The sequence below is a fragment of the Oncorhynchus clarkii genome, chromosome 6, assembly GCF_045791955.1.
Source record: "Oncorhynchus clarkii lewisi isolate Uvic-CL-2024 chromosome 6, UVic_Ocla_1.0, whole genome shotgun sequence".
Taxonomy (NCBI): domain Eukaryota; kingdom Metazoa; phylum Chordata; class Actinopteri; order Salmoniformes; family Salmonidae; genus Oncorhynchus; species Oncorhynchus clarkii.
The window spans coordinates 67,058,658-67,318,337 of record NC_092152.1 but is presented as its reverse complement, the minus strand read 5'-3'; the positions used below and the strand labels follow the sequence as shown (position 1 = coordinate 67,318,337).

At 42.9% G+C, this 259,680-nt stretch overlaps 17 protein-coding genes and 1 pseudogene across 41 annotated transcripts; 12 read left to right on the top strand and 6 right to left on the bottom strand.

Annotated features, from left to right (window-relative positions):
- The first annotated feature begins 9,326 nt into the window (after positions 1-9,326).
- On the top strand, positions 9,327-15,285 carry LOC139411502 (glucose-fructose oxidoreductase domain-containing protein 2-like). Of its 3 annotated transcripts, none has more exons than XM_071157962.1 (3): positions 9,327-9,584; positions 12,122-12,494; positions 13,331-15,285. In XM_071157962.1, the coding sequence occupies exons 2-3, from the start codon at positions 12,242-12,244 to the stop codon at positions 14,239-14,241; spliced, it is 1,164 nt and encodes a 387-aa protein (XP_071014063.1). In that variant the 5' UTR covers positions 9,327-9,584; positions 12,122-12,241; the 3' UTR covers positions 14,242-15,285. The 3 variants fall into 3 exon arrangements, with proteins under 3 accessions (XP_071014063.1, XP_071014064.1, XP_071014065.1); XM_071157963.1 differs by having other exon boundaries at positions 9,379-9,510; XM_071157964.1 differs by lacking the exon at positions 9,327-9,584 and adding an exon at positions 11,319-11,890.
- Positions 15,286-16,329: 1,044 nt separating this feature from the next.
- LOC139411501 (uncharacterized) lies at positions 16,330-21,157 on the top strand. The gene is made up of 3 exons (XM_071157961.1): positions 16,330-16,575; positions 19,873-20,337; positions 20,519-21,157. The coding sequence occupies exons 1-3, from the start codon at positions 16,332-16,334 to the stop codon at positions 20,956-20,958; spliced, it is 1,149 nt and encodes a 382-aa protein (XP_071014062.1). The 5' UTR covers positions 16,330-16,331; the 3' UTR covers positions 20,959-21,157.
- An 11,378-nt stretch (positions 21,158-32,535) lies between these two features.
- On the top strand, positions 32,536-39,839 carry LOC139411500 (serine/threonine-protein kinase VRK3-like). The gene is made up of 15 exons (XM_071157958.1): positions 32,536-32,709; positions 33,236-33,462; positions 33,533-33,676; positions 33,814-33,951; positions 34,078-34,218; positions 34,494-34,549; positions 36,288-36,354; positions 37,346-37,430; positions 37,906-38,008; positions 38,117-38,209; positions 38,294-38,426; positions 38,537-38,657; positions 38,777-38,835; positions 38,931-39,067; positions 39,374-39,839. Exons 2-15 carry the CDS (start codon positions 33,237-33,239, stop codon positions 39,395-39,397), a joined length of 1,527 nt encoding a protein of 508 aa, XP_071014059.1. The 5' UTR covers positions 32,536-32,709; position 33,236; the 3' UTR covers positions 39,398-39,839.
- A 1,604-nt stretch (positions 39,840-41,443) lies between these two features.
- On the top strand, positions 41,444-58,657 carry LOC139411494 (rho family-interacting cell polarization regulator 1-like). 7 transcript variants are annotated; one of them, XM_071157952.1, is made up of 17 exons: positions 41,444-41,759; positions 48,477-48,561; positions 48,903-49,024; positions 49,147-49,225; positions 49,406-49,429; positions 49,559-49,612; positions 49,825-49,974; positions 50,286-50,349; positions 50,516-50,559; positions 50,653-50,778; positions 51,065-51,213; positions 53,048-53,156; positions 54,688-55,380; positions 55,468-55,670; positions 56,017-56,116; positions 56,213-56,354; positions 57,943-58,657. In XM_071157952.1, the coding sequence occupies exons 3-17, from the start codon at positions 48,906-48,908 to the stop codon at positions 58,011-58,013; spliced, it is 2,127 nt and encodes a 708-aa protein (XP_071014053.1). In that variant the 5' UTR covers positions 41,444-41,759; positions 48,477-48,561; positions 48,903-48,905; the 3' UTR covers positions 58,014-58,657. The 7 variants fall into 7 exon arrangements, with proteins under 7 accessions (XP_071014053.1, XP_071014050.1, XP_071014054.1 ...); XM_071157949.1 differs by having other exon boundaries at positions 41,473-41,759; positions 56,014-56,116; positions 57,943-58,653; XM_071157953.1 differs by having other exon boundaries at positions 41,474-41,739.
- A 754-nt stretch (positions 58,658-59,411) lies between these two features.
- Positions 59,412-71,614, top strand: LOC139411492 (transcriptional repressor CTCF-like). The gene is made up of 13 exons (XM_071157944.1): positions 59,412-59,605; positions 61,224-61,505; positions 61,624-61,815; positions 61,972-62,326; positions 62,698-62,868; positions 64,230-64,363; positions 64,473-64,593; positions 66,564-66,713; positions 66,835-66,995; positions 67,216-67,398; positions 69,902-70,037; positions 70,168-70,320; positions 70,532-71,614. The coding sequence occupies exons 2-13, from the start codon at positions 61,233-61,235 to the stop codon at positions 70,810-70,812; spliced, it is 2,310 nt and encodes a 769-aa protein (XP_071014045.1). The 5' UTR covers positions 59,412-59,605; positions 61,224-61,232; the 3' UTR covers positions 70,813-71,614.
- A 1,113-nt stretch (positions 71,615-72,727) lies between these two features.
- LOC139412428 (uncharacterized) lies at positions 72,728-77,485 on the top strand. Its single transcript, XM_071159222.1, has 8 exons — positions 72,728-72,760; positions 73,295-73,398; positions 73,699-74,161; positions 74,326-74,427; positions 74,509-74,545; positions 74,645-74,716; positions 74,842-76,755; positions 76,853-77,485. The coding sequence occupies exons 1-8, from the start codon at positions 72,728-72,730 to the stop codon at positions 76,948-76,950; spliced, it is 2,823 nt and encodes a 940-aa protein (XP_071015323.1). The 3' UTR covers positions 76,951-77,485.
- Positions 77,486-78,987: 1,502 nt separating this feature from the next.
- On the top strand, positions 78,988-81,806 carry LOC139412427 (uncharacterized). Its single transcript, XM_071159221.1, has 5 exons — positions 78,988-79,103; positions 79,318-79,328; positions 80,818-80,931; positions 81,066-81,607; positions 81,726-81,806. The coding sequence occupies exons 1-5, from the start codon at positions 78,988-78,990 to the stop codon at positions 81,804-81,806; spliced, it is 864 nt and encodes a 287-aa protein (XP_071015322.1).
- Positions 81,807-93,313: 11,507 nt separating this feature from the next.
- Positions 93,314-99,582, top strand: LOC139411498 (cleavage and polyadenylation specificity factor subunit 5-like). Its single transcript, XM_071157957.1, has 7 exons — positions 93,314-93,625; positions 97,510-97,710; positions 97,834-97,897; positions 98,588-98,677; positions 98,792-98,867; positions 98,952-99,066; positions 99,177-99,582. The coding sequence occupies exons 1-7, from the start codon at positions 93,501-93,503 to the stop codon at positions 99,196-99,198; spliced, it is 693 nt and encodes a 230-aa protein (XP_071014058.1). The 5' UTR covers positions 93,314-93,500; the 3' UTR covers positions 99,199-99,582.
- Positions 99,583-100,082: 500 nt separating this feature from the next.
- On the top strand, positions 100,083-108,790 carry LOC139411499 (prolyl 3-hydroxylase OGFOD1-like; annotated as a pseudogene).
- A 2,461-nt stretch (positions 108,791-111,251) lies between these two features.
- On the top strand, positions 111,252-121,023 carry LOC139411497 (tumor necrosis factor receptor type 1-associated DEATH domain protein). 2 transcript variants are annotated; one of them, XM_071157955.1, is made up of 7 exons: positions 111,283-111,334; positions 117,103-117,174; positions 118,255-118,348; positions 118,666-118,816; positions 119,205-119,488; positions 119,657-119,804; positions 120,263-121,019. In XM_071157955.1, the coding sequence occupies exons 3-7, from the start codon at positions 118,328-118,330 to the stop codon at positions 120,559-120,561; spliced, it is 903 nt and encodes a 300-aa protein (XP_071014056.1). In that variant the 5' UTR covers positions 111,283-111,334; positions 117,103-117,174; positions 118,255-118,327; the 3' UTR covers positions 120,562-121,019. The 2 variants fall into 2 exon arrangements, with proteins under 2 accessions (XP_071014057.1, XP_071014056.1); XM_071157956.1 differs by lacking the exon at positions 117,103-117,174 and having other exon boundaries at positions 111,252-111,334; positions 120,263-121,023.
- A 5,065-nt stretch (positions 121,024-126,088) lies between these two features.
- On the top strand, positions 126,089-138,277 carry LOC139411496 (guanine nucleotide-binding protein G(o) subunit alpha-like). The gene is made up of 8 exons (XM_071157954.1): positions 126,089-126,569; positions 126,731-126,773; positions 131,376-131,517; positions 133,128-133,288; positions 133,789-133,917; positions 134,039-134,168; positions 134,263-134,416; positions 134,584-138,277. Exons 1-8 carry the CDS (start codon positions 126,452-126,454, stop codon positions 134,769-134,771), a joined length of 1,065 nt encoding a protein of 354 aa, XP_071014055.1. The 5' UTR covers positions 126,089-126,451; the 3' UTR covers positions 134,772-138,277.
- Positions 138,278-139,060: 783 nt separating this feature from the next.
- On the bottom strand, positions 139,061-165,661 carry LOC139411493 (conserved oligomeric Golgi complex subunit 4-like). Its single transcript, XM_071157945.1, has 19 exons — positions 165,505-165,661; positions 164,980-165,062; positions 164,580-164,694; positions 145,644-145,818; positions 144,735-144,928; positions 144,538-144,643; positions 144,273-144,430; positions 144,123-144,181; positions 143,868-144,001; positions 143,659-143,777; positions 143,289-143,455; positions 142,970-143,135; positions 142,699-142,761; positions 142,466-142,579; positions 142,116-142,208; positions 141,960-142,043; positions 141,750-141,851; positions 141,253-141,381; positions 139,061-139,612 (listed from the first exon to the last, which is right to left on the bottom strand). The coding sequence occupies exons 1-19, from the start codon at positions 165,637-165,639 to the stop codon at positions 139,478-139,480; spliced, it is 2,331 nt and encodes a 776-aa protein (XP_071014046.1). The 5' UTR covers positions 165,640-165,661; the 3' UTR covers positions 139,061-139,477.
- Positions 165,662-165,937: 276 nt separating this feature from the next.
- Positions 165,938-169,876, bottom strand: LOC139412186 (probable ribosome biogenesis protein RLP24). Its single transcript, XM_071159003.1, has 7 exons — positions 169,710-169,876; positions 169,164-169,277; positions 168,986-169,058; positions 168,344-168,407; positions 167,972-168,057; positions 166,061-166,241; positions 165,938-166,011 (listed from the first exon to the last, which is right to left on the bottom strand). Exons 1-6 carry the CDS (start codon positions 169,788-169,790, stop codon positions 166,174-166,176), a joined length of 486 nt encoding a protein of 161 aa, XP_071015104.1. The 5' UTR covers positions 169,791-169,876; the 3' UTR covers positions 165,938-166,011; positions 166,061-166,173.
- Positions 169,877-170,080: 204 nt separating this feature from the next.
- LOC139411491 (ras-related protein Rab-27A-like) lies at positions 170,081-180,523 on the bottom strand. The gene is made up of 6 exons (XM_071157943.1): positions 180,324-180,523; positions 174,097-174,269; positions 173,445-173,530; positions 173,197-173,300; positions 172,942-173,065; positions 170,081-171,059 (listed from the first exon to the last, which is right to left on the bottom strand). Exons 2-6 carry the CDS (start codon positions 174,247-174,249, stop codon positions 170,855-170,857), a joined length of 672 nt encoding a protein of 223 aa, XP_071014044.1. The 5' UTR covers positions 174,250-174,269; positions 180,324-180,523; the 3' UTR covers positions 170,081-170,854.
- A 2,643-nt stretch (positions 180,524-183,166) lies between these two features.
- Positions 183,167-186,651, top strand: LOC139411490 (phosphatidylinositol glycan anchor biosynthesis, class B). Of its 2 annotated transcripts, none has more exons than XM_071157941.1 (12): positions 183,167-183,382; positions 183,768-183,891; positions 183,995-184,112; positions 184,229-184,333; positions 184,446-184,576; positions 184,753-184,893; positions 185,003-185,054; positions 185,163-185,374; positions 185,509-185,573; positions 185,665-185,884; positions 186,001-186,181; positions 186,272-186,651. In XM_071157941.1, the coding sequence occupies exons 1-12, from the start codon at positions 183,271-183,273 to the stop codon at positions 186,383-186,385; spliced, it is 1,575 nt and encodes a 524-aa protein (XP_071014042.1). In that variant the 5' UTR covers positions 183,167-183,270; the 3' UTR covers positions 186,386-186,651. The 2 variants fall into 2 exon arrangements, with proteins under 2 accessions (XP_071014042.1, XP_071014043.1); XM_071157942.1 differs by having other exon boundaries at positions 183,186-183,468.
- Positions 186,652-186,656: 5 nt separating this feature from the next.
- LOC139411488 (cell cycle progression protein 1-like) lies at positions 186,657-198,259 on the bottom strand. 14 transcript variants are annotated; one of them, XM_071157926.1, is made up of 12 exons: positions 198,130-198,259; positions 196,641-196,711; positions 196,157-196,271; positions 195,817-195,902; positions 195,507-195,714; positions 195,162-195,257; positions 192,970-193,296; positions 192,791-192,829; positions 191,673-191,791; positions 189,368-189,493; positions 187,714-189,074; positions 186,657-187,629 (listed from the first exon to the last, which is right to left on the bottom strand). In XM_071157926.1, exons 2-12 carry the CDS (start codon positions 196,698-196,700, stop codon positions 187,446-187,448), a joined length of 2,721 nt encoding a protein of 906 aa, XP_071014027.1. In that variant the 5' UTR covers positions 196,701-196,711; positions 198,130-198,259; the 3' UTR covers positions 186,657-187,445. The 14 variants fall into 14 exon arrangements, with proteins under 14 accessions (XP_071014027.1, XP_071014032.1, XP_071014028.1 ...); XM_071157931.1 differs by lacking the exon at positions 189,368-189,493; XM_071157927.1 differs by lacking the exon at positions 192,791-192,829.
- Positions 198,260-204,807: 6,548 nt separating this feature from the next.
- On the bottom strand, positions 204,808-212,635 carry LOC139411486 (pygopus family PHD finger 1). 2 transcript variants are annotated; one of them, XM_071157924.1, is made up of 4 exons: positions 212,468-212,635; positions 210,432-210,500; positions 209,689-209,770; positions 204,808-209,446 (listed from the first exon to the last, which is right to left on the bottom strand). In XM_071157924.1, the coding sequence occupies exons 2-4, from the start codon at positions 210,464-210,466 to the stop codon at positions 208,247-208,249; spliced, it is 1,317 nt and encodes a 438-aa protein (XP_071014025.1). In that variant the 5' UTR covers positions 210,467-210,500; positions 212,468-212,635; the 3' UTR covers positions 204,808-208,246. The 2 variants fall into 2 exon arrangements, with proteins under 2 accessions (XP_071014025.1, XP_071014023.1); XM_071157922.1 differs by lacking the exon at positions 210,432-210,500 and having other exon boundaries at positions 209,689-209,774; positions 212,468-212,629.
- A 5,005-nt stretch (positions 212,636-217,640) lies between these two features.
- On the bottom strand, positions 217,641-259,478 carry LOC139411487 (protogenin A-like). The gene is made up of 19 exons (XM_071157925.1): positions 259,367-259,478; positions 257,146-257,448; positions 236,548-236,692; positions 236,218-236,351; positions 235,766-236,062; positions 235,512-235,671; positions 234,799-235,046; positions 232,986-233,150; positions 231,773-232,078; positions 229,155-229,343; positions 221,826-221,921; positions 221,529-221,715; positions 221,186-221,313; positions 220,396-220,566; positions 219,189-219,365; positions 218,768-218,891; positions 218,499-218,640; positions 218,257-218,370; positions 217,641-218,118 (listed from the first exon to the last, which is right to left on the bottom strand). Exons 1-19 carry the CDS (start codon positions 259,431-259,433, stop codon positions 217,705-217,707), a joined length of 3,567 nt encoding a protein of 1,188 aa, XP_071014026.1. The 5' UTR covers positions 259,434-259,478; the 3' UTR covers positions 217,641-217,704.
- Positions 259,479-259,680: the final 202 nt, after the last annotated feature.

Genomic DNA, 259,680 nt, shown 5'->3' with positions numbered 1-259,680 from the left:
CTGTTCATCGACTACAGCTCAGCATTTAACACCATAGTACCCTCCAAACTCATCATCAAGCTCGAGACCCTGGGTCTCGAACCCGCCCTGTGCAACTGGGTACTGGACTTCCTGACGGGCCGCCCCCAGGTGGTGAGGGTAGGTAACAACATCTCCACCCCGCTGATCCTCAACACTGGGGCCCCACAAGGGTGCGTTCTGAGCCCTCTCCTGTACTCCCTGTTCACCCACGCACGCCTCCAACTCAATTATCAAGTTTGCATGAAGACAACTGTGTTAGCAGTGGCTTATGTGACCATTACATCGGTGTATGCTAGCTAACACACTTATTTACAGCAATCATATGCCAAAGCACATCCCAGAAAGCCCCTCAATCCCTAACAGGTACCATATACCCACACATGTATAAATCAGTAACGTACAGCAAACGTGTACACGTTGTAAAATAGAAAACAGTATTCAGAACGTGACCTACCCCTTGCATCACGTTTTCATACTGGGGAGATCACAACACACCTTATTGTCATCAGAGTTGAACTAACCAATAAGAATGCTTGAACATTAAATACACATTTCTTTAGAGGCAAGTGGAAACATAACCAACCCTGTTACACGTGCACACATTTATTTTGTCCCCTACACCAAACGCGATCACGACATGCAGGTTCAAATATCAAAACAAACTCTTAACTAAATGACATTAATTTGGGGAGAGGTCGAAAAGCATTAAACATGTATGGCAATTTAGGTAGTCGCTGAAGTTGGAGACTTTTCTCTCCCTCACCAACTTCAAACATCTGCTATCTGAGCAGTTAAACTATCGGTAAATAGCCCACCCATTTTTACCTACCTCATCCCCATACTGTTTTTATTTATTTACTTTTCTGCTCTTTTGCACACCAATATCTCTACCTGTACATGACCATCTGATCATTTATCACTCCAGTGTTATTAACCTGCAAAATTGTAATTATTCGCCTACCTCCTCATGCCTTTTGCACACAATGTGCAGACTCCCCTTTTTTTTTTCTTTTTTTTTTCCTACTGTGTTATTGACTTGTTAATTGTTTACTTACTCCATGTGTAACTTTGTGTTGTCTGTTCACACTGCTATGCTTTATCTTGGCCAGGTCGCAGTTGCAAATGAGAACTTGTTCTCAACTAGCCTACCTGGTTAAATAAAGGTGAAATAAATAAAAAATATTTTTAAAAATTAGGTAGTTAGCTTGCACTTGCTAGCTAATTTGTCCTATTTAGCTAGCTTGCTGTTGCTAGCTAATTTGTCCTGGGATATAAACATTAATCCACACAAAACGCTCAACCCAATCATTTCTAGTCATCTCTCCTCCTTCCAGGCCTTTTCATCTTTGAACTTATATGGTGATTAGCATCTACACTTTCATAGTATTATCACGACAACCGGCAAAACAGTTTGTATTTGTGGCAATGACAAATATACCCTACGTGGGTATAACCAATGAGGAGATGGCACGTGGGTACCTGCTTCTATAAACCAATGAGGAGATGGGAGAGGCAGCGCGATCTGTGTCAGAAATAGGAATGGCTTCTATTTTAGCCCTTGGCAAAGCAGACGCTCGTTGACGAGCGCAAGCAGCGTGGGTGCAATAATTGAATAACAGATTCCTAAATCTATTTTGCAATGCTCGCGGACGTGTCGCGAGCGGTGTAGTCAGGGTATAAGGCTGTTTATTTAACTAGGCAAGTCAGTTAATAACAAATTCTTATTTACAATGACTACCTACCCCAGCCAAACCCTAACCCGGACAACGCTGGGCCAATTGTGCTCTGCCCTATGGGACTTCCAAACATGGCCGGTTGTAAATACAGCCTGAAATCTAACCAGGGTCTGTAGTGACGCCTCTAGCACTGAGATGCAGTGCATTAGACCACTGCGCCACTCGGGAGCCCAGGGCAAGAGGTTGATAACAATGTAATGTCTGTTAAATAAAGCGGAATTGCTGATTAGCAGTTGATAAAATTTTTTTTACAAAAATTAGAACCTTGTCTTTTACTACTAAACTTCCTGGTTTTGAATATATGAAAACGTTAATTATCTGTCAATCAGCTGTCCCCTGTGTCTTCCCTTCAGAAGGGTACTTGTGTGAGAAGAAACCTATTGGGGAGAGAGGTAGGTGAAGTAATTGATGAAAATAGTTAGAAAATGATTGTCTAGGATTTAATACCCATCATTACAATGGACTTGTATATAATGTAAAATATTACAATAGCTTTTGGTTGATAGGCAAGTCAAAGAGCGCTCGCTTGTACATCACTTCAGAGGTAATTCACCTCTAAGAGAGTGCTCTCTATAGGCCTACTTGCAGGGGACTTAGCGAATTGGGGGCCTGTTTTCTTTCCATCTCTCAGGGAAATCCTGTACCTAAAGAATCGAATGAAGACCCTGGACAGGCATCATGAAAACAACTCCTGGAGTGTTGACTCGCTTGTGAAACCAGACCTTAAGAGTGAGATATTATACCATCAGCCTCTGCAGAGCAACAGATCAACCACAAATACTCATACTTCAAAAGGCAGAAAATATTTTAGGGTGGGAAGAATCTACTTTTTATGGACGCTTCATATTCTGGTGAGTATGGCAATAACGTGAAACTTAAACTTAAAAATATATACAGAAGTCAGAAGTTTACATACACCTTAGACAAATACATTTAAACTCAGCTTTTCACAATTCCTGAGATTTAATCCAAGTAAAAATTCCCTGTCTTTAGTCAGTTAGGATCACCACTTTATTTTAAGAATGTGAATTGTCATAATAATAGTAGAGGATAATTATTTATTTCAGCTTTTATTTCTTTCATCACATTCCCAGTGGGTCAGAAGTTTACATACACTCAATTAGTATTTGGCAGCATTGCCTTTAAATTGTTTAACTTGGGTCAAACGTTTCGGGTTCCCACAATAAGTTGGGTGAATTTTGGCCCATTCCTCCTGACAGATCTGGTGTAACTGAGTCAGGTTTGTAGGCCTCCTTGCTCGCATACGCTTTTTCAGTTCTGCCCACACATTTTCTATTGGATTGAGGTCAGGGCTTTGTGATGGCCACCCCAATACCTTGACTTTGTTGTCCTTAAGCCATTTTGCCAAAACTTTGGATGTATGCTTGGGGTCATTGTCCATTTGGAAGACCCAATTGCAAACAGGCTTTAACTTCCTGACTAATGTCTTGAGATGTTGCTTCAATATATCCACATAATTTTGCTTCTTCATGATGGCATTAAATTTTGTGAAATGCACCAGTCCCTCCTGCAGCAAAGCACCCCCACAACATGATGCTGCCACCCCCGTGCTTCATGGTTGGGATGGTGTTCTTCGGCTTGCAAGCATTCCCCTTTTTCCTCCAAACATAATGATGGTCATCATGGCCAAATAGTTATATTTTTGTTTCATCAGACCAGAGGACATTTCTCCAAAAAGTACGATCTTTGTCCCCAAGTGCAGTTGCAAACAGTAGTCTGGCTTTTTTATGGCGTTTTTGGAGCTGTGCCTTCTTCCTTGCGGAGCTGGCTTTCAGGTTATGTCAATATAGGCCTTGTTTTACTGTGGATATAAATACTTTTGTACCAATTTCCTCCAGCATCTTCACAAGGTCCTTTGCTGTTGATCTGGGATTGATTTGCAGTTTTTGCACCAAAGTACATTCATCTCTAGGAGACAGAACCCGTCTCCTTCCTCAGGGTTATGACAGCTGCGTGGTGTTTATACTTGCATGCTATTGTTTGTACAGATGAACGTGGTACCTTCAGGCATTTGGAAATTGCTCCCAAGGATGAACCAGACCTGTGGAGGTCTACCATTTTTCTTCTGAGGTCTTGGCACAGTTTGAAGGTAGACCTTGAAATGCATCCACAGGTACACCTCCAATTGACTCAAATGATGTCAATTAGCCTATCAGATGCTTCTAAAGCCATTACATAATTTTCTGGGATTTTCCAAGCTGTTTAAAGGCACAGTCAGTTTAGTGCATGTAAACTTCTGACCCACTGGAATTGTGATACAGTGAGGTAAGTGAAATAATATATAAACAATTGTTGGAAAAATGACTTGCACAAGTGTCATGCACAAAGTAGATGTCCTAACCGACTTGCCAAAACTATAGTTTGTTGACAGGAAATTTGTTGAGTGGTTGAAAAACAAGTTTTAATGACTCCAACCTAAGTGTTTGTAAACTTCCGACTTCAACTGTAAATCAATAATATTACAATGACATTTCAGGCCTCACAACTTATGCTTATGCAGTCTACGCACTAGTTGTCAGGGATGAAAGTGGGCATGGCTTCCCAGTGGCAACGATCATCATCAGTTAATAGACCCCCCCAGCAAAATGTTGCTCATGACTTTTGAGACAAGGTATTTGTACAGCTCCTCCATGACAACTGTTTCTAGTGAATAACTATGACTTGCCATAACCAAGTCATTTTCTATAGTTTATGAATCTAAAATTAACATGTTATACCTCTTTTCTTTCTTATTTTTATTTTTTTTTACCCCTTTTTCTCCCCAATTTTGTGGTATCCAATTGTTTTAGCAGCTACTATCTTGTCTCATCGCTACAACTCCCGTACGGGCTCGGGAGAGACGAAGGTTGAAAGTCATGCGTCCTCCGATACACAACCCAACCAAGCCGCACTGCTTCTTAACACAGCGCCATCCAACCCGGAAGCCAGCCGCACCAATGTGTCGGAGGAAACACTGTGCACCTGGCAACCTTGGTTAGCGCGCACTGCGCCCGGCCCGCCACAGGAGTCGCTGGTGCGCGATGAGACAAGGATTTCCCTACCGGCCAAACCCTCCCTAACCCAGACAACGCTAGGCCAATTGTGCGTCGCCCCTCGGACCTCCCGGTCGCGGCCGGTTACGACAGAGCCTGGGCGCAAACCCAGAGTCTCTGGTGGCACAGCTGGCGCTGCAGTAAAGCGCCCTTAACCACTGCGCCCCTTTTCTTTCTTATTGTTACAGTACATCTAGGGCCTTCATGATTTACAAAGATATGGAGGAGGTGGGGGCCATAAAGGAAGTCTTTCCAAATGTTCATGTTCTTCTGTGTTGGTTCCACATCCTGCAGGTAAAATATGATTGAAATTATGTGTTTGACCTAATAGATGTGTATGACATTTATGACGTTTTTCTGGTATTAAGGTAGACATTTCTTCAGAGGACTATATATTTTGAAGGCTGGAAATGCCTCCAAAGACTCAGGACAGGTTAACATCAAAAGACAGGAGAAAAGTGATTGACTTTATGATCCAAGTGAAAAACCCACAATCAATGAGTAGATGAGTCTTTATAAAAAAAACACACATGAAGGTATTGGGACTTCATTTAGTCAGATTAGGCAATTTGATATTATTTTGCCTTTAATTTAATTTATCACAGGAAATTATTACCTCAAAAGTAGATTTGTGTATCAATGACACAGAACACACTACATACAACCCTCATGGGGGTAAAGCTCTCTCCTGAAAAGGAGAGCATATTCCAAACATGGAATGCTATGCAATGTCCTTTAGAGGAAAAAAATAATGCAAATAAGAACTGAAACAAAAGGAGGATTAAAAAAAAAAAACTGAGCGACTAAAAAGCACCCAAAGGAAAATCACAGCTAAAAAAAAATTGGTATTTTAAAACTATTTTTTAAATATGTCCAGTTTCGGCCCCCTTCAGGTTCTCTGCCAGGCTATTCCAGAGGCCGGGGGCATAGTAACTAAAGTGCAAGAGGACCAGAGGGATCTACTGGGTACATAACTTGAAAATAATTACAATATAGCATTAATACTGGAGTGATAGATGTGCAGATGATGATGTGCAAGTAGAGATACTGGAGTGCAAAAGAGCAAGAGGGTAAGTAATAATATGGGGATGAGGTAGTCGGGTGTGCTATTTACAGATTGGCTGTGTACAGGTACAGTGATCGGTTGTGTACAGGTACAGTGATCGGTTGTGTACAGGTACAGTGATCGGTAAGCTGCTCTGACAGCTGATGCTTATAGTTAGAGAGGGAGATTTAAGACCCCAGCTTCAGTGATTTTTGCAATTCGTCCCTGTCATTGGCAGCAGAGAACTGGAAGGAAAGGCGGCCAAAGGAAGTGTTGGCTTTGGGGATGACAAGTGCAATATACCTGCTGGAGCACGTGCTACAGGTGGGTGTTGCTATGGTGACTAGTGAACTGAGATAAGGCGGGGCTTTACCTAGCAAAGACTTATAGAAGACCTGGAGCCAGTGGGTTTGGCGACGAATATGTAGTGAGGGCCAGCCAACGAGAGCATACAGGTCACAGTGGTGGGTAGTATATGGGGCTTTGGTGATAAAACGGATGGCACTGTGATAGATTGCATCCAATTTGCGGAGTAGAGTGTTGAGACAAATTTGTAAATGACATCGCCAAAGTCAAGAATCGGTAGGATTGTCAGTTTTACGAGGGTATGTTTGGCAGCATGAGTGAAGGAGGCTTTGTTGTGAAATAGGAAGCTGATTCTAGATTTAATTTTGGATTGGAGATGCTTAATGTGAGTCTGGAAGGAGAGTTTACAGTCTAACCAGACACCTAGGTTTTTGTAGTTGTCCACATATTCTAGGTCAGAACCGTCCAGAGTAGTGATGCTAGACGGGAGGGTGCGGGCAGCAATCGGTTGAAGAGCATGCACTTAGTTTTACTAGCATTTAGAAGCAGTTGGAGGCCTCGGAAGGAGTGTTGTATGGCATTGAAGCTCATTTGGAGGTTTGTTAGCACAGTGTCCAAAGAAGTGCCAGAAGTATACAGAATGGTGTCGTCTGCGTAGAGGTGGATCAGAGAATCACCAGCAGCAAGAGCGACATCATTGATGTATACAGAGAAAAGAGTCAGCCCGAGAATTGGACCCTGTGGCACCACCATAGACTGCCAGAGGTCCGGACAACAGGCCCTCCGATTTGACACACTGAACTCTGAGAAGTAGTTGGTGAACCAGGCGAGGCAATCATTTGAGAAGCCAAGGCTATTGAATCTGCCTATAAGAATGCGGTGAATGACAAGAGTCGAAAGCCTTGGCCAGGTCGATGAAGACGGCCGCACAGTACTGTCTTTTATCGATGGCGGTTATGATATCATTTAGGACCTTGAGCGTGGCTGAGGTGCATCCATGACCAGCTCGGAAACCAGATTGCATAGCGGAGAAGGTACGGTGGGATTCTAAATGGTCGGTGATCTGTATATTAACTTGGCTTTCGAAGATTTTAGAAAAGCAGGCAGGATGGATATAGGTCTATAACAGTTTGGGTCTAGAGTGTCTCCCCCTTTGAAGAGGGGGATGACCACAGCAGCTTTCCAATCTTTGGGGATCTCAGACAACAACTGTGGGAAGCATTGAGGGCTCCTGAGTGGCGCAGCGATCTAAGGCAATGCATCTTAGTGCTAGAGGCGTCACTACAGACCCTGGTTCGATTTCAGGCTGTATCACAACCGGCTGTGATTTGCCCAGCGTCGTGTGGGTTAGGGTTTGGCTAGGGTAGGCTGTCATTGTAAATAAGAATTTGTTCTTAACTGACTTGCCTCGTTAAATAAAATTGAAGTCAACATGGGCCAGCTTTCGAAACCTTGTAAAGTCCATGCCCCGATGTATTGAGGTTGTTCTGAGGCCATATATATTGTATATTTCGACAGAGGTTGGAATAATATAGTGAAAATTATTATAATGCCATTTTAGTGTAAGAGCTGTTTGACAAGACTGCATGGAATTTCATCCTGCTTTGGTGGGATGGCGTTTTGGCCTGGCTAGTGACATCATCAGGCGGTAAATTAGTTAACAGACCAATATGAAATAGATTTCCAAACCTCTCTGCCAATAACAAATTTTCAGTTTTCCCCTCTTTAATCAGACCATTCCGACAGTCCTAGCTAAATTCTTGCTTGAGAAATCACTCTTTGCTAAGAATTATGTTTAATTTTTGTTTTACCATTTTAATTGAACACGATAACAGTAAGGTACTTAATATCTTACCCCAGGCCAGAAATGATTTGATATGGAGATAAAAACAGCTGCATTGGACCTTCAACCCCCTTAATCTAACCTTATTTTAACCAATTCGGAAATAGATCATGGTAGATCATGACTTAACCATTTATCTGCATAAAATATCCCATATCATACATCGAACTCTCCATTTTACCACATCCAGCTCAGGTTACATATAAGCCTACTCTGCTAACTCCTCCTGCCCCTCCTTCACTGACCTCACTCCCACTTGGACCCTCTACATATGGGAAAACAAAGGACAGAAATGTTGCCAGCATGGAAGAGCAATTAGAATGTGTCTTGTACATAAGTAAAATAGCCTGTGGCAGAGAAACAGCACAGTCCAGTTGCAGCACTCACGTGACAAATGGATTCAATATTCAAGTTAAGGCTATTGGAAACACATCATAACAAAACATAGCATATATGACTATCTTTATTTTCACAGAGGGAACTTAATTTGTGGTGTCAGATACATCAAGCACACTTCAATTTAAAACACAGTGTGAATAGGTTTGATTGTAATAATACTCTATGAAAATAGATATCTAATATCATAGCTTAGGCTACATTTTATTATATAATAAGTCCCTTTTTTATAGGGGGGCCTACCCGTCATTGATGGAAACATAACTGTAAAAATGGCATTAATATAATAACTAACACTTTTGTTTGCATGCTATGCATTAAAATATTTCTGAATTAACATTTACCATTAGTCGATTACCTATCATGATACTGGTGCGTGCCGTTTTATATGTAACGACATGCACACGTTATTGGAATAAAAGTGTACAGACATGTAATTTCAGAGTAACACATCATCGACAGATAAATTACAGTAACTAACGTTAGCTACTTTACCGAGTTGTCTTTCACTTTCTTCCAGTGTAAATTACTGCTGTCTGTCAAAGTCGCCAGTTTTTGTTGTTGATTTCATGAAGTGCAACGTGTCATACCAATGTTTGTATGTCTTTGACAATATCAATGATGCAACTTAAACTATTTTTGTATCTGAAAACAAGCAATTATACTCGTAAACCATATCTAATTCGTTAAGCTAGCTTGCTTAATTTACATGTAGCGTCGCATTTAACTTGCTGTCAGTCAATCGAACTAGCTGGTTGGACGCGGCACTGCTGCAGGCAAACTGCTTCTCCTCTTCTCCTCGAACAAGGAGGTGAAAGCGTTGCTGAGAGCCCATTGGCTATCGAACGGCCAATGGCGTGGGTCTTGATGGCTTGGGCGCCCTCCCCCTCCTCGAAACCAGTCCGGGCGTTGCTCAGATGGGCGTGACTGGAATTGTGTCGCTCCGACAACACTGCGCAGACGCATCAGGACAACTTCGTGAAGAAAGACGGATGCTGGGCGAACGCGGATGCCCAAAGTGAACCTCGAAAAGTCAACTGTTGGACAGAATACAGAAGTGTGAATCAATTGAGAGTCTTGCTCTGTTACCATGAACTTTGGACCTGGATGGTGAGTCTTGCTGCCACAGATTAAACGACCACCGGGAGTCTGACGGAGGCGGGGGACGTCAATCACATCAGCAGGTACACGGCATAGCCTCCTAACAATCGGCGGTGCAGAAGTCATTGAGCTAGAACGAAGGTACCCTAGCTGACCACAAATATATCCTAGTCACAATAGTGGTTATAAATATCTCATCGATTTTCAAAATCCTTATCCAGGACCCCTGGGCTTCTGCCTCCCCAGCCACTGGTTAGTTAATGTTAGCTAACAAGCTAACCTATCTATACTGAACAAAAATAAACGTAACAATTAACGATTTTACCGAGTTACAGTTCATATAAGGAAATCAATCAATTGAAATAAATTAGGACTTAATCTATTAATTTCACTTGACTGGGGATACAGATATTCATCCGTTAGTCACAGAATTTAAAGAAAAAGGTAGGGGCGTGGATCAGAAAATCAGTCAGTATTTGGTGTGACCACCATTTCCCTCATGCAGCAAGATACATCACCTTCACATAGACTTGATGAGGCTGGGGATTGTGGCCTGTGGAATGTTGCCCACTCCTCTTCAATTGCTGTGCGAAGTTGCTGATATTGTCGGGAACTGGAACACGCGGTTATACACATCGATCCAGATAATCCCAAATGTGCTCAATGACTGACATGTCTGGTGAGTATTTAGGCCATGGAAGAATTGGGACATTTTCAGCTTCCAGGTATTGTGTATAGATCCTTGCCATTAGCATGCTAAAACATGAGGTGATGTCGGCAGATGAATAGCAGGACAATGGGCCTAAGGATCCTGTCACAGTATCTCTGTGCATTCAAATTGCTATCGATAAAATGCTATTGTGTTTGTTGTCCGTAGCCTATACCTGCCCATACCATAACCCCACCATGGGGAACTGCGTTTACAACGTTGACCTCAGCAAACCGCTTGCCCACACAACACCTTACACGTCTTCTGCGGTTGTGAGGCCGGTTGGACTTAATGCCAAATTCTCTAAAATTACGTTTGAGTCGGCTTATGGTAGAGAAATTAGCTTTCAATTATCTGGCAACAGCTCTGGTGGACATTCCTGCAGTCAGCATGCCAATTGCATGCTCCCTCAACTTGTGGCATTGCTATGACAACTGCACATTTTAGTGGCTTTTTATTGTCCCCAGCACAAGGTGCCCCTGTGTAATAATCATGTCTAATCGGCTTCTGATATGCCACACCTGTCAGGTGGATGGATTATCTTGGAAAATGATAAATTCTCACTAACAGGGATTTAAACAAATTTGTGCACAAAATTTGAGAGAAGTAAGCTGTTCCCAACATTTGAGAGAAATAAGCTTTTTGTGTGGATGGAAGATTTCTGGGATTTTTTAAATTTCAGCTTATGAAACCAACACTTACAGGTTGCGTTTATATTTTTGTTCAGTCCAGATGTGGTTCTTCCTAGCCCTAGGTCATGACTCTTAGTTCCAGTACACATTATACGAAGGCGTCTTCTGTAGGGGCGAGTTTTGATAAGATCCCCGTCACTCGGTCTGAACATTAACATGCATCGCATTCGGTAAGGTTTTGGAAGCATATGGATCTCATTTTTCATATCGGCAAGAAATACTTTTCAGAAAATAAGAGGTTATATTTATACACACCTTGATAGGGTTAGTGCTCCCACACTTCCATATCTCAATGTTACAGCACTTGTTTAGGGAAAACAGACTGAAGACAAAATTAGCAATCTAGCATGCTCCGAACACCTGTGTGTAAACATAACTTGACATGTAGTTTGGTAGAATGGAAGCACCCATAGCTGTATGGAACTGTGCAAAACTTCTATATTAAGTATCTTCTTTATCTGAAGGATTTTTTCTCGCTGATGAGAGATAAGGGCCATATCACAAGCGATGATTTGACGTTTCCAAATGTTAAAACACAGCATCAGAGTTGTAGTTCACACAAGGCAGACGGGGAAAGCTGAGAACTGTAGGGAGTTTGAGTGCTATGGTTCTGCTTATGTCACACATGCATAAGTAGCAGTCTTTGCTGTTCTGTAGTGTGAACTACTTGGTTATCAGCCATAGAACCATGGGTATGAATATCAAATAGTTTTAGAGAATAAGTTTCAAATAACCTGGCATTGGCGACACTCCTAATTCTCGATTCAGCCAAACGTATCTTCTAAAATGTCCAGTTGCAGGTGGTGCGTTTTGAATTTTGAAAATTCTCCATTGTTAAAATGAATAAATGTTTTTCTCCATGAAGTAATCCAACAATGTGTACGGCGCCATCTTGTCTATTTCAAATCTTCTCTCACTGATCGAGACATGAGTGTCATTGTGACATGCAACACTTTGGGGTGGACCCATCTATCGCAATCAATACCAGGTTAGTTGAAAAAACCTCTGGCAACATGTTTTATAGGCAAGCCTGTAACTCGCAGTAATTGATACCAAAAATCTTTGGTTAAATCACATCTGGTCTTACAATCTGTAGATAGTTGGACAGAGGAGCAGGTAGTCGTGGACGTTCAAAATCGTGCAATATATGTAAAAGTAAAACAACGTTTAGTCTCCATTGTACATAATAATAATTATAAAACATTTTCTTTGTTGCCAGGCAATAGCATACGGCAGATACTACCACTGTGAGAGAAGAGTGGTGGGAGTAGGACGACGTTGGGATGCTTGCGTGTCTGTGTGGTGCAGATCAGACATACAGTGAAGAGGAGTGGCAGCAATGTTGCCTGGTGTTGGTGTGTTTGGCACAGGGAGTACGGCACGGATGCTAGTTCCATTGCTGCGGGGGGAAGGGTTTGAGGTACGTGCGCTCTGGGGGAGAAGCGAGGAGGAGGCAAGATCCCTGGCGCAGGAGCTGGGCATTCCGTTTCACACCAGCCAATCAGACGATGTCTTATTGCACCCTGATGTTGACCTGGTCTGCATCTACATCTCACCCCCACTCACACGGCAGATTGCCGTCAAAGCCCTGGGTAAGACAACACAAATGCATGTACGCTTGTACACACACACAGTTGGGTTCTATAGTGTCCAGCCCCACCCAGGAAGTGTGGCAGACTGGGGCTCTTTCCTGCCCCGTGGGAGAGTGTTGGTAATCACAGTAACAATCCCAGTGTTTACACCACAAACGTTGGCACAGTGCCTACACAACACTCAGCAAACACACACAATACTCTTACTGTGCTTTCATAGCACACAAGTAATTGACGAGGCCGTAGGGAAGCGATGCTTCCACAAACTTACATAAACAGTACAGTCTCTGAACACTGATACTGGCTGCATTCCTCTTCTAATCTGTCTGGACTCATACCTCGCATACCCCCCCCCACATCTCTTTCCCTCTCCATGGCTGAGGCTCTCTTTTCCTCTTTCTCACTGTATTCTGAATGATTTACAATAGTTGCCAATAAGCTTTAACTTAATCGTGAGTTTTGAGGTACTAGTAGGTTATGATGTCAGAGGAGGTGAATTGACTGTCTTATCTGGGTGAATTCCTGAGCGTTGACCTTAGCTTCCTGCTTTAGTTCCTGCTTCCTAAGAGTGTGTCCAACAACCGGGGGGAGGGACTTGCTCTTTGTGTGTGTGCGCGGCAGAGGGGTCTGGACAGTATGTTCTTCCTCCTTCTGTGTCGGTCGATTGGTGGAACCCCTTAGTTGGGTGGGGCTTTAAGGTCAGGGCTGAGGTTATATTTGCTCATCGACACACACACACACACACAGTTAATAAATAGTGCCACAACCTACATACACACATGGTGGTTGTTGAAGCATAGAGGTGCTTTTCAGGAACATCTCTCTTTCTCTCTCAGGGATAGGTAAAAATGTGGTATGTGAGAAGGCTGCTACCGCTGTGGACGCGTTCAAGATGGTGACTGCGGCGCGGTACTACCCCCAGTTGCTGAGCATTGTGGGTAATGCTCTGCGCTTCCTCCCGGCATTCGTAGCAATGCGGCAGCTGCTGGCAGAGGGATACGTGGGTGAGCTGCAGGTGTGTGACGCCCGCGTCTATGGCCCCAGTCTGCTCGATCAATCATACGGCTGGACCTGCGAGGAGCTGATGGGGGGTGGCGGACTCCACACAGTTGGCTCTACCCTCGTGGACCTGCTGAGTCACCTGATGGGAGCACGGGCAATACGGGTGCATGGCCTTCTCAGGACGTTTGTGCGGCAGAATGGAGCGATCCGCGGGATCCGCCGAGTCACCAGTGATGACTTCTGTTTCTTCCAGATGCTGATGGGAGGGTCTGGTTCTGGACCTGGGACTGGGTCAGGAGTGTGCTGCACTGTGACTCTGAACTTCAACATGCCGGGGGCCTTTGTCCACGAGGTGATGGTTGTTGGGTCAGCAGGGAGGCTGATTGCCAGGGGGACAGAGCTGTATGGGCAGCGAAATGGAGGGAACGGGGAGGAGCTGCTGCTAGGGGACAGCAAAGGGACAGGACAAGAGGTCAAGGATGTCCCCCTGCCACACCTGCGGGGGCTAGGCTCCATGGTTAAGGCTCTAAAAGATGCTTTCCAGGCACAGGAAGAGCGTCGGTCGTGGGCGCGGGGGCCAGTTGCAATGGCGTCGACGTTTGAGGATGGGCTGTATGTGCAGACGGTGGTGGAGGCGGTGAAACGGTCAAGCCGCAGCGGAGAGTGGGAAAGTGTGGAGGTCATGACACAGGAACCAGATCCCAACCAAAACCTCTGTGAGGCGCTACAGAGAAACAAGAACTGAGTACTCGTTTATATACACACATACTAATATAAATGACCTTCAGACAGCCTCTATGACCTGTCCTGAGGAGACTGTCCCCTATCAACTACTACCCTGTGTCTAGTGACCTCTTCCGTGCATAAGGGCCACACTCAAAGCCACAGCATCCTGTCCTGCAAGCAGCCACAGCCAGGCAGACTGGTGGGCACACCTTCTACTTGATGTCAACTCTTCTTCTCAGCAGAGTTTTTGTGTGCATGCTTGTGTGTGTTTTTTAAATTTTCCAGCCAATCCGACCCTAGTTCACCTTACCCACACACATTCCTGTCTAATCAGTGAACACCTTGAAGGAGGAAGTGTTAAGTATTCACACTACAGTTTCTCACTGTGCCTCACTACTTCTGCTGATGTAAGAAATGTTTGGAGTTGTTTACATAGATGTCACAGATGAAATGTAGGATTATCTCTTATACATGTGTACTATACACAAACTGCTACTTTTAAAGAGTAACTTACTAACTCAAGAATTTCATAACAAATCTAACTTTACAACTTCTCGTAGAGTTTACAAGAAGATTCGTATCATCATCAGACTGCCATCACAGCAGAGTTACTCATATGCAACCGCCCTTGACTTTCAGTTATTTGATGTATATTTTATTATATTGACTGTTGATCCCATATTCCATATCAGCATCTCCTGCACTGCTAAAATGCTACTACAACCTCTGCTGTGTACAAGCCTGTGAATAGAATGTGTGTGACTATATGGTGGAAAGACTACTGTATTTATTTCTTTTTTTACTTTTGCGTTTTACTAAGAAAGGGCTGTATGCTTATTATTTAAGTAATATGTGTTCAGGAAGTGGAAATGTGTCTAATAAGCTATAAGTTTGTTAATGAATATTTATATTGTGTGTTTTTAAGTTATCATTTCAGTTTTACTTGGCGTTATCACTGTTACACACAATACCTGTGATTTTGTTTTCAGTGGGGGGGACAGCGGCTGTGAAAACATACTGTGCTCTCGTGTTACTTCCCAAGTTAATAAATATCTCAGTCTTATTGCTGCCTCCGTGCGTGTTTAATTTACTCAGAAGTGAGGATTTTCAAAAATTACTGATTAAATGTCTTCCAGTAGTGTAAAGTAAAACATATAACACAATGTTAATTGAATGATGGCTCCAATCTCCTCGTAGGAATTGGGGTCTCATTCAAATGTTGGATGTACAATTAGACCGACCAAAAGTGCACTGCATCACAATGTTGCTAATTTAGACGAGATAGAGGTTTCAGTCCTCTGCAGCAGGCTTTCGATGAAGACTGCAAATACGATAGGTGGCAGCAAAACGCCTGTTAGTGTCATTTTCCAGCATTCAAGCAACTCGCAACCACTTAGGTACCATGCATACGCTACACGGTTTTGCCATGTTCTGCCGTTCCAGACACATTTTCATGATCGGGGTAAAATCCTCTGAATTTGGCCTAGGATCATAAGAACTTAAGCTAGGATCAGAACATACGGGACTCGTGTAGTTTGAGCATGTCAAGGAATCTCCTATGATGGTTGTTCTGTTCGCCAGACCCCTGTCAGATGTCCCGAAAATGTTCTGACATGTCAGCAATTTCGGTTGTGCATTTTGTTAGATAAGCAGTGCTATGACGCGATTGCTGCCAATTTTCAGCATGTGACACAAATCAAAGACAAAGTATGAAGATAAAACAAACTGCTTTTCAATAGAAATCCCTGATCACACGTAGGCGACGTTGGCTAGCCAAGCGCATGTGCACAAATACACAATCGGGTCTAACAGTCGACTCTCGGTGACTTTATTTAGAACGTTTCAGAAACTCCGTGACCCGGAAGTATCTTTTTAGTGTTGCTGACGAGTCGTCTATTAGTTACCACAACCACAAAGTCAAAAGGGCTATATCGTACAAATTCATGAAAATAAAAATGTGGTCTTCATTTAAGGTTATGCATAAGGTTGGCAGTTTACTTAAGGTTAGGTTTAAAACCACGTTCTAATAAGATAGATTCTAGAAATGGCTAGCGTTATGACATTGAGGCTGTGGTAACTAGTGACGACTGACGAGACGTTTATGGGAAGATGGCGCCTAGAAAGCGAAGTGTCGTTTGGTCTTTTTTCAGAGCCGTAGATGAGAAGAAAGTGACTTGTCTGCTGTGTTTGGAGACCGTCCTTCATTGCGGCCACACCACGAACATGCTAAGGCATTTGCGTAGCAAACACCTGAACGAGTATAGTAGCGCGGCAGCATCAAAAGATAGGCGGTCTGTGGCGGCGGACGACAACAGTCAACCAATGATGATGAACAGTGAAGACTATTGTGATGGTATGATTTGATATTATGTGGAGACGTTATCATACTCGGATATCAGGTAATGCGAATGTAAAGTATCAAACTTTCATTCGTCAACCCACGCTTGATGCAGACAGTGTTTAGCTATTCCGTCAAATGTTTCCATTGTGTTAGCCCATATGGATAGTCGTCAGCTCAATGACTGGGCGTCTATGGGAAGACCTAGTATGATAGCTGAGCCAGTCACACTTCGTATAAAATGAATGGAATGCTACTTACCAACTAGCTATATTATGCTGCACACACAATGCTGAATGCTTCTACCAAAAACTAGCTAGCTTGTAACGTTAGCAGCTATGCTGTCTGTGTCCCGAATCAGCTGACTCAGCGTTACAATATATTGATCGCGGAGAAACATGCTGATTTACGAACTGACTTGTGATAACATTCTCTCTTTTGGGGCAGGATGTCTACAACTTTAGGGTAATTAAACAAGCCAAGCAGTGTTGCCAGGTCTAGTAAAAATGTCTAACCCAATGACCTCTGAAAACCCGCCCACAAGGTCTGAAAACTAGCCCTAAAATGTTGTTTTGCAGCCTCAGTTGCCACATTTATCCATGAAAGCCTTTTTCCATAATTTTATCGAGCGAATTAAGGAATATCTACGTACTTTTTTTACGAAGTGAGTTAAGAACCAAAATTCAGTTTTCCATTAATATAATAATTATTCCAAGTATAAGAATGTTGCAAGAGAATATACATAAATCGCCTTTATTAATCTCTCCAGATTATTTTCCATCAATGGATGTCGATTTAAATTGTTTTGACTGCTATGATTAAACAATAAGGCCATAGGAGGTGTGGTATACGGCCAGTATACCACGGCTAAGTGCTGTTCTTTGGCCATAGCCTTTAGCCTGGTATATTTGCCATATACCACAAACCCCTGAGGAGCCTGATTGCTATGTAAACAAAACAAAACAAAAAAATTGGGGTCATTCCCATGGTACACAGTCTGATATACCATGGCTTTCAACCAATCAGCATTCAGGGCTCAAACACTATAGTTATGCATGTGCGTAACTATAGATAAATCTGACAGGATAATTTTTCTGGCAATTGTGCCTTCATTATGTGCCAGATGTTAAGGCTACAAACCGTTATAAATGGCCTATTTGCGAGATTGATTTATTTCAATCAGCATAGGCTACTGAAAAATCTGCGTTTATGATTGCAATTCAACTTTTCCATGGTTTGCTGAGCTAGTTGCAGGTAGTTTATAGCCCCTGAAAGGCCAACATCTAATTTCAGGAAAAAGTCCACAATGAAATATGGAGAATGATACATTCGTGATAGAGATGTGACCATGATCACAACTGAACTTCCTTTTTAAATTAACATGGCCATTAAGAATTGCATAACACAAGGCTACAATAACAAACGGAGCAATACGCTATTTATTAAATCATTGTGAACTTTCCCCCCATAGCACGCGAGGGAGTTACATTATTTCCATTTCGAATGTCCACTCGCGCAGTGCTCGAGACCCAAGAACTGAGCATGCATAAAACCCTTCGCTTGATATGGTTTTCCAGAAACAAAGTCGACATTAGAATGCAGTTTATCTAATGCACTCTTACAGAGCCTAAAGTTGTTTTCCTGTGCTTTGTTACCATTATTTATTGATGCGCATCAGTTATAGTTTTATAGAACAAGGGTTGGAAATGGATTCCTCCATAATGACAATCTAAACACTATTTCAACTTTATTATGTGACTTGTTCAGCACATTTTCATTCATCAACTAATTTAGGCTTGCCATAACAGAGGGGTTGAATACTTATTGACTCAATACATTTCAGCTATTCATTTTTCTATTTGTAAACATTTGTAAAAATGTAATTCCACTTTGACCTTATGGGGTATTGTCTCTAGGCCAGTGACCAAAACAATCTAAATTGACTAACTCAACAACATTTTGAAAAAGTCAATGGGTATGAACTTTCTGAAGGCACCATATGTAAAATACACGACATGACCAAAAGTATATGGACACCTACTTGTCGAACATATCTTCCGAAATCATGGGCATTAATATGTAGTTGGTCCCCCCCCTTTGCTGCCACAACAGCCTCCACTCTACTGGGAAGGCTTTCCACTAGATGTTGGAACATTGCTGCGGGGTCTTGCTTCCATTCAGCCACAAGCATTAGTGAGGTCGGGCACTGATGTTGGACGACTAGGCTTTGCTCGCAGTTGGCGTTTCAATTCAATGGGATTGAGGTCAGGGCTCTGTGCAGGCCAGTTAAGTTCTTCCACACTGATCTCAACAAACCATTTCTGTATGAACCTCGTTTTGTGCACGGGGGAATTTTCATGCTGAAACAGGAAAGGGCCTTACACAAACTGTTGCCACAAAGTTGGAAGCACAGAATCGTCTAGATTGTCATTGTATGCTATTGCGTTAAGATTTCCCTTCACTGGAACGAAGGGGCCTAGCCCGCCCCATAAAAAAACACCCCAGACCATTATTTATTTCCAACATATTGTACAGTTTGCACTATGCATTGTGGCAGGTAGCGTTCTCCTGGCATCTGCCAAACCAATGTTAGTCCGTCGGACTGCCAGATGTTTAAGTATGGTTCATCACGCCAGAGAAAGTGTTTCCACTGGTCCAGAGTTTCGATGACGGTGAGCTTACACCACTCCAGCCGACGCTTGGCATTGCACATGGTGTTCTTAGGCTGCTCGACCATGGAAACCCATTTCATAAAGCTCCAGACGAACAGTTCTTGTACTGATGTTGCTTCCAGAGGCAGTTTGGAACTCTGTAGTGAGTGTTGCAACTGAGGACAGATGATTTTTATCAGCTACGTGCTTCAGCACTTGGCGGTCCTGTTCTGTGAGCTTGTGTGGCCTACCACTTTGTGGCTGAGCTGTTGTTTCACCTAAATGTTTCCACTTCACAATAACGGCACTTACAGCTCTAGCAGGGCAGAAATGTGACTAGGTGACTTGTTGGAAAGGTTGCATCTTATGACGGTGTCCCATTGAAAGTCAATGAGCTCTTCAGTAAGGTCATTCTACTGTCAATGTTTGTCTATGGAGATTAAATGGCTGTGTGCTCAATTTTATATACCCATCAGCAAATAGCTGAATCCACTAATTTGAAGGCCATGAATCCACATACTTTTGGCCATGTAGTGTAGCTGTAAGTGTAGTAGTGTTGGCTAGCAACACATTTTAGGTGAATGGTTGAGTCAGACAGTCCTCAGTGGAATAACTTTTTTTACTTTTTTTAAACATTTTTTTGCTGGTACACTTGTCTCAGTGGAGGTAGCGCTAGAGGAGCAGCCCCCAGAGCAGGCAGCCTCGGTGAGTGACGCAGACATCGCAAGTGCCATCAACGGCATCCTGAAGGCAGCAGAGGATCACGCTGTGGTCAGAGACACCGGGGCTGTGATTGTGGGCCAGGTCAGTGCAGGGGCCACACCATCTGGCCGGAAGTGGAGCTCTGTGTGGACGCACTACGAGCGGTTGGGGGAGCAGAACCGCGCGCTTTGTCTGATCTGCAATGAGAAGATCCAGCACCAGAGCAGCACCAGCAACCTGCTGCGCCACCTCTCCAAGAGACATCCAGAGGCCTTTGCTCGCCTGGAGGGCCACATCAAGAAACAGAAGACCAGCGACGTCCAGAAAACATTGCGTAGAGACGGCGACCCAGGCCCAAAACACACCAACCTGTCAAGGAGAATTGGAGGGGTAGCACTGAAACAAAGCCCAGGGAAATTTCCAGGTAGGTCTAATGATTGTATATGTCTGCGTATCGGTGTTGCTCAAATTGATCCCAAAATTCTGTATTCGAAGAACTGATACTCATACGTGTGTTCATTTATGAAAATACGTAAGTTGGAGAACCTGAGCTCTTGATTTCATGCTGTCTTTCCTGTCTCCGCTCTCTTTCTCTCACTCTGTAGATGCATTTGATGTAATGGGAGCATGTGAGGGGGAGGTGCGTGTGTTGGAGCGGGAGCGTGAGCTGACGGAGGCCTTGAGGAGGGCTCAGCAGCAGGAGGCACGGGCGCTGGAGCAGCAGAGGGAGCTCCTGGAGACACTACGTCGGGCCAACACCAGAGAGGCATCTGCAGAGAAGGTGGCCCTAGAGACCCTGAGGAGAAGCCAGGAGCAGGAGGCCCGCTCCCTGCAGAGGGAGAGGGAAGACCTGCAGAGAGAGCGAGTGGAGTTGCAGATGGAGAAGGAAAGGATGCAAAGGGAGAGGGAGGAGCTGGAGTGCTTAAGAAGGGACTCTGGGCAAGAGAGCAGTCCGGTGCAGACATTGGACCGAACCACTGGGTTGTTCCAGGGGGGCGTGGTACAGGAACAGGAGGTGACTATGAGGGAAGAGGTTCTTGGTTAGGGGATGTTTCAGTAAGCCAACAGGACGATACTGTAATGTTCAGAAGTTGACCACCTATCCCATCACCATGCATTCAGACTCTAACTCAAACACCTCTCTCTAAAAGGAGGGAGATGGTGGGTGAATGCACTCAGGAGGGGGTTTAGTGATGTAAATACTTTTGTAGCTTTTTTTATGAAAATAAACCTGTACCATGTCATTAAGTTGTGGAGTTTTTAGTTCAGGAGTATAGTAAGTCCTCGTGTACCATTAAATCATTGTACTCTAGAACAAAGTGACACATTTGAGTTAGGAGTATAACATAGTTAATACACCTACTAATTCAAGGGTTTTTCTGTATTTTTACTATTTTCTACATTGTAGAATAATAGTGAAGACCTCAAAACTATGAAATAACACACATGGAATCATGTAGTAACAAAAAAAGTGTCAAACAAATCAAAATATATTTGAGATTCTTCGAAGTAGCCACCCTTTGACAGCTTTGCACACTCTTGGCACTCAAACCAGCTTCACCTGGAATGCTTTTCCAACCATCTTGAAGGAGTTCCCACATATGCTGTGCACTTGTTGGCTGCTTTTTCTTCACTCTGTGGTCCAACTCATCCCAAACCATCTCAATTGGGTTGAGGTCAGGTGATTGTGGAGGCTAGGTGATCTGATGCAGCACTCCATCACTTTCCTTCTTGGTCAAATAGCCCTAACACAGCCTGGAGGTGTGTTGTTACGTTGTCCGGTTGAAAAACAAATGATAGTCCCACTAAGCGCAAACCAGATGGGATGGCGTATTGCTGCAGAATGCTGTGGTAGCCATGCTGGTTGTGTGCCTTGAATTCTAAATAAATCACTGACAGTGTCACCAGCAAAGCACCATCACACCACTTCCTCCACGCTTCACTGTGGGAACGACACATGCAGAGATCATCCGTTCACCTGCTCTGCAGCTCACATAGACACGGCAGTTGGAACCAAAAATCTCAAATTTGGACTCATCAGACCAAAGGACAGATTTCAACCGGTCGAATGTCTATTGCTCCTATGTCTTGGCCCAAGCAATTCTCTTCTTATTATTGGTGTCCTTTAGTAGTGTTTTCTTTGCAGCAATTTGACCCCATAATTTGGGCTTGGTCTTTTACCAAATAGGGCTATCTTCTGTATACCACCCCGACCTTGTCACAACATAACTGATTGGCTCAAATGTATTTTGAAGGAAAGAAATTACACAAATTAACTTTTAACAAGAGACACCAGTTTAATGTAAATGCGTTCCAGGTGACCACCTCATGAAGCTGGTTGAGAGAATGCCAAGAGTGCAAAGCTGTCATCAAGGCAAATGGTGGCTACTTTGAAGAATCTCAAAGGCCTTTCGAAAAAGAGGCTGTCATGATTGACTGTGGCCCATATTCAACCCGTATTGCTTGTTACAGAAGATTACTGTTGTACATTGAATATCCATTCATCCTTGTTGCACCTTTATGTGTTGGCTCTCTATGTCTGTACATAGTGTGAAATGTGGTTTCCCTAAAGTTATTACACCCTAAACCTGAATCTGAAATTACCTTTAGGATCTTTCTTTGGGGTTCTAATCTCCCCGGTGTACATGCACCGAACATCCATAGGCTGGAGCCATCTGGAAGCTCGGTGCATGTACATATAAAGAGAACTAAATAGGAAACTCAACAGTGTGTTAGGCTGAGAAACATTATTTAGATGGCTGTTTTATTGTTGTTGAAAGCTTGAAATGTACACAATGCGAAGGGACCTTGTTTCTAACACACACACACCCACATACACACACACACACAATCACCCTCCCAGACATTCCTGCTTCATAGATAACAACCCTAAGGGCAATAAAATAGGGGGTGTGGGGCCATTCTCTTTCAAAAGTTCAAACACAGACCCCCCCAGTTCAACCAGGTACCTAGACATCAATCATCATGACAACTTCAAAGGAATAGATACAATATATGCATAAATTAGCACACCCTCTAACGCGTGAGAACAGGAACATGATGCCCATATATGGGCATAAGCACGTGATCAGTTCCCGCCAGGATGTCCTGACTGGATGCCCAAATATTGCTGTGCACACGTCATCATGACAGGGTCATAAATCAAACGTTTGACGTGCGCCGTCTACTTTATTCTCTCTGACATCATATTCATTAAGCACCACCGCATATGTTCAATTGTTCGGATTATTCTGATGTTCCCAGAATCTCTATGTTAACCAAGAGTTTTTTTAAATGTAACCTCAGTAGGTTAGAGAAAGGTAAAAGGGGGGAAGAGGTATTTATGACTGTCATAAACCCATCCCCCAGGCCAACGTCATGACAGTGTCAACTTTTGACTGGTACTGTATATGTATATTTATTACAGAATTAGTTTACAATCATTACAATTCACTTTCGTTTCATCTCTGAGAACAGTTCCAACCCCCCTTTCCATCCCAGAATAATAATAATAGAAGGCTTTAGGTGAAAGGTGGCATATAAATCATGGCATATAAAACAGCAAATCTCATTTTAACAGGAAGAAATTAAACGATAGGAGTACAACATGTTCTTTCTTAAGGGTTATCTGCTTTAACATTTATTTATTTAAGTATGTGATGTACTGTATGGGACCGAAGCAAAACAATTCCTTCACGGTACTTCATTTCCATTTGTAGATTTCCTTTCATCTCAGTGAGCTAAAGCATCACAAACTAAAGTCAGCTTTTGGTCAGAACTTAGCTGTATTGTCAGCAATTGCTCCCTCTTGCACTGACTGCCTTGTTCTTCCAGAAGAGGGCCAGACCTCGCTTCCAACGGAGAGAATGTGGGTGCTTGAGCTCTGTCCAGTTGTCATGGAACTCTGCTCTGCCCCCCGCAGTCTCTTAACGCAGAGCCATAGGAACAGGAAGAACCCTGTGGAAAACAGGAAGCAGTGTCATAAACTAGCAGAGCAGAGGTGTATCCGGAGAACGCAACATTGCTGAATGTTCAGAAAGAAATATACTGAGTAGAACAGCCACACTTGTCTGTGGAACTCAGCAGTACATTATTGCTATCTGCAGTGTTAGAAATGTAAAATTGCGAAGTTAGATTGTATGTACAGGATATCTTTCACCCCTATGTTACTTGCTTGTTTTCTCACTCTTATGAAAGATAGAAAATAAAGTATGTCGTTGGCTCCCTCCGATAAGGATGAGAGTTTACCCTGCAGTGAGTTGAGGATGGTAAAGATGTAGAGGATGACATAGTTGGTGTAGCCCATGGAGAAGAAGCCCACCCCCCAGGTGAGGCCCAGGATGCAGGTCAACCCAAGAACGCTGCAGGTGATGTTGCGGCTCTGCCTCTTCCCCTGCGGCGACGTGACAGAGCGCAGCTTGAGCATCGTTGTGATGACGATGGCGAAGATGGTGCTATTGAAGAGCAGGACCACTATCAGGTAAGCCACAACAGAGCCGTACTGCACACCAGAGTCTTTGATCCAGCACCTGTGTATCAGGGAGAAAGTCCTTCTAAGGGCTGTTATGCAATGCACCAATATGATGTGTTTTGTTAATAAACTCACATTCTGTTATTCAGCCCATAGAAATCTGTACTGACAGCGGCGACTATGGATACAACCAAAGCAGGAACACCTGAGAGGAGACAGATTTTAGACTTTTGATTGTCAGTTTACTGCTGGTCTGTACATGTTAACTGTCGTTGACTGTTTAACTGTGGTATCTGTTTTGACAGTGCTGTTCTTACCCCAGCCCAGCAGGCTCAGCTTCAGCAGGTAGTGTCTCATGTAGGTGTTGTAGACTAGGACCAGCAGCCTGTACAGATGCAGAGCCTCCAGGCCCATCCAGGTGAAGCAGTGAGTAGTGCAGCAGGGCGGCCACGGCAGGACACAGGCCAGGGGCCATAGATGCAGGGCCCACAAAGGCCAAACCCACACTGGTCAAGAGCAGCAGGTTGAGTAACAACAGAGATGCCACCAACTGGAGATGAACCAGCATGGCATGCTCAGTAGATTTCCGTCTGAAAGAGGGAAAGATTGTGTGTGTGGTTGGTTACCGTTCATACAAGGATTTATACATAGCTAGACATGACATGGCCTCATTGACTTGATAGCTAGTGAGGTGAGACAGACAGTACCACCATTAGTGCTTATTCACAAACACTCTTGTCAGAGGAGGCTGGTTTGATGTTTTCTTGTATACAGTTGCTCTTTTGACTTGTAGTGCTGATATTTGGGAGCCTCTGCCATGTACATAGGCTGACAGTATGTGGGCTTCAGATTGCAGACCTGCGTAGGACAAAGCAGCTAGCGAGGTACTGCTCTGTGTCAGCTGTCATGGGCAGCGGGGCTGTATGGAGAAGAATGTGCTTTCTGTACCCATAAGTGTCCATATACTGTATCCATAACCTATTAGATGTTTGAATACTTCTCGACTGTAATGTGATTTGTGGGTTCAATTGAAGTATTTAAAAAGTGTGTGTTTGCTTGATAGGTGTCACTCACGAATGCTGAAGACAGTGTGTCAGTAAGGTGATGGTGCAGAAGAACACAGAGATGGCTCCGCCCACACAGGTGAGCACACTCAGCGTCCTGGCATGGACCTCACTCAGCTTCATATCAGGGATCTGTGGGAGCAGTGACATCATGCTGCACGTAACATTTAGAAGGATTTGAGTACCCTAAGGCTATCTGCATACCATTTGTATATTATTTTGGCTGTGCGTACTAAACAAGAAGCGGGTATGGATATTGGAACACAACCTCAATGCATTGACTATTCCTCTCATGGGCAGCATGGCACTATGGTAACGAGCTGACCTTTTGAGTCTGGAAATATGCAAATGTTGCCCATGAATTGATGTCAGGAAAGGAAATGGCAAACACTAAGATATAATCTGGAAAGTAATATGAAAAGTAGGATCATCTCACCATGAGGGCAAAAAAAGGAGAAGTGGTCACAGCTACAAATGGTCTGGTTAGTGAGCCTCAGGGTGTGGCAGCCATCAGTGACCCATTCACCTCCTTCAACAATAAGAAACAGGCGTTCGTATACAACAGATCAACCGAGTCATTCTTGAATAAGTCATTCTGCTTTATATCATACTGTATCAAATTAAAGCAATAGCCCATATTTATTGATTTGATACACAATTGCTCATTAGTTATGCAAAGATATGCAGTCCATATTTACGACTCTGGTTGTGGTAGACACACGTTGTATTCTCTTTTTCCTGAAGAAAAGAAAATGACAGTGTAAGCAGCTTGTTTAAATCTTACCACTGGTAAGTTGATTTTAAAAGTAGCTACCTGTAGTTCAGATTTGTGTTTGAAGGTCATGTTGAATGGTGTTGACAGGTGAGAGATGGTTATGTTCTCAACTTCAATACCAAAGAGAATCTTACCAAGTTGTCCCTCTACGGTCTACACACAGACACACACATTATTCCTGACAAACGTTTAAGATGTTTTAGCCATGGGATGTGCAACTTGGGAGTGCATGGTAACTCACCCATTTTGGTGGTGAGGTTTTAAGCACAGAGAAGATGAACTTAACCATGTCAGGGGTGTGTCTACGCTTTAGCCCTGAGAGAAGGTTGTGGGGCAGGTTCACCTCGAGTTCAGGGTTCAAAATCTCTGCCATGTTGAATGAGATCTAGGGAGAGATGCATAAACACCCTCATACTGATACTTACATGTACACTAATGCACTTACTGTACCAGTGACAACTCCATCTCCTACTCAGATACATAGGTCTGTATATTACTTACACACAAATATTATTGAGAAATTCTTCATGAAGAGTGAGTAGTTGTAAATGTATTATGTGCTTAGTTTGAGATGTACAGATTCATGCTGTGTTGAGATGTTCTTGTTATAGTATATAATTGAGAGGATTTTTGTATTGATATCCGTGGACTGTTGGATTTGGTTGGAGTTGACAGTCGTTTGGTGCTGATACAGTGCCTTGCGAAAGTATTCGGCCCCCTTGAACTTTGCGACCTTTTGCCACATTTCAGGCTTCAAACATAAAGATATAAAACTGTATTTTTTTGTGAAGAATCAACAACAAGTGGGACACAATCATGAAGTGGAACGACATTTATTGGATATTTCAAACTTTTTTAACAAATCAAAAACTGAAAAACTGGGCGTGCAAAATTATTCAGCCCCTTTACTTTCAGTGCAGCAAACTCTCTCCAGAAGTTCAGTGAGGATCTCTGAATGATCCAATGTTGACCTAAATGACTAATGATGATAAATACAATCCACCTGTGTGTAATCAAGTCTCCGTATAAATGCACATGCACTGTGATAGTCTCAGAGGTCCGTTAAAAGCGCAGAGAGCATCATGAAGAACAAGGAACACACCAGGCAGGTCCGAGATACAAAAATATTTCCCAAGCTTTAAACATCCCAAGGAGCACTGTGCAAGCGATAATATTGAAATGGAAGGAGTATCAGACCACTGCAAATCTACCAAGACCTGGCCGTCCCTCTAAACTTTCAGCTCATACAAGGAGAAGACTGATCAGAGATGCAGCCAAGAGGCCCATGATCACTCTGGATGAACTGCAGAGATCTACAGCTGAGGTGGGAGACTCTGTCCATAGGACAACAATCAGTCGTATATTGCACAAATCTGGCCTTTATGGAAGAGTGGCAAGAAGAAAGCCATTTCTTAAAGATATCCATAAAAAGTGTCGTTTAAAGTTTGCCACAAGCCACCTGGAAGACACACCAAACATGTGGAAGAAGGTGCTCTGGTCAGATGAAACCAAAATTGAACTTTTTGGCAACAATGCAAGATGTTATGTTTTGCGTAAAAGCAACACAGCTCATCACCCTGAACACACCATCCCCACTGTCAAACATGGTATAACTTAAATAACTTAAATTATTTCAACTACAGGTATAATATCTTAATTTGATCTCTCATGTCACAGAGAATTTTCTTTTTTAATCTCTCTCCCTGGATCTCCAGCTCTGCAATGTGCTAGAAATAAGAAACCCGTGGATGTATCTTTATTGACAAATTTAGGTCCCCGTGATTGCAAAGAGCAAGGTACCAGAGCAGAAGCTGAAGCTTCTAGCTGAAGCTAGACCAATTTATTTAGCTAGCTAGCGATAGGAGACAGATGGCAGCTGTCTATACTTGTTTTGCTAATAACACCGTTGTGATATAGCTATCGTGAGCGTTTAGCGCATTTAACATAAATTCACTGAAAACCTGCAGTTCTCTTTCTCTCATTAGATAGTTCTGGCTTTAAAAATCTCTTTGATGTCGGAATCTTTGTCTTCAGCCTTCTTCCCATTAGTTATTATGCAAGTGAGAAACCTACTCCATCCAGGGGTGTGTTTCTGTACTCAAAGAGAGCTATATAAGGATCTCTGTTGCTGTCTCGTGCTTTTTTCAACAGGTTCTTCAGTCTGAACTGCTCTCTCAGCTTGGCCGTTTTGACTGTGGAAATCTCGGGTTCGACGTGACATGTTTGAACTCCCAGCTGGTAAAGAACTTTGACATTTCTGGACTCACCAACTGTCTAATGGAAGAAGTCCACTCCAACTTTGGCCCAAGTTCTCTCTGGGATTGGATGACATGAGTGGCTCCCTTTGGTTGTTGTTTTTGTGTGTTGCAGACTGCACATTCTGAGAGATTTGGGATGAACTTTGAGATACTGCAATATTCCCATGAACCTCTGAAGTGCTGCTTTGTCCTCTGGCATTTATTGTATTGGTCTGACCTTTTCGGAGTCTGGTTTCAGGCCTTCATTGTTTAACACGTGCAATATTCCCATGAACCTCTGAAGTGCTGCTTTGTCCTCTGGCATTTATTGTATTGGTCTGACCTTTTCGGAGTCTGGTTTCAGGCCTTCATTGTTTAACACGTGCAATGTAGTGAATTTCTGTCATTCTGAGTTTGCACTTGTCCTTATTCAGTTTCAAGTTGATGCTTCTCTCGCTGTCTAGTAGCTGTCTCAGTCTTTGGCTGTGCTGCTCTGTGTCATCACACCAGACAAGAATGTCATCCATGATGTTTACAACACCTTCCAAATGCTTTTTCGAGGCACCTCTGGGACACCTCTGGAGCGGACGCGATTCCGAACAGCAGTATCTTGAATGAACGGCGTATCGAACGTGAAGAGTCGGGAGCTCTCTTCATCCGGATTTGCCAGAATCCTTGGTTTGCATCGACTATTGAAAATACCTTGGCGTTAGGCATTTCAGCAACTACCTCTTCAATGGGACGTAAAGGATAATGTTCTCTCTTGATGGCTTTGTTGAGATCCTGTGGGTCAATGCATACCCATATTTTGTTTGGCTTCACGATTGTCACCAAGCTGTTTACCCATTCAGTAGGCTCAGTTTGCCATCCATGTTTTCCATGCAGTTCAGTTCCTTTTCAAGTTTTTTTTTGTGCTACATGCACTTTTCTAGGTGAGGGAACCACTGGTGTGACTTCTGGGTCTTTTTGCATGTGATGAACTCCTGCAACACATCCAAGTTCTGTGAATAAATCTTCATATAAGCTCCAAATGTCAGTCTCTGTCCTTTGTTCAAGCTTGAATATACTCTTTATTAAGCCCATTTGCAGACAAGCTGATCTTCCAAGTATTGCAGGTGCATCTTATGTCACTTGAAATTCCAGTTCGAACACTGTCTTTGTATTGACATTGGAGTTTCTTGCCTTTTAGCTCTAGCTGGTGGCCAGAATACGTCACTACCTTGCAGTTGGATTTTTGCACGGAATCGTTTCAATTCTTTCACGGACAATACATTACAAGATATGCCTCGGGTACGTCTGATTTGTCTCACAGTACGTTCAGGGAAAAGCTACTTTAATACATCCAAGTCATCTACATCATCGTCAAAATCAAACGTATTCCGGCTACGTGCAGGAATGTGGCACACTTCACTTTTTCGGATTTCTCTGAGATGCCACTAGCTTTTATTTTCTTTATTTTTATTTCACATTTATTTAACCAGGTAGGCCAGTTGAGAACAAGTTGACATTTACAACTGCGACCTGGCCAAGATAAAACAAAGCAGTGCGACAATAACAACAACACAGAGTTACACATAAACAAACGTACAGTCAATAACACAATAGAAAAATCGATGTACAGTGTGTGCAAATGTAGAAGAGTAGGGAGGTAAGGCAATAAATAGGCCATGGAGGTGAAAGATTTAACACTGGAGTGATAGATGTGCAAGTAGAGATACTGGGGTGCAAAAGAGCAAGGGGATAAGTAACAATATGGGGATAAGGTAGGTAGTTGTGTGTGCTATTTACAGATTGGCTGTGTACAGTACAGTGCTCGGTAAGCTGCTCTGACAGCTGATGATATATGATGATAGATGATATAGCTGGGATATAAAGGTTTAATTTATGGATCCACACTCCCAATTTTCGGCTAGATTTTCCTCTAGGTTCAGAGTAGTTGGTGGTGTCATTTGTTCCATGTTTTGTAATGTTGAGCTTTTCTTTGTATTACTTTTTAACTACTGACAACATGTAATATATTAGCACACTGAGGCGGGTAAAAGAACTATGTTCATCTGGGGCTGCAGGTAACCAAGAGCGTTGGACTAGTAACCGAAAGGTTGCTGGATCGAATCCCTTAGCTGACAAGGTAAAAATCTGTCATTCTGCCCCCTGTCATTCCCCCTGTCACCCCTGTCATTCTGCCCCCGAACAAGGCGGTTAACTCACTGTAGGCCGTCATTGTAAATATGAATTTGTTCTTAACTGACTTGCTTAGTTAAAAAATAAAAAATAAAAATAAAATCTGATTTCATGGGTCAAGTGCAAGTACAGATGATCACGTAGTAATAACAGCGCCACCCTCAGGCACTCCAGGTAAATACATGTACATGCATGACCGTTTCTGGAAGCAAACATAACGAAATGGGGAGGGACCTTCATGAATTTGTCTAATAGAAACTCGTTTTCGTTGCAAAACGCAACTGTTTTGCTAATGATTACACACCTGCTTCCGGGTGTTTATAAATGAGACTCAACAGGATTTATGAAGGGCCGTCACATAACCTCTAACATTCGTTTAGTCTTGGACCTTATAGACTTTATAGATTATTCAGATGCAATAGACTCAGATGCGGTTGTCCTATTTCTGGACTTCTGTAAAGCCTTTGACACAATTGAACATGAATTTATCTTTAGGTCTCTTAAACTTTTTGGATTTGGTGAACATGTTATTAAAGTAATTTGCATGTTTTACAAATATATAAATAGTTCTGTGCTACTCAACCTTAATTATTCCAAAAGATTTAGTATCAACATAAGTGAGGCCCAATTTCGCCATTTGTATTCATTTTGGTTGTGGAACTTCTATCTCTAGATATTCTGAATAATGCAAATTTGTATGGCTTAACCATTTTTAACAAAGAAATCAAAATTTCCTAACTGGCTGATGATACTACTCTTTTCTTAAGAGACAAAGACCAGGTCGCACATGCCCTTAATGCTATAACTGCATTTTCTAATGCATCAGGATTAATGCTGAATGTTTCTAAATGTGAAATCTTATGTTTATTTGACTTTGATGATAATGAAATAGAAAATATTCCTGTAAAGGACTGTGTTAAATATTTAGGAATACATCTGTCAAAAAAACACTTACTCAGACAACATTTGAATTTCTCTCCTAAAATTAAGAGAATTAAAAATAGATTTAATAATAGGCTACAAAGAGATCTTTCTATACTTAGGAGAGTACTTCTGTCCAAGGCAGTTTTGTGTACCCCTCATTATCGTTATGTGTAAATCCAGCTACTTGTAAAGAGATCAATAAGATCTGGAAAAATAAGACTCACAAACTAAAAAAATCTGTCCTTTCTAACAAAAGAGCTGAAGGCGGTCTAGAAGTGTCGGATTTTGTTGACATAAATAACACTTTCAAGTTAAACTGGTTGAAAAAATGTTTGATCAATACTGATTCAATATGGTATTTCATTCCAAATAATGTGTTTAATAAATTGGGAGGTCTTCAATTTTTTTACTGAAATGTAATTATATTCCTGAAAGATGACCTGCTAAATTGGCTATTGATGATATCTGCGTTTTCTGTGAAAAAGGTGAGAATCTGTCTCACTTGTTCTTTGAATGTAAATTTGTGTCAGAATTTTGGGAAAACCTTGCAAAGTACTTATTTACCATTATGAACACTGCCTATATTTTTGACATGAAAGATATAATATGTTACTATTGCAATGATAACAAAACCACTGAAATTATTTTTTTATTTTTTTATTCTTGTTGTCAAATACTTTATACACAAACATAAATTCCAAACTTCTATACCAAAATTACACATTTTTCTGATTTAATTTAATTATCTTATTAAAACATTAACCCTAGTGAATAACAACAAGAATAACATCTTCATGAATCATTATAATAAGATATTTTCGGAGAGAATTTGTTTATTTTTTGTATTATTTTATTGATATTTTTTGTATGTTTGAGTATTGTTAATACCGGTGATTGGTTTGCTAGACATGTTTGATGTAGCAATGTAAGTTTATTTTTGTATTATGAATAAAATAAAATAAAATAAAACACACCTGCTTCCGGTCTCCACCACTTTTATTTTGTCAACTGGCTCACACAGTAACTTCGTTTTTTTTTTTTATCTCTCTCCCTGGATCTCCAGCTCTGCAATGTGCTAGAAATAAGAAACCCGTGGATGTATCTTTATTGACAAATTTAGGTCCCCGTGATTGCAAAGAGCAAGGTACCAGAGCAGAAAAAGCTGAAGCTAGACCAATTTATTTCGCTAGCTAGCGATAGGAGACAAATGGCAGCTGTCTAAACTTGTTTTGCTAATAACACCGTTGAGATAGCTAGCGTGAGCATGTAGCTAGGTTTAGCGTGAGCATGTAGCTAGGTTTAGCGTGAGCATTTAGCTTGGTTTTCTATGTATATTTGTATGGTAAAGAATGTCACCTTGTGTTTTTCGGCAAGATCAGACCAAACAAAGTCAAAGAGGAAAGGTGTACATTATCTAGCTATAGCTAGAACATCTCATTAGACATCGTTCTGTAATGTTAGTTAACTAACGTAGCTATCAATGTTGTGATAGCTTTGAGAGTTAAGCCAAAATGTAAACAAAACAATGTTATTAGCTACATTGTGAGCTTTTGAACATTTTAAGGACAGTCATCAATCATGGTCAAAACCTTTTGTAGCTAAAGTTTCTGGCTCAGTATGTTAAACAGCATGATCTTGTCTGTCTGTAAAACTAATTTTTGTGTTTCCAGGATGCTTTTCCACTTCTGTCCCCAGTGTGGCACCAAACTACAGCCTGGATTCCGGTTCTGCCCCTCCTGTGGGGACAAGTTGCAGTGCGTTGTGGACCCCTCTGGACCTGTGGAGGCTGCTTCCTCTGGAGTCTCTCTGCTTCATGTCACTGATGGTGTAACCATGACTGCTAATGCAAGCAGTCCTACTCCAAGCACAGGACAACTGACTGGCTGGGACACAGAAGGTAATGGGCGAGGGGGGGCTTTTTCTGGAGATGGAAAGATGCTCTTGTCACATCTCTCATTTGTTTACAGGTCTCGTCTGTGCCACCCCCAGTCCAGTGTCGACCCGTCCCCCACTGCGTAGGACCCGTAACTCAGTCCCCGCGGCCCGGAATGATGAAACTCCTAGTAGTATAGCCAGTCCTCCTGTCACTGCCTCCCCGAAACGTACTACAGGTAAGGGGACGGAGGCAGTATGATTATCATCAGTGGTAATGATCGTAGCCATTGACGGGCTTTGGAAATGTAATTGTCTCATTGATGCTTTAAAAACATTTTTTTAAATGGAAAACGTGTGTCCTCCCTATCGGCAGATCAAAGCCACAAATCTGTGATGTCTCCACGAAAACGACGTGCTGTTACCCCAAAAGTGGAACAGATAAAAAAGGAACCGTCTGTGGAGCTGGCCTCATCACCTGGCTCTTCACCTCTCCCCAGGTCCCCCTCCACAGGTGAGTCTAAACTATAGCCACTTACGACTAATAAAACAAATGACTCCCAACAGCCTGTCCTCATGGTTTTGGTCCTTTTTTTCCTCCCTCGTGTGCGTGTATATGCATGTTCCTGTGTGTGTGTAGTCAAGGGGAAGGCGAAGAAGGCCAAGCGAGCATGTGCTGTGGAGCCACTGCAGGAAGGGGAGGAGCTTTGTGACACAACTGGCAGGAAATGGAGGCTTGTGAAACTGTTGAGTCAGAGCGATGCAGAGATGTTCTATGGAGGTGAGAGGTCACACTGCACTCTTCAGTTCTGGTCCAGGGTACCCTGAAGGTGTATAGGCTCTTGTTCCAGGCTAGCACCAACAAATCTTGATGATTAGTTGACTATTCACTGATTCAGGTGTGTTAGTACTAGGCTGGAACAAACATCTGCAACACCCTGTGGGACCCCGAGGATCAGGATTGAAGAATAGTTTCACACAGGAGTGTCAAACATGGACCAGGCTGATTTAATCAGACACTTATTTTTTTTGTTCTTATATTCAATCTCTCCCCAGTCCTGCAGAATGGGCCAGGTGCCAATTCCAGTGACTGCAAGCACATCCTCAAACTAGTGAGTGTAACTGCACAGACTGTGTTCTCTAATATACAGTGCCTTGCGAAAGTATTCGGCCCCCTTGAACTTTGCGACCTTTTGCCACATTTCAGGCTTCAAACATAAAGATATAAAACTGTATTTTTTTGTGAAGAATCAACAACAAGTGGGACACAATCATGAAGTGGAACGACATTTATTGGATATTTCAAACTTTTTTAACAAATCAAAAACTGAAATATTGGGCGTGCAAAATTATTCAGCCCCCTTAAGTTAATACTTTGTAGCGCCACCTTTTGCTGCGATTACAGCTGTAAGTCGCTTGGGGTATGTCTCTATCAGTTTTGCACATCGAGAGACTGACATTTTTTCCCATTCCTCCTTGCAAAACAGCTCGAGCTCAGTGAGGTTGGATGGAGAGCATTTGTGAACAGCAGTTTTCAGTTCTTTCCACAGATTCTCGATTGGATTCAGGTCTGGACTTTGACTTGGCCATTCTAACACCTGGATATGTTTATTTTTGAACCATTCCATTGTAGATTTTGCTTTATGTTTTGGATCATTGTCTTGTTGGAAGACAAATCTCCATCCCAGTCTTAGGTCTTTTGCAGACTCCATCAGGTTTTCTTCCAGAATGGTCCTGTATTTGGCTCCATCCATCTTCCCATCAATTTTAACCATCTTCCCTGTCCCTGCTGAAGAAAAGCAGGCCCAAACCATGATGCTGCCACCACCATGTTTGACAGTGGGTATGGTGTGTTCAGGGTGATGAGCTGTGTTGCTTTTACGCCAAACATAACGTTTTGCATTGTTGCCAAAAAGTTCCATTTTGGTTTCATCTGACCAGAGCACCTTCTTCCACATGTTTGGTGTGTCTCCCAGGTGGCTTGTGGCAAACTTTAAACGACACTTTTTATGGATATCTTTAAGAAATGGCTTTCTTCTTGACACTCTTCCATGAAGGCCAGATTTGTGCAATATACGACTGATTGTTGTCCTATGGACAGAGTCTCCCACCTCAGCTGTAGATCTCTGCAGTTCATCCAGAGTGATCATGGGCCTCTTGGCTGCATCTCTGATCAGTCTTCTCCTTGTATGAGCTGAAAGTTTAGAGGGACGGCCAGGTCTTGGTAGATTTGCAGTGGTCTGATACTCCTTCCATTTCAATATTATCGCTTGCACAGTGCTCCTTGGGATGTTTAAAGCTTGGGAAATCTTTTTGTATCCAAATCCGGCTTTAAACTTCTTCACAACAGTATCTCGGACCTGCCTGGTGTGTTCCTTGTTCTTCATGATGCTCTCTGCGCTTTTAACGGACCTCTGAGACTATCACAGTGCAGGTGCATTTATACGGAGACTTGATTACACACAGGTGGATTGTATTTATCATCATTAGTCATTTAGGTCAACATTGGATCATTCAGAGATCCTCACTGAACTTCTGGAGAGAGTTTGCTGCACTAAAAGTAAAGGGGCTGAATAATTTTGCACGCCCAATTTTTCAGTTTTTGATTTGTTAAAAAAGTTTGAAATATCCAATAAATGTCGTTCCACTTCATGATTGTGTCCCACTTGTTGTTGATTATTCACAAAAAAATACAGTTTTATATCTTTATGTTTGAAGCCTGAAATGTGGCAAAAGGTCGCAAAGTTCAAGGGGGCCGAATACTTTCGCAAGGCACTGTATAATGATTATGTTGGCTACAGTGTTGCTTTGCGTGTTATGTGGTGAATACTGATGTCTGTTCTTCTGCAGGGGGCTAAGGACGGGAAGATGTTTAATGAACAGAACTTCCTCCAGAGAGCTGCCAAGCCCTCATCTGGTGAGTGTCAAGATCTGCCTTCGTATACCTGGCCAGCCCTCAGCTTGACTTCAGCTCTAAACGAACCCCTGACTGCATTACCCATCCTCTTACCATAGCTATCTTTACACATTTAAGTAGGTCTGGCCGTACAGTAACACATTTGACAGAAGCTCTAAAGAATACAAAGCCAAGATTGTTACAATATCCTTTCATAAGCAGGTCACAGAGAGGGCTTGCAGATCACTGATGTTTACCCCATAGGCAGTGGTGGAAAAAGTACCCAATTTTTATAGACTCAAGTGAAAGTCACCAAGTAAAAGTTTAAAAGTATTTGGTTTTAAATATACTTAAGTATCAATAGTAAATGTATTTGCTAAAATATACTTAACTATCAAATTGAAGTATGAATAATTTCTAATTCTTTTCATTAAGCAAACCAGACAGGATCATTTATTATTTACGGATAACCAGGGGCACGCTCCAAAACTCAGACATCATTTACAAACGAAGCATGTGTTTAGTGAGTCCGCCAGATCAGAGGCAGTAGGGATGACCAGGGATGTTCACTTGATAAGTGTGTGAATTAGACCATTTTCCTGTCCTGCTAAGCATTCAAAATGTAATGAGTGCTTTTGGGTGTCAAAGAAAATGTATGGAGTAAAAAGTTCATACTTTTCTTTTAGGAATGTTTTGAAGTAAAAGTAGTCAAAAATATGAATAGTGAAGTGCAGATATCCCAAAAAACGACTTAAGTAGTACTTTCAAGTAGGGAGCTACTTGGCAGGAACATGCTTATATTAATGCAAAGCTGCAAACTGTCATGTGAATGGGCAACTCAGATGGGTACCTATAGGTGGCCATGTAAGTTGTGTAAGCTGAGGTATAGAGTAGAAGGAATTGTTTGGTTTGTTTATGACTGACTAGACTACTGGTGGTGGAAGCCCATTGTAAGAGCCTCTGTTAGTTACTAATGAGCCTCTCCAACTGCTGTGATGCTGTCTCCCCCTAGTGGACAAGTGGATAAAGCATGCCAAGATGGACTTCCTTGGGATTCCTACCTGTGTAGGATTTGGTCTCCATGCAGACTCTTACAGGTGTGTGTGTGTGCGCTGCCTGCTTGTACATATGGTGGGGATATGTGTGTTTTGAATGTGTAATCATAGACTGTTCTCTCTGCTACTGCGCACAAACGGTACTGGAGGTCCAAAAGACTTCTACCACCAAGCCATAAGACTCCTGAACAGCTAATCAAAGGGCTACCCAGACCCCTCTTTTACGCTGCTGACACTCTGTTTATAATCTATGCATGGTCACGTTAACTCTATCTACATGTACAAATTACCTCAACGAACCGGTACCCCCGCACATTGACTCTGTACCTGTACCCCCTGTATGTAGCCTCGCTTATTTTACTGCTGCTGTTGAATTATTTGTATTTTCTATTTTTTACTTAACACCTTAAAGTATTGTTGGTTAAGGGCTTGTAAAGTAAGCATTTCACTGTAAGGTCTACAATAAGTAAATTCGGGGCATGTGACAAATAAGATTTGATTTGTGTTTTTGTTTCAGGTTTTTGATTTTCTCCAGCATGGGCCAAACTCTTCAGTCTTTCATGGATGAGGGGGAGGGGCTCCTGTCTGAGAAAGTGGTCCTTCAGCTGGCCTGCAGAGTAGTGAGTGGTCTCTCAGGCTCATATAGAGGCCCTGATATGACTTCAAAAATAGGATTCCCTATCTGATGTGCTTCCTGTTTGACTCTGCCTTTCTCCCTCCTCTCCCAGTTGGATGTGTTGGAGTTCATCCATGAAAATGAGTATGTTCACGCAGATATCCATGCTGAAAACATCTACATCAGCCCAGCACAACAAATACAGGTTAGAGTATGTTTGTATAGTTGTGTGTTTGTGTAGCTGCCAGACCCCTCTGCTATGCTCTTACTCCTGTATGCATGTGTGTAGGTATACCTTGCAGGGTACTGCCATGCTTTCCGGTACTCTCCTGGTGGCCGGCATGTGGAGTACCGTGAGGGAAGCCGAACACCACATGAAGGAGCCATAGATTTTATAAGCCTGGAGTCTCACAAGGGAGCAGGTGAGTCATCTTACAGCCTGTCAATCATCGGCAGTCCTTCAGATACTGTGGAGGAGGTACAAGTTGCCTCTAACCAACCATAAGTGTTTGTGTGTGATCGTACCTCCTAGGTCCGTCTCGCCGTAGTGACCTGCAGGCTTTGGGCTACTGCATGCTGCGCTGGTACACAGGGGCACTTCCCTGGACCTCCCTCACACACACACCAGCCCACGTTGCCATGGAGAAGGAGAGGTGAGAGCTGAGGTTCTTACTATGGCAACAAAGCCATTGTGATAATGTTATTCTGTATTTATGAAATGGTAAAGCCTTGAGTGAGTGGCTAAACATGACCCTTCACTGTAATGGTCCAGATACATGGAGGACGTTCCAGGTCTCCTGAGTCACTGCTTCGGACAGAAGAAAGTCTCGAGTAAGTCCAGTTTTCTAGTGATTCGTTTTTGTATGCAGCGTAATATGTTTTGTGTGTGCGTGGGATATAATGCATCTGTATGTACTATGTATCAGGTGCGCTGCAGGTGTACCTGTCTCAGGTGATGGCTCTGCAGTACTCTGACCAGCCGGACTACAGGGCTCTGAGGGCAGGCCTTAGTGCAGCGCTGCAGAAGCTGGGAGGGTCACTGGAGCAACCCCTTGACCTGCAGGTCAGAATACCCCCACACACACAACCTCCACTCTATCCACAAGCTCCAGTTGAGAAAACCGTCAGATGACCACAGAAACCTGGAACCTCCCTCACCCCACAACCACCACTTAACAAGTGGGGACCAACATCTTTTAGTTGACATTAGTCATTACTTTCTCTTAACCCCCCCAGCAGGTTTGACAAGAAACCTGTCCCTTCCAACTGGTTAGACCACTCATCCTTACACCGCTACCTGTTCAGGTTATCTACTGAACTAATTTACACCTCTACACCAGTCTGAATGTTTTTCTGTATCTCTCTTCAGATGAAAGCGATCGGAGGAAGATGATCCTTCGGGATGAAAATTCACTAATGAGATTTTTAGCCAACTGTTTTTAAAATGCTGACTTTGTGACTGTATGTGGTGTGAGTCCTGATGTATTTTTATTATGTTGGAGTACACTCAAAGAGGAGCGTGGGAAGGTGCGTTTCATTAAGTTCACTGGAGGTGCAGTGCACAGAAACTCCTGGTTATGCCAGGTTAGTGAGCACTGCTGTAATGTGTTATTGTCAGCAGTGGTTGGCGCTGTGTCAGTGAATGTGTAGTTAATGTTTAAGCTATGAAATAACAGTTTATAACAAAGAACCTTTGGTCAGGGTGGTAATGATTGTAAGTACAATAATGTGCACTGTTCCAGTTAGGTGTTGCAGATGTTCATGATATGCGTTTTACTTTTTGTATTGTTTTGATCACAGGATAATACTTTATTAAAGAGCTTTTATTAATTCAACTGTTTATCTGTATGTGCCCATTTCTTTGGGGTTTCTGGTGTTGATTGTGAAACACTGTTCTTGTGTACCCCTGAGTGCTCGGGGTCAGTACACTGATCTGAATGAGTAGATATCATGGCCCAATTCCAAACCAGTTCCCTGCTCACATCCCTAGATAGTTGTTGACCCCCTTCATCTGTCAGGAGTTGATGTTTGTGATGTGAGCAACATGGTGGAAGACTGTGTATGGAGGCTAGATGGAGCTAAACAACACAGACTAGCCAACATGCTCTTGTCACATCTAGACTTGTGCGTCTCTTACGACCCCTCTGTATAACAGAGGGTCCCTCCCTGATGGAACAGTTTCTAGGTCAGGACACTTCAACGGTGGGGACTCCTTGTGAGGCTGCTGGCTATGAGAAAAAAAAGTTAGGCTGCAGATTTATTATAAGACGGAGAGAACCTTTAAGTTCCATGAAAGAGGGGAGCAGAGAAATCCTGTTAATTTACAAAGTTCTGTGGTTCTTACTCCCTCTGCATATATTCCATCCTCCTCCCATAGCAGTTCTTCTGAGAAAATAAATATTTAGGGATGATGTCTAAAATGTTAGGTGTTCCATAAAGATGTTAGGCTACCTCTTCAGCCTCTGCTGTTATAGGTTAATTGTTTATATGCCTTTTATTTTCCTGCATAAGTAAACCTCTGATTATACCTCTATTGCCATTCATTCCTATTAGACTGGTTTGGATTTCTCCCTGACCAATATAGCTGCCATGTTCACACCTTTCTGGAACTTTGAGGGTTTATGACATAGCCCTTCTAGTAGTTTAATAGGATCTCTGTGTGAACCACCGTGTTGGTGTAAGAAAAAAAATATGTGAAACGGTTCTATATTTAGCACCAGAGACCACATACTGTTGTCATGGAAACATCACAAACTTCAGTGTCCTAGTTTATGCTGTGGAAGGGTATTTTCATCAGACCTTTTGAATAATTCAGTAAAGGAAGAGCTAAGCCCACGCTCAGAGAGACTGGCTGACCTCTCAACCCCTCCCTGCACAAAATGCTTACAAAACCCAGGAGCTCGCTGTACTTGAGAAGGAAAATAGGTAGTGCCTTAATGCGCAGACACACATTAAGGCTATAGCCTACTCCACACATGGCCCATACAACCATGTATTAAACATTGTGTTTCTGTGTGTGTGTGTGTGAGAGAGAAATGTTCCCTTGTGTACTTTAACCATTTGTACATTCTTACAACACTGTGTGTGTGTGTGTATGTAATATATATATATATATTATAATATGACATTTGTAATGTCTTTATTGTTTTGAAACTTCTGTATGTGTAATGTTTACTGTTCATTTTTATTGTTTATTTCACTTTTGTATATTATCTACCTCACTTGCTTTGGCAATGTAAACACTCGTTTCCCATGCCAATAAAGCCCCTTGAATTGAATTGAGAAAGAGAAGGAAATAAATATGTGCTAGGAGCTGTTTCTATTGGCCCCAAGTGCAGATGGGTATTGCGACGCTTGATGGCTCCAGAACACTGCAAGAAAATCCTGAAACGTCGATGTTTATGAAAAACGTATTTTCACCTCCCCTTCCTATTCCCGAGATATAACGGGATTCTTGTCGTCAGAAACAGACGCGCTTTTTCCGTTTACACCGAACGCCACTAGGGGGGTGGGCGGTGTAGCCCCGTGGCGTCGCCAGGAGAAGAGGGGGAGGGGAGGGGAGGATGAGCGAGAGTGACAGTGACAAAGTGAAAAATTTGTTGGGAGTCGGAGTAAGGACAGCGCCCATGCTGAAATTAGATAGATAGGCCTACCTTTTTATTCTCACATCGAAACATCGGACTCTCGTTCTCCGGTCGGAATAGCGGCGAATGAAACATCGGATCCTTTGGACATGTACGTAACAACAGCAACTTGTAAGAATAATTTCCCTCCTCTTGCATTCATAGTGTAATTTACAGTTTACAGTGTTATTTACGGCTTTCTCAAACTCTTCCTCTATGTGGAAGAGTGACAGATTGAGCATAAAAATATGTTCTGGTAGGCTACTAAACGTTTTTAACTAGGCTTGGTTTTGTTCAAATTGAAAGAGCCAAGTCATTTTCTTCTTTTCATTCTACCGGACAGTGGGGGGTTGGAAAATGTTGCCAGGTTGGGCGTTACGGGGTGGATGGAGATTTGGGGTTGGGGAGAAGATGTCACGCTGTGGTTATCACCCGTAACGTGACCGACAATACATCCTTCTTTTCTTTTTTGGTGACCCAGAGGCGAAAACATCCACAACCACTGAGTCCAGGATCTCGAGTTTACCGGGTGGAAAACTTTGAGGCCATGTTCCAACTTAGTGGAGCATCCTAAACGCTGCGAAAGTGCGCTGTTTTGGAGTTGTTCGCCGTGGCCTATGTCGTCCATTTATGTCTGTGTCTTTAGAGATTAAAGGATTATCCTCAATCTCTTTTTTTTCACACCACTGGGTGTCTGTCAATCTGTCGATGGGTTTCTCTGCATCTATCCACTTGGTCCTTCCTTTATAATCTGTGTTAAATCGTTTATTCATGCAGGTGACCAGTCCCCATCACCCCTACCCTGAATGTAACTCACTGCTTGTGCAGTGGAGGATAGTTTGAATGAATTTATGACAAAGTTCCACATGCACAACAGTGCAAGGCCACTGTCTCACAATGATGACCTCATGGTTTCATTGAATTAATGAATCTCTGGGGTGGCAGGTAGCCTAGTGGTTACAGCGTCGAATCCCCTGAGCTGACAAGGTAAAAATCTCTCGGTATACCCCTGAACATGGCAGTTAACCCACTGTTCTAGGCCGTCATGGAAAATAAGAATTTGTTCTTAACTGACTTGCCTAGTTAAATAAAGGTTAAAAAGAAATATATTAATCTCTTCACTGACTACATTATTACTGTAATTCTAACCCTTTTTAGGGAGATCGTTCACAAGAAGGCCTTGTAAATCTTACAAAATTACAGTGGAGTAAGTCTTGCTGGCCAGTGCATGAACAGCAGGCCACCCTGTCACACACAAACACACGAAGCCATACTCTATGGACTTTATGCAAACCATCCAATATTTCTTGACCGTCCTGCATTTGCATAAAGTCCGTAGAGTATGGCTTCGTGTGTTTGTGTGTGAGAGAGTGGTCTGCTGCTCATGCGCTGGCCTGCTGAGTGTGTGGGAACAGCTCTATGGAAACTCAGCCTTGTGGGTTAATTCTTACAATCTGTCCTTTGTGTGCGAGCCGCCTGTGGAGAGGATTAATAATAGCTAATGATCCCATCAACCGCTCACTAACACTGGTGAAGAAAGGGGGACACACACAGAAAAACATAAACATCACAAATATAGATCTACTGCAGTCTACACCTGGATCAAGGGGTGGCACTGGCAGGGATTGAGTTTTGGCATGTGTGTGTTTGGAGGTTCATGTCTGAGATGAGAAGTGTATGTGGTGGCTGCTGTGTTTTGTGTATGTGTGTTTGTGTATGTCTATGTTAGTGAATGTGTTGGCTGGTAAAAAAATAATCCATAAAATGTAATAAAGACAGCCTTCATTTATCAGATTTGTTACCCAAACCACACCTCTATCCAAACTAAACCTGACCTTGACTAACCTAAACTAATCCTCTCAGCGTCCGGCTTGGATTAAGGATTAAACTGGACGCTTGGAATTCAGCATGGTCTAAGGATTTCACAATCTTAGACCAGAAATCACTTGGACATTTCCATGGTGATGGTCGAGGTTGTATGTGTATATTATATTAAATAGGCTTCAAATTAAGATAATTTTAGTTTATCTGTTCATCTGTCCTTCTCTCCCTCTCTCTCTGCCAACCACTTACTCTCTCACAGAAACACCCGACCATAAAGATGCAGGGTGGAGTAAGGGTAACTAACACTGTTTGGGATAGCAATTGGTAGTAAGTGGTTTGAGTGTTCTGTGTAAAAGGTAGGCTACTGCTGAGTCGTCATGTCAGTTTCATCTACAGGCATGTGGAGTTTTAGCCTCGCCTCAGCTCATTTACTGAATCTTTGTGTTAATTTAGGTTTGGCCTTCGCTAGCTAGTAAGATCAAGTTTAGCCTTTAATCCTTTTGTGTTACTGTCTTATCATAGCTAAGACACCTACCCTGTGGGGTGGCTGTAATGCTTATTACGCTCTTTTCTTGGAGAGGCTCTGTTCATGGTGACTGTACATGTGGCTGGTGTCTTGCTTGTTTAGACTGTTATTGTACTCTCTTTTCCAAAGAACATTTTGTAGTGTGTGTGTAATGCGTATGACACAGTTGACACACATGCAATCTAACAAATGCCTTGAATATATGAGCAGGAGGAAGATTGGCAGATTTACACTCTTTCACACAGTCATACTCATATGTGTACACTTGCACACACAGATGGTTATATATTCCTGGCCCAAGCTCCTCTGTAGAATGTCCTGTGTAGAGTCAGCCATCAGACTTCCTATATTCAGAAATGGATGCAGAGGGGGAGGAAGTGGGGGGGAACCGGGTTAATGGGGAACAGGGAAGGAAAGGAGAAAGAGAGAGGAAGCAAAAGCACAGAGTGTTTGCTGGATTCAGTGTTGGTTGTTGTGGTTGTTGAGCTATGTACAATGCAGCCACATAGCATTGGACACGATACAGCAGACAAGCTCTGAGGGAAGGAGGGGAAGTAAGTGAGTGGGAGCTAGGCTGTGTTCTTGTCACAACTTCTGCCGAAGTCAGCTCCTCTCCTTGTTCGGGTGGCGTTCGGCGGTCGACGTCACCGGCTTTCTAGCCATCGCCGCTCCATTTTTCATGTATCCATTTGTTTTGTCTTGTTCCCTGCACACCTGGTTTTCATTCCCCAATCAATCCATACGTATTTATTCCTTTGTTCCCCGTCATGTCTTTGTGTAAGATTGTTTGTGTTACGTGTATTTTGTAATTGTGGAGGCAGCAGGCAGGGCACTCTGATGTCACCCCTGGTGAGTATGCACCACTCTCATCCAGAGTCCTCTGTTGTCCACCTGTTTGTACCTGTTTATTTCCCTGAGTTCTCCCCGCATTCCCAGCATAAGGCGCTTGTCGATTCAGGCGCAGCTGGGAATTTTATTGACAGAGCGTTAGCACTTAGTTTAGGGATCCCCATTATTCCTTTAGATAGACCTTTTCCGGTTCACACTCTGCATAGTCGACCATTAGGGTCCGGGCTGATCAGGGAGGCCACTATCTCCCTGGTCATGGAGACGCAGGGGGGTCACGATGAGAGAATCAGTCTCTTTCTCATTGACTCTCCTGTGTTTCCCGTGGTACTAGGCCTTCCCTGGTTGGCTCGTCATAACCCCACCATTTCCTGGCAACAGGGGGCTCTCACGGGGTGGTCGCGAGAGTGCTCGGCGAGGTGTGTAGGGGTTTCCGTTGGTGCTACCATGGTGGAAAGTCCAGACCAGGTCTCCACCGTGCACATTCCCCTAGAATATGCCGATTTGGCTCTCACCTTCTGTAAGAAGAAGGTGACTCAATTACCACCCCATCGATGGGGGGATTGTGCGATAAATGTATCCCCTGACGTGTATCCCCTGTCGCAAGTGGAGACGGTGGCTATGGAGACATATGTCTCCGAATCCCTGCGTCAGGGGTGCATTCGGTCCTCCACTACACCTGCCTCCTCGAGTTACTTTTTTGTGAAAAAGATGGATGGAGGTCTGCGCCCGTGCCTGGGAATCTAGAGGTCTCAATCAAATCACGGTGAGGTACAGTTACCCGCTACCTCTTATCGCCACGGCGATTGAGACAATGCACGGGGCGAGCTTCTTCACTAAACTGGATCTCAGGAGTGCGTACAATCTGTACGTCAAGGCTGAGAAATGCCTGTTTTTTTCAACAGTCCGTCTCCTTCCTAGGGTATCACATTTCCACATCAGGGCTGGAGATGGAGAGTGGCCGCATAGCAGCCATGCGTAATTGGCCGACTCCCACCACGGTAAAGGAGGTGCAGCGATTTTTAGGGTTTGCCAATTACTACCGGAGATTTATCCGGGGTTTCGGCCAGGTGGCTGCTCCCATTACCTCACTGCTGAAGGGGGGTCCTGTACGTCTGCAGTGGTTGGTTGAGGTGGACAGGGCTTTTGGGCAGCGGAGAGCTCTGTTTACCTCTGCTCCCGTGCTGGCCCATCCGGATCCCTCTTTGGCATTCATAGTGGAGGTGGACGCGTCAGAGCCGTGCTCTCTCAGCGCTCGGGCACGTCACCGACGCTCCACTCCCTGTGCTTTCTTCTCGAAGAAGCTCAGCCCGTCGGAGCGGAACTATGATGTGGGGGACCGGGAGCTGTTGGCTGTGGTTAAGGCTTTGAAGGCATGGAGACATTGGCTTGAGGGGGCTAAACACCTTGTCCTCATCTGGACTGACCACCGCAACCTGGAATACATCCAGGCAGCTAGGAGACTGAATCCTCGTCAGGCAAGGTGGGCCATGTTCTTTACCCGTTTTGTGTTTACTCTGTCCTACAGACCAGGTTCCCAGAATGTTAAGGCAGACGCACTGTCCCGGCTGTATGACACAGAGGAGCGGGCCATGGATCAGACTCCCATTCTCCCGGCCTCCTGCCTGGTAGTGCCGGTCGTGTGGGAGCTGGATGCGGACATTGAGCGGGCGTTGCGTACTGAGCCTGCTCCACTCCAGTGTCCCGTCGGACTTCAGTACGTTCCGTCTGCTGTCCGTGAGCAGTTGATCTATTGGGCCCACACATCCCCCTCCTTTGGTCATCCGGGGATCGTTCGGACGGTGCGCTGTCTGTCTGGGAAGGACTGGTGGCCCACCTTGGCTCGGGATGTGAGTGTTTATGTTTCCTCCTGCTCGGTGTGCGCCCAGTGTAAGGCTCCTAGACACCTGCCCAGATGTAAGCTACATCCCTTACCCGTTCCACAACGGCCTTGGTCACTCCTGTCGGTTGATTTTCTAACGGATCTTTCTCCCTCACAGGGGAACACCACGATCTTGGTCGTTGTGTATCGTTTCTCTAAGTCCTGTCGTCTCCTCCCTCTGCCCGGTCTCCCTACAGCCCTACAAACTGCGAAGGCCCTGTTTACACACGCCTTCTGGCTCTACGGGGTGCCTGAGGATATAGGTCCCCAGTTCACTTAGAGAGTCTGGAGGGCGTTCATGGAACGTTTGGGGGTCTCGATCAGCCTTACCTCAGGTTTCCACCCCGAGAGTAATGGGCAGTGGGCAGGTGGAGAGAGTGAACCAGGATGTGGGCAGGTTTCGGCGGGACTATTGGCAGGACCGGCCCGGGGGAGTGGGCGGCGTTCGTGCCCTGGGCAGAGATGGCGCAGAACTCGCTCCGCCACACCTCCACTAACCTCTCCCCCTTTCAGTGTGTATTGGGGTATCAGCCGGTTCTGGCACCGTAGCATCGGAGTCAGACTGAGGCTCCTGCGGTGGACGAGTGGTTCAGACGGGCGGCTTCCCAGGTCTCCTCCGCGCATGGTCACCTCCAGCAGGCCGCGCTGCGCCAAAAGACCAGCGCGGACCATCACCGCAGTGAGGCCCCGGTGTTCACAACAGGGGACAGGGTCTGGCTCTCGACCCGAAACCTGCCCCTCTGCCTGCCCTGACGAAAGCTGGTGCTGCGGTTTGTGGGGCTATTTAAAGTCCTGAGGAGAGTGAACGAAGTAGGTTACAGGTTACAGCTTCCCCCCGATTACTGCATTAATTCCATGTCTCTCCCCTCAGGCGGTGGTTGGTCCGCTCCAGGAGTCTGAGGTACGGGAGGTTCCTCCGCCCCTTCTGGACATCAAGGGGGCCCCGGCGTACTCCGTCCGTTCCATCCGTCGGGCGGGGGGCATTCAGTACCTCGTGGAGGGGTACGGTCCGGAGGAGAGGTGCTGGGTGGCTGGTGTATTAGACCCTGAACTACTGCGTGAGTTCCACCTTCGCCGGCCGGATCGCCCTGCGCCTCGACCTCCGGGTCATCCCAGAGGCCGTTGTCGACCCAACGCTGGAGCCGCGCGTCGGGGGGGGGGGGGGGTTACTGTTACGACTTCCGCCGACATCGGCTCCTCTCCTTGTTCGGGCGGCGTTTGGCAGTCGACTTCACTGGCTTTCTAGCCATCGCCGCTCAATTTTTCATGTATCCATGTGTTTTGTCTTGTTCCCTGCACACCTGGTTTTCATTCCCCAATCAATCATATGTATTTATTCCTCTGTTCCCCATCATGTCTTTGTGTAAGATTGTTTGTGTTACGTGTATTTTGGAATTGTGGATTTTGTTACGCGCATTACTTTTTGTCTATGTTCCGTGTTTGGGCACATTTTATGTTACTTTGTGCTGTCACTTTGGACCGGAATAAAAAGTGTGCCTGTTCACTACACTCTGCTCTCCTGCACCTGACTTCGCCTCCAATACACACTCCTAACAGGTCTGTTAAATGGCTCTCCTTCCCCATACGCATTTTGTCTTCTCCAATATCACTTATCTCGTCCTTTCTCATCAAAGGTCATGAAGGAAAGGATATTAGGAAAGGATGCATTTGAAAATAAGCCATGGAGTGGAATGGAGTTTGGTAGAGAGTAAGGGAGGGAAGAGAGCGTGTGTGTCTGACCTGTAATGTCTTCCCTCCTGTTCCTTTACAGGATGTGTCCTAGGATCTGTGGAAGCCACCCCGCCGTGCTAAGTCCTCTCAGCATGCAGTAGGGGCGGTCCACCTTAACTCCACATGTAAGACACATGCACTCAATCACACGCACACCCACACACAGACAGACTCTCCACACCTGAATGCTGTAACACACTGACGGCTGGCGTGCAGACAAGCAAGTCCACCCTGCGGTGTCTATGAACTGTGACCTTATCTTCCTCATTGAGCCAAATCTACTCATTGGCAGTAGTGTGTCTGTGTGTGTCTGGCTGCCTGTGTGTGTACTAGCCACTTATCACCCCCTGTGGAGTATGAAGCCACTACGAGCAAACACCATTGCATGCGTGTGTGTTATTGTCTCTCTCTTAATCTTCAGTACTCCACTATGTCTATTACAAAGTATATTTCTCTCTGTGTTTAGTTCATGGCATCGCCCTCTAAAGGAGCCAGGATGTTTACAGGTTCTACCAAGAACCCAACCCCTAAAATACCTCAGCCTGAGAGGCTGGACGAGGTGTACTCTGCACTGAGGAGAGGCCTACAGTGAGTACACACACACACACACACACACGACTGGCCTGACTGTTGTAGCAGACAGGTCTACAGCGATACAGGAAAATATTCTAAGTGAAACAGGAAATGACATCACAATGCTGTGTTCTCAGGTCATTCCTGCAGGTCCACCAGCTGGAGCTGGGCAGCCTGGGGCAGCAGATAAGAGAGAGCAAGAGAAATGGCCGTCTGGTGAGAACACACACCACCAATCACACCAGTCTGACAAGTACTAACCCATCATCACCACACTGGCCAATGCCGCTCGCACCATCCCACTTAGGGGACATTTAATTTCTCAGGACATTCTGTTAGAGTAATACTGTGTGCAATATGATGTTAACTTTTATATACCTCCTTTCCTCTCTGCAGGGGTCTCTGTATGAGTTGGATAAGGTGGGTTTCAATCACACCAGGGAAGATGACTGTATTAATTCACAACTCTATTAATAAACTAATGAATATGTACATTTTGGTGTGATTTAATAACCAAATAACTTGTCTTTGATCTTTGTGCTTTATCAGCAAGTGAAGGCTATAGAGAGATTTATGCGTCGCTTGGAGTTCCACCTCAGCAAGGTATGACTTTGTGTGTGCATCTGCAGTGCAGTAAGATACCTGTTAGCCATACATTTGTCATAGTGTTGTCATAATGTTGTAACTACAGAGTAGACTCTGTTTTGTTATAGGGTAACCATCTCTAATACTTTTTGGTAGCAGATTAAGGAGCTTTACAGGTCTGCATCACCATAGTGTTTCTGCACAGCTGTAATGTTGCTGTAACGTTCCAGGTAGAGGAGCTGTACGATGCTTACTGTATGCAGCGGCGGCTGAGGGATGGGGCCAGCAAGATGGTGGCAGCCTTTAACTCTGCCACAGGGAGCAAGGAGGCACGGGAGAGCCTGAATGAGGCCAACAGGGGCTACAGGGAGTACACTGAGGTAAGGGGCAGGGGCTTATGGGTACACTGGGGAGACGTGTTAGAGAACAAGGCTATTCTCTCTTTCGTAGAGCCTTTTAACATTTAAAATAGCCATTTACAGAATGGAAAGTAAGGTAAATTAAGTCTTGAAATAAGTAACTCAGAAATAAGAGTTTGACCGCAATGTCATGTTGCTTTGACAACAAACATCACAGATTATTATTCATATGAATGGCTCATTCTCTCTCTCTCGATCTCTCACCTCTCGCCTCTCTTTCTCTCGCCTCTCTCTCTCGCCTCTTTCTCCTTCGTCTCTCTCTCTCTCTGCAGCACATGTGTTCGCTGGAGAGTGAACTGGAGAACCAGATGGGAGAGTTTCACATCAAGATGAAAGGTGAGTAATTTTCTCACCCCCCCCCCCCTCCTTCTCCAACCAATTTGTTCTGACCCTCACTCCCATCTGTTCTTACCACCCCCTCACTCTCTTTCTCTCTCTCATTCTAGTGTTCTCCCTGTGTGCATATGTTATGTGCTGTAACTGTATGTCTCTTGTATTGCAGGTCTGATTGGCTATGCACGGTTGTGTGCAGGAGACCAATATGAGGTGAGAATAACTAATTGACACACACTCACCTACATATGCACACATGCAGTATACGCACACACATGAGGCACTGATGGTACCCTTGACCCCCAGGTCCTGATGCGTTACGGGCGTCAGCGCTGGCGGATGAAAGGTCGTGTGGAGGTCAGCAGTAAACAGGTGTGGGACAGTGAAGACAACGTCTTCCTGCCTCTTATCACAGAGCTCCTGTCAATCAAGGTGAGAAAGCCCTTTGGATGGAGATTGATAGTGTTTATGATCAAATCAGTATTTACTGTAATTAACTCTGGATGAACGTGTTTGTGTTTATAATAACATGTATAATAACATATAGATATTATAAACATGTTTATAATAACGATATGTTATTACTGTATTGCCATGTTATTATCACATTATTGTACACAAACAGCAAAAATACCCAGAACTTAACAATGGTCCTAAAAACATCACTTACCGCTACCATTCAACTGACTGTGGTTGTTTGTCCATTGTGGTTGCCAAGGTGACTGAGCTGAAGAGCTTGGCCAATCACGTGGTGGTTGGCAGCGTGTCCTGTGAGACACTAGACCTGTTCTGTCCACTGCCTCAGATGGTTGCTGTGGATATCAATGACTTGGGGACAGTAAAACTGAACCTAGAGGTCAACTGGAGGTCAGTCTCACCTCAATCATCCCTCTTTACCAATTCATCCCCTTGTCTCACCTCCCTCCACCTCAACCCCTGTTCCACCTTCATCTATCTCCCCATTCTATTGGTGATAGCCAAACCAGGCCATTTGTGAGAGAAAGAGTACTGTTTGTGTCAAGACTGACTCAGTTTGTCAGTAGTAATAACACACGATACAGCTGTTTCTATAATATATATCTCGAATGTAAATACAGTTGAAATCAGAAGTTTACATACACTTAGGTTGGAGGTATTAAAACTCGTTTTTCAACCACTCCACAAATTTCTTGTCAACAAATTATAGTTTTGGCAAGTCGGTTAGGACATCCACTTTGTGCATGACACAAGTCATTTTTCAGTGGGTCAGAAGTTTACATACACTAAATTGACTGTGCCTTTAAACAGCTTGGAAAATTCTAGAAAATTATGTCATGGTTTTAGAAGCTTCTGATAAATTATGTCAATTAGCCTAAGTTAATTGGAGGTGTACCTGTGGATGTATTTCAAGGCCTACCTTCAAACGCAGTGCCTCTTTGCTTGACATCATGGAAAAATCAAAAGAAATCAGCCAAGACCTCAGAAAAAAAATGTAAACCTCCACAAGTCTGGTTGATCCTTGGGAGCAATTTCCAAACGCCTGAAGGTACCATGTTCATCTGTACAAAAAATAGTACGCAAGTATCAACACCATGGGATCACGCAGCCGTCATACCGCTCAGGAAGGAGATGCGTTCTGTCTCCTAGAGATGAACTTACTTTGGTACGAAAAGTGCAAATCAATCTCAGAACAACAGCAAAGGACCTTGTGAAGATGCTGGAGGAAACAGGTACAGAAGTATCTATATCCACAGTAAAACAAGTCCTATGACGACATAACCTGAAAAGCCACTCAGCAAGGAAGAAGCCACTGCTCCAAAACCGCCATAAAAAAGCTAGACTACGGTTTGCAACTGCACATGGGAACAAAGATGGTACTTTTTGGATAAATGTCCTATGGTCTGATGAAACAAATATAGAACTGTTTGGCCATAATGACCATCGTTATGTTTGGAGGAAACAGGGGGAGGCTTGCAAGCCGCAGAACACCATCCCAGCCATGAAGCACGGGGTGACAGCATCATGTTGTGGGGGTGCTTTGCTGCAGGAGGGACTGGTGCACTTCACAAAACGAATGGCATTATGAGGCAGGAAAATTATGTGGATATTTTGAAGCAACATCTCAAGACATCATTCAGGAAGTTGAAGCTTGGTCGCAAATGGGTCTTTCAAATGGACAATGACCCCAAGCATATTTCCAAAGTTGTGGCAAAATGTCTTAAGAACAACAAAGTCAAGGTATTGGAGTGGCCATCACAAAGCCCTGACCTCAATCCTATAGAACATTTGTGGGCAGAACTGAAAAAGCATGTGTGAGCAAGGAGGCCAACAAACCTGACTCAGTTACACCAGATCTGTCGAGGAATGGGCCAAAATTCACCCAAACGTTTGACCCAAGTTAAACAATTTAAAGGCAATGCTACCAAATACTAATTGAGTGTATGTATACTTCTGACCCACTGGGAATGTGATGAAATAAATAAAAGCTGAAATAAATAATTATCTCTACTATTATTCTGACATTTCACATTCTTAAAATAAGTGGTGATCCTAACTGACCTAAGAAAGGGAATTTTTACTTGGATTAAATGTCAGCAATTGTGAAAAACTGAGTTTAAATGTATTTGGCTCAGGTGTATGTAAACTTCCGACTTCAACTGTATCTTGCCCTCTCTCACTTTCTCTCTCGCTCTCTCACACACTATCCTTCTCTCTCACCCAGTCCGTTTGATAAAGATGACCAGACCTCGTCCTCCAGTACGGTTTCAAAGCGTTTTTTGTCCAATCAGAGCCCTCCAGACACACCTTCCATGCGCGAGCAGGTGTTTTATGTGAGTCACACCTTGTCCTCCCTGCCTTTCTCCCCAGCTTTAACCTATGCTTAAGTCAGCAGTTCATAATTGTCTGTAAAACCTAAATATTGTATTGTTTTATTGTTGTTATTTTAACCATTGATTACTACTTGCTATTATTAGTTAAATGTTGTTCTGTTTCAGCTGCTCCCTGGCTGCTGTGTTTGTAGAGGTAGCAGTAGTGTGTGTGTGATTGTAGTAGAGGTGTGTGAGTATATCAGTGAGCTGTGTAGGAGAGGACTGTGTGAGCGTACAAGAGTGGGTTGTGGTACGTGTGAGTGTATTGGTGAGCTATGTGAATGTAGGAGAGAAGTGTGTGAGGATAGGAGTGAGTTGTGTGGAGATCTGGTTGTGGAAGTGAATGAGGGTACCAGTGATATGTGTGAGACCAGAAGTGAGTATGAATGTAGCTGTGGTCCGATTAGCTGTTTAATAGTGGTTGAGTAGTAGTCCAATTTCTCCCTCCTCTTCCTCGCCACGCCGAAGAGCGTTTCTCCTCGGAGCAGGGCCAGACTGGGCCAAGACTGGTCAACGTTGGAGGTGTTCCGTTACACTTTGGTGGACAGGCTCTCTCCACCCAGCCGAATACACTCACAGTTGGTGTGTGGCTGCATACAGTTGAAGAAGTGTGGTTGTCTGTAGTTGAAATATGGTGGTCTGGTTAGTGTGTGGTGGTTTTGTCATCCAGTCATGATTTTCAGTGTTCTGTACTTGGTAAATGTGAACTAGCCAGTGAGTGAGTCTTGGTCCATGTAGTCTGATCATTGCAATTTTCTGAAATGCAGTGCCATCTACGGAATTGGATTATTTTGTCCTTCAGATATATTGAAAATCATATTTGTATTTAAAGCATATGTTCAGTGCGCAGTTCTGGTGTAATTGTTCTGTCATAATGATGTTTTAGCCAAGTTAATTGTGTGACAGGAGGCCCAGTGGTCTAAGGCACTGCATCGCAGTGCTAGCTGTGCCACTAGAGATTCTGGGTTCGAGTCCAGGCTCTGTCGCAGCCGGCCGCGACCGGGAGGCCCATGGGGCGGCGCACAATTGGCCCAGTGTCGTCCGGGTTAGGGAGGGTTCGGCAGGGAAGGGATATCCTTGTCTTGTTGCGCACTAGCATCTCCTGTGGCGGGCCGGGCACAGTGCACGCTGACACGGTCGCCAGGTGTACGGTGTTCCTCCGACACATTGTTGCGGCTGGCTTCCGGGGTGGTTGGGTTGTGTGTCGCTTCTCCCAAGTCCGTACGGGAGTTGCAGCGATGAGACATGACTGTAACTACTACCAATTGGATACCACGAATTTGGGGAGGAAAAAGGGCTGAAAAATACAAAGCAAAAAATTGTATGACAGCAACACCGGGTCATTAAAATAGGAATTTAAATTCTCCTTTCCAGATGGAAATAAATAAATAATAATTCTCCATGTTTTGTCAGATGGACTGGCCTATTATTGATGACATCTTTCTCTCTTCCTCTGCCCCACCCCTTCCCTCTCTCATTTATCGCTGTGTAGTATCTATTGAGGAGACCAGGGGAGCTGGAGAATGGTACAGTCTGGTCAAACTCCTCTGAATCATCAGACGACTCTTCCAGCCCAGCCATGGGACACACACACAGGATGATGGCCACTCACAGCCTGCAGACCACACCCACTATCCAGATCTCCTTCAATCCCCGCCAATCAAGCGTCTCTACCCCATCCCTCTTGTCCAATCAGCAGGAAGGGGAGCCAGACGCCACCAAGGGATTTGGCAAAACAGACTCTGTGAAGTGTACACTGCTGAATGGCCATTTGAAGTGTTCACGATCTCTCAGCCATATCAGTGAGAGAGCCATAGACTGTGCTTCGACTAACAGGTTGTCTGACCAATCAGTTGAGTCCTCTGAAACTCCAGAACCCCTACCCCGCTTAGACCTTGAAGTCTCCTGTGTGGCTTCTTACTGCTCTAACCAGGACATGCATGAAGCCTTGGACTTGCATGAGTCTGGGGGCCCAGAGTCATGTGTTTCAACCCCAGTGGATCAAGGTGATGCTCCTCCAGCCTCAACACTGCAGGCCGAGAAGCCTAGGGCTGGAGTTGAGGCTCTTCCCACAGACTGTGTACTGGGAGAGGGACTGAGGGAGGAAAAGTCCTCCGCGGAACACATTCACAGACTCCAATCTACTCAACCACAAGAGCTAACACTACCTGAAGAGACAGTGACTGTGAGTGTATGTGACAGTAGACATGTAATTGTGTGTGGGTAGACATGTAATTGTGTGATGTGTGTACTAAGTCTCTTTCCTCCATAGGGTCGATCTCACAGTCGGTCCTTCAGCTTCACTCAGGAAGTTGAGACTGCCCTGGAGAGCTTTGATTTTCTCAACTGCTCTGACCTTGATGATGAAGAAGAGGAGGAGAAAGAACAAGCAGAAGAGGAAGAAGATGAACAGAAGAGGGATGAGAAGGAGAAGGAACAAGAGAAGGAAGACGAAGCAAGGGACTTTGCTGAGAGGTCAGCATTTCCTTCTATTATGTATCAGGCTCTAACTGAACTCATCCTGCCATCTAGTGTTTGAAAAGCGGAATGGTATGTGAATTTAGTTGAATCTGGATAGTTTGTATAATACTGGGTGAAGTTGCATAGTGCTGTTTTCTAATGCTCTACTCTCAAGCTACTTTGAATGTGCCCAAATCCTTCATATCCATTTCATAAGACAGAACTGTTTGCTCGATATTTTGTATTATACAGAGTGAGTCTGTGTCTGTCTGTCTGTGTGTGTGTGTGTGTGTGTGTGTATGTCAGATTAAGTGTGTCAGATTGTGGTCTGTAATATTCTCCTTTTTGCTTTCCTCAGCAGTGATGAGTGTGAGGACGATGTTATAGAAATCATTGTCGAGGCCCCTGAAGGCTTCCGGAATGAGGACTGTCCTCCTCTAGATGCAGACTGCAGCTCTGAGGTAATGATAATGATCATGGGTTTATGCCTGTATAAATAGTGCCTTATGTTTCAGTGTTCTGAACTGTAGAGAACTTTGCATGTAACATTTACATAGGAGGAGGAGAGTAGCGAGCAGCTGCAGGCCTCCAGTGAGACAAAGGAAGAGCAAGAGGAAGAAAAAGAGAAGGAGAAAGTGGAAGACAAGAAGGAGGAGGAGCAGGTTACAGAGATGGACATCCCTGCCACACAGGAGCATGGTGAGGGGGAGGGTCAACACAGGGGAACCTGCTGACTTGAGAGTGGTTTGAAGTGTGAGTGGTGTTGATCAAGATGTGTGTGTAATTTGTATATACAGTGCATTTGGAAAGTATTCAGACTTATTTTGTTTGATGTGCAAATGAATAAAAAAAAAAAACTGAAATATCATATTTACATAAGTATTCAGACCCATTACTCAGTATTTTGTTGAAGCACCTTTGGCAGCGATTACAGCCTTGAGTCTTCTTGGGTATGACACTACAAGTTAAATAAAAGTTGCCTAGTTAAATAAAGGTTAAATAAAAATATAACAAGCTTGGCACACCTGTATTTGGTGAGTTTCTCCCATTCTTCTCTGCAGATCCTCTCAAGCTCTGTCAGGTTAGATGGGGAGTGTTGCTGTAGAGCTATTTTCAGGTCTCTCCAGAGATGTTTGATTGAGTTTAAGTCTGGGTTCTGGCTTGGCCACTTAAGGATATTCAGAGACTTGTCCAGAAGCAACTCCTGCATTGCCTTGGCTGTGTGTATAGGGTTATTGTCCCGTTGGACGGTGAACCTTCCCTCAGTCTGATGCCCTGAGCACTCTGGAACAGGTTTTCATCAAGGACCTCTCTGTACTTTGCTCCGTTCATCTTTCCCTCGATCCTGACTAGTCTCCCAGGTGCTGCCCCTGAAAAACATCACGACAGCATGATGCTGCTGCCACCACCATGCTTCACCGTAAGGATGGTGCCAGGTTTCCTCCTGACTTTACGCTTGGCATTCAAGCCAAATAGTCTAATCCTGGTTTCCTCAGACCAGAGAATCTTGTTTCTCATGTCTGAGAGTCCTTTAGGTGCCTTTTGGCAAACTCCAAGCGGGCTGTCATGTGCCTTTTACTGTAGAGTGGCTTCCGTCTGGCCACTCTACCATAAAGGCCTGATTGGTGGAGTGCTGCGGAGATGGTTGTCCTTCTGGAATGTTCTCCCATCTCCACAGAGGATCTTTGGAGCTCTGTCAGAGTAACGATTGGGTTCTTGGTCAAGGCCAGACCAAGGCCCTTCCCCCGATTGCTCAGTTTGGCCAGGCAGACAGCTCTAGGAAGAGTCTTGATGGTTCCACTGCGTTCTTGGGGACCTTCAATGCTGCGGACAATTCCTTCGACCTCTTGGTTTTTGCTGTGACATGCACTGTCAACTGTGGGACCTTATATAGACCAGTGTGTTCCTTTCCAAATCATGTCCAGTCAATTGTATTTACCACAGGTGGACTCCAATCAAGTTGTAGAAACATCAAGGATGATCAATGGAAACAGGATGCCCCTGAGCTCAATTTCAAGTCTCGAAGCAAAGGGTCTGAATACTTATGTAAATAAGTTATTTATGTTTTTTATTTTTTATAAATTAGCTAAAAATTATTAACCTGTTTTCGCTTCGTCATTGTGAGGTATTGTGTGTAGATTGATGAGGGAAAAATATTGAATAGATTTTAGGATAAGACTGTACTGTATTTGGAAAAAGTCAAGGGGTCTGAAAACTTTCTGAATGCACTGTATTGATTGTGGAGGTGTCATTGGTGGAGAGTAAGTTGTATTTATGCTTCATGCAGGTGATGAGGCATCCTGTGTTGAGGAACCCCGCTCCTCAACCCACAGCAGTATAGCCACCACTGTCCTTTAACATAATGGAGATGCCACTTCTTCAGACCATTATCAGATGCCATCCTAATCCCACCACTCTCTTAAGAGATCCTTACCATTTCACCTCTAACAGATCAAAGAGCTCCACTCCTCTTCTCGATCAGACAATACATTTCTGCCATGGTTATTATAGATCAGACAAGCAATTTCTGCCATGGAGTTCTTCTAGATCAGACAAGCAATTTCTGCCATGGAGGTGGAGATTGCGCAAATGAACAGAAATATATTTGCCTCCCTCACTCCACTCGTGATTGAAAACATGAATGACTATTGTTGTCCACTCATCCAAAGGCCGCGTGTACACACACAGTCACCTTACAGTGAAGATACATTTTTAGTCTAATGGAGCCTCTTCAATCAGAAAGTGCCTCAAGTTACAGAAAGAGGGATTGTCAGTTAACAAATACATGAAGAAAATGATATTTTTATTACGAACCAGAGAAGAATATGAATGAGTATAAAGAAGAGTTTTGATACATTGTTTATTTTCCGGATGACTTAGATTGTGCACTATAAAAGATACAATTATTTACTGTTTCATATAAATAAATAATGTTGAGCAAATATGTTGCCTGCTTTCAGATGTTTAAACTTTATTATAAAAATCTGTTGGTTAACCTACTACATTGGATGGTATTTCTATGAGAGTACTTTCGGTGTGCTTTAAAGTCAGTATTTGAGAATGACAACAATGAAACAAAACCCCTCAAATGTTCTGTGCTGGCATCCAATACCCAAAAAGCAGCACTTTTACATCCATGACTACCAGACTAACATCTTTCTAAACTGTACTGCCCTCTCCTGGGTCATGATGGAGGAGGCCAAACATATTCCCACAATATTATTTTAACCTTTAACTAAATTATTGATAATTGGAAGGAGGTATATGGGATATACACAGTGCTTGACTTGGACTAAAATAGGTGCTGGTACAAATGTTTGGTGCCGGTACTGTATATTTTTAGGTGTATGAGCTCCACAATACTTTTGAGCTAATATTTTATAAGAGGATTAGGAGCTCAAGCAGTAGAACGTTGGAGGTGCAGGTACTCAGCTCCAGTGAGCTCTTGCCCAAGTCAAGCATACACTATCATGGCCTGCTTCAATCCTTCCCAGCCCCACAATACATATTTGTTATATAATGAAAGCAACATATTTCACAAACTATTCTTACAAGCATGCATTTATGCTGTGGTTGCATAGTGAAATATATCCCTATTAAGGTAACGCAAACTAATTATAGAAAAAATACAACTTTTTTTTGTCATGTGGAAACAACTGTTCACCCAGAACCACGCCCACGAACCCTGGAATTCAAAACTGGCGCTCAGACGTCACTGCCACACAACTGCTGCACTACCCCCCTCCCACTTCTCCCGTCGGGCCTCTGTCTGCGCATGCACACTCGCTCGCTCGAGGCCACCATTTTGTGTCGAGATAACTCTGTCAAAGCGTTAGAGGATTAATAGCGCTGGGACGCAAGGGCAATCTTCCCTACCGTTGCCAGAGGAAGACCGAACACGCACTGAGCGCTCAAGCAAATTTACCAGAAAAAGGAAGACCGAGGAGCAGGTAAAACGGCACTTTCTCCGATGAAGGGGGGCATTTTTGTAGGAGCTGTCGTCGGCCTCTAGGTGTCACGGTGGGGCTCGCGGTCCAGGCGACTGGCGGGGGGGTGTTTGTCTCCCTCTATCGTTATCGAAATTTACTAAAAACATTTATAACCCAGAAGTTAGAGCTTCTGTTAAACGTATTAGTGTATTTGGACTGCTATTGCTTCGTATTAAGGCACAGATGGCTTTATAAACGCCTTAATGTTTAGTGGCTTGTTTAGGCCAGGCGTCCATCTTCTCATGCCCTTTGTTTCCTCTTTTGAGAAGAGAACCTGCGTCTCCGGGTTCTAGAACGAAAGCTTAACATTGAGTTTAAACTTTGTGTCGAAGTATACGTTGTATCAATGTAACATCCTTAATGTGTCCAATCACTCACGGTGCAACACTTCGGAAGAAAAAAATCTAATCAATAAATCTCTTCTGTAGTATTTCAGATTTACTGCATGGGTGGGTAGTTATTTTAGTCGATGTTCTACAACAATCCTTTGGTTCTAATATATCAACACGAATTGTATAATACTTTCTATGGATTCAAGCTATTTTACAGCTTCACAAAATGGGGCTCTAGTTAAGTTGGCTCGGTAACTAGGTAACGTTTCACAAAGGTTCCCGAGAGTAAACACGGAAGGAGGGAATGTAGAGTCATCTCTTAATATGTAGCCCAAATATGTCTGCGAGCACGGAGAGTAGATTTCTTCTTCAGAAGCTATCATCCGCACCACGTCCCATCGCGCCAGCCGGGTCCGCCTACAGCCGCCTTTCGATTTAAAACTTGTCATGAGAGCTCGAGCTCCCTCTATAACCCGCACGGTAATGTTACAAAAACATCAGCAATACCGGGGCAAGACACATGAGGGTGAACAGGGTAGGTTCCTTTTATCAGTGAGTTTCTTATATATATAAAAAATGATCTGCTTATTTTGGGAGTGCTGTTTTTTTTATTGGGACTTTGTCAAATGGTTGGTAGACAGAGAAGCAGGATTAAAGATCAAATATTCAGCTGGTGTTCGGCAATTAGGCCTGTCTTGCAGTCGGCTTTCCAATTCATCAAACACCTTTGGGATGGGGTTGAGGTCAGGACAATGTGCAGGCCAGTCAAGTTCTTCCACAACGATCACGACAAACCATTTATGTATCGCTGAAACAGGAAAGGGCCTTCCCCAAACTGTTGCCACAAAGTTGGGAGTATAGAATTGTCTACTGACAATGTTTGTCTATGGAGATTGCATGGCGGTGCGCATCGATTTTATACACTTGTCAGCAAAGTGTGTGGCTGAAATAGCCGAATCCACTCATTTGAAGGGGTGTCCACATACTTTTGTGTGTATATAGTGTATCGTGCTTTTTTATTTCTTTTGATTTTACCTTTATTTAACTAGGCAAGTCAGTTAAGAACAAATTCTTATTTTCAATGACGGCCTAGGAACAGTGGGTTAAGTGCCTGTTCAGGGGCAGAACGACAGATTTGTACCTTGTCAGCTCGGGGATTTGAACTTGCAACCTTCCGGTTACTAGTCCAATGCTCTAACCACTATGCTTCAAAGTTATTTATTTTAAAATTCTTCTGGTGTTATCAGGTCGTTTCTATGGAGGGTGAAGTCGTTTCCATTGAGACCGCTCAGGTCGAGGGTCTCCAGGACAGTGGGGAGGGAGCAGAGCTGCTCCAGACTGCAGAGGCTTCCCTGATGGAGGGGGGTGTGGCACCCCAAGATGTGACGGGGAATGTTGAAATGATGGTGATGGACACCCTGGACTCGACCCTTGACCCTGCCCTGCTACAGATGAAGACTGAGGTCCTTGAAGGGGGCGGAACAGTGACGGTCACCGGGGGAGACGAGGGACAGATCATCACCCTGCAGGTTAGTGTGATTTGTGAGTTTACGTTGAGAGAGGTTTGTAAGATATCCCTTGTAAGCCAAACTTGTAGGCATAAATTATTCAGAGAACTGACTGACCCTGACTGTGTCTTGACTTTAGGTGGTGAACATGGAGGGGAACATGGATCAGACGAGTGCAGCGCTGGGGCTTGGACAGCTGCAGCTGGTGCAGGTCCCTGTCACTACAGCCACCGTGGAAGAGCTCCAGGCCAGCTTCGTTGACGCCTCAGCAGGCAATACTGAGGCTGAGCCAGTGATCTGCCACACCCTCCCTCTGCCCGAGGGCTTCCAGGTCGGATGCTACTCAACTACACACACACTTTAAACAAGAATTGTAATATCCTGCTTAATGTTTCTATACACACTTTGGCCTGAAGGCTCTGGTGAGATGCACTGACTATAATACAACTCTAACTCCTTCCTGGCAAATTGTTTTTGTCTGGTGTAGGTGGTGAAGGTGGGGGCGAATGGAGAGGTGGAGACAGTTGAGCAGGAAGAACTGCAGGCAGCCCAGGATGAGCTCCAGGTGATCCATGGGGAGGAGGAGGAGGAGGAGGAAGCTGAGCCCCAAGTAGAGGACCGGACATGGTCAAAAGACCCAGATTACCAACCAACTGCTGGCATCCGCAAGGGGAAGAAGGGCAAGAAGAGCCGCCTGCGTTACGGGGAGGGGGAGCGAGACATGGACGTGTCTGTGTATGACTTTGAGGAGGAGCAGCAGGAGGGGATGCTCTCTGAGGTCAATGCTGAGAAGGTTGTGGGCAACATGAAGCCGCCCAAACCCACTAAGATAAAAAAGAAAGGTCAGAGTTGTGTGAAAGGTCAAGTTTTGTGTCTAGGTGGGGATGTGGCAACCCCTCTTTTGGGGTGTGGGGAGGAGATCTGTGTGTGTTAAAGGGAGACTCAGCGATGACGTAGATGCAGCAAGTAGAACGCATAGTGGGTCAATTTCCGCAACAACTATGAGCGTTGAGGCGCAAGGCTCAACTTCTGTGCTGTTTTGGTCCCGTGGCTACCACTCTCTTAACAGCGTGATGCGAGCCTGTGCAAACACTGTGTCACAGTGAGCGAGGCATGAATTTCGCTCGTCTCAATATTTGTGGTGCTGCTCGTGGCAACGTCATTTCGCTGAGTCTATTTTTGTATGTGTTTAATAACCTCTTTTGTCTCTCAGGTGTGAAGAAGACGTTCCAGTGTGAGCTGTGTAGCTACACCTGCCCCCGGCGCTCTAACCTGGACCGCCACATGAAGAGCCACACAGATGAGAGGCCACACAAATGCCATCTGTGTGGGAGGGCCTTCAGAACGGTCACACTGCTGAGGAACCACCTCAACACACACACAGGTATCTACAGACTCACATGTTCAGTCACAGACTGTTTTAAAAAAACAAATAATATGTACAGTTGAAGTCGGAAGTTTGTAAACACTTAGGTTGGAGTCATTAAAACTCGTTTTTCAACCACTCCACAAATTTCTTGTTAACAAACTGTCGTCTTTGCAAGTCGGTTAGGACATCTACTTTGTGCATGATGCAAGTAATTTTTCCAACAATTGTTTACAGACAGGTTATTTCACTTATAATTCACTGTATCACAATTCCAGTGGATCAGAAGTTTACATACACTAAGTTGACTGTGCCTTTAAACAGCTTGGAAAATTCCAGAAAATTATATAATAGGCTAATTGACATAATTGGAGTCAATTGGAGGTGTACCTGTGGATGTATTTCAAGGCCTACCTTCAAGCTCAGTGCCTCTTTGCTTGACATGGGAAAATCAAAAGAAATCAGCCAAGACTGCAGAAAAAAAATTGTAGACCTCCACAAGTCTAGTTCATCCTTGGGAGCAATTTCCAAACGCTTGAAGGTACCACGTTCATCTGTACAGACAATAGTACGCAAGTATAAACACCGTGGGACCATGCAGCCGTCATACCGCTCAGGAAGGTAACGCGTTCTGTATCATGTTGTGGGGGTGCTTTGCTGCAGGAAGGACTGGTGCACTTCACAAAATAGATGGCTTCATGAGGAAGGGAAGGAAAAATTGTCGATATATTAAAGCAACATCTCAAGATGTCAGGAAGGCAAAGCTTGGTCACAAATGGGTCTTCCAAATGGACAATGACCCCAAGCATACTTCCAACGCTGTGGCAAAATGGCTTAAGGACAACAAAGTCAAGATGTTGGAGTGGCTATTATAAAGCCCTGACCTCAATCCTCTAGAAAATTTGTGTGCAGAACTGAAAAAGCGTGTGCGAGCAAGGAGGCCTACCAACCTGACTCGGTTACACTAGCTCTGTCAGGAGGAATGGTCCAAAATTCACCCAACTTATTGTAGAAAGCTTGTGGAAGGCTACCTGAAACGAATGACCCAAGTTAAACAATTTAAAGTCAATTAGTATTTGGTAGCATTGCGTGTATTAAAATTTCTGACCCACTGGGAATGTGATAAAAGAAATACAAACTTAAATCCTTCTCTCTACTATTATTCAGACATTTCACATTCTTAAAATAAAGTGGTGATCCTAACTGACCTAAGAAAGGGAATTTTTACTAGGATTAAATGTCAGGATTTGTGAACCTGAGTTTAAATGTATTTGGCTAAGGTGAATGTAAACTTCTGACTTCAACTCTATTTATCCTTATTGAATGGATAGGGTGAGTGTTACTTATGTTAACTATTGCCACTGCCCTCTCCGTTTTAGGCACTCGTCCTCATAAATGCCAAGATTGTGACATGGCATTTGTGACCAGTGGAGAGCTGGTGCGTCATCGTCGCTACAAACACACATTCGAGAAACCCTTCAAGTGCTCCATGTGTGACTACGCTAGTGTGGAGGTAAGTACGCACCTCTGATCTATTTTTACATGTTATCTAGCTGTGAACTAATTTGCAATGTATAACAACTGGAATGTTGTTTAAATGTTTCTCTCTCTCTTTGCCCCAGGTGAGTAAGCTGAAGAGACACATCCGCTCCCATACAGGCGAGAGGCCCTTCCAGTGCAGTCTGTGCAGCTACGCCAGCCGAGATACCTACAAACTGAAGAGACACATGAGGACACACTCAGGTAACACACACCCCTATCTCTCGGCCTTACACCCAAGTATTCCTGATTTTAGTTCTGTTGTTCGATGCTACACTACTTGACCAAAAGTATATGGACACCTGCTCGTCGAACATGTCATTCCAAAATCATGGGCATTAATATGGAGTTGGTCCCCCCTTTGCTGCTATAACAGCCTCCACTCTTCTGGGAAGGCTTTCCACAAGCGCATTAGTGAGGTTGGGCACTGATGTTGTGGCATTGTCATACTGAAACAGGAAAGGGCCTTCCCCAAGCTGTTGCCACGAAGTTGGAAGCACAGAATCGTCTTGACTGTCATTGTATGCTGTAGCGTTAAGATTTCCCTTCACTGAATCTAAGGGCCCTAACTATGGAAACCAGTCCCAGACCATTATTCCTCCTCCACCTAACTTTACAATTGGCACTATGCATTGGGGCAGGTAGTGTTTTCCTAGCATCCGCCAAACCTGTATTCGTCCGACGGACTGCCAGATGGTGAAGCGTGATTCATCACTCCAGAACATGCGTTTCCACTGCTCCAGAGTCAAATGGCAGAAAGCTTTACACCACTTCAGCCGACACTTGGAATTGTGCATCGTGATCTTAGGCTTGTGTGCTGTTGATCGGCCATGGAAACCCATTTCATGAAGCTCCCGACGAACAGTTATTGTGTTGCAACCGAGGACAGATTACTTTTATGCGCTTCTGCACTCGGCGGTTCCATTCTGTGAGCTTGTGTAGCCTACTACTTCGCGGCTGAGCCTTTGTTGCTCCTAGACGTTTCCAATGCACAATAACAGTACTTATAGTTGACCGGGGCAGCTCTAGCAGGGCAGAAATTTGACAAATTCACTTGTTGGAAAGAAGGCTTCCAAGTGGCGCAGCGGTCTAAGGCACTGCATTTCAGCTGCATCACACCCGGCCATGATTGGGAGTCCCATGGGGCGGTGCACAATTGGCCTAGTGTCATTCGGGTTTAGCCGGGGTAGGCTGTCATTGTAAATAAGGATTTGATGCTAACTGGCTTGCCTAGTTAAATAAATAAAATGACGGTGCCACATTGAAAGTCACTGAGCTCTTCAGGCCATTCTACTGCCAGTGTTTGTCTATGGAGATTGCATGGCAGTGTGCTCAATTGTATACACCTGTCAACAACGAGTGTGGCTTAATTAGCCCAATCCGCTAATTTGAAGGGGTGACCACATACTTGTTTGTGTGAATATATATTTATTTATTTTCACACACTACCGTTCGAAAGTTTGGGGTCACTAAGAAATGTCCTTGTTTTTGAAAGAAGCTAATTTTTGGTCCATTTAAAATAACATTGATCAGAAATACAACATTAACAATGTCTACATTGTAAGTGACTATTGTAGCTGGAAACGGCAGAATATCTACATAGGCAGAGACCCATTATCAGCAACCTCCACTCCTGTGTTCCAATGGCACGTTGTTTAGCTATCATCGAAGGAATGAGCCTTACACCGTGGCCTGTTCTCTGGAGCGGGATCGATTTGGAGGTGTAGGGTCCGTCATGGTCTGGGGCGATGTGTTACAGCATCATCGGACTAAGCTTGTTGTCATTGCAGGCAATCGCAATGCTGTGCGTTACAGGGAAGACATCCTCCTCCCTCATGTGGTACCCTTCCTGCAGGCTCATCCTGACATGAGCCTCCAGCATGATAATGCTACCAACCATACTGCTCGTTCTGTGCGTGATTTCCTGCAAGACAGGAATGTCCATGTTCTGCCATGGCCAGCGAAGAGCCCGGATCTCAATCCCATTGAGCACGTCTGGGACCTGTTGGATCGGAGAGTGGGGTCTACAAATATTTACACATGTTAAGTTTGCTGAAAGTAAATGCAGTTGACAGTGAGAGGACATTTCTTTTTTTGCTAAGTTTATATATACACACACACACACGTGTATCTGCCTCACATACAACCTAATAAAGCGTCCCTCTCTCTGGCAGGTGAGAAGCCATATGAGTGCTACATCTGCCATGCTCGTTTCACGCAGAGCGGCACCATGAAGATGCACATCCTGCAGAAGCACACAGAGAATGTGGCCAAATTCCACTGCCCCCACTGTGACACAGTCATCGCCCGCAAGAGCGACCTGGGTAAGCGACTCGCTTGTGCACAGTCATATCTCCTCTGCTGAAATACGGTCTTGTAACCTTGAGTGAATCAGTCTGTGTTCCTTACATTTGGATTATCCCTTCCTTCCTTTTTCACTCTCAGGTGTGCACTTGCGGAAGCAGCATTCGTTCATGGAGATGGGCAGGAAGTGTCGTTACTGTGACGCTATGTTCCACGAGCGTTACGCACTCATCCAGCACCAGAAATCCCACAAGAACGAGAAGCGCTTCAAGTGCGACCAGTGTGACTATTGCTGCAGACAGGTACGTGAAAGAGACCACCTCTACTCGTTTCCTCACAATCTTCCCTGATTTGAAATGGTGGAGATCCACCAGATATTTGCCATTATCAATCTGAGGTGAGGAGAAGAGGCCACTTTAGACAATTGAGATGCCTCCCATGGATATGTTTGGAATCAGCTGGAAACTGTTCTAGACCTCGGTGTATTCACTGACTGTCCTATGTTTAACCTCTGACCCCTAGGAGCGTCACATGATCATGCACAGACGCACACACACAGGCGAAAAGCCGTACGCCTGCAGCCAATGTGAGAAAACTTTCCGGCAGAAGCAGCTGCTAGACATGCATTTCAAACGTTACCATGATCCCAACTTCATCCCCACTGCCTTCGTCTGCAGCAAGTGTGGCAAGACCTTTACTCGCAGGGTAAGGGAACAACACACATCCACACTGCAGGCTAAAGGACTCATTCACATCCAAATGCATACCCTCCTGAGCAGGATACAGGACACTCAAAAAACACACCCTCCCACAAGGTTGGGGAGGATTGAAGCCTAGATGCTCCACAGTGTGTTGTGGTCTTAGTGCCTTCAGAAAGTATTCATACCCCTTGACTTCTTCCACATTTAGTTTTACAGCCTGATTTCAAAATATTTTTTTCTCTCACCCATCTACACGCAATACCCATAATCACAAAGTGAAAACATGTTTTTAGAAAATTTTCCAAATATATTGTAAATTAAATACAGAAATATCTAATTTCCATAAGTATTTACACCTCTGAGTCAATACCTTGTAGAAGCACCTTTTGCAGCTATTGCAGCTTTATGAGTCGTCTTGGGTATCACCTTCTGGATTTGGAATGTTCTCACATTTCTTCCAGATCTTCTCAAGCTCTGTTAAAGAGCCACTGAACACGCCAATTGTCAGGTGTTTTTCCTGACCAATTCTGCATTTGGTTAATTGATTGTCCATCATGAGTCGCTGAATACATCTAACATAACTCATTCTGTAAATAATTTGTATGTTTTTGCCAAGGATGTTTTTGTTACACAATTTTGTTTCTAACTAAGGTGTTTGGTGCAGTATTTCTCAAGCAAACATTTTTTTTGCAGGGTGTTTTATGTGAACATTCGGAGCTGTTGAGCAGGTCTGTCACACTGTCTATGCTATTGGATTGAGTGCAATCACTGCAGCTGTTCATCCCATAGTGGGCAAATGAACATTGTCAGATCAAAACAATCTTAATTTACCCGTTGTGATGCATGAATGTTTTAGACGACTGACTTTGTCCCAAATTATCATGTTTACACTTGTAATAATAATTTTGACGCTAGTTTCTGACTCATCGGGGCCACGTGGTGTTTTTCAAAGGGAATCGTTGCTTTTTAAAGGCCATCTTTACGTTCGATGGGGAGCGCGGTGAACAGCAATCTTCCACCGGTTTTCAATGGGATTCGTGTCTGGGCTTTCACTGGGCCAGTCAAGGACTCTCGCGTTCTTGTTCTGAAGCCATTCCAGCGTTCCTTTGGCTGTATGCGTGGTCATTTTTCAGTTGGAATGTAAATCTTCACCCCAGTCTCTGAGGTAATTTTGCACTCTGAAGCAGGTTCTCATCAATGATTTGTCTTTATTTGCCTCCATTCATTGTTCCCTCTATTCCTACCAGTCTCCCAGTCCCTACAACTGAAAAACATCCCCATAGCATGATGCTGCCACATCCATGCTTCACGGTAGGGATGGTGTTGAAGGGGTGATGAGCTGTGCCTGGTTTTCTCCAAACATAGTGCTTTGCATTCAGACCAAACAGTTAAATTGTTTATCAGACCACAATCTTTTGACTTATGGTCTTTCACGTGCCTTTTTGCAAACTCCAGGCATGCTGGTGCCTTTTTATCTCAGTAATGGCTTCCGTCTGCCCACTCCCATAAAGCCCAGATTGGGGAAGTGCTGTATATACTGTTGTCCTTCTGGCAGATTCTCCCATCTTAGCCATGGAACTCTGTAGTTCTGTCAGTGGTCATTGGGTTCTTGGTCACCTCCCTGACCAAGGTCCTTCTTGCATGGTTGCTCAGTTCTAGGCAGAGTTTGGGTAGTTCCGTATTTTTACAATGTCCCGATGATGGAGACCACTGTGCTTTTTGAAACTTTGAACACTCTAGAAATGGTTTTATACCCTTCCCAGATGTCTCATCACAATTCTGATTGTTCCTTGGAGTTCATGGTATAGTTTCTGCTCTGACATGCACTGTTAACTGTGGGACCATATATAGACGGGTGTTTCTTTCTAAATCATGCCCAAACAATTTAATTAGTCACAGGTGGACTCCAATCACGTTGTAGTGACATCTCAAGTATGATCAAAGGAAATTGGATGTACATGAGCTCAATTTGGAGTGTCATACCAAAGGGATGTGAATACTTATGTAAATGAGATTTCTGTATTTATCTTTAAATGTGCAAACATTTCTAAACATGTTTTCACTCTGTCATTATGGAGTATTGTGTTTAAATGGGTGCGAGAGAATCTATTTAATCCATTTTGAATTTAGGGCTGTAACACCACAAAGTGGAATAAGTCAACGGGTATGAATCCCTGTTTACATTTTTTGATTTCTTCCATTTTCCATTATTCTTTTTAAACCAGTTAAACATACACATACGAACAACAACTACATCTCATCTGCCCAGACCCACATGCTCACCCCCTAATACCTGCATTTGCCACATGGCCTTAAATTGTACAAATTAGTTTTTCTAGGTCGCCCATGCTATTTCAATAAATCATTAGATTTTTTCATTATGTTAATGGTTTATTTGCGTGGTTTTAGTATACATTTTTTCAAGATGAGTGATGAAGAGAATCATCCAGCCCATTGACTATCTCACTGTTTTCTGAAGGCACTGTATATGACTCTTTGCTCCTCAGAACACCATGCTGCGTCACGCAGAGAACTGTAACGGAGAGAACACCGGCGATGAGAACGGAACCCCGCCCAAGAAAGACCGCCGCGGCAGGAAGAGGAAGATGCGCTCCAGACGGGATGACGACGATGACGACACCGGTACGACCAAGTCACAGTTCACTTTATTGTTCTTATACATGCAATGCAACAATATCATGTAATATTGTTTACTATGCACCTTAAGAGTACATCGCTAAAATCTGTTTTTTCTTGTTCCTCTCTTCCACAGAGCCTGAGCTGGATGACATTGAGGAAGAGGAGGAGGAGCTGCTACCTGAGATTGAGGTGGAGCAGGCACCACCGGTTGTCCCTGTCCCTGCCCCTGTTGGCCCGCCAGCCAAGAGGAAACGTGGAAGACCTCCCAAGGCCAAACCTGCCCCAAGTGAGTGTCACTCTGGTACCTTGTTGGAATAAAAATACCACCCTCCCTACTTAATTTCTTGAAGGAATCACTTTTCATGCAGACATAGCATCGAGTGAATACTTTGGCCTTCACATATTTAATCAGGTGCAGATCACTAATCGGTACCCGAGGGACTCAAAAGTCCCAAAACAGCTGGACACGTGTAAAAGTGGTTTTCTTCTTCCCTCAGCGGCGGCAATCATCCGGGTGGAGGATGAGGCCACAGGCGAGGTGGATGACATCATCGTGAAGAAAGAGATGAAAGCCGAGCAGGCGAGCCAGGAGGAAGAAGCTGTCGAGGATGAGGAGCCAGCAGTAGAGGTGGAGCATGCCAAAGGAGAACCTGCCAATCAGGTAGAAGAGTCACTCCAGGGGGAGGAGGTGGTGCAGGAAATGGCACTGTCTGTCACAGAGGGTCCCCCCAACGGTGACCTCACTCCTGAAATGATTCTCAGTATGATGGACCGGTGATGAAGACGAAGTCTCTGTCTACATCTAACAATACAAAGTGTCCCCTATCTGTACACTAACATACACCCCATTGTACCCACTATCAAACATACACGTATACCACACATGCACACCCCAGTTATAACCTGAGATCTTTCTCTGATGTTGATGATAATGCCTGGGACATGTCTAAAGATACCTTTAGCCCATTCTATTTTTTTAAGAGCTTATTTTTCTCTCTTGCGATCTCTATCTATATCCCACTGCGAAACTCCTGACACCCTCATGTTGAATTATGTTTGTATACAGAATCTGGATAACATTATGCAGACTGTTGTCACTGGAAAAGATGTAAGGAGAGGGAGGTGTTTTACATCATGATGATGTCTTATGTCAAATCATGTGCTCATTCTGCTATCAATTATGTTCTATATGCCCTCCAGAATGCCTTCTCTGTTGCATATTTTGGCCCACATTTGATCTCTTCATGTTGGCCCTCTTCTTGTGCTCTGTTGTCCGTCTAAAAACAATTATCATGTGCTCTCACCCATGGAATTAGCTGTTCGGGAGTCAAAGGTTAGGGGGGTAGGAGGACCTGAAATATTCTGCTTTTACAAAATGTGATGCTGTTTTCAAATGAAACACAATACCTTGCTCTTGTTAATTAAAGCTTTTAGAATTTATTTGTTTTTTGGTTTAATTCTTTTTTCTTTTGTACCATCAAAATTAAATGCTAGGGGGCTTGAATGGCAAGATATGATTGGAGGGGTGGGAGAATGTTTGACTGTACAGCCAATAATACAAATAAAAAAATATCAACCTACTGGGGTGTCATGAGTCAATTTGCTTGAGTTTCAGCCGTTATTAGGCTAATTTAGTATGGCATGTAGTACTGAAATATAGACACTATAGGATGTTTGATCATGTTTACACTAGAGTATAATCTGCCCTATTTATCTGCTACATGGTTCTGACAGAAGGCTTATGCCCACAAGTCTCTTTTTAGAAACCTGTTTGGAGTAGTAGGTGAATAGACTATTTTGGTTGTTCCTGTTGAATTTCTTTCAGAGGATCTGCCCTCTGATATTGAGTGCTTCATTAAAACAATTTTAGTCCCCTCCCTGGTTTTTCTTTGCTTGATATTTTAATCACTTCTTGGAGATTTACACACCAGAAACCCATTGCCTAGATCACCAATCATTTTCTATAACCCATCCATGTAAAATCAATTATTAATTTGTAATTTTAGCACATATTGTTCCCTTCCTGCATTTTGGTCAGTTCCATGAAGAACCTTAATTTATATTAGAAATTAATATATGCTAGACTGCCTTGTGCACCTACACCACTCTCCCTCTAACACAAGCTCTAAATTACTCCATTCTTTCTCTGTCTTATTCTTTTGGTCTTCCTCACGCTTTCGGAGGAAAGGGGGGTGGGGTAGAAAGGCGAGGCCCCTTGTTGTCAAATCTGTCAGTCTAGCTCAGCTTGGCCCCTCCTACCTTGGTGGAGGCAGTGAATACTGCTGCTGGTGCTCTTAGCAACCGTGCCTTGGCAACAGAGCACCACGACAACGGAGTGCTGTGTCTCCCCTTATGGAGCTTCCATTGGGCGGGCCGGCGCTGAGGCACTACACCCGCAGCAGACCTAGACCACACCGACAAAACCAACACCTCCGCCCCAGCAGACTACAGGTACAGAGGGATGGAAAAATATGGGTGCTGTGTAGAGGCATAATGGTGAGGGGAGATGTGATAGGGTACAGTGGGGAGAGGGAGGGATGGAGGGAAGATGCCTGGTGCCTGCTTGATTCAAGGTACTTGTATCGCAACAGCAACCAGCTGCTTGCATATTCAACACCAATAGTGTGTGTTTGGGGGGATTGCCTTTGTGTATAGGATTGTGATTGTATGTGGCTAATTTCTAGGGCTATATAATGCTTCGTCTGAAGCTGGTGGGCTTTTTCTTGGTAGGTATGTGTGAATTTTCTCTACTTTAGCCATCATCACCTTATCCATTGTATGCCTGCCATTGGTACTGTATCAGTCACGATCAGAGTTGCACATGTAATGCTGGTTTTGTTGGATGAACTAAACCAAACCTAATCACATGGGCAGCCTTAGTGCCACAGGAGATGACATCATAGGGTATTAATGGTCTTCTGAGTCAGTCATTGGTAATTGTACATACCAATGGTAGTCTGATAATGTAGATCTAGGGGATATATGAGGTGTTGATGTGTATATTCTGTGTGTCAGGGAAGTCTGAGCCCATGAGGTGACAATTTTATGTAATAATTACTATGTGCTATATGAAGTAAACTGCTCTCAGTAACCTGATATCCAACATAGCACTCTTTCCACGAATTGGAAACCCTTTTGCTTTCTATTTCTCTGGTAGTCTAACTGCACTCACACACATTCTCACACACAAACACCTAATAATCACAGATGTCGTAAAACACATGTCTTTCTCTGTGCGTGTATGCATGGGTGTGACACAGGAATCGGTGGTTGACAATGAAAATGGAGTCCCTAATCACATGGGGCGAGTTGATGAGGGAGTTGAAGAGTTCTTTACTAAGAGAGTCCTTCCTGTCGACACCGTGTGAGTATCTGACCAAACTCATTTTTAGATAATCTGACACTTCACTATCTCATCCCCAACACATCTTAACTAGCTCACAATAAACCTCTTTAAATTTGAGTAACTTATGAGATGCTCATATTCATAACAACCTACAATAAGTACATTCAAGAAATATAATTTATAACATTTTCCTGACCACATTACCTGCATGCAGGCCCCAGCTTGTCCAGCTCAGGCCACATGGCCAGGAAAAACTTGGGCCCTATGATTGACAAACACACACATGCTGATCCTGTGCTACTCTGACTCTTCATCCAGGAAAACACAGAATGAGTCTGAGGAACCTCCCATTACTGAACAGGAAGTGGAAGTAGCGCCTGCTAGTGCCGCCCCTTGCCCCGCCCCTTCCAGAACCCTACGGAGGAAGCTGGGCGAGTTCTTCACCCTTAAAAAGCGGAGGGCTGTGAAATCAGAGGGAAGCCAAGAGGGGAAGGCCAAGAAGACCTCCATCGCCGACCTAATTCGGCCTCTTAGGGAGGCCACCAGAGCTGAAAAAGATCAAGTGAAGGAGAATGAAAAAGTGAAAGAGAAAGAGAGTGTGGATGACAGCTTTGTGACAGGAGATCCAGTGGAAGCAGAAACCCCTCCTGATGGTCCCACTCCACTGAGGGGTGAGGCTCTACCCCGTCGTGCGCTAAGAGAGGGGAAGTCACAGTCTCTCATTCTGCTCTCTGGATCCGCAGCCAACGCTGGGAACACCAAGAACACTGCACAAGGAAAGGTAGATATTCAAATGTGTTCAACCGACCCTTTGAAACAATTTGATGGGTTAAAGCAATTTGGTAAATTCTACACTGCCTATGAAAGGATTGTTTTTGCTTTTATTTTGAGCATTCTTTAGTTTGGTCTTATCGGCACTGACTGCTTCTCCTTGGTTCTGGTTAGTTTCAGAAACACTCGTCTGACAGCCATCATGGCTTTGAGCAGCGCCTCCAGCTCATGCTACAACGTATTGGTGTGTCCAAAGCTCAGCCAGGAGAGACACAGGTGTGTATGTGCATTTATCTGAGTGTGTATGTGGTTGTGTGTCTATATGGAAAACATACAACTTCTTATTCCATTCTACAGAGTCAGGAGGGAGAGATGAAAAAAGCTGAATCAGAGGGTAAGTCCTTTTACTCATATAACACTTGCTAGAGTATATGTGCAAGTCTGTGTGTGGTAATGGATGTGTGTTTTCCTTCATTTTCTTTCTCGGTTCTAGGCACTATCATCGATAATAAACCTGAGCCCCCACCCACATTTATGAAGCCCCGGACCATGTCCACCTCATCAGGTAACACACACATGCACAAATACACTCATGCAGACAAACACACACACGCACACACACACACACACACAAACACACGCTATTGTATACAATTTTGTGTATCTTATGCTCATCTTCTTTCTCTTTAGATACGAGACGAGCGGTCCGACAGAGTGTGTCCGCACATGAGTCAGCTGGGAAACCTGCTGTGCCTCCTAAGCCAATAATTAAGCGAGGCCCAACCCCACCTCCCACTATCTCCGGTCATCTCACCCCTGAGAATGACCTATCCCAAATACAGGAAGGAGAAGCATGTTCCCCCACAGACCCCACCCCTAGTATCACTGATACCCCTACCAGTTCTAAACCTATCCCCACTGACACCACTATTCCCATCACTGTCCCAGATCCCACTAACTCTTCTATTCCCACAGACACCATCATTCCCTCCCCTGTCCCAGATCCCACTAACTATTCTATTCTCACTGACACCATCATTCCCTCCCCTGTCCCAGATCCCACTAACTCTTCTATTCCCACTGACACCATCATTCCCTCCCCTGTCCCAGATCCAACAAACTCTTATATTCTCACTGACAACATCATTCCCTCCCCTGTCCCAGATCCCACTAACTCTTCCATCCCCGTTTCTACTACTGCTACTTCCTCTAATTCAATCCTCAATGACATCATCCCCTCTACAATGTCCGCACCTACCCCTATCAATATTACAGCACCCACCCCCAACACCACCACCTTCATCTCCAGTACTAACCCTGCCACAACCACTACCAATTCCTCCATCACAACTACATCTGGCCCTATGAATATTACAACTTCCACCCCCCCTACTGACATTAACTTTGACTCTATCCCCACTATTACCCCCACCCCAACTCCCCTTGCCTCCACTGACTCCACCACCCCAACCACCTCTGCGTCGTCCATCTCTAATCTAGTCACGATCACCATTACAAGCATTACTGCCCCAACACCTGTTAACACTAATACTGATACCCATACATCAACAACCCCCATCACTAATGCTTCTACCCCTACCCTTACTGATACTACTGCCTCAACTTCTACTGACTCGACAACTCCAACACTAAATACTCCCATCTCCATAATTGTTTCTGCTGGCAACAACACTTCTACTCCCACCCCCACTAACTCTCTGTGTCCCACCCCCACTAACTCTCTGAGTCCCACTACCTCTCTGTGTCCCACCCCCACTACCCTAATTACTAATTCAGTTACCCCACCTCCATCTCCTGCTGCTACTATAACAACCTCGACCCTTAATTCTATAAATGGTGCTTCCACTCCTACCCATATCTCCATAAACTCCACGGACTCCAACGCTACCCAAACCGGAACTCACAATACCAGCGCAACTAACTCTGTCAACTTCACTTCTACCTCAAGCCCCACTAACTCTACTAGTCCTATCCCTACTTCCTCTACCAGCTCCACTTCCACTAACTGTGCTGCTTACACTGCTACTATCCCTAGCAGTCCGATTCCCATTATCTCTAATAATCACTCCCCCACTGTCACTTCTATCCCCACTGCCACTCACTCAACTAACTCCACCAATATTTCCTCCCCCATATTCTCTTCTACTCACACCACTACTAACACTACTAGTCCCATCCCAACTAACTCTACTATCCTGACCACTACCCCCACCCCCATTAACTCTAGCCCCGTCACCACTATCTCTACAGGCTGTTCCAATATCACCACTGCCACTAACTCTTCTGTCCTCATCAGTAGCCCCAACCCCACTAACTCTACTACCAACACCCCCACTAACCCTTCAAATCCCACCAACACCACTAAACCTACTAACTCTACTACACACACCACTATCTCAATCCCCACTAATTATGTTACTCATAGTCCCACTAACTCTTCTACTCATAGCCCCACTAACTCTTCCAGTCCAACACCCACTAACTCTGCTAGCCCTACACCAACTAATACTATTCAACCATTACCTGAGGAGAGAATTAGCCTTAATCCTGCAATGGGACTGCTGTCCATGACTAAGGGTACAAGTAAGTGTGTGCGTTCAATAGTAATAATAATATTGCTTGAAATTTGGAATTAACCTGTTGAAAATAAAATGTTGTCCCTCCCTTTCCTCTCCTACAGATGACCTGGATGCTGAGAGGGTAGAGAGGAACAAGGAGACAGAAGAGAAACGTAGCAAGGAAGAAGATGTCAGGAGGGCCACAGAGAAAGAAAAATAACAAATCATTGGCGCACAACATATGCAAAACCATAAAAGAGGAGGAGGGTCTGCAGAAGGTAGATGAGATAATGAGGCAGGGAGTAGAAGGGAACAAATCAAATGAAGAAAGAGAGTTGTGTAAAAAGGATGGGGATAAAAAGAGGGAAGGAGGGACCAATGTGTCAGATGAAAAAGAGTTCAAAACTAAGGAGGTGGTAGAGAGCAAGTCAAACAAGGGACCAACTACTGTGATAGAGGCAGGGGAGACCACAGTAAAATAAATGGGGGGACAGTCCATGGAACTGAGTACAGGGACCACATCACAGCAGAAAACCGCAGAGGGTGGAACATCGGAACCAAAGAACTGAGACCCCCTCTGTGTGACACAAATGGACTGACCCAGCAACGTGTCCTTTTTTTTCTCAACCATGTTTACATTTGCATTGCACGTATTGTATGATTATGTAATACATCAACTGTGGTGAAATATGTTTACAATAGATGGATATGAGACACAGTACTTATGATAATTAAAAGGAATATTCATAATGTCATGATGTCTTCATCATGTTTCAGTCCGTCTGTTAGTTCCTAGCTCCCAGTCTCTTTTGAATGTCTATAACTAAGCCTAAACCAGAGATGTATGGCAAAAGTTGGTGGAAGGGGAGAGATAGAAGTGTTTCTTCATGGTAGTACCAGAGTGAATCATTGCCCTATTCCCATATGCCCTCAACGATACACCTTGACGGACAGAAATTATTGGATTGATTAAGGTAATATGTGGTTGCTGAACCATATCTGGCCATCACCTGTCTCCAAGGACAAATTGTCAAGGGCAGACAGAGGGGAGCAATTACACTAGGGGATGTTGCTCCCAATAAGTTACTCCTATAGACATAATTTCCTCATCTCCTTTATTTTTTTAAGGGTAGATGAAGGGACTATACAGGTGTTCCCCACAAGTGCTTTAATACAGACATTTTAGATAAGGGGTCATGAATGGACAAGGAAAGGAATATAACGTGTGCGTGTGCAGTGGGACAGGACACACTTCGGTATCGAAATGCCGTGAACAGTGTTTCCCATGATAGGGGATTGCAGTGGGAACCATTTGCTTTGGAAAGGTTCCCCAACGGAACGTAAATAAAGTAACATCAGTCAGTGGAACCGCTACATTCAATCAGACTCAAAGGTGGTTGTCGTTGTTTTACTATCAGGTGAGTTGCAATATTTAATTGCCGCTGTTCCCAAATGTAATAGTGTAAATCTAAACGACATGACGACCTAGGGCAGTGGTTCCCAACCAGGGGTGGTAATTGAGTAGACACATAAGACCAAATGCACATGAAGGGGTACTTCAGAGGTACTCCGGGCAAAGCAAAATTCAGTTGGTGGTACAGTAACTAAAAAAAGGTTATGAACCACTGACCTAGGGGATCTACAGTAGCTAGCTAACGTTAGGGGTAAGCAGCTAAGTTTTCTGTCACATGAGTAGGAGGAAGACTTCGCCGTACAGTTCACAACAAAGCTAGCTAAGTAACGTTAAAGTTGGTATTGATGTTTTCTCGATATGATCTATTCTATTAGCTAGGCCTAGTTCTAATTTATCTCAGTTTGTAAACTAGTTATGTGTGGGAAAGTTAGTACCATGAGAGGCTTTTCACTGCAATGTTTAGCTAGTTAATAAATCCACAACTGTGTATGGATATTATAGTCACCACAGTTAGTGTAATAACAGGTAAAACTAGCTAGTATACTGAAAATAGTATAAGGGACTAGTGCCATCAACTCTCAACTGTAACATTATTCTGTACATGCCTGTCACCAGTGTTTTAAGGTGCGTGGCCATGACTCGGGGTAGGAGGACTAAGTTGGAGTCCTGGATAGAGCAGGTCATCCTGAGTTATGGCACAGAGCCAAAGGAGGAGAAGAAGAACACTCTGATAAAAGTGCATGTTGTTGGGGTAATGAGGCATCTAGTACATACACTTCATGCAAGGCCTGTGTTCCAAGTTTAGAAGGTGTGTGTGTGTGTGTGTGTGTGTAGGTCGGCCGGATGTCAGAGTTCCAAGCCCGGCCGACTGAGGGTTTGACAACATTGCTGTTCCTCTCTGATGGAGTGGTGCACATCCCCGCCATACTGACCCAGGACGCCTGGGAGACTCTTCAGGAGTGAGTTAACATTTAGGACAAGCGTAGAGGCCTATGAGATCATATTAAATTACATGTATGTCTAAAACCCACCTATAAACCATTTCTTTTTAAGCCCAGTACAAATCTAAACAGCCAACATAAGGAGAAACAAGACGAGACAAAACTTATTAAGGTAATTAAAAACCATACAGCAAATGGTGATGCATTTCTATCTATCTGTATCCTCTGGCAGGCAGGAGGACCGTGAGTGCTTCTCCAGTCTCATTAATTGCACAGTGTGTGTGTATTCATACACCCTGCAGTTCAACATGGACTCTGAGCAGGTGAATGATCCTATGATACTGGTACTAGAGTAGTCCTTTGGTCTTAGAGAGACAGCTCCTGTTCTTTATTCTTTACCATTCATATTTTATTTTACTCTAAATGTGTCCTCATCTCCTCAGACAAGGAGCCAGTTTTACTTATCGGTTGGTGAGCTAAAGACAACAGCCCTTGCTGGTAAGAGACGCACCTCCTGGCCTCCAAACCCAGACACCCACACATATGCACCTTAATTGGGAAGAACAGGCTCATTCTAATGACTGGAGCGGATTGAGTGAAATGGTAACAAATGCATCGAACACATGGTTTCCAGGTCTTTGATGCCATTCCATTTGCTCCGTTCCAGCCAATATTATGAGCCGTTCTCTCCTCACTAGCCTCCTGTGATACACACATTAAATGTAGTGACTCTCCAACTTGCTTTTGTTTCAGCACATCACTCAACTCAGTCAGACAAAATGTCTGAACAACATGGAGGTGAGTATGGGGTGTGTGTATTTATATGTTTTTTTTTTCTCCAAATGTTATTTAACGAGGCAAGTCAGTTAAGAACATATTCTTATTTACAATGACGGCCTACCAAAAGGCCTCCTGCGGGGACGGGGGCTGATATTAAAAATAAAAATGTATTAAATAAAAATATAGGACAAAACACATCACAACAAGAGAGACAACACAACACTACATAAAGGGAGACCTAAGACGACAACATAGCATGGCAGCAACACATGACAACATCATGGCAGCAGCACAACATGGTAGCAGCACAAAACAGAGTACAAACATTATTGGGCACAGACAACTGCACAAAGGGCAAGAAGGTGAGGGTGGCAACATGACTGGGGCCACGCTCTGTTGAAGGATGTGATGGAACTCCTGAGGACACCCACAACCCCCCCCCCCCACTGCAATTTTACAAGAAGGTTGTTGTTTTTTCCTAGAGGGAGGATACTTTCAATGTCCCTGTGTCTCACCTACACATCCCAGATGATCTGAGCCAGAAACTACACACACCCTCAGGTAACACTTAAGGGTGTCTCACCCTCTCTCTCACACCTGAAAATCACTTACACCTGTTTGGTCTTTCTGAGCTGACCGTTGTGTTTTATTTAGAAGACAACAGTGAAACGCGGAGTGGACTGGTCCCTCAATCTGAAGACAGACCGACAGACACACCAGAGACCGATCAACCAATCGTTGCTGCTGACATTAGGCAGATTGACAGGCCAGTGCCTCTGGAGAGAAGACATCCTACTCATGGTCCCACACTTTCCCGTGAGTTATGGTTGTTAACTGGTCCATGCTGTAGATTAAGTATTTGCTATCTGTTACTGCTAGCTGAAGTATGCTGCTACCACAATAGAGCCCAGTGTGTGTACAAATATCTATATTTTTCTCTCCCTCTCTCTAGAGGAGAGTATGGATGGTGAGGTGGTGTCAGGGGTGACCGGAGGAGCAGTGGCGAGCCCATGGGACATGTTTGCTCCAGCAGCTGAGCTGCTCAGGACCTCCTCTGCATCTGACGGTGTGCTCCTTTCCTTTTAACTTTTTAATCATTCAACCTTTACACACACACACACACACGTCACACCATGCACATTTGTCTTTGCGCCGTACTAGAGATATTCTAACTTCTGTCTCTCATTGGTTCCCTGACAGAATCCATCACCTCGGAGCCCCTCCCCCTCCAGAAGAGCCCGTCTCTGCTCGACCCCACTCCACAACCAGTCACCCTTGCAACGTTTCCCGTGGCAACCAACACCCAGGTGCCAACCCTGACCCATGGGGCCACCCAAAGGTCAGGCGAGCACTCCCTTCCTCCTTATCAAAAACCAGGCCCCTCCCACAGCCTACTCCCCTCCAGTGGCGGCTCCTCCACTGTGAGTCTATCTACAAAGCACCAATGCTCTGGCATGAAGCTCCACCACAGTGGCTTAACCACAACACTTCAACTTCCAGTCACGGAGCAGCAGGATCAGGTGGAGGAGGATGTTGTGAAGAGGTGTAGGAAGGTTATTAAGAAGAAGAGTTCTGTGCAGACCCCCGAGGATAATGATATCACCTGGGAGGAGGAAAATATGCAGAAGAACTGCAGCCTGCCCTCCTGGATGTTTGAAACTCAGGAGGTTTCCAGGATTGGGGAGGGAAGCAGCTGCAAACAGAAGGCAGTTGCAGCAATAGCCCCCTGGAGGTCCTCCAACGTAAGGGTGACCAGTTTTCAACCAAGAAATAGAATATATATTGACCATTTAGTGGAATTTTTAACCCGTCCGTTTTGTTAGATTGGTGTGAAGTAAATTATCTGTCTTGCTGTCTCAGGTTCACAGTGATGGCACTTCGTTCTCATATTCTTATCAGCTGTGTGGCCGCATTTCGAAGGATCTAAGCCATTTAAAGTGAGTAAACCGTGTGTGTGTGTGTGTGTGTGCCGTGCCTTCGGAAAGTATTCAGACCTCTTTGCTTTTTCCACATTTTGTTACTTTACAGCCTTATTATAAAATTGAAAAAGGCACGCACCTGTCTATATAAGGTCCCACAGTTGACAGTGCATGTCATAGCAAAAACCAAGCCATGATGTCAAAGGAATTGTCAGTAGATTGTCCACATTGACCCTGTACCCCCTGTATAAAGCCTTGTTATTGTTATGTAATTTTATTTCGTTTATTTCGTAAATATTTTCTTAACTTTATTTCTTGAACTGCGTTGTTGGATAAAGGCTTGTAAGTAAGCATTTCATGTTAAGGTAAGGTTGTTAGGTTGATTTGATTTGATTTAGAGCTCAGAGACAGGATTGTGTAGAGACAAAGATCTGTGGAAGGGTATGAAAGTCCCCAAGTACACAGTGGCCTCCATCATTCTTATGTGTGTTCCAAGATGGCGTAGCCGTCAGATGTCTGTTTGTCCCATGTATATATCTTTTTAATCTCATTTTCCATCTACGGACTGAACATACTCTCCTGCAACCCGCCTCACCCAATGTGGTATGGATCTGCTATTTGTTTTACACTTTAGAACCAGAACCCCCATCAGAAGCTAGCCAGCTAACTAGTTAGTAGTCAGTTAGCCACTGCTAGCGGTCATCACCGTTAACTCAGACATCAGCCAGCCTCAGCCCGGTCAATTCCTGCCAGTCTGCACAGTATAACAACCCAGAGCATATCGGACTGCATTTTCTCTACCACATCTCCGGATTCCTACCGCAAGCTTTGAACTTTTACACCAGATCATCGCAGCTAGCTAGATGCTATCCGAGTGGCTACTCCTGGCTAACGTCTCTGTCCCGAAGCAAGCACCAGTTAGCCTGGAGCTAGCCTCGAGCTAGGCACATCTCCCGGCTAGCTGAAGAGGTCCATCAGCCAATTCTTGGGCTACAATACCTATTCTGCCAATTGGTCTGGACCCTTTTACTGCCGACACGGAGCCCCGCCGATCCATCACGACTGGTCTGCCGACATAACCGTCTGAGGGGGTTTCAACAGGCTCTTCCGTTGTGACATCCCCCGAAGGCCCATCTGCTATCCCCGGCCCGCTAGCTGTCTGAATCGCCGTGTCTCCAGCTCGTCTAACTACTCACTGGAACCTATGATCACTCGGCTACACATGCCTCTCCCTGATGTCAATATGCCTTGTTTATTGCTGTTTTGGTTAGTGATTATTGTCTTATTTCTCTGTAGAGCCTTCAGCCCTGCTCAATATGCCTTAGCTAGCCCTCTTGTTCCACCCCCACACATGCGGTGACCTCACCTAGCTTAAATGGTGCCTCTAGAGACAAAACCTCTCATCACTCAATGCCTAGGTTTACCTCCACTGTACTCACATCCTACCATATCCTTGTCTGTACATTATTGCTTGAATCATCTATTCCTCCGCACCCAAAAATCTGCTTATTTTACTCTCGGTTCCGAACACACTAGACGACCAGTTCTTATAGCCTTTAGCTGTACCCTTATCCTACTCCTCCTCTGTTCCTCTGGTGATGTACAGGTTAACCCAGGCCCTGCAGCCCCTAGCTCCACTCCCATTCCCCAGGCGCTCTCATTTGTTGACTTCTGTAACCATAAAGGCCTTGGTTTCATGTATGTTAACATTAGAAGCCTCCTCCTTAAGTTTGTTTTATTCACTGCTTTAGCACACTCCGCCAACCCGGATATCCTAGCCTTGTCTGAATCCTGGCTTAAGAAGGCCACCAAAATCCTTACATTTCCATTCCTAACTATAACATTTTCTGACAAGATAGAACTGCCAAAGGGGGCGGAGTTAGCCTGCAGAGTTCTGTTATACTATCCAGGTCTGTGCCCAAACAATTCGAGCTTCTATTTTTAAAAATCCACCTTTCCAGAAACAAGTCTCACTGTTTCCGCTTGTTATAGACCCCCTTCAGCCCCCAGCTGTGCCCTGGACAACATATGTGAATTGATTGCCCCCCGTCTATCTTCGGAGTTCGTGCTGTTAGATGACCTAAACTGGGACATGCTTAACACCCCGGCCATCCTACAATCTATGCTAAATTCCTTCAATCTCACACAAATTATCAAGGAATCTACCAGGTACCACCCTAAATCCATAAGAACAGAGAACCGATATAGCCCTTGGTTCACCCCAGACTTGACTGCCCTTGACCAGCACAAAAACATCCTGTGGTGTTCTGCATTAGCACCGAATAGCCCCCGCGATATGCAACTTTTCAGGGAAGTCAGGAATCAATATACTCAGTCAGTTAGGAAAGCTAAGGCTAGCTTTTTCAAACAGAAATGTGCATCCTGTAGCACTAATTCCCAAAGGTTTTGGGACACTAAAGTTCATATAGAATAAGAGCACCTCCTCCCAGCTGCCCACTGCACTGAGGATAGGACACATTGTTACCACCGATAAATCTACATAATCATTTCAAGAAGCATTTTTCTACGGCTGGCCATGCTTTCCACCTGGCTAACCCTACCCCGGCCAACATCTCAGCACCCACTGCAGCAACGTGCCCAAGCCACCCCCCCTGCTTCTCCTTCACCCAAATCCAGACAGCTGATGTTCTGAAAGAGCTGCAAAATCTGGATCCCTACAAATCAGCTGGGCTAGACAATCTGGACCCTCCTTTCTAAAATTATAATTCAAAATTGTTGTAACCCCTATTACTAGCTTGTTCAACCTCTCTTACGTATCATCTGAGATCCCCAAAGATTGGAAAGCTGCCGCGGTCATCCCCCTTTTCAAAGGAGAGACACTCTAGACCCAAACTGCTACAGACCTATATCCATCCTGCCCTGCCTTTCTAAAAATCTTTGAAAGCCAAGTTAACAAACAGATCACAGACCATTTTGAATCCCACCGTCCCTTCTCCACTATGCAATCTGGTTTCCGAGCTGGTCATGGGTGCACCTCAGCCACGCTGAAGGTCCTAAACGATATCATAACCGCCATCAATAAAAGACAGTACTGTGCAGCCGTCTTCATCGACATGGCCAAGGCTTTCAACTCTGTCAATCACCGTATTCTTATCGGCAGACTCAACAGCCGTGGCTTCTCAAATGACTGTCTCACCTGGTTCACCAACTACTTCTCAGACAGAGTTCAGTGTGTCAAATCGGAGGGCCTGTTGTCCAGACCTCTGGCAGTCTCTATGGGCGTGCCACAGGGTTCAATTCTCTGGCCAACTCTTTTCTCTATATATAATAATGATGTCGCTCTTGCTGCTGGTGATTCTCTGATCCACCTCTACGCAGACGACACCATTCTGTATACAACTGATCCTTCGTTGGACACTGCTAAAAAAACACCAAACGAGCTTCAATGCCATACAACACTCATTCCGAGACCTCCAACTGCTTTTAAATGCAAGTAAAACTAAGTGCATGCTCTTCAACCGATTGCTGCCCGCACCCTCCCGCCCGACTAGCATCACTACTCTGGATGGTTCTGAGTTAGACATTTGTAGTTGTCCACATATTCTAAGTGTCTGGTTAGACTGTAAACTCTCTTTCCATACTCACATTAAGCATCTCCAATCCAAAATTAAATCTAGAATCGGCTTCCTATTTCACAACAAAGCCTCCTTCACTCATGCTGCCAAACATACCCTCGTAAAACTGACTATCCTACCGATCCTTGACCGGCGATGTCATTTTAGCCCCCAACACTCTACTCAGACTACATCCAGCTTGCTATCACAGTACCATCCGTTTTGTCACCAAAGCCCCATACACTACCCACCACTGCGACCTGTATGCTCTCGTTGGCTGGGCCTCACTACATATTCGTCGCCAAACCCACTGGCTCCAGGTCATCTAAGTCTATGCTAGGTGAAGCCCCGCCCCACAGGTATATTTCACTAGTCACACCCAAACCCAACACTCCCTTTGGCTGCCTTTCCTTCCAGCTCTCTGCTGCCAATGACTGGAACGAATTGCAAAAATCACTGAAGCTGGAGTCTGGTATATCCCTCTCTAACTTTAAGCATCAGCTGTCAGAGCAGCTTGCCATTCACTGTACCTGTACACAGGATGGTAAACCGTGGGGTGTTGGGTTGAGCGTGCAGAGGTTGACACAGAGACAGGGAGGTTTTAGTCCGCAAAAACAACTTTACTAAGCCAGAAAATAAACATAAATGTATTTTATTTCACCTTTATTTAACCAGGTAGGCTAGTTGAGAACAAGTTCTCATTTGCAACTGCTACCTGGCCAAGATGAAGCGTAGCAATTCGACACATACAACAACAGAGTTACACATGGAATAAACAAAACATACAGTCAATAATACAGTAGAACAAACAAAAAAACAAAGTCTATATACAGTTAGTGCAAATAAGGTAAGTTAAGAAAATAAATGGGCCATGGTGGCGAAGTAATTACAATATAGCAATTAAACACTGGAATGGTAGATCGGCAGAAGATGAATGTGCAGGTAGAGATACTGGGGTGCAAAGGAGCAAAATAAATAAATACCAGTATGGGGATGAGGTAGGTAGATAGGCTAAGTACAGGTGCAGTGATCTGTAAACTGCTCTGACAGCTGGTGCTTAAAGCTAGTGAGGGAGATGTGTCTCCAGCTTCAGAGATTTTTGCAATTCGTTCCAGTCATGGGCAGCAGAGAACTGGAAGGAAAGATGACCAAAGGAGGAATTGGCTTTGGGGGTGACCAGTGAGATATACCTGCTGGAGCGCGTGCTACGAGTGGGTGCTGCTATGGTGACCAGTGAGCTGAGATAAGGCGGGGCTTTACCTAGCAGAGACTTGTAGATAACCTGTAGCCAGTGGGTTTGGCGTCGAGTATGAAGCGAGGACCAACCAACGAGAGCGTACAGGTCGCAATGGTGGGTAGTGTATGGGGCTTTGTTGACAAAACGGATGGCACTGTGATAGACTGCATCCAGTTTGTTGAGTAGAGTGTTGGAGGCTATTTTATAGATGACATCACCGAAGTCGAGGATCGGTAGAAAATCACTTAGGTTTGGCTCGGTCCTCATACTCTACTTTTGCTCGGTGTCGGTCTCTCCCCGTTCTCTCTCGTGGTATGCCACAGTGCTCCTTTTATTTGGCTTCCACGGCTGGTTGGCACTTTACCCTAATTACCTCCACTTGGAGCTGTCCGTGTCGGGGTGCCCAGCCCAGTATTCCCAGCAGAGGGAGCCAACGACGCCTCACGTACCTCCCCTCTATTACCATTCCCCGGGGTAGACCTCCTGGGATACCACAACAGCCAATCTGTAAATAGCACACCCAACTACCTTATCCCCATATTGTTACTTATTCTCTTACTCTTTTGCACCCCAGGATCTCTACTTGCACTTCATCATCTGCACATCTATCACTCCAGTGTTAATGCTAAATTGTAATTAGTTCACCTCCATGGCCTATTTATTGCCACACCTCCCTACTCTTCTGCATTTGCACACACTGTACATAGATGTTTCAATTGTGTTATTGACTGTACGTTTGTTTATGTGTAACTCTGTGTTGTTTTTGTCGCACTGCTTTGTTTTATCTTGGCCAGGTCACAGTTGTAAATGAGAATTTGTTCTCAGCTGGCCTACCTGGTTAAATAAAAGTTAAATAAAAAAATATATAAAATTCTTAAATTGAAGAAGTTTGGAACCACCAAGACTCTTCCTAGAGCTGGCCGCCCGGCCAAACTGAGCAATCGGGGGATAAGGGGCCTTGGTCAGGGAGGTAACCAAGAACCCGATGGTCACTCTGACAGAGCTCTAGAGTTCCTCTGTGGAGATGGGAGAACCTTCCAGAAGGACAACCATCTTTGCAGTACTCGGCGAGATGGAAGCCACTCCTCAGTAAAAGGCACATGACAGCCCGCTTAGAGTTTGCCAAAAGGCACCTAAAGACTCAGACCATGAGAAACAATATTCTCTGGTCTGATGAAACCAAGATTGAACTCTTTGGCCTGAATGCCAAGTGTCACTTCTGGAGGAATCCTAGCACCATCCCTACGGTGAAGCATGGTGGTGGCAGCATCATGCTGTGGGGATGTTTTTCAGTGGCAGGGACTGGGATACTAGTCAGGATCAAGTCAAAGATGAACAGAGCAAAGTACAGAGATCCTTGATCAAAACCTGCTCCAGAGCTCCCAGGACCTCAGACTTCCAACAGGACAATGACCCTAAGCACACGTGTCCTTGAATGTCTGAATGTCCTTGAGTGGCCCAGCCAGAGCCTGAACTTGAACCAGATTCACCATCTCTGGAGAGACCTGAAAATAGCTGTGCAGCAACACTCCCCATCCAACCTGACAGAGCTTGAGAGGATCTGCAGAGACGAATGGGAGAAACTCCCAAAATACAGGTGTGTCAAGCTTGTAATGCCAAACCCAAGACTCAAGGCTGTAATCGCTGCCAAGGTTCTTTAACAAAGTACTGAGTAAAGGGTCTGAATACTTACACTACCTTTCAAAAGTTTGGGGTCACTTAGGAATGTCCTTGTTTTTTTTAAGAAAAGCAACAAAAAAATTGGTCCATAGTACACAGCATTGTACTAGATCTTCAGTTTCTTGGCAATGTCTTGCATGGAGTAGCCTTCATTTCTCAGAACAAGAACAGACAGACGAGTTTCAGAAGAAATGTATTTGTTTCTAGCCATTTTGAGCCTGTAATCGAACCCACAAATGCTGATGCTCCAGATACTCAACTAGTCAAAAGAAGGCCAGTTATATTGCTTCTTTAATCAGCATAACAGTTTTAAGCTGTGCTAACGTACAGTGGGGCAAAAAAGTATTTAGTCAGCCACAAATTGTGCAAGTTCTCCCACTTAAAAAGATGAGAGGCCTGTAATTTTCATCATAGGTACACTTCAACTATGACGGACAAAATGAGAGAAAAAAATAAAATAAAATCACATTGTAGGATTTTTAATTAATTAATTTGTAAATTATGGTGGAAAATAAGTATTTGGTCAATAACAAAAGTTTATCTCAATACTTTGTTATATACCCTTTGTTGGCAATGACAGAGGTCAAACGTTTTCTCTAAGTCTTCACAAGGTTTTCACACACTGTTGCTGGTATTTTGGCCCATTCCTCCATGCAGATCTCCTCTAGAGCAGTGATGTTTTGGGGCTGTTGCTGGGCAACACGGACTTTCAACTCCCTCCAAAGATTTTCTATGGGGTTGAGATCTGGAGACTGGCTAGGCCACTCCAGGACCTTGAAATGCTTCTTACGAAGCCACTCCTTCGTTGCCCGGGCGGTGTGTTTGGGATCATTGTCATGCTGAAAGACCCAGCCACGTTTCATCTTCAATGCCCTTGGTGATGGAAGGAGGTTTTCACTCAAAATCTCACGATACATGGCCCCATTCATTCTTTCCTTTACACGGATCAGTCGTCCTGGTCCCTTTGCAGAAAAACATCCCCAAGGCATGATGTTTCCACCCCCATGCTTCACAGTAGGTATGGTGTTCTTTGGATGCAACTCAGCATTCTTTGTCCTCCAAACATGACGAGTTGAGTTTTTACCAAAAAGTTATATTTTGGTTTCATCTGACCATATGACATTCTCCCAATCTTCTTCTGGATCATCCAAATGCTCTCTAGCAAACTTCAGACGGGCCTGGACATGTACTGGCTTAAGCAGGGGGACACGTCTGGCACAGCAGGATTTGAGTCCCTGGTGGCGTAGTGTGTTACTGATGGTAGGCTTTGTTACTTTGGTCCCAGCTCTCTGCAGGTCATTCACTAGTTCCCCCCGTGTGGTTCTGGGATTTTTGTGGTTCTTGTGATCATTTTGACCCCACGGGGTGAGATCTTGCGTGGAGCCCCAGATCGAAAGAGATTATCAGTGGTCTTGTATGTCTTCCATTTCCTAATAATTGCTCCCACAGTTGATTTCTTCAATCTAAGCTGCTTACCTATTGCAGATTCCGTCTTCCCAGCCTGGTGCAGGTCTACAATTTTGTTTCTGGTGTCCTTTGACAGCTCTTTGGTCTTGACCATAGTGGAGTTTGGAGTGTGACTGTTTGAGGTTGTGGACAGGTGTCATTTATACTGATAACAAGTTCAAACAGGTGCCATTAATACAGGTAACGAGTGGAGGACAGAGGAGCCTCTTAAAGGAGAAGTTACAGGTCTGTGAGAGACAGAAATCTTGCTTGTTTGTAGGTGACCAAATACTTATTTTCCACCATAATTTGCAAAAAAATTCATTAAAAATCCTACAATGTGATTTTCTCGATTTTTTTTTTTTCTTTCTCATTTTGTCAGTCATAGTTGAAGTGTACCTATGATAAAAATGACAGGCCTCTCATCTTTTTAAGTGGGAGAACTTGCACAATTGGTGGCTGACTAAATACTTTTTTGCCCGACTGTAATTGCAAAAGGTATTCTAATGATCAATTTTAAAATTATAAACTTGGATTAGCTAATGGCACGTTGTGTGCCATTGGAACACAAGGAGGGATGGTTGCTGATAATGGGCCGTTTCCATCTACAATAGTCATTTACAACATTAATGTCTACACTGTATTTCTGATCAATTTGATGGTATTTTAATGGACAAAAAATGTGGTTTTCTTTCAAAAACAAGGACGTTTCTGTGACCCCCAAACTTTTTAAAGGTTGTGTATGTAAATGTAATTTTTCTAAAATCCCGTTTTCGCTTTGTCATTATGGGATATTTTGTGTAGAATGATGATGAGGGGGAAGGGGGGGGACTATTTTAATCAATTTTAGGATAAGGCTGTAACCTACAAAAATGTGGAAAAAGTCAAGGGGTCTGAATACTTTCCGAAAGCACCGTGTGTGTATCGTGCAAGATTCCTGATGGCATGGTACACTGGGCTGAACGGTACCTGGTCCCTTCCATGCAGACGGAGGTTGTCAAGGACACACAGCTGCGACCGCAGACTCACCCCAGTTGACAACCTAAGGTCATCGCCCCCATCTTCCCATTGTGTTGAATCCTTAGTGTACAGAGGCAGCTTTGTTTTTTTTATGAATCTCTTGTTCTGTTTATGTAACATTCTGAATATTGATAAATAAATATACATTAGTAATTTAATTGTGTCAACTGTATTGAGAAGCAGGCAAATGTGGACTTAGCTACTTTTAATTTGTCAACAGCAAGAGAATTTCATTGTCAGTTACTCAGATGTTTTTTCCTTAATTTTACTTTTGAATAACACACATGCACTTATTTCCTTATGCAAACATACACTGGCTGCTATAATAAAATACAATCATATCAGATGTCCTCTAGAATAATTTGAACAAAATATAAGCACAACAAAAATAGTCACAGTTACATAATGCTTGTACATAGTGCTTTAAACAATTATATCTACTCAATGGAAGCCAGTGTCATGTGGTGGTGGGGTGGGGGCTTGCCCTGGGAATTCCTGAAGAGGCAAAGGCATAGAGGAAAGGGTTGAGGGAGCTGTTGATGATGGTGAAACCCATGAGGACATTCCAAGCTGAGTCACACACATTCTCCACAACCTCGTTCTGCACGGCCAAGTTCACCAGTTCCAGCAGGTTGAACAGGTGCAGCGGAGTCCAGAAGCAGAAGAAGGACACAACGATGCAGATGACCAGCTTGGTCGCCCTCCGCTGCCTGAACAGGGCTCACCCTCCTGTGGAGGTAGAAGTAGGACGCCACCAGGATGCAGCAGGGAACTACAAATCCCAGCAGCGTTTGGACAAGTAGGGTGGCCATTTCTTATCTGAGGCTCTGGAAGTGTGAGCTGCAGGATTTGCCGCCATCGTATGTCTTGACGTCAAGGACAGAGAAGGCGGTAGAGGCAATGAACCCTGCCAGCCCCCACAGGGACAGGAGGAGTGCCTCTTCCCCCATACGGCCTAGCTGCGCCCAGTTGTGGGGGTACAGCACCTGGATGCAGCACTGCACACTCAGCAGGGTGATGGTCAGCACACTACCATTCAGGCTGCAATAGATCAGAAAGAAGAGCAGCTTGCAGGCGGTGGGGCCCAGATCCCAGGCCCTCAGTAGGTTGTTGATAACTAGAGGCAGGCACAGCAAGACCCTCAGGTCACACAGTGCCAGATTCAGCATCAGACGCATGTTGAAGTTCCCACTCTCAAATTTCCGCCCCACGACTATCAGAACCACCACATTCCCAGGGATTCCCACAATGCAACAGAAGCCTGTGATCACGCTGGGCAACACATGGGTCATGTGCCAGTAAGGATAGGACTGGGTGCTGCATAGGGCCGAATTGCCCAGACTATTAATATCCACAGAGAATGCTGGTTAGAAACTCAACAGGGATGTCTCACTACCACTGTCGGGCTGACGGAGACACATTAAGGTCTGAGTTGTTCCCCAGATTGCCTTCACTACTGGTGGTAGTGATGATATGCTGTAAACAAAGAGTACCTGTGTATGACTCTGGGCCGGGCCTGTTTTGAATATACAATGTTTGTACAGCTCTGTGTTATGTGAAGGTAACAGCCTACCAACATGACACACTCATGTATAGCCAGCCTCCTGACCCGTGAGAATTACAGGAAAACCTCAACGCAGGCCCCTAAAACCCTGACAAACTTTTACAGATGCACAATTGAGAGCATCCTGTCAGGCTGTATCACGGCCTGGTATGGTAACCGCAGGGCTCTTCAGAGGGTGGTGTGGTCTGCCCAACGCATCACCGGGGGAAAACTACATGCCCTCCAGGACACCTACAGCACCCGATGTCACAGGAAGGCCAAAAAGATAATCAAGGACATCAACCACCCGCGCCACGGCCTGTTCCTGCCTCTATTTTCCAGAAGGCAAGTTCAGTACAGGTGCATCAAAGCTGGGACAGAGAAACTGAAAAACAGCTTCTATCTCAAGGCCATCAGACTGTTAAATAGCCATCACTAGCAGGCTTCCACCCGGTTACGTAACCCTGCACCTTAGAGGCTATGCACTATATACATAGATTTATTTTCTTGGAATTACTGGCCACTTCAATAATGTTTACATACTGCTTTACTCATCTCATATTTATATACTGTATTCTATTCTACTGTATTTGCCTAGTTAAATAAAGGTTAAATTAACACCTTTTTGTTGTCAATGCCACTCCAACATTGCTTGATGTAATATTTATATATTTCTTAATTTCATTATTTTACTTTTAGATTAGTGTGTATTGTTCTGAACTGTTTGATACTACTGCACTGTTGAAGCTAGGAACACAAGCATTTTGCTACACCTGCAATAACATCTGCTAAATATATGAATGTGACCAATAAAATTAGATTTGATGGAGGAAAGTGCTTTTATTTATGAACCATCATTACCTTATTCATGCAGGGTTAGAGTTTTTACATTTAACAGAACCTTTGGGGTATGTTGGACAAGGGCAAAGCAATTGGGTAGAGTTCGACCACCTCAAAATTCAGATTTCATCTACAGGAGCTACTATTATTATTACTGGTTATTACACTCCAGCAAGATAGGTGGCGGCAATGCCCCAATTGTTGGAAGTTTACCTACGGCATCAAACACGGAACAGGAAAAAGAGAAAGAGAGGAAAGCATTTTGCGCATGGTTACGGACTTCCATTTTTCTTTGTTATTGTTCTAGTACATCTTTTGCATTGCATTTCTACCTGAGGATTTTGAAGCTAGATTTTGTATAGTGGTATTGGAGCAATGTCGAGTGTGCCTGTTCCCAATCGTTCATCCGCCGGCTGGCCGCGCGGGGTCAGTCAGTTCGGCGGGAACAAATACATGAGCGCGCCTGCAAAACCACTCAGCCTGGAGAGAACCATTAATTTGTGAGTAACAGGGTGAAGGGACGACGACGATTGGTTTTTAACGTCAGATTATGTGTGTATGTATAGTGGTTATGCAAAGGCTACTACAATACCCGTATTTCACTCAATTGTATGGAAGAGTTAATGGACTGCAAGCTTTGCAGGAGGAGTTAAAAATATATATATATTTCACTTTTATTTAACCAGGTAGGCTAGTTGAGAACCAGTTCTCATTTACAACTGCGACCTGGCCAAGATAAAGCAAAGCAGTGCGACGCAAACAACAACACAGAGTTACACATGGAATAAACAAACATGCAGTCAATAATACAATACAGAAAGTCTATATAAAGTGTGTGCAAATGAGGTAGGATAAAGTGGGGGGTGGGGGGGGGGGGGGGGGGGGGGGGGGGGCCATAGGCCATAGTGATTAAATTATTACAGTATGGCAAATTAAACACTGAGGTGTTAGATGTGCAGAAGATGAGTGTGCAAGTAGCAGTACTGGGGTGCAAAGGAGCAAAATAAATAACATGGTGATGAGGTAGTTGGATGGGCTATTTACAGATTGGCTATGTACAGGTGCAGTGATATGTGAGCTGCTCTGACAGCTTGTGCTTAAAGCTAGTGAGGGAGATATGAGGCTTCAGTGATTTTTGCAGTTCATTCCAGTCATTGGCAGCAGAGAACTGGAAGGAAAGGCAGCCAAAGGGAGTGTTGGCTTTGGGGGTGACCAGTGAAATGTACCTGCTGGAGCGAGTGCTTCAGGTGGGTGCTGCTATGGTGACCAGTGAGCTGAGATTAGGCAGGGCTTTACCTAGCAAAGACTTATAGATGACCTGGAGCCAGTGGGTTTGGTGACGGATATGAAGCTAGGGCCAGCCAACGAGAGCATACAGGTCGCAGTGGTGGGTAGTGTATGGGGCTTTGGTGACAAAACGGATGGCACTGTGATAGACTGCATCCAATTTGCTGAGTAGAGTGTTGGAGGCTATTTTGTAAATGACATCGCCAAAGTCAAGGATCGTCAGTTTTACGAGGGTATGTTTGGCAGTATGAGTGAAGGATGCTTTGTTGCGAAATAGGAAGCAGATTCTAGATTGAATTTTGTATTGGAGATGCTTAATGTGAGTTTGGAAGGAGAGCTTACAGTCTAACCAGACACCTAGTTATTTGTAGTTGTCCACATATTCTAGGTCAGAACAGTCCAGAGTAGTGATGCTGGACGGGTGGGTAGGTGTGGGCAGCGATCGGTTGAAGAGCATGCATTTAGTTTTGCTTGCATTTAAGAGCAGTTGTATGGCCATGGAAGGAGAGTGGTGTGGCATTGAAGCTCATCTGGAGGTTAGTTAACACAGTGTCCGAAGAAGGGCCAGAAGTATATAGAATGGTGTTGTCTGCGTATAGCTGGATCAGAGAATCACCAGCAGCAAGAGCGACATCATTGATGTATACAGAGAAGAGTCAGCCCTGGGATTGAACCCTGTGGCACCCCCATAGAGACTGCCAGAGGTCCGGACAACAGGCCCTCCGATTTGACACACTGAACTCTGTCTGAGAAGTAGTTGGTGAACCAGGCGAGACAGTCATTTGAGAAACCAAGGCTGTTGAGTCTGCCGATAAGAATATGGTGATTGACAGAGTCGAAAGCCTTGGCCAGGTTGACGAATACAGCTGCACAGTACTGTCTCTTATCAATGGCGGTTATGATATCGTTTAGGACCTTTAGCGTGGCTGAGGTGCACCCATGACCAGCTCGGAAACCAGATTGCATAATTGCATAGTGGAAAAGGTACGGTGGGATTCGAGATGGTCTGTGATCTGTTTGTTAACTTGGCTTTCGATGACCTTAGAAAGGCAGGATAGATATAGGTCTGTAGCAGTTTGGGTCTAGAGTGTCTCCCCCTTTTAAGAGGGGGATGACCGTGGCAGCTTTCCAATCTTTGGGGATCTCAGACGATACGAAAGAGAGGTTGAACAAGCTAGTAATAGGGGTTGTAACAGGTGGGATTTTAGGTGGGATTTTAACAAATCAAAATGTAATTAAAAAGAAGGCTGGACTCCAAAAAACAAGTTGACCTACAACAACTTCCATTGACACTATTAAATATGTAAATTATGTTAAGTAGCTTAATAATGAACCTATGTATTTATGTGAAAACAGATTTGAATTTCTAATAATTAATATATCATGTTTGTAAAATGTGAAACAAGCACGAGCTAGCGCGATCGATCTTTAGGATTTGGTTGTCAGATTGCATCCAACTTTTAGGTGCATACACCACCACCTATTGCACTGCTGTGAGACATGGCCTACCTACATTAAATTGTTGATACCTTAGTGGAAATTTGCCCCTCCAACTATTAGCCATCTATAATTTAAAAAATCTCCACCCCATTCCACTATTTAACCCTATCTAATCCTACTCCAGACCACGGGTCTTGAGAGGACAGAACACTACCACTCAACACCCGCTAGTGAGATCATATTGGCGCGTTGTAGCATGTATTTGCATATTTTTGTTATGGAACATGTACTCTGAATTGGGTGTGTGTGCCCAATAACTCAATTTGTAGTAAACACCACCATTTTTAGAAACTTTGGAAAATGGTTAAGTTTACAAAACGCAGTCCACTCTGTTACAGATTATAGTTTTGGAAACAGAAAACTGTATTACGATTATTACGAAATGTTTAATCGATGAGAAAATCTGCAGAATGTCTCCCACTGCCAGCCACTGGGCTTCTTCTCATCACCATATTTGGTTGTGAGTGGAAATGCCAACCAGATGCTTCACATTTACACATCAGGTGAAATATCTGGCGTGTTCTTTTGTCTCATTCTTCTATCTTTGAGCTAGCTCTGCTCTACTTAATGGCCCCTCCCTTTCACTCCACCTGTCCCGCCCAGAAAACATTTGCCAGTGAGATGTCTCGCCCTGGGGCACCCGTGATATGGGGACAATAAGTAAACCTGGGTGGCAGGGTAGCCTAGTGGTTAGAGCGTTGGGCTAGTAACCGAAAGGTTTCAAGTTCAAATCCCAGAGCTGACAAGGTACCATTAACCCATTATTCCTAGGCCGTCATTGAAAATAAGAATTTGTTCTTAACTGACTTGCCTAGTTAAAGGTAAAATAAAATACATTTAAAAAAACAGTGGCCCCGCCCCGATCAGAAACAATTTGAGAGTGGGGTGTCATGCTTTCCTACCGTCTCTGGGCTAGCTTTGGGGTGAGTAACTACTGGAAGTGTTGTCAAATCTAGTGGACTGCTATAGTATTAGCTAGCCCTGCATGCTGACGAAAAACTAACAGTCATTAAAGACTAGCAGTATTTCAATCTTCTCGATATGTCGTTTAGGATGATGAGACAATTAGTAGTACACTGTAATCTCCCATCCCTGGATTGAGGTATGTTTTCCAAACAGTATCTTGAGCCGGCTCTGCGCTGTCCTGATTGTTGCATAGCCACGTTCTGACTGGAGAGAGAATGTAATGAATGTCTATTCGAATTCTGGCTAGCTTTGCAGCTAAATCTATGTCCAATTTGACAGCCCAGTTTGTGGCACAAAATTTTGATGAATTGCTAGTCTACCGTCCTGTAAATGCATCCTCATTCAAAAGCTATGCCGTGTGTGTTTGTGAGGGGGTTACTGAGTAGCAGTGAAGGCTGTTGAGGGGAGGACGGATCATAATAATGGCTGGAACAGAGCGATTGGTATGGCATCGAACAATGGAAACCATGTGTTTGATGTATTTGATACCATTCCACCAATTCCGCTCCAGCCATTACCACGAGCCCTTCCTCCCTAATTAAGGTGCCACCAACCGCTTGTTCTGGGTAGTGTGTGCATGTTAGTCGAGGCATGTGCACATTTAAAAATGGTATTCATGACATTGTTTCAGATACCCTCTCACCAACTACACATTTGGGACCAAGGAGCCTCTGTATGAGAAGGACAGTTCAGTGGCAGCACGGTTCCAGAGGATGCGGGAGGAGTTTGACAAGCTGGGCATGCGGAGGGCGGTGGAAGGAGTGCTTATTGTCCATGAGCACAGGTTGCCCCATGTACTGCTGTTGCAGCTGGGAACCACCTTCTTCAAACTGTAAGCACTACTACCAACCAAGCACAGCCTGCAGGAGTTACATCAACAGTCTGTTTGTTTTTAAAGTGTGTGCATGTATATTTGTATGGTTCTCTTATAGGGTTGTCTATTTGTCTCTTGCAGGCCAGGTGGAGAGCTGAGCCCAGGGGAGGATGAGGTGGATGGGCTGAAACGCCTGATGACAGAGGTACGATACACATACACTCTCAAAGGAGGCCGGCCAGAGTTGTAATCACAACCTCAGATGACATCCATCCTAGCATTCTCTTAGCTCTCAAACTCTTCTTCTCCGTATGTAGAGTTTTCAGCCGTGCCATTCGCCTACATTTGGCTCCGTGTAAACTCCAATTCTGATGCTGTGTGTTAATGTTTAGAAACATCAATAATCATCGCTTTCGAAAAATAATCTTTAAAAAAAAACTTATTGTAGCAGTTTTGCACACATTGTGTGCCTCTAGTTGAACAACACTTGCTCCCCAGTTAGCTTACACACCGGTGTGCAGAGCGCGCAAGATAGCTAAGGTGGCACAGGTGGCAGCCTATGTCTTCCGTAAACAAGCACTGTAACATGGGGATATGGCCGTGTGGGAACACAAACCTAACCCTATAAAGGTGTGTAGTAATTTACAGTTTGAAAAATATATATTTCTCGCTGATATGAAAGATGAATTCCTTAAGTTTCCAAAACAGTACTGCAAGCGATGCGTCTTAATGTTTAGAGCAAGTGTCGGGGGCTTTTAACAAAACTACCCCGGTCAAAAGACACTATCGTCAATAGGCGCTAAAGTAGTTTGCGTCTATCAATGGGGTAGCATTCTCTAAGATCCTGCAGGATGCCGTGATGCCATAGTGATTGTCTTTACTGTGTCTCTGTCAGATCCTGGGCCGGCAGGACGGGGTGAAGCAGGATTGGGTGATCGATGACTCCATCGGAAACTGGTGGCGCCCCAACTTTGAACCCCCACAGGTGAGCATAACCCAACACACAGTACAGTTTACACTGAAATTTATGGAGGAGGAGAAATTGAGCTACAGTAAATATTCGTGTATGGTAAATATTTGCTTTTCTGTTCTGCTGCAGTATCCCTACATTCCAGCCCACATCACTAAACCCAAGGAGCATAAAAAGCTCTTCCTGGTTCAACTGCAGGAAAAAGGTAAGCGCCCCTTAGCTAGTCAAAATCTGTTCTACATACTCTACTCACATAATCATTAGTGATATTTGCTTCTGTGTCTTTCAGCTCTGTTTGCAGTCCCAAAGAACTACAAACTGGTGGCAGCCCCTCTGTTTGAGCTTTATGACAACGCCCCCGGCTATGGGCCAATCATATCCAGCCTACCGCAACTACTAAGCAGGTAGTGTGTGTTTATATATTGTGTATAAATCACTTTTGTGTGTTAGAATGAGTGTATTAAGGGTGTGTGTGAGCTCAGGTATGCTGTATATTCATATTTATTTCCTGTAGGTTCAACTTTATCTACAACTAAATGGTGTGAGAATGGGCACAGTGGCTGGCTGTCTCTGTGAGTGCAGCCATATATGGGTGAAATGAAGACATGGCGTGGAATTAATACAATGTGGGGCAATCAAAATAAGCAACACAAGGCTACTCACCTCTGGCTTCCTGGTAAGGCTGAACAAAAAAAACACAATCTCAAGAGAAGGGACCGTAAATGTGCTCTTTACAATGATGGAAGAAAATATACTGTCAGACTTTTTGTTTGGATCTGAAAAAAATCTGTAATTTCTTACATGATTAAGATTAACTGCAACCCAGTGTCTCAAGAATCAGATGTTATGCTCTTGCAACAGAATACATTTATTTGATTAAAGAAACAACAGCATTGAGTTTTCTGTTGTGTTTGAACCTGTATTACTGTCATGCTATTTCTTTTTCTTTAAAAAAATAAATTAGTCTTTTCATGAAGACTGGCTTTTATACCAAGTGTGTTGATGACGTTTTGGTGTATTGTTTTCACTATATATGCTTCCCTCTTGGTGATGTCATTTGGAAACACAATGTCAACTTTCACTGCTATATTGACGACACAAAATGGCCTAACCTGAAAGCCTCTATTTTAGACATAATGAAGTAGATGGTGGCAAATGCTTTACTTTTAAACTCGGACAGAAAATATGCTAGTTCTAGGTCCCAAGAAACAAAGAGATCTGCTGTCATATCTGACAATGAATATCGATGGTTGCGCAGGCCTCTCAAATAAAACGGAAGGACCTCAGCGCTACTCTGGACCCTGATCTCTTTCAATGAACATCAAACTCATTTATACTAAAATGAATTGTAAACGATAGCGAGAAAGGAAAGAAAAGTGAAGAGCGAGCAGAACTTTATGCACTACTCGAGGACGAAGATGTGAAGGAAGCATGGTCGCAGCGAGCGAAGTACTCTCATGGTCAGCTACTTGCTAGCTATTTTAGCTACATGTGTTTACACCAAGCACATGCTTTGGCTAGTCTTGTTACATAGATGGTTATTTGATCGATACGTTATTAGTCACCCTACATATCAATATTGTCAGTCAAGTGCAAAGCTTTAGTCACAACTTTGCTTTCATGACCACTGATCTGAAAACACTAGAAGATGTGGGTCAACTACCTCAACCATTATCACTTTTCATTAAGTTACATTTTTTATTAGTAATTTTTAAGGAATACGCATGGTATTCATCAGCCAACGAACTGCTTACTTGCAGGTTCCTTCTCGACAATGAAACAACACAAAGATACGATTACGAACTTAAAGTAAATGGCACCGTAGTATATCACTTTTTAAGCTTAAGTATAATACAGGAAGGCACAATTTATAGCTAATATTTAAACGTGTATTGGAGAGGGGGCAGTGTATAAGCTGAGCAGTATAATAATAGTCTGGTAGCAGCAGTTGTGATGTGTGTGTAGTATTCGGAAAGTATTCTGACCACTAGACTTTTCCCACATTTTGTTACGTTATAGCCTAATTCCAAAATGTATGAAAAAAAACTATTTAATCAATCTACACACAATACCCCATAATGACAAAGCAAAAACAGATTTTTTTGTAAATTATTAAAAATAAACTGATATCACAGGTAAGTTATTCATACTTGTTACTCAGTACTTCTTGAAGCAACGTTGGCAGTGATTACAGCCTTGAGTATGACACTACAAGCTTGGCACACCTCTATTTGGGGAGTTTCTCCCATTATTTTCTGCAGATCCTCTCAAGCTCTCAGGTTGGATGGAAAGCGTTGCTGCACAGCTATTTTCAGGTCTCTCCAGAGATGTTTGATCGGGTTCCAGACTCTTGGCTGGGCCACTCAAGGACATTGAGACTTGTCCCAAAGCCACTGCTGCGTTGTCTTCGCTGTGTGCTTAGGGCCGTTGTTCTGTTTGAAGTCAGGTCCTGAGCGCTCTGGAGCAGGTTTTCATCAAGGATCTCTCTGTACTTAGCTCCATTCATCTTTCCCTCGATCCTGACTAGTCTCCCAGTCACTGCCGCTGAAAAACATCCCCACAGTAAGATGCTGCCACCATCATGCTTCACCATAGGGATGGTACCAGGTTTCCTCCAGATGTGACCCTTGGCATTCAGGCCAAATTGTTAAATCTTGGTTTCATCAGACCAGAGAATCTTGTTTCTCATGGTCTGAGAGTCCTTTAGGTACAGAGGAACTCTGGAGCTCTGTCAGAGTAATCATCAGGTTCTTGGTCACCTCCCTGACCAAGGCCCTTCTCTCCCGATTGCTCAGTTTGGCTGGGTGGCCAGCTTTAGGAAGAGCCTTGGTGGATCCAAACTTCTTCCATTTTAGAATGGTGGAGGCAACTGTGTTCTTGGGGACCTTCAATGCAGCAGATTGTTTTTGGTACCCTTCCTCAGATCTGTACCTTGACACAATCCTGTATCAGAGCTCTACGGACAATTCCTTCGACCTCATGACTTGGTTTTTGCTTTGACATGTACTGTCAACTGTGGGACCTTATATAGATCGGTGTGCCTTTCCAAATCATGTCCAATCAATTGAATTTATCACAGGTGGACTCCAATCAAGTTGTAGAAACATCTCAAGGATGATCATCACAAGATGCACTTTAACTTAATTTCGAGTCTCATAGTAAACGGTCTGAATACTTATGCAAATAAGACATTTCTGTCTATTTTTTCTAAATTAGCAAACCTTTCTAAAAACCTGTTTTCGCTTAAAAGAATATCCATTTTAGAATAAGGCTGTAACGTAACCAAATGTGGAAAACGTCAAGGGTTCTGAATACTGTATATGTGTATGTCTGTGTGGGTCTGTGCATGAGTGAGCTCATGTGTGCTACGATGTGGAGAATAAGAACAGTTCAAGTGTTCAGCAGTCAGATGGCTTGTAGATAGAAACTGTCACTGAGCTTGTTTGTATCAGACCTCATTTGCTTATACCTTCTCCTTGTAGCTGGGGTGTGTGGGGTCCTTTATGATGCTGCGTGCCTTCCTCAGACACCCTTTCGGGTATATGTCCTGGATGGGTGTAAGCACGGTCCCAGTGATGTACTGGTCCATCTTCACCACCCGCTGGAGGGTCTTGCATTCGTGCACGGAGCAATTCTCATACTAGGCCGTGATGCAACTGGTCAGGACGCTCTTGATGGTGCAGCGGTAGTATTTAGAGAGGACCCGGGGCGGCATGCCAGATTTCTTCAGCCGCCTAAGGAAGTAGAGACGCTGTTGCAACCTCTTGACACGTCCTCTGTGATGTGAATGCTGAGGAACTTAAAACTAGTGACTCTCTACTGCAGTACCGTTGATGTGGATCGGGGCATGTTCCCTCCTCTGCTTCCTGAAGTTAATAATTTTGGGCTCCTGAGTGGCACAGCGGTCTAAGGCACTGCATCAGTGCAAGTGGCGTCACTATAGTATCTGGTTCAAATCCAGGCTGTATCACATCCGGTCGTGATTGGGAGTCCGGTAGGGTGGCGTGCAATTGGCCCAGCATCGTCCCTATTTGGCCGGAATAGGCCGTCATTGTAAATAAGAATTTGTTCTTAACCGACTTGCCTGGTTAAATAAAGGTTAAATAAAAAAATAATAAACTCCTTTGTTTTGCTGACATTGCGGGAGAGGTTGTTGTCATGACATCCCAATGCCAATTCACGTATCTCCTCCCTATAGGCTGACTCGTCATTGTTATCAGGCCTGCAACCGTGTTGTCGTCAGCAACCTGATGGAGTTGGTGTCGTGCAATGCCACGCAGTCCTGGGTGAACAGGGATTGCAGCAGAGGACTGAGGGCACACCCCTGTGGGGCCCCTGTGTTACGGGTCAGTGTGGAAGAGGTGTTGTTGCCAATCCTCACAGCCTGTGGTCTGCCCATCAGGAGGTCCAGGATCCAGTTGCTCTGAGTTTGGTGTCGAGCTTGGAGGGAACAATAGTGTTGAATGCTGAACTGTAATCAATGAACAGCATTCTCACATAGGTGTTCCTCTTGTCCAGATGTGTTACAGCCGTGTGCATAGCGATGGAAATGGATCTGGGTCTGTTGTAGCGGTAGGCAAATTGGAGTGGGTCCAGTCTGCCTGGCATGCTGGCCTTGGTGTGGGCCATGACCAGCCTCTCAAAGCACTTCATGATGACCGATGAGAGTGCGACGGGATGATTGTCATTTGGGCCACTGGGACGATGGTGGTCTCCTTAAAGCAGGTGGGGACTACAGCCTGGGTCAGGTTGAAGATGTCTGAGATGCCAGCTGGTCAGCACACCCTCTGAGAGCGCGGCCAGGGATGCCATCTGGCATTTGTGAGTATTCACTTTTTTGAGAGTTTTCCTCAAGTCAGCCTTGAAAAGCGAAAGCATCTGGTCGTCCGGAGCAGCGAGAGTCTTCCTGGATGGCTCTTTGTCTGCCTTGAAGCAAGCATTCAATGTGTTAAGATCATCTGGGAGTGAGGCTTTGGTGGGCACCGCACAGCTGGATTTGCCTTTGTAGTCTGTGGTAGTCAGTAGTCCTTGCCACATGCGACGTGAGTCTGAAATGTCAAACATTATTTCAAGTTTGAGTCTGTATTGTCTTTTTGCGTCCCTAATCCATTTGCGGAGCTCCTACCTGCTTGCCTTGTACGTGTTGCGCACCACCGATTCATCGGTTTCGTTCTGCTGACATTGAATGCTGCGGTGCGGGATGTTTTTGGAGTATTGAGGTTTACCACCTTCCTATGTGCTGTTAGAATGGGTTAGAACCTTAAATGAAAATGTTCCAGAGGTAACAACTGACTCTAAGACATACATTAGTTCATGTTACATTTATTCACATAATTAGTGTTAAAACGTTTTTTATATTGGTAGACCAGTCGTTGAGTGTTCCTTTGGTGTTCCTCTTAAGGGGACCTGGAGCTGGACTGCCACCCTTTCCCTCACTGCATCATCAGGAACTTCATCCAGAGTGAAAGCTTTACAGAGAACCTACAGAGGGAGCTTCTAGACCTCAACTTCCATGAGAAGTCCAACGACCTGTACAAATTTAATCAGGTGAAAAAGGAAAACTGATAGGAATACAGTTTGGAAACGGGTTGCTTCTTGTTCATAATCTTTCTTTACTCTGCCTTTTGGAGTTATGACATTGGGAGTTGTGATACTCATTGACAATTTCTCTTACAGTCAGATGGCCTGAAAAAGAGAAAAGATCCTCACATCACAGGCTTGAGATAATTTGTATGTGTCTGTGTGAGAGCAATTTAGGGAGGTAGAGAGAACATGTTTGCTTTGTGTGTGTGTAGCAGACAGGGATCTGTGTAACTCATTCCTCAGCCTGAAGTGTCTCCACTTGCGCGTGCTTCCACAAGTGTCTCCATTTGGACGACTGAGTAAGACGCTTCAGGATGGCGGTCACGTGTTTGTGAGGGAGAGGTCCTGAGTTCAAGCCTCGGTATGCGCTGAATCAGGGGAAAGCGGTACTCACTACGCAAGCAGCGTGATGTTCTTTACATGTGCATGCTCTCAGTTTGGCTGTTTTTGAGCTTTGTGTGTGTTTTCAGGGCAGGACTATTTGGGCGGTTTCGATCCTGGCTGGGGGAAGTGTTGGGGGTAGAACTGAAGCCCACAGTGGACATTTCCTGTGCCAAGTACCAATACACTGGTGAGTCACATGTTTTTACCTCTACTCTTCAAAAAAACAATGAGCAAGCCTTAATATTAGCATGCTCTTCCTAGAAAAGAGCAGAAGCACTGAGCTATCCCCCCAAGATATCCTGTTCTACCCACTGCATAGTTAGTCTATATGGACATGCATATTTCTGGAATTAATTATGAAATATACATTGTCTTTATCAATGCCCTCTCTATCTCTCTGTCGGTAGATGTTCTGTTGTGTCATGATGATGAGTTGGATGGGAGGCGTGTTGCCTTCATCCTCTACTTTGTCCCTCCATGGGAGAGCAGCGATGGAGGAACCCTGGATCTCTTCAGCGCAGATGGTAAGTATTGGTGTGTGTATTGGCGTGAGTGAAAAAATGTGTTTTAACTTATCTACTTTGTGCATAGATCACTTCCAGCCCCATAGTGTGGTGAAGTCTCTGGTGCCCAGCTGGAACACTCTGGTTCTCTTCGAGGTTTCACCCGTCTCCTTCCACCAGGTAGTTCTTCCTATACCACCGGATAACAACCACACACTTCACACCTCTCACCTGTCCAGGTAGCAGTAGTGCAATCTACGGATGGTTGTCTCTGTGTGTTTGTCCAGGTTTCACGGGCCGTCTTTGGAGCGACCCCCTCGTCACACAGAGCCCCCCTTGCCAAGGAGCCCCCACCTTCTCAGAGATGTAAGTGTGTGTGTGTTCTGAAACAGGGAACTCACAGCCATATAGCAAGGATGTGGTCACAAGGATGTGTGTGTGTGCATTTTACCTGAGTGTGTATTTTGTTTGTCTGTTCACAGTGCTGCTAGAGTGGCTGACTCCACTGCATCTGGATGTTGACTACCAGTCACAGGTTCAGCAAGAGTTAGAGGACAGCTGAGATCCAGTTCAAGAATTTCCTCAAAGTAACACCATTACTCTACCTCTTAATTTTTCCATCTCTCTCCTGCTGCCTCTCTCCTGGTTGACAGTGTCTGTCTCTACAGGAGGAGAAGTTTAAGGAGGTGAGTGAAGCACTGCGATCGACTGACGTCCAGTGGACCAAGCAAGGTCCTCCCAACAGGAGTTGAGCCTGTCAAGTAATTTGTTTGTGTGAGTGAGAGAGAGATCCCGAACGTGTTATGATGGCTGTAAACGTATATGATTTGTGTAAATATTTTTGTGTATGTCCGTTGTGCAGATGTTATGAAGTGACTTCGTTAGAGTCCTTCCCCCAGTGTGTGAGTGCATGCTGGGAGCTGTTGTTCTCGGAGGCGTTCTTACTGCTTCTGTCCAACTTCACTGGCCTGATACTGCACTATCTCAGCCCTAGTGACGAAGACAAAGAGGAAGAGAAGGACCAAGAAGATGAACAAGAGAGAGAAGCCACAGGGTCATCTGGGTACAAACCATCAGCTAATAAGAATACCAAAGGTGTGTTGCTTGTTTGTGTATGTACACTACCGGTCAAAAGCTTTCACTGGTTTTTCTTTATTTTTACTATTTTCTACATTGTAGAATAGTAGTGAAGACGTCAATACTATGAAATAACACATATGGAATCATGTAGTAACCAAAAAAGTGTTAAACAAATCTAAACATATTTTATATTTGAGATTCTTCAAATAGCCACCCTTTGCCTTGATGACAGCGTTGCACACTCTTGGCATTCTGCCAACCAGCTTCACCTGGAATGCTTTTCCAACAGTCTTGAAGGAGTTCCCACATAGGCTGAGCACTTGTTGGCAGCTTTTCCTTCACTCTGCGGCCCAACTCATTCCAAACCATCTCAATTGGGTTGAAGTCAGGGGATTGGGGAGGCCAGGTCATCTGATGCAGCACTCCATCACTCCTTCTTGGTAAAATAGCCCTTACACAGCCTGGGTCATTGTCCTGTTGAAAAACAAATGATAGTCCCACTAAGTGCAAACCAGATGGGATGGTGTATCTCTGCAGAATGCTGTGGTAGCCATGCTGGTTAAGTGTGCCTTGAATTCTAAATAAATCACAGACAGTGTCACCAGCAAAGCACCCCCACACCAAAACATCTCCTCCTCCATGCTTCACGGTGGGAACCACACATGCGGAGATCATACGTTCACCTACTCTGCGTCTCACAAAAACACGGCAGTTAGAACCAAAAATCTCAAATTTGGACTCCAGATCAATGGACAAATTTCCACCGGGCTAATGTCCATTGCTCGTGTTTCTTGGCCCAAGCAAGTCTCTTCTTATTATTGGTGTCCTTTAATAGTGGTTTCTTTGCAGCAATTCGACCATGGAGGCCTGATTCACACAGTCTCCTCTGAACAGTTGATGTTGAGATGTGTCTGTTACTTGAACTCTGTGAAGCATTTATTTGGCCTGCAATTTCTGAGGCTGGTAACTATAATGATCTTGTCCTCTGCAGCAGAGGTAACTCTGGGCCTTCCATTCCTGTGGCAGTCCTCATGAGAGCCAGTTTCATCATAGCGCTTGATTGTTTTTGCGACTGCACTTGAAGAAACGTTTGAAGTTCTTGAAATTTTCCATATGGACTGACCTTGATGTCTTAAAGTAATGATGGACTGTCATTTCTCTTTGCTTATTTGAGCTGTTCTTGCCATAATATGGACTTGGTATTTTACCAAGTAGGGTAATCTTCTGTATACCCCCATACCTTGTCACAACACAACTTATTGGCTCGAACATATTACGAAGGAAAGAAATTCCACAAAGTAACTTTTAAGAAGGCACATCTGTTAATTGAAATGCATTCTAGGTGATTATCCCATGAAGCTGGTTGAGAGAATACCAAGAGTGGTCAAAGCTGTCATCAAGGCAAATGGCGGCTATTGGAAGAATCTCAAATATAAAATAGATTTAGATTTGTTTAACACTTTTTTGGTTACCACATGATTCCATATGTGTTATTTCATAGTTTTGATGTCTTCACTATTCTACAATGTAGAAAATAGTACAAATAAAGAAAAACCCTTGAATGAGTTGGTGTTCTAAAACTTTTGACAGGTAGTGTGTGTGTGTGTGTGTGTGTGTGTGTGTGTGTGTGTGTGTGTGTGTGTGTGTGTGTGTGTGTGTGTGTGTGTGTGTGTGTGTGTGTGTGTGTGTGTGTGTGTGTGTGTGTGTGTGTTGACCCCTGTGTGTATCCTCAGATATGTGTGTTTGTGAGCCTTGACCTTTCTGTACCTCCTCAGGACTGAATATGCCTTTCTAAGTATGTATTGACCCCTCTGTGTGTATTCTCAAGAGCCGAGCACTCCGGTGTGTGTTGGAGAACTGCGTCGCTGGGCTCACGGGGACTACACACTTCTGCACGATGGAGACGCATCGAGAGCGGAGTACGCCCTTGACCTACTGCTGCCCCTGAGCTGTCCTGGTCAGTCACACACACGCTTAATCACACACACGCTTAATCACACTCACACGCTTAATCAGACACTCATGCCTAATCACACAGACACACAATGTAGGTTAGAATCATAGTTTGGGAAATATTTAAAAAAATTGTAAGTGTGAATGTTATCATACACAATATCAAATCCAAAGTGTGAAAACTGTCTTTTTATTTTTCAGACTGGCAGACCGAGTTTGGGGGCTCACCTCTTATATTGCTAATGAAGAGGATGAGGAGGTGAGTGATGTCACTGTTCAAATGGCAACTGATCAACTAGATTCCTGTGATTGTCATGGTTGTCATTTCTCATCGGTGTCCTCCTGTCCGCAGCTCCTGATGGTGTATCCAGAGGTCAACTCCCTGGCTCTTGTCTACAGGGACAAAGAGACTCTCAAATTTGTCAAACATATAATTCACAGAAGCTCCACCCTACCTATTGGTGATTCTTGTAGGAGAGCAGTTTATGACTTCTCCTTTGTGTATTATGAATGAGTTTTTGTGTGTATGTGTTGAGGTGTATGTGTTTGTAATATAACATCACTGTGAGGGGTGGTTGGTCTACTCTAAAGCCTCATGATGTCATGTGTTCTTCATTAAAGTGAACAGACTGGGATACCCTGTTACCGTGGTTACCTGGTTTTGGTCGGCAGCCACAGAGTAACACAGGTTTTTTTGTTGTTGAAATGTCTACAGTGACAGCACTTGGTAGTATTTTGTGTTCATTATCATGCCGTTGTTGTGGCCCTGTATGGCTGAGTTGGTAGGTCATGGCATTAGCAACGCCAGAGTTGTGGGTTTGTTTCCTGGAGCTACCCAGACGTGAAATATATGCACACGTGATTGCAAGTCGCGTTGGATAAAAGCATCTGCTAAATGGAAATAATAATAATATTATTATTATATATTGCTAGTTTATTTGTGTGTCTGTAGTATGTGTTCAAACTATCTTACAGTATTCATGCTGTCACTGTAAAAACGAATCTGTCTGCAAGGAAAGTAAACTACAGAGCGGTGATTGAACATTAGAGAACCAAATCCACACACACTCGCACAACCACCACTCCGATGTTAAATTCTTCACTTGGATATCAAACTCAATAACAAATGAGTAAAAACAGTTAGATGTTTGGCAGACCTATGATTTCACTCATCTTTTAAAATGTATTTTTATTGGCCCATCCCCTCTTCTTACAGCATTTGTTGTTATATTTACGTATGACTCATATTTTACATACATGGCCCCTTTTTTTTACACAGTAGTTACATAGCAAAATATAGTTATTTAAATACATTGCATAGTACTTAAACACATCGGTATACATTATTTAGTTTTTAGTCACCGTAGTGAAAATATTGAAACAATGGTTGCAGTCTGACTGTTACATTTCGACAAAGGATGTAGATACATACTGTAACTATAGATTGTTACACCAGATATTGTGATTTAACCAGAGGCTTTTGGTATCCATTACTGGGAGTTACAGGCTGGGTACTGTTTGGTGTAACACAGAGAATTTTCGAGCAACTTTAACTTGGCGACACTAAAATGTCGGTGTCCAATTGCAAGTGGTGCGAAAATGCTCCATTATTAAAATACATGTTTTGCTACATTAAGTAATCTAACGATGTACACGTTGCCGTCTTGTCTATTTCAAATATTCTCCCATCGATCGAGATAGGTGTGTCATCATGACAACTAGGGAAACTGGGTTATTTTCTACGATTTGGCAAATCGGAAATGTATGAGTTTCCTAATTCCAACTAGCATGTGAAAGCGGCATAATCTCTCTTGGGCAGATGAAACGGCGAGAAACTGTCAAGGCTCACATAGAATTGTGTTATTACTAGCAGCGGTAGTTTCTGGTTTTGGGTTTTAATCGTTGATTATTTGGACGAATCAAGATTGGGCGAAGGCGGTGCTTGAACTGGTGCGGTTATTTTCAAGCCCGCGTGGACGATAAACGGTTTTCAGTAGAATCCACAACCACAAAGTAAAACAATTCTATATCATATCTTCCTTTGCACAAAGGTAATCACAATTGTTAATGGAACCCCCCCAGCAGTGAAATATAGATCATGTGTTTGTGATGATTACAATCTTGCTGCTGTGATCAAAGAGGATACTTAGGGATGAACAGTAGTCTAACATGTTTAATGTGTGTGGGTGTTTGACAGTAACACAGCACTTACAGATATATTTCAGTACCAGGGTTTATTAATCGATGGGGATATTTTAGCTTTGCACACTGATGCGCTGGCATATCAGATTCTGAGAGAGGAAGAGAGGGCTCAAGTCTGTCTTGACTTCACCTGTCCGAATTTTCTTGGAAGGGGCTCTCTGATTAATAGTGAGGCCATTTCCTGTCATGCCTAGATAAGACCGACAGTTTACTGTCAGACCTTATGTGGGCCTTGCTCACATCATTTTTGTTTTTTATGTGAATCCTTTCTATTCTGTTTATAGGCTCCATCTGGCCTGTTTTTGTCCCCAAGCAGTTGCCATAGTTTCAGTCTGTAACATAGGTATTTCCTTTGAAAGTGAACATGTATTTCCTTGTTAATAAATGTGGCCTACCTTCTCTGAAATAATCTATTGTCTGACAATGTGGATGTGCACGTAAGGAACCCCCCATACATTCAAATGGCGCAGTGATTACTTCGAGGAAGGAATATACATGTTAACAACATTTAAACCGGGCAAATGAATAACGTCACCCATGGCCCTGCTTCCAAAAACATCAAATAACAGTAACTATCTATATAGGCCTAAACAAATAACCTGTTACTTATTTGGTATGTTGCTTCTCAGTCGATTCATTTTGCCTTTAGTGTCATGTTCAGTGGGTACATGCAATTATATAATTTCAACATTGTCATTAGCTACACAGTTGCAAGCAAATAGCTAAAGCAGTAAGGGATCAGTTCCGACAAATATTTCCTTTCAATCAAGCAACAAAAACAGTCAAATACTTCCTTCCTGTAAAGATACGTGATTCTAACCAATAGGGAAACGGCATGTTCTTTCTCACCAATCACAGTGCCTCAGGTTTCCCTGTAACCAATTGCCTGTCGGGAAATTATTACTGTATCTGTGTTTTCCTGTGGTCAGGTCGTGTTGCCGTCCTTACAAATGTTTTTTCTTTGAAGGTAAGTTAACAATACAATTATGATTTTACTTTAAACCCAAAACGAAATTATAGCCTATACAACAGTTAATGCCACAAATGACAGTAAACAAATGCATAACAGTACGTCAATCATGAAAGAAAATGTATTCAAGTTGCAATGATTCCTTTCTATCGTTGATTAGGCTACTGTTTTGTAACAACTTTAATGTATGATTACAACTTCACCAATAGTTTTTTTTATTATTGAAGGTCAATAGGCGGTGTTTGGTACAGCTTAATTTACTATAAAGTAGGTTTACTTTTCTAATTTCCTAAAAGCCTGAACCGCACTGTGTCCAACGTGGTCTCAGAGCTTTCCGTATTATTCTGTACGTAAACGCAAGACATGTTACATTTCGTATGGGAAGTATTAATTTGTGGATGTCCATCATCCATTTCGTATGATATGTTACAAATTACTATTAATATGACATATTACAAGTTGCAATTTGTACCATATTGTAATGAAACAGACAGGGCGCAGGTCTCGAACCCTCGTCCTTCGAGTCCGAAATCCAGCGCGCTATTGACTGTGCCACAAAAGCATGCTCAAGAGGCAGAGTCGATATCCGCGCTTATTAACCCAGGGTCATTACAATATGTTACAAATTGTGATTCATACAATATGTTCTGAATTTCCAAAACATATGTTACACAATAAATTTAATTTTTAACATTAGCTAGCTCTAGGGGTTAAGGTTGAAAGTTAGGTTAAAGGGTTAGGGAAGAGTTATGTTAGGGGAAGGGTTCGCTAAAAATGTTAAGGTTAGAGGAAGTTACTAATTAGCTAAAATGCTAACGTTGTCAGTGATGAGATTCGAACTCATTCACATTATATTCCTGACCAACCACCCTCCTTTAGTTTTTTTCTGGTTGAGGTTATTCATAGTGCAAGAAAGTGCATAAATGAAAAGGGAAAACAAAACACAAAAGTTTCGGCCTTTGGCCATTCTCAGTGTTAATCTACATTTAATTTATTTGGGAACCATGATGTTCTAATAAATGTCTTTATTTTGCATTCAAGTCTCTGTTTTGGATTTATTCCTTTTTTCAACAGTGTGCGGGTCTCCATCTCTTTCACTATACCAAACGTAACATATCATATTGATTTGAGTGACCCAGATTTACATTTACTATGTTACGTCTAGTCTGAGACCAGTCTGCTGTGTCATATTCTTGCCTCATAGCAGGAGAGAATGTAGTGAAATTCCTGTCATCTTGTACATGTGACTCACGGGAGTCGCGTTTTCACAGAGCTGCATACCACACAGTGCTACCTGTCTTGTAGGGTCAGTAGTCTAAACCAATGATTTATATAAACCCTGGATTGCTGATGCTATCTATTGGTCAATGAAAGACTTTGAAGCCATATTGGCACTCTTCAGAAAAGCAGTAGTTCCATAGTTATGAATAGAATTCTTCAGTATTTCATTTAAATCTTTCAAGGACAAAATTACATGTATTTAATTATTTTGTAGCAGTGGGGACAGTGACATATTAGACACATAAAATTATACTTTAAGGAAAATGTTTTTATATATTTAATTTTTTTATTTGTATGCTTAGCTCACATAATATGATTCAAAACTATGCATTAAGGTGTCTGTAATAGAGTTAACATGGCAAAAACAAATAAATGCGTAAAATATTCCAAAATGTTTGTATCTTCAAAACAGCGCCCCTGTTTTTCATTAGTCTAACCCGTCATAGAGCTCACCAGTTTGTAATAATAAACAACAAAAATAAGGTCTGAGGTAACACAGGCTTAAGAGATCTTATATATTTTGTTCTATATACTTATATGTACATATTCTCATTCACCCCTTTAGATTTGTGTGTATTAGGTAGCTGTTGGGAATTGTTAGATTACTTGTTAGATTTGTGTGTATTAGGTAGTTGTTGAGAATTGTTAGATTACTTGTTAGATATTACTGCACAGTTGGAACTACAAGCACAAGCATTTTGCTACACTCGCATTAACATCTGCTAACCATGTGTATGTGACCAATAAAATTTGATTTTATTTATTTGTCAGTTAACATGACCTTTATGAATGTATTTGTTTATAATGTACATGATTAAAAATTCACAAAAAGTGAGATTATCTCATAGAATGAAACTTATAAAATCTTCTAAACCGGTGTTTACCACAGGCCTTATTTTCTTCGTTTATCTAAAAAAAAAATCCAAAAACTAAATTTTCTCGTAAACTTTGCCCATTGAATCATTACTATTGCTCTCTATAGAATAAGTATAAGTTTTCACTACAAAAAATGAAACCGACCAATTCGACTTGTTTGGCAGTTTGTACCTTGTAGACTCTCGTTTTCATCCTAATCAAAAGAATGGCATTCGCTGAATTGAACCAATGTCCAGGAATCCTTTGGTTGGCACTTGGCAGGATGATTTTAGTCTTTGACGCTGCAGTGGTGGATGTTAAATGTTGCATTAATAAACTCTTGATGATGACATAATCCTCATACACTCTATGGTATTCTAGGCTACATCTGGTGAATTAATCCAGCACACTTTCAGTTTTAGTAATGTATGACACTACCGGTCTATGAATGTAATGATGGCTTATGATTACATGTAGGCCAGGGGTCCACAATTACATTCAGCCGTGGACCGATTTTTCATTGAGCGGATGGTCGGGGGGCCGGAACGTAGTAATAAATCAATTGTACACTGCAAATTGACAGCAAGAATCTGGGTTCTACATCTTTTATTAAAAATAAGTGAACCACACAACAAACAATAAAGACGTGACGAATAAAAACGCGACGACAATGGAGTGCTAACATGCAACTACACAAACAATATCACACAAAACACAGGTGGAAAAAATGCTACTTAAATATGATTTGCAATTAGAGACAACGATACCAGCTGCCTCTAATTGGGAATCATACAAAATCACCAACATCGAAAACAAAACTAGAACCCCACATAGAAATAATAAACTAGACTAAACCCCCAGTCTCACCCTGACCTACTCCACCATAGAAAATAAGGGCTATGGTCAGGACGTGACAAGTTCTTAAACTGAGCAATCGTGGGAGAAGGGCCTTGGTCTGGGAGGTGACCAAGAACCCAATTGTCACTCTGACAGAGCTCCAGAGTTCCTCTATGGAGATGGGAGAACCTTCCAGAAGAACAACCACCTCTGCAGCACTCCACCAATCAGGCCCTTATGGTAGAGTGGCCAGACAGAAGCCATTCCTCAGTTAAAAGCACATGACAGCCCGCTTGGAGTTTGCCAAGAGGCACCTAAAGACTCTCAGACCATGAGAAAGAAGATTCTCTGGTTTGATGAAACCAAGATTGAACTATTTTGCCTGAATGACAAGCGTCACGTCTGGAGGAAACCTGGCATCATCCCTACGGTGAAGCATGGTTGAGGCAGCATGCTGTGGGGATGTTTTTCAGCGGCACGGACTGGGAGACTAGTCAAGATCGAGGCAAAGATGAATGGAGCAAAGTATAGAGAGATCGTTGATGAAAACCTGCTCCAGAGAGCTCAGGACCTCAGACTGGGGGCGAAGGTTTACCTTCCAACAGGACAATGACCCTAAGCACACAGCCAAGACAACGCAGGAGTGGCTTCGGGACAATAATTTTTTAGAATAAGGTTGTAACGTAACAATTTGGAAAAAGTCAAGGCGTCTGAATACTTTCCGAAGGCACTGTACAATTATCTGTAAGGTCTCTCAGAATTTCAAACACTAATTCAACCACAAAGGCGGGAGATTTTCCAATGCCTCGCAAAGAAGGGCACCTATTGGTTGATAGATAGGTAAAATATCCCTTTGAACAAGGTGAAGTTATTAATTACACTTTTGATTGTGTATCAATACACCCAGTCACAACAAAGATACAGGCGTCCTTCCTAACTCAGTTGCCGTAGAAGAAGGAAACCATTCAGGGATTTCACCATGAGGCCACAATGGTGACTTTCAAAGAGTTTCTCCTATCACAGCCATTAAAGAGTTAGGAGGAAACTGAGGATGGATCAACAACATTATAGTTACTCCACAATATAAGCCTAAATGGCAGAGTGAAAAGAAGGAAAAAAATATTCCAAAACATGCATACCACTCTTCATATTTTCAAGCATGGTGGTGGCTGCATCATATTATGGGTATACTTGTCACCGGCAAGGACTAGGGAGTTTTTTAGGATAAGAAGAAACAGAATGGAGCTAAGCAAAGGCAAAATCCTAGAGGAAACCTGGTCTGCTTTCCAACAGACACTGGGAGACGAATGTACATTTCAGAAGGACAATAACCTAAAACACAAGGCCAAATATACACTGGAGTTGCTTACCAAGATGACATTGAATGTTCCTGAGTGGCCTAGTTACAGTTTTGACTTAGATCGGCTTGAAAATATATGGCAAGACTTGAAAATGCCTGTCTAGCAATGATCAACAACCAACTTGACAGACCTTGAAGAATATCAAAAATAATAACTCTTAGAGACTTACCCAGAAAGACTCACAGCTGTAATTGCTGCCAAAGGTGATTCTAATGTATTGACTCAAGGGTGTGAATACTTATGTAAATATGATATTTCTGTATTTCATTTTCAATAAATATACTAAAATGTCTTAAAAGATGTTTTCACCTTGTCATTATGGGGTATTGTGTGTAGATGGGTAAGAAAGCATTTTTTAAATCATTTTTGAATTCAGGCTGTAACGAAACAAAATGTGAAATAAGCCAAGGGGTATGAATACTTTCTGAAGGCACTGTATGTGCCTCTATTGATGCGTGAGAATACTTGGAACAGATTTCCTAAATGAAAATCAAATTTCCGCACCTTTGGGTGGGGGTACTGTCATGTCCTGACCATAGAGAGCCCTTATTTTCTATGGTAGAGTAGGTCAGGGCGTGACTGGGGGTTTTCTAGTTATTATTTTCTATGTGGGGTTCTAGTTTAGTTTTTCTATGTTGGTGTTTGGTATGATTCCCAATTAGAGACCACTGGCTATCGTTGTCTCTAATTGGGGATCATATTTAAGTAGCATTTTTTCCACCTGTGTTTTATGGGATATTGTTTTAAGTTCGTGTATGTTACACCTCTTAGTTACGTTTCGTTGTTTGTTTTGTTCTAGCTTTATTGTTTTGTGTGTTTTACTAAATAAAGATGTGGAACCCAGATCACGCTGCACGTTGGTCCGAGTATGCTTCAAACGATTGTGACAGCAGCTGCATGCGACGCGATCATAATGCCTATAGTAAATTCAGTTTGATTTTGGATATCCCTATGGGGCTCTGTAAATTACACAATGTACATGGGACAATATGTTAAAATTCCAATAGCTCCAAATTTCAATTACTTAAAAAGTTCAAACTAACTATGAATTGTAGAAATACAAATTTTAAAAGCATTCCATGAGAAAACTAAAAGGTTTTGTTTTAGATTTTAGGCATGAAAATATTCTCTCATTTACGTTGTGTAATTTATTTACTGTCCATAACTAGCCCCGGAGATAGGCTATCCAAAGTCAGGTCACACACCAGTCGGCTGAAGCTAATTGGCAATATAAGTTGGCTAATTCTTTCCACCTGTGAACATACACACGATACACCCACATCAAACCACACCCCAAAAGCAACTCACATTTGAATTCAGTCATGCCCGCTAGCATTTCTTATTGAACCAAATCTAAAACAAGGCCAAATCAGGAAGTGCAGTCGCCCTTCAAAACGAACTAATGACATGCTGCACCTTTCTACCTTTCAGATAGGAAGAGGAGGACAGATGAGAACAGCAGGCCAGTGGAGCAATTAGAATAGAAGCAGCCAGTGGCAAATGGTAGGGAAGAGCATGATTTAGGTGACCTGGTCACAGACCCAAAACAAGTTAAGCTACCCCAGTATCCCCTTGACCGTTTTGGATTGCAAAACTTAAGAAACACACCAAACAAGACACAAAGACAGCAACAGAAAAGTATATGGTGCAGAGAGACACCAGACAAGACACAGAGACAGAGACAGCAACAGAAGAATAGGATATGATGGAGAGAGACACCAGAAGAACAGAACAGGCCATAGCAGAAGAGGATAGACAAGGGAGATGGTAACAAACAAGACACAGACAGCAACAGACAAGAGACATAGAAAGTAACAGAAGAGGGCAGGTGGATTGAGCACACAGTAGACTGTATCACTTCAAGCTGCTCTAAAGAATCTAATTTGTTTTATTAGACAGTGAACAAATAAAACATGGCTTACAAAGAATTTGCAGGTAAGGTGAAAAAAAGTCCTGTGAAATTACTATTAAAATAATTGTTTACTTTAAAACTTTTTACAACCAGGACAGGATGAGAGAGGAGGGTAGACAAAAGACAGCAACATAGAATACTAAGAGACAGCAACAGACGACACATAGAAAGTGATGGAGAGCGCTAGAGGAGGGGTGAGCACACAATAGACTATCACTTAAAGCTTTCTAATGACTGCTGTGTGTGTGTGTGTGTGTGTGTGTCTGTGTGTGTGTGTGTGTGTCTGTGTGTGTGAGAGAGAGAGAGAGAGAGAGAGAGAGAGAGAGAGAGAGAGAGAGAGAGAGAAAGGGTGTTTGAATGTAATGACATATAAGGGATTTTTTTAAATTTTATTTAACTGCCTGTTCGGGGGCAGAACGACAGATTTGTACCCTGTCAGCTTGGGGATTTGAACTTGCAACCTTCCGGTTACTAGTCCAACACTCTAACCACTAGGGTAAGATACGTAAGAATCGTGGAGTGAGATAATATAAAGTGAGGGGTTCCATTGTATTGTGACTGCATCTTGATCCTGACTCTTTTTAATACCAGAATGTATTTGATTGATGTGTCTTGGCCTTTGAACTCAGACTGTTGATTACTTGAGTAATATATCTGTTCTATCTCTGCAGGAAGGAAGACACTTGAAGGGAACACAGAAGAAGCTTGTGACAGCTGAGGTCAGATGACGGGAATGCTCAAACAATGGACATAATGGATGAAAAGGTACTCTATGTTTAGTTGAGAGAGGCAGGAGAGAGGAGGTGTGATATGTATGAGAGGGAAAAGGGGAACGAGGCAGGGATAGAGACAGTTCCCATTAACTATTTATAGGACAACATGCATGTCTGTTTCTGTTAGTGCGCATGCGTGTGATAATGTCAAGTGGGGAGTGTGTGTGTACTGTGTATGTAAGAATGTAGCTGTAAGTACAAGCTCCTGTGCTGTACAAAATTCAGCATAATGTTTGAATAGTAGCATACAGAGCAGAGACATTCTGAACTTTAATCTTGTATGGGATGTTGTACCATATGATATTTTAGAAAATGGTGGCACTGAGTGTGGAGGTTGGCCCGTGGACAGGATGTGCGGTTCTCTTCCTGCGCTCCTGTCCCGCAGTGAACCTGCTCTCTCTCTACAAAGACCAGCAGGGCAAGTTCAGCGTCTTCAAAGTCCTCAAGCTGACACTCACAGGTGAGCCACATCAGGCCATCCGGTCTCCAGCTAGCGTAGGGAGCATGCTGAGCATTGGGTGAGGCAGATGTATTATTGATAGAAAGAAAGGCTTAGCTTGGTGGTCATGGGGAGTGAAAAAGGGCTGGTGTTGCAGTGTGACCTGCTTATCTACTGAGGGGATGAATATAATTAAAAGCTTATGAAAAACTGCTGTCAGATAAATGCTGGGAGATCTTTTAGGAAGTCATAACACGGTTAAGCTCAGAGCTCTGCCTGGACCAGAGTAGTGGAGGGATACACAGTCAGGTTATATTTATTTTATGGTCGCAGTGAAAAATATTACTATTGTGCCAGTGATTCGCTATGGTTACCTCTAACCTTTGACCTTACCTGGCCTGTGTCCCAGACTCAGCTGGGGGGCTGGAGGGGTACGAGATCCTAAAGCTGCACGATGCAGATCCTCTGCTGGGTGTGGAGGTGAAGTTTGTGGATGTGGCGGCGTGCCGCAGGTTCCTGCAGAGCTATGGCTCCGGTGCCGTACAACAGTCCCTCTCCCAGCACACCTGCCGCCTCCTCCACATCCCACAACAGGAGCTTGCCTTGGAAACCCAGCTCAAAGCCGGGACGCACACTTTGGACTTTTGTCTGGACGACCTGGAGCTCTGTCTGCAGCACATCCACCAGTCACAGGTAATATACTATATACCGGTTATAATCCATATATAGTGGTGTTGTTACTGGTAATATATGATAAACAGATCACAAGCAATACTTCACCAATCTATACCTGACAGGTGCTCTGCTGTGCCTAATGACTCACTATGGGGTGTTCTAAATGTTGGTGTCACTTCCTGACAGCCAGAGCGCCTACGGGATGATGAGATTGCTGAGCTGGACCAGCAGCTGCAGAGCCAGGCCTTGGGTCACATTCCCCAGCCACCCACCCTCACACAGGAAGAGCCCCCCGTGCCCAGCAACTGTTTCCTGTTCCAGAAGAGGGTGTTTGGTGAGTTGGCTCTGGCTTCCATGGCTGCTTTTTATCATCAGTGGGGGTTCAGCAGGGAGCTGTCCCCTGGGTCCTCTACATTCATGCACTGGCATAGAACAGTGTTTCTCACCTCTCGGTCAGTAGACCAGCACTGGTCTATGGAAGGTTATTGACCTGTGCCTCAAATAGTTTGATGACACTTTTAGTCGGCTCAAGTGCTGGTTTTAATCTAAGTGGTCCTTTGAGGAAGAGGACCATTATAGCTTGCCCAATCTCTGGTATAGAGGACACTCATTATGGGTCATCTACTAAACCCGGGACGGCAGGGTAGCCTAGAGGCAAGAGAGGAGGGCCAGTAGCTGGAAAGTTGCTGTTGTATTTTACTTACTTACACCACGTCTTACATGCAGAAACATATATAGACTCTGGATACATGTCTCTAACACCCCCTCCCACTCTGTCTCCTGACCTATCAGAGGACCGCATGCTGGCGGCGGGGGACCTGCAGCGGTTCTCCAACGGCGTTGGGCGGGACTGGAGGAAAGTGGGGCGGGCCTTGGGCAAGAACTGCCGTGCGCTGAAGGGGCCGGCCATAGACAACCTGGCCTACGAATATGAGAGGGAGGGGCTGTACGAGCAGGCCTATCAGCTGCTGAGCCGCTTCATCCAGGCGGAGGGGAGGGCAGCACGACTGGGCCGGCTGGTCAGAGCACTGGAAGACAGCAAACTCACTAGCCTGGCTGAGAACATTTTGGACATCCAGCCCCGGGATTGACACTGTCTGTCACACTGTCTGACGGTGTGTGTTGGTCTGTGTGTCTGCATCTGTGTCTGTGTGAAAGAGTGGTAGCGTGTGGGTGGCATTGTTTGTGTGAGCGCAAACGTGTGTGCACTAACTTACCTAGGTGCTACCATGTGTCAGTTCTGTGTGAGCTTCGTGTCTGTGAGCTTGATTGTATGTTTTTTTTATTGGAGTAAAATTGTATTGTGTTACAAAACCAATAGTTCTCATAATTACTATGTCACGTCATTGTTGTCTCTGGTTGGAGAACAAACTGAAATCACTGCGGGCCTTTTCTTCTGCTTTAAACCCAACACCCTTTCTCCACCACAGACTGGACCATTGATGCATTTGATCATTCTACCAATAACCTAGATTGATATTGAACAATTTGCAATGGGATTGTGGAATATTTGTTTCAAATTTCAAATAAAGTGTTGGATTTATAAAAACGAATTGCCCATTGCTTTCATTCACGTTGAGAGTTGTAATTTCACTTCCAAAATCCAATATCCTGATAAAACTTTTAACTATGGATTACGTAGAATCTTTAGGAAACCCTTTGATCCTGCTTTCTGAAATACCCTACAGTCTATGGAAATAACACCCAGGTAAAAAAAAAAAGATGTCAATTTTGGGAAATCCATGTACACACACACACATAGTAAATGTTTTACGATCCTTGTGGAGACCTAAAATGTATTTCCATTCAAAATCCTATTTTCCCTAAACCCTAAACCTAAATTCTAATCCTAATTGTAACCTTAAACCTAACCCCTACATTTAAAACAGCCTTTGTACTCATGGGAACCTGGGAGATATTCCCACAAGGGAGAATTTGACTTGTTTTGCTATCCTTGTGGGGACTTTTGGGGATTTTCGGTAGCCACGAGGATAGTAATACGAGCCCACACACACACTGTGACACATTTTGTGTTGTTTTGGCTCTGTTCTCCAGCACTTTGGAGGTTAAGGTGCAAACTGTCAGCTTTACAGTTTTTCCCAATTGCTAAAACACAATTTTGCAAACTAGGCTGGTTTTATCAAAATACTTAACACAATTCACAAAACCACACACCCAAACTGCAAAATACCTCATACATCCTGCAAAATGAAGCACTGCAACCAAAACTACATATAGCATTATCAAAATCAAACGTTTGCACCAAATGGCCCACACTTCATTCATATTACCAGATTTATGTCTAACCAACTACACACTGTTGGGCATAATGAAAAGCACTCTCATCTTTAGTATGCTTTGCCATAATACTAAAATAGTTCAAATTGTAGAAAATCTTCAGATGCACAGAAATATTTGCAGATACACACACATGCTGTTGAAACAGTTTATTTTTTTTATTTTTCAGCAATCAAGTCAGTGCAACATATGCACAGCAGATATATTTACATTGGACTGAACAAAAATATGCTCACAAAAAAACAGTAAACTGAAAAAGAAAATTGCAGAAAAAATGTGCAGAAAAAATATATAGAAAAAAAGAGGCAAGAAAAATAATTAGGCAGCATCTTGCCGCACAGCTGGTTCTGGCCACAACGCCTCGTCCACATCACAGCTGGGTCTGGCCACAACGCCTTGTCCACATCACAGCTGGGTCTGGCCACAATGCCTTGTCCACATCACAGCTGGGTCTGGCCACAACGCCTCGTCCACATCACAGCTGGTTCTGGCCACAACGCCTCGTCCACATCACAGCTGGGTCTGGCCACAACGCCTCATCCACATCACAGCTGGGTCTGGCCACAACGCCTCGTCCACATCACAGCTGGGTCTGGCCACAACGCCTCGTCCACATCACAGCTGGTTCTGGCCACAACGCCTCGTCCACATCACAGGCAATATCTTCCCTTGCCATACATCGAGGGAAGAAGTGCCTTGAGTGCCTTATCCATCCCTGAATCGCACCCACATCAATCTCATCACATGCCTCTTCCATAGCCTGCACAAGAGGCATGTTCACAAAGGGCTGCCAGTCGTATACCTTCCACCACCGTGCCGAAAATAACTCTTCTATGAGGTTCAGAAATGGTGAGTATGGTGGGAGGTATTGCACGAGAAATGGTGGGTGGTCAGCAAACCAGTTTTGGACTGGGGCTGCACAATGAAAGCTCATGTTGTCCCATACTACAACGTACCGGGTTCTTTGATGGTCTGCATCATTCATACGCTCTGGTGGTATGAGAATGTTGTGGAGTCTGTCCAGAAATGTGAGAATATGGGCTGTGTTGTATGGTCCAAGGTTGGCATGATGGTGGAGGACACCATGCGTATTGGAGATGGCAGCACACATTGTGATGTTCCCACCACGTTGGCCAGGAACATCTATAATGGCTCTGTGGCCAATGATGTTACTCCCCCTTCTTCTGGTCTTTGCTAGATTGAACCCAGCCTCATCTATAAAGATGAACTCATGTGGGATTGCATGAGCATCCATTTCCAGTACTCCCTGAAAACAAAGAACAAAAGCAGTCAATATGGTGTTATCCAGTACACCGGGAAACAATGTTGCGTGTAGTGTACTGCAGTCAATATTGTACTTACATCCACATATGCTCGTCTGACCTCTGTTTCTTTGAGAGTTTCTCTCAAATGGCACCTTATAAAGTTGTTTCATTCTGATTTGGTTTCACTTGAGAATGCGAGCCAATGTGGACAGACTGACTCGTTGAATGTTGTTGAATATGGTGTTGTCTTGGATGATGTGGCTTTGAATTTCTTGTAATCTGATTTCATTATTTTCCAAAACCAAGTTTACAATGGCAGCTTCCTGTACCCCGGTGAACATTTGGCCCCTTCCTCTACCATGGTTGCGTCTCTCAGTCCTTTAGAAAAACAAAAAAACAAAAATATAGGGCTTGGACAATGCAGCCTAAATATATTTCCCCCACAGTAGAGTAAATTCTACAGGAATTTGTGCAGTTAGTGTATGACATCAGCCATTCATGAAGTAAACAGGTGTCACCCAACTGATACACTATGACATGGAGTGTACTACATAGTGTGAAAGAAATGTTGGTTACATACCTGTACTCCAGTCTCAATGACACAGGCGACAGTAAAATGGCTCAAGTTGGGCTGCACTCTCTGTCCAGCCTCTCACATTGTCAGCCCATGGTTGATGACATGATCAACTAAGGTTGCTCTGATTTCATTTGAAAGTTGTCTTCTTTGGCCATGAACTCCTCTACCAGCTCTACCCATACCTCTCACTCTTCCTCCCCCTCTCATTCTCACCCTCCCTCTTCCTCTTCCTCTTCCTCTCTCTGCAACGGCTTCCATTGTTGTTGTAAAACAAAAGGTGCTCACCTGTGGCCTTTTCATAGTGCTTACTTCCTGATTGAAGTGGTAACAATTAACCATTGAGGTGTTTGGCCAGGTGGCGGCACATGTTTTGGCCAATTAGCTCATGTAGTGTCATTTTGAATGGCAGTGTTTGAAATGCCAAACGTGACTTTATGTCAGATTGTTGTGTCTTATGCAGAGAACCATGTGCAGTGCATTTAAAAAGTGCCATTTTGAATTGCAAAATGTGTGTAAAGCAGAAAATGTGTTTAGACTTTTGGAGACTTGAGAAGAGTTTTTTCTCTCTGTGTGTCATTTTAAATAATTGTGCTGTGCATGTCATTTTATTGTGTTAGCAATTGGAAAAAAACTGTAATTTGAGGATCATATCAGGTTAGCCGTTTAGGAATGTCACCACTTTTTGTACATACTGTAGTCCCCCCATTTTAGGGGACCAAAATGATTGGGACAAATTCACTAACGTGTATTAAAGTAGTCAAACGTTTTGTATAGGTCCCATATTCCTAGCACACAATGATTACATCAAGCTTGTGACCACAAACTTGTTGGATGCATTTGTGTGTCTTATGTTGCTTACATGTATGCATTGGTGAGCGTGTGTGTGTGTGTGTGTGTGTGTGTGTGTGTGTGTGTGTGTGTGTGTGTGTGTGTGTGTGTGTGTGTGTGTTTATGTCTGCAGTGCAGTATTTGTAAAAGTTAATCTGTGTATGTCACTGTGTCTGTGTCTCTATGCGTGTGTGTGCAACTATGTGTGTATGTGTTTGCATACATAATAATGTGTAATAAATTGTGAATAATGATGACTGAGAAAGTTACAGAGGCACAAATATCATACCCCCAAGACATGCCAACCTCTCAGCATTTCAATAACAGGGGAGGTTAGCATTTTTTTTTGGAGGGGGGGGGGGGGGGGTGACATTTGTTCGTCTGCAACTTTCTCAGTCATCATTATTTACGATTTATTCAGGACAATCCGTAATCATGGTAGCATCCACATTATAATGTAGAAATGTTTAGAAACATATTCTATTCTTATTTACAATAAAAGTGACTCCAAAATGACACAATACATTATTTACCATTCATTTCTATTGGGCACAAAATAATCTGAAACACAACCAAAACAAACAGCAAATGCATCCAACAAGTTTTCTAGAGTCACAAACTTAATGTAATCATTGCGTGCTAGGAATATGGGATTATTTCTCACCCGAACCGTTCACCCGATATGGATGAGAATACCCTCAAATTAAAGCTGACAGTCTGCACCTTAACCTCATAGTCATTGTATAATTCCAAAGTGCTGGAGTTCTGTACAGAGCCAAAACAACAAAACATGTGTCACTGTCTCAATACTTTTGGAGCTCACTGTATGTATGTCCTGTTGTATTATGGTAAGAGCTTGGGGCATAGTTTATGAAGGCTATAGGATTGACCTGGTGAAGGTGTTTGAAGAATTTACTTGTAAGGCTGTAGGTTTAAATGGTAATTCAGGCTTTTGGTGTCAGTATAGTCCATTGTAAAAACCCTCACACCCTACCACTCCACTTTTTCCGCATGTGGATTAGAAGCTTTTAATGTGCACACACATACACACATAGAGTTACACACACATGCACAGAGAGAAACAGACACAGAGGCACACAGAGATACACACACATTCCCTTTTACACATACTGCACTGCAGACATAAACACATGCACACACACTCATAATACATACATGCAAGCAACATAACACACACACACACACACACAGGATAAATGCAATTGCTAGATTAATAATTAATACAATTAAAATGTAATGATATTGTGTTGTACTACCTTGTGTAGCCTATTGTTGCTGTTGACATTACATGAGCAAGGCCCTTAACCCTAATTGCTCCTGTAAATCGCTCTGGATAAGAGTGTCTGCTAAATGACTAAAATGTCAAATATAAAAAGGCTAACGTTATAGCCTAATGTTTACCCACTCCTAGTGGATTATACACAGTCTATTTATAAGGCCACGGAAGACAAGAATGGCCCACTTCCAGTATCGTGCGAGACCACGCCCCTTGTATAATAAAAGGCATATTATACATTGTATATTCAGCGAAATTATTCCACGAAAGCAAAATGTGTCTATAAAATCCCCCTTTGAATGTGGTCGCATCGGACGATTAGCGCTTGCCTTGGCTCTGACGTCAACGAGATTGTCTGCGCTAGGTGAGTCTCGCGCACACTGCCTTCCCTTCCCCTCCTCTCTCTGTCGGTTATTGTGAAGAGATTGAACGATGAGATCGCTCGCGCTCGCTGTCATCAGTGCCGCCCTATAGAGACCCCTCAGCCCCGAGGCTCGAATACAACGATCTCACCCCCCGCTCCAAGAGGGACGGAGCGCAATCCATAGAGGCACGGAGAAAAAACCCTGTTCGGACCCGGCTTCATTTGCCCTCAATCCGGGCCTCATGCTGTAGCAGACTGAAAGAGCGAGAGAGAGAGACTAACATACAGATTGAGTCGGCGAGGGACAGGGCGGAATAGAGGAGAAGAAGGGATTGTTCATTCGGCTCTAGACATGGGATGTACACTCAGCGCTGAGGAGCGCGCTGCTCTGGACAGGAGCAAAGCCATCGAGAAAAATCTGAAGGATGATGGAGTCACTGCCGCAAAGGAGGTGAAACTGCTACTGCTTGGTAAGACACCGTTTATAACGGGGCTGCCCGTTCTGCACAGTTCGGTTGATGTTGATGTAGATTGCAGAGAGCCGGGCCGGGGCGGCAAGCGCTCTCCGTGGTCCTGATGTCATGTCACCCTAAAGACAACCGACTCTCACTCTGCTCTCTATTCCCTTTAGGGGGAGGAGAATCGGGCAAAAGCACCATCGTCAAACAGATGAAGTAAGTGCTGTTTTTTTCTGACATAGGCGTCTTTGACGAGGCCTGAGATTGCGCCTCCCCTGCCCATAGTGAGGCTGAGCCGCTAGCTCCGCCATGTTTCCTCAGAGACCGTACCTCTGCCAGTGATTCGAGCACCTCCTGTAGACGGTAATCGGAGGCGGTGCTCACGGTCAGTAGCAGGCCGCAGGGGTGCTGTCCACTGATATGGTGCTGAAATTTACTCAGAGGTTTTTCATGTGTCTATCGAAAAAGAGGGAGGGCGAATACATGGGTGTTTGTGACTGTGTGTGTGTGTGTGTGTGTGTGTGTGTGTGTGTGTGTTTGTGTGCAGCCAATGTGTGTGTATGTGTGTATTAGTGTGGTCACTACACTACATCTCCATTAGCAAATATCTCTGCTTTAATCTTAATGGCTTTAAGTGCCTGATATCGCTGAGAGTACTTTGCCTATAAAGCGGATTTACTCAGAAAATATGGCATCTAAAACCTCATCTAAACCTTTCCCTTTCTCGTCTAAACCACTCTCTCATCTAAATCACTGTTCTTTTTCTAAACCCTGTTACTAGATTTCTTCTTTAAAGAAGACCTCTGTATCCAGGGCCCAACCGGAAAAGCACATTATATAATATTTTCATGCACATAATAAAACATTACTGTTGCTATGCAGACATCCTCTCAAAAATCTACAATTTAAAAAATGTTGGGTTCAGTGCATTCACTGTACCTCAGCACACACTCATCTGCCCCACACACACCCTGCTTTTTCCATCACACACACACACACACTCCTCCCTCTACTCCACTCTGTTTCCTTCCATTCTAGCACTCTCTCCATATTTAATTATCCTGGGGGTTCTCCCTAGCGGTACAGACAGTTACCCAAAAGCATCGCTCAGGAGCGGCTTCTGTTGTGAACTACATATGTTACATTGGTTATATTACATAATGCCAGGATCGGGAAAGGGAAAACTGATCCTGGAGCTGAGCTAGCATTGTCTCCTTGTGTGTGTACACAAGTGTGTGCATTTGTGTACTTTTGTATGTATGTATATTGATAATGGTGTGTGTGTGGATGTGCTTACATATGCTTATGCTTACATATGTTTATTTGCTAGAATTTTATTGACACGATAAACCCCTTGAGATACCCTATCGTGTTTTACAAAGGAGTATAATAATAATAATAATAAATATCTCATTCAAAAATCAGCATTAATATGGAGTTGGTCCCCCCTTTGCTGCTATAACAGCCTCCACTCTTCTGGCAAGGCTTTCCACTATGTTGGAACATTGCTGCAGGGACTTGCTTCCATTCAGCCACGAGCATTAGTGAGGTTGGGTGATTAGGCCTGGCTCGCAGTCGGCATTCCAATTCATCCCAAAGGTGTTCGGTGGGGTTGAGGTCAGGGCTCTGTGCAGGCCATTCAAGTTCTTCCACACTGATCTGAACAAACCATTTATGTATGGACCTAGCTTTGTGCATTGGGGCATTGTCATGCTGAAACAGGAAAATACCTTCCCCAAACTATTGCCACAAAGTTGGAACCACAGAATTATCTAGAATGTCATTGTATGCTGTAGCGTTAAGATTTTCCTTCACTGGTACTAAGGGGCCTAGCCCAAACCATGAAAAACAGGGTGACACGGGGTAAAGCAGTGATAGGGGAGAATTCGGGAGACGAAGCTTAACGGCCAGACTGGCCGGTTGAAAAACCATTTAAACATTTCTCTCCCACTAGTTCTGACGGTGGTGTTATTCCATTATTCCTCCTCCACCAAACTTTACAGTTGGCACTATGCATTGGGGCAGGTAGCGCTCTGCCAAATGGTGAAGAGTGATTTATCTCTCCAGAGAACGCATTTCCACTGCTCCAGAGTCCAATGTCGATGAGCTTTACATTACTTCAGCCAATGCTTGGCATTGCACATGGTGATCTTAGGCTTGTGTGCGGCTGCTCGGCCATGGAAACGGCCATTTCATGAATCTCATGACACACATTTATTGTGCTGACGTTGCTTCCAGAGGCAGTTTGGAACTCAGTAGTGAATGTTGCAACCGAGGAAAGATGATTTTTACGTGTTACGCGCTTCAGCACTCGGTCGGTCCCATTTTGTGAGGTTGTGAGGCCTACCCCTTCGCGGCTGAGCCGTTGTTGCTCCTAGACGTTTCCACTTCACAATAACAGCACTTACAGTTGACCAGGGCAGAGGAAATTTGACGAAACTGACTTGTTGGAAAGGTGGCATCCTACAACGGTGCCATGTTGAAAGTCACTGAGCTCTTCAGTACGGGCCAATCTATTGCCAATGTTTGTCTATGGAGATTGCATGGCAGTGTGTTCGATTTTATACACCTGTCAGCAATGGGTGTGCCTGAAATAGCTGAATCCACTAATTTGAAGGGATGTCCACATACTTTTGACCATGTAGTGTAGCTGCAAGCAGCAATGAACTGGGTTCTCAGGATGACAGAAAGGACACAAGATCATTGTGGATTTACAGTGATTTAAATACACAAATAAAAACAGATTTTTTGATCTGTCAATAACTCGGCCATCTTTTGATCTTTTCTCAAACTTAGTTAAAGCAAGTACTATGGGCCTACATTTCAAATTTAGTGTAAGTTGGTCCTATGGTTCATAAATAGAAGATATTTGAAGTATGTTTAGCATATTTTAGCATTTTAGTGTATGTGCTAATATGCATCTATAGGTAGCCATCTTTGAATTAATCTGTGTTATTTTCTCATACTCGTTAGGGACTATTGTGATGAGTCCAAAAACCACATTTGGAGTGAATTTGACTTTTAGTCCATGAGAAGATTTTTTGTGTGATAATTTTAAGCATTAGTATTACATAGTCAAAAAAGTTCATTGTTAAGTTAACATGGTTCATCATATTAATGTCTTTGCTGACTATAAAAGTTTCAAACAGATAGGTCATTGTGAAGTGGATTTATTGTTAACTCAGCCATCACTTAACCAATCCCTTAGGTTTTCTCAAACTAAGGAAATGCAAGAGTACTTTTTTAAAAGGCTTTCACAAATGTCCACGATGGAGGAAAACCTATCCCAAAGGACCTTATGGGTCCTTGTGGCAAATTTGTTCAGCTTGCGGAAAGACACCTACATGCAAAGATTCAAGTGTTGATGTCAAACAGGTGTCGGAGTTGAGGGTTTAAGAGAGATTGCTTATAACAGCATCACCTACAGGCCAATCGGTGCCATTGTAACAGTGTAGCTTCCATCCCTCTCCTCGCCCCGAACCAGGGACCCTCTGCACACATCAACAACTGCCTCACACGAAGCATCGTTACCCATCGCTCCACAAAATTCGCAGCCCTTGCAGAGCAAGGGGAACAACTACTTTAACGTCTCAGAGCGAGTGACGTCACCGATTTAAATACTATTAGTGCGCACCCCGCTAACCGTTTCACACCGGTTACACTCACCCCCCTTTGACCTCCTCCTTTTCCGCAGCAACCAGTGATCTGGGTCACGGCACCAATGTAACAGTGTAGCTTCCGTTCCTCTCCTCGTCCCTACCTGGGCTCGAACCAGGGACCCTCTGCACTCATTAACAACTGCCTCCGACGAAGCATCGTTACCCATCGCTCCACAAAAGGCGTGGCCCTTGCAGAGCAAGGGGAACAACTACTTCAAGGTCTCAGAGCAAGTGACGTCACAGATTGAAATGCTATTAGCGTACACCCCGCTAACTAGCTAGCCATTTCACACCGGTTACACTATTTTCTTTGACCAAGTTAATCATGGACTCATTTTTCTGTGTGCCAAATTAGAAGAAAGTGTGTGTGTGTGTGTGTTTGTATGTAGCAAGGTACATTGATAATGGTATACAGCAATCTGTATTATTTAATTATTCAAAAACAATAATGTTTTAATAGAACTTGATCATAGTGTACTAGGACAGACTGGCAAAGTGGTACACACACATTTAAGAAAGGCACATACTGAGGAAGGCTATACAGCTTGAACATCTGTGAAAATAAAAAAATATATAAGAAAAGGTCGTTGAAAAATGTGTTACATAATGTGTGAACCACCTTACTTTGTAAGAATAAGATATTCATACATATGGATTATGCACCTTTTGAAGTCAATGGTATACTTCTGAAGTTTATTACAGTCTAGGCTGGTGTAATGGATTTATAATCCGATCCTCAATGTCAGAGCATTTCACGTCAATGTTGTTAAGAGTGGTTTAAATGTACAGACCACCTTTGTCATTACAAATGTAAAGTGGCGATATTGGCTGCTGCTGATGCTGCTGAGGTGTGAGTGTTTGTGTGTGAAAGAGAGAAGAAAAGAGAAGAGGGGTGGCAGCCAGGGATGTGCTGCGTGTATTTGGGTGTGTGCTAAGAAGCAGGCACTGCTTGATACTCAGAGCTCAGAGACAACCCTGTTCTTGGTCACATGCACACGCGTACACATGCGCATACACTAAAGCGTCTGCTGAAATGTGGGTTCACTGAAGTGTGAATGTTTGTGTGTGTGCGCTCATGCATGCACACTTAGCCTACGTACAGTACGTGTGTGGGTGTTATTTTGTATGTGTTCTGATGTGTGTGTGTGTGTGTATGCAGGATTATCCATGAGGATGGCTTTTCTGGGGATGATGTGAAGCAGTATAAGCCTGTGGTCTACAGCAACACCATCCAGAGTTTGGCTGCCGTCCTCCGAGCTATGGACTCTCTGGGCATCGAGTACGCAGACAAGGACAGAAAGGTGGGTACATGCTCCCTGCACAGGGCAGGGTTCATTATAGTGTACAACCAATGGCCCTTTCAAAACCTTACTTCAAAGTGCACTGCACTGGAATCCTCAATGAGGACCCTGTTCTCCTCAATGAGGATTCCAGTGGGGTATAATGGTACACATTCAGGAATTCAGCTATACAGTGGGGCAAAAATGTATTTAGTCAGCCACCAATTGTGCAAGTTCTCCCACTTAAAAAGATGATAGAGGCCTGTAATTTTTATCATAGGTACACTTCAACTATGACAGACAAAATGAGATTTTTTTTCTCCAGAAAATCACATTGTAGGATTTTTAATTTATTTATTTGCAAATTATGGTGGAAAATAAGTATTTGGTCAATAACAAAAGTTTATCTCAATACTTTGTTATATACCCTTTGTTGGCAATGACAGAGGTCAAACGTTTTCTGTAAGTCTTCACAAGGTTTTCACACACTGTTGCTGGTATTTTGGCCCATTCCTCCATGCAGATCTCCTCTAGAGCATTGATGTTTTGGGGCTGTTGCTGGGCAACACGGACTTTCAACTCCCTCCAAAGATTTTCTATGGGGTTGAGATCTGGAAACTGGCTAGGCCACTCCAGGACCTTGAAATGCTTCTTACGAAGCCACTCCTTCGTTGCCCGGGCGGTGTGTTTGGGATCATTGTCATGCTGAAAGACCCAGCCACGTTTCATCTTCAATGCCCTTGCTGATGGAAGGAGGTTTTCACTCAAAATCTCACGATACATGGCCCCATTCATTCTTTCCTTTACACGGATCAGTCGTCCTGGTCCCTTTGCAGAAAAACAGCCCCAAAGCATGATGTTTCCACCCCCATGCTTCACAGTAGGTATGGTGTTCTTTGGATGTAACTCAGCATTCTTTGTCCTCCAAACACGACGAGTTGAGTTTTTACCAAAAAGTTCTATTTTGGTTTCATCTGACCATATGACATTCTCACAATCTTCTTCTGGATCATCCAAATGCTCTCTAGCAAACTTCAGACGGGCCTGGACATGTACTGGCTTAAGCAGAGGGACACATCTGGCACTGCAGGATTTGAGTCCCTGGTGGCGTAGTGTGTTACTGATGGTAGGCTTTGTTACTTTGGTCCCAGCTCTCTGCAGGTCATTCACTAGGTCCCCCTGTGTGGTTCTGGGATTTTTGCTCACCGTTCTTGTGATCATTTTGACCCCACGGGGTGAGATCTTGCGTGGAGCCCCAGATCGAGGGAGATTATCAGTGGTCTTGTATGTCTTCCATTTCCTAATAATTGCTCCCACAGTTGATTTCTTCAAACCAAGCTGCTTACCTATTGCAGATTCAGTCTTCCCAGCCTGGTGCAGGTCTACAATTTTGTTTCTGGTGTCCTTTGACAGCTCTTTGGTCTTGACCATAGTGGAGTTTGGAGTGTGACTGTTTGAGGTTGTGGACAGGTGTCTTTTATACTGATAACAAGTTCAAACAGGTGCCATTAATGCAGGTAACGAGTGGAGCACAGAGGAGCCTCTTAAAGAAGAAGTTACAGGTCTGTGATAGCCAGAAATCTTGCTTGTTTGTAGGTGACCAAATATATCTTATGTATGTGTGTGTCCAGGCGGATGCTAAGCTGGTGTGTGATGTGGTCACTCGTATGGAGGACACAGAGCCCTACTCAGCAGAGCTGCTGACAGCTATGAAGCGTCTGTGGGCCGATGCCGGGACCCAGGAGTGTTTCAACAGGGCCAGGGAGTACCAGCTCAATGACTCCGCTGCCTAGTGAGTACACACTAAGGGACCAAACATATCAGAATGCATGTAACTTGAAATTAAGCACAATTCATGCTTTGACGTCAATGAGAGATTTGTGAGAAAGTTCCACTTACATAACATACATAAACTGAAAATTGGAATTAGCTACCTGTTCTTGAACAGTAACACAGTGCAAAGGTTGGTCTTTGAAGTGGTTAGTCTTTACGTGCAAAGGTTAGTCTTCGCACTGTATTTTTGAAGCTCTACACTCTTAGAAAAAAGGGTTCCAAAAGGGTTCTTTGGCTGTCCCCATAGGAAAACCCTTTTTGGTTTCAGGTAGAACACTTTTGGGTTCCATGTAGAGCCATCTGTGGAAAGGGTTCTACTTGGAACCAAAAGGGTTTTACCTGCAACCAAAAAGGGTTCTTCAAAGGGTTCTCCTATGAGGACAGCCGAAGAACCCTTTTAGATTCTAGATGGTACCTTTTCCCCAATTTCCCCCTCTCCTTCCTTCTTTCTCTCATTAGCTACCTGGACAGTTTAGACCGTATTGGTGCTGCTGACTACCAGCCCACCGAGCAGGACATCCTGAGAACTCGAGTCAAGACCACTGGCATCGTGGAGACCCATTTCACCTTCAAAAACCTGCACTTTAGGTTAGACCCACCACACACACATAGATTTACACATACAGTACACAACCAGTCCAGTTTATTTGTTTGTAGCATATTTGTAGTGTATGTTATGGTACGTTTATAACTCTTATGTTTCTTTCAGGCTGTTTGATGTTGGAGGTCAGAGGTCAGAGAGAAAGAAGTGGATTCACTGCTTTGAGGATGTGACGGCCATTATCTTCTGTGTGGCGCTAAGTGGCTATGATCAGGTTCTGCATGAGGATGAAACCACTGTAAGTACTTCACACACACTTCATACTACTCACAAACACACCACACATATTCTCAGACATGCATCTCATCTGTCTGATTTGGTATTTTCTGCAGAATCGCATGCACGAGTCCCTCATGCTCTTCGACTCTATCTGTAACAACAAGTTCTTCATCGACACCTCCATCATCCTCTTCCTCAACAAGAAGGATCTGTTCGAGGAGAAGATTAAGAAGTCACCACTGAGTATCTGTTTCCCTGAATATACAGGTAAGACTTCCCTCCAGTCTGCATATACACAAACTCAGACAGACACACATGCAGAACAGATGGTTGTAAGCCTCTCTCACTCTCTGGCGCTGTATCTCTCTTCCTCTCCCACTCTTCTCTCTCCTCTCTCTCGCCCACACCCACCTTTCCTCCCAATCCCCCCATAGGTGCTAACACTTATGATGATGCTACCGCATACATTCAGGTGCAATTTGAGAGTAAGAGCCGTTCGCCCAACAAGGAGATCTACTGTCACCTGACCTGTGCCACTGACACAGGAAACATCCAGGTAGTGTTTGACGCAGTCACTGACATCATCATCGCCAACAACCTGAGGGGGTGTGGCTTATACTGAGGCCTAGCCCTGCACAGAGGTTGCATTAGAGGGCGTGAGGTGGTTAATAATAATAATAATTTTGATGATATTAAAAGGCATAATTATGTAAATCTACACGTCCAAAGGGACCCAAAGAGCTGCCGCCAGACACCACGACGGATTCTTTGCCATGTTCTGTTCCTCTATTCCTTTTTTTAATTTCAGAATTCCACCACCCCTCTTTTGTTTATTTGTTATCAACATGTGTTTCCTACTGAATGTCTTTCATGTTTTGTTGTTGATTGTATGAACAACTGTAAGATGTGAATCAGAAAAGGGACAGTCCAAGGGGTATATTCTGTTTTCGTGCCATGTTTCGCAACAAATTAGATAGAAATGTTATGCATAGAGCGGCGAAGGTCCTCTTTTCCTTGTGATAGAGATTTGTGTCAGCTCTATACATAACATCTCTATCTGCAACATCCAGAACATTGAGCCAAAATAAATGTACCCCTTGGTGCTCCGTTTGCAGAGGTGATGTTGTGCTCTAGGTGATGATGTAATTGGGGAGGTACTGGTGGCTGGGGCTCGTAGTGGGGGTTCTGTCCAGCGTTGGACTCACACAGGGCTGCTCTACATGAGCTCCTTCTGCTCTGTTTTATTCCTCTCTCTTTCAAACATCCAGAAGGGGGGGCCGTTCTGTTTGTGTGGCAGGCTCTGCCATTGGTCTCCTGCAGTGTGATGAAATGCCTGTCAGCCAATGATATATCTGTGTCGGGAAAGTGTGATATCAGTGCCAACCTTCTGAGCATGACAGATAGGGGAATAGAATTAGAGATCATTGATCACTTTCACACTATCTTTACAATATAATGTAACTTAAGGGACACAAACGCTTTATTATCATCAAATTATTTATGCATTTTATTTCAACCTCATGCCCTCCATGCGTCCTCCTACCTCCTAGAATCCCGTGCCACATATTTATTTCCTGTCCTGTCAGACCGGTGGAACACCACTTCCTGTCTCAGTCTCAGAGGGTCTAGAGCTGCTCGGATGGACCGTCTCAAATGTCACCTCCCATGTAGTGTACTACTTCTTCAAAAGTAGTACATCATATGGGGAATAGGTTAGCATTTTAGACTTGCACACTCAAGTCCACTGGTCAGTGATGTATCATATGGTTGTCTCCTGGTCTCCTTTCACTTATCACTTATCACTGAGATGAAAGGACTGGATAGGTTTCCACCGTGTTGTTTTCACTCACTAGTCCTTACAGATTTGTAGTTTTAGGAGAGGACAGCCACAGACCACTGACCAGTCTCTCTGCTTGTTCAAAAGGGTCTTCCTGTGTGCTCTTTATGTAATAAAACAATATGTGAATGCTCAGTTATTTGGAAGTTGAGGTAATTTGTAGATTAGATAAGCCACACAGTGCTTAGCTCAGGATGACCCTTGTGAGCAAGCATGCTGAATTCCAAATCCATCCATACTACCCCCTCTAGGAATTCCCGTAGATTTGAAAGGATTTGATTGGTTTAACCTTTTCATGTCCATAACGGAAATGTGTAATATCCTTTAGTACACATGTTGTCTGAGTTTATTGATGGACAAATCTGAAGATTTTATTTACATCTGCCACAGAGTTTGTCTACAACAATGTGAGTTTTTGATATTGTACTATATTTAGTCTTTGGACACATGGGGTTACTGGTTTTTACACATTTCATGAATCAAGTCCTATAAATACATGTTCAAATGATCAGATATTTTACATTTTTGACATATAGATTGTCCGAACCAATATATATAAATATATATATATATATATATATATATATATATATATATATATATGAAAACAATACCTAAGGAAATCCACACACACACACACACCCCTAGAGTGCATGCATCAAATGCAAGTCAATAGAGACTGAAGAGTGATTTTACAGTCCCTCTTTCTCAGATCTTAAACATGTTCACATCTTAATAATTGTTGCTATATAGATTGTCTGGACCAATATATAAATATAAAAACAATATCTAAAGAAATCCACACACACACTCCTATAGTATATTATACAGCATAAGCAAATCCAATGTAAGTCAATGGCGAGTGAGTCCTGCTACAGCATTCTCCCTCTTTCTCTCCCTCTCTCGCAAGCACACGCCTGTGTATACACACCACAGACATCAATGCACATCTGTGTTTGTGTGTGTGTATGTCTGTGGTATGTGTGTGTGTGTGATAAAATTACTCCATTGAATTTACTTATACTGTATGTACTCTAGGGTTGTCTGTGTGAGAGGGCGTGGATGTATTTAAATATTGTTTTTATATTCATATATTGGTCTAAATAATCTATATAGCAAACATTATGATCTGAACATGTTTAAGAGCTGAGAAAGAGAGAACATGTTGTAAAATGTTTCTCTCTGCAGTCTCCATTGGATTTGCAAATACTGCATGTACTCTAGGGGTGTGTGTGTGAGAGAGTGAGTGGATTTCTTTCAATATTGTTTTCATATTTATATTGGTCCGGACAATCTATATACCAAAAATTATTAAGATCTGATCATTTGAACATGTATTCACATGACATGATTCGTGTAATATGTCAAATACAGTAACCCCATGTGTCCAAAGACTAAATATAGTACGATACAGAAACGGCTGTAGTTCACAAACGAGTTGAATCATCTATTTGGCATATTTGGGCTAAAACGGGTCAAAGAACAATACTTTCTGCTTTTAAACTATATAATTCTGAAATGTATTTCAAAATACATATGCTGAAGTCATTTTAATGATTATTATTGTCACAAAACCCCAATTTTGGAGGTATGATAGAAAATGACAATCTTAAAACGTCAATGTGGCCTGTCTAGACACTTGTACTAACTATGTTATCACTAAATCACTAAATTTGTTCAGTGGCACATTTTGATATTGTACTAAATATAGTACATGGAGGTGAATGGGTTAGACAATATGGTAATTGTGTCACCTTCTCTTCTGATTGAGTGGGTGGTATTTTTGACAAATTGCTTTATATATATATATATATATACACACATAATTGTTTTAGATCTACAGGCGTGCCCAAGCAGAAGGGGCTGGGGTAGAGTTGGAATTCAGCAGCAGTCTCTCAGTGGGGAGTTTGGGTTAACCCTAACCCCTACCCATCTGACCTCTTAACCCTGAGCAGGTCACAGTCAAACCCCGGCTGTCACGTTCTCTCTTTTCACAGAGGAAAAGTACTGCTCTCCACTCATTCACCTGTGCACCTGAAGATGCATCCTATCCCTCTATACTCCCTCTATCACATGTCGTTCCTCATTTCTCTCAATCCCCCTTTCCATTTTCACCTTATACACCGTACTGTATATATATGATTATACCAGATTTCTTTTTTTTTTTACTGTGAATGCTTTTGTTCTGCACCCCTTCCTTCTCCGTAGTTTATTGGTTGCTCTCTCATGTGGAATGTTTGTGCTGAGCCAATCGAATGTTGTGTTTACATTAAAGCCACTTTTCCTAACTATTCCCGCAGCCATATTGAGTATCTTTTTCACCTCTGTCTTTCTCCCAGTGCTTAGTTTGAAATCAACCCAAAGCTCTTCTCATATTCTCATTGATCTGAAATGATCGGATGGGTGCAATATGGTAATAGCTCCATTGACTCTTATGGTTGGATCGGTGGACTTTCCTCCATACTGCCTACATGTCTAATCGTCTCAGATCTACCAGAAGTGTCCAGGGGTATATTTCAGACTGAAAACAGGTCTTCTATGCCTCATGAGAGCATAAGGCCTAGATTCAATCCGATCTGCGTTATAGCGCCATTGACATTTAAAGATAATTTCAGATTGAGCCGACATGTACAGCGTTTACAGTGAATGCAATCACAAGAACATTGCCTTTAAAGGTGCATGGCCAAAAATGGCAGATTGGATTGAATCTAGCCCTAAGACTTTGCCATCTCCATATGTATGGAACATCATGTCAGGAAATATTGGAAAGTAGCAGCTATCAACAGAATTCCATTTTCTAAGATCATGGTCTATCTTCTAGATTAGACTTTGTCATCAGTTAAAATGTGTTATTTATATATTGAATGATGAGTCTAGATCAGCCGTCTGACCTGGTTCTGTTAGTTTGATGGATTCTATGTTAATTACTGGGTCATTTCAGTGTCAGAAAACATAGGCACACCACTTTCCACCAGAGAGTATAGCTCTCGTCTGTCCCTGCGTGCCCAGTTTCAATATGATGGATTCCGTTAAAGGGCTTTCAATATAAATTAATGACAAAAAAAGACATCTTCGAGAGAACACTTTAATATTTTACATTTAATATGTTGCATAATATTCATTAATCCAAGCCTAAAGGCTCAAATCCATAATCCCACTGTTCCACAATCCCATAGTTCCATTACTGCTGTTACTCCTGGCTCTGATTGGCTGTATGAGGTAGAAGTAGCATTAACTACAGATCTAGGATCAGATCACCCTACCTCAAACCTAACTGTAACCATTTGGGGGTAAAACAAATATCTATCACTGTATTTGTAGTTAGGGGCAACCTCTTCCTCCGCCTCCTATGAGGCCAGCAGAGGTTAGGAGCAGCAGGGACTTCCTCTCAGGGGATCCACCTGCACACTCCTCTTTTTCCTCAAAGACCAATAAGCATGAGTCTAGTCCCATGTAAACATGTGCACCAGCACATTCTCTGGGTAGCAGGGTTAGAGGCGGAGCCTCTTGATGTCCTCACTGCGGAAATCGATGCGGAGTGCCAGAACCTGCCGGACCTCCGCTGGAGTGAGACGCCAAGTTAGAGGACCAGAGTTCGGGCCCCAGTAATCCAGGATCTCTGTTACCTAGAAACACAATAACATACACACAGTTCTGAGAACAGGCCTGTGTATACAGAGACATGAAAGTCTACAAAGTGAGAGGGTCAGTGGTAAATAGATACAGTGCATTCGAAAAGTATTCAGACCCCTCAACCTTTTCCACCTTTTGTTACGATACAGCCTTATTCTAAAATTGATTAAATGTTTTTTTTCTTCCCCTAATCAAACTACACACAATACCCCATAATGACAAAGCAAAAACAGGTATAGATTTTTTTTCAAATGTATAAAAAATTAAAAACAGAAATATTACATTTACATAAGTATTCAGACCTTAGTACTTTTTGAAGCACCTTTGGCAGGCTTACAGCCTCGAGTCTTATTAGGTATGACGCTACAAGCTTGGCACACCTGTATTAGGGGAGTTTCTCCCATTCTTGTCTGCAGATCCTCTCAAGCTCTATCATGTTGGATGGGGAGCATCGCTGCACTGCAATTTTCAAGTCTCTCCAGAGATGTTCGATTGAGTTTAAGTCCGGACTCTGGCTGGGCCACTCAAGGACATCCTGAGAGCTCTGGAGCAGGTTTTTATCAAGGATCTCTCTGTACTTTGCTTCGTTCATCTTTCCCTCGATCCTGACTAGTTTCCCAGTCCCTGCCGCTGAAAAACATTCCCACAGCATGATGCCGCCACCACCATGCTTCACCGTAGGGATGGTGCAAGGTTTCCTCCAGATGTGGCGCTTGGCATTCAGGCCAAAGATTTCAATCTTGGTTTCATCAGACCAGAGAATCTTGTTTCTCATGGCCTGAGAGTCATTTAGGTGCCCTTTGGCAAACTCAAAGCGGGCTGTCACATGCCTTTTACTGAGGAATGGCTTCAGTCTTGCCACTCTACCATAAAGTCCTGATTGGTGAAGTCCTGCAGAGATGGTTTTCCTTCTGGAAGGCTCTCACATCTCCACAGAGGAACTCTGGAGCTCTGTCAGAGTGACCATCGGGTTATTGGTCACCTCCATGACCAAGGCCCTTATCCACCGATTGCACAGTTCGGCCGGAAGGCCAGCTCTAGGAAGAGACTTGGTGGTTCCAAACTTCTTCCAATTAAGAATGATGGAGGCCACTGTGTTTTTGGGGACCTTCAATGCTGCAGAAATGTTTTGGTACCCTTCCCCAGATCTGTCCCTTGACACAATCATGTCTCGGAGCTCTACGGACAATTCCTTCAACCTCATGGCTTGGTTTTTGCTCTGACATGCACTGTCAACTGTGGGACCTTATATAGACAGGTGTGTGCCTTTCCAAATCATGTCCAATCAATTGAATTAAAACAGGTGGACTCCAATCAAGTTGTAGAAACATCAAGGATGATCAATGGAAACAGGACGCACCTGAGCTCAATTTCGAGTCTCATAGCAAAGGGTCTGAAAATAAGCTGTTTTTTATTCTTAATAAATTTGCAAACATTTCGCTTCGTCATTATGGGGTATCGTGTGTAGATTAATAAGGAAAATTATTTAATCAATTTTAGAATAAGGCTATAACGTAACAAAATGTGTAGAAAGTAAAGGGGTTTGAATACTTTCAGAATGCACTGTATGTGACCCCATCTATGTGATTGTCTGTGGGTTGAGAAATGTGTGTGTGTGTATACTGCAGATTACCCGCTCCAGGTTGAGGATGGTGGCCATCTGAGTGAGCCGAGCAAACTTGTCCCTAATAGTCCAGGTGGTGACAGTAGTGAGGTAGGCCACCAGAGAACGCAGCTCCTTATCAAACTGAAGCCCTCCCAGCTAAGGGACAGGTACAATAAGGGGTTAAAATCAAGAGCATGAAACTGAAAAAAGGTATCCAGACCAGCAATTAAATATTTAAACAAAGACCACATCAAAAAGGATCAAAGGATCAAACAGAGAACATCCCAGAAAAAGAAAGAGGGGATACGTGGCCTGCAATAAAGTGCTTTTAGTATCCTTGCACTAAATTACAGCACACACACACACACCGTCTAAAGAGGCAGATGCCAAGGGGAAAGAAGCTTCATCTACCATCCTTCTGGAATCATAAATAAAACATTAAAAGAGGGCCTCTTATCATTACGTCACAGATGTGCATGCGGTAGGTGTGATGCCACCCTGTGGCCAGGCCTGGGATATCTCACCCTGCTGAAGGTGCACTTCAGGACGGTCTTCTCCATCTCCATGGAGACCAAACTGGTCATGAGGCTGGTCAGTGTGTCGTAGATAACTGAAGAGAGCCCCGCCTGAGAGAACAAGAGAGAGAGAGATTATAGAAAGGGAGAGAAGAGAAAGAGTTTGTAAAATGATATTGTGGGAGATGTATTCCTGAGGCTAAGCAAAAGTATGGTTACCTTGAACTCTGCCATGAGCTGCTCGAGGTTGACGATGAGCTGCTGGACCCAGGGGTCATTGGCCTCGTACTCATTAAACTCCTCCTGCACAAAAAAAACATTACAGTCACACACTGGGGGGAAAGGGTATGGCCCAGTGTGTGTGTGTGTTCGTACCTCCTCTATGCTGTGTGAGATGGACAGGAAGCTGCTGATCCACGGTTTGACCTGAGGCTTGATGGCTGTGGTGTTCAGCTCCGTCAGGCCCTCCTGAGGGTCACAACTGAGTTAGTTCTACTCCATACAGATTAGACACACTGGTGACGTTATGTAGTTGTATATTGTCTATGCATGTAAATTGGTACACAATTCCGTTTATCACTGTGACTTACAAATAAATGTTGCTGCTAGTACTACTACTGTTACTAGTATTTCTTGCACAATGAAGTCAAAGACCCCCTTAACACAACTGCACAGAGACAGATCATGTGTCACTCTGATCTGAGTACATTTCTGCGTCCTCCAACCTGCAAGAGATCCTTGAACTTGCTGGACGTGTTGACGAGGTCTGACAGACAGCTGTCAATCTTAGCTTGCTCTCCTGATCCCGCCCCCTGAGTGAACAACTTGGAGCAATCACTCTGAGAAAGAGAGAGAGGGGAAAACATCATTATCTGTGGCATACTACACATAGTGTGTCTTATTGAAATGTTACTCTTTAGAAGACTAAAGAGATGATATAAGCAGTAAGCTAACTCACCTCCAGGTTCCTCTTCAGAGTGGTGATGTTCTCACTACACACCTCCACGTTATTCAGAGTCACCTGGGATAGAAAGACGGGTGTGAGTGAATGTATGTGTCTGTTGTCTGTTCCATGTTAATCATCAAGAATGCTGCCTTAGTGTGCTCTCTGTGACCAGTTGTGTTTTAGACTGTGTGTGTTTCTTACCAGGAACGATGCCTTGGCATTTTCCGTGCATTCAATGTTCAGTTTGGAGGTAAGTGTTTGTGTGTGTACACAAGTCCCTCACCAGGAAGGCAGCCTTGGCGACCTCTGCGCTGTCAATGCCCAGGTTGTTGAACTTGCCCTGCTGCAGGCTGCTCTGCATCAGACTCACTGCACTGCTCACCCCACGCTGGATGTCCTGCAGCGTGGTCGCAGGGAAGCCCTGCCTCAGCTTATTATACAACACCTCCCTGAGAGAGACAGAGAGAAAGGGGGGAGAAAGACGGAGGGAAAGAGAAGCATGGGTTGGTGGAAGACGGAGAGAAAAAGGAGGGTGTGAGCTGGAATGAGATTCAAATGAGTGTTCAAATTATTGATTGAGTGTGTGTCTAACTGCTGTCTACCTGAAGTCAGACTCTAGCACTGAGGTTGAGTGGTTGATCATGGCACACAGACAGTCAATGCTGGAGCTGGACAGAGCTCTGCTGATGCACTTCTTCACAATGTAGAAACAGTCATCCACCATGCTGGATGTCAGCTGACCCTTCTCATATGTATCCATAGCTACAGCCTTAGAAGAGAGGGGCAAAGGGAATTAATATAATCATTATTACTATTATGTGGTTCCATATGTATACTGTGTATCAAGGGTATTCAAATCTGGGTTTGAGGACGACGACAGCATTGCTGGATTTCATTATTTTCCTTCTAATGAGGGGCTGATTCAGGGATAAAATGAAACCCCCTGCTATATAGTTAGAAGTGGTGGTTAACCTTGCTGACGGTCTCCCTCATGTAGTACTCCTCCATTGGAATGTAGTAGCCAATCAGCTCCTGCATGAGCTGGCCCAGCATACAGTGTTTCAGCAGTTTCTCCACATTATGCTTGTGCTCTGTAGCAAGAAACAAAGACAGCCAAACTTACTAACACAGTCAACAACGTGTGTACAGGGTTTTATAAGTGTGTGTGTTGGGTGTCTTACCTTGGACGATGCCAGGTGTTGCCGTAGCATCCCCAACCTCAAAGTCAGCCATCATGCGACGGCGCAGGAATCTTAAGTAAAGCTCCGACCTGGCATTCATCAGAGTGACTTCCAGTAATACAGGATCCAGCTCCCTACACACACACAGGTGAAACGCATCAGAAATACGCATAGTACACATGCATTGCCCTCCACACCAAAAGATGACATTGAGTAATGCTGTTGAAATAAAGTAGGCTGAACTGTCACACTGACCTGGGTTCAATCCTCTCAGTGGGCACACTCTTCATCATGCTGCTCTGGACGATCTGAAACTGCAAGCAGAGACATTCAATTTAATAACACTTTCTTAGCATAGTCTGTAATTTAAAGATCTAATGAATTGAATGCAATCAACACACAGACCTTGTTGTGGTAGTCTCTCTGTTGGATGAACTTGTCAACTACTTTCTGGGCCTGTCGGTCACACTCCTGCTGCAGGTGAGTGATGAGAGTATACAGGTAGCCTGGACCGTAGTACGTCTCTACGATGGGCTGGTGGGTCTCCACAACACGAGCTATGCCTGAAACACACACTAAATATTTTCCACCAATTCTATTTTCCTATACATACACACAAACCAACACGTTTACAGACATGTCTAAAAATACATTATGGTCAGTCTCTCACCCTCCAGCAGCAGAGTCAGGGTGTCAGCAAAGACCAGGGCAGCTCTCCTCTCTCCCAGCTCTCCTCCCACAGCCAAGAGCAGGTTCTCATCTGCTTTAGAGGCCAGCTGAGAGAGAGAAAAAGACAACCGTGAAGAAACAAATGCACAAGCATTAACGCTCACACACACACTATTGCATGGACAACGCCACTCTCACCTGGCTGCAGAGGTACTGGCCAAAGCGAGCCAGGCCTTGTTCGTGGAGGCCAAGCAGAGGGAAGATTTTAAAGAATCTTTCCACCTGCGCCAGATCACCCCTGGTAACAGCCTCATCCAGTCTGTCCGCAACCAGGACTTTCAATCGCTGCTCTGCCTCTTGAAGCATGGCCAGGCTAGCGTCCACAGCACTGCCTGAGTAGAAAATAGTATCAAAGACCGCGCAGAACACGTTAGAAGGGACTGTGACAAAAACTGAAAGCAATGCAGATCTTACTTTCTGCACATAACCTGATGACCTTCCCTGATTTCCTGAACTTTCCAATGCTTTTCAGTAACTTCCAAATTGATCCAAATTCAAAAATGTTTTACACCTCTCCCATATTAAAGTCATTTGACATATTTTCTTATTACCCTTATGAACATAGAAACTTGGATCTGTGCTAGAATGGTTAAAAAGGCCATCAAATAAATAATCCCACATCAGTGCATCCCTACAAAATATTAACATCTAAAACCAGATAGAAAGTATGTAGAAATGATAATGGACTTTCCTATTTTTAAATAACTAATAATCATTTATTTTGACAAAACAAAAATCGATCCCAAAAAAAAACTGCGGCCCTCGGTTGAATTTAGAAATCCCAATGCGGCCCTCGATACAAAATGATGTGTGATGTGAGTAGGGTTGCAAAATTATAGGAACTTTCAATACATTTCCTGGATTTCCAGAAATCCTGTTTGGAGGATTCCGAATTTTCAGCTCATTCCAACCAGGTTTCCTGGAAAACTATGGAAATTATTAAAAGTTCCCGGAATTTTACAACCCTAGTTGTGAGTTGTGGTGGAGCATAGGCCCCTACGCTCCACCACAACTAGGGTTTTAAGAACTTTTAATCATTTCCCTTACTCTCTTCTCCTTGGCGACTTAGCTCAATGACTGATTGGTCGAGAGAAAGGTAGCGGTGGATGTGGGCAGCAGCCTGTTCATAGTCCTCATTGTGTAGCGCCGTCTGAACGCCGTCTGTACAGAACTTCAGGTCCAGGATGTCATCAGCCCGCTGGATAACCTTATAAAGCCGGGTCTGTGTACACACATACAAACAGATCGTCATTACATCACTCATTGGAGCTGATCGGAACATCATTTTATATCCTAATCCCTCTCTTAACTATGTCTACACACATACAGTAAGTGTGTGATTAGCTTGGTTTCGATGCGAATGTTCAAAAATCTGCATTAAGATATATGCATTTTCACACCAGTGGGAAACTGACTTATTGCTGATAAAAATCTGTGCGTGATGATGTAGTGCACACAGAATGTAAATTTTTGCTTAAGTTGTCGTGTACTGAATTAAAAAAAAAAGTTAAAGTTCAATGTGTTTCCATCGCATTTCCAACTAGTTTTGTCATAAAAACTGTTGCGTTAAATAGCAAATGTGCCTGCTCTGGTCTTGGCATGTGCGCTCTAGCCAACAGTTTGCAGATACATCTAGGCTAGTCTACATGAGATTATTTTGGATAAGAGCTAGAATATTTTCTAGTTTTCTAGTTAAGCATCGATCATCATGTGACCAGAATAAGAACCTCAATATTTATTGGAAAGGAGTATCAAGCTCATCTCCATGCACTTTCATCACCCTGTGAAATTCATCATAACTTATTTCCACACACCATATCATTGCATGACTCCAAGTTTACCGCGTTATGATGGTCACCACTACCAACAAACACCCCATAATATCTGGCCTTCTGCCCTCCCTAAATCGTGGCATTGAACAGTCCAGCAGACGTTTAGCCCTCAATAACTGGCTACGAGACTAATGCAGCTCTGTAGGTGTAACATTTATTGACAATATTTATACCTTCTGGAAACAAAGCTCTTTTTATAAGGAGGATGGGTCCCAGCCAAATAGTTTGGGTTCCTGGATCCTTTCACAGCATTACAATGACCCAAAGCATTACAAAGATAATGACTTATCAATGAACCAAAGCCCAGCTCAGTTAATCCCTACCATTGTGTCAATGAGTTGTCAAAATTCTTCAGCAAATTAACATTATCCCAGGGATGTTGGAAGACACAATGTAGGTAACTGAATTTATTTCCCTCTTACTGCTTCTGCTGATCCCAAAACTATTGTATGCAGTAATTATGTGCCTATGAACCAGATTTCTACTGTTACCTACTGAGCCGGTGTGCCCTAGTAGGAAATCCACTGTGTGCAGCTCACCCTGCACTAACATAAATAACATGAGCATGTATACTTCTGCTAAGCTCACCAGTAAAGCAATGAAAACAATCAAGCATCCCAGAAAAGTGCTAAAAATGTTAACGTTAACATATGTAGCTTAAGAAACAAGGTTAATGAAATTGTCAGGGGTTCACCTTGGGGTCATGATAGGGGCTGTATCAAATGTTTGATGTATTATAATAATTGATTATGCTTATGTTATATTAATATTTATGGGGTCCTAGACTACAGATGAACTAATATATATATATATATATATATATATATATATATATATATATATATATATATATTATAAAGGTTTAATATTGTTCCAGCCTTTTCTAAATCTCTGCCTCTTATAAAGAAACTGTCTGAGAAATGTGTGACAGACAGAACTCTGCAGGGGAGTGTAAGAGATAAGAGACTAGTCAGACATTCCACTATAAATCAACTTGGGGAGTGGACATTTACTTCTATTTTAGATAACACTAAAACTCTTGTTTATATAGCTGTGTAGGCATGATTTTGGTCTCATGAGTAGAAGGTAATGACGTAGGCAGTGACATCACTAAGATATATGACTGGAGGAATAATAAAACAACTCGGACCCTTTTCTATTTTGCAGAACTTACTCGGAAACATACGTGCATACGTGAAATGAATGATTGATGATTTTTATTTTATTTGTTAGAAGTAATTCAGCGACAATTACCCATTACTAGTTATTTTATTTTGGAGAGGTGGCTTGACGAGGCTGTCTGAGGCTACCCTCACAAGAGTAACTGGTCAGCTTGCCTGGTAGAAAGCTCATCAAATTCAGATTTGAGTAGTTGGCTCTCTTTATGCAGATCAGAGGAAGGATCCGTAGCATACTTCTCATCCAATGTGGCTATGGATTCACTCAGGTCCCGAAGTCGCTGAGAGCGAACTCTGTTTTGTTTGGCTGTATATTAAATAATTTGACCACGTAGGTATGCTTTGAGAGACTCCCATATGGTAGATCAGGACATACCTGGTGTTGAATTCATTTCTAGGAATAAGGTGATTTCAGAATAAATGAAATTGACAAACTCCTTATCGGATAGTAAAATGGGGTTAAGACACCATTGATAATACATAGGAGGTCGCTGGGGAAACTCTAGTTCAAGCACTAATGGTGAATGGTCAAAAATAACAATACTCTCGTAAGTACACCGCCGAAGACTAGGCAGAAGTTTTTTTGTCCAAAAAGAAGTAATCAATCCGGGAGTACGTTTGATGAACATGAGAATAAAAAGGAATACTGTCTATCTGTAGGATGTAGGAAACGCCAGGCCTCAAATATAGCATATTTCTGAAGAAAAGATTGAATAAGTAGGGCACATTTAGATGGGCCTGTAGTTCTTCGTGAGGACTTGTCAAGAACTGGGGACATTTTACAGTTGAAATCCCCCTTAACATCAACAAATGATAATCTAAATTGGGTATAGCAGATAAAAAGGAAGAAATTAAACTTGTGTCATCCCAATTGGGAGCTTAAACACTAGCCAAAACAAGAGGGGTAGAAAACAGTTTACCGGTTACTATGACATATCGTCCCTTAGGATCAGCAATAACCTCAGAAGCTACAAAGGGAGTAGATTTATCAACCAAAATGGCAGCACCTCTTGATTTACTATGAAAGTTAGAGTGGAACACTTGACCAACCCAGTCCCTACGCATCCTAAAATGCTCACCAGTCCTCAAGTGAGTCTCTTGTAGAAATGCAACATTTGCATTCAAACCCTTTAAGTGTGTCAACACCCTCTTACACTTCACAGGGTTGTTAACCCCTTTGATGTTCCACGAAATGTACTTGATCGCATTATTTCGGCCCCCCTGGGCATTCCCGTTATACAATCCTGTCATTAGAGCATAGAGTGGAAAAGCAATGAGCGCCCCAAAAAAACAGAATAACTTGGCTCAGAGTAATAATGTACAAGATGTTTGGAAAAAGTACAGAACAAAAAACTAAAAAGACAGAATGGCAACATTAGAACTGAACAATTCAACCTCTTCCCCCCATGTTATAGAATGTTATAACTAAACATAATTGTACCACAGGTGGGCTACTTACAATCCACAGTTCATAAGCAACAGTTGCTGAACTATGAGCAAGTTCAAGACTTCTTGATGTGATGTTGAATGTGAGCCATAGCCTCATCCGGAGACTCAAATGTGTAGGCCATAAACGGGCCGGGAATCACAGTCCATACTTCACACCTGGATGGTCCCATAGTAGTCGTTTGGTCTGTCCGAAAGCTGCGCGCTGCCTGGAAACAGTGAGGGAGTAGTCCTGGTAGATGGAGAAGCTCCGTCCTTGAAAGCTCAGAGTGGTATTGCGGGCTCGTCGGAGAATCTCCATCTTCTCATGGAAAAAGTGCACTCTAAGAATTATGTCACGGGGCCTCTCACCATCCTGGGGCTTTGGGCGCAGCGACCGGTGGGCACGATCAATCAGGGGCTTTTCATCTAAGGCAAGAACATCCTTCAGCAGCCCAGAAACGAAATCCGTGGTGCGAGGCATTTCCGCGGACTCTGGGACCGATACAAGTCTCAGGTTATTGCGGTGAGAGAATCCCTCTAAACTCACACAGCTCTCCTTCACCTTTTTCAAATCCGCAGCCAGGCGTTTCACGTCAGCCTCCAGGGATGTAGATAAGTTGGAGACATTGGTAGCGGAGGTCTCCAGTGCTGCAATCGTTGTAGTGTGCGAAGCTGTTGTTGTTCTGAGTGATGTGATTGCTGGCACCGTCTCGTTCCGCAGGATGGTTAGATCTGCTTTTAAAGTATCAGAAACCTCCTGTATTCGGGCCTCAATCGTAGCAACCACCTTCATTTTCATTTCAACTATCTCAGAGCGTAGTAGTTTGATGGCCTCGAGAATGTTCATTTCAGCGCCAACAGGCCAAGCCGCACCATATCCTGAAAGGCCACTCAGCAAGGAAGAAGCCACTGCTCCAAAACCGCCATAGAAAAAGCCAGACTACGGTTTACAACTGCACATGGGGACAAATATCATACTTTTTGGAGTAATGTCCTCTGGTCTGATGAAACAAAAATAGAACTGTTTGGCCATAATGACCATCGTTATGTTTGGAGGAAAAGGGGGAGGCTTACAAGCCGAAGAACACCATCCCAACAGTGAAGCACGGGGGTGACAGCATCATGTTGTGGGGGTGCTTTGCTGCAGGAGGGACTGGTGTACTTCACAAAATAGATGGCATCATGAGGGAGGAAAGGCCAAAATTCACCCAACTTATTGTGGGAAGCTTGTGGAAAGCTACCCAAAACATTTGACCCAAGTTAAACAATTTAAAGGCAATGCTACCAAATACTAATTGAGTGTATGTAAACTTCTGACCCACTGGGAATGTGATGAAAGAAATAAAAGCTGAAATAATTTACTCTCTCTACTATTATTCACATTCTTAAAATAAAATGGTGATCCTAACTGACCTAAGACAGGGAATTTTTACTAGGATTAAATGGCATGAGTTCTTTATTCAAGTGGTAGTAGTTTATCTTTAGCTTTTGAAAATGCCCAAAGAGCATTTAACATTATACAACAGAATCTGTATGATGTAAAGCTGATTCTAAATTCTGGTAAAACAAAATGCATGGTATTTTCAAATGCCAGGCATGTCACAAATCATGTCATTGCTACATTGGCTGGACATACTATAGAGCAAGTTAAAGTGTACAACGATTTGGGTGTGTGGGTTGATGATAAGCTGAGCTTCATGTAGAGAACTTGATAAGGAAGCTCAAGCTAAAATAGGATTTTATTACCGGCATACGGCTTATTTCTCTTTTGAGGCCAGGAAGGAGCTGGTACAACGTACATTACTGTTGGTTTTAGATTTGAGTGATGTTATATACACTGCTCCAAAAAATTAAGGGAACACATCTGTTACGTTCCCCAGTTTGTGTTGTAGTTTGTGTATTTGCATGTGTTTTATTTCAGGAAATGGCTTCCTGAAATCCCTCAAGCAGCTGATTGGTCGACTCCAGGGCTAATTGGAGAGCTGACCCCGCCCCCTCGTCAAGACACAGCTGTCTCCAATTATACATTCATTCTGAAGCTATATAAAAGCCAGTGTTCTGTTCAGGAGAGAGAGATTTTGGAGGTAGGGATTGCTGAGAGAGATTTTGCTAGAGAGATTTTGGAGGTAGGGATTGCTGAGAGAGATTTTGCTAGAGAGATTTTGGAGGTAGGGATTGCTGAGAGAGATTTTGCTAGAGAGATTTTGGAGGGAGTTCATTGCTGAGAGTGGGTATGTTCTGAGTTTGTTGCTCAGGTAGAGCCTATTTGACGTCCTCTGTTTCTTAGTTTGTTTGTAAAATTGTGTAACATTCTGTTTTCATTTGTTCCCAGGGGGGAAGAGGAAGGCACCTTGGGAGTGCTTAGGCAAGAGGCCCGCGGGCATACATATACCTGTAGTATATTCACTGTCTAGGCACACTAGGTAAGACCTGGGCGGACCACTCCCTGTATTTTGGTTAGGGCACCAGGTGGTGCTAAATTAGGTAAGTTGTGGGTAGGCAGGTAAGATAGGAGAGGGGGGGCTTTGACATTTACTTTCTTTGCTTTGGTTCCGTCCAGCCCCTTTTCCCCATATTACCGTGTACAGGAATAAAGTCCTTGTAAAACGGTACCACATTCTGCCTGTTGTCATTCTTACTCGCACCTACAGTCCATACCTCTTTCGCTTCACAGAGAGTTTAGTTGTAGCAGGGTGTTGCGTTCCCTCTTCATAGAGGCGTGCGTAACATAATGGGGGCTCATCCGGGATTTTTCCATTAAACCCACCGGACCCTGCTGCTCTGAGCTCTCTGTGGTTAGTGATTGAGGTGTGATGGTAGGTTGTGAGTTTGGATGACTTGTTTAGTTAGGGTGTTCAGGAGACTGCATTGTATAAGATGGCTGCATCAGCCATCTCTAAGTTTTTTGAAGCGCCCTCTATTGATTGTTTGGGTAGGTTTTGTAAAGTAGACCTTATAGCTATAGCTGACCATTATGGATTTGTTGTCCCTGAGAAAGCCCTAAAGGCTGAGCTTTTGTTGCTAGTCAGGGAGGGTTTAGTGAGAGAACGGATTCTCTCATTGCAAGGAGAGGAGACGGGTAGACCTTCCGATGCCAAGTCGGAGGACAAGGCGGAGGAAGGGGTTCCTCGTACCCCTTTTACATTGCCCCGATTCGATCCTTTATCTTCTGCTTTGCGTCGTTCAGATGGAACTGCTAGGCTGAAGGTCAGGCTGGCTCGGTTAGAAATGGAGCAAAAAGATAAAGAGAGACAGATGAATTTTGAACTTGAAATTAGGAAAATAGAGGCTGACAAGGAGGTGAGGATCCGACAACTGGAGCTAGAGGCTCGCTCCAGTGCGACTCCACAAGCTGCTCATCATCCAACCCACTTCGATGTGAGTAAAAACATAGCTTTAGTCCCTCCATTCCGAGAGTCGGAAGTGGATTCTTATTTCTCTGCATTTGAGCGTGTGGCCGCTGCGCTGCATTGGCCACTTGAGGTTTGGCCGCTCCTGTTACAATGTAAATTGTCTGGGAAAGCCCAGGAAGTAGTAGCTGCTCTCTCCCTGGAAGACAGTTCACACTTCGATACAGTTAAAACTACCGTGTTGCGGGCTTATGAGTTGGTGCCTGAAGCTTATAGACAGCGCTTCAGGAACCACAAGAAACTCTCTCAACGTACATTTGTTGAATTTGCTAGGGACAAAGAGTCTCTGTTTAGTCGCTGGTGTTCAGCCAGCAAAGCTAACACCTTTGCTGATATTAAGGAGTTGATGCTGTTGGAGGACTTTAAAGGCAACCTCCCAGATAGAATTGTAGTTCATTTAAATGAACAGAAAGTGGTGACATTGGCCCAAGCAGCAGTGTTGGCAGATGAGTACGCTTTGACACACAAGACTGTCTTTGGTGCACCACGTTTTGAAGGCCGGACGATTACGTCATCAGTTCCTCGTTCAGGTCGCTTTTCCTCTGACAACCCTAAGCCTTTTCATGAAGTCCGTGAATGTTTTTACTGTCACCAAAAGGGTCACGTGATTGCGGACTGCCCAGTTTTGAAAAATAAACCGAAACAGTCCCAGTCACCGTCCCCAAAAATGAAAAGTTTGGGTTTAGTCAAGTCTTTGGCTCGTCCATTGGATCGAGTTGTTGATTCAGCATTTGAGAAACCGGATCCTGTCTATGCTCCGTTTATCTCTGCCGGTTATGTTTCCTTAACAGGAGAACAAGCTGATCAAAAGCCTATCCAAATCCTACGAGACACTGGGGCGGCGCAGTCAGTAATCATTACTGATGCTTTACCCTGGTCTCCTGAAACGTATTGTGGCTCACATGTCATATTACAGGGGATAGAGACAAAAACCGTGCCTGTACCATTACACTGGGTCCACTTTGTGTCAGACTTGGTATCAGGACGTTTCCGTGTTGGTGTAGTATCTACACTGCCAGTAAAAGGAGTCACATTGCTACTAGGGAATGATATTGCTGGTGGTAATGTCATTCCTGTGTTAGAGGTAGTAGACAATCCAGAAATCAGAACTACAGATGAGAAATTGGTTCAAGCATTTCCACATGTTTTTCCTGCTTGTGTGTTAACGAGGGCACAATCTCGCAAGCTAGGAGATGTGGTGGATTTGGCTAGTTCTATTTTTGAGAATGTTGAGGTAGAAGACAATGCACCGAGTATGCCTTCTGCAATGCCGACAGTTTTTACCCCCGTAAAAACTAAGGCAGGGGAAAACGAAATTGTGCCCCAATTACATGACATTCTTTTGTCTGTCACCCCTGAGAAGGTGATTGAATGTCAAAAAGAAGACACCAGTCTTCGCAAGTGTTTTGCTTCGGTAATTTCCATTGAGGAAGCTAAAACTAGAGAGACCGCCTACTTTATGGAAGCAGGAGTTTTGATGCGTAAATGGGCATCTCATGACACCATTAATGACTGGAGTGAAGTGTGTCAAGTGGTTGTTCCTACACCGTTCCGACAGCAGGTGCTGTCACTCGCCCATGACCAGGCGTGGTCTGGACACTTGGGGATCACAAAGACTTATAACCGGGTCCTTCGTCATTTCTTCTGGCCAGGTTTGAAGTCTGACGTGGTCCAATTTTGTAAAACATGTCACATATGTCAACTCACTGGGAAAGTGAATCAAACAGTTCCACGAGCGCCACTCTGCCCGATTCCTGTGGTGGGGGAACCATTTGAAAGAGTGATAATTGATTGTGTAGGTCCATTGCCGAAAACAAGGTCAGGTAACCAGTTCCTACTAACAATAATGTGCAGTGCTACTCGATACCCAGAGGCTATTCCTCTCCGTACTATAACGGCTAAGACTGTGGTGAAGGCACTAGTGAAGTTCTTCTCTACGTTTGGACTCCCTAAAGTAATCCAAACTGATCAGGGATCCAACTTCATGTCTAAACTGTTTTCAAATGTGTTAAAGACATTGTGTATTTCCCATCAGGTCTCTAGTCCGTATCATCCAGAGAGTCAAGGGGCTCTAGAACGCTGACATCAGACGCTGAAGACAATGCTACGCAAGTATTGTATGGATACCAGTACTGATTGGGATGAGGGGGTGCCCTTTGTCCTATTTGCTATAAGGGAAACGATACAAGAATCCTTAGGGTTCAGCCCTGCTGACCTTGTGTTTGGACACACCCCACGGGGTCCGCTTAAAGTTTTGAAGGAGCATATCTTATCTCCTACACCCAGTAGCGCCCCTAAAAATGTGTTGGAATATGTCAGTAAGATGCGGAAGAGACTGCACAGCGCATGTGCGTTAGCCCAAAAGTCTCTCTCCTCGTCTCAAAAACGCATGAAGTTGCATTATGACAAAAAGGCTGTTGGCCGTTCAATTGCACCAGGGGATCAAGTTTTAGTTTTGTTGCCAATCCCGGGCTCATCTCTGTCAGCACGTTTTTCTGGACCATATCTGGTGGAAAAGAAAATCAATGACACCAATTATGTGATAAAGACACCAGATCGAAGGCGTTCTTCCCGTGTGTGTCATGTTAACATGCTGAAAACGTATTATGTGCGCGATTCTCCCGACAGCTCCTCAAGTAAGCCGGTCCAGCCCGCCGTCTCCAGTGTGGCTGCGGTGGTGCTGAAGCCTGGCTGGGACCTGGATAAGGAGGACGGGTTGGAGTTACGCCATACGTTACAGCAAGGTGAACGCCTATGTAATTCAGAGATGCTGAAGAAGTTACCCTCTCAAATGGAACATTTGGATAATGATCAAACTAAGGATCTTATCCTATTGATAAACAGTTTTCTCAGTGTGTTTCAGGACATTCCAAGTCGCACATCCATCTTGGAACATGACGTGGATGTGGGGAACGCTGTTCCTATACGTCAGCATCCGTACCGGGTTAATGCTAAGAAAAGGGAGGTAATGAAAAGTGAGGTAGCTTATTTATTACAGAATGACATGGCAAAACCCAGTAACAGCTCCTGGAGTTCCCCATGTATTCTTGTTCCTAAGCCTGACGGTACATCCCGCTTATGTACGGACTATCGTCGCGTAAATGCAGTTACAAAGTCTGATTCTTTTCCTCTACCTCGCTTAGATGACTGTATTGATAGAATTGGCTCTGCTGCTTACGTTAGTAAGTTAGATTTGTTAAAAGGTTATTGGCAGGTGCCTCTGACCTCTCGAGCTTCTGACATATCGACTTTTGTTACGCCAGATAACTTCGTACAATACACTGTGATGCCCTTTGGCATGTGTAATGCACCTGCTACTTTTCAGCGGCTAGTTAATATTGTGTTTGCAGATGTGCCAAATTGTACTGCTTACCTTGACGATGTGGTGATTCATTCGTCTACTTGGTCTGATCATCTCTCCACTTTGAAAAGTGTGTTTCAGCGGTTGGAGAATGCTTCTTTAACCCTCAATTTGGCCAAGTGTGAGTTTGGGAAAGCTACAGTGACTTACTTAGGTAAACAAGTGGGACGAGGTCAAGTGCGCCCAGTAACTGGCAAAGTGGAAGCAATTGTTGCTTTTCGTGCTCCCACTACTCGCCGCCAGTTGCGCAGATTCCTGGGGATGGTAGGGTACTATCGTACCTTCTGTAAGAATTTCTCGACGGTAGTAGCTCCCCTTTCATCTCTGCTTAGTCCCAAGGTACCATTCAAGTGGTCCAAGGACTGTAACTACGCTTTTGAGTCCGCTAAAGCGCTACTTTGTAGTGCCCCAGTGCTTGCCGCCCCCAACTTTGACAAACCTTTTAAGTTGGAGGTAGATGCTAGTATAGTGGGGGTGGGAGCGGTTCTCTTACAGGAAGATGAAGACGGAGTGGATCGGCCCGTCAGTTTCTTCTCCCGTAAGTTCAACTCGTGTCAGTCAAGATACTCTACAATTGAACAAGAGACGCTGGCTTTATTGCTTGCCTTACAGTTCTTTGAGGTATATGTGGGCTCCAGTGCCTTGCCTGTTATGGTCTTCACGGACCATAATCCATTGGTGTTCTTGAAGCAAATGTACAACCAGAACCGCCGCCTTATGCGGTGGGCTCTGATTGTACAAGGATATAATGTACAGATAGCTTATGTGAAGGGCTCAGCGAATGTGGTTGCTGACGCTCTATCACGGGTTTACTAACTGGGGAAGCGATGGCTTTTGTTATTGCAAAACTAGGTTTGCAATTGTTGTGGTGGGCGTGTTACGTTCCCCAGTTTGTGTTGTAGTTTGTGTATTTGCATGTGTTTTATTTCAGGAAATGGCTTCCTGAAATCCCTCAAGCAGCTGATTGGTCGACTCCAGGGCTAATTGGAGAGCTGACCCCGCCCCCTCGTCAAGACACAGCTGTCTCCAATTATACATTCATTCTGAAGCTATATAAAAGCCAGTGTTCTGTTCAGGAGAGAGAGATTTTGGAGGTAGGGATTGCTGAGAGAGATTTTGCTAGAGAGATTTTGGAGGTAGGGATTGCTGAGAGAGATTTTGCTAGAGAGATTTTGGAGGTAGGGATTGCTGAGAGAGATTTTGCTAGATAGATTTTGGAGGGAGTTCATTGCTGAGAGTGGGTATGTTCTGAGTTTGTTGCTCAGGTAGAGCCTATTTGACGTCCTCTGTTTCTTAGTTTGTTTGTAAAATTGTGTAACATTCTGTTTTCATTTGTTCCCAGGGGGGAAGGGGAAGGCACCTTGGGAGTGCTTAGGCAAGAGGCCCGCGGGCATACATATACCCGTAGTATATTCACTGTCTAGGCACAATAGGTAAGACCTGGGCGGACCACTCCCTGTATTTTGGTTAGGGCACCAGGTGGTGCTAAATTAGGTAAGTTGTGGGTAGGCAGGTAAGATAGGAGAGGGGGGGCTTTGAGATTTACTTTCTTTGCTTTGGTTCCGTCCAGCCCCTTTTCCCCATATTACCGTGTACAGGAATAAAGTCCTTGTAAAACGGTACCACATTCTGCCTGTTGTCATTCTTACTCGCACCTACAGTCCATACCTCTTTCGCTTCACAGAGAGTTTAGTTGTAGCAGGGTGTTGCGTTCCCTCTTCATAGAGGCGTGCGTAACAACATCCTAGATCTGAATGAATGAAATATTCTTATTAAATAAATGTGCTGGCAACAATCACACAAAAATTATCAATGGAAATCAAATTTATCAACACATGGAGGTCTGGATTTGGAGTCACACTCAAAATTAAAGTGGAAAACCACACTACAGGCTGATCCAACTTTGATGTCATGTCCTTAAAACAAGTCAAAATGAGGCTCAGTAGTGTGTGTGGCCTCCACGTGCCTGTATGACCTCCCTACAACGCCTGGGCATGCTCCTGATGAGGTGGCGGATGGTCTCCTGAGGGATCTCCTCCCAGACCCGGACTAAAGCATCCGCCAACTCCTGGACAGTGTGGTGCAACGTGGCGTTGGTGGATGGAGCGAGACATGATGTCCCAGATGTGCTCAATTGGATTCAGGTCTGGGGAACGGGCGGGCCAGTCCATAGCATCAATGCCTTCCTCTTGCAGGAACTACTGACACACTCCAGCCACATGAGGTCTAGCGTTGTCTTGCATTAGGAGGAACCCAGGGCCAACCGCACCAGCATATGGTCTCACAAGGGGTCTGAGGATCTCATCTCGGTACCTAATGGCAGTCAGGCTACCTCTGGCGAGCACATGGAGGGCTGTGCGGCCCCCCAAAGAAATACCACCCCACACCATGACTGACCCACCGCCAAACCGGTCATGATGGAGGATGTTGCAGGCAGCAGAACGTTCTCCACAGCGTCTCCAGACTCTGTCACGTCTGTCATGTGCTCAGTGTGAACCTGCTTTCATCTGTGAAGAGCACAGGGCACCAGTGGCAAATTTGCCAATCTTGGTGTTCTCTGGCAAATGCCAAACTGTAAGCACAACCTCCACCTGTGGACGTCGGGCCCTCATACCACCCTCATGGAGTCTGTTTCTGACCGTTTGAGCAGACACATGCACATTTGTGGCCTGCTGGAGGTCATTTTGCAGTGCTCTGGCAGTGCTCCTCCTGCTCCTCCTTGCACAAAGGCGGAGGTAGCGGTCCTGCTGCTGGGTTGTTGCCCTCCTACGGCCTCCTCCACGTCTCCTGATGTACTGGCCTGTCTCCTGGTAGCGCCTCCATGCTCTGGACACTACGCTGACAGACACAGCAAACCTTCTTGCCACAGCTCGCATTGATGTTCCATCCTGGATGAGCTGCACTACCTGAGCCACTTGTGTGGGTTGTAGACTCCGTCTCATGCTACCACTAGAGTGAAAGCACCACCAGCATTCAAAAGTGACCAAAACATCAGCCAGGAAGCATAGGAACTGAAAAGTGGTCTGTGGTCACCACTTGCAGAACCATTCCTTTATTGGGGGTGTCTTACTAATTGCCTATAATTTCCACCTGTTGTCTATTCCATTTTTTATTTTACCTTTATTTAACCAGGCAAGTCAGTTAAGAACAAATTCTTATTTTCAATGACGGCCACTTAACAGTGGGTTAACTGCCTGTTCAGGGGCAGAACGACAGATCGATCTTGTCAGCTCGGGGGTTTGAACTTGCAACCTTCCGGTTACTAGTCCAACACTCTAACCACTAGGCTACCCTGCCGCCCCCCCAATTTGCACAACAGCATGTGAAATTTATTGTCAATCAGCGTTGCTTCCATAAGTGGACAGTTTGAGTTCACAGAAGTGTGCTTGACTTAGAGTTACATTGTGTTGTTTAAGTGTTCCCTTTATTTATTTGAGCAGTGTATATATGCAGGCCTCAGCCACTACCCTGAGAGCACTTGATTCAGTATATCATGCAGCCCTCAGGTTCATTACAAATCAAAAACGTCTAACACATCATTGTGATCTCTACAGCGCTGTTGCCTGGTCGTCATTGACCTTGCGTAGGCTTAAACACGGGTATACACTGATTTATAAGGCCATATTGGGTAAAATGCTCTCTTCTTTTTTAGTCAGGTCAGTAAATAAATATCAATTAGGGTCCCATTCTGATTTGCTTCTAACAGTACTAAAAATTAGAACAGGTCATGGTAGAAATAGTTTTAGTTACTTAGCACCGTGGTCCTGGAATTCTCTCCTGAACATTTTAAAATGTGATGATCTAGTTTCGTTGGTGGAGTTTAAACACTTGATCGATGTATATCATAGAAAAGTGTAATTGTTTTTAGTCAAGATGTTTGTGTTTTTAATGTAATTGTTGTACTGTATGTGTGTTTATAGTTTTGTTTAATGTTGTGTTGGTGTATGTAATTTGTTTTGTCTGAAACGTTCCCCCTGCTGCTATTGGACCAGGTCTCTCTTCTCTCTTGGAAAAGAGATATCATCTCAATGAGAAAAATCTGTATAAATAAAAGGTCAAATAAAATAAATAAAAACTGAGTTTAAATCTACTTGGCTAAGGTGTATGTAAACTTCTGACTTCAACTGTAGATCAAAGCACAGGGAAGAAACATGTAGGATTTACTGTAGTAGATGTGGAAGGTGATTCGGCCCCTACCAGACCATCTATCAGCGCAACAGGCAGATTTATTAGCTCTGACCACAGCTTGTGAATTGGGGGAAGGGAAGGCCTTTACTGTCTACTCAGACTCAGCATATGCCATTGGGGTTTGTTTGTCATGGTGTGGGATTTGGAGAGCAAGAGAGTTTACTAATACCACAGGCACACCTATTAATAACAGACCTTATGTTGAACAGTTGATTGAAGCTATCACAAACCTAACACATTGGCTATTGTTAAGGTTGAGGCACACACGGGTTGGTGTGAATATCCTAGAATTGGTCACAGCATAGCTGATGAGGCGGCCAAATTGGCTGTTTCCCATTGTCACACACATGCATTCTATTTTTAGTCGTTTGTGTCATCTGAAACTACGAATCTTGAGAAACAGCAGCAGGCTGATATTCTCAAATCACCAAGTGTGGAGGGAGAGAGGGTGTGCGCTCTGTCCTAGGTCTAGCTTATGGCTACATCTTTTTTTCTGGGATGCCCGGTTTACCATCAACCATGATCTTCAATATTTGCCGATTGGCTCATGGAGTGAGCCATTCGTCAAAGGGGGATATTTAGTAGGAGGTGAAGATTTCGGCAGAATGGTTTTCCCAAATTTGAATCAGCACGTAAAACAGTTCATTTATCGTTGCGCGACATGTTTGTTATATAACATAGACAAGGGAACTCCACTGCAACCATGGAAGTTCCCCACTCCAAAAGGACCTTTTGTCCACCTTGCTATGGATTTCATAGACATGATCGAGCAGAAAGAAAGAAAGAGATATTGCCTGGTGATAATTGACAGGTTTACCAGGTGGGTGGAACCATCCCACCACCAACTGCGTTGCGTGAACAGTTGCAAAATTGCTAGTTAGGGAAATTATACTCGGGTTCGGAGTGCCTGAGGTTTGTTTGCAGACAATGGGACCCATCTCATAGGAGATGTGGTTGCCCAAATGGCCAAAATGGGTGTTGACCAGAAGTTTGTGTCCATTCATCAACCGCAGAGTAACAGGAGTTACTGAGAGGTCTGGACCCTGAAAGGCTCCCTTTTCCAAACTATGCCATTCCACAGGAATAACATGGGCAGAGGGATTACATCTTGTCCTCATGAAAATGCGCAGCAGCCTTAACAAAGGTATTGGGTGTACACCTTATGAAATGTTAACAAGACGACCAATGAACACCCCAGGGCGAGACCTATGACTGACCGACAGATAGACATAACCGAGACACAGTGTAACCATCTTGAGTACATGAAGAAACTAACTTCTGTTGTAAGTTTTCTCCACTCTCACACTAGGAAAGCAGCAGAACCAATCCCAGGTGAAGACCCTGATGAGCTACCCATAAACGCTGAAGACTGGGTGAAACTCAGGGTCCACAAGCGGAAATGGAACCAGCCTCGATGGATGGGTCTGTTCCAGGTAACCAAGGTAACACCAACAGCCCTGCGGGTAGAGGAGAGGTCCGACTGGCATCATATCTCCCAGAGTGGAAGCCATGGATGAGCAACTGGAGGGAGAGCAGGGCCCCGAGAACATCTGAAGGAGGAAGAAGGTCTGAGCCAAAGGACAGAAGCAGAGGGCCGAGACCAAAAGCCAGAAGAACCAACAAAGGGTTCACAGAACCTGAAGAGTCATCAGATGTCGAGGACACCATCATACACACACTATGGTTGTGAAACAAGAAAATCGCAACCATGGAAACACACATACAGGGTAATTATTGCTTTCCAAATCCTACTCGTTCCCTTTGTGGACAGGGATGTGGAGAATAATAAATGGGTGGAAGCAGTGACAGACATAGGATTACAGGGGAAGGGGAACACATCTGGCACACGGGTAATGATTTTCCAGAAACCCACCTCCACAGCCTTACTGTGGGGAACCAATTGGAAAGAATGATTTTGGATGTGGATTACTCCATTTTATGCAAAGGAACAATACTAGGGTTTGACAAAGAAACAGCTATCATACTACTCTGATGTTGGTTACTAAGGGGAAGGAAGCAGCATGGGAAGGTGGATTATGCAATAAGACAAAAGGTAATAGTTCAGATGCAGCTAAAGAATTTAAGGAGGGCGGGCCAATTGAGACTAAATGGCCAAGGTGGAAGAAGGTTCCTAGCGTACAACCAGGTAACAATTCCCAGCTGAGTAAATGCATAGGACCTCCAAAAGTACAATGGGGAGAGTATCTGACGGGTAGTGTAAAGCCCCTAAATGATAAAGGAGATGTTGTGTTGAGAGGATTAAAACCTACAAAAACTCCCCCTGTTTGTATCTGCAACTCAGGGAATGCGGATGTAGGAAACACCACTAATTGCCTGTCTTACACAGGCCTAAAAACAGATACCAGTAGTATTGATGTACTGGATGGGCAACAATTGATAACTAGGGTAAATGTGTCAAACATAGGCAAAGGCATGGAGACACCTCCGGATCATCTCTGGATCTGTGGGGGTGATGGCTACATTTTCCTCCCCAGGGGATGGAAAGGGTGTTATTTGGGGAAAACTGAACTGACAGTAGCAACATTACTTGCTTCCGAGTTGCTGAACAGTTCTTTGCAAATTAGTTTCAGATCGAATGGCAGAGCTAAAAGAGCAGTGGCTCAAAATAATGAAGCTTATGGACATCTGCTGTCTCAGCCCTAGTAATGATGGCAGCCCTAGTAAAGTAATCTTTCCGGGTGCAGGAGTTGTAGGTAAGGGGATTAACAATTTGACATACTCCATGCAGGCCCTTACTAATTTCATAGTACAGTGTTTTACTCAGTTGTCACTAAATGTGCAGAATTTGAAGGCAGTAGTGACCAGAGATGAAATGGCACATATTGGCTAAAGACAGAGGGGCCTACAGGTCCCTGGGAATAGACGATGAGGATGCTCAAATAGCTGACCAATCAGCCTGTTACCAACCCTCAGTAAACTTTTGGGAAAAAATGGTGTTTGACCAGATACAATACTATGTTCCAGTAAACAAATTGACAACAGACGTTCAGCACGCTTATAGGGAAGGACATTCAACAAGCACAGCACTTGCACAAATGACTGATGATTGGCTGAGAGAAATTGATAATAAAAATATTGTGGGGGGGCTGTTTTGTTATACTTCAGTGCGGCTTTTGACATTATAGTCTGCTGGAAAAACGTATGCGTTATGGCTTTACACCCCGCTATACTGTGGATAAGGAGTTACCGGTCTAACAGAACACAGAGGGTGATCTTTAACGGAAGCCTCTCCAACATAATCCAGGTAGAATCAGGAATCAGGGCAGCTGTCTAGGCCCCTTAATTTTTTCAAACTTTACTAACGACACGCCAGTGGCTTTGAGTAAAGCCAGTGTGTCTATGTATGCGGATGACTCAACACTATACACGTCAGCTACTACAGCAACTGAAATGACTGCAACACTTAAAGAGCTGCAGTTAGTTTCAGAATGTGTGGCAAGGAATAAGTTAGTGCTAAATATTTCAAAAACTAAAAGCATTGTATTTGGGAAAAATCATTCACTAAACCTGAACTAAATCTTGTAATGAATAATGTGGAAATTGAGCAGGTTGAGGTGACTAAACTGCTTGGAGTAACCCTGGATTCTAAACTGTCATGGTCAAAACATATTTGATACAACAGTAGCTACGATGGGAAGAAGTCTATCCATAATAAAGCTCTTTGCCTTCTTAACAGCACTATCAATAAGGCAGGTCCCACAGGACCTAGTTTTGTCACACCTGGACTACTGTTCAGTCATGCGCACAAAAAGGGACTTGCAATTGGGTCAGAGCAGGGTAGCACGGCTGGCCCATGGATGTACACAGAGAGCTAACATTAACAATATGCATGTCAATCTCTCCTGGCTCAAAGTGGAGGAGATATTGACTTCATCACTATTTGTATTTGTGAGAGGTATTGACATGTTGAATGCGTCTGTTTGAACTACTGGCACACAGCTCGGACATCCTTGCATACACCCACAAGTCATGGCACCAGAGGTCTCTTCACAGTCCTGAAGTCAAAAACAGACTATGGGAGGTGCACAGTACTACATAGAGCCATGATTACATGGAACTCTATTCCACATCAAGTAACTCATGCAAGCAGTAAAATTTGATTTAAAAAACAAATAAAAACACAACTTATGGAACAGCGGGGACTATGAAGAGACAGACACATGCATACACACACATGATAACATACGCACTATACACACACGTACACATGGATTTTGTGTTGTAGATGTGGTAGTAGAGAAGTGGCCTGAGGGGACACAGGCCACAGCAGCAGCCAATGGGGATCCATAATAAATACAAATAAAATGTTCAATATTTGCACATAAAGGCATTTCCCCCGCCATTTCTCACATTCTTTTTTTTATAGACACAAAAATCCACCATGTCAAATTAACAAATTATCCGTTTGCATTTTTTAAAATTGTACTGAAACTTCCTGTTTACATCACAGCTGTCGCAATTTTTTTTAATACGGTATGACTTTACCCGTATAAAAACTATGGACGGAAAAGTGCTTTCCGTGAGTGAGTCTATATGGGTGTAAATAGCATGTCTGTAGATAGTACCTTCGCCAGGTCTAGCTGGCGGACTTTGCTGCTGACATTCTCTGCCAGGCTGCAGGTGAAGGTAATCATGCCAGACAGCTGACTGGCATCTCCTCCTATCAGCTGCAGGTTGGGCCTGGGGGACAATGTGACAGGAGAATTGATATTGGATTAGACATGGTATTTATCTCAATAGTCTACCGTAGCTTTCACAACTAATCTCCTTTCCTTCATCTATAATGATCTGAAATGGTTGAAATCACAGTGGTGAATATCTACTAGATATTGCTTTCCCCAGAGTCCATCTCTTCCACACCAGTGCAAATGAAGAAAAGGTGATAAGGAATGGAAACTTCTTGATTATTGGGATGTACTCACAGACAGTGAAACTTCTCTCCCTCTCTAAAGTACACACACTTACCCCATCCTTTGAAGAGCGAGCATCTTGGTGTCAATGTTCCCCTGCTGCCCAACCAACTTCTCCAGCTCAGTCTCCACCTTTTTCTGTGGTAGATGAACACACAAAGACGTCAGTCTCTCTCACCCTCCCGGCATTATAGCTTTAATGTGTCATTCATCTTCAATAGATAAAGGCAATGGATAATTAAGCAATAAGACCCGAGGAGGTGTGGTATATAACCAACATACCACGGCTAAGGGCTGTTCTTAAGAACGCAGAGTGCCCTTAGCCGTGGTATATGAACCCCGAGGTCCTTTACTGCTATTATAAACTGGTTACCAACGTAATTCGAACAGTAAACAAGCATTTATTTTATCATACCCGTTGTATACGGCCAATCAGCATTCAGGGCTTGAACCACCCAGCTTATAAGGCAGATAGAGTATAATGCCAAAAGAAAAATGTTTCTGGTTTAGCTAGCTATGCTAACACAGTCTGTGGGTACATCTTTGCATCCCTACAGCTGCCCGCTGGAAGAATTCTCACCTCCTCGGTGCAGAGCTGCTGGTAGACCCGCTCCAGATCATCCAGCTCCGTCAGAGCTGAGATAGCCTCCATGCTCACGGCATATACACATGCAGAATCGCATCGCTTCACTGCTATGGGGCTGCTCTCTGCCATCTTTTTCTCACATAAACAGAAAACGTGTCACTTCCGCGTTTGCTCGCGCAGTAAATGCACGGGCACATTTCCTATAGCCGTTAAGCGTCGCTATTTTAGCAGGATTTGGCAATTGGGATTTTTGTATGCATTCATTCTAAAGAAATATATTGCCATTCAATTCCCTATGTGTCATGTCTGTACTTGAAGTACTAGAATTCAGCATGTCTTCACCAAAACTCCAAATAACAGTAATTAACTTCAAACATATTCGACAATGTGCCATTTCAAAGTTCATGTGGATGAATAACAAAACAAATGTCAGGACACAATACTTTATTCAATTCATCATTTGACAACACTCCACAAAATTTTCAAAGTGTTTAATATTGTGTTAGCACCCCAGAACTGCACTGGGTTGCAGTGCTATATATATGGTTGTTTCTTCACAGAATGGTGTCCAGAGTATGGTAAAGGAAAGTTTATGGATGTTATGAATAGAGACCGTGGTTGCTTTGTAGGTCTCTATTTCAGCAGAACCCCAATAAGGACTTGCTAATCGTCACCCATTTCCACATCTTGTAACTTCTGCACCATCTTCTCCTCCATAACCTTGGCTTTGCCTGCATATGGGGGGAAAATTGATTAGCAAAATTCTATATTTCATTATGCAAACTCAAAGTGGAATGAATGCCATCACCTAATTTCTCAAATTATACACTGCTCAAAAAAATAAAGGGAACACAAAAAAAACACATCCTAGATCTGAATGAATTAAATATTCTTATTAAATACTTTTTTCTTTACATAGTTGAATGTTCTGACGACAAAATCACACAAAAATTATCAATGGAAATCAAATGTATCAACCCATGGAGGTCTGGATTTGGAGTCACACTCAAAATTAAAGTGGAAAACCACACTACAGGCTGATCCAACTTTGATGTCATGTCCTTAAAACAAGTCAAAATGAGGCTCAGTAGTGTGTGTGGCCTCCACGTGCCTGTATGACCTCCCTACAACGCCTGGGCATGCTCCTGATGAGGTGGCGGATGGTCTCCTGAGGGATCTCCTCCCAGACCTTGACTAAAGCATCCACCAACTCCTGGACAGTCTGTGGTGCAACGTGGTGGATGGTGGATGGAGCGAGACATGATGTCCCAGATGTGCTCAATTGGATTCAGGTCTGGGGAACGGGCGGGCCAGTCCATAGCAGCAATGCCTTCCTCTTGCAGGAACTGCTGACACACTCCAGCCACATGAGGTCTAGCATTGTCTTGCATTAGGAGGAACCCACGGCCAACCGCACCAGCATATGGTCTCACAAGGGGTCTGAGGATCTCATCTCGGTACCTAATGGCAGTCAGGCTACCTCTGGTGAGCACATGGAGGCCGCACCCCCAAAGAAATGCCACCCCACACCATAACTGACCCACCGCCAAACCGGTCATGCTGGAGGATGTTGCAGGCAGCAGAACGTTCTCCACGGCGTCTCCAGAATGTCACGTCTGTCACATGTGCTCAGTGTGAACCTGCTTTCATCTGTGAAGAGCACAGGGCGCCAGTGGAGAATTTGCCAATCTTGGTGTTCTCTGGCAAATGAAAAACATCCTGCACGGTGTTGGGCTGTAAGCACAACCCCCACCTGTGGACGTCGGGCCCTAATACCACCCTCATGGAGTCTGTTTCTGACCGTTTGAGCAGACACATGCACATTTGTGGCCTGCTGGAGGTCATTTTGCAGTGCTCTGGCAGTGCTCCTCCTGCTACTCCTTGCACAAAGGCGGAGGTAGCGGTCCTGCTGCTGGGTTGTTGCCCTCCTACGGCCTCCTCCACGTCTCCTGATGTACTGGCCTGTCTCCTGGTAGCGCCTCCATGCTCTGGACACTACGCTGACAGACACAGCAAACCTTCTTGCCACAGCTCGCATTGATGTTCCATCCTGGATGAGCTGCACTACCTGAGCCACTTGTGTGGGTTGTAGACTCCGTCTCATGCTACCACTAGAGTGAAAGCACCGCCAGCATTCAAAAGTGACCAAAACATCAGCCAGGAAGCATAGGAACTGAGAAGTGGTCTGTGGTCCCCACCTGCAGAACCACTCCTTTATTGGGGGTGTCTTGCTAATTGCCTATAATTTCCACCTGTTGTCTATTCCATTTGCACAACAGCATGTGAAATTTATTGTCAATCAGTGTTGCTTCCTAAGTGGACAGTTTGATTTCACAGAAGTGTGATTGACTTGGAGTTACATTGTGTTGTTTAAGTGTTCCCTTTATTTTTTTGAGCAGTGTATACATACATACACACAATGTAAAATACTAACAGCAACAAGGGAAATCGGTGAACTCACCTGCATGTGGGGCTTTGATGAGGTGAATGTTCTTCTTCACTTCGCTGATGGCTTCCTCCTTTTCCAACTGCTTGCCCTTCTTCAGTCTGATCAAGAAAGGGATAGAGGAAATATGGCAAAATCAATTTGAAAACAGTGCTTAAAGGCATATCAGACTCCAATACTTGGCAAAACTGGCCTTATGTTAGCCTAGTTATTTTCCTCTAACTCATAGTAATGTTATGAAGCAGGGACTGTGTACTTAAAGTTTAACTCACTCTACGGAATACTAATATTACCATTATAAAGTTGGAAGTCCCATGCCTTCCTAGTGTGGCCAACAATTTCAAATTGAACCAGGCTCTTATCTGTGGGAGGAAAGCTAGGGCTCACCTGTTGAAGATGAACTGTGCCTGTCGTTTCCGTTTTATTCCTTCCACCTTCTTCATTGCCTCCACTGAAAATAACAAAATTAGTTGGATTTAACAGATCAACAAGGTTATTAACAAAAACGTAGAAGTTAGCTACAGTTGTCTTGATGTTATGCTGTAGTAGTAACATACACCATCATGGAACATACAGTAACGTTTGTCATGTAAATGTGCGGAGGGCATGATCTCAATCTGTCATGTGAGAATTGACTTGAATAGAGTATGAAAACAATTGAAAGATTTAAGTGAGGGCAGGGATGTAATAAGTAAGAACCAAATGGGCCAAAGTAGAGGCACCTATCAGGGGTGTATTCATTACACCCGATTCTGTTGCAAAATGTTAATTAAGTCTATCAGAAACTGTTTACTCCAAGCGGAATACGATTTGCAACTAAAACTAGAATTTATATTGGACAAATTCAGGTAGGTCCATCCCGGTTTCATTATTTTTGTTTGGTTCTTAAAACGGTAAACCGTTTCCATGGCAAGAAGTACTGAATACAGCGCTGACTTGTCCAATAAGAAACACTAATTTTCATTGCAAAACGTTTCACTACGGTTTGCACTAATAAATAAACCCCTGGACTTTAGCCATAACAAGTACCTGTCTTGCTCCACAATTCCCTCTGGTACTTGACGGCCACATTTCTGCGCTTCTCGAACTCCAAGCAGTTATCCTGTGTTGGAAATAATTCAGTAAGAGACTCAAGGGCAAAACGTTTATGATGGTTAATCAATCATATCACATTCTACAACTTGCATGGGTGAATGTGGGAACTCACCACTGTCAATTCCTTGCCCGATGCTTTCCTGAAAGCCTTGGTCCATCTGGTCTTTCTTGGATTACGCTTCTTCTTGAAGTTTTTGAGGCATTTTGATTTACAAAACCTGAACGTCTGAGAAGACATTTTAGTCATTACTTAATTTATACACATGGTAGCAGCAACAAGAACTGGTCTATGTCTCGTCATGGAGAGACCCCCTCAATGTACAGGAAACAACACTACTACAGCTTTAGCAAAGCCAATATCTCCTTCACTGCCGAGTGAGACAGACTTCACTTGGCAACAATAACAGGCCTGGCTGGCTATGAAACTGCACTCAAACGTTGAAAGACAGCCAAGGTGAAAAACAAATAGGTTACCTATGGAATAGTTGGGCACCTGGGCTTATACTGTCTGATGTTACATAGCTACATACATTTGGAAGAAAAAAAGAAAAAACATCCCAACTGACAAAACTAGCTACAGTAGGAAGTTAGCAAAACAGCTAACATATTAGCATGGATGCCATCAATCCAGAAAGTAGGACACAAAAAAAAAACATACCTTGCAATCGTTCCGCACAAACATCGTACCGTGCCCGGGATACACTGGTCCCGAACAAAAGTAACATTTTTCAATTCGCATCGTTAGATTTCTGTATTATTTAATACCCATGTGTTATCCCTGGTGGAATGCGAGATGATGATTTTTAAAAGGAAGTTACGATATACTATTTCCGGTAAATAAATATTTTCGTATTTTTATCGTTATAAACTGCCCCCTAGCGTGTAACTAGAGAAGTTTCTAAACCTTAATTTATAGCTTGGAAAATGTAGATTTGGTTTGTAAAAATATTTTCATTGTTACATATTGACTTGAACAAGATTGACACTAAATAAAGTTTGAGGTAGCCAAGGTGACAACTGAGACAGAGCTTTAATAAATAATAAAATATATTTATTTTCTGGAATAAAGGATATGGTTAACATATTTGACAAAAGTGTTTGACAGAATACAGCAGATTTAATGCACATTGTGTAACAAAATCAGCATTGATTTACGTGGAACCTCAAACATTTCTGATAGACCCAAGATCCCGACATCGTGATAAAAAGAAAGACCCCAAATGACTCTGCTACTCAGATACTACAGAGCAGAACTATACAATAAATCACTCTATTCACTACAGATTGCATGTGCTCAGGACTTTTACATTGTACAAGAATAAATGGAAGTGCATTGTCACAAAAATATCCTGTGTCAAAAAGTTAAATGTAATAAGGGTGGGTTCCCTTTAATACACAGGGAAGTGTTCTCAACTAATACAACTTTCAGTGGCTTCTCACAATTCTACTGGATCTTAGAAAGTAGTTACAATACACTTTTATGTTTCACAATGTAAAATGCATATAATATTATCTGAAATGAAAACATAAAAGGCACTTAATTGACACGTGAATGGAGGCACCACTCCAAATGGCATAATCAAATTAACAAAACATAATAATGCTCTTGTACATTTGGCAGGGGTTAGTGGTTACTTTCAGCTTTGCACATCATAAACACCCCCCCATCTTGACAAAACTTCCTATGGCACCATTGATTTACAAATGTTACATGCCTTTCATCACATGCCATACAGCCCAGTCCTACCAAAACATCACTGAAGGGAACTGAAGGTGTAACCACTATCTATCTGTATGTGGACCCTAACAAGCACATTTGCCCTTCTCCTGGGTCTTGGGCTCTGTGATGTCTGTGTGACCACTGTGTCCGTTGGATCGCACGGTTCCATCAGGGATCCAGGACTTGTCCACACAGCGCTCCATCCTCTTCATGATGAGGTCCAGCAGGACATCCACAGCCTGGCTAACAAACTGCCCGTTAGCTGCACTTGTCTCAAAGTAAGGGATTCTGCACAGAAAGGAGAGCAACACATAAGATCAACATTGACTGATGTCAATCTACCTACAACCTGAATAAGTTTGGATCTAACTGAAAGCTTTACACTAAGACAGAATATAGTTCTCAGCAGTTGAAAAGAAATCAAGGTTGACATTTTTTTATTGTTTGGGTGTCCTTTGATTTTCGTCATGAAACATGCACTTGTGCTATAGCAGTGGAAGATGCATCTTTGAAATAGTAGAGGATCATGGCTCTCTAAAAACCACATTGGATTTCAGACTGGTGGATCCATCGGTTCACATAACGTAAAAAAATATGAACACTAACTACCACGACAACTCAATATGATGTGCGTCCACAAGATGGACATTCAGCTCACCATAACAGCTTTTGAACATAACATGATCATAACTCTAAGCACTGGGGGCTCTATTTTCAGCTGGCCTTAAGCTCGTGCAATTGTCAAAACGCACGCTCGTTTGCAATTTAGACCTGTTAAAGCCGGTGCTGTTCTATTTTCAATCCCTAGTGCCAGGATTGGTAATTTACCTGTCGTATGAGCTCGCTTGCGATGAGGTGAGGGGGGGTGGCAATATCCAAGTTGTGTCCTTAAAAACGTGTGCCAAAGTGGCAATTTCAGTATGCACTGATGAAGATATTTAAGACCAACCAAAAGCTGACCGTAGCTCATTTTATTTACCTTTATTTAACTAGGCAAGTCAGTCAAGAACAAATTCTTATTTTCAATGACGGCCTAGGAACAGTGGGTTAACTGCCTGTTCAGGGGCAGAACGACATATTTGTACCTTGTCAGCTCGGGGATTTGAACTTGCAACCTTTCGGTTACTAGTACAACGTTCTAACCACTACGACTACCCTGCCGCCCCTGGTTGGATACGGCATGGATTTTGACACCGGAAGCGCAGCCTATCCAGCAGTGACGCCCATATGCACATGGAACAAGAGATGTGTGCTTTTTTAGTGTTCCCCATGTACTTTTTGTATTGATTTGCTGTTACTCTCAAAAAAGACACCCCTCCAAATGTATTTAAACGATTCAGTCCTATTATGCAGTATCAACGGTAGGCCTAGGCTGTATTTTTCTTATTGAGAATGTGCCTCACACAAACAATACAATTTAAGGCAGACTATTTTTTATTAAGTGTGATATCTAAAAGGCCTATACTGATTGAAGCCAATTATAACAATGTTGACTGTCAACACTCCAGACAGAGCAAACACTGGATGTTTTTTTCCCCCTGTTGTTATCACTTGTTACTGTAGCCTATGCTATTGAATAAACTCTATTATCAATCTACAATAGTCTAGGACAGAATATTCCATGCCCCCAGCCAAATTGGAGTTGATGACAATGCAAAGACCTTCAATAACCTACAGAACTTGCAACAAACACATGCAACATTGATTGGCCAGTGAGTGGTCAAGTCCTCTTCCCACCTACTTGTTTATTCATTAAAAAAAAGCCATTTCGTGCCACCTCCAGCTGTGAAAATAGCAAAAATATTACTGACACACCCCTCGACCTACAGAGCTACCGCCAGAGCTTAGATGTATTGCGTTAGGCTTGTTAAAATAGAGCCCATAGTCTCTTACTGCATGGTGTTTGACCCCAAATATGGTGCAGTTGTTAGTTTTAGTAAAACATAGGTCGATATCTAATCCCTTTATATTCATTAAATGTGTAATTTCAGGCCACAAGCAGGATACTTTATATATGTGTGTAAATATTTGCCTTTCCAGAAGGACCAACCTAGCCTAACGTTTAGTATCGTTCAAGATTCCCCTGCACAGCCTTGAGTAAACACACATCAGCCACTGCCTTCTTGGCAAATGTTTCAGGGAGGGTTAGTCATAGGTAAGGGACACATACCCATACTTCTCTGCCAACTCACGGGCCTCATCTTCACGGACTGCCCTCTGCTCCTGCAGGTCACACTTGTTGCCACAGAGAACAACATCTGGATTCTCGCAGTAAGCATGCATCTGTAATTGACCTGAAAAAGAGAATAAGCCCGTCATCAGCCCACTAGTCGTGATTGAAAGATATTGGTTAAGACACTGCACATTTCTTTGGAAGTCAACATGAGATTGTACATGTAGATTCTGACAACCACAGAAGACTTACTCATCCAATTTCTGACATTAAGGAAACTCTGCTCATTGGTGAGGTCAAAGAGGAGGAGGAAGCCCATCGCATCTCGGAAGAAAGCTGTTGTCAAACTCCGAAACCTGACAACACAAGAAAAAACACATTGTACAGAGTTTAATTCAGCTTGGAGAAAGTAAGCATTTGAAAGCTGCCAACAACTATCTGAGAGCCAGTGAGGGCTTGAGCAAGAGTGTCAGTGGGAGATGAGTTTTGGATTGGCTTACCTCTCCTGCCCTGCCGTGTCCCACAGCTGAACATGAATCCTCTGTCCTCTGCCTGCTGCCCCTTCTGGACCATTTGATTTGTATACCTGTCAGACAGAGAGAGAGTTATTATACCCATATAAAGCAGTGTGAGGTCACTCTGGCTATGAGGCCCTAAAAATATACGTTCCTATTGGTCATCCTACATATACTATCTTGCAACCCAAAGTGAACCTAAATATTTAGATGGAAAATGTTTGCCCTGATAATCTCTACAATATACACAGCATGAGTGATTATGCTTAAATGACCCTGGTGTTTGGTTATGTGGTGTGAAGTGTTTATTTTCTAGGAAGGTGTTGCTGAACTCAAGTGATATGTCATCTTTTCCTGGTCTGGGAGTTCCTCAGATTCCTAAAAAAAAAAACAGAGTTCTACCGCTCTCTCTTTTGCACTATGAGGAGTAATGCTTTTAAAGTTACTACTTACTTTTCATGGTCAACAGTAAACCTGCACTACAAAAACGTTCACATGGAATGGAATAATTGGCTATTTCAAATGTTAACTCTTTCAACAAAGCAGCATACTAATTAGTCATTACGGGTGGTAGGGAGTACCTGTATGTGCCTGTACACACGCGTGACAAATTGTGTGACTAGGGCAATCAACTTACCACTCGTTTTTCTCTGAAATCAATGCCCACTGTAGTGATGAATTTGGAGTTAAACTTTTTGTCTGTGTACTGGTACAGAAAGCTGGTTTTCCCCACTCCAGAATCACCAAGGGCTAGGAATTTGATGAGGTAATCATAGTCCCCATCAGACATAGTGAGTGCTTATTTCAGACCTGAAAACCAGACAACACCAAACATTGAAGAAAGCAATGTAAGAACTGTGCACAACCGAGACTGTAGATAATAATTTGTAAACTACCCTACATACATACAAAAGTATGTGGACACCCCTTCAAATATGTGGATACGGCCATTTCAGCCACACCCTTTGCTGACAGGTGTATAAAATCGAGCACACAGCCATGCAATCTCCATAAACAAACATTGGCAGTAGAATGACCTTACTGAAGAGCTCAGTGACTTTCAACATGAACCCGTCATAGGATACCACCTTTCCAACAAGTCAGTTCGTCAAATTTCTGCCCTGCTAGAGCTGCCCGGTCAACTGTAAGTGCTGTAATTGTGAAGTGGAAACACCTAGGAGCAACAATGACTCAGCCGCGAAGTGGTAGGCCACACAAGCTCAAAGAACGGGACGGTAAAAATAGTCTGTCCTTGCAACACTCATTACCGAGTTCCAAACTGTCTCTGGAAGCAACGTCGGGAGCTTCATGAAATGGGTTTCCATGGCCGAGCAGCCGCACACAAGCCTAAGATCACCATGCGCAATGCCAAGCTTCAGCTGGAGTGGTGTACAGCTCATCGCCATTGGACTCTGGAGCAGTAGAAACACATTCTCTGGAGTGATGAATCAAGCTTCACCATCTGGCAGTCCGTCGGACGAATACGGGTTTGGCGGATGCCAGGAGAACGCTACCTGCCCCAATGCATAGGTCCAATTGTAAACGTTTGGTGGCGGAGGAATAATGGTCTGGGGTTGTTTTTCATGGTTTGGGCTATGCCCCTTAGTTCCAGTGAGGGGAAATCTTAACGCTACAGTTTACGATGACATTCTAGACGATTCTGTGGTTCCAACTTTGTGGCAACTGTTTGGGTAAGGCTCTTCCTGTTTGAGTATGACAATGCCCTCGTGTATAAAGTGAGGTCCATACAGAAACGGTTTGTCAAGATTGTGTGTGGAAGAACGTAACTGGCCTGTACAGACCCATGACCTAAACCCCATCGAACACCTTTGGGATGAATTGGAACGCCGACTGAGCCAGGCCTAATCGCCCAACATCAGTGCCTGACCTCACTAATGCTCTGTTGGCTGAATGGAAGCAAGTCCCTGTAGCAATGTTCCAACATCTAGTGGAAAGCCTTCCCAGAAGAGTGGAGGCTGTTATCACAGCAAGGGGGGGGGGGGGGGGGGGTCAACTCCATATTAATGCCCATGATTTTGGTTCCCAGTGCCTTACACATGGTTGAGTGCCCGCAAAATAGTTGACCCGAGGACAAAAGTTTTAGAGCTATGTTGGAGACAGACACACCTCTCTGTCTTGAGAGTCTAGCCTATAGCTCTCATGGTCATGTAAGTATGCTGACATAGTAACATGAAACACAAATGTTTTATGCGAAATTAAACTACATTTGCCTCCACGCATGTTCAGTAAGGAAATACTCAAACTAGATCCTGCTATAACCCCATCTGCAGTGAACTTTGACCTGTTTGCTTGGTAAATGTGGATAATCTCCTATTTGGGGCAACTGTTACAGATTGAAACTCTACACGAGAGGATTAATTGGGGTTAATTAGGCAAATAAGACTAAGAATTACGCAATTGATCAACGGCCTGTAAAAATTCACAAGAAAAACAAGTTCTTCCATAGAGTTGACAAAATTTAGTTAAAATTGTATTGAGCGTTGTCTGGGCATTTGGAATTTTCACTGGCATGACTGGTCCTGGTCCATAAATAGTTTATGTAAATATATCAGAATTAATCCATGTGTTTTTTATAGATACAAAATATGTATTACACAAAGCTATAGTGCCATTCATTACTACAGAGTTATTATATCATAGCTAGAAAGTTGAGGCCTGTGAATGAGAAAGAATGATTTCACTCTGTCCAGCACTAAAACTCTCATCCTGAGCAAAATCAAGTTCTGTGATGAACACACTGTGACTGGACTAGCGGCACCCCATCTTCAGCCTCTCTGAGCTGTTCCCCAGTGGGAAATGGAATAGGCAGGCTTACATTCTAAAGGCTTGTATATGGACCAACTTATTAGGTTCACCGCACAACTGCACAGTACTACCTGCACACACTAATCGATTGACCTCGTCAAGCAAAAGACACAGTCAACTGTGTTATTGTACAAGTAAATTATATGTCTCAAATCTCTTGGTCGCCAGGCAGTTCATGCTGGTATAAGTGTACACCATCTGACCAGCAGGGACACATTTCCAGAGGCTTTCCCAGAGAAACAGGCCCCCAGGCTTGCGGGCAGCCCTGCTCTTTCATAGGTTAGGCTCACTGAGGCGGCACCAGTCGCCCCCAATGGTAATCAGATTAACTGCAAAGGTTCATGTGAAAGCAGGCTGCTACAGAGGATGCTAATCATGTAGGCCAAAGACTTAGAGTCGCTAGTGAAAGTCTACAGGCACCTTGCACTGTCTTCACAATTAGCTGCCTTAAAAAAAAAATCTAAGAAGGAATAACAAACGTTTAAAACATCTTACCGGTCTATAGAACCTACTCCACATTATCAAAGTGAAAGAAAAATTATAACTGTACCAACTCAATAAAAAACATGGGGACATGGTCATGGTAGCCAAGAAAATGGCCTGCCCAGCATTTTTATACATGATCCTAAGCATGATGGGATGTTAATCGCTTAATTATCTCAGGAACCACACCTGTGTGGAATCACCTGCTTTCAATAGTTTGTATCCCTTACTTATGTGTTTTCATTATTTTGGCAGTTACCTGTATGTTGCCATAAGAGTTGGGTAAAGTTGGTAGAATCTTATTCACAGCTGCCAAAGGGACTTCAGCCAAGCATTAACTCTGGTGTGTGAAGACATACACAATCAATACATATTTTTTACAATTAGGAAAATGTTTAATCATTTGTATTTACTTTAAAAACGTGGAAAAGATTGTGTAGATCAGTAGGGGGGAAAAAAATCAGGCTGCAAAATGTGAAGACTGTGCAAGGGGTGTGTAGACTTTCACAAGGCACTGTATCATTGAACTGCCTATCCTTCCCTAAGCTAGAACAAGAACAGCCTAAATTACATATGTATCTTGTTATGCTAAATTCATTTTTTACTGAAAAAAATAAATAATTGAATAGTGGGATAACAAGTAGTAGGCTTGGTAATATAGGTAGCATAGGACAAAGAAAGTGGTTTAAAAAATAAATGTCATGAGACTAATCTTATCACAGCTTCTACAAGGAAGCCTGGACGGCTGTGATTACATGTGTTGCAGATGAGCAGCAAAATAAGGTTGTTTGAGGAAGCCCACTATAGTGACTGCAGTATGAAATATTTTAAGGTGTGAAATACAACCTTGCAAGTTAGACAGAGCATCTTGAGTAGGCTTCCTGCACTTATTTTTGAGTGAAATCACAGCTATGCACTGACTGGCTAGTTCTACCTCACTGCCTGCCACTGATCAGGTAAACATTCATTCAGAATCCCTACACATTTGTTCATGAATTTGTTCATGCATCACAAATTATTTGACTCACATCGCTGCCCCTGCCCATTTCTAAAACAGAAGATCCAAACTGAGCTCATACACAAACAAGGATCAGCTAAAGTCCTCTTCCCATAAGGTGTTTTTGTATGTTCAAGTGAAAGTGATTGAAAGAGGAGGCTTTAGGCAAAGCCCTGTTCTCTGGTGGTGTGAATTTCACACTAGTTGGAGGAAGGGAAACTCAGATTGTGCCAGCAAGTAGAACAAAGCCTTTCAGACATTCTCAGAGCAGTAGAGCTGAAGTACCCACCCTGGGCAGTTGGCCAACTATAATGGCAAACTCCTCGAAGAAGGAGGCGGATATGCAGATGACATGAACTTAAACTACACAAGATGAAGGGTGTTGCAGCACCACAATACTACAGCACTCATCTCAGATATGTCTTGACAGAATGACTTGCCAATATGCATCTGAAATATCATCAGGTTTCATCATGTTCAAGGCTGGAAGCACTATTTTGTAACATTCTGAGTATGAATATGTTTTATATATCTGTAAGTGAAGAGACATTCTGATGATGATGAGAAATGGTTAACAGATTATTATGGGCGGCAGGTATCCTAGAGGTTTAGAGCGTTGGTCCAGTAACTGAAAGGTTGCTAGTTTGAAGACATTTAAGCCTTATTGTTCCAGGGGCGTTGGACAATGGTGACCCTGGCCATGATCCCACTCTCCAAGAATGTCTCAGGTGGAGTTGGGATATTTAAAAACACACCTGTACATGTGTGAAATAGGACCAAAAATATTATTTGATTATGTTTGCGGTCATCATTAGAAACATTTCAGACAACACACATACACACACGCAGGCGCAGACACACAGAAGAAGAAAACAATTGATTAGCTGACACAAACCCTACATGAAACATAAAACAACATCTAATAACCCCCAACTCAGTTGATCATCATGTGGTTGTCGTGACTGGTCATGTTTTACTCCATCAATGACCCTGTTTAATAACCATATCTCCCAGTTTGTTCACAAGCTCAATTGCTCAAATCTCAGATTAGACAGACGTCTATCTCTGAATAGCTGACAGATGTAAAGTTAACTAAAGACAATCTAAAAGTTAATTTAGAATAAATTGGTTTATCATGTCCAGAATGTGTTTAAACCTTGAGAAAATAAAAATGTATTAAAACAAAGACATACACCCAATTAAAAACGTTTCCATTTTTAGTTTGGTCTGAGCTGATGTTTTTAATGCATGGCATGTCTCCAGACAAAATGCCAGACTGGTATCCCTAAGATACCATACCAAGTTAGTGAGGTAGACACCTTGTGATGTTTCACCAGCCAAATGGATGCAGGTTTATGGATAGATAAACCTAGATAAATGTAGCCCATACAAGGGTTGTAATTATGAGGTCTCATTACACTTGAACAGTTTCCCTCTACATTACTCCTTCCACTGGAACAAAGACTCAGGGAAAACGATTAAATAATGTAAGGTGTGCTACGTTCAACTCTGATCACGTCACCTTGTTTTTATATATTATTATGAGAAAAACTATTTGCTAGTTCAAATTGGCACAGACCTGTGTAGGTTATATAAGCCTACTATACTAAATGGTATTGCGCTCTCAAACTCTGATCAAATAAATAATTAAATTGATACACAAGACACCGTAGAGAAAGCCACGTGTACCACCAGGAGATAAGTCTTACCGTTCTCACTGATGCCAGAATGCTTTGCTTATAAACCTTTCCTACAGTCAAGTTGCCTCATGGGTGGAATGTTATTAATATTTTTCACAATGAATAAACATTTTAAACAATTAACACCGAAATCCGATTGTTTATGTCAGACGGTTTTGTTATCAGTCTTTATATATCAGTCTTCTGTGATGTATAGAAAGTATAATATTGGGAAGCAAACTCAACATATGAACTCTAAAACGTTATCTGACATGGTACAAGTCTCTTATTTTTGAAAGCCCATAACCATGTGTGTGAGGTGTACTAATTTGTTTTAAAGTAGATTTGTTTAAGACTACCAATAAACACTGTGACCCTGATTTAGCCCACTGCAGTATAAGGTTCAAACTAACGTGATCAGGAAAATTTGACAGGAAAATGTTACTTCGATTCCCAATGAAAGTGTAGCATTCCTACCCTATTAAAAACCTGTTATGGCTGCGATCCCTGTACTTAAGTACAGGCTACACGTAGCCTATGCTGTGTTACAACGTAGGTGTATCCAATTTAAGAGTTCACTTCAAGACAACTATAAAAGCGGACACATCGCATTGTGTAAAAACACACAACAAAATGTAATTGCACTTTCAATAGCACTGGCTTCAAGTAGGCCTAGTAAAAGTGAGCAGGAAATAACTTCGTTTCACTGCAGCCTCAGCTCAGTGGAAATGCAGGTGGCCGTTATACGATAAAGTAACCCCGTCCTGAAAAAAATGTAACATGTTGCACTTATAGCGGTCGATAGAAACAAGTCCGCTAAACAGCTCCATATGCCGAGACATTTATTACGCTAACTTTATTTCGAGAAATTCAACTTACCAGTGTATGTGCGTCACTTTCTTATTGGTGTTTCGTGTAGAAGCGCCCTCTCAAAAGCGATGACAATTGGTTGATTAACAACAAAAAACTCACTAAATTGGGTTTACAAAATCCTTTCGATCCATTTGTTGCATTAACCCTCTTCACAATCAATGTAACATCACTTCCCGTCCAGTTGCAGTGAGCCAGCCCCTCCCTCTCTCGCCAAACGGTAATAGACCTCAGTGGGAGTTCCGAACGGAAAACGACCCTTCCCGCGCAGGAGTATTCTTTTGGAACTACGCTTCCATCACACCCACAGGGTCTTGCATTTTGGTACACCAGAATTACATTATTTTCCAATGAAACGCTGCGTTTGCCTTGCAGCATTGCGTTGGAGAGACAGTTGACAGTGCGTACGTCAAAGGCTTGACAGAAATTGTAGCAGAAGGTGAATGTTGAACTTTTGTTGCATACATATCCTGAATGATGCTGCATACTATTTTCCGCAAAACACTGTCGGTGTGTTCTAAGCATTACTCCCCAACCCTGTGCGTCACTTCGAACACACCAGCAGGTCATTGCCAAAATAGTTTGCAGCATCATATGGATATGTATGCAACAAAAATTCACCTTCAGCTCGGGGATTTGAACTTGTAACCTTCTGGTTACTAGCCCAACACTCTAACCACTAGGCTACCCTGCACACATATCTCCATTAATTCTTGAATAATATAATTTATAAATGCCCCATGAGCTTAGTTTAACTGTCACACTCAATGAGAACCCAAAATATAAGCTTGTTTTACTCCAATGTTTGTAAACATTGTAAATGTAAACAAACACTGTATAGCCTCATAACATAACATGGTTAAAACTATCATTTTTATTTATGGTCAGTCCGTGCATCCATAGCTCTGTCTATTAATCTGAGAGTGGTTACATTTCTCCAGATCCATCCCTCAGCTTTTTACCAAAACAGAGGCGGGGCGACTGTTTGTTATTGTTTCATCTGTCGATTTGCCCTTTAAACTGCTGCATATTATCAAGATAAAGTGTCACCAACAAAAAGGTAAACAATAGGCCTATTGCAACTGCAGCATATGGCATTCATTTTTCCCACGAAAATAGCACTTTTCAGTAGTGCTCAAAGCATGCCCTTCTAGGAGCGCAGATTTTCTTTTTCAACTCGAATCAATGAGCCCAATCAGTTCTCCATGATGACAAAATCATTAACAACAGAGTAGGGCTGGCTAATAAGTCCTTCTTTTTGGGGTCATGCTCAGGTAAAACAATTTGGTTAATTTATACTTCCAAGTCCTATTCTTGAAGATCAAGGGGTATAACATTTATTGGAATGACTGGAATTCTGATAGACTTTGGTTTTTAATGTAAAGATATAATTTAATCGAATTATTATATGTAATAGAAAGCGATGGGTTAGAAGAAGCCTACATAATCAACCCATAGAGTAAAATTTAACATCCATATATGGCCAGCTATGTAAACTTTAACATTGATTTATCCTGCAATAGATGTCGTTCAATTGGTAACAACATTTTTGTCTTCTTCTAATGCCTCTTAAGAGGAAAGTAATCTTAAACAGAATGGAATCAGATTATATTACTGAGTTTGGGTAATCTAAAAGTTACGTTACTGATTACAATTGGACAGTTAACTAGTAACTAACAATTTACATTTAGAAAGTAACCTACCCAACCCTGCTGACATTACTGGATTTGTGAGATCTTTCAGTAGCCGAAGGGATTTTATTTGACACTTAATTCACATGTCTAATTTACACACCAAACCACAAATCAACTGAAATGATTCCTTGATGGCCACTTCTGCTTAGGCCGCTGACTGTCCCACCTACACTTGCATCGTTGATCCTGGAAGAATAGAAGAGATTACCCAAAAGCTTTGCCTTGTTTTGTCAAACTGATGTTGTACATTAAGTTTTTACAGGAAGCACACAAAGCTTTCTTCATGGGGCTCAATTGTGCTGTAGATTTTTTTAAATCAAAATTTTAAATCACATGTGACATTACCAAGCTGCTACATATACAGAGAAGGAAATGTAAGCATTTGTAAAACATTGTGTGCATGATACAGCATTAGTGATGTAAACGCGAACCTCAGCTAGATACAGCATATGAATAATAATGACATGCATTGTTCTATGTCCCTGTGGTGTCAGATTCTTTGTAACATGTGACATTGCAGAACTCTCCACTCATACTCAACCAGATCCTGCGCTACTACAATTACACGAATTAAAAAATAAATAAAAAAATCACCTTTATTTAACCAGGTAGGCAAGTTGAGAACAAGTTCTCATTTACAATTGCGACCTGGCCAAGATAAAGCAAAGCAGTTCGACACATACAACAACCTGCTAATTGGTTATCCCAACCTGCTGTGTAAATTCAAATCTGCCACAAAAAGTCAACTTTCACTTTCTAGCCATAGCTAGCTAGTGAGAGACAAAGGACACACAAATCTTATATTGATTTCATAATTTTTCTTGCTTTAACATAACTCACCACGATATTTTATGAAGTGTGTGTAGACCAAAACGTCTAGCAATTCCAACAATTAAACAACTAACGTTGAAAAGAAAGCAACATTTGGTTTGAGTACAAAGGTTAAACATCTACGGCGTTTGAAAGGGGACATGATAAACGACAAGAATAAACTTAAAATGCGATTTGGGACTTGCACGATTCATCACCATAAAATGCATATAATAACTTATTAAATCAATTATATGTTCTATAAGTGGTACAGATAACTTTACATCACCGATATGTAACACAATAATGATATCTTGACAAACGCATTTACTTTCCTAGGAAACGTCTGACGTCATCTACCTACGAGCACAAACACGGAACTAACGTGGATTTTGGTGCTGCGCGAATTAGCTACATTATATGTAGTTAGTTAGTTATAGTTTATCTAAGTAATGGAAAAGATTCGTGCACGCTTAAATATCGGAAGCAAAGCAGAGCCTGTTAAACTGAGGAAACGAAAATCCCAACTATATAGTAAAGAAGAAACATGTCCTCTTGATAATGGTACAGTATGTGCCCTGTTTGGTATAGCAGCTATCATATTTCTAGCAGCAGACTGAGCAAATGTCAAACTGCTGTTGATGATAAAAGTAAGAATGGAAGTAAAGTTTACATTACTTATTTTGAAAGAGAAAAGCTAGTTTAGCTAGCTACATCAACATAAATAAGAATGTGTTCTTAACCGACTTGCCTAGTTAAATAAATACAAATTAAATTGAAGTAGGCAACATGTGATCCAGGAGCATGCAATGGTACTTGCAGATTCAGAATGCTTGAGTCTTTCAAATGACTATTTGATAATGGATGTAATTACCAATGCACATCTAACACAGGCAGCCTAACTGGTGGAGAGATATCTGACGTTTTTGTTTTTTATTCTTCTCCTCAGGTGTATTGGGGGTCACTGTCTTCACTGTGGCATTTCGTCTCATCAACTGCTTCCTAGTCCAGACCAGCTTTGTCCCAGATGAATACTGGCAGTCCCTCGAAATCGCTCATCTTATGGTTTTTGAATATCCTTTCAACAAGAAATCATATAAAACTTTAAGCAGTACCCTTCTAATAACCTTTTTGTGGACAAGTCTGTGTATTCTGCTAAATCCTTGATAACTTCACCTATGGCTATTTGACGTGGGAGTGGACAGCAGGTATAAGAGGGTTCTCCTACCCTCTCTTCTTTGCAGCTATATATAAGATTTTGCACTTCTTCACCTATGACGCAGTTCAACTCTTGGTAAGTCATATTGAGTACATCTTCATCTTTTGTAGCAATTTATAGTGCTGATGTGAAATGCATTGCATGTGACCCCATTGTCAAAATCTGTACAGTATATATTGTGGATTGTGCAGGTATGGCTACCTCGAGTTGTGCAGGCACTGCTTTCTGCACTGGCTGATATTAAACTCTACTGTCTTATCCAATCACTGGAGCATTCTGACGTTGCCAAATGGACGGTAAAAACAACATGGACTACTTTGTTTCTCATAACCTTTTCACTTATTCCAATCCTGGGTAATGTGGGCTGAAACCATGTGACAAAGCCTCTTTCTCTCTTTTTGTTACTAGTACCTCTGCCAGCTCTGTTCTTGGTTCACATGGTACTGCTGCACCAGGACCCTGACCAACACCATGGAGACCACACTCACAACTCTGGCTCTCTATTACTATCCCCTGCCTGGCTCTAAAACACACAGCAGGTTGGACCTACACCTCTACACAACTCAAACATAAAACCATTTCACTTCCTGTGCATCTATAAGTATTTCACACTACACGGCAAGTTACAGAATACCTTTACAAAAATTATACCTTTTAATGACGCTCCATTAATAACATTCTGTTTAAAACAGATTTTGCTTGTTTTCCTTCGCAGTACAAAATATTTGATCCTGGTTGCCTTGGCAGTCATTGTTCGTCCAACAGCCTTGATTGTGTGGCTTCCTCTGTTGGTTTACCACTTCTGGCAGGACGATAACAAGCTGAAACTCATAACTCACCTTTGCCTTCCCATTGGGTGAGTGCTTTGATTTGAGAAAGACCATTGTGCCTCAGCTGCAGAGTGAGGTTTTCATGCCATACATAATGTATTCTTCAATTATTGAATGAGCCTCTCCTTCATATAGGGCTTTAACTCTTGGGATTTCGACACTGATTGACTGTATTTTCTATGGAAAGGTAGGAAAAGCATTGTTTAAAAAATAATAAAGTAAAGGTAATTATAAATCACAAGCTGTAATGTCTCTGTTAATTAACACAAGTTCCTTAACCCATTTTCTCTTGCAGTGGACCCTGGTGCAGTACAACTTCCTTAAGTTTAATGTTTTTCACAACGTGGCTGAGTTCTATGGCTCTCATCCATGGCACTGGTACTTTACTCAGGGTTTTGTGGTCGTCATTGGCCCTCATCTTCCTTTCTTCCTGTATGGATGCACACTGGCTTCAAAAAGATACAGAATCATGTTAATAACAATAGTCTGGACAGTAATGGTTTACAGGTATGGCCTTTTTCTTTTGTCTTTCTGTGTTGTGTAAAATGCACTTACTGTAATTTATGGGCCAATAAGATCTTTGTTAGACCGTTCAAATCATAGGGAATTTCAGAATTTGCACAATTTTCTTCTCAATGCAGTTGTCTTGCGCACAAGGAGTTCAGATTCATCTACCCTGTTTTGCCTTTCTGCATGGTATTTTGTGGTGAGTGCTAAAATTTCCTGAAAGATTCCAATGACTGCAAGTAACAAGCAATGTAGTCATACCCTATACACGGGGTCCTCGTTTATTGCAGGGATAGCTTTGGTGAATCTGAGAACCTGGAGACGGCCTGCCGCATGTGCCTTATTGGTCTCCAACCTAGTCCCAGCCCTGTACACAGGTCTGCTTCACCAGCGAGGCACACTGGATGTAATGGGTCACCTCCAGACCCTGTGTGACGACAGAGATCCTTCAACACCTCCACTGCCTGAAGTTCTCTTTCTAATGCCCTGTCACTCTACACCTTTCTACAGGTAGGCAGTCAATTTCTTTGGCTTATTTACAAATGGTCCTTTTGCATGAGTAAGAACTGTGACAAGCTTATAGCTGAGGCAGTGCAGTAAATAATCAATATACATTATTTTTGTAGTCACATCCACTGTCCAATGAAGATGCGTTTCCTAGAATGTCCACCAGATCTCACAGGAGACAAGCGCTATGTCGATGAAGCTGAGAGATTCTTCGCTGATCCTCATCATTGGTTGAGGACCTCATTTCCTTATAAGTCAATGCTGCCAACCCACCTGGTGTTCTTTGATGTTTTGGAGATGGTTAGATACTCTGCATTTTGTAATTCAAGACTAATGACTAATGGCTCCTTTACTGTTACAATAATTTGTATTATCTTTTTCTGTTCTCAGGAGCTCTCTGCATTCTTGGACAGGAATAGATTTATGAGAAGTAGAGAAATATTCCACACTCACGTTCCTGAAGGCCGAGTTGGAAAAAGCGTCCTAGTTTATCAAAGGCACTGAAGAGAATGAGAATACATTTTTAAGAAGCAAAGATTTTCCCATACTCATTTATCTCAAGGACAAGTTTGAAGAAGGATCCTAGTTTACAAAATGCACTGAACAGAACCATCTTGACCATTGGCACGAGCCATTGGGAAGTTAATCAAAATGGATCTGTATTGTAAAGGAATAAATTATAATTAAAACTGAAGAACAGATTGATCTTTTAAACACTGAAAATAATGCAACACTTAGCCAGACAGTTTACTATATTAGGGGGGAAAAGAAGCAGTCAATATTCACTTATTTTATTGGGAAGCTGCAATTCATTTTTAACAGCACATCTGTAAATGAAAGGAAATAACCAGCCTTAGTAAAACAAGCCATAGTTGGAATGTTACTGAACACAGTTGCACTTTATTTCACCATTTTAAACAAATATGTAATGTAGCAGCAAAGTATAGAAATCAACTGTGGAACCGGCTTCTTGCATTATTCAATACTATGTGAAAAAAAGTATCTGTGGTTTTACTGCTCTTCAATGCCACTGACAAAAATACTATTTATTTCCATTGTTGGATCCATCCAATGAATCATTCATTCACAATAGGCCTAAATGTAGACAATTAAAATAGTAAAACTTTAAAAAAGGCCCAAAGAGAGGAAATGTTGTGCAAATTACAGTCAGTGATGGCTCTTAAAAAGAACATGTAACAAATGACCTGATGACAATGAATGTGTACTACAGAGTAAGCTACTGTTAGATTTACTTACTGTATTCCCATGTTTAATTGCTCTAGTTAGTCATATTTAAAGACAATTCATGGCTAAATCATTGCAGCAATAATTTTCTTTGTGCGCATGAGATTAGATGCAGTCAGATACACCACCATTGCTACTAACCTAAGGATTGCTTACACAACACAGGAAGCAAGGGGACATTCAGGCAGCGTTAAAATAACATTGTGCAAAATCACAAAAACAGAAGAATATGAAGGATTTCCATCAAACACATCCTAAATAGACTTCGCAACTACAATATCAGCCATCATAAAAACAAATTCCTTAGGTAAGATTATTCTCAATATTTGGGATCAAAGGGCATAGGACCCAACTCTATTTTTACATCAGCCATGTGTCTGTCTGTGTTCCGTCCTGCTCTGCTCCACTTCCTCTCTCTTTGTGTCCGGGGCCGGGCTCTCTGATGCTGCTGCTTTGCTAGGCTTTCTTCTTTAGTATCCGTATCTGGCCCCTCAAAGGGTCTACTGTGAGTTGGCGAACAGAAATGTCAGAATATGGTAATACACAACATCCTATTGAAAAAACAGTTATGAAAACTATAAACTTACCTTGACCCGTAACGTTTTGAGTAGGTATCTCCAAAGAAGTGCCTGTAAACATACTCGTCAAGATCTTCAAAGATGTCATCGTTGTGGCCATGGTACTCATCCATGTCCTCCAGGTAGTCTTCCACACCACTAACAAAGTCTGTGAACAGCATCTGATCGTGGATGAAGACGCCGTTGTGAAAGAAATTTTTAATAAAGCTCTCCAGCTCAGTCCAGTGGTGGAAGTGGTCAACCTCCTGCTGGAGGTAGCTGTGAAGCAGCTGGTTGAACTCATTTGCTCTTATGGGGTCCATGGCTTTGTTGAAGAGGCTCATGGATTCTTGGTAGGCACAGTCGAAAACCCCAGAGCAACCTTTGAGCACTCCTCTTTGCTGTTGCTCAGCGTCTGGGTCCTCCTCAACTTTACTCCCTGACTTCCGGGTGTTACGGTGTGCCTGGAAAGAGTCGTCAGTGGATTTACGAGGGTGACGATGCAGGGGCTTGTGGGTTCTGGGCTGCCATGGTTCCTCCTCTGAGTGCTTGTTTCCATGGTCTCTATGATGCTCCTGCTGCTCAGTCTTTGCATCCTTCCTCTCGTGAAACCTCCGATTGTGAGGCCGGTAAGTCTTGTCCATCATGCGCGAAGCAGAGTCCTTGAAGTGGCGGAAGGTGGATTTCACAGAATCTGAGAACTTCCTCAGATTCTCCTTCACAGCCTCTTTGGCTTTCGTTATCTGCTCTTTGTGATGGTGCACAAACTCCTTGGTGGAGTTCTTCACCGCATCAAAAGTATCTTTCACCTTCCCTATCACGCCCTCCTTGGACTTCTTGACTTTGGCCTTCTTGTCTCCCTTGGCCCTCTCCTCTTTGGTTTCCACATAGAGCCTCTCCCAAAGGTCGGAGCGCTGCTGCTCAAAGCTCAGCTTCTTCTGCAACTCCATGAGCCGTGACTGCAGCTCCTTTGTCTCCAGGTCAGCCTCTCCTCCGGCCCTGGTGTTGCGGCTGCTCAGCTGCTCCCTTAGCTGGTCAGTCACGCTCCGCTCATTATCCAGCTCCCTCCTCAGCGTCTGGGCTTCAGCCATCAGGGCCTCCCTTTGGCTCAGGAAGCTGCGGAGGCGCTGCGTCTCCTCCTCCAGGTGGTCCTTCAGCCTCTGGTTCTCAGACAGTATGGAGTCGGCCCCGGCCCCAGTCTCCTCGAGGTCTCGGATCTGGGAGCGCAGGTTCCTCAGCTCCTCCTGAAGGGTGGACAGGGACTCCTCCTCACGCTCCAGGGAACTCTTCAGCAGCTGGTTCTCCACCATCAGGTGATTCTGCCGAGACTCAATCTTAACCCTCTCCTCGCCAGTCTGCTGCAGTTTCACGACCAAGTCTTCTTTCTGGGCCTTGTTTCAAAACAAAAATACATTATTTGTTATGCATCCACAAAGGAGTATTAGCAAAACGCTTAACATATGAACAACAAGGGGAACAGTTAGGCTTAAATTAATAATGAAAATGGTTAAGTGAAACAATGACATAATATTTCTTCAGTCTCACGAATAAACGACAAATCAATTAATGGTGAATTTTGTTGCAGTATTTGAATCTTTATTTAGATATTAGTCCACCTTCAATTTATATGGAAAGACCCACCACTAGTGTTCAATTTGAACCTTAACCTGTTCTTGCATGTTACCTGTAGCTGGGCCTGTTTGGATCTGAGATCCTGGTTCTCTTTAGTAAGCTTGTCGATAATCCCTGTGAGAGACAGCATCATGTCACTCTTGTCCTTTAGGTCTTCTCTCAGACTCTTAACCACGTCCTAAACGTGTGGAAACAGCATCACCAAAGTGAGCAAATGCATTGCTATAAAATGAGAATACACTCTTAAGCTTCATCTCACACTACAGTTAAGTGGAGGGTCAAATGTTTCTCAAGGGGGCAAAAAGCCATCAAAAACAAATCGTAGAGAATCCTTGTATATAAAAAATATTGAAGATGAATAGTTTAAAATGTGAAATCACAAAAATATAGCTGCGAGCAGCAATATGAACAGGACAAAGGAGAAAATATCAGTTGGATAACAAAGCAAGCACTTTATCAGGTAGGATAAATCTTCCTTTACGTGCAATCAGTTAAAGCATTGAAGATGATTATAAAAGTATTTTTAGCATATGTGCATCTATAGGTACAGTGTGGTCATATTTTAATGCAGAGAAAAAAACTATTAAAAGCCTTTTGTAATGAGTCTAAGCACACAATCCGGAGTGTACGGATTTTGAGCATTAGCATTACATGACTTGTTAACAGTTTCCTTGTTTTTGAGATATCAAAACCAAATTCAATGTGGTTCATCTTAGGGATGTCCATGATAGCGATGAAAAATTTGCTAGGCCACTATGGAGTATATTTACACTGGTTTAAATGGACAAGTAAAATCAGATTTTGACCAATCCCCTCATCTTTCTCAAACTCATTTAAGACGTACCATGGGCTTACTTTCCAAATTTGGTGTCATTTGGTCCTATGGTTCATGAGAAGAAGATTTTTGAAGTATTTTAAACCTATTTTAGCATATACGCATCTACTGGTATAGTGTGGCCATCTTTAAATTCATCAATGTTATTTACCCTTTAGGGACTATTTTGATGAGTCCAAAGACCACATTTGGAGTGAATCTGACTTTTAGTCCATGAGATTTTTTATGATTATTTTAAGCATTAGTTTTACATAGTCAGAAGTTAATTGTTAAGTTCTTATTTTTAAAGATATCAATGCCAAGCTGTCTTTGATGACCCTAAAAGTTAAGTTGATAGGCGATGGTGAAGTGGATTTACAAAGGATTTAAATGGACACGTAAAATCTGATTTCCTGATTATCAATAACTCAGCCATCTTGTAACCAATCCCTTAGCTTTTCTCAAACAAAGTTAAGAAATGTACCATGGGCCTACATGCCGAATTTGGTCCGAAAAGTTTTACAAAATGTTCAAGATGGAGCAAAAATATATCCTGACAGACTTTATGGGTCCTTGAGGCAAATTTATTCAGCATAAAAAAAGACACCTACATACAACGTTTCAAGTATCTAGGTTAAACATGGCAGCGGATATGAGGGTTTAAGTGAGATTGCTTATAACACTGCCACCTTTAGGCCAATCGGTGCAATTATTTTTGTCTTAGTTACTCATGTCCTCTAGATTCTGTGTGCCAAATTACAAAAAATGCTACCAATCAATCAATGCTTAAATTATTTGACCAGGTCAAGAAAAAAATGTACGCGTAACAATAGATTTAACAACGTTGCTGTGAACCCCGAAATATAAACCACAAAAACAAGGATAGGTTACACAGTATAATATAGGGGGCATGCAATGTATTTCAATACAAGGACCTCATTGCCCAAAAACATTTTGCTACTGTGTGTCATATCAAAAACTATTTGAGATCAGTGGAAAATGTAACAAAGCTAGATAGTGTTTGTTTGACCACCTCCTTTGAGACATAATTTGTAATAATAATATATATTTTTTTTTTAATCCTTCCATGTGGTTGGTGGTGAAGATACATTATTTTGCTCTCTGGAAGGAGCTTTAGTTGAGGCATAATCATACTTACCATAGAAGTTAGAATTTTTTGAAAAATAATAGTGAAATGAGTGCTCACTGAGCATTGCTGTAAAAGTGGATAGATCAATTTAATATTGAAACGCTTAAAGTTCTTCCTAAAATATGATACTGATAGTTCCAAATGTGACATTAGGACTACTGGTACTTTAATGCCTAAAATCTGCATGTGTTCAGTCAAAAAAGAGAGAATTCTATAGCTGAAACAAAGTTCACCAAAGATATAAATAAAAACAAAAAGAAACAGAAAAGTTAGGAAACAGTAAGACAAAAAGAACATGTATTTTGTTTTATTATGCTAGTTTATTTGAAAAGGATAATAGAGGGAGGTGGCTTATAATATCTAACTGTATGTATCAAGAACTCTTTTACAGACCTTGTTGATGACATTTGGTCTTTTATGACACTGAGGCTGCAGATCTCTCGAATTACCAAGGTCGTTCACTCCACAGATCTTCTCCACAATCTTCTGTCTCTCCTGAACCTGCACTGTGCCTGTGTTAGAATTAAATATTAGGCATTCCCTTCATTTTCCATTGGCATAGACATGATTCACCAGATGATAACACACATTCAAGAATAGTAACACAGAAGCAGAAAAAGTTGGGAAATGTCCATGCATAATCCCACTAGGTGCAATAAAAATGGTTCCCATTCTTGGACACACAAAAATGTCAAGACTTAACCAAATATTTGGTGACATTGGTCAGCAGTGGCAAAATGAACTCAATAACAGCAATTTGTTATTGTGTGTATTGTTATTGACTTATGACCACACTCGCTGGCAAATTAGAAAACCCCTGACATTCCATGTGTGGGATGTAGGTGTTGAATTCCCTGACCCGTGGGAAATTGGGAACCCACTGTTACCTCACCTTACCAAAGACGACAGCACAAGAAAGTGATATACTACCACACAAAAACAGAAAAGGAATTGACTTAAATTCAACAAGTGACCCATCATGAGCATCTGGTTTGTAGTCAACTCACAAAATGTGGCACCCATCTATGATTAAGTTTATCAGTCATATTCAGCATGTCACCTTTCAGCCAGCTCTGAGCCAATAACATTGGAAAATTGATTGCTTATTGACCACAACCCAGATACTGTATTACATGTTTATCATTTAGCACACTCTCATCCAGAGTGACTTACAGGAGCAATCAGGGTTAAGTGCCTTGCTCAAGGGCACATCGACCCTCTTAACTGCTAGGCTACCTGCCGCCCTATGACTAAATTGTTTGTTTCTACACATAAACATTCTGATGAGGATGGATTCAAGAGGTCAACAGAAGCACTAATTCTCTTTTCACTATCTTAATAGGATGTGTATCCTATCAATATGATCATGTAGGCACTTGACATGCTTTGCATAATCCCACTAAACACACAGGTTTAGTTTGTGCTATTCAAAACTACGATGTGGTGATGACACATGACATTCACATGACATTATAATGACTTATGCGCCTAAGCAAGTTGAGTTTGATTACCCTCAAACCATCCACTCCATACTGTGCCTTCAAATTTTCCTAGAACACAGAACCAACATGTTAAAACTGCTAAAACAGCCCTCCTTGTGAATTCCTTTTTACCAATGATTCCATACTCATAATTAGAAACATTGAAATTCTTCATCACATATTTCCCAATTCTTTCCCATGATGCTTACCGTAGAAGTGACCAAAGCCCATGCTGATGGCGATGATGAGGGCTAGTAGGATACATTTGTTAAGGGTGCTGCTGACATGGCCTTGAGGTGGGGGAGCAACGCGAGGTTCCTGCTGCACCTCCTCCTCCTGTACCTCCTTCTGCTCCTCCTCTAGAGTCTCCTCTCGGTCACTGTGGCCAGACTCCTGCACCTCCTCTCCATGCTCAGCCACAGAGCTAATGGTGCTCTTCCTCACCCTGCGCCTCCGCACTACTGGGGTGACCTGCTCTCCTCCCTCATCCTCACTGCTGCTGGAGTCTGCAACCACAGGCTGCTCTGCAGGGAAAACTGCAACATACACACACCAACAGAAAGAATCATAATGACAAGGTAGCCATGTAGGTTGACATGCTTGTAAACCATGCTTATGTTGCTAAAATAATTAACAGCACATTGCTGCTTGAAATATTGTTGTAATTGCCCTCATTGATCTAGTAGCAAAGTGCGGTCCATGGTAATATTTCACGTCTCCATTCAATTCTAATTAAAGAGCGAGCCCCTAAAAAGATACTTCTCATTTTGAAAACGGCCTATGTGGCATCGATATGAGTCAGAAACAGTTAATCTACTGTCAAAATTGACTACAAAGTGTAAATGGGATAATTTTGGTCATAAAGTCAGTCTCGTCCAAAATGAAGATTTGTGAGATAGAGGAAAAAAATGTATGGGTATTGTAACAGTTTTCCTTGGGTTGGGTTTATTTCAATCCTGCCCACAGTCGGCAGCACCCAACTGACATTTGATATCCCTATGGAGCTATTTAGGGACCATCAATATATTACACAATGTACATGCGACAATATTAAAAACATGTCAATAGCTCAGAATTGACTTACTTAAAAACCTCAAAACAGCTATAAATTGTGGAAATTCAAATATTGAAAGCATTGAATGAGACAACTAAAAGATGGGCCAATATTTTCATGTTGCACATTTACACAGTCATTTATTGACGGCCCATAACTAGCCCTAAAGACAGGCTATTCAATGTCAAACCAACTTTGCCACAGTGGCACACCAGCGGCTGAAGCTAATTGGCTAAATAAGTTGGCTAGCAGTAACTAGCCTAGGCAACATCAAGACAAGACCTGGTTAGCCTTTCAAGTTATTTAGAAGGGTGAGTGATTGTGTACTGTTTTGGCAGAGTGAATGTACAAACGCTTGCCACGTGCGAACACACACAAGACACCCACATTAAACCACCCCCCCAAGAAAACTCTTATTTGGCTTCTGGCTGCTGCATTTCTCAATGATCAAGCCAAAAAACTAAGCCAAATCAGGAAGCTCAGGCCCCCTTTAAAGCCTATACATCATTTTTTGTAAAGCAGGGCTCTCCAACCCTGTTCCTGGAGAGCTACCGTCCTGTAGGTTCACTCCAACCCTAGTTTATCACACCTGATTCTAATAATAGGCTGGTTGAAAAGCCAAACCAGGTGAGTTACAACTGAGATTTCCGCAAAAACATACAGGATGGTAGTTCTCCAGAAACAGGGTTGGAGACCCCTGTTGTAAAGCTAGGCTTCATGACATTGGTGCACATTAAACTGGGAAAACAACAATAATGCTTTAGTCTTCCACAGGAAATGCCAAACCTGTAAAACTGGCACACACGGCTGTGAAAAATGTGCTTATGTTTTGCTTGACAATAACCATTGATTGCAAAATCTGATTAAGACATCCCTCTGGTAATAGGAGCAACATGTAAACAACATGCCTCAGTGTCAAGTTTAATCTAGGTTACATGATCACAGAGGTGACCACTAGCCTAAAATGAAATGAGAAATACAGGAGATCCAGACTAACAACTAATCAAATATTCTGATAATACATTTTATGTCAAAAAAATTGTATATAGGCTAGGCTAATTATACATCAGGTATATCTGTCAAACCAATTAGATTTTGCCAAATCATCACTGGGGCAACTTCCAGTTGTTAAGTCTAAACAAACACACATCATGCCGAAATACCACGCAAGTGTTTTGTTTCACACATTTAGTGGCGGTTGCAACACCTTTCAAAACAAGCAGAACTTGTTTACATCATCGTGCAGCATTTGCCCTGACAACAGCTTATCAGGTTTAGGCCTGCTACACTGTGTTGAGCAAGACAAGCAGCACACTATCATATTCACACCAGTCCAGTTTATACCACCTGAGAGAGAACGGCTGCCAGACATCTGCCCTTTCAGATGACAGCCCAAGTCCCACAGACTCTGTGGAAGCTTCCAGTGGCCCATCATCAGCCTGGCTTTAGGACAAGGGGAAGGGGAAAGGGATAGGAAGGAGTGCTTTGTTGGTTTCTTCTGTTTGTCGTCATGCCCTATCTGTTTTCTAATCCACTTCCTCTGCTTGATCATCACCAGACCATCAAACCTTGCTTGGAAACATCTCTAACTTTGAACAGCAAAGATAGATACAAATATATCTAAATTCTCCAATTTACCTCATACTGGAATTCATTGAAACATCCCCTAAAGGGTGTGTTGGTTTGCCCTACCAGTCTCTGCTGCGCTGAAGGTGTACTGGCTGCTGGAGGAGGTGCCCAGGTAGAGCTCCTCATTGACTGCTCCCTCCTCCTCCTCCACTGTCTGCTCATCCCAAGGCCCGAGCTCAGTCTCCCTCGTGTCGCCCAGAGTCACAATGTCAGAGTGGTCGCTGGAGGAGCACAGAGTCACATGCTCGTCCCCGGCCACCTCACCTCCAGCCTGCAGAGGATATTCCACATGGTTGGCATAGGGACTGGAAACATAGCGACATGGGAATCATACAAATATACAGCCGAATAATGTTTTGTTTTTATCCCTCACCTCAGAAGCAGACAATGTCTCGTCTAAGGTTTCTTCTTTCAGAGTGGCATCAAGAGATGACTCACCCCTCTCCTCAGTGCACTCAGCTAAAACACATTTAGAGTACATTTAAAATTTTAAGACAGGTTGAGTACACACCATCTACTATGAGCAAATAACATCTCAATAAATGTGTTTCATTACATATGGTTAAACCAAATTATGTAGTGTTTTTCTGATACATATATATTACAATGTTGTAACAGTTTTAACCCAGTCATCAATAGTTTTTTTGTAATAGGCCTAGATATTTCAAAGTGCTTTAATTTGTCACAACAAGGCATATGGTAACTCCTCCTACCAGAGAGAGTGGTGGGTTGGTCCTGCAGCAGCTCTGGCTCCAGCACTGCGCTCTCTGGGAGATCAGACCCACATTCCAGGCCGTTGTCTGGCCCCAGGGCCTCAATATCTGAACCCTTAGAAACAAGCTTATTATATTAGCCTACCACATTTCAGACAACCCTACATGAAGGCATACTATGATCTCCAGTTCACTACATTAACCATCAGACTTTCAAATGAATCTAGACAGTCGGCATAATGGCAATGACTGGCATAAAGGCGCTCAAGAAGTAACTAGATGACGTGAAACTTTGAATTAGTCCGTCACTGTAACGGTCATATCCATAGGCCAGTCCCATTAGAGTGCACTGAGGAATTTCAAGGGCTCTGGTTTCTAGTACTGGACTATTGGTCCTACAAGGGTTAGCTGAGAGGGAGTCAGGTGCTCAGGCTGATGGGGAATCAAATAAGGACCCAGGTAGGGTCAGGAAGACTTGACTTACTTCATTACTTATGATAGTCCACCCACAGGAGGACTCTGTGTCACTTGAGCTCTCTGACATGGCTCCGCCAGCTGGTAAAAACAATGGAGCACACTGTAAAAAACGCATTGGGAATGATTTTTTTTGCACAAGAGGAACATTTGAATACTCAAATGCAAAATGTATAATTCTGCATAAACCCACAGTTCACTGATATTACATTGGGATAGGAGAGTTCAAAACAACAGTACACAGACATTGCAGCAGAATGCATGCCTTGTTGACAGGGGAATGTCTAGCTCTCAAAAAACATTATTCTCCATATGGAGCTTTTTCAGCCATTACATTCGACCACATTTGGCTCCATGTAAACTACAATTAATTGACATCCATACAAAAACTCCTTGCTCAATATGTGAAAATACACCACCTAAAGGAGGGAGACAGATTTTCTGCCGAGTTGGGCCGAGTGCTTACACACGGGTGTTCTGAACACACTTAGATACCTAACAAGCACTCTAACGTGGAGATATGGCTGTGTGGGAACACTAACCCTATAAAAGGTGTGTAGTAATTTACCTTGTTTTTATAGCAAAATGTTTTTTTTAACTGATATGAAAGACACGTTACTTATATTTCCAAAACAGTACCGCAAGCGAAGCGTGTTAATGTTTAGAGTAAGCGTCCGGGCACTTAACACAACTCCCCGGGTCAGAAGATACTATCGTCAATAGGCGCTAAAGTAGTTTGCGTCAATGAATGGTAGGGGATGTCATGCGGACCCCATTTGACCGTGAATGATTGCACCAATTCCCCACTTTTGGGGAGATCGAAAACTGTTCGTATGTTTCTCTGTATAGGCATAATCTTTCTGCAGCAGAACATGATAAAACATTTATACAGTAGTGGTTGTCTAGAATGTGGGTCGTGGGGGGAAAATGTCAATCCCACCACAACAAAAACATTTTGGAATACTGTTACTTTACCAGCTAACTAGTTTACTGGTGAACGAAAACGAAGCCTAGTGAGTATTGTTGATATTATTTAAACAAAGACTTTGGTGTGCACGGTTCAATGCATGGGGGGCCTTCTTAACACTGCAAGATTGCAACGCTGCCGTCGACCCCTGCGATGTCGCCAGCTAGTTAGCCAACTACATTACAATTAGCACATGAGTCCAATCCGCAATCGATTATTCAATAAATTGATGCCTGGATATATAGCTAACTAACGTTACATATGTAGCGTTATTATATGCACATAACTAACAATTATCATAAGAAATTACACAATCTGGGGAAAATACGAACGGAGGGGTGTTTTCTGCAAACAGCTGCTGGATAGACTGAAATTTAAACAGTTTATTGCTAGCTACCTAACAGTAATAGCTAGCCACTCGCACAGTTAGATAAACTAAGGGGTACTAACGTTAGTAGTACTCTGTAACGTCAAGAAGTATGACTTTACAAACCACTCTAACCGACAAAACATCAGACAGTAATATCATTACCCAGTAAGTTTCCAACGTAGAAAGTAAGAATTTCTGCAAACGATTCTTGAGTCACAATTGCGCTCTCACAGCTTCATCGATTTCAATTCAACAACAACACAATCAGCGTCTCGTCAGCAACACTAAAAATAGTACTTCCGGATTACGGAACTTTGAAAATGTTCTAAATAAAAGTCTCACCCGTAATTGTAGAAAAGTGTCAATAACCTGTATTTATTCATGATATATGAAAAATAACTGTTTTAACATGAACTATGAAGGGGCAGGCAGCAGGTAGCAGGCTAAGGTTCAGGGGGAGAAGAGGGCAGGTAACAGGGTAAGGTTCAGGGGAGAAGGGGGCAGGCAACAGGGTAAGGTTCAGGGGGAGAAGGGGGCAGGCAACAGGGTAAGGTCACGGGGGAGAAGGGGGCAGGCAGCAGGGTAAGGTCAGTGAGTGGTCAGGGGGAGAAGGGGGCAGGCAGCAGGGTAAGGTCAGGGGAGAAGGGGGCAGGCAGCAGGGTAAGGTCAGGGGAGAAGGGGGCAGGCAGCGGGGTAAGGTCAGTGAGCGGTCAGGGGGAGAAGGGGGCAGGCAGCAGGGTAAGATCAAGGGTGAGAAGGGGACAGACAGCAGGGTAAATTCAGGGCATGCTCAGACACTGAAAGAGAGGACACGAAGACCTCTGGATTATTATGCTATTTCAATTGCAATTAATTATGTTATGCAGCACAGTGAAAATATTGATAATGCATTTTTTATGGAAGTTCTGCAATTCTGCAATGGCCAACTGCTACAAAAAAATACAGAAAGGATTTGTGTCGGGCGGCTTAAATGGAAAGATGAGAAGTTTGATATAGGCCTATGTGCTTGTGTTATGCAGCTAAAGGAAGGCATAAGTAGGGATAGTAAAGTGGTGGAGTCTGTGCCGGACACTGGTGTTAATCAGGTGCTTGAATTAATTGAGTCACATGAAGGAGTAGTAAAGGGTGGACCTAGTGCTATAGTAGGAGTTGACTGTACTGATAGTGACGCTGTTGTCTGTAGTGAGAAAGTTAACTATGGAGTTGACCGTACTGATAAAAGCATAGATCAGAATAATTTGACACAACATATTATAAATACTGTTGAACACCCACATTTGACACATAAATTGTATGGGGGTGGTCGTGATGTTGGGGAGTACCAGAAAGTTAAGACTTTCCAAAGAAAGGGGGAAAAATACAATACGTGTTTAGATTATTATGCTAGTTCAATGGCAGTACATGCCATCATGCAGCATAATGACACATTTGAGTTCCAATTTTGGGAGGAAGTTGCCAAAACTTTGCAATGGCCATCTGGAACAACCATTGTCATTAATCGTAGTATCAAAATTCTTAGGAATATGTGGAACAAGAATAGAAGTAAAATTCAAAGTCTTGTTAATGAGATTGAGTAAGAGGTTGAGTTGACAAACCCTTTGAGGCTGTGACACATATGTAATGACATAAGAGATAAGCGTGACAGCACAAACTTAAGTCAGTGCAACAGTCAAAGACATTACACTAATTGATTAAAAAAAACAGCAATCAAACACAAGAATGAGAAGGAGAAATGCAGTGAAACGTAAACATGGTGAGGAATGTGTCACACATTAAAAGAAACCCAAAACACTATTTTGTTTCTGTAAATTACCAAATAACAGTAAATGAGCAATGCTAGCATGTGATATATGTGCAAATTGGTATCAATTTGATTGTGTTGGCCTATCTCCAGATAGTCAAAAGGATGTAGAATTTGCTACTTTTCTATGCAACTCAGAATCATGTCGAGTTTATGTACAGCCATTGCAAAATGGATTTAGTCTTAAAGCGGACTGTGACACATTTATACATTCTATTGCTAGTGACAACAAGGTGAAATTAAACTAAATGGTACTAACAGAGAATGTAAAATTAGGCTCAGGTTCAAAATCTATTGCCTGTGGAGAGTTTAAATTATATAATGTCAACTGCTCAGAGAAGACCCTCAGACTGCCAACTTAATATGCAAAATGTACACATTTTTGAGGATAAAGGATCTGCTTCTGAGTTTCATCCTGATGTAGCAAATAATTCATATGATGAAGGGTTAGTGGTGCTGCTCAATCAAATCTCAAACACACAAGATATTGGGAATTAATACTACCACTTAAAGATAGAACGTTGTGGTACAAATGGTCATACAGATGAGGAAATCATAAGCTCTATGACAACTGATACAGATGAGCAGCATGTACCTGGAGAGGTAGGTTGATGTCTAAATACGCAGGGATACACTGAAATGTGTTTTGTCAAATTAGCCCAACTTTGGATGGTTCAGGCATACCACTCCAAATAATGGTGTGTTTACATTGACTCGTGAAGAGTGGAAGAGGGTCCATTTGGAGATAAATGGTAGGTACAGTATTTGGTTAGTAAAGAACCTACTGAGTCTTTTGCACCTCATTTTAGCTGAGACAGTAAACGTTTTCCTCTACAGTGATACAGTTCAATATGTATTCCATATACAGTGAACTGCATTGCTGGCTATGTTCTGTTGCATTGGTAAATAGTCACAAACTCTTAATTACCTAATAATTCGTATTTATTAGCAAACGATAATAAGACAACTGCTGGGTACATCACATAGCGTTATGGTTTCACAGAACTAGGATAAGACGAGGCTTTACGCCACTAGAGGGTGCTACTAGGACAAGACGCATGAAGCTATAAGCCACAAGGCCATATAATCATCCAGAAATACAACTCAAACAAACTGGAAATAAATTGAAACCGTGATAGGATCTGTAAGAAGTAAGAAAAACTTGTAAGCATAGCACCAGTCCTATACATAATATGCAGGGATATTTTTATTATATTAAAAACATAACATTCTTTATCTTATATAGAGTAGTAATTATCTTTAGTTCAGATTTTCTGATGTAGTTATAATACAACAATTTACATTATGCACTATGGCTATGCAAATCTGCAAAAAAATCATACAGATAGTGTTTTACTCCAGACTTTTGTTTTGGAGAAAAAATGTCGAACCGGAAGTCTTAATGTTGCCGCCGAGACGCTAATGCTGCTGTCATGACGCTAATAACAACACATATCTTTGCGAGGCTGAACAACGTGTAACATGACGAGGGGAAATTGTAGATTTAATTTTGAGCTTGCATGAAGTGAGCACATGTCGTTTGCCAAAGTTGGAAACTACAGCTCCCAATATTAAATGGTTTCTGGATCACGTGATTGACCAGCTGAGAAATATATGCGAAGATTTAAACAAACATACTAAACTCATGATTTTAGTCTACTGCAATGAATATATGTCAATGGGTTGGCTTTATTCAATACGCCCAACTTTATGTAAGGTTTGTATAATAATACACATAAGCCTTAGAATGAAGAGAAATTAACCAAGGAGGTTGATCCTTCCGATCTAGTACATCTACTTCAACTGTCGCGTCAAAACCGTTGCAAAGGAGGGTAGCTACGGTAACCAACATCCTGAATCCATGACAGGTATGTCCTCACCAACCAACTATCAAGGTAAGTCTTACTTTAGGAGTTTACAAAGTTTGTCTGAACCTTGTAGTGTTTTGTAAAACAGGGTTTTCCAAATGTATTTAACATATATTTATTTATTCATTCAGGACAGGGTGCACTCCCTTGGATGATTTGTCTGATTTTGTGTCAGCTTGTAGAGTTTCATTTTGAGGATCAATCTTCAAAGCAGCCTGGTAATCTTGAAGACCTATGACAATATTTCCAAGGAATAAAAAAAGTTTAGCTGACTGCACAGGCCATGGTAGGGATAGTCTGCTAAACCAGCTGTCCCTACTTCCTAGCCTAGGATATCCACAGCTGCATTATTTCAGTCACAAGGCGACAGTAGGCTTTTCATTCTGGGCAGAAGAAACGAAATATAATCTAAAAATAAATTATGTTTAACCAGGCAAGTCAGTTAAGAACATATTCAGCAAGAACATACATTCCCTCTGGCGAGAAACTCGTTGCAGGTTTTGACTTTTAATCCTACCCTGTGATGTCACAAAGAAGCATTTTTTTTAGGACCGTTCTTATTATCTTTTTAACCACAGATCATAGAAACGTGCTGTTTTAACATATAGTATTGCAATGAAACAGGCAGGGAGCAGGTCTTGAACCCTCGACCTTCTAGCCCGAGGTCCGGCGCGCTATCAACTGTGCCGCAAAAGCATGCTCGTGCGGCAGGGTTGATTTCCGCGCGTATAAACCCAGGATCGTTACAGTATGTAGACACTGGTATGGTGTTGATAATGGATATGAGGTTGAAAAGTGGCAGATTGCCCTTTAATAAACCACAGTTCCAAAGATTCACTGATGAGAAAACCTGGTTAATACTTGAAAGTGGAAAGGGAAAATATGAGTTTTACACCTCTTCCTCCTCTGGTACTCTTGATTCTCGTAGGGCCGTGGGAAACACTAGTGGTGTGAACTTGATTTGAATGTTGCCTGTGGATCTTGGAGCTGGCAAATCCACCCGTTTTTTTTATTGCTGATTGATTGAACACTGTTTTTCTGATCTATGTAAGAAACAAGCAGATGATATTCATTGAATACTCAACCAATCAACAAACTTATGATTGCAAAATGTACAATTTGATTGTACCAGAGTTTTATTTACCATGCTTGACATTGCATCGGTTTGATGTTCTGGGTACATGTAATCTAATACATACACTTAAGTTGTAAAATACTGTGTGAATACTTTGCATAATGTATTGCAGCTACTTTATACCCATGTCGTTGTTGAATAGTTGTTTCTGTTTGGCTTTAAGGGCATTCTAGAGCGTGCATTATTTCCCTATAAGGCACGGTATATCAGCAGGGTAGAATTAGTTCATTCTTACATGTTCTATGTCGGAGCTGCTTTTGAAAGTAAAAGTCGAATTGAAAATATCATTGGCATTGCTGAATTTGATTTCAATAATAGCATGCTAGGACTGATGGTTTGGTTAGCTAAACTAGTAAGTCTGTTTGTTTGGTTACTGTAAGCGGTTGCATCTTTCGAATCCGGTATCAGGAAGAATAAAAGTCAATCTGTCTTTAATTATCTTTAATTAAATTCAATAAATAAATGGCAAATGCAATTTTCGTATATACAGGTTCACTGTATCACCACACAGGGCAAGCAGAGAACTGACTTGTTCCTGACAAAATTATTATAATATACTCTGACAGAGGTAGTTCCTGCTTCGGAGCCGGCCTGTCAGAGTAGAGACTGGGCGTGGTTTAAACTCACCCAGCCTATCGTTGATTGTTGGCGCCCGAGCTGGTCCCAGCCCCCTTTGCGCTTCAGCGGTCAGTCGTTGTAGTTGTGTAGAATATACAGTTATCAGGCACCTGGCTCCTGTTATCTAACAAAATACCGTTTGTTCTCGCAACACTACGTTCTGAATGTGCCCCCACAACTCATGCACAGTTCCTGTCTTCATGTTATTCTGTATTTTTCCATAATGAGAAAGGCCTATGACCCTGAAACTGTTAACAATGTCCCAAGTCAGCTATGTTGCATAACACATACATCCACACAAGCCAACAGCAGATAATATTCAATCACATATATGGTAACGGGCTATAGTGCATAACACAGAATCCTCACATTACCAAGGCAACTACTGTAGCTAGCCTATCTAGTAAACTTGCTAGCTACTTCAGTGGATGTTGAACACATTTCCAGCAAAATTATAGCCATGGTATAAAAGGGATATCAACTCGGGGCTCTCAATGCGTTCTCTGGAAAATATTGCAACTCCATGGAAGGTTTATTCCACTCCGCTAAAGCGTCTTCCACGTCATTTATTATTTTCAAATACATAGCCCCTCGTCGATTATCGCTTACATAACTAATTAGACTAATATCTATATTTCTGTTAGCTAATGACTTACTGTTAGTAATCACAAGGTGCTCCCACAGTCTCCTTTTTTCTGCAATGTGAAAACTGCAACTCCATTTCCAATTTTTGTCATCATCTATCGGCTCAAACAGGAAGGCTTCAAATAAAAACGGGGGAAATGTACCTAAATCAAGGAGGCAAACCAAATAAAAATGGGGGGAAATGTACCAAAAATTAAGGAGACAAACCAACGCAATTTCCCATTTACTACTGTTGACAACATTTAGGTAGGTAGCTAGCTAAAGTTAGCTAGCTAGCTTTAGGGTGTTTCCCCAAAACGTTTCCCTTCAGATATTCGTCTGTGGAAAATATGTATACTTTTCCAACCTTTAACTTACTCCTTTTAATGGTACATTTATGTTACCAATCGTTTATTTCTGTGTCCATGTGTAATCTTTGACAGTCAAAGGCATTTCAAACCAATTGTATAGTTAACTTTGATTTGCTAAATTGTTGTGTGGTGGTAGTAGCTACAACATTATTGGTGGTTGCCAAGGAAGAAATAAAGTTGTTTCCACGAACGATTGGTGTACTTCCTGTCTCAAAGTTTAGCGCCAGTTAAAGGGCCACTGCCAGGCCAGCCTACATTCAGATCCTAGAGCCCAGCTGGACTTGAAGGTTTGAAGCAAAGAATATCTGATAGTTCTAAATGTTCTAATGTCGTGTTCCTAGTGCTCTAAGGGGCTATTTTTTAAGGTCTGTTTTGAAGGTGTAAATCTGATAGCCCAACATTTTCAACACAAAAGCAAAGACACGATTTCAAAGTTGTTTTTATTAAAATAAGTTTTACAATAAAATGTTTGTCAATTTAGAAAAAAGGTTTGGAATCTGTACTATTACTGCATTCATTATAAGGAACAGAATACAAAACAAATTAAGCTTTTGGTCATTGAAGAAATTAAACCATATTGTTCATGCTACAGAGGCTCATATCTAATCTACTACCAGACCTCACAATTGAGTCGTTTGCCTTTTTTTAATATATATATATATACCTCTGCATAATTTTCATAAAACCACAATAACATTGTTGTAATTATGAGTGAAATTAACATTTGATATCATGTACCGGTACATTGAATATTCTAAAGGTAATATAATAAGGTGCTCATCTGAAAATTATATCCTTTTTGGTGGCCAATCGATGTAGGAAAAGTACAAACAGTTCATGTGCATGTACAGTGAGCATACAGGTTATTCATACATTACATTGACTAATAAACAACATTTTAAACTGTCAAGAAAATAAGGCATCTGCTGTCAATCATCTAGTATTTAAAAATGAACTTGAAAATCAAGCTAACTGCACTTTGCAAACAACGAGATATGTAAGTGGAGTTGTTATTCTGTAAGGAATGTACTTCTGAAATGAAATAAAATGTTGGTATATGACCATTTTTGTGTTAAATCGAATAAAACTGGATTCAAAACCATTATCAATTCATTAGGAATGGAAAAATAATATATTATTCCTATAAACATTATCAATATTTTGATCACACAATATTCAGCTACATCACAAATGGCAGAAAAATTAACAGTCAACAACATACAAATGCAGTTTTTTCACTTGATATATTAAGCAAAATATCTGGAAGTGATGATGTATCAAAACACTTGTACGGCTGTTGATCCTGATGTTAGAACTGAATCAACAGTAAATATTAACTGCTCATTCATACCAGTTCAAAAAGGAAGCAAACATTGATACAATTACATTATACAAAATTGAGCACAGTACTGTATACATTCACAATGCCACATTGAGTAGTTAAAAAAGTTGTTGAGTAGTTTTGATCAGTAGTTTTGATTTGTTTTATAGAAGATTTTTTATATTTTTTAATGACTGACAATATGAAAACAAATTTCTGATCAATATCAACTACCAATATTTATGTCTGATGGGCCGAAGCCTAACTTGAGCAATGTCCTCCCATAGAAAGTAGGCGGGAAATTTAGAAAATAGTTGAATCACCAAAATATTGCAATCTCGAACTTAATGAAAAGTTCTCCAAACAGTAAGACAAATCTACATGAGAAAAGCAAACCATTTTAAAATATATTTAGTTTACTTTACTTCTAAAACTGCCTTCCCTAGTAGCAAAAATGTAAGCCATGCTTGAAACTATAATTTGACAGAAGTTTTATTTTGAACCAAGGTTATTTTCCCTTTATGCAGTAAGCATGTCTCTTATTACTAATTATCATATTATTTTATCTTTCCTAAAATGAAAACAAAATATAAAGAAATGTTGATTTAAATGCATCATGTTGGCGCAAAAATAATACAACTAGAGCAAAGCAAAGTGCACACATGCTAAAAACATATTTTTAGAGTATAACATGTCTTTTATATAATAGGTTAATTTAAATGAGCTTAATCCGTGCTGCTGCTCCAGTTTCAACTGTTCAGCACCTGAGGTGCTGACTTGCTGCACCCTCGACAACTACTGTGATTATTATTATTTGACCATGCTGGTCATTTATGAACATTTGAACATCTTGGCCATGTTCTGTTATAATCTCCACCTGGCATAGCCAGAAGAGGACTGGCCACCCCTCATAGCCTGGTTTCTCTCTAGGTTTCTTCCTAAGTTTTGGCCTTTCTAGGGAGTTTTTCCTAGCCACCATGCTTCTACACCTGCATTGCTTGCTGTTTGGGGTTTTAGGCTGGGTTTCTGTACAGCACTTTGATATATCAGCTGATGTACAAAGGGCTATATAAATACATTTGATTTGATTCTGCATAATGTTTTACAAACTAAATTCATTAAGGCTCTAAATACATTCAATATCAACAGTTTGAAAAACACACATGGATTGTTCCACGAAATTAGTGCCTTTTGCATCCCTTTGATATTTTAATTAGAAATTGTGCACCAATATTGAATTTTAAAAGCCTGTTATATTCAAAGTGCCCTTTAATATAAACCACATGGAGAATTCAACAAATCTGATTTTAATATGAATAAAGACTTGCTAAAGTGCCACAATTTTGTCATGTTCCTCCGTGCACTCTCTGACTTCCAGGGAGATATTAACCCACTAAATCTTAAGATTTATCCAAGTTGTAAACCCCTAGTTATTTTGTTGCTTTGACGAAGTAATTTCTGAAGATTATTTATTTAATTTGATTGGTGATTATTTTTAAGGTAAAAAAAACCCTGGCCTTCATTTAAAGGTCAACCCTGTTACTTGAACTGAACTTTTGTTTTAATATTGTGAAATGATTCCTTTAAAAAAAAAATGTTTTACAAAATAAATGTTGAACATCTAATAGCCACATCCTAGTGTAAAAGCGGGTGAGCTGGTTCTACTCTTTTTGGCCATTGTCTGGTGTTTTGTGTTGGGAAACCCAGTGGGTCGAGCATAACACGTCAACCCTGTTTACCCATAGATAGATTAGATAGGCTAAAAATGTTTGAACATTTATACGTTTTTTTAAAGCTTGCATTCAATTGCCCCTCACTGTTGCACACACAACATCCATTTCCCCTGTCACGAGGGAATTTATGGCTGATTTTAAGATGATATCTTCAACCCTGTTACTGTCAAACATTTTTTTTATACATCTCAAAAGGCATCCAATTTGTGGAACGACCCACATGTATCGAATAATTTCTAAAAAATGTATCAGATCCAAATCTGGTTGTATAGCATACAGTACAGGTGTATGGCTTTGGAACACCACTCCAGCTGTGACTATCAAGTTTTTGGGAAACAATCATACTGCTCAAAATCTGTCAAACTATAACAGCAGTTGCAAAACATATCAGATTAAAACGTTGAATACGTTTGCATCCGTCAATCAGTTAACCTTTCCGGATAGCTTACTCATACTGATGTTGTAATAGCTTAAATAAACTATAGGCCAGGAAAGTTGAGAGGAACAGTAAGGACCTCGTTAAGAGAATGGCATTATTGTGGTCAACATGGCCAATGGTACCTGCCCAATAATAGGAATACTAATGACATTAAACAGAACTTCAGTCTAGCTTTTGCATCGGTCTAAGCACAGGACAGAAACTGCTATCCAAATTATACCAAATGTCAAATAAAACAACAAAATGGTAAAAATGTAACCCTTTGTAAAAACGTAAGGAAAAATCACCTACAAAGGAAGCATACCAAAGAAAATTACCAGTGTAAGATAGCATAATGTTACTGACGGCCCATATTCATGACCATATCACTCACTCGCTGTTAACTGTTGGCTGCTGCCCTGCTGGCTGCCCTGTTACCTCCTTTGTTCTATGGAGCTGTGCCCCTTTCTCCTCCATGCAGATGTCACAGCCCCACACTGCCGACACCTCTGCTGTCAACAGGTTATAAGCTGTCTCAGTCATTCCAGTACAAACCCTGTGGAACCATTTTTGACATGAGGCCTCACACAGGATAGCTTCCTGGTCATCATTTACTTCATTCAGGCATACTCCACATGGAAACACAGGCTCCGTGGAGGAGTGGCTAGGCCTGTTGGGATGCATCAATGTATTATTGATGGCCACACCACCACCTCCATTGCTTCTACTCCGCTCCAGGGGGGCTGCCTCCATGTGCCTGCCTGACTGTGGGGACTTCTTCAGGGAATCATTATTGGGGTGGATGATGCCGTTGATTTTCTCTGTGGTGTTAGGCTGACCTGCACCCTGACAGACCAGGGTGCCTCTATTCTTTGATTTCAGGTCGACAGAGTTTTTCTGACCCATGATCTCCTCTGAGCCATGGCTTCGTTTCCGTGGAGATGTGTTCTGGGATGTACTTTTGCTTGACACCACCTCACTCATGTCCTGTTTAGGTGTCGGTGTATTGGACTGGGTAAAGCTGTTGTTTTGCTGTTGCCGAGTAAAACCAGGACTAGGGTCCATGCCGGGTTGGGGAGGTGGATTCCCAATTGGATTGACTGCTGATCTAAAGCTCAGGCCCATGTCAGGAGAAGTGCTTTGGGTCACATTATGCAGATGCACCTGATTCAAGTTGTCATGGGGACCTGGTCTTAAAGGCTGATTGGGTGGAAGTGGCATGTTACTGTTGTTGCTTAATGGTGGATGGTTACAATAATTGGGATTTTCATGGTAACCATAGTTAAAGTCAGGGGGTCGATTGAACCCCATGCCCATTTGAGTCTGGGCAAAAGGGTGGAGCTGGTTTCGTATCTGGTAGGGACCCCTGTAAGAAGAGGGCATCCTATTGGGCATGAGGTGGTCCATCCTGGGCAGGCCATAGCCACTGCAGCCAGGGTAGTGCGGGTGGCCAAAATATGGGTTCCCAGAGGACAGAGGCTTGAAAGATGGTGTGTTGTAGTTGTCATCAAAAGGATTGGTAGCCACTAGGTGGTCAGCACTTCGGTTTGGTGGTGGAGCATACTCAGATAGGGGAGCGAAGAAATGAGCCTGGGGACACACATGAAAAGGCAATGATAAAGGTAGTTGATACAAAACTATGCAAGCAGCGTCAAACACTTGACTATCAACAGCCATTCAGAGAACTTCTCAAAAGTTTGATGAATAAGTGACCAGCATATTTGTTTTGTCTTGATATAGCATTGTTTGACTTAATGAGGTTGGTCAATATCGGAAACCACAAGATTTTCGACCTATAACAAAGAAAGGGAATCTCAGAGTTGGTATTTTACCTGTGCGTTCGACTTGCACTTTTTCTTGTCTGGGCTATCCAGCAGAACACCCGGCCCTCCTAGATCATCAAGCCCACCATCTCTACCTGAGAAAGAAAACCACACAAAATGTTATATAGCCACATAAAATGCAGGTTTACCCTTAAACTACAAGGCACACTTTTCACTCTGACAGACATTGTATAGAAAACTTACTTGTGGCATGCCAATATGTTGAACAACACAGAATTTATTTAATTTTCTCATGAATGGCTTATTGCCTACACCTTCGTGAAGTCCATGTGCAAGCAGTGTCAGGACTAAATTATAAGAAAGGCTGTCTGCACACTGTTTTCTTGTAGTTTAACCCAATGTCAATGGTCCAATCTTCTCCATTGAGAAGAATCTAAAATGTTTGGCAGCTTGCTGCCCCTATCACGTTATCCAAGTTGCCCATATGATATGTGGCAAGCTGTAAATTCATGTAACCTAAGTATGGTATAGTCAGTATACTTGGTAAACAGAATCAAATTGCCAGTACTCAGCTGTAAATTCATGTAACCTAAGTATGGTATAGTCAGTATACTTGGTAAACAGAATCAAATTACCAGTACTCAGCTGTAGCCTCCCCTCCTCTCCTCTCCAGGGTTATTACCACAATAGATCAATACAGTGGAACTCTGGACCTAACCCTTTTAAAGTAGTGCACTAAATAGGCAATAGGATGCCATTTGGGGCCTAACCCTAGTCTATAGACTCAACACCTGCCTGGAGTTCCTGACAGCCTCCCAGTCTTCATACACGGTCGATAACCAACATCCTCCTAAAGGCTCCTCAAGGATGCAAAGGTACATTAAAGGCTCAATCACAAAGACGTGTTGGATTGTTATGCCACTACAATTATCTACTGGATCTGGGGGGGTCATACTGGCTTGGTATCTATTATCTACTGGGTCATACTGGCCTGGTATCTATTATCTACTGAATATGAATGGGGGTCATACTCACCTGGTATCTATTATCTACTGGGTCAGGGGGGTCATACTGGCCTGGTATCTATGATCTTCTGGGGTGGGGGGTCATACTGGCCTGGTATCTATGATCTTCTGGGGTGGGGGGTCATGCTGGCCTGGTATCTATTATCTACTGGGTTTGGGGGAGTGAGGTCATACTGGCCCCTGGTATCTATTATCTACTGGGTCATACTGGCCTGGTATCTATTATCTACTGGGTCTGGGGGAGTGGGGTCATACTGGCCTGGTATCTATTATCTACTTGGTATGGGGGGGGGGGGGGTCACACTGGCCTGGTATCTATTATCTACTGAATATGAATGGGGGTCATACTCACCTGGTATCTATTATCTACTGGGTCAGGGGGGTCATACTGGCCTGGTATCTATTATCTACTGAGTATGGGGGGGTCGCACTGGCCTGGTATCTACACGGGGGGGAGAGGGGTCATACAGGCCTGGTATCTATTATCTACTGGCTCTGGGTGGGAGGTCATACTGGCCTGGTATCTATTATCTACTGGGTTTGGGGGAGTGAGGTCATACTGGCCTGGTATCTATTATCTTCTGGGGGAGTGGGGTCATACTGGCCTGGTATCTATTATCTACTGGGTCATACTGGCCTGGTATCTATTATCTACTGGGTCTGGGGGAGTGGGGTCATACTGGCCTGGTATCTATTATCTACTGGGTATGGGGGGGGTCACACTGGCCTGGTATCTATTATCTACTGAATATGAATGGGGGTCATACTCACCTGGTATCTATTATCTACTGGCTCTGGGTGGGAGGTCATACTGGCCTGGTATCTATGATCTTCTGGGGTGGGGGGTCATACTGGCCTGGTATCTATTATCTACTGGGTCTGGGGGAGTGGGGTCATACTGGCCTGGTATCTATTATCTACTGGGTCATACTGGCCCGGTATCTATTATCTACTGGGTATGGCGGAGTGGGGTCATACTGGCCCGGTATTTATTATCTACTGGGTCTGGGGGAGTGGGGTCATACTGGCCTGGTATATATTATCTACTGGGTCTGGGGGGTCATACTGGCCTGGTATCTATTAGCCTATACTCACAGCTCTGTAAATATGTCAAACATGTAACAGTTGTTCAATGCTATTAAAACCACCCACATATCCATTGGTGGGCTAGTTTGTGTAATTGTTATTTAAAAAATGTTTTTCGCAAAACAGTAGGCTAGCTCTTGTATGATAGCCTACAGTCGTCTACTGGCGCATGTGATTAATGATCATCAATGTTTTCAATTTCTGTAGCCTATATCTTGTTATAAATAAATAGGGCCTACAGTCTATGCAACATAATTTGTCCCACAGAGGTAAAACTCAAGTCTCAGACAGTCGGTTAACTAAATTAAAAGACTCGTCAGATTTTGACAACTGAGATGTCACTTAAATGCACTTCCTATATCGTTCACGGCAATAAGAGAAAGTCAGCGGGCTACATTAAAAAAAATAATAATAATTAAAAGTTCGTGGCAGTTCCAAATTTGCGAACACATTCCGACAGTGAAAGTTTTGACGAACTTTTCACGTCAGCAAGGTCAATTAGATTTGAATAGTTTACGATATTTTTTTTCAATTGAAAATGCCAGCGCTGTCTATTTATTTTGAGTTTCATTCAATACTTCAAAGGCCTTGAGGTAGGCCGATAAGCTCCTTCAACGTCGTAATTATGGTCGAGACTTGTGTGCAGCGTATCGTGCCCCCACAGACAGCAACATACCACGCGCAGGAAGGGAAAAATATAAAAAAACGCGCATTACCTCGGTTTCTTTTGAGCGAGAAGGTATCTTTATCCTGTTCTTTTGACATTACAGAGCTTCTTACATGACTTAAACGTGCATAATTGTGCTGAGAAGGTAACAGTACACAACCGCTCTCTTCCCCCAGCAGCAATCACAACTATCTGTGTGACGAGGAAAGCTGCAATCGTTTGCAAAGTTTGGGAGGAGCAGACAAATTCAACTTCATGATATCCTGTGTCACGCAGGGAAATTATTGTTAACATTGTATCATTGTCACATATTTCTCCACGTGGCACATGTTTGGCACTTGTAAAGCACGGTTAATATTAGATTTTGACAAACGGAACCTTTGTGTGACAGCACAGAACCCCCTCCACATTGGCATGTTGAATGTGTCTACACTGTCGCTCCGTCAGAAGTGTGGGTGTACTGTAATGATGCGACTGGGGCGGAAGCTAATACATCCAGTCTGGATATTTAGAGGCAATATCTGTCTGTCTAAGAACGGTTTATTTGAGGTTTACTACATACTTACCACTCTCTTTGGTTGAGTTTTTCACTTCATTTTCTGAAGTGATATCTGCTTAGTCATGATAAAGAGTTGCAGCCTAATAGGCCTAACTACTACTCTACACACTTCAAAAGTTGTTTTTACTGTAGGAATATGCTACAGGATTTACAAAAAGCTTAAATATTTTACTAAACTAAAATAATAAAGTTGTTGTATAGGCTACACTATAGATGTTTTTGTTTCTTATTCACAGCCATCTGACACCACACCATTTTTTTTCTAGGTTACAGATCTCTCCAGAGGCACTACTGCCATACACATGGGGTTAAACAATCTATGTATTGACGTTTCTCATCCATTAACAGTAATTAACTGCTGCTTTTTCAGATAAGGGAAGACCAATGATTGGATGGACTGTAATAACTGAAGATAATGCCAGAGGTGCCTTTAACTGACTACAAGAGGAAGCTTTCAGTCTTTGGACCCAAAGTTCGGTGAGGAAGACAACCATTGTCACAACATGGACCAAAGGACATTACCTTACAAGCACTCCAGGGTCCGTGTACATTTCGTTATTTTGATTTCCAGTGGAAAAACAGAAAGTCAATGTATTTTCTCATTTATTGTGTCAAAGTTGGACATGGAATAATGGAAAACAAATAACAACAAAATATCGTTACATTTTGGGATTTTCGTTTCTTGTTTTGTTCATACCCAGATGTACACACCCCCTCATAAAATATTCATTGTTTAAGGGGGGTGTTTACAGTCTAGGTCGGTAGCACAAAGAGAGGATTTGATTGTGTGACTGTGACCGGAAGATAAAATTACTAATCTTAGCTAAGATGCAGCATGTATTATAAAGTTTGCATGCCAATAGAACAAACTCAACAACAACTAAACAAAGTTGGCTAGTAGGCTAGCTAGCTCTCACTATCTTGTTGGCTAGCTAGCCGTACCTGGTTACTGGCTATGCTATAGTCATACTAGCTAGTAGTAGATAGTGTAAGTAAATTAGTCCCTAAACCTGCAACAAGATAAAAGCTGCCTTGGCAGAGCTACCTGCTGCAGAAAGGTAAGATTATCTATATCTTTTGTCGACTGATGGTGTTTATTGACCGAGGAAAAATTAACAGCAGTTACTGTAAATGGTTACCTATCTGGCACTTTGCATAGCTAACTTAGCTATTGCATACACCTACAACAATATCAAATTAACCTATAGTCAGTGCTGATGTGTGTGTGTGTACTAAATATACTAGCTACTCTAATACAGTCTCTAATAGTTTTATAATAATACTCTAATGCTGGTGAGGACAGACATACCAATACGTGCAAGAAAGTTCACATTGACTGATTGAGTTTAAATAAAAAATAAACATTCTCAGAATTATTTATTGTTTAAATTATTTGTAACTTTAATTGGACAAGTAGGCTATAACATTTTTGTCATGAAGAAAGTTGTAAGGACCAAGGCTTGCTTGAATACCTTGAAGAAAAGCTGTTGGTGTTGTGATCAAAGAGCAAACATTAACACAAAATAATGACAAAACACAACAACGGGAGTGTGTATTGGTTACATAGACTCCCAATGTTGTGTCCCAAAGCTACTCTCGCTACAACTGTGGAGCAGCTGTGGGTTCCCCTGAGTTTAACTGTAAATGACCCACAGCACTCCACCACTGCAGCTAAAGCCAGCAGCACAGCCTTTACAGAAAAACGTGACTGCAGAAGAAAAGGGGACTCAGAGCACCAGATAATTATGATTCACACCAAGTCCTCCACTTCATCCCTTTATATTCACATGTTCAGGAAAAAAAAGAACACAACTCTTGACATTTAAGAGACACAGGACTGGATCTGCATCACTCGTTCTTTCATCTCTTGGCTCCCTCTGACTATAGCATCCATCACATCTCTATCAAAAGCTGGAAGAGGAACCTGAGGTAGAAGACGGTATATCACTTATTGGACATTCACAACCAATACGAGAATGCAGAACCCTCTCCAACATTCTGAAAACATATATAAGAATGAGAACCCTATGGTTACTCTTTATCACAATTGAAAAGACAAAAACAATACTGTTACTGCAACTGCTCAATAATAACTTGTCTATTCCAGCTTTTAGTTGTTATCAGAGTTGGATTGCAGTCACCGGGCATTATAACAATGCAGAGGATTACACATGTAAATAAAAAGCAAAAACAACTAAAATATTCCATATACAATATGAACTTGACATTTTAACACAGCTTTTCAGACTAATGATCATCTACAACAGTTTAAAGAAGTATTCACATTCGTATCAAAGATTAATACATTTTAGGCATCTAGGAAAAAACTAAATTCAGTTGGTACTTTCTCAAAACTGGGGTATATGAAACCCCATTGAAAAAACAATCATATATATTTCTCCTCCAGTGAGAAAAAGTAAAAAAGAATGTAGAAAAATCGGTTTATTTTTTTTGCTTCAATGACAAATAACAATGCATGTTTAAAAGCACTAACTGTTTACCACTTTCATCTTGGTTTGTGGTCTAATAGACACCCATTTATTAAGTAGTAATCAAACCCTAAATGGGGATAAAGCTTTTGGAACCAAATAAAATGAGAAAATATCATGCAGAGATATATGTCTAAATGGATCTCTTGCCAATGCGCAACAGTGAACTGAATTCTTTGGTATACATTGTTTGCCATTCAAAAGAAAGTAAAACTGATTGTGTCACACTTCATGCAAACTGTCATCCTATTAGTTAGAAATCCGTTGATTGAAAATACTGTTGCAATGTAGGATGAGAATCAATATAATATTCTGTATATAGCTCCGGAGTATACTTTCCCTCTACAATGTACACATCTAGTTGCAACAGTAAAGCTCTAAAGAAAACCAATAATAGGGTGATTTGGTTAGTGTGCATGACATTGATTATAATTGTCATTTTAACCATTATCAAGGGCCCAAAATCCTGGGGGCACTTTCTGAGAGAACCTGCATCTCAACTCAGTTGGTCACAGAACGGGGGCACACATGTGCAAAGCTTTGTCTTAGAAGCAGCATCTCAACTGATCTGCGTTAGATTTTTGGTCTAATACATGAGAAAAACCTCATTGTAATTTTCCCAGGGACCCGCTGAGAGATCAAAAACAAACAATTACTTTGTATGATAGCATCAGTCACCGCTGCACATTGGCTGTGATCAACAAATCAAACTAATCTGACAAGTGCTAAACTTATTTTTCTACTCTATGGTAAAGTATCAACTACTTAAAGAACAAAAGTAACTAAAATCTGTACTCAGTAGTACATAAACGTCAACAAAAATATAGATATCTTTAGAGATAAAATGTTTTTTTGGTGTTCATTCACTTCCATCGCACTGATTTAACGCTTTTGGTTTTCAACAATCATTCTTCACACTTCTCCCATCCCCATGTGTCAAAGAGTTGGACCTCAGATGGATCGGACTTTGGTATATGATCCTTTCTGCTTGTCTCCGACATCTGAGGGTCTCTTTCCCCATTTAAGGCCATTTATAAAGCTTTTAAGGTCTGCTGTATTGAAACACATCGACACAAGCATTTTTGGTATGTTCTTTCCCAAAATAACCAAAAAGATAGCCTGCCATACCACAGACACATTATTCCAACTGAATTCAAACGGACGTTTTTCCACCAGTGAGTGGGGCATCACAAGGCTCTGAACCGTAACTGACAATGTTCTAGAGATACATTCAATACAGATCTATGGCAACTACCACCTACAATGAGCAGTTCAGGACTAAGAAGATACCCTGTCAGTCAACCATGGAACATTACACATGGCTTTTCAAATGTACTAAACCTTGTTCCCTGAGTTTAGGAAAATAGTAACACAACAAAATAATGCTTAAAAAGAGGTAGTATAAAACAGGAATTGTAAGGGCAACTGCACATTGACAAAGAAAAAAAAAGAAAATGTTTTAACCATTATTACTATGGTTATTACTACTATATAAATAACCATTATTACTATGGTTATTACTACTATATAAATAACCATTATTACTATGGATAACCTGAAAAGTACATTGTGTCATACTGGCTTATTATTGAATTTCAGCAACTTATGTAGTAAATTGAACTGGCCCTTAATCTACCATAGCCAAACACTCAAAGCTTATTGTAAAGTAACCTGAGAAATAGTCTAAATAACCTGTGATAAAGAAGAAAATAACAACGCTTTAATTGAGATCTGCAGTACCCTTACAATCCCGTACTTCATTATAAACAAGGAGGAAAATGAATACGGAACGAATTTTACCTAGCAAAAACTAATTATTGCCATCAGGAAGTATCAGTTGTTCCATAAAGGAAGAGACCCCTTACATAGTTCAGGTATAAGTCGTTATTATAAAATATATAGTTGGAGTTTACCGAGAGGTAAACTGAGGTAGATAATCAGCAAAAGAAGGGCTCACTCTACACTTTGCTCCAGTGATAAACTCTTAAATAATGTCAAAAATGTAAGTCACATTTCACATTTTTGACGATCTCTTGAAACATTCATGGTGGGTGAGATTTTTCTTTCAAACACATACACACAAACATTGAATAAAAATAAAATGAGTACACATTCACCAGAACCCAAACCAGAGCCCAGTTCTTCCAAAGACCTGGATTTTTGGATTTCTGCTCATTGTCTTTTAAAACAGTGGAGTGAGTTTAGGGTTGAGAGATTGATGGGAGGTCACACAGACTGCTAGAGAGAAAGTGCAGGCTGGGAATTGTCTGGGGCCTGATAGTGGTGATGGTTGCACGGTTTCTCCATGGAGTCTCCAATCTCCAGGTCGAGGTGAGACTGCTCCGCCAGCTCCCCCTCACTCTCCTGGGCAGGACTGCAGAATGACCCCCCGCTCTCCTCTCTCAGAGACGCAGGGCGGCTGCTGGGACCAGAGGACAGGTTGGTCATCTCTGTCTCGTCGTGAGAGTAACGGCCCGAGTCGCCTGTCTCGTGGCTGCCCTCGCTGTTGGAGGAGCCCTCTGTGTCAAAAGGTGGACCAAACAGGACCTGCAGGGAGGTGGGCTGGTTGGGTGACGACAGAGACTCATCCTTGTAGCACAGCACTGTTGCTCTTGGCTGGTACGAGCAGATTCCATGGCTCTTCCTCTGGATCTGAGTAAGTAAGAAAGGGAGAACAAAGAAGGGAATTAAAATGGATAAAGGGAGGAATATCTAGCTGGTCTCACCTCTGATTATGTTATATTTAAGTAATGTTATTTTACTTGAACACTTTTGTTTTATCTTTCTTACCTGGCTTTTCTTAGCATTCATTTTTTTCTGATTTCTGAAGGAAAACCACTTATTTCTCTTCTCAGTGATTGGATAAACTGGTCCGAGGCTATTGATGATCAGATTTGTTCCCCCCTGGAAATTAAATACAATTTGCAATGCTCTGAATCTGTCTACATTGGTTATTTTCCATGTACTTTGGAGACGTAATGCAAGAGGAAATGTTAGAGGAAAGGAAGGGCGTAACAGCCATATCCCCTTACCTTGGCATCAATGAAGTGGTCTGCTCTCATCATTGGCACCATAACATCAGCATTCTCAGCCTGGCCCTCAGAGCCCAGGTGGACTGAAGCAGAGGGGACCTGACCAGCCTCCTGCCTGATGGCTTTAGTAGCTGACGATTTCCTGTCAAACAATCACACAATATTAATATAGAAATAACAGCAGAGGTTCTATCCAAACCAACTGGGCAGTCAGAAAAGTAATCTCATATCAAGTTACAACAACACACTAAATCTATTAAAATGGTTACCTGTTTTTGCCTCTGCAGACAAGGATGAAGGCACAGATGATGATGCAGATCAGTGCAATGCAAACCCCCACGATGATCCCTGTCATTGAATTCTGGTCCAGGTGGTAGAAACCACTAGAGAACACTGCAAGACAGTTGTCACAAGTGATGAGACAGCCACAGGAGACATACACTCCTATCTAGGGTCTGTGTGGGTACTACATCTCCACACTGTGTATCAAAATCAATATAGCTGGCCATCACCTCCCCTGACATTCACAGAGATGTATTACAGTGTAAATAATTTAGCAGGAGACCAAGGCTGCAGGCCAAGCTATTGAATTTGAATTACATCTAGTAGGTCAAGTGACGACAACAAGAGGAATCCTGTCATGAAAGTCAATGAAAGATAGACCAAGTATGCACCACATTAGTCACTAACCTGTAGCTGAGCCATGGGAGCGCCTGGGGTTGTGACCGGAGGTGGAGCCATCGTTCTGCACGGCCAGTTCCACGGTGTGTGAAAACGGCCCGTCTCCCATATCGTTGGACGCAGACACCTTGACCAGGTAGATGTTCCCCGGCTGTAGGTTCTCCAGTAGAGCCATGGTGATGCTCCCTATCACCGAGAAATATGTGATTAGTGACCTATGTCAACCCATTTGAGCCTCAGCAATAAAAGGACATGGAAATGTGAATATTGTTTTAACACGCTGCAGTGTTGTCATTCACCACATGGTAATAAATATAGCTGTTCAAATTCATCTCTAAATAAATGAACTGGAGGAACTATGTCAGGCCTGATTTTGTTTGCGCCTCTCTCCCATTTTCAACTGACCCATGAAGAACAGGGGTTTACAACTCAGTGGAAAAAAACCTGAGGCATATGAGGGGATATTTGTGACCAGATTGTCAGGCAAAGGACCCCCCCCCCCCCCCAATACCACCCAGTTCCCCTGCAGTAACAGTTGGGGCGACAGGGTTGATATCCAGTGGTGGGGGGCTGGGGCAAGGCAGGATGGCTTTGTGAACAGCCTCACTTTTGACCCCCTCACCTGTGGCTTAGAAAGGAAAGATCAGATGCCTCACATTTCCTGGAGTCATCTGCTCTCAATTACGCCTATGCTACCCAGAATCTGTGTTTTTACCCAGGAGCTGGACACTCCAGTAATACTTACCGGCCAGTAATACTTACTGCCACATGTCAGGCCTTTGGGTACACAAAACATATGTGTGTGCTGCTATGGCCACATTAACTATATGGTAGTAGTCCAAAGTAACTACAGCACTCTTGACCAGTGTGTTTCAAGTTGAATGATTACAATCTTGAGTGAATGAAGTCCTTCCTTCACTCACTTAAAAGAGGAGAATGAGAATATTGGACCTAAAGCCACAAAGACAGATCATCCCCCCCCCAGTGCTAAATCAAAGCTCCAAGTATAGAATCCATCCTTTGATTGGTAAGACAACAGGAGGGGGTTATCTAAGACCAACCTGAGATCACAAGGACTAGTGACAAATACAGAAATGGATCAGAGGATGACATTTGTTGATTTCCAATGGCCTGTATGGTGTGGAGCTGGGGCAGGGCTCTGTCTTTGCAGCCCAGTTTAGCCTGCAGCCTCTCTCTCTCGCTCTCTTTGGCTCACCTTCCCTCTGCAGCACCTTCCACTCTCCAGCTACCCAGGCCTTCCTGGAAGCGTAGAAGATGGTATAACGTGTCACCTCCAAGTTGGGCTCATCTGGAAGTTTCCATGACACCAGCGCTGTGTCGTCCTCTATCAGAGTCACTTTCACACCTGATGGTGGCAGAGTAGGTGCTGGGGAAGAAGAAATGCCAGTTTTAACCCTGAGGCTAAATCGCTGATGAAGATGTACATCTGCCATAAAAAAACAAAAATTGCTCTTCGTAACTGGTAATGAGTTTTGAGGAATACTGAAAATGTATGTCTGAACCAGGGCCTAGACCAAAGCGCGAAATTTTAATCAGAGAAGGTTCTTTGATGTCACTCAAAAGGATAACTACATCTCACAAGCTATGGCCCTTGCTTATGATCCCTTTCCCTAGAGATGTGTAGATATGTGTAATAATGCAGTGAGAGTGAGCATATAGACTACTGTGCAGTTCAATGAATTTGCTCCTGTGTGTCTCTTTTTAATCCTTTCAAGAGCAAAACCCCATTAGAGGGAAAATGAGAGCTCATTGGCAAGGCTCTGTCAAGTGGTTGCGCTCTATTTGTGATTTGTTTGCAGAATGCAGAGCCTTATGGATACGTGACTGCGAGAGTCCTGGGGAGATTTTTAAGACAGGCACAATAATTCCAGTAAGTATTCTATTTCAGTAGGCTAGGAAATACCATCGGAGCCCAAAAAGGGTGAGAGAATATTCTATTCATCTATACAGCATGTGCTGCTGTATGAAGCCATGTTGGTGCTCACCTTCAGGCAGAGTGCTCTGGTAGACCACAGGGCTCCAGGGGCTGGACAGTTGGTCAAGGTGCAGGCGGACAGCAAACTCATACCTGGTGTTGGGCTCTAAGTCCGGGACCAGGATGTTCTTCTCAGCACTGTAGAGGAGAACCACAATGATAAAAATGGATTTAGAACATATACTGTATATGGAGATTATTAATCAGATCCAATACTTTGGCAATTGACCTGCAAATTCTTAAATCCATACTAAGTGCTACCCTGTTTTATGACCATACTAAGTGCCCTCTATCCAGTTAAATTACTATGTGCTATGGGGTATGAAGAGGAAGGTATTATATAGGACACTCACGTCTGCAGGTAGAGTACCAGGGAGGCGTTCTGAAGGCCCACAGGGTTACAGCGGATGGTGTAGTTGACGATCTGGCTGGAGGTGAAGGCTGGACGCCCCCAGTGGAGGAATATGGCAGACGAGCTGTTGGCCTTGGCATACACGTGGTGAGGGGGTGGCGGAGGGGGCACCATACGATCACGAACCGCTGATGCACACAGATTTTTTTTTATGTCAGAGGTACTCATGCGTCGAAGGATTGATAACTATCATCTATCTCAATAGACAATGGTTGCTTGCTTTATGTGAATAACTTACAGACACATCCAGGGGTGCTGATAGTCTGGTCTGCCTGGTAGCCATCGCCTATGAAACTGAACGCCAGGAGCTTCACATGGTACTTCTTTCTTGGGTCTAAAAATAACAACATGTACATATCTTTCACTGTAGGCCTATGGGTGTAATACACTTTTTTGCATACATCATATAGACTTTCACCTCAAATTGACCAATGTGACCTTACAGTGGAAGTGAGCGTATCTGTCCACTGGGGGGCATTACACTGAACCAGAGGCTGTGTGATTTCTCCAACCAGTGGGCTGTGAGGGTGCTGGATCAGAAAGAGCATGGCTGAGAGGTCAGTGTGGTTTGGCTGTGGAGCTCTGCGACAGATGCTGAGTGCTGGGAGGCCAGTCCCTAGGTCAGTTCCTGCCCTGCTCAGGGCACTGAGGCACACAATAGAGGGCCTCCTTTATCCATCACTCTGCCTTTTCAGGGAGAGGAGGAGAGAATATGTCATGCCCTACCCAGGGCTGCTGGCCAGTGGGCAGTTCTATTCAGCTCCAGGGTTGGGGGGGGGGGGGGGGGTTAAACCACAGGACAATGCCCTCCCTAGGAAAGACAGAGCGGTCAATCACATGGCCAGAGTCAGTGGCATAACAGACCCCAGGTAGAACAAACGCTGCTAAGTTAAATGTGCTCTCTGTACCCAACAGGTCACTGATAAAATGTTCAGGCCAAACACTATCCAAATGTTTCACTTCATATCGGCATTGATTGGTTAATTTGTCTCCTAGACTACGATCTCTTGTCATCCTGGAATAACCAGGTTACTGTGCATGACATATTCAGATAAGGAGGATAGGGTTGGAAAGGTAATACTTCATCATATTAATGTGTTATTACCCTGTCTTGTGCGTAACAATAGTATAACTCATTCCAGAAAAATTGGTTGAGCTAGAGTATAGCTGTATTGGGTGAACCGGCTGCAGTGTATTAAAATATCATTACACAGGCAATTACAGGAAGCTCCTGCTGCAACCATGAGGACCTTGCTGAAATAGCTGAGGATCTATCAAACTAATGACTTACTGCCTCCTAGGAATTCCAAGGTTCTTCAATATTTCAAAGTATGTCACCCATCATTACACACAGAGTAAGCAGAGGAATCTAAGCAAATTAGCTTCAATCTGTGAGTGTTAATTCAATAAGTTTATTTTGAAAACACTGGGACATATTGATTTGCATTTCAGTCATCAGTTGTCGAAACAGCACTGAAATACAGTCTAGTCTAGAGGAAACTGAAGTGCTGCACGGACTTACATGAGATCTTACAGCACATCATAGGCCTGCCTACGTAAGAGGCTGTGGGATGACACATCATTATCCAACCGAAGAGTGGGGGTAAGTGTAGTAGGCTGTATAGAAGAACATCATCTATGCTTTACAGAATTATACAGCTAGATCGCAGTACTTCATGAGAAGTTGTACAGGTACTAATAACATAACTAGTATCAGTGGAATAGTGAACACCAGTAACCAAAAGTTTGCTGGATCGAATCACAAAGCTGACAAGGTAAAAATCTGTCGTTCTGTCCCTGAGCAAGGCAGTTAACCCACTGTTACCCAGGTGCCAAAGATGTGGATGTCGATTAAGGCAGCCGTTCACACCTCTCTGATTCAGAGGGGTTGGGTTAAATGCGGAAGACACATTTCAGTTGAATGCATTCAGTTGTACAACTGACTAGGTATCCATCCCCCTTCCCTTTTGCCATGGAACAGTAATGCAGTGTGGAACATGACCACTAGGTTGTGCTCCAGGACGTATACGTTGAGAGGAGCACAGGAGTGTGGATACAAACTGAAGTCATGCCTATCCTCAGTTCCAGTCACAGAAGCAGTCATTTATGAGTTCTACGTTACTAACAGTTTCTGTGATCATGTCTCAGAGACAAATAAAAGGTAGTCAGTTAGATCAGGGTTTCCCAAACTTGGACCTGCCCCCCGTTTAGTTTTTTGCTCTAGCACTACACAGTTGTAAATGAGAACTTGTTCTCAACTGGCCTACCTGGTTAAATAAAGGTTAAATAAAAACAATTTAAACACAGCTGATTCCAACTTAACATCAAGCTTTGATTATTTGAATCAGCTGTGTAGTGCTAGGGCAAAACCAAAACATGCACCCAGGAGGGGCCCCAGGACCGAGTTTTGGAAACCTTAAATTAGATTATCTAAACCCAAGGGTAACCCATGTTGATCATCTGACAAACTGCTAGAGGATCATATTCACTGCATGTGTGTGAAAATATATGTTGTAATGATGATCAGGCTCTATATCTTCCAAAGAGTTGAACATATCAAAAAGCAATTACAGTCACTGTGAAAAATTCAACCACTTTGTTGAACAACCATCTCATCATGTTTACTATGCTCTAAAACAACTGTGTTTTTTCTAGGATCGGTCTGAGAGCCTTGAGGCTATGGGATGGTCCAGGGGGTGGAGTCAGTGCTATGGGAGGCAGGGGGATGGGCAAGAGGAGAGTCCGAGGGGTGTGGTTTGAGCCATTAAGACCCCTAGCCCTGCGGAGCTTCAATGGAGCCAGCAAGTCAGGCCTAGATAAAACTCAGAAGGAATCTGAGGTCATGGGTGTAGAATACGAGTTGAGCCTCTTTTTTTCTCCCTCAGAATCCGTGCCCTTTCTCTGGTCCCTAAGCCTTAATTGGGAAAGATAAAGAAGTGACTTGCAGGAGGGGAGAAAAAATACTTCAAAGTGTCTTAAAATCTATGTGGTATCCTCTAAAGATTAGATACAACAACTTAGAATAGGATCAAAGGAAATGTTACTGATAATATGATTGCATAAAAATATGAAGCTTCTCTCTTTATATTTCTACATTATAGATAGATCAATGACTAGGCTTCTGTAGTCATTTGCTACAGAAAACATTTATGCTAATTAGTTCTTAAAAAAACAAAAACAACGATAGGAAAATAATTGCACATATTTGTGAGGTTCATATATCTTTACTTTCTCTAGGAAAAGACAATGAATTAGTATACACTAGCATAGCTCTCTTCTGTCCCTCCTGTCCCATGTCCACTCTGGTGTCCACAGACAGGCTGGCCGGGCTTTGGACAGTCCCAGGGGCTTTTGTTCGGCCCCAATCTCTGAAGAGGAGCAGTCAGGGTCTCACAGTCCCAACCCTGCCCAGCCCCACAGCACAATGGGCCTGCAGTAATTATGCAGGAGAGGGGCTGCGAGAGCGGGCTTTGACATCTGGGCCATGACCTTTGACATGGAATCTGGGCAAGCTAAATCCTTCCAAAGGAAGGGTTATGGACACTGCTCTTAGGGGGGAGGGTCAAGCAGGGGAACTGTGCAGAAAAGGGGGGAAAAACACCAAGAGACAAAAATAAAAAGTCCCTAAATAGGTGACGGTAAATAGTGTCAATAGGAGGAAATGGTGAAGCGAGAGAGCAGAACTCTTCAATGGGTAATTTCATAGCCGATATAATGAAAGTATGATTAGATATGGCGAGCTCAATTGTTCAGCTTAACTGCTCTTTAAAACATAGGAGTGACGTAAGTTTATACTTTGTTTTCTGTATAAATTCAGAAAACTGAACAAATTCAGAACTTGCAAAAGTTTTCTGTAAGCAATTTAGGAGAAAATATGGAATTTTACTTCATGGAAATGTATTGAAGTGGTCATTTTAAAATCAGTGAGTAATACACATGGTTTGGGTAAGGTTATCAGGGATCTCCATGGTTGAAGATAAGAGGTGTCCACACAAACCTCCCCCTCTGTATGGAGTCAACCATGTTTGCACTAACCGCCACTCACAATAAACCCTGGTCAAAAGGAAATGTGTGTTAGCCCTGGTTCATTCAACAACACCAAATCCCTCACAAAGATAAGATATGCTTCAGTTGCCACATATAAAATGGGCAATAATCACCCTGTGTGTGGATTCAAGGCCAAATGTTTCTTGTTAGGTATCACAAAAACTAACCACTCAAACTTGTTGTGCCTTACTCACTTTGCTTGAGAAAAGTTCATTACTAATTTCCTCAGAATAATAAACAATCTGCCTAACCCTTACTGTCATTGCGTAAAGATGCACCAAAGTGAAGCTGGTTCATTTTCCCGTCAAGCCTGTTGGGTTAATCTTGCAAGGCTTTTCTCTCCCCATAAATTATAATGGCAGTTTATATTTGTGGGGAAATTCTTGAGCTGTTTGTGGTCACCTGATTTTTTTACAGCCGTTTTGCAGATCCTGCAGGCCCCTAAGGCTTTGTTCTGCCCTGAGAATGGCCCCCCAGGCCACAGCAAGAAGGGTCTGAGCCAGGGCTATAAATGTCAACTCCCACACTGATCCACAAAGCAGCATATACCATAGGGGGAGTGTATATCTCCCTCTGACACACACACACACACACACAGGCAAACACAGTTTATTGATGTAGTGGGCTCACTAATACCCATCTATCTTTTATCTGACACCAGGCATGCAATAACTAATGTTTTCCCAGAGAAAAGACCACTCCACGATGGGCAAGGTGGCCCCAAGCTATGAGATAAATCTACTACCGTACACCCAGTCCTGGTGCCAACAGGTATGGGAGGTATTTCAACCGTGACTATGCCACAGGAAGAATAAACATGAATGGGACCTCAGTATTTCAACACCATGTATTTTATACACTGAGCTACAACCTCTCACATTCCTAACTTAGAGAGCCCTTTCAGTCATGTGGAATGGTCTTAAGAGATCATTTAGTAGCCAGAGCAGAGCTGGTCTGTTTCTACTACACATTTAGAACTCAACTATGTTCATGTCTTTTTTTCTGTTAAAGAGGTATGTTATTTGTGCACTTTAGAGCAACATTGACTCAATAATACAGTAACGGTTGGCTTGTTGTCTTTACCACATCAAAGCTAAGTGAATTTAGGTCCCAGGGATCTGAAATACTTATCAAGTCACTCAGTGAGATTGGTGTTGTTCATAATCCCTGACTGATCGAACACATTCTCTAGTCTGTGTGTGGTTGTGGTTTCCAAACCCGTGTGACTGTCACAAGTGTCCTTGGGTGAAGTAAAGAGTTAAAGTTAAATCCTCTGTTAATTGCATTACTATCAGAGACATTACAGCGTAGTCCTTTATCCTGGATAAAATCCAATTAACATTTTAATTGAAGCTCCATTTTGCTCTCTACTTCAGACATGCCATGGAGGGTAAATAATCTTGTTATTAGACGAATCCAGAGTGTTTTCTAATGGAAAAACACTTCATCAATTCAATAGTAAGTAGACTGATTAAAAGTCAGTAAGAAAACAATGTCCTACCGGGCACAATATGTATAGTTTATTAAAGGACATAAGTCATGGTTTGTCACTCAAACAACATTGAAGAAAATCAATAGGGAAATGCCCTTTCCACTGCTGTTCTGTCCTTGGAAGGTCAAATCGAGACAGGGACTACTCAATTATGGGCAAACATGGGCATTAAAGCAGACCCAAATTGATAAGAACACCCCGTTTTAATTAAAATACCCTGTTTGGAGATGTGGGTCACCTCCACGAAAATTAAAAATGACTTAATGTTACACTTCTTGTATTGGTTTATTATCTATGTCAAACCAAACTGACCAAAGCATATATCCGAAGGGAAAACTGAGTCAAGTCAGTATTTTTATCTTAAGCTGTCTCTCTGTTTAACACACCATTTACCGTAAAAATGTGGTGCCATGGGCAGGCACTGAAGTCGTACCTAAAACCTATCTGACACTGACAGTAATATGTGACAAATTAAACTGCTGTGTCTCTTCTCCAACAGGAAGTATTTTCCTTGAGGGGGGAAACCTTTGGGAAGATAAATGAGATGCATACTTCTCTTCAACATGTCATACTACAAGACACATTCCATGGATATGTATTTACAGAAAAGCTCAGCTACCAGTGGTGAGGGGCTGAATTTGGTTGACTCTCGGTCATTTAAGTCTCTTTTGTGGCCCTTAAAGCCTAACACAATGAAAGCCTTTGATGTGAATTCTCCTCCAAATGCTCTGCTCACAGCAGTCATAAAACACACCATAAATCTGCTCCACCATAACAGCTTCCCTCTCCTCTAAAGACAGCCCTGGAATACACCTCTGCCAGCTATTCTATCAAACAAGCACATTTAAACTGTTTCAATGAGAAACTAATGAAAAACCAAGGCATAGTAAGTGTGTTTAGGTGATATCTATCTATGTCACATTACTACAACTTGTTTGTCCACTATGTTCATTATTCCAGGAGGAAAATGTGGTTCATGAGGAAAAGGAGAATATACACAAAAAGCCAGACTTCATGTGTTCTATTTCTCCAATAGGTTTTACATCAAGCTTCATAAAAATACTCTCTATTGAAAAATAATTATCCATTCAAAACAACAAATATTTCATAAAGTACAGCACTTTAAAACCTACTCACTTTAAAACCTACTCACTTTAAAACCTACTCACTTTAAAACCTACTCACTTTAAAACCTACTCACTTTAAAACCTACTCACTTTAAAACCTACTCACTTTAAAACCTACTCACTTTAAAACCTACTCACTTTAAAACCTACTTGTGTCATGCTAAACAACAGCTGGTGCCAAAATGGGGGAAGTTTCAGCAGTCATATTTATCGCCCCCTTCACAGTAAGACCCCTCCATGACAAAACAAAACACATACACTGTAGCAAGAAAACAAAAAGGTAAAAGGGGACACATACTGTATTTACCCCCCCCCCCCCCCCTTATGCGTTCTAATCCTGGTCTAGTGCCAGAGCTTCCTGATTCAAAATTCAGCTGCTGGCCACCTGGCCGACCTCCTCTGTCCACAGATGGTCAGTTGTCCACTGCAGTAGTGTGGGACTCCCTTTCCAGCCACACTCTCCAACTTGGCAAAATGTATTTGACCCAGAGGCCAGAGAACCAGCATATGTCCCCAACACCCCTTCCTCAGTCCCAGCTAGCAGCTATTTCTAAATCTGTTGGGGGGACATACATTGGAAACCAGGCCAGGGCCGTAAGGTCATGGGGGGTTGGCTTCTTTCTGGACCTCTGGACATGAGCCCCCACAACTCACATGAAAATACTTTGTCCTTGCCAAACTAATGGGTTTTTCTGATCCTAAAAATACCTTAAACATGCCTGGTGAGGACACAGAAAATGTTTTTTGATCCAAATCCAATTTAAGGAGGACTTTCATTGTGTAACCATGCTATTGACTAGAACATATTCTTAATCTTGCAATTGAAATCCAAAATCAAGACAAATGTCATCAGCAACAATGTGAGATCATAGGGCGGGTGTACTATGTGGAGTCTACTCACCTAGGCCACCAATGGTGTGCCTGTTTTCCTGGACACGCAGCTGGATTGGGGAACTCTCAGCCTGGCTCTCCTCGTGGTAGAACAGCCTGTAGCCCTGGATGCTGACAGAGTTTCCTGGTGCCAGCTGCCAGCGCACTATGATGGTGGTGCAGTTCAGAGGCTCTAACTGTAGCTCAGGGGCCAGAGGCACTGTGAGGAGACACAAAGAGAGATAGATCTTTGGTTATAGTCACTGTGGGGAGACACGAAGAGAGATAGACCTGTGGTTAGAGTCACTTTGAGGAGACATGAAGAGAGAGAGATCTGTGGCTAGAGTCACTGTGAGGAGACGCAAAGAGAGAGAGATCTGTGGTTAGAATCACTGTGGGCAGACACGAAGAGAGATAGATCTGTGATTAGAGTCCCTTTGGGGAGACACAAAGAGAGACCTGTGATTAGAGTCACAGTAAACATCTGAGTATTTATTTAATGTAATTGTTTTGTGAAGAGATGGCAGCTCTGCTTCTAGCTACTAAGCAACTTTGCAGTATTTTTTTGTGTGTGTGTTATTTCTTATCACAAGCACACACCTGCAATAACATCAGCTAAATATGTGTATGTGACCCATACAATTTGATTTATTGAGGACAGTTCTGAGGATGTAAGGTTCAAACAGAATCTCTCTTTTTAAATGTCATGTGTACTATTTATATACAGAGTTCAACCTGCACGACTATTCATTTTTATTCAGATGTCTTTATTTTAACCAGCTCATCTGAAATAGTACCAAGTCAAGGGGGAATATGAAACCCACCCAACCCCTGCTTCCCGATCAGGCCTTCTTTACCTTAAGCCCAATGGCCAACACCAATGTGTTCATAAAGGTCCATTTGCTTCATATTCAGATACCATTCAGAGCCTTGCTACTATTGACAGTCCATAACTATGTATTATGAAAGGTTAGCTAGTCCTTAACAAATTAAGGACTTGTTCAGGCACACGTTTGTTTGGGATACCCAAATTATTAATAGTAAACCATTTAATATGGCAGAAACATGCTTATTTAGATTTCCCAGAAATAATTTGCTGGATAAATAGGGGCAAAGTCACCAAAACGTATTGAATTGTTAGAGATGCAGGATGGTAGGCTGGGAGCAAGTTGACTCTGTAGCTTGTCTTGTTCCTTGAAAACAGGAATGCTCTCCACCCAGCTGCTCACTGGCTTTACCTGATGGAAATAACCGGCTCCCAGCCTGCAGCGCCCAACCAGAGGTACATCCATACCATGCCCCAGCCTGACACACAGATACACAGCCAGGCACAAACACACAATAGCAGAGATGAGCCAGGTCCTCAGTTCTACTGACAGAATGCCTATTCAGCCGACATGATCCTGGCAGAATTCTAGAAAAGATCCTGTTTGTTTCCAAAGGGACAGAGAGAGAGAGGGCAGCAGTCCCCTCCCCCACCCCTGAGGCTCAGATGGAGCTCTAAACAGAACTATTCTTCCTCCCACCCAGAGGCCTCTCTTATGACCCATGACTGAAGCCATTCCGATGTTACTGACAGAGAGGGCCAAAGGTCATGAAGTAACAAACGCAATGCCTTAACAAGATTATTAGAGCAAGCTCTTCTCATGGCTCTCTCTCACACATTCAGCAGAGGACTGGGAAGAAGAAAGGTTCAGAGATAATCCAGCCTCTTTGCTCCTATATTGACTATGTGTAGAGGGAAGTGTGCTCTCACTGTGCGCCTGCAAGGCATGATGGTTTTAGTGTGCATGATAAGTCCGTGCAGGAAGTAAGGCCTTACATGTTTATTTCTGTGATGTGGTAGCTTTACAAATCTAAGGTTGAAATTCTGGTTCATGTTATGGCTTACGTTTGTCTTTTGACTTTAATTGATTAGAAGTCATACAGTTGTAATCATCTGTACAAGCATCATATGTGCACGCGGCAACCTAGTCATAAGACTGGGTCACACATAGCACATGTGTAACGGATGTGAAACGGCTAGCTTAGTTAGCGTGGGCGCTAAATAGCGTTTCAATCAGTGACGTCACTTGCTCTGAGACCTTGAAGTAGTAGTTCCCCTTGCTCTGCAAGGGCCGCGGCTTTTGTGGAGCGATGGGTAACGATGCTTCGAGGGTGACTGTTGATGTGTGCAGAAGGTCACTGGTTCGCGCCCGGGTATGGGCGAGGGGATGGTCTAAAATTATACTGTTACATTGATGCTGTTGACCCGGATTACTGGTTGCTGCGGAAAAAGGAGGAAGGTCAAAAGGGGGGTGAGTGTAACGGATGTGAAACGGCTAGCTTAGTTAGCGTGGGCGCTAAATAGCGTTTCAATCAGGGACGTCACTTGCTCTGAGACCTTGAAGTAGTAGTTCCCCTTGCTCTGCAAGGGCCGCGGCTTTTGTGGCGCGATGGGTAACGATGCTTCGAGGGTGACTGTTGATGTGTGCAGAAGGTCCCTAGTTCGCGCCCGGGTATGGGCGAGGGGACGGTCTAAACTTGTACTGTTACACATGTTTACCTTTAAAAAAAATATATCATGTGCATGCCTGAATGCCTGGAGCATCGGACCATCAGGGAGCAGCCAATAACTCATCGCTACTACTGAGGAGCATGTGTAAGTACCTTTGGCGCTGGATGCCTTAGGGGTGCGGTGGGAGGTCCAGGCTGACTGTTCCCCCCAGCCCACGCTAGTGGCTGCAGCGATGCGGAGGAGGTAGATGGTGTCGGGCTGCAGGCCCTCCAGGAGATACTGAGTCTTCTCCCCAGGAAGCTCCAGCTGGGTGACGGCCTGGTCAGCGCTGGTACGATAGGACAAGCGGTAGGCCGACACCCGGCCGCGGCTTATCTTGGCTACAAGGGGCTGCCAGGACACCTGGATGTCTGTGGGGCTGCGGCTGGTGAGGCTGAGCTCTGGGGCACGCAGGGGCACTGTGGAGAGGGAGACAGAGTGGTCATGTTGAGGCTTATACAGTCACCAACTTGTTCATTACTGTGTTTCTGTCTATATTTATGGTCGTTTTGTATCGTGTTTTGGTGGGGACCAAAGGAAGAGCTGCAATTGTTAAAGTAACAGCTAGCTACTGAGACTATAATGAACAAACCCAGAGATACAAATCAGCTCCCTGTGCGTCACACTCAGTCATACTGGAAAATCAATTCAGTAAGTCTGCAAGTGTACACAATAAATAGATGGGACCTGATTTAGACTGGTATGCAATCATGTGACAGATATTGCCTTAGTCAAGGACAATAGGCCAGTTATTTTCTGTGGAATATGAAAGAAATGTAATTATCCTTGATCATAAGTGGTGGTCACGGTTGCACAGTGCAGAAACATTTAATGGGGTGGTGTGAACTGTGAAGGGCCCTTGTGTGGAGTTAGATTATAGTAGAGAGGGTCATTCCTGATCTCTAAATATCAGCCTGACGAATGTTTAACTAGCCGAGTGGTCCACCATCTAATCCTTCCTTATTAGACTCCGCTATTCCTCTGGCGCACCTCTTAGAGACGACCTCAATTAGACAGCCAGGGGTTAGCCCCACTAGATTCATTACAGGACCTACAGTACTGCACACTCTCTACAGCCTATTCATTACAGTTTAAACAAACTGGAAAACATCCTCTGAGTCCTCCATTAGAGTGATAGAAGACCTTACACAATGACTACAGGATCAATATGAAGCATTCTCATTACTATTCATCTGGGAGTGTTTTTATTCATCCTGGGGTGACAGTTATGGCTGCACATTACCTCTGTTTCCCTGGGTTACAGCCCGATAAAGGCCAGGGTGGACTGTATGTTTGTGCATGTGGGAGCTAACGACGAGGCCTCACCATCCTCCAGGGTGTGCTGGAACACATGGTCTGACATGCGGCTGGCTCCCATGGGCATGTAGGCCACGATGTAGAAGGTGTAGTTCCGCACGGACTCCAGGTCATCAATAATGTACCGGGTTGTGTCGTTGCCAATGACAACCTGATATTCCTCGTTGTTCAATCCTGGTTTTAGGGAAGAAAAGGACACACATTTAATCAATTAATCAATTACCACCCACAGAGTTGTAAGCTGCATGTACAGGCAAGGAGTTCAGAGGGGATCTGATCCTTCAATGCAAACTCTTTAGGGCACTAAAGGGGGACCTAATCATAAAAGGGTCTATGAAGATTTGCATACATTCTGAGTACAAAGACAACTTTTGATAACTTTCCATAATCATCATTCAATGATTTCTCTCAGTATACAGAGCAATTAGAACATAATCACTTTGGCTTTAGGAACCTCCTTGTCTGAGCTGCCTGATTCTTACAAAGTTACGCTGTACATCTGTCTCTAACAGTGAGCTTCTGGTCCATTCAGTATGGACAATATACAAAAAGTGTCAACTCAATCAAACTGGTTCCTTCCCCTTTTATAGACAATTTCATCAACATTGCTCAAGCCAAATTCCAGCATTCAATTTTCCCACATTGCTGGCTGAGCCTAATCGCAGTTTAATTAGCACAGATTAGGAAGGTCCCACAAAAGACTCACTTGTAGCCAGGACGTATTGAATCGTCCAGCCTGATTTCTGACCTGGTAAACAAGATCCTTGAGAGTAAACAGAAAAGGCCTTGTCCGGGGGCCTGAAAGGCCCAGGAAACCTCCCTGAAAAGACACACAAAGCCTCCCTCCCAGTCCAGCTCATGCTGTCCCAGTGCCTTGACAGAATCTCCTCTGTTGGATTAGCACACTCCAACACACAGACTAATTAGTTCCTCCTTTCATTAGAACCTCCATTTAGTGCCAAGGCTCTGTGTCTGAGACCTCAGGTGCAGAATGCATTGGTGCTACTACTCCTGTCAATCTCAACGGCCAGCAATTCTCTGAGACCGGACAGAATGTTTCACGTAATCTTAATCAAGTGCACCAAATCCTTTACAGACGCCAGTTATTTAAGGAGAAAGGGGCAGATTTTCTAACTTACATCCGTTAACGTCCTTATCCTTACATAGCCTAGCAGGTGTTTCTTTTGCTGCATGGAATTCGTACATTTGGCCTATACAATGGTATTCCATAGCCGGCGATGAACAACCGTGCCTGAATGAACTGGATAACATTTGTGCTGAACTGTTACATTGTTTGAATGTGACTCTTGGTGCCTCTTCATCAACAATACAGGTTCCCAGGAAAGCTAAAGGTCCAGCAGTCAATGTTTGGGGTGACTAGTGACAACAGTGCAGCCCTTGTATTCTTGTGATCGTTTCCTGTCTATCCTGCATCTCATCTAGTGTAGGGTGTTCCTGCACCTTTAAAACCCATGTACAGGGCTTGAGATCGCCTATGGAAGGCCAGTCCTGTTTGTACAGAGCAAGCTGCTGCTCTTTCTTAGTTGCAGTAGTCATCCTTTTCCTTGACCTCTGCCTAGCAACCAACTATTAACAACAGATGGTCAATCTCCCACATTCCGTTCTGGGGGCAAGGAGGAAGCGGAGCATTCAGGACTCTAAACAGTGTTAACTGTTAACTCCTGGGGCTACCAAGGCCATTAATATGGAATGCCCTAATACATACGACATTAACTATTTCCTGCCAACATCAAGAAGAGTTTCTGCTTGAAAAGGTACAAGACATAGAAGAGGCTCCCCTGAATTGGCCATCATATCTCACCTTCAGCCTTCATGTAGTGCACAGAGTAGGCGATCACTTTGTCTGAGTTGTACAGTGGTCTCTCCCAGGCCAGCAAGATGGCAGAGCTGGATACAGTGTCAGCCCGGATGTTCCTGGGCGCGCTGGGACGGTCCTCTGACATCACCACTATGAGCCGGGCCATGGACAGCACAGAGCCCTGCTCATTCTCTACCTGGCACTGGTAGATGGCATCATCCTCAGGGATGATCTGGTTGATCACCAGTTTACTGTGGGACAAAACACACATGGCCATATTAGACTTCTGTCCCTCCTTCAGTTTCCCCTACCAATACTTAACAAGTCGCTTACCAGCTCTATAATTCTCTTTCAAATCAGAAACTGTTATCAAGCCAAGGCAGTGGTATTAGCAGAGGATGCAAATTAGTGGGAAATCCACTGAAATGCCATTAGCACGTTTGTAAATTATTCAGCTTCCTTTCTTCTGTAGGGAAGGGCTGATTAATTTTTAATTGGGACTGAGTTTCCAATCAACAAAGACAACTTACCTGTGGGGTAAAGGAATTAGGGATTCTGTTTCAATTAACATACAGCAGAACATACAATATGGTTGGTGTTTAGGAGGCAGGGATTTATAAAACAATGGGATGATCATATAAATAAACAATTGAGAGGGAGACAAACAGGAGCAGAGAGTTATTAGCTATATTTCGATCTGGTGTTAGAGCTCAGACCTGTTGTACATTTTGATGCGTCCGTTGGAGTGGACCTTCTCTCCGTTCTTCAGCCAAGTGATGTGGGGCAGGGGAACCCCCTCAGCCTGGCACACAAAGCGGGCCGTGCCCGCACGCGGACGGGTCAGGCTCTCCGGCCACTCCACCAAGGACGGAGGCGCTGAATAAGGGAAACGTCATAGATGTAACAAACACCAACAATCATGTCTGTAATAACAACTGACACTCTACACAGACGACTAACATGTGTTTACCTAGCACAGTGATGTTGGCCGTGGCGATGGTATAGTTGCGTGTGCCAGGGGTAGTGGCTCTGCACATGTACACTCCTCCGTGTTGGGGTTTGACGTCAGAGATGATGAGGTTGCCATTGCCCAGCACCTTGGTGTTGAAAACATCGATGGACTTGCTGTCGGCTCGGCTCCAGGAGATGAGGGGTCGGGGATTCCCTGTAGCCATGCATTCCAGGATGGCACTTTGGTGCAGGGACACAGTGGAATTCTGGGGCCCGGCGATTATCCGAGGTCTCTGAGGCAGTTTGGGGCTTGGAGCTGTGGAGGGGAGACAGGATTTGACCAGGGTGCCCACTTCACTACTCAACATAAATTTAACTTGGCTTTTATTGGGCTTATAATGTTTGATGCAATGCTTGTGAATATATTGTGTTTAAATCTGAAAAAAGTGCTAATTCTCCACTATCTCCCACCTGGAGTGACAGTGAGGGTTGCCTCTGTACTCCGGCGACGGTTGGCGATGTTGGTCGCCACACAACGATAGTTCCCAGCATCCCCTTTTTCCACCCCGTGGATCTGCAAAACGCCACTGGGCAAGACTGTGATTCTGGGACAGACAAGAACACAAAGACAATCAATACAACTGACATCATATATAATGGTGGATGAGCACACAGCTCTGATATTTCTATCACTCTTACATGTACAGTTTAAAATCATAATAGACTTTACAATACTCTCAAATGCCATCTACAGATAAAGTTAATGACATGGCATGATAATGAAATAATGAGAATGCATACCTTTTAGTTGCCAGGGGTAACATGACCCGATTGAACTCCCAGGTGATGATGGGAGGAGGGCTTGCAGTGACTTTGCAGGTGAAACGGGCGACTGATCCTTCTGTCACCACAATAGATGTTGGCTGATTTGTAAAGGGGGAGATACCTACAGAACAAGGAATGGTGAGACACTGTGTACTACAAGAGTAGACACATTCTCTAATGTACAGTACATGTTTGCGAAGAGATGATTAGTAGTAATGCAGCCATTATTTTATTTATTTAACCTTTATTTAACCAGGAAGGGCTCATTGAGATTTAAAATCTCTTTTTCAAGAGCATCCTGGCCAAGATACAGTGGGGCAGCCACCAATTGTGCAAATTCTCCCACTTAAAAAGATGAGAGAGGCCTGTAATTTTCATCATAGGTACACTTCAACTATGACAGACAAAATGAGAAAAAAATCCAGAAAATCACATTGTAGGATTTTTAATGAATTTATTTGTAAATTATGGTGGAAATAAGTATTTGGTCAATAACAAAGTTTATCTCAATACTTTGTTATATACCCTTTGTTGGCAATGACAGAGGTCAAACGTTTTCTGTAAGTCTTCACAAGGTTTTCACACACTGTTGCTGGTATTTTGGCCCATTCCTCCATACAGATATCCTCTAGAGCAGTGATGTTTTGGGGCTGTTGCTGGGCAACACGGACTTTCAACTCCCTCCAAAGATTTTCTATGGGGTTGAGATCTGGAGACTGGCTAGGCCACTCCAGGACCTTGAAATGCTTCTTACGAAGCCACTCCTTCGTTGCCCGGGCGGTGTGTTTGGGATCATTGTCATGCTGAAAGACCCAGCAACTTTTCATCTTCAATGCCCTTGCTGATGGAAGGAGGTTTTCACTCAAAATCTCACGATACATGGCCCCATTCATTATTTCCTTTACACGGATCAGTCGTCCTGGTCCCTTTGCAGAAAAACAGCCCCAAAGCATGATGTTTCCACCCCCATGCTTCACAGTAGGTATGGTGTTCTTTGGATGCAACTCAGCATTCTTTGTCCTCCGAACACGACGAGTTTGAGTTTTTACCAAAAAGTTATATTTTGGTTTCATCTGACCATATGACATTCTCCCAATCTTCTTCTGGATCCTCCAAATGCTCTCTAGCAAACTTCAGGCGGGCCTGGACATGTACTGGCTTATGCAGGGGGACACGTCTGGCACTGCAGGATTTGAGTCCCTGGCGGCGTAGTGTGTTACTGATGGTAGGCTTTGTTACTTTGGTCCCAGCTCTCTGCAGGTCATTCACTAGGTCCCCCCGTGTGGTTCTGGGATTTTTGCTCACCGTTCTTGTGATCATTTTGACCCCACGGGGTGAGATCTTGCGTAGAGCCCCAGATCGAGGGAGATTATCAGTGGTCTTGTATGTCTTCCATTTCCTAATAATTGCTCCCACAGTTGATTTCTTCAAACCAAGCTGCCTACCTATTGCAGATTCAGTCTTCCCAGCCTGGAGCAGGTCTACAATTTTGTTTCTGGTGTCCTTTGACAGCTCTTTGGTCTTGGCCATAGTTGGAGTGTGACTGTTTGAGGTTGTGGACAGGTGTCTTTTATACTGATAACAAGTTCAAACAGGTGCCATTAATACAGGTAACGAGTGGAGGACAGAGGAGCCTCTTAAAGAAGAAGTTACAGGTCTGTGAGAGCCAGAAATCTTGCTTGTTTGTAGGTGACCAAATACTTATTTTCCACCATAATTTGCAAATAAATTCATTAAAAATCCTACAATGTGATTTTCTGGATTTTTTTTCTCATTTTGAAGTGTACCTATGATGAAGATTACAGGCCTCTGTCATCTTTTTAAGTGGGAGAACTTGCACAATTGGTGGCTGACTAAATACTTTTTTGCCCCACTGTAGGCACCAAGTCATTACAAAAATGACAGACAAACAACATGAAAAAATACAAGTAATCTAGTAAAAACCATAGAATTCACAAGAGTATAACAAAATCAAAAACAGCAAATTAAAAACATTGACAGGTCAGGGAATCAGTCTCAAGATCATTCATCAGTGATTTAAAAATACCAAACGGAACAAGTTCTTCCAGTTTAAAAGTATTTTGTAAGGCGTTCCAAGACGATGGCGCAGAGTACATAAAAGCCCTTTTACCAAATTCAGTTCGGACATTTGGAACAGTTAGCAGGATAAAGTCCAGCGAACGAAGAGAGTACCCACCACATTTATGAACAATAAAAATTCCCAAATAAAAAGGCAGTAAACCCAAAATGGCTTTGTAAATAAAAGTATACCAGTGACTGAGCCTACGAGTGACTAGAGAAGGCTAGCCAACCCTGGTATACAAAGTGCAGTGGTGTGTAAGGGTTTTGCAGTTTAAAATAAATCTCAAAGTGCCATGGTAAAGGGTGTCAATTGATCTCAAACACTGAGCGGAAGCATTCATATATAAAATATCCCCATAGTCTAGTAAAGGCATAAATGTAGCAGATACTAGCCTCCTTCTGGCTTCAAAAGAAAAACAGGCCTTATTCCTAAAATAAAATCCCAATTTCAGCTTCAATTCTTTTGTAAGTTGTTGAATATGCAATTTAAAAGAGAGGCCATCATCAATTAAAATTCCAAGATATTTATATGAGGTTACAACCTCAATCTCCTTGCCCTGACAGGTCGTAATAGGTGAAAGGTTCAGATGTTTAGTTTAGTCAGTATTGAGGATGAGCTTCAATTGACACAAGGTATGTTGAACATTATAAAAAGCAGTTTGCAAGTTCTGGATAGCTTTTGTAAGAGACGAGGCACAACAGTAAATAACAGTATCATCAGCCTAAAAAATGAAGTTGCACATTTTGGAAATTTTTGTCTAAATCATTTATATAAATAGTGAATAAGAGATGACCAAGTACAGAGCCTTGGGGCACACCATTAAAGACAGGCAATTTAACAGACATAAGCACATCAAATTGAGTGCACTAAGTTCTATCAGACAGATAGTTAGCAAACCATGCAACTTTTAGAAAGCAAGAACTATGAAAGTATGCTTTTCTAGTATTGCATTTTCCCCCATTTGGATCTATAATACCAATCATCACAAAAATGTATGTTCATGGCCCAATATCGTCTCTTGCTCGGCAGCTCATCTTAGTGGATAAGGTTACATGCCTTTCTATCAGTCAAACTAAGCCTCTGTATCTTAGGACTGTTCAGTTAAAATGGAAATCAATGACATTTATGGAAATAAGGGAATATATTGAGCTGCCAGGCATATCTTACAAATATACATTACTTCACTTTCAGGTTACTATCTCACTAAAGCCATACCCAGCAAAGGCCAACCCACTTCAGTATCTGCCTGATAGTGAGACTGTTGTGCTGTGAAGCTGAACCTAATTCTTGGAATTTTCATTGAAAATAGGAAAATTGCGGCCTCCCAGGCGCAGTGGTCTAAGGCACTGCATCGCAGTGCTAGCTGTACCACCAGTGATTCTGGGTTCGAGCCCAGGCTCTGCCACAGCCGGCCGCGACCGGGAAGTCCATGGGGCAACAATTGGCCCAGCGTCGTCCGGGTTAGGGAGGGTTTGGCCGGCAGGGATATCCTTGTCTCATCGCGCACAAGTGACTCCTGTGGCAGGCTGGGCACAGTGCACGCTGACCAGGTCGCCAGGTGTACAGTGTTTCCTCTGACACATTGGTGTGGCTGGCTTCCGGGTTGGATGTGCGTTGTGTCAAGAAGCAGTACGGCTAGGTTGGGTTGTGTTTCGGAGGACGCATGGCTCTCTACCTTCGCCTCTCCCGAGTCCGTACGGGAGTTGCAGTGATGAGACAAGACTGTAACTACTACCAATTTGATACCATGAAATTGGGGGAAGAAGTGAGAGCTTTAAAAAAAGATATAAAATAGGAAAATCTATGTGCACAATTATACTGAAATGATCACTACTGCCTATCTTTATTCTTTATTCTTTATTCATATAATTGTCCATGAAACTACTTGCCAAGGAGCTGCCATGCCCCAATGAGAAAGCTCTATCTTATTCAAATCAAACTAAATTCTGTACATTAGCACATTTGCCAAGATACTCATATAGGCTGTTGACAGCAAGATCTGAAGAGCCCCACAATCCATCCAACCTTACCCTTCCAAGACAAATTCTCTCCCTGACCTCCTCTCCTTACAGCCTAGAGTTCATGTGTTGATGCATTGCCGTCTAATCAAGACAGTCACAGGAAGACCCTTTGCCCTGAGATGTAGGTTAGTCCACTATTGAAATCAGCTGTTGTTTTTTTCTCCATGCCCTGTCTCTCACCTTCTCTTTGAAAATGCATAAGCTCCAGTTCTCCCTCAAATTAGGTGTTATACAAGCACCAGACATCGGATATCAGACGGGGTTCCCGAGGCCCTAACTAACCTAAACAAACCAGCATGTTACATGTACCTGTCAGCTCATCCTGGCTGGAGCACATTAAACCCTGAGGAGATCAGAGAGCAGAGGAAATCTCTGCTAGGCCCATCTTATTAATTAGCTCCTCTACTATGCACATCTACGCACATGAGCAGAGGTCAATCAGTCAAATGTGTGCCATGCACACAAACTTTTAGTGGCCCACCTAATGACTACTGATAATACTTTAACTGAAATAAAATTCCTCATACGCTTGCTGTAAAACTCTTTATATTTAAACCCACAGCTGGTTATGAGGCCATGTGGAGGAGGAGGGGAAGCCATTTTGTTTGAGATCATTGATTAATTTCCCCCTCATGGAGCAGCAGAGTTTGGGAAGATCAGTCAGTGAAAGATGATACTGAAAGTGAGTTCTTTGACAGGCCAGATGAATGGCCAGCCTGTGGGAACCTAAAAGGACTGCTCTATGCTAACAGTAGCATTAAAGGACAACATCACATGTAACCAACCCTCACAGACACACAGTCCTCACAGACACACAGCATCTAATTCCTAATTAGGCCTACCTCTAGGTCTATTCCTAGAGAAACAACAGATATATTAGGTCTCATATGCTTATAGAAATTAATACATAATTATAACTGTTACCATCATATTATTTGCCACTGATTTTATACTTTAATCCCCCTGAGATAAAGAGGAGGATTAGTGCAGCTGGACGGTGATGATTGGTAGAGAGGTCTGGCAACATCCTGCTTCGATTCCATACAGTTCAGACACCACCTAAACTGTATGGAAACTAAACTCCATGAGAACCCTCATGTACACAGCGTGTGTCCCATTACTGATTTCACCTAAACCTTATCCACCGTTAAGAATAATGTTGCAAGTAGTTCAATGTCTAGAATAAATTGTTCATCGTTTCAAAAAGGTTATACAAAATCATCTAGAACATTATGAACCCCCCCTTTTTTCAGTCACTAAGCAGTAAAAAAAACAAAAGCCATTAAGGTCATCCACTCCCATCCCCCTTTTCAACTAAAGACGCCTCAGGTCAATAGTTTGTTAAAGTTACTGTCCAGTGAAAATATTACTTTTAATAATATAATTCACTTTAATAATACGTTAACTCGTACGTATACTCGTGTTTGTGGCCAAAGCATAAATTGGAGAAAAAACACTTAAAAAACCCTACATAAAATTTGTATCTCAAACAGACTGTTTCAAAAATGCTTGCTATTACCTCACGGAGGATGATGTCATCCTCCTGAGGAGGATGATATGACCAGTCAACTCTGGAAACACTCTTTTCATGCCACTTTGATACCGAAATGACTTTTTCATAGCAGGTTAGGAGACTTAATTAACATAGCCGATTAGGAGACTGAGGTTACGGTTAGGAAAAGGGTTAAGGTTAGGGTCAGTGAAAATGCTCTCCAAATCTGCTACGAAAATCACTTTATATCGAAGTGGCTTGAATAGAATGTGTCACATGCCCACACCATTCCAACACAGAAAAGCTGTATTGTAACACACTTAATTACCATTTTTTGGAAAGAAAACGATTTCACTCATAATGTAATTAATAATACATCATATTTCATAGAAATCTGGATACACTGGACAGTTACTTTAAAATAAATGACGATGTGCTGCTCTTGATACAGACCTCAATTTAAATCACATTTTTGGAATAAATAAATATATAAAATATTTACCAAAAAGCCCCAGGGCTGGATAACATCAACTTAATTATCATAAACAAATAAAAACCACTCCTGGAACAACTGCGACCCAGTGCAACCAACATACTAGGCTACATCAGTGAAGGACTTATAAGAAGACTACATCAGAAATACCCAAAACAAGTATCACAAAACAAAATCCTCTTCACCCATTTACTATTCCGAGAAAAAGGAATCAGATAATTCAAAGATACACGTGACATGTGTCTTCAGATTCAAAACAGCTGCATGTTTTCAGAATGCAATGCGCACCACTTAAGTAATGGATTAACAAAAGACTGCAGTGCTCTTTGACCTCTGCACACATCCGATGCTGTTTGTGCTGCAGGGGCGAGCAGCCATCAGCACTCACAGATGAAGAGGCAGTCTGAGGGGAGGGGAGAGAGGCATCAGAGTACCTCTCCTGGGCTCTCTCTCTCTCCATCCAACTCTCTCCCCCCTCCCTAGGCTCAGTTATCTCGCTAGCCCAGTGTAACAATGAGATACTCTACCCAGTGTTTGCCTTCGGAGGCTCCCCCACTAACTTTATCACAGAAATTACCCCTCTTCTCTAAATTCTGCACACAAAAAACCCTGAACGCACATCAAACACAGCAGGTTTGCTAGGGGAGAAAAGAGGGGGGGGGGGAGAGCCAACATGAAGAAAACATACGAGGAGCCGTGTAAAGATTACAAGGAGCTCAGATTTAAAGCGAGGCAAATCCTCACTAGGTGCAAGGTTCATCGTTTCTGATTGAACATCTGTTATCACTGACATCAGAGAGGAACCCAATCAACATATTCTTGCACCTTAAGTCTGAATAATTGAACTATTACCACTCATCAAATTTCACTGACAATCAGCACACAGCACAAGTGGTGCACTTCTAGCTGTATCCCTAACAAACCTTTCTTAGAGTACTACTTAAAAGCAACGTAAATCTCAAGCACTGCTCTCGAGAAACCTTGCCTAAAGGTAAACTCCACCCCATCATAAACACACTGGATTGTGTCCCGGCCTCTATAACGGCCGATATGGATAGCTGGATGTAACCTGGGTTTCCAGGTGTCGTGGTGCTGAACAGCGGGAAAGCCCTAACTGCCAGACAGGGCTCTCTGTGAATCCTGATCAGTGCACTGCACTCTGACATCTACTCCGTGTCGTCTTGAGGAAGGCGGCAAAGGGAATTCTGTCCCTCCTAAACGCAGCTGACCCTCTGACATTTCAAGGTAAAGACCTCCTTGTTTTTTTCACTGGCCACGGGCAGAGCATTCATGAGCAAAGCCAGAATGAACCCAATTCATTTTGGGATCCACAACCTACATTGTCTACCCTGACCAGTTTTAGAGAGCTGCGCCACTTTGCCTTGAACTTTAATTTGCAGAGCGCTTTACTTCTAGTATTTGACTTTCAAATGGAATGCTAACTTATCTAATGGGTTGTGTCCCACCAGTTGCTGTAAAGGCCCATTTCTTTGTGTAAAGTTCTTTTGAAGACAAGGAGACTGATCCTTTCACTGAGCCCCTGGCCACTTTGCTTTGGGCATTTTTAATTAAATTAGTTCTGAGCTTTAAGACCTCTTGTGTATCAGGCCCTCTGCAGAGGAATATTTGCTGTGGAGATAAGTGCAGGCAGGCATTTGATTGGGACCATCATTGAACGGATACAGGGGCCCATCCCTCAGCAACACGCTTCCATGGAGGAATAAAATGTGGAACCTCTAATCAACATCAAATACATTCCTAAGTGTTGCACAACAGCAGCAATGCAACATGGAGGCATCCATCCCAGTAGCCCGGGGCCTAGGGGCATGAGAGGATGAGCTTCCAAGATACAAAAAATGCTGGATTGACAAACAGAGAGATCCTTATTGATTATTGATTAACTACTAAGCCCCAGTCTAAAATCTATTCTGCTAGGGTTTGTCGAGCTGTGGTCACTGCCATGGCTGCCCAAAATATGTGATTGACCATCTCCTTTGAGTGATGATGGTAGCCAGAGGCGGCACCTAATGCTCCTAAATGAAATATTAAAGCAGATGAGCTGAGGCTCACACTACAATGACTAGATTATAGCTTCAACTACAGTGCCTTGCGAAAGTATTCGGCCCCCTTGAACTTTGCGACCTTTTGCCACATTTCAGGCTTCAAACATAAAGATATAAAACTTTATTTTTTTGTGAAGAATCAACAACAAGTGGGACACAATCATGAAGTGGAACGACATTTATTGGATATTTCAAACTTTTTTAACAAATCAAAAACTGAAAAATTGGGCGTGCAAAATTATTCAGCCCCTTTACTTTCAGTGCAGCAAACTCTCTCCAGAAGTTCAGTGAGGATCTCTGAATGATCCAATGTTTACCTAAATGACTAATGATGATAAATACAATCCACCTGTGTGTAATCAAGACTCCGTATAAATGCACCTGCACTGTGATAGTCTCAGAGGTCCGTCAAAAGCGCAGAGAGCATCATGAAGAACAAGGAACACACCAGGCAGGTCCGAGATACTGTTGTGAAGAAGTTTAAAGCCGGATTTGGATACAAAAAGATTTCCCAAGCTTTAAACATCCCAAGGAGCACTGTGCAAGCGACAATATTGAAATGGAAGGAGTATCAGACCACTGCAAATCTACCAAGACCTGGCCGTCCCTCTAAACGTTCAGCTCATACAAGGAGAAGACTAATCAGAGATGCAGCCAAGAGGCCCATGATCACTCTGGATGAACTGCAGAGATCTACAGCTGAGGTGGGAGACTCTGTCCATAGGACAACAATCAGTCGTATATTGCACAAATCTGGCCTTTATGGAAGAGTGGCAAGAAGAAAGCCATTTCTTAAAGATATCCATAAAAAGTGTTGTTTAAAGTTTTCCAAAAGCCACCTGGGAGACACACCAAACATGTGGAAGAAGGTGCTCTGGTCAGATGAAACCAAAATTAAACTTTTTGGCAACAATGCAAAACGTTATGTTTGGCGTAAAAGCAACACAGCTGAACACACCATCCCCACTGTCAAACATGGTGGTGGCAGCATCATGGTTTGGGCCTGCTTTTCTTCAGCAGGGACAGGGAAGATGGTTAAAATTGATGGGAAGATGGATGGAGCCAAATACAGAACCATTCTGGAAGAAAACCTGAGTCTGCAAAAGACCTGAGACTGGGACGGAGATTTGTCTTCCAACCAGACAATGATCCAAAACATAAAGCAAAATCTACAATGGAATGGTTCAAAAATAAACATATCCAGGTGTTAGAATGGCCAAGTCAAAGTCCAGACCTGAATCCAATCGAGAATCTGTGGAAAGAACTGAAAACTGCTGTTCACAAATGCTCTCCATCCAACCTCACTGAGCTCGAGCTGTTTTGCAAGGAGGAATGGGAAAAAATGTCAGTCTCTCGATGTGCAAAACTGATAGAGACATACCCCAAGCGACTTACAGCTGTAATCGCAGCAAAAGGTGGCGCTACAAAGTATTAACTTAAGGGGGCTGAATAATTTTGCACGCCCAATTTTTCAGTTTTTGATTTATTAAAAAAGTTTGAAATATCCAATAAATGTCGTTCCACTTCATGATTGTGTCCCACTTGTTGTTGATTCTTCACAAAAAAATACTGTTTTATATCTTTATGTTTGAAGCCTGAAATGTGGCAAAAGGTCGCAAAGTTCAAGGGGGCCGAATACTTTCGCAAGGCACTGTATCTCTGTGTGCCCATTTACCATTTACTTCTTCCAGTCACCTTACAGATGACTTTTGAAACACATCAAGAATAAAATACGTGCTCTGCATTGCCAGCAAATGCTCATCATATGCACCTCCCCCTGGAGCTTTGGGTGTCCAGTTATTGAGAAAGGCCTCCATAAATGAAAAGGTGACCTGACTATTCTCCACCTTTCACAATGTGTTTATGTTACTTAATGATTTCATTCAACCACATGGAGAATATATAACTACCAAACCCACCTAGCTAAATTGTAAAATAATTTATTGTTTACCCGGATGTTTTGTCCAGCTTGTTTCTAATGATGTGGTGAATGACTGCGCCAAGAAACACAAAAAGAGGATCTGGCCATCAGCCCCTTGCAGTGACCCCACCTCTGACCTCCAACCTCTACAAATCCTGTCCAGCACTGCTGGGGTGGCCTAACGTTCCCCTGCTGGCTCTCTGCAAACTGCCAATCAATCACTCAGAGCCTCCTAAAACTGGGAGGGTACTCTTCCTTCCTACAGATATGAAAGGCCCCCGCTAACATGCTCTTTGTCTTAAAACCTGTCCACTGCCATTCCATTCTGGCACAGTAAAACGATGCTTTGCATAATGCTTTTCTTCATTTAGTCACTGTGCAGATGGGAGATGTTGGTTTGCTTTACTGTGAAGATGATGGTGCTGAGTTGCAAAAAAAATCTGTTGCTATTGATCATGAACAAAGTGGGGATTCACAATAACTCAAATCTCTAACACAAAACATAATGATGGGTATTTGCATTAGGGTATTTGGGTATTTATTATTAGTAATGACCATTTAAATCCTCCTCTAAGGTTCTGCGGCATGCAGACTTTGGACCCTTATCCTAAGAAACAGAAACAAGTTTGACAGCAACAAAAAAATCTGTGAGTGACCACTGAAAACACATTCACCAATGTCCGAACTAAACTATATAATTATTCCGTGCCCTGCCTCCCAGCTGGCCGATCTCTTTGTTTTCCAGAGGCCTGCTGAAGCCAGAGGCTCAGTAAACAGCAGGTCAGTGGACAGGTCAAGCCCTGACAAAGGTTCCCTTAGAAACTTCAGGGGCCAGCTCTGTCCCCCTTCCCCCTGGTTCCTCCACAGTACAGGGGTGCTCTATCAACCCGAATCTCCCCATCCCACCCCACCCGAGGACATGCTCTTTAACAAACGGGAATCCAATATTCAGAGCAGTTATATGCTCTCTTCTAATTACTATAGCTTGAAGGATCACACTGCAGGCACAAATTCTACCTCACTACTATGTAGGTAAAAAAGATACTTGTAATGAGGTGGAAAGAATGTGTTTTATACGAGCTGTATGGAAAGGTTTTGTTATGGACATGTTCAACACAGCCACTGAGCGTGCCCAATGAGCATGAATAATCCACTAATAATAAAAAGCAAAGAATATCTTCACAGTAAAGCAAACCATAAAACAAATGTTTATAGTGTGCAGAGTCAGTATACGTGTGCATTCAGATACATCCCTTTGTGGTCAGGGGTTTACTTTGTTGTTCTCTGAGCTGTAACTCAGAAACATTCCTACGTTTTTTTTTTTTTTTTTTTGAGGGGCAGAGGAGCTCAGAGTTTAGCCAGGGTGTCTGTCGACAGGTCAATGGCTGCTGCTGAGCTCTGCTCTGAGGTCTCCTCTGCAGCACTAATTTCCTCCAGGCCTCTCGGTTCCTAGCAGTAGACAAACACAGTGAGTGGTCAAGCAGGGGACAGAACTGGAGCTTTCTATCTACTTCAATGCCCTGGCTACATGTGTGGCTTCTCCTCGCTCCTGATTGGAACAAGGTGGATGAGCACTGAGGCCAGATCCAAAGTGGCTTGTCGGGGGATCTGCTCTGGCAGCTTGTCAAAAGAGATCTGCAGAGCAATTGAGTGGAAACACTGGCCCTACTCCTGCAGATGACCTGGGCCAGGCCTGCAGCTTCACTATGCATGACTAGGTAGAGACTGGAGTTGGTCCTGGTCAGGTCATGTTGTCAGGAAACCGTCTGGGCCCTACTCATAATCAGTGAAAGTATAGAGGAGTATTGACTCCTCCCACCCTTATGAGTCATAAGTGACAGGACAAATAACATTACTGTAAGTGTTAAACAGTAGGACTGAAGGATGATTTCTTTGGACAGCATTACAAGAGAGAGGAAGAAGCGAACAGCTATTTATGACTACAACAAAAATCCTTGGCCTTAAGGTCCAAATATTGACAGTTCTGTACTGAACCCAATAGAACATTTAACCACTTTAGCATTCAACGTCATCAGACCTGTCAGAGAGAGACAACACAACTAAAGCTGTTAAGCATTTGGTTTTGATTTCAACCAATTTCTAGAAAAAAACTATTTCAGTGATAATTACTATGATCTGACAAATGTTTGACATGGTGATATTGATTTGTGCAATTCATTCAAATGAGGGACAGCAGATCTGTGTTGTGGGCTGTGGACAGAGCTGGGCAGGGAAGGGTTGAATACGGGAGGGTGAGTGGGTGGGGAGGAACGCTCCTTTCCTGACTTCATATGCAAATAACACATGAATGGCCTAATGCTTGGATTGAGAGGAAACAGTTTAGCAAGCAAGCAGTAAATATTAAACTGTTGAGGTTTCATGTAAATGAACAATGCCTTGGCTTGCTGCTCACATTTTATGAAAGGTCAAAAGGTGGCAAAGAACTGAGAATCCCAGAAAATACCAGAAACTATCCATTAAGATAAGAGGAACACCCAGGTATCTCTCTTTCTTTCAAGAGGGACTGAGTCACGTAGTGCTTTGGTCTTTTTATGTACATTGGAATGCGTCACACATTGGAATGAGTTCTAGGTATTCCACACTATGTAACAAGAATAGCTCAGGCTAGTCTCTCTCCCTCCTAACCTTTAACGCTGAGTGGAAACAAAAGGAGCTTGTTGTCCAATCGATCCTTTGCTTTGTTTCCTTGTGTTGCTTTAAAGGAGGCTATTTAATGAGTTTCAAATTTAATGCCTCCAATGGAACAGAACCCAAGAAACTCTTGAGTGATGAGTTCCCTCATAATGTGGCAAGACCCCACACCGCGTTTGTCTTTCCCCCTTTAATAAATAATAAGGGTTCCTGAAAAAGAATGCTCAGCCTGGCAATTGAGGGGAAGAATGCAATGCTGAACAGCCCCACAAATTAATCATTGGCCGGGCGAGCTGGGCTGGGTCAGGAAGCAGGCTACTGGAGGAAGCTCCATAGAGCCTGCAGAACAGCCCAATGGTCATTGGCCCAGGGCAAACAAAGTACATATCCCATGAGCACTGTGACCTCTCTGTCCCCTGGCCAGTGGGGGTGTGGGGTTAAGACAGGGACACTTGCCCCCTCCTCCCATCTCTTATCTGGTGTCAAAGTTCTTCAATCATTCAACATCATCCCTTCACCCACCAGAGACAGTGCTTTCATTGTGTCTAATCTCTTCATCAGAGTGCTGGTTTTAAACAGTTAATTTTCAAATCAGTACAGTCTTCTACTTAATTAAGGGAAAAGGGAAAAGGGGGATACCTAGTCAGTTGTACAACTGAATGCATTCAACTGAAATGTGTCTTCCGCATTTAACCCAATCCTTCTGAATCAATTATTGTGTCATGCTTTGTTTCTCTAAAATGAAAACAAGTCACCATAAAATAAGGCTTTGTGCTCAAAATCCAATAGGAGATGATGCCAATGGAATACATTTTGAAAACATAACACATGTTTCGGGTAGACATACCTGTAGATTGATAGATTGATAGATTGATAGATTTTGCTTTTCCTTTATTGTGGTCCTAATGCTGCAGAGCCTTTGCAGGTCTAATACATTCCTTAGCAACCAAAATAAAGACTGGGGCTGTGGTCACACACGGAAAGAGCTGGTGGGGTCAAACAACCATTTTGTTGGAGTCACAAAGTCTGCTGTGGAATAGTCATTTGGGTGCTTTATTGTGGACCACAATATGAAGTTAGTAAACTGTTCAGCATTAGGAATCCTTACAACCATGTATTCCGTTTTTTACAACCAGTATTCTGTATGCTTACTCCAGAGGCCAAGTGTCTTTTCACTACATGCTTGTCATTTATCGGGGTAGTCAAAAATGGTCCCAAATCCCTGCTGAAAAAAAACGGCATAGACCAGCATACATTTCAAGCTGGTCCATGCTGGTATTTGCTAGTCCATGTTGGTCTATGCTGGACAGATGTTGGTCAAGCTGGTTTGACCAGCATGTTATAGCTAGTTGGCCAGCATGGTCCAGCTGGCTATGCTGGTTGGCCAGCATGGTCTAGCAAGTTTTGCTGGTGATCAGCCTTCAAGGTATTTTGGACACTGGTGATCAGCCTTCACTGTGTTTTGGACTTATACCAGCTTATGTTGGTGTAGTATATTGGTGATCAAGCTGGTTTTAGCTGGTCAAGCTGGTCTGACCACGCCCGTCATTATCATATTTCCCAGCATGCTCCATTTCAGTTGATTTTTAGAATTGTTTGTTGTGTTTTTTACATGTACATTGATTGATTAATTAATCTTATGCTACACAAAGATAAATAACATACATTTTTCAAAACTAATCCAATCTGTTAGTTGGATTTATTGCACCCATTACTGAAATGGTTGTTCCAGTTTATTATTTGGGTAGTCTCATTTCTTCTTCTTTTTCTTAACAATGGCAGTCATTCTGAATGCATATTGTGGGGGGAAAAATGTCCAATTGTTGGATATCCACACTCTGGCTGGATTCCATTAGGAATGAAACATCACTTTGCAAGCCAGCATGATGTGACTTGATGCTGGTTCTGCTGGTGACCAGCTTATGCAGGTCACCAGCAAAAATACAGGTAAAGCGAAGACACCATGAAAACACAATAAAACAAGCGCCTGTTCTGAACCAACCTATGTTGGTCTACGCTATTATTTTTCATCAGGGATTCGTTATATATTTTATGCCTCCTATCTATTCTCTCTTATGAAATCAATGAGCGAGATATATTATCTACACTGGTTTTGTAACCTCGAAAAAACACAATTGGGAGCTAATTTTTGAATCAACTAAAAACATCCCAGCACACTCACAGTAAGACCTTGCATCGGAACCGATGGATAAGGATATGGATAAAGACATGGATATGGATATGGTTTTACAATGTCTGTGTATTGCGTAATGCCCTGTGAACCTCTGGAAACATGGTTTAGGATGCCTGGAGGGATCATACTCATCTCTACAGAGAACCCCATCAATCCGAGGAGGCCTACTGACAGCACTCACGTGGTTAGCTACTAAGTCACATGGCCGTTCATCAAGACACAATCCCCTCTCATCGTTTTTCTCAGGGCAACTGACATTTAACGTTTCTCAAACCATCCATTTCCTGCCTGTAATGGTCAACTTAAATCATTATCTCTGACTCAACACTAACATTTACTTGTTCAGGAAAATACCAGGTAAAAAAGGAGGCCCGGCTTCAAAGTGGGAGCATCTGCTCCGAGGACAAAGGGATTTTCAAAGAGTAGAAACCAGATCTGAAAACAGAACTAGCCTAAGATGGTGTTAGGGATGGTCTTCCCACATTTATAACATAAAACCTTTTTACAATTTTCGGAAAAACATCTTCTAAAATCTTTATAACGTAAAAGCCTTTCTAAAATCTAAAAAAGTTAATAAACAGATCAACGACCATTTCGAATCCCACCGTACCTTCTCCAATATGCAATCTGGTTTCCGGTTTCCGAGCTGGTCATGGGTGCACCTCAGCCACGCTCAAGGTCCAAACGATATCATAACCACCATCGATAAAAGACAGTCTTCATCGACGTAGCCAAGGCTTTCGACTCAATAACTGTCAATAACCGCATTCTTATCGGCAGACTCAATAGCCTTGGCTTCTCAAATGACTGCCTCGCCTGGTTCACCAACTACTTCTCAGAGTTCAGTGTGTCAAATTGGAGGGCCTGTTGTCCGGACCTCAGTCTCTATGGGGGAGTCACAGGTTTAAATTCTCGGGCCGACTCTTTTCTCTGTATATATCAATGATGTCGCTCTTGCTGCTGGTGATTCTCTGATCCACCTCTACGCAGACGACACCATTCTGTATACATCTGGCCCTTCTTTGGACACTGTGTTAACAAACCTCCAAACGAGCTTTAACACCATATAACACTTATTCTGTGGCCTCTAACTGCTCTTAAATGCTAGCAAAACTAAGTTCATGCTCTTCAACCGATTGCTGCCCGCACCCTCCCGCCCGACTAGCATCACTACTCTGGACGGTTCTGACCTAGAATATGTGGACAACTACAAATACCTAGGTGTCTGGTTAGACTGTAAACTCTCCTTCCAGACTCACATTAAGCATCTCTAATCCAAAATTAAATGTAGAATTGGCTTCCTATTTCGCAACAAAGCCTCCTTCACTCATGCCGCCAAACATACCCTCGTAAAACTGACTATCCTACCGTTCCTTTACTTTGGCGATGCAATTTTCTAAAATAGCCCCCAACACTCTACTCAGCAAACTGGATGTAGTCTATCACAATGTCATTTGTTTTATCACCAAAGCCCCATACACTACCCACCACTGTGACCTGTATGCTCTCGTTGGCTGGCCCTCACTACATATTCGTCGCCAAACCCACTGCCTCCAGGTCTTCTATAAGTCTTTGCTAGGTAAAGCCCCGCCTTATCTCAGCTCACTGGTCACCATAGCAACACCCACCTGTAGCACGCACTCCAGCAGGTATATTGCACTGGTCATCCCCAAAGCTAACACATCCTTTGGCCGCCTTTCCTTCCCATTCTCTGCTGCCAATGACTGGAACGAATTGCAAAAATCTCTGAAGCTGGGGTCTTATATCTCCCTCTCTAACTTTAAGCATCAGCTGTCAGAGCAGCTTACCGATCACTGTACCTGTACATAACCAATCTGTAAATAGCACACCTGACTACCTCATCCCCATATTATTACTTACCCTCTTGCTTTATCTTGGCCAGGTCACAGTTGTAAATGAGAACTTGTTCTCAACTGGCCTACCTGGTTAAATAAAGGTGAAATAAATCAAATACAAAAACAATTAACCGAATTTAGTGTTATTTTTTGTTAAATAATGCCACAGTCTTTCTAAAGGCCAGAGTCAGAAAGGACTTGGCAGCATGACTGATAGTGAGGGATATCTATTAAGGCCAGAGGTGAGAAGAGCCTCTGGGCAGAAGGTACAAAAGGTCCCCCCATGTTGCACAAACAATCTTCCTGGTGAAGGATGCAACACATGAAAAGCTCAGAGCCACAGTAACGCTCACTCTGAAATCTTTTCACAGCATTCAATAAGGAGTGTTTTTTCAATGCAACCAGGGGCGTCATAAATTACACCTAGGACACAGTAACATCAATAAAAAGCATCTTAAGACCTAAGGATACAAAACAAATAGGCCATGTCGGAAAGTCATATAATTTATAAAAAGTCACTTTCTCAAACTTAAAAAGAGTTGATTGAAAAAGCATAATTGAAGTTAGTATAATCAAATTTGATTTAAAAAAACAAAATCTAAATTTAAAAAGTTTAATCAAACTCTGCAGTGCCATTGTCATAATTACCCTTTCAGCAGTGAATAGGCCCAGCTGTCCTAACCATTGATCTCTGGACAAACAAATGCCCCCTAATAACTCATTTTAGTCAGGGGGCAGTTGGGGGCAAGGTGGACAAAGAAGGCCAGAGTGAAAAGCTTTTCATTAATTCTTCAGAGTAGCAGAGCAGAAAACCATAGTGAGGAGACCACTAGCCTCTTTCTCACTGGCTGGCCATGCAATAAAGTTTGGCCATTTAGACACTCAAGGAAAGGCTGTGGTATGAGTGAACGGCAAATTCAAAATTGTGTGCGTGTGTACTGTGTGTGTGTGTGTGTGTGTGTGTGTGTGTGTGTGTGTACTGTGTGTGTGTGTGTGTGTGTGTGTGTGTGTGTGTGTGTGTGTGCGTGCGTGCGTGCGTGCGTGCGTGCGTGCGTGCGTGCGTGCGTGTGTGATTCTCGACAACCCCCACTGCCACCTTTGTTTTCTACCACTGAGCATTTCTCAGGTACGTGCAAATTTTATGAGCTTCCAGATAGACCGTCAAGCAGGTCTAAGTGTCCCTTTAAAACAAGCCTATAAACTCCGCAGCCTTTATCACCTCTTAAGTTCATAATATAAAAGCACAAACCCTCTCAATTAATAAAACTACAAACACATAGCGTCCTGTAAAAATCACAGTAAGGACACAGGCCACTGTAATAGCGGACTGAAACTAGCTGTATAGCATGTGAGAGGGTCAAAGTCGTTTTAGTGGCTTTAAGGCAGTCACTGTTTTCATGTACCTCATGCAAATCAAGACTCATTAACTCTGTATTTTATTGGTGTAGCATCTACAAGTCTGTGTGGCATCTTCCAAAACAAAAAAAGATTGAGGTTGTATTGCACTCAATTGTCCTGATAGTAATCTCGATTAACCCAGAACAAAAGTCTTGCGTTATTGGTCAGGTGCTCGATTAAGTTTTGGGTCCATACATGTTAAGAGAAGGGATCAAGAGATGGTAGAACGAGGAGCTTCACCCTCTCTCTTCGCAAGTTACGGGCCAAATGTCCCCTCCCCTTCCGGAATACGAAAGATGCTTACACTTACAAAATCGTGATTTGTCCAAATAAGCAGTGGCGAAAAACCCAAACACTGTAACTACTGCTGCTCATTATCCAACCATTCCCATTACTTCCCAACAGATGCGATGGTACCGGTTATGTTTACGTAGATCTGTCCATGAGCGATTACCCTGAGAGTCATTTCAAAAGTGCTTGTAAAGGCCCAAAAATACAAAAATAGTCACTTTTTCTCTCTTACATATAAATCTAGGCCTATCTGGAAAGCAAACATTTTATCTGTTTGTTTTATAGGTTTATAGGTCAGCTTAGGGAACTGAACCAGGACTGACACATTCTTGTCTCTCAACATCTACTTGTCAGTGGATTGTCAGGATCATATCAGACAGGAGATGTGCTCCTAAAGAATGGTATTCCAACCAGTGGGCTCTTCAGGAACCATGACCTCACAGCGGTAAATCATTTTAACAATTTTAACAACTAAATAATTTCACAACAATCCTGCCCAATTCTACATGGATCAGGACTTAACTTTTCCATATACAATTAGAATTAGTAACCATCACAATATTATTGGATGGGTGCGTGTCTTAAGTGCCACGTAAAAGCTCAGGTTTCCCTGTGAAAGGGAATGCAAGGGAGGGAAAAAAAGACAAATTATTTTGTGCAAAAGAAGCACAGCAAGAAACATGGCCTGGGGGGTGGTGACACCAGGGAACAGGGTCCCTAAAGAGCAGCTCTGGCTAAAGCTGCTCCACTGGCCGTTTAAAAAAATAGGCAGCAGGCTCATATACGTGCTACTGGGAGAGAAAAAAACCATTCCAAAAGAACAATTCCCAGTGATCATGGAGCAACGACATGAAAGCCCAGTCCAGTGAATAGGGGTCATCTGCTCTTTAGCACTGGTGTAACCAGCATCCTGGACAGCTCCTAACCTTTCAAACCTGCAGCTCCCTCATTTGCACACCAATGGACATATTCTCCTCTACTCAGAGTATCTTTTTGGCTTAAGGCCCCAAACTTTGAAGGCTGTAACCCCCCTTCCCCCCAATGACACCACTGAAGCCTCCAATGCCTTCCTTTCCTCAGCTATTAGGTGGATTAGATAACCGGAATGCCCAAAACGCAACATTGGGCATTACACTGGCGAAGAAAGAAAGGAGATTAGACGCACCAGACAACATAGAAAATGATAGCACCCTGCTGGTGATGAGAGAAAGACCCCCTTTTCCTCAGTTTCAGAGCTGGGAAAGGCCTATTTTATGCCTCCCCAATGACTATGTCAGCAAACATTTTAGCAGATAACTACAAGCAAGATCTCTCACTCTGTTAAATCATCATTTCAACACAGAGGATTGTGGCTCTACACTCTTAGAAAATAAGGTACTCTCTAGAACTTAAAAGGGTTATTCGGCTGTCCCCATAGGAGAACCCTTTGAATAATATTTTTTTGTTTCCAGGTAGATCCTTTTGGATTCCATGTATAACTCTTTCCACAGAGGGTTCTACATGGAACCCAAAAGGGTTATCCTATGGGCACAGCAGAAGAACCCTTTTGGAAACCTTTTTTCTAAGAGTGTACATGAAACCTTTTGTTCAGTTGTATACCTGCTAAGAAGTTAAGAACTTGTGCTGATAGTGCAGGGCTTGTACTAAGCTCACCTCTAAAGTGGATATCATTACCATGCTTTCAAGATGAAAACACAATTGTGACTCATGACTTCCTTTGTTCATGAAGTAAATGTTATTATGACATGCTATGACATAACATCCTCAGAGTAAGGCTTGGCTAACCTTTCAAAGTATTAAACACATTAAAATAAGTCACACAGATCCTATGCAGTTACATGAAATGGTAATTATATGTATCTACACAGTAACTAAGAGATTCGAAGGAGAATGTGGATGGTTTATGTTACTTATCATAAGTAAGTAAGTGTACAATGTACATCCAATGTAAATAGTTGTCTACTTTTCTACTGTGTTTATGAAGTTCCCCATGACCAGGCACCAACATGACCAATGATGTACATCTTCTGTGGCCCAAAGGTTGGAGGCCCTGCATAACCTCTCCATTATTCCATGTGATGCTTATACACAACTCCAGTATGATACTTACTTGCAATTGTAAGACAGACTTTCTGGCTCAGGATGGCTCCATACTTGTTCTGAGCGAGGCACTGGTAAAACCCTTCATCTGATTTGTCTCCTCTCCTGCTCTCCACCTCCGAAATAGAAAGTGAGCCGTTGGAGAGAATGTAGACGCGGTCATTCTCTGCTACTTTTACTCCATTTTTAAGCCACCTGATGGCAATAGGCGACTCTCCGTGCGCCTGACAGTCCAATATAACGGGATCCTTCCGCATGACAGTAACATCGTGGGGCTCTTTGATAAAAAATAACTCACTAAAACACAAAACACCTGTGGGGAAGAGAAGAGAACAGAGTCAGTGCCTGGCTGGAGTGGGAGAAGACGCAATGTGATGAAATTAGCGACAATTCTAGGCCAGGACCTACAACTATTCTACTTTGTCCACAGGCATATTGCTTTGGTAGGATCTACACTTGAAAGCATGTTAACATCATAATGACTACAGGCAAGGGCTTGGAGCCCATCCAACAGCAAGCAGGTCTCGGTGTACTGCGGTACAGCACTCCTATTTAATTTCTTTCTGCTCCAATTGAATCCTATTACTCAAATCAAATCAAATCAAATCAAATCAAATTTTATTTGTCACATACACATGGTTAGCAGATGTTAATGCGAGTGTAGCGAAATGCTTGAGAGACTCATGTCTCACAAAGCTGTGAAGTCACTGATTTCATGGCTCCATTCAGTCACACATGTTTTATTGCACTCCCCAGCATTAAAATCATAAGTAGCTCCCCTTTCAATGATAAGACCGCCAGCTGTAATAAAGTAACAATCCAGGCAGGAAGCAAAAGCCTTTATAATTTTCCAAATCAAATGTGATGGCTTGAACCATCTAATGTCGTAATGGAAATATTAATTGCTCTGTTGGCTACTAATAGTTTCATGTTAAACAATTCCTAATTTATTGTGAACCATTCTGAGATAACTATGGGATTCACTATGGGATTCACAGCTTATAACCATTTAATTTAACACTTTAGACTGCAAACCTTGTAGCCTACCTTTGGTTTATCAGAATTCACTAGTGCTAAATAAACCCAGGCAACATGTTTTGAGGCATGTTCACCAGTATAAGACTTCACATAACACTTTATAACACTTGAATAATTTCTATAACACAAATTATCCAATAAACAAACACTATACTTGATCTGGTCAAGTTCCATCTGAGCTGGGGGACCCCTTCCCATGTCTCTATGGTACAACACCGGAGATTAGGTAAATGAATAGAAAGCATGTCCTATTTAAATGATAGGCCAGTGTAGCCTACTATATTTATTTCAGAAATACCACATGTACTTTGATAATCAAATTGGCCTACACATTTGCTGAAGGGGGAAAATACAAGCTGTCAAAAAGGTTTGATGTAGGCTACTTGAAGAAAAAAATCCAACACCATTCACTAATTAAATTGTTGGAAATCAATTTCAATATATATGTATATATTTTAAACATTGAGCTGATCACCATGTTCGGAGCAGCTACTTCCCACAGCAATTTACACAACATTATATTAATTGTTAATTGCCTATTTTAATTGACTGTATCAAACGTCAAAGTGGATTATTTATGGAGAGAAAATCAGTAGCCAGTTTTTCTATTGACATAATAATTCATTTGTATGTACTGAATGAACATAACATGAGTTAGGAACTGCTAACCTATATGTTTTTTTGCGTTTATCAATATCTCAAACCAGGGCTGGTATTATTGCACAATCCACGTGTATCTGATTGCTGTGTTGTGCTGCACGTATTCCATTTTATTTAGAAACCCGGGTTATCATGTAACTCGCGACACAAGCAAAAACCAAGCATAAACATGTATAGGTTCTGTGTTTATCTAAATATATAGCCTACATATGGCAATAGTCGAAGCAGTCAGTTGTCAGCGTGGCCATTTCATTGCCCCCTAAACTCCGGGCAGCGGCAGTGCGTCCATTCATCTATAGAAATCGCAACTAAGGCTAAACTCTTCAATGTGGTATATTCGTTAGTACAGAACACTTCAACTAACTTCAACTAACTTCATGTTTATCAGTTTAAATAGCAACCCCTATTAGGATAGGAGTAACGTTATGAGTATGGACACACGTTCAATGTCCAGTTCGGCATTTTCCCACCACTAAATCAGTCACTATCATTTCAATTTGACATAAACTCAAACACAATGTTAACTGTCTTACCTGAGATTGGAAGGAAAAACGCAAAAAACAGGAAGCGCTGATATAATTTCCTTTTAAAAGACTCCATTTATTCAAATTGTTCTCGCATACTAACTCTCTCAGCCACTACCTCCAGTCGAACGAACTACGTGCTAATCCAAGAGGAAAGTGACTGCGCTCCTGATCGCAGCAGGGATTACTTTTTCCTCCGAGCAGATGTTCTACGGTTGAGTAATTCATGGGGGAGATGTATGGGAGAGTTCCTTTGCCACCATCAGTCGGCGAATCAATACACAGGCCAACATCTTGATCACTTCTATTTTTTTATGAGTGCC

What these genes read in the sequence shown, in the direction of transcription:
- LOC139411502 (XM_071157962.1), top strand. Translation starts at nt 12,242, where the DNA reads ATGTTGCCTGGTGTTGGTGTGTTTGGCACAGGGAGTACGGCACGGATG. An exon ending in GATTGCCGTCAAAGCCCTGG is followed by an intron (nt 12,495 to 13,330) that starts GTAAGACAACAC and finishes TTTCTCTCTCAG; the next exon opens with GGATAGGTAAAAATGTGGTA.
- LOC139411501 (XM_071157961.1), top strand. Translation starts at nt 16,332, where the DNA reads ATGGCGCCTAGAAAGCGAAGTGTCGTTTGGTCTTTTTTCAGAGCCGTA. An exon ending in CAGTGAAGACTATTGTGATG is followed by an intron (nt 16,576 to 19,872) that starts GTATGATTTGAT and finishes CACTTGTCTCAG; the next exon opens with TGGAGGTAGCGCTAGAGGAG. An exon ending in AAGCCCAGGGAAATTTCCAG is followed by an intron (nt 20,338 to 20,518) that starts GTAGGTCTAATG and finishes CTCACTCTGTAG; the next exon opens with ATGCATTTGATGTAATGGGA.
- LOC139411500 (XM_071157958.1), top strand. Translation starts at nt 33,237, where the DNA reads ATGCTTTTCCACTTCTGTCCCCAGTGTGGCACCAAACTACAGCCTGGA. An exon ending in TGCAGAGATGTTCTATGGAG is followed by an intron (nt 34,219 to 34,493) that starts GTGAGAGGTCAC and finishes ATCTCTCCCCAG; the next exon opens with TCCTGCAGAATGGGCCAGGT. An exon ending in AGCAACCCCTTGACCTGCAG is followed by an intron (nt 39,068 to 39,373) that starts GTCAGAATACCC and finishes ATCTCTCTTCAG; the next exon opens with ATGAAAGCGATCGGAGGAAG.
- LOC139411494 (XM_071157946.1), top strand. Translation starts at nt 48,906, where the DNA reads ATGGCATCGCCCTCTAAAGGAGCCAGGATGTTTACAGGTTCTACCAAG. An exon ending in CTCTGTATGAGTTGGATAAG is followed by an intron (nt 49,430 to 49,558) that starts GTGGGTTTCAAT and finishes GTGCTTTATCAG; the next exon opens with CAAGTGAAGGCTATAGAGAG. An exon ending in GTTTCACATCAAGATGAAAG is followed by an intron (nt 50,350 to 50,515) that starts GTGAGTAATTTT and finishes CTTGTATTGCAG; the next exon opens with GTCTGATTGGCTATGCACGG.
- LOC139411492 (XM_071157944.1), top strand. Translation starts at nt 61,233, where the DNA reads ATGGAGGGTGAAGTCGTTTCCATTGAGACCGCTCAGGTCGAGGGTCTC. An exon ending in GTGACTACGCTAGTGTGGAG is followed by an intron (nt 64,364 to 64,472) that starts GTAAGTACGCAC and finishes TCTTTGCCCCAG; the next exon opens with GTGAGTAAGCTGAAGAGACA. An exon ending in TGACGACGATGACGACACCG is followed by an intron (nt 70,038 to 70,167) that starts GTACGACCAAGT and finishes TCTCTTCCACAG; the next exon opens with AGCCTGAGCTGGATGACATT.
- LOC139412428 (XM_071159222.1), top strand. Translation starts at nt 72,728, where the DNA reads ATGCTTCGTCTGAAGCTGGTGGGCTTTTTCTTG. An exon ending in AGCTGGTGGGCTTTTTCTTG is followed by an intron (nt 72,761 to 73,294) that starts GTAGGTATGTGT and finishes GGTGTGACACAG; the next exon opens with GAATCGGTGGTTGACAATGA. An exon ending in GTCCATGACTAAGGGTACAA is followed by an intron (nt 76,756 to 76,852) that starts GTAAGTGTGTGC and finishes CCTCTCCTACAG; the next exon opens with ATGACCTGGATGCTGAGAGG.
- LOC139412427 (XM_071159221.1), top strand. Translation starts at nt 78,988, where the DNA reads ATGTCAGAGTTCCAAGCCCGGCCGACTGAGGGTTTGACAACATTGCTG. An exon ending in GACCTCCTCTGCATCTGACG is followed by an intron (nt 80,932 to 81,065) that starts GTGTGCTCCTTT and finishes GTTCCCTGACAG; the next exon opens with AATCCATCACCTCGGAGCCC. An exon ending in CCCCCTGGAGGTCCTCCAAC is followed by an intron (nt 81,608 to 81,725) that starts GTAAGGGTGACC and finishes TTGCTGTCTCAG; the next exon opens with GTTCACAGTGATGGCACTTC.
- LOC139411498 (XM_071157957.1), top strand. Translation starts at nt 93,501, where the DNA reads ATGTCGAGTGTGCCTGTTCCCAATCGTTCATCCGCCGGCTGGCCGCGC. An exon ending in GGTTCAACTGCAGGAAAAAG is followed by an intron (nt 98,868 to 98,951) that starts GTAAGCGCCCCT and finishes TGTGTCTTTCAG; the next exon opens with CTCTGTTTGCAGTCCCAAAG. An exon ending in CTACCGCAACTACTAAGCAG is followed by an intron (nt 99,067 to 99,176) that starts GTAGTGTGTGTT and finishes TATTTCCTGTAG; the next exon opens with GTTCAACTTTATCTACAACT.
- LOC139411497 (XM_071157956.1), top strand. Translation starts at nt 118,328, where the DNA reads ATGGACATAATGGATGAAAAG. An exon ending in CCTCAAGCTGACACTCACAG is followed by an intron (nt 118,817 to 119,204) that starts GTGAGCCACATC and finishes CCTGTGTCCCAG; the next exon opens with ACTCAGCTGGGGGGCTGGAG. An exon ending in GTTCCAGAAGAGGGTGTTTG is followed by an intron (nt 119,805 to 120,262) that starts GTGAGTTGGCTC and finishes CTGACCTATCAG; the next exon opens with AGGACCGCATGCTGGCGGCG.
- LOC139411496 (XM_071157954.1), top strand. Translation starts at nt 126,452, where the DNA reads ATGGGATGTACACTCAGCGCTGAGGAGCGCGCTGCTCTGGACAGGAGC. An exon ending in CTCAATGACTCCGCTGCCTA is followed by an intron (nt 133,289 to 133,788) that starts GTGAGTACACAC and finishes TTCTCTCATTAG; the next exon opens with CTACCTGGACAGTTTAGACC. An exon ending in CTGTTTCCCTGAATATACAG is followed by an intron (nt 134,417 to 134,583) that starts GTAAGACTTCCC and finishes ATCCCCCCATAG; the next exon opens with GTGCTAACACTTATGATGAT.
- LOC139411493 (XM_071157945.1), bottom strand. Translation starts at nt 165,639, where the DNA reads ATGGCAGAGAGCAGCCCCATAGCAGTGAAGCGATGCGATTCTGCATGT. An exon ending in CTCGCTCTTCAAAGGATGGG is followed by an intron (nt 164,695 to 164,979) that starts GTAAGTGTGTGT and finishes ATTGTCCCCCAG; the next exon opens with GCCCAACCTGCAGCTGATAG. An exon ending in TGAAGTGCACCTTCAGCAGG is followed by an intron (nt 141,382 to 141,749) that starts GTGAGATATCCC and finishes CCTGTCCCTTAG; the next exon opens with CTGGGAGGGCTTCAGTTTGA.
- LOC139412186 (XM_071159003.1), bottom strand. Translation starts at nt 169,790, where the DNA reads ATGCGAATTGAAAAATGTTACTTTTGTTCGGGACCAGTGTATCCCGGG. An exon ending in TTGTGCGGAACGATTGCAAG is followed by an intron (nt 169,278 to 169,709) that starts GTATGTTTTTTT and finishes ATGTCTTCTCAG; the next exon opens with ACGTTCAGGTTTTGTAAATC. An exon ending in CATCAAAGCCCCACATGCAG is followed by an intron (nt 166,242 to 167,971) that starts GTGAGTTCACCG and finishes CCCCATATGCAG; the next exon opens with GCAAAGCCAAGGTTATGGAG.
- LOC139411491 (XM_071157943.1), bottom strand. Translation starts at nt 174,249, where the DNA reads ATGTCTGATGGGGACTATGATTACCTCATCAAATTCCTAGCCCTTGGT. An exon ending in GACACGGCAGGGCAGGAGAG is followed by an intron (nt 173,301 to 173,444) that starts GTAAGCCAATCC and finishes TTGTGTTGTCAG; the next exon opens with GTTTCGGAGTTTGACAACAG. An exon ending in GAGTTGGCAGAGAAGTATGG is followed by an intron (nt 171,060 to 172,941) that starts GTATGTGTCCCT and finishes CTTTCTGTGCAG; the next exon opens with AATCCCTTACTTTGAGACAA.
- LOC139411490 (XM_071157941.1), top strand. Translation starts at nt 183,271, where the DNA reads ATGGAAAAGATTCGTGCACGCTTAAATATCGGAAGCAAAGCAGAGCCT. An exon ending in GCTCATCTTATGGTTTTTGA is followed by an intron (nt 183,892 to 183,994) that starts ATATCCTTTCAA and finishes TGATAACTTCAC; the next exon opens with CTATGGCTATTTGACGTGGG. An exon ending in CACCTTTGCCTTCCCATTGG is followed by an intron (nt 184,894 to 185,002) that starts GTGAGTGCTTTG and finishes TCCTTCATATAG; the next exon opens with GGCTTTAACTCTTGGGATTT.
- LOC139411488 (XM_071157926.1), bottom strand. Translation starts at nt 196,700, where the DNA reads ATGTCAGAGAGCTCAAGTGACACAGAGTCCTCCTGTGGGTGGACTATC. An exon ending in TGGCAGCCGTTCTCTCTCAG is followed by an intron (nt 193,297 to 195,161) that starts GTGGTATAAACT and finishes TGTATGTTGCAG; the next exon opens with TTTTCCCTGCAGAGCAGCCT. An exon ending in ATGGAGTGGATGGTTTGAGG is followed by an intron (nt 191,792 to 192,790) that starts GTAATCAAACTC and finishes ATTCTAACACAG; the next exon opens with GCACAGTGCAGGTTCAGGAG.
- LOC139411486 (XM_071157922.1), bottom strand. Translation starts at nt 212,516, where the DNA reads ATGTCAAAAGAACAGGATAAAGATACCTTCTCGCTCAAAAGAAACCGA. An exon ending in CTCGCTCAAAAGAAACCGAG is followed by an intron (nt 209,775 to 212,467) that starts GTAATGCGCGTT and finishes TTTCTTTCTCAG; the next exon opens with GTAGAGATGGTGGGCTTGAT. An exon ending in AGTGCAAGTCGAACGCACAG is followed by an intron (nt 209,447 to 209,688) that starts GTAAAATACCAA and finishes GTGTGTCCCCAG; the next exon opens with GCTCATTTCTTCGCTCCCCT.
- LOC139411487 (XM_071157925.1), bottom strand. Translation starts at nt 259,433, where the DNA reads ATGGAGTCTTTTAAAAGGAAATTATATCAGCGCTTCCTGTTTTTTGCG. An exon ending in GCACTACATGAAGGCTGAAG is followed by an intron (nt 233,151 to 234,798) that starts GTGAGATATGAT and finishes CCCTAAAACCAG; the next exon opens with GATTGAACAACGAGGAATAT. An exon ending in CTGGTACTCTACCTGCAGAC is followed by an intron (nt 221,314 to 221,528) that starts GTGAGTGTCCTA and finishes TCTCCTCTACAG; the next exon opens with TGCTGAGAAGAACATCCTGG.